This window comes from Lepisma saccharinum, chromosome 3 (genome assembly GCF_977018435.1).
Source record: "Lepisma saccharinum chromosome 3, izLepSacc3.1, whole genome shotgun sequence".
In the NCBI taxonomy this organism is placed as follows: Eukaryota; Metazoa; Arthropoda; class Insecta; order Zygentoma; family Lepismatidae; genus Lepisma; species Lepisma saccharinum.
In genome coordinates this window covers 110,909,197-111,172,100 of record NC_139231.1, presented here as the reverse complement: position 1 = coordinate 111,172,100, position 262,904 = coordinate 110,909,197, and the positions used below count along the sequence as shown (strand labels likewise).

Genomic DNA, 262,904 nt, shown 5'->3' with positions numbered 1-262,904 from the left:
AAGACGAAAATCTCAAGCTTCGCGATTACCTCGCGAAACGCTTCAAAGGTTGGAAATCCGAGAATCGCGGATTCTACGAAGAGAAGAAACGTCAGGATCAACCCGTGATCGATGCCATCAGCGGTCTAGGTAAAGAAATTAAAAGTGTCACGGAACAAAATAAAAATTTGATCAACGAACTCGTACCACTCGCAGCTAAAAATTACGCTGTACCCACGCCCATTTCGAGCATTCCTTCGACGCCGTTCGAACTGAAGGACGTACCGACACGACGCCGAGCCATAGGCAGCACGTCGTCTTCGGATAAGATCGAGTTGGGAACTTTGGCACGAGACTACCTGAGTACGGGGAAATTCGACAAGGATGAAGTGTTCGGATTGTATCCCAGCATGGAAACCAACGAAGGCGGTGGTGTGGTGTGGAAGATTGGGAAATCGAAGGTGACCTTCGAAGGCAACGACATTAAAGTCAATTTAGGCGACAAGGATAGTTGGAACAGGTATCCGGGTACGGTGGGACTGTGGGAACTCGTCGCCAAAAAGCAGCCGAAAGATTACACCGACGAAGATTACCAAAGTTACAAGGAAATTCTGATCATGACGGATGCCTTGTACCAGAACAACGACGCCTCGCAGAATAGGGTGAAATCGAGCAGCGGCGAGAAGTACAGGAATCTCATCAAACCGATTTGGAACCAGGTCAAAACAGGCAGCGGCGTCAAACGCTACAACACGTTACCCAAAGAATTCGTTTGGGTGGACGACGTTAGGAAACTCGTGGACCGATTGTTGGTGATAGCCGGCGAAGAGAATGCAGGCAACCGCAATTTCTACAACGAGAAGGTTGGCATCGTGGACATGATCAGCACGAAACTTTCCAACTTCATCGTGAACGACGACAAGGGCATAGGTTACCTGATCAAAATCATCAACACGCTGCCTCCGAGATTCTGGAACGTGGCCGAGGGAAAGGGACTCGTGAACGACATCATCAACAAGTTACCTTTCGAGATGCATTTACCTGGCTACCAGTACTGCGGACCGGGTACCAAACTCGAGAAAAGATTGGAGAGAGGAGACAAGGGTGTGAATCCGTTGGACGCGGCATGCAAAGATCACGACATCGCCTACAACACCACGCAGACGGATCTGGACGCACGTCACGAAGCAGACAAAAAATTGGAACATGCAGCTTTCGAAAGGTTCGTGAGCAGAGATGCATCGTTGGGTGAACGGGTCGCCGCACTGGGTACCACCATCGCCATGAACACAAAACAAAAATTGGGGTGGGGTATATAAATAACATACCGTAAAAAAACTACACAAGAAAAAATCTCAGAATATATATATAAATAACATACCGTGAAAATAACACATAGAGCATCAACATGAAGCCCAAGGGTGTCGTGTACCAGATACCATATTCGAATCTAAAAAATCTAGGTGCCCTCGATGGGTTACTCACCAAGAAACAACGCGAGGAGAAACGTTCTTGCTTGTCGAAAGGACACGGAATGAAATTACTTCTCAGCACACCTCAATTGAGACGCTTGCAGCGTTCGCGGAAACAGCAAAAGATTGGAGGTTTCATATTCAGCATCCCGGCCATCCTGGCAGCATTGGGAGCCGTTGGAAGTTTGGCTGGCGGAAGTGCCGCCATCGCGAAAACCGTCATCGACTCGAAGAAGAACAAGGCCGAGTTCGAAGAACAGAAACGTCACAACCTGGCCATGGAGAAGAAAGGGGGGAAGGGCGTGATGAAAAAGTTTAAAAAAAAGAAACAGCAGCACTCACCAACCGAGACATTGAATCTCTGATCGAACCGTTACGAATCAAACACTTCAGAGGAGTTTTCATGTCCGACTCGTTACCTTCAACCGTCAAAAGAAGAGAATGTGGAGTAGTCAACTTGGACAATCAAGAAAATCCAGGCACGCATTGGATATGTTACCACAAAAACGACAATAACAAAGCATTCGTTTTCGATTCTTTCGGAGGTGTTCCACCTACAAATTTAATTCATTATCTGAAAACGAACAAAACCTCTATATAATACAACGACGAACGCATTCAAAATTTCGGAGACGTGAACTGCGGTCATCTCTGCCTCTCCGTGCTCGCGTTTCTCTCTAAAATAAATAACCCTACGATCGAGGATTTCCAGAAAGCATTGTGGAACCTCAAACAGCATCACTAGGATGGGCGTGTTCCATCTCACGAGCGAATCTTCAATCTTGAAACTCACGCTGCACGACGACATCGTCTATCCTAAATCCGTGGCTCTGCGTGCATTCTACAGCATGTACCTCATACCTAACGTCACGCAGCACAACAACAAAATTAGCGTCGGAAGCGAACACATCGTCGTCACGCCAGGACAATACAATCTTTCCACTTTGCAAGCTCAATTACCCAAAGGCACGTACCTTTCTCAAAATTCGGTCACGCACAGAGTGGAAATCCTATCCGCGACGGAGACCGTGGACCTGGGCACCATGGGAGAACTTTTAGGTTTCGAGAACGACACCAAACTCGAAGCTGGCATCAAGCACGTAGCAACCAACATTCCTAAATTCTTGGCCATAGAGACTCTGAACGTACACTGTAACGTGGCCGAAGGCATGATCACGAAATCTTCGGACGGATTGTTAGGAAGTCACAAGCAGACGGGAATCATAGCCACGTTCAAACCAAGTTCCGAGTTCATGGAACCGATCATCTACACACCCTCTTCGCCGATCTATTTTCCAGTATGTCGCAACCGCATAGACGACATAGAGTTGGTGGTGACGAACGAGAAAGGAGAGGTGGTGGATTTCGCAGGTGCAACGACCACTGCCATCGTGGAGATCAGCGTATAATAAATAACCATACATGTAAAATGGAGCAAATCGAAAGTTACGAATTGCAATCTTTCCCTCCCAACCGTCGCACGTTCGCCAATCTCAACGAAGCGAACAGGGAGATCGAATACGACGTTGACGTAGGGGACGGGTTCGTTCATCCTCACAGAGCGGACCTCTACCTTCAATTCGACGTGGTGAAGAAGGAAAGCGGAGACGCGTTTCCGCCCAATGCCAATTTGAAACTCGTGGACAACATCGTGCCTCACCTGTTCTCGCAGGTGGAGGTGAGGAAACACGGTACCGTCATCGACAGAATCGATTATCCAGGCATCACGTCGACGGCAGTGGGAACATTGAAATTATCCAAAACGGACGCGGCATACTATCAAGCGGGAGGATTCGAAGCGGGAACCAAAATATCGACGACAAGTCACACGGTGCTCTTTCCCATGCGTCTGCTGCCGGGATTCTTCTCCGACTACAAGGAGATCATGTGGAAGGGAGGACTGAGGGTCACGTTTCGAAGAGCAGCCAACGACAACGACGCGCTGATGCGATACACCAACTTGAACGCCGACGGTACGCCGATAGCCAACACTTTACCCGAAGCGGCGAAATGCGTCATCCGGAGTATGGAATTGAGAATGCCGATCGTGGAATACGAAACGAACTACGCCCTCAAGTACAAAGCGGAGATCTTGAAAAGTCCGCAGGTGTCGATTCACTTTCACGGTTACCAGTGCGTGCAGAAGATGGCGACGGGAAGTCACATGGAATTCGACGTGACGACTCAGTTCAACAACATACAGTTCGACATGCCAGATTTCGTCGTGGTGCTCTTTCAGACCGGACGCGATAAGAATCAGGAAAAAGATTCCAGCAAATTCGACAACTGCAAGATCAAGAACGTTTATCTCAAAAATGGACGCAACGAAGTGTTCCCGCGCGAGAATTACAACCTCGACATGACCAAAGACGATTACCTCAAACTTTACGAAGCTTACACCTCTTACAAACGCGTGACCGAGGGAAGCGTGGACATGTACTACACGCCCAGCGAATTCAAAATCCGCAGGCCGATGTTCGTCATCAATACATCTAAGAGGAAGAAGGTTGTGGTCAACGATCGAACCAACATCAAGGTCGTCTGCGAGTTCCACGATGCCTTGCCCGAGGACACCGTGTGCAGCGTCATCCTGGTCGCAGAGAAGTCCTTCGTCCACGACGTGAAGAACGAGAGGGTCACAGAGCAGTTTTAACAGGCTTTTTTACACCTTTTCTTGCACAATAAGGAATTTTTTGTACTAGCACAATCAGTTACAATAGCACAATCAGTTACAATAGCACAATACAAATTTCACTAGTTCAGATCAGTAACAAATATCAATTTCATCAGTTATCAGTTACAATATCTTTTTTTCATTACTATAGCACGAGACAATCAGAATTTGCACAAAATTTGTTGCTGTTTTTACACGTGAAAATTAACAATAAAATTCTTTTTTTTTATCGTTTCAGATGCTGCCGAAACATCAAAAACACATACATACACAATAGAAAAAAAAAGCATGCAACTTTTTTTTGTAACACACACACATACATTCTCCATCTTCATCAAAAAAATATTATAATAAACATAATTATTTTTATCTATATCTCACAATAAAACTCTATATCCAAAAATATTACAACATCAAAATAACACTAGAGTCGTTAGTACACGTTGCATGCATTACGGAGGTCCTCTGTAGAGTTTCATGGAAGTTTGAGAAAAAAAAACACGTGAAACTCTACAGAGGTGTGGTAATCTAGAACCGCAGCCGTTAGAAAACCTTTTACTTTTTTTGGTTGGGCACCACGCACCCTGGCGAGGTTATAGGGGCCAGGAATCCTAAAACACAACAATTATTATTTGTTTGTTTGCGTCACAATACATGCGCACGCGTGTGTGTGTGTGTGCGTGTGTGGCACATCGTCCCCGAGTGAGAGAGGTTTACAAAGGTCACGATATACGGAGTTGGAAAATTACGATATGGCGCATTCGCTCACCACTGTTGCCAGCCATAAATCTCTCTCTCTCTTCATCTTACAGCAACGTTGACATCTCTATTTTTTTAGTTGTAAGTGGGTTGCCAACACACTCTAGTTAATAATGCTACATATTATACACACACACGCACACACATACTGTGTTGCCATCCACCCATCTCTCTCTCTTTTACGGCAGTGCCGGCTCTCCTTGCCCAGTGTGTGTAGGTTGGCAAAAATTGCTTTATGCACTGTAAGGCAAGCCTCAAGCAAAGTTGCCAGCTCCTTGCTTTAGGCCAGGTTAGACCAAGAAGAAAAAGGCTGTAGGTAGGCCATCGGTTGTTTAACTCTTCCCTCTCTCTCCTCTCTCTTTTGTAAAAAGCCATGGTAAAAGTACCAGTAGGTTGGCAACCTTGCTTTATGCACTGTAAGGCAAGCCTCAAGCGAGGTTGCCAGCTCCTTGCTTTAGGTTAGGTTAGACCAAGAAGAAAAAGGCTGTAGGTGGGCTGTCGGTTGTTTAACTCTTCCCTCTCTCTCCTCTCTCTTTTGTAAAAAGCCATGGCAAAAGTACCAGTAGGTTAGCAACCTTGCTTTATGCACTGTAAGGCAAGCCTCAAGCGAGGTTGCCAGCTCCTTGCTTTAGGCCAGGTTAGACCAAGAAGAAAAAGGCTGTAGGTAGGTCTTGGCAGCTGTCGGTTGTTTAACTCTTCCCTCTCTCTCCTCTCTCTTTTGTAAAAAGCCATGGTAAAAGTACCAGTAGGTTGGCAACCTTGCTTTATGCACTGTAAGGCAAGCCTCAAGCAAGGTTGCCAGCTCCTTGCTTTAGGTTAGGTTAGACCAAGAAGAAAAAGGCTGTAGGTAGGCCGTCGGCTGTTTAACTCTTCCCTCCCTCTCCTCTCTCTCTTTTGTAAAAGGCTATGGCAAAAGTACCAGTAGGTTGGCAACCTTGCTTTATGCACTGTAAGGCAAGCCTCAAGCGAGGTTGCCAGCTCCTTGCTTTAGGTTAGGTTAGACCAAGAAGAAAAAGACTGTAGGTAGGTCTTGGCAGCTGTCGGTTGTTTAACTCTTCCCTCTCTCTCCTCTCTCTTTTGTAAAAAGCCATGGTAAAAGTACCAGTAGGTTGGCAACCTTGCTTTATGCACTGTAAGGCAAGCCTCAAGCAAGATTGCCAACTCCTTGCCTTAGGTTAGGTTAGACCAAAAACCTTGGTGATTTTTTTCGAGTGAGGAGCTGGCAACACTGCAAGAAAATGAGGCTCATGCCTTACGAGAGAAATCCATTAAGGCGAGCCTCACCGAGCCTCATTTTCGGTTTGTGAACCCGGACACCGGTACTACTATTAGTACTATGTAATAATGTATGTTATTATGTTATGAAAGACGATGGTACGACACGCTAGACAGAATACTGTCTCCAAATCTCGACTCCGCTCTGATGCCAGACAGAGAGAATTAATTAATATTCCGCGCAGGTAGAGGAGAAAGGAATTTGGGGAGTGTGCGTTCAAGGTCAAATGACGTCACAACGTCAGAACAAAGAAAGATCCTGATTGACCAATCAGAGAACGCGTCGGTAGATTTTCAGAAGAGGTTTTTTTTCCCCAAGGTTAACCAGTACGCAAGAACAGAGGAAAGGTATGCAATACTGTAGGGCAGGGGAGGGATTCAACCAGACAACAAAGGATGTCTGGAATGCGCAGCAAGGGTCAAATCTCTGAAGCTATGCGTCGCTTGTAGAACTGGTTTCCGCCGCCAATTAATATTCAGCTCAGGGTTGCCCCAAGGCACAGGACGCTTTAGCGCAGGTTTTTTTTATCTGTACTATGAAGAAGGGAGAGCTATCAGGGACGGGGCCTACAGTTTTCACCATTTGCTTTTATCACGGGGTAACGAACTAGGACCCTTTGATTATTGATTTAGGTAGTAAATGTATGTTACTGTGTGCTATTTAACTTAAATTTGAGTTTATTTTTTACCAAACTTTGACTTTATGTCAAACATTTTCACAGCTTATCCTTATTTTTACAAAAATAACACTATTTGTACTATTCAGGCAACATTTTTTATTAAATTTTGGACTCGCAAAGACATTTTTTCAACTTTTAATTTATTATTTTACAATTTTATGTTAATTTTTTACCAAAATAACACTATTTATACAACATTTTTTATTAAATTTTGGACTCACAAAGATATTTTTACAACTTCTATCTGTTTATTTCACAAGTTTAGGCTTATTATTACTCAAATAACACAATTTAATCTGTTCAGGAAAGATTTTTAGTTACATTTTCGACACACAAAGCGTGTGTTCTCAACTTCTATCTGTTTATTTCACAAGTTTAGGCTTATTATTTACTCAAATAACACAATTTAATCTGTTCAGGAAAGATTTTTAGTTACATTTTCGATACACAAAGTGTGTGTTCTCAACTTTTATTTGTCTATTTCACAAATTTATACCTATTTTTACCAAAATAACACTATTTATACTATTCAGGAAAGACTTTTAGTTATATTTTCGACACACAAAGTGTGTTTTTTTAACTTTTAACTAATTATTTTACAACTTTATGTTAATTTTTACCAAAATAACACAATTTAGATGTGTTTTGAATTAAATTTTGTACACATGAAATGTGTTTCGTCAAGTTTTACCCTTTTATTTTACAAGTTTAGGCTTAATATTACTCAAATAACACAATTTAATCCAGTCAGGAAGGATTTGTTATTATATTTTGGATGCACAAAGAGATGTTTTCACCTTTTTTACTGATTTTTAGCAGGGTATGTATTAATTTGTATTTATTTTGTTTTGTATCATATATACATTTACAAATTTTTAACTTAGAGTTTAGTATTTATTTAAATCTTTTCAAAAACACTAAAGAAAAAGTACTTTTAGCTAAAATGTAAGCCACAGAATATATTATTATTATTATTATTATTATTAAGGTTTACTGATTTCCACTATGCTATTTTTGGTTCTGTATTTCTATATGTATTTATTTAGGTCAGGTTACGCCTGCTACGTAGGAAAGTTTGTTTATTTTAGAGTTTGCTGAGTATTTTGTTACTCTTATACTAGGTAAAGTTTTCTAAATATATCAGGTAGGGCTCCATCCATATACTTTTGTTTTTGCTGTTTGGAGATGATGCGATCAGCATCACTCTCCATCTGCTTTTTATTTTATGTAACCAATATTATTTTGAGGCTTAGTGAATTCTAGAGCCTATTTATGCAGGAGAGAGGGCTTGAAAATTTTGATCTCAGATAACCCACAACTATTTGTCAGAGTATTTTAAAGGATATTTTATATTTATTATGTGCCACTAGAATGTCAAAGCTTGCTTAATTTTTATGTCTGTAACGCTGTTATTGTATTTCTAGCTAAGGCTTACTGGATAAAGTACACGAAATATTTATCATTTCGACTATTTACCTTTATACGAGGCCAAATTTTTAGTGTAACGAAAATTATTGTGTGTCTATAAAGACTGAAATTCCTTTACCGATGGGTCCATAACTGGACGTTTATTTTCCCCCTTAAATATAACAATATATTGACAATTCACAGGACAAGACGAAGTTCAAAGACAACTAACTATATGGACCATAGGTCCACTTGCTAAATTTTATTTCTATGCTAGAAGAATAATTTAGCCTTATAGCCTTTTTCAAGGTATTTTTGAAGTATTACTGTTTTTTTGGGTGCATCAACATTTGGGTTATTTCTATTTGGTTTATTATACGAGGCTACAATCACTATCTGAACACTGAAATTCTCTGATTGAAACTAAAAGCTTAGGCTGTAACTAGGGACTTAGTATGTATATCGACAATTTATAGGACAACACCTTACAAAGGATTATAGGTGACGTAGGACCACACGACAGAGCTTTGTTAATCTGCAAGAAGCATTTACAGCTAATATTACGAGGAAATGAGGTTGATTTTTTACTGTTTCACAAGAATGCTACCTTTTATACACCCAATATTTGCTTTTTCAAGTAACTACTTGTACCAGAAGCACTTACAGGCCAACTCTAACTAGACTTCGACTTATTCTATATCAGGTGCTAAATTTATAAAGAACTATGATTGTGTATATTTCTGAGGAAGTACGCAAAAGCAGATTACCCGATTAAAGTATCTGAAAAACAGATTTTTCTATGCAAGTATATTTTTATTGACTGGATTATTTAACAGATCAAACAGGAAGACTGCAAAATTCATTAAATGTAGTTCTATAGTATAGGTGGTTTCAGAGATATAAAAAGAACAAATATAAGATTTCGCTTTTTTTTTGCTTCTGAAGCTAATCGCGACGCTAAGGGTAAGTGGCCAGGAAATGTAACGGAGGAGAAACAATCCCAAAAGTTATGGGCTGCATGTAAGTTAATACCACAGAGATATTACAGTAGGTGTAGGTTCTACCACCAGAACATTTCTATCATAATAATACTAGTTATGCTGTACTGTTAGCTAAAGATGCTGATATTTGAGAAACTTAAAAGCTTATTTGCAAAATTTTAGATAAATAATAATCTGTTAGACTGTAAACATATTTTATATCCATTCTGCAAAAGATCCGATGACAAAATTTAAAAATTGTTATCGCCCAGACAGGGACTCGAACCCTGGACAGATAGGTTAAAAGCCTAACGCTATACCAACTAAGTTATCTGGGCACAAGGTATTCTTTTTTGAAAAGTTAGTTATGTTAAGAAATATATTGAAACACTTGAGAACACTTTTGGTCTGGTTCGACAGAGAAGGAGACAACATTTCCAAATTTTTACAGACTGGGTGTATTTTTCCACTATAGAGGCCTTCACTATATGTAATTCGAAACGCTAAAGTTCAGCTAGCTTCCAAAATTGAGGTAAAGATTGTGTTTGGCGAGATTAACAAGTTACAATTATATCCAGTTACGGACAAATAAAGCTAAAACTCTTAGATTTACTGTACTAGAAAAGTTTTAGTAACATTTTTTCACTTTAGTACAAATACCAAAGAAATAGGTATATTTTATTTATAATTTGACAAAATGTACTAGTATTTAATTCACAAAGTTAGGTAAAAAACAGTATTTTTTTAAAATATTGTTACTGCCTTCAAATTTTATGTTATTTAGCCACTAACAACTGGTTTACACTGTTTGGCATCCTTTAAATAGGAAAAGAAGGAATTATTTGTTTAGTATTTTTACTATTTTATATTTATTTAAGAAAACAATTCTACAGTTTAACTTAATTTTTAACAAATTGTTACTAATTTATATATCAAAGTTATGTTATTTAGAGTGTATGAAGCTGTATAAAGTTAATATTTGTACTTATCAGTGCAACTAACAATTATATTTTACAAACAAAAGATAATGTTTACAGTTAAATTACTTGAATCAGAGAATAATATTTTACAGTAATTAATTCATTCAGCACTAGTCAGTACTTTTATGCATCAGAAAGTTTTCTTAATTTTCTATTACGCATGCTATTTTGGGCTATTTTTAAAATATATTTCGAAGGCAAACTGGTTTAATTTTCTGCTTATAATGCAAAGTTGACATAGTTTTCGCACAATGCATTGTACATTTGCTATATTCACTACTTACAATCCAAATATTATGCTTATTTAATGTGTAACTAACTAACTCTCTAGCCTTATTAAACCCGAAGGTTTGTGGCTGCAGCAACACATGCCTTTCATCTGTCCCTGCCCTGAGCAAGATCTATATACCCCTTTCCATCCCTACCAATTTCCTTTAGGTCCATCTCTACATTATTCCTCCATCTTTGTTCTGGTCTTTCTATTGGTTTTTTACCATCAGGTTTCCCAACAAGAATCCTGTATACTCTTCTTTCCTTTCCCATTTGTACCACATGATCTACACACCTAAGTCTTTTTGATTTAATCATTCTAATAATATCTGGACATGAATACAAATTATGTACTTCTAAATGATGTAACCTTCTCCACTCATCTGTCTCCTCATCTGTTTTAGGCCCAAATATTTTCTTAAGGATTTTATTTTCAAATACTCTCAATTTATGTTCCTTTTTCAATGTAAGGGACCAAGTTTATTTACTGTATTTAACTTTTATTTTTTGTAATTAACAAAAATTAAAAGCTTATACTGTAGTTATTATATCTTTTTCTATCAGCTTATTTTGAAATTAATATTATTAGGTATAGTTTTTGATTTATAACTATATTGCTTTTTTTATCAATTTATCTAAGAGTACACACAGACAAACACATGTGTACAAACTTTTATGTACATAGATATGCCTTTTTTCAATATTTTAGTATGAAGATTGCACTTTAACTATTCAAGCAAGGGTAGGAAAGGTAGGATTTCTGAGAATTTGTTGCAGGATTTTTGTTGTCCAAGTATAGATGAGAACTGAGCTGGGAGACTGTTTTGAACCTTTTCATGAGAGTTTGCATGTGAACTGTATGCAAATTGAGCACTATTGACTGTGCATGCTTCTAAGTTTTGCTGTTATTTTACATCAACTCTGTGAGACTGTAGACAGATTTCCCTTTTCAAGTAGTTTTTATTGATTGTATTGTATATGTTTTGGGGACTTAGCAGTTTTATGTTATGAGGCAGTTTGTTGTAGAATATTTTTACCTGATTGTTTTGAAATATTGAGTGTCTGCTGTTTTACTTGTAATTATTTTCCTTCTTGTGTTGTGTATTTGACTATATTTTGTCCAAGTTCGTAGTATTTAGAATAATTGTTATTGACTTGTAGATGTAGGGAGTAATAATCCTTTGCAAGATGCTCTATACTTTAGTCTGAACATTATTCTTAGTGTTCACTTTTGAAGCCTTAGTATTCTGGTATTAATGTAGAGGTAAATTAGGCTGAAATGTAGGCATTTTTCTGATACATTATACTCACTTAGTTGTTTCAGCAGGTAGAAGCTGCATGATGGTTTACTGCTGATGATGTTAATTTGCTCTTCTTATGTACTACGTATGATGTAGCTTACTTGAGTAATTGGAATTTTCTACTGAAAAAAGGATTGCTTGTCTATTATATTCCTATGTTGTTGAGTTTGTCCATAAGCAAGCCATGTATTTACTCTATCCAATGCCTTGGAAGAATCTAGATATATTGTGTTTGCAGTTTTATGTTTCTCTAAGGTTTCAGCTATGTAGTTTTTTAAACTGTGCTATGGTTGTGACTATTGATTTCTTTTTCTGGATGCCATGTTGGTCTCTGTGTATTCCTCTTGCTGCTTGAATTTGACTTAGATTGTTTGCTTTTTCCTTAGATCTTTATTTGTTTATTTGTTCAGTATTTTTTATTTTTTAATATTTTTTTACATAAAAAATTCAAAGTACATTGTTAAAGTCAAAGTGTGTTAAAATTCAATTTTTCAAAGTTAAAGTTTTAAAAATACAATGTTCTAAAATTAAAAGTTATAATAGTATATTTTTGTTAGTAGAAGTTTTTGTACTAGGGCAAATTATTTTGTTGTTAATGTAAAATTTGTTAGTTAATGTAAAATTAAAGTAATTAAAAATCAATTTTTCAAATTTAAAGTTTTAAAAATACAATTTTCTAAAATTAAAAGTTATAATAGTACATTTTTGTTATTAGAAATTTTTATACTAGAGTCAATTCTTTTGTTGTTCAAGTAAATATGTTAGTTAATGTACAATTAAAATAATTAAAATTCAAAAAAATAAAAAATACTGAACAAATAAACAAACAAAGATCTAAGAAAAAAGCAAACAATCTAAGTCAAATTCAAGCAGCAAGAGGAATACACAGAGACCAACATGGCATCCAGAAAAAGAAATCAATAGTCACAACCATAGCACAGTTTAAAAAACTACATAGCTGAAACCTTAGAGAAACATAAAACTGCAAACACAATATATCTAGATTCTTCCAAGGCATTGGATAGAGTAAATACATGGCTTGCTTATGGACAAACTCAACAACATAGGAATATAATAGACAAGCAATCCTTTTTTCAGTAGAAAATTCCAATTACTCAAGTAAGCTACATCATACGTAGTACATAAGAAGAGCAAATTAACATCATCAGCAGTAAACCATCATGCAGCTTCTACCTGCTGAAACAACTAAGTGAGTATAATGTATCAGAAAAATGCCTACATTTCAGCCTAATTTACCTCTACATTAATACCAGAATACTAAGGCTTCAAAAGTGAACACTAAGAATAATGTTCAGACTAAAGTATAGAGCATCTTGCAAAGGATTATTACTCCCTACATCTACAAGTCAATAACAATTATTCTAAATACTACGAACTTGGACAAAATATAGTCAAATACACAACACAAGAAGGAAAATAATTACAAGTAAAACAGCAGACACTCAATATTTCAAAACAATCAGGTAAAAATATTCTACAACAAACTGCCTCATAACATAAAACTGCTAAGTCCCCAAAACATATACAATACAATCAATAAAAACTACTTGAAAAGGGAAATCTGTCTACAGTCTCACAGAGTTGATGTAAAATAACAGCAAAACTTAGAAGCATGCACAGTCAATAGTGCTCAATTTGCATACAGTTCACATGCAAACTCTCATGAAAAGGTTCAAAACAGTCTCCCAGCTCAGTTCTCATCTATACTTGGACAACAAAAATCCTGCAACAAATTCTCAGAAATCCTACCTTTCCTACCCTTGCTTGAATAGTTAAAGTGCAATCTTCATACTAAAATATTGAAAAAAGGCATATCTATGTACATAAAAGTTTGTACACATGTGTTTGTCTGTGTGTACTCTTAGATAAATTGATAAAAAAAGCAATATAGTTATAAATCAAAAACTATACCTAATAATATTAATTTCAAAATAAGCTGATAGAAAAAGATATAATAACTACAGTATAAGCTTTTAATTTTTGTTAATTACAAAAAATAAAAGTTAAATACAGTAAATAAACTTGGTCCCTTACATTGAAAAAGGAACATAAATTGAGAGTATTTGAAAATAAAATCCTTAAGAAAATATTTGGGCCTAAAACAGATGAGGAGACAGATGAGTGGAGAAGGTTACATCATTTAGAAGTACATAATTTGTATTCATGTCCAGATATTATTAGAATGATTAAATCAAAAAGACTTAGGTGTGTAGATCATGTGGTACAAATGGGAAAGGAAAGAAGAGTATACAGGATTCTTGTTGGGAAACCTGATGGTAAAAAACCAATAGAAAGACCAGAACAAAGATGGAGGAATAATGTAGAGATGGACCTAAAGGAAATTGGTAGGGATGGAAAGGGGTATATAGATCTTGCTCAGGGCAGGGACAGATGAAAGGCATGTGTTGCTGCAGCCACAAACCTTCGGGTTTAATAAGGCTAGAGAGTTAGTTAGTTATACATTAAATAAGCATAATATTTGGATTGTAAGTAGTGAATATAGCAAATGTACAATGCATTGTGCGAAAACTATGTCAACTTTGCATTATAAGCAGAAAATTAAACCAGTTTGCCTTCGAAATATATTTTAAAAATAGCCCAAAATAGCATGCGTAATAGAAAATTAAGAAAACTTTCTGATGCATAAAAGTACTGACTAGTGCTGAATGAATTAATTACTGTAAAATATTATTCTCTGATTCAAGTAATTTAACTGTAAACATTATCTTTTGTTTGTAAAATATAATTGTTAGTTGCACTGATAAGTACAAATATTAACTTTATACAGCTTCATACACTCTAAATAACATAACTTTGATATATAAATTAGTAACAATTTGTTAAAAATTAAGTTAAACTGTAGAATTGTTTTCTTAAATAAATATAAAATAGTAAAAATACTAAACAAATAATTCCTTCTTTTCCTATTTAAAGGATGCCAAACAGTGTAAAAAAAGTTGTTAGTGGCTAAATAACATAAAATTTGAAGGCAGTAACAATATTTTTTTAAAATACTGTTTTTTACCTAACTTTGTGAATTAAATACTAGTAAATTTTGTCAAATTATAAATAAAATATACCTATTTCTTTGGTATTTGTACTAAAGTGAAAAAAATGTTACTAAAACTTGGCTAGTACAGTAAATCTAAGAGTTTTAGCTTTATTTGTCCGTAACTGGATATAATTGTAACTTGTTAATCTCGCCAAACACAATCTTTACCTCAATTTTGGAAGCTAGCTGAACTTTAGCGTTTCGAATTACATATAGTGAAGGCCTCTATAGTGGAAAAATACACCCAGTCTGTAAAAATTTGGAAATGTTGTCTCCTTCTCTGTCGAACCAGACCAAAAGTGTTCTCAAGTGTTTCAATATATTTCTTAACATAACTAACTTTTCAAAAAAGAATACCTTGTGCCCAGATAGCTTAGTTGGTATAGCGTTAGGCTTTTAACCTATCTGTCCAGGGTTCGAGTCCCTGTCTGGGCGATAACAATTTTTAAATTTTGTCATCGGATCTTTTGCAGAATGGATATAAAATATGTTTACAGTCTAACAGATTATTATTTATCTAAAATTTTGCAAATAAGCTTTTAAGTTTCTCAAATATCAGCATCTTTAGCTAACAGTACAGCATAACCAGTATTATTATGATAGAAATGTTCTGGTGGTAGAACCTACACCTACTGTAATATCTCTGTGGTATTAACTTACATGCAGCCCATAACTTTTGGGATTGTTTCTCCTCCGTTACATTTCCTGGCCACTTACCCTTAGCGTCGCGATTAGCCTCAGAAGCAAAAAAAAAAAAAGCGAAATCTTATATTTGTTCTTTTTATATCTCTGAAACCACCTATACTATAGAACTACATTTAATGAATTTTGCAGTCTTCCTGTTTGATCTGTTAAATAATCCAGTCAATAAAAATATACTTGCATAGAAAAATCTGTTTTTCAGATACTTTAATCGGGTAATCTGCTTTTGCGTACTTCCTCAGAAATATACACAATCATAGTTCTTTATAAATTTAGCACCTGATATAGAATAAGTCGAAGTCTTGTTAGAGTTGGCCTGTAAGTGCTTCTGGTACAAGTAGTTACTTGAAAAAGCAAATATTGGGTGTATAAAAGGTAGCATTCTTGTGAAACAGTAAAAAATCAACCTCATTTCCTCGTAATATTAGCTGTAAATGCTTCTTGCAGATTAACAAAGCTCTGTCGTGTGGTCCTACGTCACCTATAATCCTTTGTAAGGTGTTGTCCTATAAATTGTCGATATACATACTAAGTCCCTAGTTACAGCCTAAGCTTTTAGTTTCAATCAGAGAATTTCAGTGTTCAGATAGTGATTGTAGCCTCGTATAATAAACCAAATAGAAATAACCCAAATGTTGATGCACCCAAAAAAACAGTAATACTTCAAAAATACCTTGAAAAAGGCTATAAGGCTAAATTATTCTTCTAGCATAGAAATAAAATTTAGCAAGTGGACCTATGGTCCATATAGTTAGTTGTCTTTGAACTTCGTCTTGTCCTGTGAATTGTCAATATATTGTTATATTTAAGGGGGAAAATAAACGTCCAGTTATGGACCCATCGGTAAAGGAATTTCAGTCTTTATAGACACACAATAATTTTCGTTACACTAAAAATTTGGCCTCGTATAAAGGTAAATAGTCGAAATGATAAATATTTCGTGTACTTTATCCAGTAAGCCTTAGCTAGAAATACAATAACAGCGTTACAGACATAAAAATTAAGCAAGCTTTGACATTCTAGTGGCACATAATAAATATAAAATATCCTTTAAAATACTCTGACAAATAGTTGTGGGTTATCTGAGATCAAAATTTTCAAGCCCTCTCTCCTGCATAAATAGGCTCTAGAATTCACTAAGCCTCAAAATAATATTGGTTACATAAAATAAAAAGCAGATGGAGAGTGATGCTGATCGCATCATCTCCAAACAGCAAAAACAAAAGTATATGGATGGAGCCCTACCTGATATATTTAGAAAACTTTACCTAGTATAAGAGTAACAAAATACTCAGCAAACTCTAAAATAAACAAACTTTCCTACGTAGCAGGCGTAACCTGACCTAAATAAATACATATAGAAATACAGAACGAAAAATAGCATAGTGGAAATCAGTAAACCTTAATAATAATAATAATAATAATAATAATATATTCTGTGGCTTACATTTTAGCTAAAAGTACTTTTTTTTAGTGTTTTTGAAAAGATTTAAATAAATACTAAACTCTAAGTTAAAAATTTGTAAATGTATATATGATACAAAACAAAATAAATACAAATTAATACATACCCTGCAAAAAATCAGTAAAAAAGGTGAAAACATCTCTTTGTGCATCCAAAATATAATAACAAATCCTTCCTGACTGGATTAAATTGTGTTATTTGAGTAATATTAAGCCTAAACTTGTAAAATAAAAGGGTAAAACTTGACGAAACACATTTCATGTGTACAAAATTTAATTCAAAACACATCTAAATTGTGTTATTTGAGTAAACTAGAGAATAATCCTGTAAACTTGGAAAATATATCTGTGTGTGTGTGTGAGTGCGTGTGTGTCCAAAATGTAATAAAAAAACACGTTCAAATCGTGTTATTTGAGTAAATATTAGGCTAAACTTGTGAAATAAACAAATAAAAGTTGAGAACACACACTCTGTGTGTCGAAAATATAACTAAAAATCTTTCCTGAACAGATTGAATTGTGTTATTTTGGTAATAATAAGCCTAAACTTGTGAAATAAACAGATAGAAGTTGAGAACACACACTTTGTGTGTCGAAAATTTAATAAAAAATGTTGCCTGATGTTATTTTGGTAAAAATTAACATAAAGTTGTAAAATAATTAGTTAAAAGTTAAAAAAACACACTTTGTGTGTCGAAAATATAACTAAAAGTCTTTCCTGAATAGTATAAATAGTGTTATTTTGGTAAAAAAATTAACATAAAGTTGTAAAATAATAAGTTAAAAAGTTGTAAAAATATCTTTGAGAATCTAAAATGTAATAAAAAAACACGTTCAAATCGTGTTATTTGAGTAAATATTAGGCTAAACTTGTGTAAATAAACAAATAAAAGTTGAGAACACACACTTTGTGTGTCGAAAATATAACTAAAAGTCTTTCCTGAATAGTATAAATAGTGTTATTTTGGTAAAAATAGGTATAAATTTGTGAAATAAACAAATAAAAGTTGAGAACACACACTTTGTGTATCGAAAATGTAACTAAAAATCTTTCCTGAACAGATTAAATTGTGTTATTTGAGTAATAATAAGCCTAAACTTGTGAAATAAACAGATAGAAGTTGAGAACACACGCTTTGTGTGTCGAAAATGTAACTAAAAATCTTTCCTGAACAGATTAAATTGTGTTATTTGAGTAATAATAAGCCTAAACTTGTGAAATAAACAGATAGAAGTTGTAAAAATATCTTTGTGAGTCCAAAATTTAATAAAAAATGTTGTATAAATAGTGTTATTTTGGTAAAAAATTAACATAAAATTGTAAAATAATAAATTAAAAGTTGAAAAAATGTCTTTGCGAGTCCAAAATTTAATAAAAAATGTTGCCTGAATAGTACAAATAGTGTTATTTTTGTAAAAATAAGGATAAGCTGTGAAAATGTTTGACATAAAGTCAAAGTTTGGTAAAAAATAAACTCAAAATTAAGTTAAAAAGCACACACTAACATACATTTACTACGTAAATCAATAATAAAAGGGTCCTAGGTTCGTTACCCCGTGATAAAAGCAAATGGTGAAAACTGTAGGCCCCGTCCCTGATAGCTCTCCCTTCTTCATAGTACAGATAAAAAAAAACCCTGCGCTAAAGCGTCCTGTGCCTTGGGGCAACCCTGAGCTGAATATTAATTGGCGGCGGAAACCAGTTCTACAAGCGACGCATAGCTTCAGAGATTTGACCCTTGCTGCGCATTCCAGACATCCTTTGTTGTCTGGTTGAATCCCTCCCCTGCCCTACAGTATTGCATACTTGCATACCTTTCCTCTGTTCTTGCGTACTGGTTAACCTTGGGAAAAAAAAACCGGTTCTGAAAATCTACCGACGCGTTCTCTGATTGGTCAATCAGGATCTTTCTTTGTTCTGACGTTGTGACGTCATTTGACCTTGAACGCACACTCCCCAAATTCCTTTCTCCTCTACCTGCGCGGAATATTAATTCATTCTCTCTGTCTGGCATCAGAGCTGAGTCGAGATTCGGAGACAGTATTCTGTCTAGCGTGTCGTACCATCGTCTTTCATAACATAATAACATACATTATTACATAGTACTAATTAATAACATTACATATCGCGGGTTCGAATACCGGGACCGTCCTAAATCGTAATTGGACCTGTACCTACACCCATTACCACCGTTCATAGCGGTTCATAAACCATAGAAAACTTATTTTCAATATTATAAACATTAATATTAACATTTTATACATTACATACTTTGCAGTAATGAATATAAAACCATATGCATACCGTTTAGTACCTCTAATTACCTGCTATATACATATTTTTCATAAAATAAATAATTATATATTCATAAAAAGTTATAAACATGCAAATACATAAATGTAAAATATTCTAAGTACTTGCAAATAAATTCTAAGTACGTGCAAATTAATTAAAACCCGTGCAAATTAGTTCTAAGTACGTGCAAATTAAAGACCACCCATGCAGCGACAGCCACTAGCGTATTCAACTTCTACTCGCCTTGATTACAAGTCGACAGCGTTAGCTACTGAGCTATCGGTAAGGTCTTGCCAGAATTGGACATATAGCTTGACAGGGACACGAACTATGATCCTTTACCGATTACCTAAACAGTGGCGCCTTGATTACAAGTTCATATCCTAAACCACCACACTGTCATGTATTCTTATAGGGGGCTGTGGAGGTAGGAGTTCCACACATTCACCATCTCGGCCACTGTGGAGGTGATGTAGTGAGCACCATGCTCTGACCGCCTCTGCCGCCCCCAGGAAGCGCAGAGCCAGTGGGTCTCCCGCCTGGAAGTCAAGAGGCCCTGCCGACTGGACCGCCGAGAATCCAGGGGACTGTAGCTTCTTGGACTAAACATTTTAGTGACATATGAACACAGAACAAAGGAAGTTAAAAACAGCATACAGCTCTACCTACAGTAGACAAATGACTAGTTACAGAACAATGAAAAATTTCACTTTACCTGTTGTTGCCCAGCCTTGTGCAGGCGTATCCTGCGCCCTATTGAAACCAAGGAACATTCCGTCAGGTCGTCTGCTACCGGACTTTCCTGCTAACACCGACTGAGGATTTGCGATCTGAGGCCGGGAGTTTGTGGACAACCTGCGAGAAATCAAGAAGTTAAGGGATAATTCACAGTTAGTTGAAACCTCAACAGTAGGACAAAGTGCAGTTAAATGGTGAGGAAGCGGCACTGGAAATACAGTGTGTTTTCTTTTTAGAGTGATAGAACTTTCGATAGGGACAGCTGTCATTTGTTTTGTTTTGATACATGTTGTTTTGTCATTTCAGATCAGTGAGCATTGGCAAATGATCATGGAAAGACTAACGCCGCAACAACGTTTACAAATTGTGGAAATATAGTTCCAAAATCAATGTTCTGTTCGCCAAACGTATAGAGCACTTCGGAATTTGCATGGTGCACATAATCGTCCATCAGAGCAATTTATTCGTCGAACTATTGATAAATTTCGAACAACATTATTTTCTTTGGGGGATATGTAAAGTCTCTGGTTTATGCTGATAAACCAGCAACAATTGGCGCTTTGGAAGCCAACATAACTCGTGTTATTAACGACATACGTCCCCAATTACTTGAAAAAGTGGTTCAAAATTGGACTGATCGAATCCGGTTCATCACAGCTAGTCGTGGTGGAAATATGCCGGAAATTATTTTCAAAAAGTAAATGTCAGAAAGTTATCTTTCAAATAAAAACACAACTGGCTTCAAACTTAATTTTTTATGTGTTTTATTTCAATTCAAAGTTCTATCACTCTAAAAAAAATCCTATATAAATGTGCACTTAAAATGCATTGAAGGAATTCGCTGCAGTGCAAAAACGGCAAGGTCTTGTAGAGGAAAGAGGTAATAAAAACAGATATAATAAGAAGCAGTTTTAAGGGTTCTTTGAAAGATAGACAATCGGACTAAAATCCTTCATATCACGTTACTTTAGCGCTAAGCAGACGCTTATGTTCACCGTTTCCGCTCATGATATCAACGTACAATGTATATCGATTGTTGGCTAGAACACACACATGAGAAGGCCGATCGAGAAAACAAATTTAAAATACAGAGTTCCTTCAAGCCGCCAAATTTCATATTTATAGCTCGAGTAGTTTCGGAGATTTTGCAACATTAAAATGTATCGATTGTTCACTTTCAACTGTTTAACGTCCATAGACAGACGAACGGGTCTCGTCTAAGAATGAAATCAATATAAACAAGTACATGTGCCTTCTGAGAAATCCCAATGGTTGTTCGTATGACAGCTGTGCAGGAATCTTACGCCTGGGAATACAGTGTTTGCGATAAAGCTATGCAACTCAACGTAGCTGCTAAACCAAAGTTCTTGGGCCATATGTTATTAACTATACCGCTACGACGAATATATTCATGGGCAAAATGGCACCAAAACTTACACAGAGTAAAGGAACTATTTCTCAGAAGTCACGTGGTTTTGTTTACACTAACTTCGTCCGTGCAGTGGACGGAGAATAGTATTTATTGTAGAACATTTCAAATCTTCTTTTTTTTCCTTGCTTGTCGAGATATTGATCGTCTCTCACGGCGAGACAGACGGACTGACCCAGTTCGATTATGTTGCGTTGGAGTCATTCCATGCGAAATCAACACAGCCTCCAACCTGACCATCTCCGATTTTCATGAAATTTGGGGAGTTGAAACTATGCATGGAACTTAGTAACTATGAAAATGTTTAGTCTCGTGCGTCTTGTAATTGTTAAATTATTCAAGGTCAAAGTTAGCAGAAATTGCCCTTTTCGAGCCCGCTTAGCTATACTAAATGTGCTGTAAGTAGATAGTAAATGTGATTCCCACCGCAACCCTGATTTTTCGACCTCTAAGAAAATCGCATCGAAACCTCAAAAACTCACTTTCTCTCCACGTTCCGCGCCTCATTTATTGTGCTGACGATGTTTCACGGCGCAGAAAAGCCGGTACGAGAAAATTCACTTTCTCATCCTTGAAGTACGAATGCACCTTATCGTAATTTTTTTCTAAGTCCGGGCCAAATGTTTATATATCGCGACCTTTGTAAATCTCTCGCGAACGATGTGCCACACACACACATATGCGCGTGCGTGCCTCTCATTATTTCCGTATTGTGACGCAAGCAAGCAAACAAATAATAATTGTTTTTTTTTAAGGATCCCTGGCCCCTATAACCTCGCCAGGGGTGCGTGGTGCCCAACCAAAAAAAGTAAAGGTTCTAACGGCTGCGGTTATAGATAACCACACCTCTATAGAGTTTCACGTGTTTCTTTTTTTTTTCTCAAACTTCCATGAAACTCTACAGAGGACCTCCGTAATGCATGCAACGTGTACTAACGACTCTAGTGTTATTTGATGTTGTAATATTTTGGATATAGAGTTTTATTGTGAGATAGATAAAAAAATTATGTTTATTATAATATTTTCTTGATGAAGATGGAGAATATGTGTGTGTGTGTGTTACAAAATAAAGTTGCATGCTTTTTTTTTCTAGTGTGTGTATGTGTATGTGTTTTTGATGTTCGACAGCATCTGAAACGATAAAAAAAATAATTTTATTGTTAATTTTCTCGTGTAAAAACAACAACAAATTTTTTGTGCAAATTCTGATTGTCTCGTGCTATAGTGCAAAAACTGATGAAAAAAAAAGATATTGTAACTGATAACTGATGAAATTGATATTGTAACTGATCTGAACTAGTGAAATTCGTATTGTGCCATTGTAACTGATTGTGCTAGTACAAAATTCTTATTGTGCAAGAAAAGATGTTAAACCTGTTAAAACTGCTCTGTGACCCTCTCGTTCTTCACGTCGTAGGCGAAAGACTTCTCTGCAATCAGGATGACGCTACACACGGTGTCCTCGGGCAGGGCATCGTGGAACTCGCAGACGACCTTGATGTTGGTTCGATCGTTGACCACCACCTGCTTCCTCTTCGTGGTGTTGATGACGGTCATGGGTCTGTGGGTTTTGAATTCGCTGGGCGTGTAGTACATGTCCACGTTTCCCTCGGTCACGCGCTTGTAAGCAGAAAACGCTTCGTAAAGTTTGAGATAATCGTCTTTGGTCATGTCGAGGTTGTAATTCTCGCGCGGGAACACTTCGTTCCTACCGTTCTTCAGATAAACGTTCTTGATCTTGCAGTCGTCGAACTTGCTGGAATCTTTTTCCTGATTGTTATCGCGCCCGGTCTGAAAGAGCACTACGACGAAATCTGGCATGTCGAACTGTATGTTGTTGAACTGCGTCGTCACGTCGAATTCCATGTGACTTCCCGACGCTATCTTCTGCACGCACTGGTAACCGTGAAAGTGAATCGGTACCTGTGGATTTTTCAAGATCTCCGCTTTGTACTTGAGGGCGTAGTTCGTTTCGTATTCCACCACCGGCATTCTCAACTCCATGCTTCGGATGACGCACTTGGCTGCTTCGGGTAAAGTGTTGGGCAGTGGCGTGGTGCCGTCCGGACCCAAAGTAGCGTATCGCATCAGTGCGTCGTTGTCGTTGGCCGCTCTTCGAAAGGTGATCCTCAGTCCTCCATTCCACATGATCTCCTTGTAGTCCGAGAAGAAGCCCGGAAGCAGACGCATGGGAAAGAGCACCGTGTGACTTGTCGTCGATATTTTGGTTCCCGCTTCGAACCCTCCCGCCTGGTAGTATGCTGCGTCCGTTTTGGATAATTTCAATGTTCCCACCGCCGTCGACGTGATGCCTGGATAATCTATTCTGTCGATGACGGTGTTGTGTTTCCTCACCTCCACCTGCGAGAACAGGTGAGGCACGAAGTTGTCCACGAGTATCAAATTTGCTGCTGCGGGAAACGCGTCTCCGCTTTCCTCCTTCACCACGTCGAATTGAAGATAGAGGTCCGCTCTGTGAGGATGAACGAACCCGTCGCCTACGTCCACGTCGTATTCGATCTCCCGGTTCGCTTCGTTCAGATTGGCGAACGTGCGACGGTTGGGAGGGAAAGATTGCAATTCGTAACTTTCGATCTACTCCATTTTCACTATGTGTGTTATTTATTATACGTTGATCTCCACGATGGCCGTCGTCGTGGCACCTGCAAAATCCACCACGTCTCCTTTCTCGTTCGTGACCACCAACTCTATGTCGTCTATGCGGTTGCGACATACTGGAAAATAGATCGGCGAAGAGGGTGTGTAGATGATCGGTTCCATGAATTCGGAACTTGGTTTGAACGTGGCTATGATTCCCGTCTGCTTGTGACTTCCCAGCAACCCCCCGTCCGAGGATTTCGTGATCATGCCTTCCGCTACGTTGCAGTGTACGTTCAAAGTCTCTATGGCTAAGAATTTAGGAATGTTGGTTGCTACGTGCTTGATGCCAGCTTCGAGTTTTGTGTCGTTCTCGAAACCTAAAAGTTCTCCCATGGTGCCCAGGTCCACGGTCTCCGTCGCGGACACGATTTCCACTCTGTGCGTGACCGAATTTTGAGAAAGGTACGTGCCTTTGGGTAATTGAGCTTGCAAAGTGGAAAGATTGTATTGACCTGGCGTGACGACGATATGTTCGCTTCCGACGCTAATTTTGTTGTTGTGCTGCGTGACGTTAGGTATGAGGTACATGCTGTAGAATGCACGCAGAGCTATGGATTTAGGATAGACGATGTCGTCGTGCAGCGTGAGTTTCAAGATCGAAGATTCGCTCGTGAGATGGAACACGCCCATCGTGATGCTGTTTCAGGTTCCACAGTGCTTTCTGGAAATCTTCCACCTGCGGCTTATTTATTTTAGAGAGAAACGCGAGCATGGAGAGGCAGAGATGACCGCAGTTCACGTCTCCGAAATTTTGAATGCGTTCGTCGTTGTAGTATATAGGATTGTTCGTTTTTAGATAATGGACTAAATTTGTAGGTGGAACACCTCCGAAAGAATGGAAAACGAATGCTTTATTGTCATTTTTGTGGTAACATATCCAATGCGTGCCTGGATTTTCTTGACTGTCCAAGTTGACTACTCCACATTCTCTATTTTTGACGGTTGAAGGTAACAGGTCGGACATGAAAACTCCTCTGAAGTTTTTGATTTGTAATGGTTTGATCAGAGATTCAATGTCTCGGTTGGTGAGTGCTGTTTCTTTTTTTAAAACTTTTTCATCACGCCCTTCCCCCCTTTCTTCTCCATGGCCAGGTTGTGACGTTTCTGTTCTTCCAATTCCGCCTTGTTCTTCTTCGAGTCGATGACGGTTTTCGCGATGGCGGCGCTACCCCCAGCCAAACTTCCAACGGCCCCCAATGCTGCCAGGATGGCCGGGATGCTGAATATGAAACCTCCGATCTTTTGCTGTTTCCGCGAACGCTGCAATCTTTTCAATTGTGGAGTGCTGAGAAGTAATTTCATTCCATGTCCTTTCGTCAAGCAAGAACGTTTCTTCTCGCGTTGTTTCTTGGTGAGTAACCCATCGAGGGCACCCAGCGTTTTCAGATTCGAATATGGTATCTGGTACACGACACCCTTGGGCTTCATGTTGATGCTCTATATGTTATTTTTTCACGGTATGTTATTTATATATATAAATGTTCTGAGATTTTTTTTGTTTCCGTCTCGTGTAATTTTTTTTACAGTATGTTATTTATATATATGTTCTGAGATTTTTTTTTTGTTTCGTGTAATTTTTTTTCAAGGTATGTTATTTTATATAACATGCCGTTACACAAATTCTATTACGTGCTTTGTTTTCTTACCAAGAAGTTCCTTTGTCCCCTTGTACACGATTCGAGTTTTGTTCTCGATTAAAATAGATAGCTTCTCGTCGGATGACATGTTAGCGTATCGATCTGGTAAAAATAGACTGTATTGTCCGTCGAGCAACAGACGCACCTTGGGACCATACTGGGTAGAAACAATTGAACCGGAAGTTATCGTGTAAGGTTTGCCGACTTCCAATTCCTGAATTTTTACATATTCGACTGACAAATTTAGCATTTGTTTTAATGCTTGGAGGTCACTCATTTTTTCAGTCATATCGAAGGAGAAATTTCAGGGTGTTATAGAAATTTAATTTTTTCACAATGTGTGTTATTTATATACCGAAGATTATTTTTTTTTTCACGATGTGTGTTATTTATATATCAAGTTTTTTTTTGACTTGTACATTTTTTTTGACATGTATATTATTATTATTTTTTTTTCACGGAGGAAGAAAGTCCGTGCTTCCGAAAGCGCGATGATGTGCGTAATAATATCTTCAGTTTCCTGTTTAGACTTGCGCCAATTATCTGTGTATCGTCTTCCCCCCTGCCTCTCCTCGTGCAGTTCGTCCATTCTCTCGTTTAATTTTTCTCCTGCGGCCGAAAGAAGAGTGTCGAGATCACCGCACCTCATGCCACTGATTTCCCGAAGATGGTCCTTGACAGCCATTTCACAAGGGATATGAAACTCCGGCGTTGATCTCGCTATGATTAAAAGTTTCCCTACATCTCCGTTTACTGCCTGTCTAAATATTTTACATAGCAGTTCGTGCGGCAAATCGGTTATACGAGCCATGTTGTTTTTTACTGTATGTTATTTATACACCCCATCCAAATTTTTGTTTCGTGTTCATGGCGATGGTGGTGCCCAGTGCTGCAACTCTTTCTCCCAACGATGCGTCCCTGCTGACGAATCTTTCGAAAGCGGCATGTTCCAATTTCTTGTCTGCTTCGTGACGTGCATCCAGATCCGTCTGCGTGGTGTTGTAAGCGATGTCGTGATCTTTGCATGCGGCGTCCAACGGATTCACACCCTTGTCTCCTCTCTCCAATCTTTTCTCGAGTTTGGTACCCGGTCCGCAGTACTGGTAGCCAGGTAAATGCATCTCGAAAGGTAACTTGTTGATGATGTCGTTCACGAGTCCCTTTCCTTCGGCCACGTTCCAGAATCTCGGAGGCAGCGTGTTGATAATTTTAATGAGGTAACCTATGCCCTTGTCGTCGTTCACGATGAAGTTTGAAAGCTTCGTGCTGATCATGTCCACGATGCCAACCTTCTCGTTGTAAAAATTACGATTGCCTGCATTCTCTTCGCCGGCTATCACCAACAATCGGTCCACGAGCTTCCTCACGTCGTCCACCCAAACGAATTCTTTGGGTAACGTGTTGTAGCGTTTGACGCCGCTTCCACTTTTCACCTCGTTCCATATCGGTTTGATGAGATTCCTGTACTTCTCACCGCTACTCGATTTCACCCTATTCTGCGAGGCATCGTTGTTCTGGTACATGGCATCCGTCATGATCAGAATTTCCCTGTAACTCTGGTAATCTTCGTCGGTGTAATCTTTCGGCTGCTTTTTGGCAACGAGTTCCCACAGTCCCACCGTACCAGGATACCTGGTCCAACTATCCATCTCGCCTAAATTAACTTTAATGTCGTTGCCTTCGAAGGTGACCTTCGATTTTCCAATCTTCCACACCACACCACCGCCTTCGTTGGTTTCCATGCTCGGATACAATCCGAACACTTCATCCTTGTCGAATTTCCCCGTGCTCAGGTAGTCTCGTGCCAAAGGTCCCAACTCGATCTTATCCGAAGACGTGCTACCTATGGCTCGACGTCGTGGTACTTCCTTCAGTTCGAACGGCGTCGAAGGAATGCTCGAAATGGGCGTGGGTACAGCGTAACTTTTAGCTGCGAGTGGTACGAGTTCGTTGATCAAATTTTTATTTTGTTCCGTGACACTTTTAATTTCTTTACCTAGACCGCTGATGGCGTCGATCACAGGTTGATCTTGACGTTTCTTCTCTTCGTAGGATCCGCGATTCTCGGATTTCCAACCTTTGAATCGCTTCACGAGGTATTCCCGCAACTTGAGATTGTCCTCTTCTTGAAATTGACGTTTTGACATTTTTCTATATACGTTGAAACGTTTTTGAAACGTCGAATTCTCAGCCTATACGTTCGGTTCTCGTAGTTTTCTGCTGTCACCCGCTTGAGACTATCCACTTTTTCTAACACTCACTTTTTGTTGTAATGGTTATTTTATATATGCTTGTCAGATGTTTGAAAAAAAAGAACTTTTTTTTCAAATTTTATTTTTTAGATTGTCGACTTTTGATTTTTTTTGGATTTTTTTCTTGTTGCAAATCTGAAATTGTCCTCTTGTTAGCCTTTGAGACGTCTAGATAAACGTTTATTTTATTCCTATATTTTCCATGGTTTGCTTTTAGAGTCATGTCAATGGTCACGAATCCGAAATCACCACTGTTCCAACAGTGGGAGCAGAATTTAGAAAATAGATTGTAATTCATGTCAGCCCCTACGTAATCATCGTATGCGTGTTTTAAATTGGTGTGGTCTTGTCGAAACAAACATATGAAATTAGCATTATCGCGTAGCAGTTGTTTCGGAACCTTGGAAAAAGTTTGTGCCAGGTAGAAACAATCTAATCCTTTGTGACGTCCTCGAGTGAAAAAATTACGAATCTCGTTTTGATTTTCCAAGATCATGTCGTCGAACACCACAAAGGAATTCTCGAGACAATCGTCCAGTGGAATGATTTCAGTTGCGAAAGTTGCAATGCCCAGTCCCTCGTACAGTTTCATAAGTTGCTGGTATTTCGGTTGTTCGAGACTTTTCGAAAATACGTAGAGGTGTCTGTTTTCCCAGGCTAACCAATTGGGTGCGATGATAAAATTATCAATGAGCAGTGTCGTCTTTCCGCACCCCGAAGGTCCTACGATCAGACATCGTATGCTGTCGGGGAGCAATTCGCCGTTCCTTTTCTTCGTTTGATTTTCCGAATCAGGTAGACGTTTCACGACATTCCACGTACTCATAGAATCACTTTGTTCGAATCGATCCAACTTGTTTCCGGAAGTCCCAGCCATTTCACCAAAAGTTTGTCACCTCTCTTGCGCAAACCTTTTTCGATAAGGTACGTGTCGGGGTATTTAGTTTTAGAGAGTTCCTCCTGGTAGAAGCGCCCCAATAAAATTTCACCGCCACTGTCCTTTATTATATACGTGTGACGGTTCCCGGGTAAAACTCGAACTACGGTAAAAAGTTCCGTGCTCCAATTTCGTGTGAAACCCCTGTCGAACGTTCGCTTCAATTTACTGATCCTCACCTGGTCTCCAATTTTGTATTTAGCTTTTTTTGTCGTGGGTGTGTACTTTGGACAATAAACGCTAGAAATTAAACGCTGCTCGTCGGACTTGGTAACGTCAGCTGGCTTCATGCCTATCGTTCTGTGCACCGTGTTATTATAGTCGTTAACAAGTTCCGGAAGAATGGTGACCCACTTGTAGCTTCCCTGAAGCGTGAAGCGTGACCACATGCGCGATTTCAGAGTGCGATTGAATCTTTCCACGATGCTGGCTTTGACGTCACTGAAGGTCGAGTAATGTCGAACGTTGTGTTTCCGAATAAACTTTTGGAATACGGCATTGTAAAATTCCTTCCCTTTGTCCGTGTGCAGAAACCGAGGTCGTCTGCCGCCGCTTTCGCGAAAAATTGTCTTGAATGCTTCCGTGACGCACGTTCCTGTTTTCGCCTTCAAAGGTAGAGCCCATGCGAATTTCGAAAATGTGTCTATGACGGTGAGGAGGTACTTGTTGCCCTTGTTCAATTTATGTACGTTTTTCAAATTGCCGCTACTCATCTCCACGAGGTCACTTTCCCAGAGGTCGTCGATGCCCTTGGTTACCACCGCTAAACGTTCGTAGTTGCGGCGTGCAGGTTTATGCAATTCTTGGACGATGGCTTGCCTAGACATTTTTAGAGATTACGTTTGAAGAGAAGCACCAGCGTGATGGGATTCAAAGAGGGTGGCACCTCGCTCGTGTTTTGAATGATCAGCTTATCGGCGGCACTCACGTCGAAAACGGTAAGATCTTCGTCTTCGTGTATTTCATATATGTTGCGCGTTTCGTTCCAACGTGCCAGAGGAATGTTTCCTGCTTTCTGGACACCACGATTCGATATCAAAGTCATGGTGGGAACGCTAGCTTTTCTGCCGTGAGACCAGTACGAAAATTCGTTTACCTGAATCGTGCCATCGAGGAGAAACTTGTAGTACGGATGATAAGGATGTAACATGTACAGTTTGTTACCTTCGACGAACGTGGAGATTCTCTGTTGATTGGGTACGCTGTTGATTTCGATGGCTTGCAAGGTGAACAATTTGGCGAATTTAGTGTCGACGCCGAGCAGATTACCGTGAACGTGTCCGAGTTTATTTTCAATGGGCAACAAATGCTCGACTATGGTATCCGTTACGGCAGAAAATGACGGTTTGATTTTCACTTCCACGTTCAACTGCTTGTAGTTTTCGTTGACTTCTTGCAACTTGGCACCGAAAGAGGCCAGCGTCGATTCCTGCGTGGATTCCAGCACTCCAACTTGATCTCTGATGTTGACGACAATGTTCTGAAGGTTCTCGACTTGATTCAATTTCGAGCTTTTCTCGGTAAGATCGTTCACGATGCTTCGCATCTCTGTAAACTGTGTGTGAAGGTCGGCGACGCTCTGCGAAGTGGGCAGCGTCAACACCAGCGAATTAATTTCGTCTCGAATCTCCTCCACGTTTGCCGTTTCCGTTTCCAGTCGTTTCAGCATACGTGATATGTTCCTTTTCAAAGCGTGTAATTCTTTGGAGGTGGGGAGATTGGCCACCCTACTCTCGAGATCGCTCAACGAACTTTTGATGTCGCTCGAATCGGATAGTGCCGTCACCGCCGTTTTCAATTTTTCCAAATCTTCGCTCGAAGGTACGCTCGTGCGTAACGATTCCAAGTCACCCTGTATGTTGTCGAGTACGTGATGAAAATGAGCAAGATTGGATTCGACGTTCAAATTTTCTAAATATTCGATCTTCTGCTGAACCGTGCTTAACGTGTCTTGTATGCTCGTCAACGCGTTCGCTTGAGCGTGAATATTTTTAATTTCTTCGTTGATCAACTCCAAGGACGCCTGAAGCGTAGCGATGGTGGTTTGAATGTGTTCGAAATCTTGATAAGCCTCCAATTGAATTTTTATGTTCGCAACGCTTTTACCGATGACCTGCAGTTCGTCTGACAATGGTAGGTTCGTCATTGTATCTTCCAAAGTCTGCAACTTGGATTTAATTTCTTCCAACGTGCCGGTGAATTCCTCTTGTAATTTGGAAACGACGACATGCAAGCGTTCCACATCAACATCGTTCACGACGGTTTGAAGTTCAGAGAAATTCTTTTCTATTGCGGAAGTTCGTTCTTTGATTTCGAGTTTCAATTTTTCCAAATCTTCATTTTTCGATTGAAATTGCTGTGATTTGGCCAAATCATTTTGAAGCGAATCCACGCTCAACTGTATATTTTGAACGTTGTCGTAAGAAGGTACGTCGACATAATTTTTTATGAGCGTTTTCAGTTCGGAATCGATTTTCAGAATGGGGTCGAGACATTGCGTTTGGAGCGTAGCGATCTCGGACTCTAAACTTTTGTTTAAGGTCTCCTGCAAAGCGATCAAATCGCTCCTCAACTTCTTAACACGAATATCCAACATGAGAATCTCTTCTGCGTGGTCTACACGCTTAGTGTGGCCGAAAATGTCGTTAGGCATTTTGGTTAACGGTTATTTATTATAGGATAGACGATTCGTAATTCTACGAAGAGAGGAACGAGTTTGTCGTAATCTCCGAGGAGTTCCACGTAAAGATAATCTCCTGCAGACACATCGTACGCCATGTGAGAAAGCATCTTGTCATGCTTCATTCGAAAAATGTTCTTGCCGGTAGAAATTTTGATTTCGCCTGCGTTCTCCGGATTCACGGTGATTTGAAGTTTCCCACCGATCGGAATTTCGTAAAAATGTAAATTGTTATTGAAGACGTAAAACATCTTGCCCACATCGTCATTCAATTTCGTCCAAATACTGTTGAGGTGTACAATTAGTAGACCATTGAGTTTAGATAACACGGAAGGTAAGAGGTTATTGGAATTTGGTGGTGCAGTGTCCATGATGGTCTGTTTCCGGAAACCAAAAAGATTCATTGTCCTTGTTAGTTATTTAAATTTTCTACATGCTGTGCCCCTTTGTAGATCGAATAAAGAAAAGAGAAGAGAAGATTTTCCTCTGCGGCGATGCAATTCAAAAGGCTCGAACATGTAATTATGTCATTAAATCACGATGAAGAAGAAAAAAGTAAGAGCTGAATTTAATGAGCCTCGTTTAGAGCGGGCTTAACGACATAATAACAACTTCCAACTTTTCATCGCCCGAGGGCCCCTCTTTTCCTCCGTATATTTTTGAAGAATGGCAAAAGACACAGCGGACTTCATGGCTATGGGGTTACAGTTAACACACGTCACATTTATCGCTTCCATTGCAGTGGCCCCACTCTCTCGTGTGGATTTGACAATCGAGAACACGTAACTTGTTGTCTCTGGCATCCAATGCGACCTTGGTTACGCGCGTCGTATATAGTTCGTGTAATTTATTCGCAATGCGATGATCTGTGCTGAGTTTTCTTTTACCTTGAAACACGCATTCTTTGTAGTCTTGCATGTTGAATTTACTGGTACTTATTTTTCCTACCCCTTTCGCTTTCTTGATCTCTTTTTCTTTTGCAATCTTGACGCAGTACATTTTGGCACGAAGCCCCGCAAATTCGCTGATGTAATTACCAGCCGCTTCATCTTTGAACTTTCCTATGGTCATTTTGTTTTCTGTCGAATGCAAGTGATGGCCTGATGGTAAGTTGCTAAAATAAAAAAGATGCTTCATCTTAGTCAGATCATGTTCGAGGCTTGGTGTTTGGATTAGAAAAATGAAGCTATCCGTGTCAATGTAACATATTTGGATGTTATCTCCATAAAAAGGTTGAAACTGATCGTAGTACGATTGGTACATGTGCAATTTAGAGAGTTCAAGGACGGTGGCACCTATGGCAATCGGCTTGTTGAGCATCACTTGCTTCTTGTTCTTCTCGACGAATACCAGATTCTCGTCGAAAATGGTGAAGTTTTTGAAGTAGGGGGACGCGACGATCTTCTCGAATTTGTTTTCGTCCGTGACCAACGTTGCGTCGATGTAATTCCGCACGTTCTCCATCGTCTTGCCGTAGATGGCGTTATTGAACAGTTTGTACAGATCCTTGTCTGCAGGCGATGTCGATTGCGCTCTGCGTCGCGTGTTCTCGGCTATGTAGGGTTCCAGCCACTTGCTCTGTCGGAACTTCAATCCTCTATGTACTTTCTTCAACTGCAAGCCGTGACTCACGTAGAATTGGAGGAGTCGGTAGTGCAGAACGTAATTCGACTTGTTCTCCATGCTTAGTATTAGTTTTGGCTCCGATGATCCTCCAGGTGGCTTCTCTTTGGTGGGGGCCAGGGCCAATCCATGATGTTTCTCGTGAAGCGTTTCGGGATAATCGAGATCCACTTCTAAGAAACACCCCCATTCGTTATCTTCGCTCCAGTTGAGAAAATCCTCGCAGGAGAGTTCCTCTTCGGTCATCCACGCGTAGTCGCTGATGGGAAGACACTGGGACATGGAGTGGCCATACAGGTTGTTGACATCCCAGTAGACGATGTAGGTGTTGGGTTTCGATGCATCGTAACCAGGCGTATGAGGATTGTTTGCCTGAGCATGGCGCCGGGGACATTGGACGATGCCACCGCGTATCGCACTCTCCATGAAGGCATACTGTTCCTTCTCTGCGATGAGTCCCAGTTCCACGTTGGTGTATTTCATCATCGATTCCCAAGTCAATCCCGGCGTCGTGAAGAAATACGCAGGATCCAACTTGTAGATTGAGATGCATCTCTTGCGAAACGATTCGAAAATGTCCATGAGAAGTGTCACGTCCAATTTGAGATAGAGATCGTGATAATCACGAAAAGTTTGGCAATTGAAGGCCGTCCACACACTACGAGCGTGTTCGTAATCCTCTTCGGAACAGACGTCCTCCGTGAGGTGAGAATAAAATGCCTCCCGGGGTGGAAGTTCCGTCTCGTCAAATTTGTCGAAATCGTTGACGTACTCGTAGGGGTAGACGCCCTTGCGACGCAACAGATTCAAATTTTCATCTCTCCCCGAAAAACATTTTTGCTTGGTGGCCACAAGATCTTCGTCACCAAGTTGAGCTGCAAGGGTGGCGAGGCTGGAGGACAGGAAATTGTAAGAGTCCAGGATTCTAACTTCCACACTTCCTCCTTCTTCGAGAGGGATCCACACTCTCACCGCAATATACTTCTCGCTCGTTCTCGGAATGATGCTGATTCGAGTCGTGATGTTGTACAACTCTTTGACGAACAGATGCGTGTCGTATTTTTCCGTGTAATGCAGAAACACGGCAACGAAATGCGACTCCTTAATCTTGAGATTGCAGGAATTACAGATCGTGTTCAGGAATAATCCATTCTGATGGTCATGGTGGACGACCTTGTGATTTTCGGGGGTGAAAGCCTGGTTACACTCCGCGCATCTTGTCGCCGTGTCATGTCTCCGTTGTTGTTCCGTCGTGAGAGCAGGTGGAGAAACGTAAGAGCCTTTCAGGCTGGGTGCAAGTTCTCTTGCGCATTCAGCTATCTTCTTAACAAAATGTTTTGCCGCATCGGGTCCGCAATACAAGATGACATCATTTAATTTTTCTCCGTAGATGGAGAAACTGCAAGGCTCGTGGTGAAAAATTTGGATTGTACTTGAGGTAGAGGGATCAGGGTTGCAAGACGTCATGGGAACTTGGAAACTTTCAAAGTCGGCATAAAGGACGACGGGATGGTGGAGAAGAGCCTGGTGTTTCTGAAATTTCATCTTGGTTCCGGCATGACATCTTCGGGTTCTGCATTCACGGAGCCAAAACACTTGTGCTGTTCTTTCATCTTCTTTCCCACGCGAAAAATTCTCAAACACCGATCGCAAATTTCGATCTTATCGCGATTCTTGCTCATCTGTCTTCCGAGTAGGCGAGAAAAATTCCGTATCAAACTGTAACGGCCATCTACAAGCAAGAGTCGAATTACATTATTCTGGCTTCTCGCAGGTCTTAACACACGAATGTTGTCGCAATCGTCAACCCCAAATACAGAAATATCGATATCTTCTCTTTTTTCCTTTCTATAGTTTTTTAAAAATTGATCGATCTCATTCAGGAGCACAGGATAGGAAATTCCTCGCATGACATTCTTGTATTTCCTCTCGTATCGTCTGTAATTGGGCAGGCGTTGGGGGTCATTATTATTAGCCGGGTGTAATGCGGCGATGACAGACCATAAGAAACTCTTCGCATCATTACTTTTTATGTTCAACACTGCATTTTGCTTTTTTTTGTTTTTTTTGTTTTTTTTGAGCGCTGCGTAATGGTTTGAAATTGCAGACTCGAAGCTGTAACATGTGACTGCGACCGCAAAGACTCCATCCACTTCCTCTACCTTCAAACTCTTCTTGTTTTTGTCCCAAGTGCTCGAATAGCCGTGTCACAATTTCCTCCAGATCGTCGTTATTGCCCTCATGTAAGCCTTCGCACCCTACGTAAAAGCTGAAAGTGGTTGACTCGGACGAGACAACTTTCTCATACAGCAGGGTCAAGACGAGATGAATTTTAACTGCAACATTAACGAGGCAATCACGTAATTGATCAACTACCAGAGATTTCACATTGTCGAGGAAGGTGCTCGAGTCACATTTTTCGTCGCTTCCAGATTTATACGTCATGATGCGTGCACTTTTATTCAAAGCACCGCCTTCATGCGCATCAGTGCGAGATTTCTTTGCCGGGGGGGCGACATCATGTTCAGGTAGACGACATTTTTTCGAATGCTTCGAGATGTTCGATTTGGAAATCAACTTCCCACAGTTTCGACATGCCACTTTCCCGCAAAGACCGGAGGGACCTGGTTGCGGTTCCATTTTTCTCTGTTATTTATATATACAGAGAAATTTTTTGGGGGGTTGTAGTGGTGGTAGGGGAAAGCGCACTGAAACAGAAGGAAAAAAAAAAGTTGAAAAATGCTAGACATTTTTTTCCTTCCACAAGTGCATATATATATACATCCACCAAGCTTTCTGAAACCTCGGAAAATATGCGAACTAACCGGCCTCCCCCACCCCCTTCTTTCACCCCCGGTGTTTGCCCTGGCGCTGGTCAGGCAAGGACCTTCCCACTTCCACTGACACAGTGTTGCTAATTTTACTCTCTTCAAGAATTAGAGGAGTGTTGTTGATGCGCGTAGACGTGTTTTTGAGTAGGCTAAGTGTAAAGTATCGAAAGTTATACACAGCAGTGAGCGAAATTTGCTACTACGAATCATCGAGAAGGGTGGAATTATCCTCGCGATCAACCCCTAAAGAGAGCAGTATATCTAACGGGCGCTACGACGCCAAGGGTCCCGGGTTCGAATCCCGGTCGGGCTTGGTTGTTTGTGAATGTCCTTTCATCAATTTCATCACTCATCCCAATCTTCGCAAATTAGCCAAGAGGCACAAAACGTGAAGTGAAATAAACTAAATCAAATCAAATCAAAATATCTAACGGGACGGTTGGAGTCATTGCTTAAAAAACTGAAAAGAGAGGAAAAAGATTTACAAACCCCTGACCAGAAATTGTCCATGAAATGTACGAAGTGAAAAGAGAAGTTCCTACAATATTGAAACTTTTAGCTATTGCTCAGGAAGAAATTAATTATCAGGGGGGGGGGGGCGAGAAACATTACGGAAAATTATGAAACAAATCGGCTTTAAATTTAAAAAATGTAGAAACTCTCGCTTAGCTCTGATTGAACGAAGCAACATTGTGGTTTGGAGAGCAAGATATCTTCTTGCGATCAACAGATTCCGCAACGAAGGGAGGCCTGTTGTTTACATTGATGAAACTTGGATTCATGCTTTTTTCTTTTCTTTTTTACATATTTTTTTTTATAGTTTACATAATTTAGAATATTAATCTTATGTGTTTAAATTGTTGATATCCTTCTGCGAGACAGCAGGCGTTTTTTAACTTGAGTGTCCCCCTCCCTCCTCTCTCTTATGCTATATTATTTAAATTACCACGTCTAGCTGCATATTTGTTTACTTGCAAACCTTTCACGGCACACGCCCACTTCTAGATTTGGCAACACAGGGGGAAAACACGTGTTTCTGCCATCCCTTCCCTTGCCACAGAGTTCCCGAGCTCCCCTCCTAAACATTCGACACTAGCGCCACTTGTTTCTGGCCAGGGTTTCAAATAAGTTGGTGGATCTATATTAGACGCGAACAGTATGTATGTATGTGTGTGTGCACTGTTGTAGGAGGTAAAAAATATGCAACATGTATGTGTGTCAATTTTTATGACTCCTCTGAATATGTGTGTGTCAGACGCAAAACAAAATATAAATATATCATGAAAAAAAATAAAAACTTACCTTTCAAGAGAGATAGAGAGAGACTTCAAAAAAACTTGTAGCTCACTAAAAAACTTCCACGATGATATGTATGTATACTGCCAGACAAACAAATTAAAGAATACTGAACTGCCACGATTGACGTTCACTATGATAATGATGTACGAAAGAGGAAACTGGTACGTTATATAGGAACCCCCCCACGCGACCCCCCCCCCTTTGGTGAAAACACAATGAGCGCTATAGTCAATGTCCTAGCAAATAAAACCCCCGTTGACCAATTCACTCATGCATGTGGTACAAACGAACAATGCTATACTTTTTTTTTTCAACAAAAGACTTTTCGATGCGCACAATATCCTGTGGGGACAAATAGCAATGAACGGGCGTTGACAGTTCCACCCATGCATGTTGTCGATCATTTCCTCGGTCTTTTCCACGCCCCGTCAGGGTGTGGTGTGTGAAACGGGCGACCCCCTCCCAGCTCTGTGAGAACCAGCACAAAACTCAACCATGCCTGAAACAAAACGGTGGACGCTTCGTTTCGTGCTTGTGATTCCATAAAAATAATACGCGAAAAGGTTGAAAAATTCCACGTGCAACAATGCAGCTTTTTGTTGGTCGAGCATAATGTGGATAGATAAAATTTCCGAAGTGGGCCTCCCCGACGGCGCAGTGGTAGCGACGTCGCCTTGTAATCAAGGGATCCCGGGTTCGATACCCGGTGGAGGCACTAGTGGTTCGGATCCCACTTTAAACTGTAGGTCCAGTCCCGATTAGCCATACTGTGCATAAAGTGGACTTAAAACAACAAATCAATCAATCAATCAAAATTTCCAAAGCGGAAGATGCTGCTGTGCTCGCTTCCGCCGCATCCGCTTCTGATTCAATTGTTATCGGGGGATGTGGTGGATTCTTCATTCAAGACCGTGGAGGCGGAAAAAAAATAGATCCGCTTAGGGTGGAAGCGGATGCGAGATGAATAGGTTCGGGGGAGATGTTTCCGTTGTGGTTGCGGGGGGTTGCCGAGGGTGGAGTCGTCCACTGAGGAAGCGGGCATGGATTGCGATGCCGATGAAACGATTATTTCTTGCGCCCCCCGAAAAAAAACCAGTCGAGCACACACCTGCAGGAAACACAAAAAAAAAAGCTTTGCGAGCGAAACTGCGGATCGTTCCAGTATGCAGGCACCGGGAGCAAAAAAAAGCGAGTGATGGGTTTCGAAGCCACGATGAACGTTCGATGTCCGCGTCAGCCGCACATATCGCCGCCTCCAAAATTGCGTCGTTGTACGATGTTAGTTTCGGAAACGCTTGCAAGATATTTTGTATGTTGCGCGAAAACAACATCTCGGACGTTTCTTGTCGTGCAAGCTCCGGAATGGTCACTAACGTTTGGGGTGATGCTCTCATCGAATCGAAAATCGATTTCAATTTTTCCGCACCACACTCTCGAACGACATTCGATATTTTCGAACGTTTTGTTTTGCAGAAAATTTTTTGGGATCGGTTTGAAAAAGCGTTTGGTCCGTGATGAAAATATTACATTGAGCGATAAAACACAATTTCTCCACGGGGATCGGAAAAGATTCAGTTCGACCGAGCGTCGCTATCCACGTAAACATCAAAAATTGCACGAATGCTATGGGGGCTTCGCATAAGATTATCAGTTTGTTTTTCATGGAATAATCTACGTAAGATTCCAACATCGAGAACGAACAACGTTGATTGAATTTTTGGCAGCATTCGCAATACAAATCCAAACTCGTGAGGATTTCGCCACCACCACGCACCCTGGCGAGGTTATAGGGGCCAGGGATCCTTAAAAAAAAAAAAAAAAAAAACAATTATTATTTGTTTGCTTGCTTGCGTCACAATACGGAAATAATGAGAGGCACGCACGCGCATATGTGTGTGTGTGGCACATCGTTCGCGAGAGGTTTACAAAGCTCGCGATATATAAACATTTGGCCCGGACTTAGAAAAAAATTACGATAAGGTGCATTCGTACTTCAAGGATGAGAAAGTGAATTTTCTCGTACCGGCTTTTCTGCGCCGTGAAACATCGTCAGCACAATAAATGAGGCGCGGAACGTGGAGAGAAAGTGAGTTTTTGAGGTTTCGATGCGATTTTCTTAGAGGTCGAAAAATCAGGGTTGCGGTGGGAATCACATTTACTATCTACTGCTGTAACTCCGCCACTATTCCGCCTAGAAAGCTCAAATAAAGCTTCTTGTACAGGGAATTGAACAAGCTTTCCAGTGATATGTAACAAGCCCACCTTTCGATAAAAATATAATTTTGTAACGTGACCTTGACTTCTGACCTTGAATATCTCAAAACATGTCATACCAAAAAACGTGAAAAAAATATATTTGGTCCCTCATGCCATACTCTAAAACATATGAAAAAATCATTCTGGGACTCCCATGGGATCAGAAGATACAAAATAATATGTTTAACTATGTGACTGATAAAAGGCTCATTACATGAACTATGACGAGTCAAAAGTCCTTTAACACCCCCTACAAAATGTAAAGGAGTTATCCTGGTCATGAAAGAAATAGGTTAGGCACAGGGAGATCTCTAGCTGTGTGTGTCAAGCGCAGGTCCGGCATATTGTTGGCCGCCATATTGAATTCAACGCAAACATTTCAAAGGAAAGTGGGTGATGTGAAATATCAAATCAGGTTAGAATTCATCGAGAAATGAAGCGGCGAAGGTTTTTCCAAAGTATATTTAACCAGCAAAAAAAATATTATTGCATGCTTGTAATCATTTTATCCTTTTCGAGGTGTTAAAAACAAAGTATTAAGAATGCTCCTAACGTGTCAGGAACTCGGCGCGATCACGCTGACATCTTGGAACAGAAAGAAGTATACGCACAATTGCATATGATTTTAATCAGCAACATTCACCGAATACTTGAATAGTGGAGAATATTGGGAAAAGTATCTCAAACAATTACGTGACACTTCCTTTGGAATGAAAAATTCTTCAGTGATGATGCTAATTTTTATGTTCCTGGTAAAGTTAATAAAAATTATACGCAATACCTGTGATTTGATAATCTACAGTAGACAGATCACAGCCGAATGGATATTGCTGATAAGCTAATGATGTGGTATAGTGTATGGAGAACTGGAATGGTTGGTCCATATTCAACAACGGAACCTTAAATGGTGAGGGCTTCTTGGATGTGTTATGTTAAGTGAACAGGTTTTTCATCCTTGCTTACGCGGTATGGCACTTTTCCAGAGTTTTGAAACAGGACAGTGCACACTATGTGAACATTCTTCATGGTAAATTTCTAGGAAGAATGATGGGCAGATGGGGATCTATTAAAAGACCTGCACATTCCCCAGATCTAACATCTTAGGAGGATTTTTACCTTCAGAAACATTTGAAGAGAATGGTGCATGCACTAAAAGTCCCTGATATTGACCATCTGAGAGAAGGCATAGTTGCTGCTTGCGATGTTGTTGCACCTGCTACATTGCCAAATGTTCTATGTGAGTGTAAGAGACGTCAACGAGTGTGCTCACAGGAATATTAACAACACTATAATGTGCATATATCGTAAGTGAAAGATATGCGTATAACGTTTTGCTGCTAAAAAATAAGTTGGGAAAACCTTCGCTGCTTCATTTCTCGTGGAATTCTAGCCTGATTTGATATTTCACATCACCCACTTTCCTTTGAAATGTTTGTGTTGAATTCAATATAGCGGTCAACAATATGCCGGACCTGCGCTTGACCCACACAGCTAGAGATCTCCCTGTGCCTAACCTATTTCTTTCATGACCAGGATAACTCCTTTACATTTTGTAGGGGGTGTTAAAGGACTTTTGACTCGTCATAGTTCATGTAATGAGCCTTTTATCAGTCACATAGTTAAACATATTATTTTGTATCTTCTGATCCCTTGGCAGTCCCAGAATGATTTTTTCATATGTTTTAGAGTATGGCATGAGGGACCAAATATATTTTTTCACGTTTTTTGGTGATGATATGTTTTGAGATATTCAAGGTCAGAAGTCAAGGTCACGTGACAAAATTATATTTTTATCGAAAGGTGGGCTTGTTACATATCACTGGAAAGCTTGTTCAATTCCCTGTACAAGAAGCTTTATTTGAGCTTTCTAGGCGGAATAGTGGCGGAGTTACAGCACATTTAGTATAGCTAAGCGGGCTCGAAAAGGGCAATTTCTGCTAACTTTGACCTTGAATAATTTAACAATTACAAGACGCACGAGACTAAACATTTTATTAGTTACTAAGTTCCATGCATAGTTTCAACTCCCCAAATTTCATGAAAATCGGAGATGGTCAGGTCGGAAATTGCACATATCTGTGTTGATTTGACATGGAATGACTCGTTGGTCTATTATCGCGTAGTTCCATCGGTCTACAAAAGTTCTTCGTGGGTCTGGTGGTTTCTGAGATTCAGCTAGTTGACAATGCTGGGAAGACAGATTGGCACGACACTGGTTACCTTTTTCAGCTTTTGCAGATCGGTACCATAAAAAAAGAAAACTAACTATCTACAGCTTAAGCAAGATAAGAATACCTCCGGCAAACTGGCGAACGAAAGTGCACAGTCATTTGTTTTCTTCTCGTGCTGTGAGCCTTGCGACTGCAGCGCCATTCTAATCTTTGCCAAGCTGCGTCGGTCTGTGACATTAAACAGGAAAAAAGGAAAAGAGGCATATTTTTCCATAATAGGCACAAACTATCGAACTATCCATTTACAAGTGCTTACAGCAGTACATCATTGCAGCGCAACACATAAAAATGAGGAAATTAACTATTACATAAAAGAAGATAAGACAATCTACGACAGGAACAAAACTTACCACTTTTCGCAAATATCCAGTATTCCTATTTTGTGGATGTACGCCAAGGTAGCCTGGGCCTGCTCGACGTAAAATAAATCTGGCCGAGGGAAGCCTTCAGCTCTGTGGAATAGAAAGGCAGCAAAAAAACGTGCTTAATTTCTGCAAGCAGAATTTACTTCCTTCGTAAAAACCATCACCATTCTAGTTCAATTAGTGCGTGACAAGAAAACTACATTCTAAAAGAAATATCTAAAAATGAAACTTCCACCTATCCTACGAAAAGAGAAAAAATGTTTTTTTGCCTTGTTTGCACCAGCCAATTGCGATTTCTCCCCCCAAAACTGGACCAATCCAATCTCACGTTTTAATTCCAGAATGTACCGCCCTTGTACACCCGCACCTTATGTGTATTGTTCTATTTGTATCTTGGTTATTTTTCGACACTTTCCATTAGGTTACTCGAAACAGGGAGTACGAATGGTGAACTGGCGAAATAAATGATGTGAAAAACACAATGTGTATTTCCGTGTATACCCAAGATTCGAAGCTACGAGGATTCAAAAAATATTAGGAAAATCGTAAAGAAAGATGCAATTGGAGACAACGAACAGGAGGGAACAGTATGGCTGATGGGATAACTCTGTATTTTAGTTTACGTCGCTTTTTACCTCATGGGCTAACGATGATGAAGTGGATGATGGGACAAACACAATGATACATTCATACATCACCAAGGGTTCGAACCTGAGACATCTGGCTGACATCTCTGCGATGGAAGCTGAGATTAATAAGAGCGAGACTAATTGACGTCTTTAGCAGTGATTACCGTACCGTATGTGCTACGACGCCAGGAATCATGGGTTCAAGTCCTGGATGGGGTATGCATGCGTGCTTGCCACATACAGATTAAAATAACAAAAACTAAGTCGAGAGGGATATACCAAGGGAAATAATTCCTGGATTTGAGTTCCATTTTATTTCTTTTGGCGTTATCATTCTCCATTATTCGAGTGTGCACCCTTTAAAATCAAATGACGACTGATTTGGGGAATGTTGACTTTAGATGTAACAAGTATTATCTAAAGTTTCCGCCACCACTACATAAAAAAAATCACCTAAATCGTTAACACTATCGATAACACGTAATACTTGTATTCAATTTCCCAGAAAACTCGAAACACATACCTGAAGGTGCATCCTCCAGATTCCAGCAGCACAATCAGCATTCCTTGTCCCTACAAAGAAAGGGAAAATATCTCACTTCCTTAAAATACGACTTGAAGCTTTTCTGACGACCAATGTTCTGTACGTATGTTTTCTCGAAATATCATCGCTCGCTCTTTTGTGTTCATGATCTGTGATCGCTGTTGCAACTCGTAACAAACCATTTCGAAATGAAACCAGGGCGATTTTCACGAAACCTGTTTCTCATCTGCGTTCCACGTGCAGCCGTCAACCCCTATTTTTGACACTGAACTCGTCCAATTGACGCATGCGCACCTTGGCCGACGAACGCCAACTCGAAGTACACAGTGGAGAGTCAAATGACTGCGATAACCGAAGCTACCAGGATATTTTTCAACGTCGTTGGCCTGTCTACCGCGGTTTCAAATCGTGAAAAATGGAAGTGTATCGAAATTGCACTGCTTAAAAGTGGAAGTACTACAAAGGACAAATTCTGCTCTTGACAGCATATCCTCAAATATTCACTTTTGGAGTTTTTGAAAGCTGTGGAGCGCATTTGCCCCCTTTTCTTGTCACGAAATGGCACGAAATAAAGTGCTAAAATCCGAAAGAACCTCTTGAACATGAAACTAAAGATTTAACCAACGCGACACTTTCTGGATCGGAATTATTCTAGGAGTTATGCAGAAAAAAAAACTCTTGTCAACTTTAAATTCGGAATGGGAAAATGGGATTCTTTACAAAGAATAAAACACAATAGTTGAAGTTGGAAAATATGGGGAGCTCCTCCTATATTTAACATGGTAAAGATGGGACAGGTTGGAGTAAGCTTAGCGTAAGTTTTCATAGCTAGGATAACTAGGGGATGGCATTCCTCTCCCACGCTGAGCATTGGTCAGTACAAAGAAAATTCGCAGTGTAAGCAATATGTACGTGTTGCCTAACTCTACGGCGATGAAAGAACCTCAATAGCAAGTTTGGCCATCGCCGTAAAGTTAGGCAACATACGTAACGCATGGGAGCAAGAATTTCAGGATCTGCATGAACCATTTTTATTGCTTTATTGCGGGTGACCGTACATACAGGAATAAATTAAATTTGTATGCGTGGCGCGGTAATGGTTATGAAATGGATAACATGATCATATTTGACTCAACTGTGTAATTTAATACTTAAAAATAGACAAGTAAAAGTCTAGGAAAAATTCTCGAAATAAGAAAAGTAGTTTATCTTTTCTTTCTTCTTTTGAAATGACATGAAGATCAATTTCCAGCGGACATATCTATCGTCTACAGATTTCGTTACTTTGTGGGGAAGCTCGCTCACCGTAACGATACGTTGCCATAGTAACGATGCGCCCTGAAAACGAATCTGACGAACGCCTTTATTACAGAGCCTACAGATATGATTGTTCATTCTCCATTAAACCCGATATCGGAATTGAGAGAATCATTTCGCCACTGCAGGGTAGAAGCGGGGAAAAAATATTGCGGCCTAGGTTCAATCTAAAACTTCAATGACCAAACCAATCTCCAGTAATACAATCATATTTTCGTGTAACTGAATCACGGTCGATTACATTCAATCCCTTCCTTAAAATCTATCTTGGGAAGACTGTCCGGTGCATTCGGTTAGGGTGGTCAGGTTTCGTGTTGTTGAGCTCTTTTATAACTATACGACCACTATATTTTCCTCTACGAACGTTTACCTTGCAAAACTATAATTTTAAAATGTTTTTACATCTAGTAGAATATAAGATCAAAAACTTTCACGATTATACTGTGTGATTGCCATAGTAATATAAATATATTGCTGACTGCCCAGGGGAAGACCCGGCTTCGATTCATGGGTTGGGCTATTTTAAATGGGAATTTTTTCAGCAATGGACTTGAATTGAGCGAATCTGGGGTTCACATAGTCTCTAATGGGAGCAACCCCGGGGTTAAATGCGGCCGGAGTATGGTGCTGACTACACCACCTCCACAAATTACCTAGATTGTGAATGTGTGGGGCCTCCCTAGCCCCACACACACACACACACACACACACACACACACACACACACACACACACACACACACACACACACACACACACACACACACACACACCCAAATGCCTTCATGGAATATTGCAATGTGCAGGGGGTAGCTTTATATTTTTACCATACACACACACATTGGACTGAGACATCAGGGGGGACAATGACAACGTCTTGCATTTAGTTTAAAGTCACGATGAACTTTCAAACTACTATATGGTTATAAAACTACGCCTTTTCAAGGTTTATTTCACACGAGGAAATAAAAACGGTCTGCAGGGGACCAAGTCTGGAGAGCAAGGTGGGTGCGGCATGCTGTTTGCCTCACGTTCCCTCATAGTCGGGGATAAGGGTTATTGAAGAGAGCTGCCGCATTGTCCTGATGCAACATCCAATTTGCTACGTCCCCAACTTCGACCCCTTCATACTCACATCTGTCAAATGCTTCAACATTCACGTAAATTCCTTACAGTCTGCTGACCACGTAGAAGAAATTCATGGTAGACATTGAATTTCATACAAAAACTACAACTTGATATCAGCCCGGCTCCCGTGGACCTAGTTTTCTTTGGCCTAGGAGACTGTCTACTCACCCACTACGTCTTATATCCTTCTGTCAGGGTTTTCATGATGGCTCGTCGCCACTTGCACGGAAAAGCAGTTCCTGACTGTCTACTGGATATGGTGTTAGTTCTGTTTGTCATAGAAGAAACGCAGAACGAACACCTCAAGATCGTCAGCCAACCCCTCCTTTTCCATTAGTAAACATTTTGCACTAATGATGGGGTGGAAATTGTATATTTTACATCCCTGTAATGTTTTTATCCACGTTACGACGCCAGGGGTTCCGAGTCTGAATTCAAGAATGTGCATCGGTTTTTCTTGCGAGCGTCCCATCATCAATCTCATGACATCGTCATATCATCACTCATCCTCATCTTCGCGATTAGTCAAAAGTGGCAGAAAAGCGAAGTAAATAAACAAAATAAATCAACCACAGCCTCTCAGCGCCACCGCCCCTCACGCATTTCCCGGTATTCTTCTTGGTATACTCAAATAGTAGCTCCTTAACAGAAGTATCGAGACGAGGCTAGCCGTCTGGTATTAGCTAAACGTTCCACTAGACAGCGCCACAAGCCGGGTAGCATTCTACCTTCCGGCTGTCGCTGTATTAAAAAGGTTTGGCCTTTTCTGAACACACCTCGTACATAGAAAATTTTGAAAGTGCGCGCACATGAACGTGGAACTATTCGTATGCATTAAATTTACGCTAAGTTAAAAAATAAACAAAAAATAATTTACTTTGGTTTAAAAAGAAAATACGCTGCATCGTAAAATTGATATATGTTTTGATATGGGCGACTTCGGCTAATCAAAGAAGAAAAAAAGGTCCACGGCGGTGATACTTAGACACAAATATGAAAGCTTGCCAGGATATTCAATTTGCACACTTGCACATATATCCAACACGACAGCAATATGAGCAAATGTTAGCATAATACGTGTGGGTGTATTTACAGTTAAAAGCACTCAAAAGTTGATCACAGAATAAACTCCATCTCTCATTCGTACCCTGAAAAAACAAACGTCCATCACCGCCAATATGAATCATCCGAACACAAATGGCACATAAGCTCTCCGGGCTAAAACCCCGGGGATACATGAAACGTGCTTAATAATACGGGAGACAAAAAAAAAAAACATATTGAGTATTAATGAAATTTGTCTTTCTTTTTTGCGCTGGATCCTCTCCAAATGGAATAAAAGGTTAATGAGGTTCGGCATTTTCAAAGGGATCGGATCTCTGTGGTCCAGCCTCCTATTAGAGCCATCGCCTAATGACACGAATTTTTGATGATGGACGAAAGAATGGCATCATCAGTGTCCACCTGACAACAATGGAAACAAAAAGAGATTTTAAAAAATAACTATTTGGTAAAGCTAGGTCTTAATTGTATGTTTATTTGGACATTAAATATACAACTTGCTCTCTGCTAATTTCGTCCAACAATGTTGGGTCGGATATTACATATTAAATTTCCAAAATCAAGTAGAATCTTTATTATTTTGACACATGCAATGATTCACGTGTTTCACAGCTTTCATCATTACAGATGTTAACAATAATATTACAAGACAGATTAACAATGCATTGATTTCAATAAAACCGTGAAGTGGACAATTTCGAAATGAAAACGTTATGTAATTTGATGTATATATTCAACTGAATACCTCGTTGCCAGCCATTAAATCATCGTAAGCATTGCACTGGAGTTTTTTCTGCCTTACTTTACCGTACTCCTGTGAAGACTCATAGACATGCAAAACGTACCTATTATTTTTATGGGGTAAAAGACTGCGAATTTAGGGGGGAAAAGCATTTCCATTCAAATTAGGAGGAGTAGACATTAGATATATTCTACACATATAAAATATTTTATGTCAATTTATTTGAAGTTATAAATTAGTTATCTTGTTGGACACAACAATCCTGTAAACAGAATAATTTGTTTCACCAATCAGGGTCCATTGTAATGTTCCATTTATGTGTATATTATGTGCGCTGTAAACACAGAGCATTGGTAACGAATGGTAAAGACCGAGGTTCGATTCCTGCTTGAGGAACAATTTTCACATCTCTGACAAAAGCTGTTGTAGCAGATGTTACTTGCTCGAGTTTGAAGTGAAAAAAATATCAAAGTTGTTCTGTTCTGAAGATTTTACGCTTTGGTACTTCGTGGGTGATAAATACAATCCAAAACGTCCATACCTTGATCAAGATTTGAACTTGCCACCTCCGACGTTGCACGAAGGCCAGCTCTGTATTATACAACCCTCTTCAAATTTTGAAAGCTAGGCGCCACTAAAGTACGCACTATAACATTAACAGGGTGGTCCCAAACCAACGGTAACCGAAAATCATAAAAATGGGCAAGTAGATTCAATCTGGTACAGTTCTCCCCACTGGATGGTCTGCCGTCTGTTACACGACTTTGTCGACGATCACTTCCATCCACTGAAAAGAGTACTGGAGACAACACGTGCTTTGTTCTCTGCCAATCAGAGCTCGCCATTTCGTTTGCGAGGGGAATGCGAACACTTGGTTGCCACATTAACAGCGGAACGAAAGGAAATGAAACCGACAAGTAGGAGCAGGTATTTTAGATGGCGAGAGGAAAAGAATTTGCCCTGTAAGGGCTTGAAAAACTTAACGATATTATTTGCTTGCCCTTTCGAATTATATAAGTTTGGCAACAAGCCCGCAGACAACAGATTCTCGAGTGGCGGGAACTGTTCCAGGATAAACTTTCTGGCCTATAGTTAGTATATCGGTTACCTTTCTTCTGGGTCACCCTGTATATTGTAAAAATACAAAAACTCAATACTTACCCTACCGACAATAAGCACGAACCAGCGACCTTCTGGAATTTTGTAAAAGTTTGGCCTGTCCAGGTAAGGGTAGGGCTCCACCACGCCTCTCCTGCAGGAAGACGGGAAGACCTCCCGCCACATGATCAGGGACTTCACAGGTTCCCGTCGATTCAGATGCAGCAAGCCCTGCTGCCGGCAAAATCCGTGGATGTCGATGAGATCGTCGTGTGCCAGATGGGAAGCCATCAAATACCCCTGGAATTAAAATCAGCAGATAGATAATAACTGGAAATCATTAACTCGTTTATTCATATTTAAGCACTGGGAACTGCAACAAGTGTTAGAGCGTTGAACATTTGTAGATACAGTGGAACCTTGATAACTCTCACCTCAACATCTCGAATTCCTTGATAAGACGAATTTTTTGTAATCCCCTTGAATTGTCCATAACACTCAATACTAATTTTACCTCAACAACTCGAATGAAACCTTGATAAGACGAATTTTTGTAAAGTTGAGCTCGAGCGGCTCAACAACTCGAAGGTAAGATTATGGAAAACCTCTAAGAGTCGAAGTTAAATTCCAATCACCTCTATAACTCGACGTTTTAGTCGCACGGACCTCAATAAGTCGAAGTGTAGGGTGCGTACGTACAATGTCACGTGATCAACAATCGTGTCGGGACTTGAACTCCCCCATCCTGCCGTGTATGTAACCATCATTGTTAATGTGCTTAGTGTGCGTTGTAGTGTACAGCCACCGGCAAAAAAAAATGGGACACCTAGAGCCTGAAATACTCGGTAGCCCGCATGGCGTTATGTGTGTTGCGATATGAGAAGGTGAGAAACCTAATTTGCAGCGTTACAAACGTCACGCAATTCTAATTTTGATCGCTTCTAAATCGAAAGCTGTGAAACATATTGACACCAGGTTTTCTACGTTTTTCTAATACTTTTAATTGCAAATTTGTGCCGTAGAGAAACCTCTACATATGAATTAATGGAAAATTTAAAATATTTTTCCGGGATACTAACGTCAGGAGAAAATGAAATTACAACAGAGTTAGGGAATAACTGATTTCATAATAAAGTGGTCACCTTATGCTTTCTTGTAAATAATATTGGCCTTTTATTTAGATCGAGAGACCAAAATTGTATTTCTACAACGGTGCAGACTAATATTGGCCAAATTGTTACGAACATGTGGTTTGCAGAAATTTGTAAATTTATCTCAAATATTGGGCGTTAAACCTCCCCTTTCCAGTCGCCGTTCATTTTCAGTTTCATATTTCGGTTTCTCTTCATCACGACAACATACACTTCGAGCTACCGGCTTCCGAGTGAATATTTCCTTTCTTTTTTAATAACCATATTTCAGTTTCCAGAAGGAGATACGAAGGATTGGACGATGTTTATCTAAACACACAAAAATTATATGAACTATAACTGTTCGTATTTTCTCATTACAAGCAAAATTCAATATATTTTCTCATGTCATGCATAAGTAAGTGTATTACAGGTTTCATATAATTGGTATCGATTAATTTGTGTGTATGCTTCCATTGTCCAACACAGTCAACTCTATTGTTAAACTGGATTAACGAAAATGCCGATCGGGATGGTTCAGTACCTCAATTCTTCTTTAGTAGGCCTAACTAGAACGTGTCACTCAATGCATCTCGTAATTCACTGTAAAAAATCAGGCAGTTCAATTTTCTAAAACACAAGGTAATGAAAAGCAACTGAACCACTCCCAACGATTATATATACGTATATATGAAGTGTGTGTGTGTGTGTGTGTGTGTGTGCGCGCGCGTGTGTGTGTGTGTGTGTGTGTTAGAGTAATTCACACCGAAGCGACACGCGACACATGCTGCTTGGAAACTAAAGTGTAAATCACCAACCCTGAGACCTTCTGTAAACAAACCGTCTCACCGATTCGATGTATCACTGAACACGGAGACCTTCCCGCACGCATAGAACTCGCCATGTTAAAAGTGGCACTACTTCCTTGCTGTTCACATGATTATTTTTAGAAAATAACCAATGTTATAAAATATCATTATGTAGCCTACACAAATCTCGAAGCTCATTGAAAGTTACAATGCATATTACTACAAAATGTTCACACTTATTTTGCCTTGCCATGTCACCAAGTTATTTTACGAAGTGCACTATATTTGGCGGAACAAAAATCGTTATTAGGATGTTTGTCAAAGTTTTCAACCGCAACAGTTTTACGAACTTTCTTTGTCTTGTTTTGATCATCATCATTAGAGCCCGGAAGTTCAGGCATTTATTTTCGTTAAAATAGGCAGGCAAAAAGGCATTTATAATGTGGAAAATAGGCACTAAAAATGAAAAAAAAAAAGGCAAAATAAACAAAAAAAAAGGCACATTTGGAAGTCGCTTACTTTTATCTATAATCTCTGGCAAAATGTTAAAATGTACATTGGGAAGAGCATTTCAATTTTCTCCGTCTTGATTGCACATAACTACAAGGTGTTTTTTTAAGTTCTCAACATTCATTAATAGTCGTCTGTCAGAGAGAATGTTTTTCTTAGTAGAAAATGATCTTTCTACTTCGACAGAAGTTATTGGAGCATACATAAAACAAGCTAATGTAGCTGGACTCATTTCGGTAACAGCATTTTCACCTTTTAGAATATCACAAATTGTTTTCAATTCTTTCAGGTCCTCATTTGCACTCACTACCCGTTTGCACTTTTCCACAACAGCTGACTCCTTTTCTCCTGGCACTTCCATCATCTGCTGCATAGATTCCTCGAAGATTTTCATGGATGCTATAAGAGTCTCACCTCGTTTCTCTAGCTTTGAAATTGTCTCTGGCAATGCAACATAATGTGCAAAAATAAACGACAGTTCGTTCTTCAGTTCTGAATAGCACAGGAGTTTTTTTCACTTCACGAATTGAAGCCGCTTCATTTTCTGGAAGAGCATCCATCACCTCACTGATTTTTTCAAGGTTGTTAGCATAATATATAGCTGCTGATATCCAGGTTCCTTATCTCGTCAAGACTGGTTGCGGAGGTAAACTCAGGCCCAACTTGCTGAAATTTTCGGGGAGAGGGAGATTTCAGAAATATCTTCGTTGTGTTCGAAATCAACCTGTCCACTTCTGGGTGCAACACCCTAACTTCTTCGGCGATTCTGTGCATTGCGTGGGCTACACATGTGATATGCAATGGCAGCCTTCTTCATATAGGGAGCTGCATCACTGATAAAAAGTAACACGTCATCATGATGTACACCATCTGGCCAGAGCAGAAGTAGGGAATTTGAGATTAACTGAGCTATTGACGTACCATTGGCTCTCTCTAGTTGTTCTGACGTGAGAACAGGCCCGTAGCCAGGATTTCTTACTAGCGGGGGCAAAGTCAATCCTAGAGGGGGCAAATTTTTAATATATTTTGTTGCATTGGCAGATATAGCAGGGTACAGAGGGGCGCTTGCCCCCCTCCTCCAAAAGTGATACGTAACAGCATAGACTAGTTAGGTTAGGTTCTAACTATTCTATGGTAACAGGAAAGGGATGATATCTTGAAAATCCAACGAACAAAAAAAGTTCGAGCAACATCAAATAACAATATTTCGATAATGACCTTTCGGACTAACAAAGAATACAAATATGAAGTTTAACATATATAGGCTAATTGGGATTTTATCTACTTTATATTTACATGTCAATAATGTTAATAGACGATTAATATGTAACTTTGGGCTTCTCTGCAGAACTGATTAAGGAAGTCCTTTATAAATTGTGCTTCATAATGTACTCTAATTTCCAGCATGCAATATTTTTACACACAAAGGAATCTAACGAGAATCCAACACCACCATTATGTTGTGTTATGCAAGAAAAATCGAATTAATTAAATAATAATGGTTACATGTTATCTACACTTTGATGAATTGTGTAAAAATTTGTATAATTTTTTGTAGGCCTACTTGCTAAAACATGGCTCCTATTTGCTTCAAAGGGGAGAGACTTGCATCACTACAGACAATGTTTGCCTACTGGTTACGTTAACCATTTTGCAAAATATTGTGTCATTGAAATACATGTGTTTGACACCCGACAAATAAATAAGAATCCTTTGATTGATCAATGACTTCTTGGATTACAGTGTCATGATTCATATTTCATATCAAGTTTTATAGAGGGAAATGTTGTATCCTCTTTACGTTATGAAAAAAATACCTTCCTTAATGACTATGGTACGAAACCAAATGATCTAAGGGGCCTCCTTCGCCTTACCCCATTTCCAAAAAAGTGAGGTCTCTGGGCCACTTATCGCCACCACTTTTTGAGCAGAAGCGTACAAACCCAAAATATCAGGGTTTTTTATGCTGATACTGATTTCTGCCAGTCACAGAATGGCTTAAGATATATGAACAAAATTAGGAGAATCCACTCCATAGCAGAAGAGTTGACATAATTATTTGTCAAAAAATTAGGTTGTGCATGAGGTACTTTAACAGACAACGTCTGCTACAGACACAATGTAATATTATAAATATAAGAAAATAAATATAAAATAATTTGAGAGATTTTCAATCGTATTTATTTCACTGCAGCTTTTTTCTACTTGTCATTTTCTTGAACCTATATTCATAGGGTGCCGCCTGATATCATCGAAAATTTTCACAGTGTGTACAGGACATCAAGGAAGGCAACTTTTATCAATGACTATTTATTCATCTAATTCTTCTTTCGATGTTACAAGCAATCGAAATATGGCATCTTATGACCTTAATGTATGCAATCCCATTGTAAGCTTCGCAGTTGCAAATGTAATTTATTTTTACTGCCGTTTAAAATTCTTGAGAGCAATATATATATAACATGCTATGGAAACGATATCATGCAAACAGTCAGGGTTAAAACTTAACTTTCTCTTTATAAAATGGATATCATGACACACACCTATGTTGCTTATCATATTTAATGCGTTTGCATAGAGAAATGATTCATAAGATTTGAAATTAACATTTATATTTCTTAAGATGCTTAGTGTAACCAGTGTCACACTACAAATTTTATCGCTTTCTAACCGAAATAATAATTGTGAAACACTATCACATTTTCATCGTGTTTGATAATAATTTGAGCCAGTAAGCTGTCCTACATCTTCCACTAGCCGACCTCCATGGTGGGATGGTTACATAACACACTACGAAGCCAGGGGTTCCGGTTAGAGCCTGGGCATGAATGTTCTTTGTGAGCAGAGGCGAAACCACAAATCTTTATATGGAGAGGGGTCAAGTACCAGGACAAACATGCCAATTATAATAATAGTAATATAGTGGTGGTAGTGGTAGTAACAATAGTAGCATTAAAAGGACGTTATTATTGTCGTAAATCATGCAAAAGGGGGTACAAGTCGATGCTAAAGCATTTGTGTTTGAACAAATAATTTGAAATATTAACTAATAATGGAAAACAAGCACACAAACTGTATTTTTGAAAGACATAATATGCATGACGAACATTATTCTTTTTGCACATATGACACGTATAACTTTCATGTACAACATATTTTTTACACATATGCAACATGGAGCGACATAAAATTAAGAAAATACATATGCAACATGTTAACTCTAAATTGTGTACGTATTCAAAGTTTCTTTATATATATATATATATATATATATATATATATATATATATATAATTTAAATACATTACATGATCAATTCATCCGCCAAATTGTCTCTCAAATGTGCGACAACAATCTGAAGTATATATCTGGCCTTACTTCTCTCTCAGGTAATTTAGAATGTATTACAGAAAATAATCATATTGGGATCGAAGCAAGCAGGAAAATCTTTAGATCCAAATATTTGCAAACTGAAAACAATATTGATTTAATTGGGCGCAAATAATTTCACTGGGCGCCATGGGAATCTCTTTAACATTTTTTTTTCATTTAGATCGTTTTGGCCCAGGGTTGACTCCCGCTGACCCCTAGCTGCGGCTCTACACTACGGACTATAAGAATAGTAGATATTATGCTTGCGAGCAAGAAAATTTTACGAAATGTACTTTTATTTGTATAAAATTTTAAATCGGGGGGGGGGGGGTAATTGCCACTCTGTGCCCCCTGTAAGTCCCCTTAGCCGTCTGGAAGAAAAATGCAAGAAACACTTGAAAACTTATTCCATCTTGAGTATCCATTTGTCCTGTTATTCTTAGATTCTGCTAGTCTTGTTTCTTTACTTCAATGTTTGCTCCCCTAGATTGGACTTCCCTCCAAGATTGGGGGGGACGACCACAATGTCCCTGCCCCCTTGTGGTTGCAGCACTGTTTGTGAGTCTCTCTTCATCAATTTCACGTCATCACTCATCTCCACGATTAGCTGGATGTGGCAGAAAAGCAATGCTAAGTAACAAAAATCAAATATCCACTCCCTCTCTCTCGCTATTACCAAAAGATAGACTTGGGAAACAAAAAATTATGAAATTATGTAGTTCAAACTTCATAGCAACACATTCGAGAAAAAAAAACATCCAAATACATTAGACACTTTTAATACAAGACTACTCAAAGTGTCATAACTGTTCTAGATACTGAAAATTGCGAAATCATTTTCCGAAATCTGAATCTGGAAGGGATATCCTGATACGACATTATACGGAATCCGACGCACCTTCGTGTTGCTAGAGTAATACAGGATATAATTGTAAAGATTAGTGAGAATTCCAGGTAGGAATGTGTTCTGTATTTTTCACAGGGGGGGGGCAAAGCATGCTCTCAGGGGGGCAGTTGCCCCCCTGCCCCCCCTCTAGCTACGGGCCTGCGTGAGAAGAAATGACGAGGATTCTCCGCATGTTGGTTCCATATGATGACGTTGTCTATGTAGCGTCCCATAGCGTCAGTAGTTTCATCTATTGAAATCCACATTTTTTTTCCACCAACTTCAGCACGAATTCTTTGCAGTGCTTCTTCGTAGCAGACGCTTAAATATGTTTTCCGCAGCGTAGATTCCGACGGCACCGTTTCTTTAGTGTATTTCTCCAGGAATTTCCTCAGTGACTTGTTTTCAACTTTCCAGAAAGGTATTCCTGCTTCCATGAAAGCTTTGCACAGTTCAAGAGAAAACTGAGATTGCCTGTTGGATGAAATGCCCACTGTTGAAATTAGGGATATCTTCTTCTGTCCGATCATTTTAGCAGCTGCAGATTTATGTTTTGCTGTTGACACATGCTGAGATATAAAGTATTTTTTCTCATGGTTGATTGTTTTTTCACATATCTTGCAGAGAAGAATAGTACCGTCTGTCGAAAATGTGCTTTCACCAAATTCACGCACGTAACCATGTACCTTAGCACTTAATGGCACACTAAATTTCGGCATGATGACAACTACACGATCCTTTCCCTCCAAAGTGCAGAACTAAACTAAAGATAGAGAACTTGATTTTGGAATCCATGTAAAGGCCCTTGGGCATTAGTGCTGTTTCTTGTCAATAACCTCCTGACACGGACGCTGGACGTGATGACGTAATTGTGCAGGTGTTCTGCAACAGGTATTCATCAGTCAATCATGCACAAGGAAATGTCAACGGAAAGGCAATATCCTAAATCAGCATGAAATACTTTTTTCTCACACTTTTCTCCTTCAGCAATGTTGAAACATACCTGCGTTCAATATTACTTTAATAAGGCGAAAATTATTCACATAATAAACGGAAGAAAAATAAATGCCAACAACGTTTTTTGGGAGAAAAAATAATTTATCCTACACATTTTTTTAAAAGAAATTGTCAAATTTCATTGAAAAAGGCAAAAAAAAGCATTATAATTAAAAATAGGCAGTGGGGTCCCAAATAGGGAAAATGAAAAGGTTTCTAAAACATTCGAAACAACATAAACAACGTATATCCGGAAAAAGTTTATCAATATATGCAGTAGATAAAAAGAGGCATTTTGCCAAACTTCCGGGCTCTAATCATCATCAATATATTTATTGGACTTACAACATTGTATATGGGTGTGTATGCCCATTATATATTTTATTTACATAAGATACAATTTACATAAAATCTACAAACAAATTTCAAATACACTCCTATCTATATCAAACCTTAGAAATATACATTACCATGTTATATCATTTTGTCTAAAAAAAGTGCAAGTAAAATATATTCAATTCGCATGCAAGAAAGAAGCCAAATTTATGGGAAATGATAACTGGTGAAAAGAGACGTCATTTGCGGCAGCGTATCCCATACTACAAATTGGCCGTTGTTTTACCTTACGTAATGAATCCTGTAATAACGCTGGATTTTCATGTGGATTATTTTACTTCTATGAGTTTGCAATGCTTTCTGCATGCACGTGGTTTTGTTTACAGAAGGTCTCAGGGTTGGTGATTTGAAATTTAGCCAATCAGCAGTAACGTTTGTCACTGTAGCGGCATGACAGGCCCCACAAGCGACACGTGTGTGCCGATGCTTCCGAGTGAATTCTCCTTTACGATTTCAACAAATGAATATTAAATAATGGATATAAGCACCTTCCATATGTTACGTAGCAACAAATTAACGAAGTTCCATTTGTTCGTATCAAACTTCTCTATCAAAATACAGTGAAACCTTGATAAGTCGAACCTCAACAACTCGAATAAAACCTTGATAAGACGAATTTTTGTAGTTTATGGGATGCCGTTCGAGCTCAATCACTCGAAGGTAGACTATGGAAAACCTCTATGAGTCGAAGTAAAATTCTAATCACCTTTATAACTCGAAGTTCTTGTCCCACGGACCTCAATAAGTCGAAGTGTAGTAAACTTTAGATAAAATGTAATAAAAATCAAAGTAAAGTGCAACGAAAGTGAGTTACAAAAAAAGTGCATTCAACCTCGATCTCTCCCCCACCTCCCACCATTCGCCTAAACACCAACAAAGCAACACGTAATGCTGCGAGTTTCTGCTTGGCTTCGCTGGGCTACGTGTTGGTCTTCTTATCAGTGCACGAGTCATGCTTCAGCAGACCCTATACCTTACCTTGATAGACCAATATAGGTGCAGTACCTGTTCGAGCTGCAGCTGCCAATTTCATGAGGAGTTCAGAACTGCTTTTTCGATCGTGTTTGAGCTACAACGTGCGTAAAAGCATGGCTAAAGTAAAACCGAGCTTTCCGTTTTTCAGGTATTTTGGTTTAAACCAAGTTTTATTCCGCATTGTGAAATCTTGTTTAGTCTCTTTAAATACTTTTTCCTCTGTCAATTTCTTGCTGCCTATGGCATTCTGTTACGAGGAAGACACCGAATACAAAATCACTCGAAGTAATGGCGTATCCAAAGGGAGGGTCTATGTAGTCCGGATCCCCCAAAAACCATTTTTTTTCTCCGAGAAAAATATCAAGAGTACTACTTGAATTTTACTCAGCGTATGTATGTTAGGTTACACTGCAAAGAATAATGTCGGTTATATCAAGACGGCACGGCACGAATGTCGAGACTAGAACAAGACCGAGACAGCCCAGTGAAACTTGAGACGAGAACTAGGTTGGATCCTTCGAGACTTGTCGAGATATGGCAGGCATACCTCTTTGAAATCGAGAAGACCGAGACTTATTTATCTGAAACTCTCAATCTTGCTCGAGAATTAGGTAATATTAGAAAAATCTCTCCTAACCTATAAATGATTTAAAACTACACGTAAGACTGCCAGACTCAGTCCTACCTCGTTTAAGGACCAAATAATAGTACAAAGACAACAAAAGATCGCTGGTCCTCTTGGACATACACCTTTCGCTTAGATTCACGGAAATCTGTATGCCGTAAATACCATCGTATTGTGTTGATAAGCCATTTCGAGAAACGAAAGACAAGATTAGGCACACTCAGAGAAGTCAGAAATAGTCGGAAACCAAACCTTTGTAACGAGCTAAAGTTTTCATAAAACGGATTCTGTCCAATGATGCAAAGTGAAAAAGAAATTAGGTTGTTTATTTAACAGTGCTAAAGTTTCATTGTATTGATATATGTGAGTAGTCGTCACAGGATTGCCCTGTGGGTTATATAATGACGCTTGTTGCTGGGTTATAAGAATTATTTATAGGGGGACAAATTTTGAAAACACGTTAAACACTTAGGTCATGTCAAACCGTAATTAAGTCATAACTCAAAATATCTTAACGTAACAGGCGCCACGATAACTCGTGGTTGGTTGCTAAAAGAGGGGAGGAAATGTCCTAAATTACTGAACATGTGACTAAATAATCGCATCGAGAAAATTATAAACCAAAATTTTAACTCAACCCTTTATTTTCATTTGTAAATTTTGTTGAATCTGGCAACACTAATAGGGTATGGCGCTTCAGAAATGTTAATTGCATCATCTGATTTCAACGAAGGTTCGAATCTAGGTCCTCTCGATAACAGGGCGAGAATGTTGTCTCTGCACCATGGAGAAGGACAGCAAGACACCTTGTCAATATCCATAGTAGATGTAATGGATCGCGAGGTAAGGTTAAAATGTGGAGAAGCCTGGAGTAATGATGGATAATTACAGGACAAAACAACATTCCACTGAAGTGTTACTTTCTTACTTCGCTCAAGAAATGGATATTCCCAAAGCCATAAAGTTCTCCGTCACTCGCAACAAACATCCAATTGCGATCCTCTGGTAATTTCTCTTTCTCTCTCGAAATTGACATCTTGGACAAATAATTATTCTAAATTTCCATATTTTATTAATTTGGAGCGGGCTATAGCACAAATTGGCAATTACAAGTATTACAAATACGTAGAAACATAAAAATCCAGGTGTAAGTATGTTTTACGGCTTTCGAATCTGAAGCGATCAAAGTTAGAATTGCGTGACGTTTGAAACACTGCATATTAGGTTTCTCACTTGAGTGTAAAAAGAAACGCTTCGTAACGACCTTCGCACAACGCCATAGAGTTAGGCAACACACATAACGCCATGCGGGTTCGCGAGCATTTCAGGATCTAGGTGTCCCATTTTTTTTGCCGGTACTGTACCAAATATGCATTTTACCAAATCAATGTTGTACGTACGTACGTAGTGCATCTAAAGTTTTGTTCAATAGTATAAACTTAAAATGATGCTACATACGTTATAGGCATACGTAGTGCCGACGTTCAGAAGGGTCAGTAAACTTTAGACCTCCATAACTCGAAGTCGGCGATTTTGGCCCTCGATAACTCGAACACTGGTAAGTCGAAATCCTTGATACCTCGATTTTTTATTTTCCTCCTCAAGTTCGAGTTATCAAGGTTCGACTGTATAACGAAAACCGACATTTAAATTTTTCTTATATATAAATTCAGCTGTTTGCATTGGTTGGCTCGTTCCTTAATAACATTACGCATTTCTACCCAAGTTAACTATGGAGACCAGCGTAATCATCATTACAGAGGGTTAAGTTTGGTTATAAGTCCACTTTATGCACAGAGGTGCTAATCGGAATTGTCAGTTTAACCTGGGATTCGAACCAGGGACCCTTTGATTGCAAGGCTAAGACGTTACCACTACACTAACTTGGGATAAAGAAAAAGAGAGAAATTTCGCATTTTTGCCGATTTTAATTTCTGTTGTTACTTTTCATCGTACTTCACTTTACATCCTCAACTAATTATCCTTATTTATCCAAAGGTGAAGCTAGAAGGTTCCAAACTTTCGAATTTGTACCACGTTTACTTCCCACGCCGTAATCCCCCTGGACTGCATTTTGCACACTAGCGAGGGTCTGGCGTCTGGACTCACAGACAGTATAATCCTCTGTGAGGCTCGTGTTGTGTCCTTTCATCCATCTAGTCTTATCAGTCACCATTCATTCTCATCTTCGCAATTAGCCAACAGTGGCAGAACAGTGAAGTAAAACAAACTAAATTAAAAAAAAAACACAGTACAGTAAAACCTCGTTAATCCGTACTAATGGGGGAATAAGTTGACCGGTTTAAGGAAAGTCCGGATTAACTGAAATAACCTAAAAGAACAGTAGAAAGTCAGGGTGGCTACAAACAAGCAGAAATGAAATTCCCTGACTTTTCTAGGTTTTCCAGGACAAAATTTACATTTTTCCCTGACAATTACAAACTAAACTAAATTGATGTTTTTGCAAATGGAAATAATAAACTCAAACAGATCCACGTATGGTTTTGCTAAGTACCAATATTATCTTCTATTAAATTGACTTAATTTCTCTATTCTCTATGATTTGAATTCAAAATGCAAAATAGTGAATTTGGAAAATTATTGCTATTCACAAGCTAAGGAAGGATTATGGAATTTTGTCATACGCAGTAAGTTTATAATAAAATACTTGATTATTTTTAAAGTTACGACTAAATGAGATAAGAGTGAAGAGTGATTGATTAAGAAATACAATTTGTAATTTATCAGTCTCCTTATACATTCTCGGTATTATATGTTGATATTTCCACTAAGGTTTGGAACCCTCTGCTTGCAAAAACTATGAGTGCGGACTCATTTTTCAATGCATAAAGCTACTTCTCTCTTCTATGTAAAGCAAACAAATTAACTCTTGCATATAAGTGAAACAACTCAATCGAACAAAAGAAATTGTCATATTTCCTTAAATTATCGATGGGATTTCTGCTTCAGTACAGTATATCCAAGTGAAGTGCTGTGAAACTCACAACATGCAGTTAGACCATTAATGCTGACGAAAAGGGTATGTAAGTATTAGAAATTTAACGTAAGGAATTTATAGAATTGCATTGTATAGGTACCTGATTTAGCTAACCAACACATTAAAACAGGAACACTCTAATAATAAAAGCTTCTGAAAGTTCATATACGAGGGGCATCCTGAAAAAGATCCAATGGTGCCTATACGCAGCACTAGTGGTCGGAGAGCGACACACACACATGCAGGCAGGAAGAAGTAGCATGTAGCTGTAATCTGGTACAGTTGCAATGCAACCGGTTGAGGACAGTTCTAAGTTAAAGATTGCAGCTCTCATAAAGTATCCCACCGACTGCGATGTAGTCTACATTGCACGCTCAGAATTTGGCACAGATCCACCAGCAATCGTGTGAGTTGTGCAGCCCGGACGTTGTGAGTGATAGTATGGTCAGACGATGGTGCAGACAATTCACGGAAGGCCAATCGAATATGCACAACCCCATACAGCTGAGTGAGTACACAAGGGCCCTTTTCATCACTTAGACCACTCCCTGTACAGCCCTGGCCTTGAATGTACAGACTTTCATCTCTTTGTTACACTGAAGAGGTTTCTGGCAGGGCAAGGATTTGACAGCTACATTGCGGTAAAGATAGTTCCAGTCATTGCTGTCAGACACATACATCATAGGCATACAAAATTTAGTGCCATGCTACGACACATGCCAGAACAACGGTGGTGATTATGCCGAAAATTAGGTTAGGACTCACTGTTACTAATGCAATAAATTACAACTGATATTCTTGTTTTATTTTTGCCTAATCGGTAGGGACCTTGATATTTTGTTATTTTTTTTTTCAAATTGGTGTATTTTCTTATTTTTTATTTTTTACTATATGGTGTTATTTTTCCCAAAATTCACATTTTCATTTTAGCGCATTTTCTGGCAAATATCTGAAATTATACCTTCATGGTGTTTTTAAACTGCTGTTTCAAATTGTAAGTCACATGGCTTACGCCTCTTCGCGAGAGTTTGATATCTTGAAAGTTATTTTGGGAAAGTAATTTTCCATACCCCTTTATAAATTTTAAGGTAAGGATTTTAGATAATGGAATTTTGGTGTGGAGTTAGGGCCCTACACTTTCTTGATCACGGCTGAAGGTGGGGGTGATGTGATCAGCACCACACTCCTGGCTACCTTTATACCTCAAAGTTTCCTCAAGGTACCAGCTTCATATGATGCTGGGTGGGCACCGGAGCAGTTTGAATAGGTGGAAAACATCCCGGTTCTCCCCCGCAGGGGATCGACCCCAGGTCTCTCGCATAGTAGTCAGATGCCCTAACGACTGAGCTCCATTATTACTCTCTCGACAAATGCCGACAGTACGCACTTGGCTTGGTAATTCAAAACATATCTCGTGCGACAAATACGAAGATGTGCCTCCCATATGACGGTAGATATGCACTCGATCTCCTGTTAGAACCCTGCCACTTTGCTCTGTGATGCAAATGGTTTTGATAGAAGTTGAAAAAAATCGTGGGAAATAAATTATTTAATGTGGCTGTCGGAATTATTCCACGTACGTATAACTCTATAGTTTACTCTTGAGTAAAATGTTGGAAAACTTGCATGTTCTATGTACACAAACATGGCCTAGAAAAGACAAGGATGTTGGATTTCATGGAATTTTTTGTTGTTTTAGGACATTTCTTTAAAAAAAAATCGCTAAAAACACCAACAATTCGCATTTTATGCCAAATTCGCATTATTTCGATATTTCGAACGGACGAAAAATGTGTCCAGACATCACTGCACATTCCTAAACATAATTTCGCAGCAATTACCATATTTTACAGTTTTGGCGTTTGCGAAAAATCAATGTACCTACTAATTGAAAATTTAGCAGGGCTCGCAGAGAAAAGTCAATTCTTGAAGGAAGTGATTTGCTGTTATGATTGAATGATTCGAGTAAATATGATATTAAAATATTTACGTATTTATTATTAGTATTTTATTTCATAATATTGGACATTAACTTCACTCAGTGAGAGATTTAAGACCATCTCTCACGAGATTAAACAGACAGGACAGACAGTGGTGTTAATTTCATTGCAATACTAGTGTTGCAGTAAATTTGAGGTTGGGAGCATGCACTTGCCAATTTTTATAACGTTCACCAATGCAGATTTATGTTTCACTTTTTCGTGATAGTATTCAATATTTATCCCGTTTGGTTGGATTCTTCTTGATATCTAAGAATATTGCAATGTCATTGTAAACGTATGTTAACTTGTGCGAAACCAGTAATACGTCAGGATGATAAAAGAAAGCCTTCGTAAGCACTGCTACATTCAATAAGGTGAAGTGAGCCAGAAGAGTAATAAAATTCCAGCAGCATATTTGCAGTCTAAAGCTCTTCTTGTTTATGCATGCGATTTTTGTTGGATGTTGCAGTCCATGCAATTTCTGTCGCTGACAACTATTGGATGGCGCCACCCGCTCTTATCCCCTCCATCTGTTGGCAAGTCCCCTTACTACTCCCATACGGACAAGAAAAAATGATAATTCAATGCATTTTCCACGTAATACCGTGCGTTCATTTCGATCTTCAGCCGAGAGATCGGGAGAAGCGTGGCGGGCGGCGCTGACGGAGATGCCGACATTTGCGGTCTTTAATGTCCGCTTATTTTTATGGACATATGCAGACATTTATATAAATATTGCAAAACGAGCACTAACCTGTGTTATAACACGCAAAAGTTCTTCTGTAATTCATCACACAAATAAATACGCTTTAGAAACGATGTTAAGAGCCACCGATAATAAAACATTTTAATCATAGTTTTGACAAGTTACGTCCTGCTTAAGTTTATATCCTTGAAAGAGTTTTGTGTCGATGGGGATCGTTTGGAGGTTTCGAATGTGTAACACTGTATCAAGATTACGCTGCAGACGAAACCGTTCAAAGTCAATGGTTTTCGTGAGCTTCCTTGCAATCCAAAATCTCCGAGCTCGAGTTTTTTGTTCCTTCACGACTAGATTAAGACAGAGCTGTGAATATAGTGGCGAGCAGTTGTAAACCAAGAGCGTGTTAATTTCGTACTGTGCGCAAGAGTTTTATTCTTGGTTACCTGCTTGTGTTATTGCAGTGTGTATGTGTGTTGTGTCAGTGAGACGATTGGATTTGCCAGTCGCAAGGTTCACGTTACGAAAGGGGCTGATAAGTTCTCGGCCCGACCCAGAAGGACTTTAGCTACAGGCACGAAAGTTTCAGGCTATTCAACGTATTCTCCCCTAAGGTCTACACACTTGGCACTTTGTTGCTCCAACTTCTCTAACCCCTCCAAAAAAAAAGGATTTCTCATGGTCTGCAAAAAACTGTTCGGCAGCTGTTATAACCTCGCTATCACTTCTAAATTTCAGTTGTTATCAGATAATGAGAGACAATATGAGTATTTTCAATAAGATTAAGCCACAGCCCATAACGGCGCTGATTCCTTGGACGCTGTAAGGGAGGTGTTTGATGACAGAATAATTTCTAGAGATTTATGACCTTCACGTTCGCCAGATCTTACCGCATGTGACTATTATTTGTGGGGAACCTTAAAAAACAGTCTACCAAAATAACCCTCATAGCATCGACGAACTAAAAGACAATATAAGGGCAGAACGTGGAAGAATTACGGAAGAAGAACTTTTGCGTGTGTATCAAAATTTCATCAAACGATGCCAGGAATGTGTGAATGTAGGTGGACATCACTTTGAACAACTCTTGTAACACAGGTTAGTGCTCGTTTTGCAATATTTATATACATGTCTGCATATGTCCATAAAAATAAGCGGGCATTGCAGGCCGGAAATGTCGGCATCTCCTTCAGCGCCGCCCGCCACGCTTCTCCCGATCTCTCGGCTGAAGATCGAAATGGACGCACGGTATTTAGAGGCTTAACCTTTACTCCTCCGATGATACCAACCATTTGGTATGATAAGAGTAAGGTCGCACTGGCCCGATGATACCATATGGTATCATGGTGCTGATTACGAAATGAATGTGCTTTTTGGACCTTCATACTCTTTTGGGCGGAAACTCTGACACAGGTCTGGAGCAAGCCTGGAAAATTCATATTGATAACCAACCTCCCCCCTCTCCGCAACATAGCCATGCCACATTTCCGAACAGAGTTTCACATTTTGGCTCATTATTCAACTTGTATGGCACCCAGGAACATGAAACATGTTTCAATCTTTGGAAACGTCCATTCTTTGAAGAGAGGTTTGCGCCTCTCCCTAAAATAGCGGGAGAAGAGGAGGTAAACTCCAGATTTTTATGTTTTTTTTTTCATTGAAATTCGGTAGTCGCTTCCCCCAAACCTCCTTTCCTCGGTTCGGCATTCTGAATTGTACACAGTTGCATGCTCTGATGTTTTATCTGCAAAACAAAACTTATCCGAAGTAGATTGCTCCCATAGTGCCCAAGTTATAACAATTTTCCTCCAAAAATGCAAATTACCTATTTTTCGTAAAAAAACAGTTTCACATTTTGGCACTTGTATGGCACCCAAGAACATGAAACATGTTTCATTCTCTTGAGAAATGTCCATTCATTGAAAAGAATGTAGCAGATATTTGTTTTTTCCATTGAAATTCGGGGGTCGCAACCCCACCCCCCTTCCTCGGTTCGGCATTCTGAATTGTACACGGTTGCATGCTATGATGTTTTACCTGCAAAACAAAACATATCCGAAGTAGATTGCTCTCTTAGTGCCCGAGTTATAACAATTTTCCTCCAAAAATGCAAATTACCCATTTTTCGTAAAAAAAAATATCACATTTTGGCTTATTATTCAACTTGTATGGCACCCAAGAACATAAAACATGTTTCATTCTCTTGAGAAATGTCCATTCTTTGAAAAGAATACTAAAGTTCGCGCCTTCTCCCCAAAATAGCGGGAGAAGAGTGGGCAAACTCCAGATTTTTGTTTTTTCCATTGAAATTCGCCCCCTTCCTCGGTCCCGTGTTCTAAATTGTACACCGTTGCATGCGCTGATGTTTTAGCTTCAAAACAAAAGTTATCCGAAGTAGATTGCTCCCATAGTGCCAGAGTTATAACAATTTTCGTCAAAAGAGTGTTCGAAGTCAATGAAGACTAAATTCCCTGACATTTCCCTGACTTTTTTTGACACCTCAAATTCCCTGACTTTTCCCGGTTTTCCAGATTTTCCAGGTCTGTCGCCACCCTGAAAGTGCATTAAAACTTCGTTTATAGCAACAAAACATGTTTATTATGGTGCATTTAAAGGGCATAGGCCTAAATACACTATACAGTACAAAGTCTGCGGGAAACAGAATAACATCAGTGGTTGACTGCCTTTCTTTTGGGAAGTTCTCGTTGACTCATAGCCACATTTAAAACCTTGCATTCTGCTTTTTTCTTGCCTTTTGCCTGTCCGGATTAAGCCAAGTCCGGCTTATCGGGGTCCGGATTAACGAGGTTTTACTGTATATCAGGCAATTCAGAAAGTACAGTCACCGGCAATAAAAATGGAACATCTACGTATATCCTGAAATACTCGCCTCCCAGCAAGGCGTTATGTGTGTTGCCTAACTCTACATCGGTGGTAGACGTTACCAATAAAATCCACTTATCGCCGTAGAGTTAGGCAACACACATAACACCTTGCAGGGAAGCGAGTATTTCAGGATCTACAGATGTGCCATTTTTATTGCCGGTGACTGTACTTTCTGAATAGCCTGATATACTATATTTCTTTAAATTTTGATTCAGTTTGTTTTACTTCACTTTTCTGCCACTGTTGGCTAATTGCGAAGATGAAGATGAATGGTGACTGATAAGACTAGATGGATGAAAGGACACAACACGATCCCCACAGAGGATTATACTGGCTGCGAGTCCAGACGCCAGTCTCGTAAGTGTCCCAAATGCAGTCCAGGGTGTACTACAGGAAGGGACGTGTACATTTGAGTGTCTTTGGCAAGGGTCACCACCACTGATATACAGCATTCAAATTTCCGGTGTTTCTATATCCTATATTAAATACCGTGTATGCTCGAAATCTAATTCTGTTCTCCAGAAATATCAAGATGCAGATTTGTAATCTGATTTTGCAAATCTGATAAACTTACATGCAGAGGCGATCTCACTTCAGGAAAGATAGGGAAGAGGAGAATGGAAAAAAATAGGGGAGTTGGACTATGCAACAGTGAGGACTTTTGGGGGATATCCAACCTACACACCCACCACCGCGGGCGACGCGAATGCTAACAGAGCTTCATGGAGATTTGGAAGAAAAAAGTGGCTTATTATCTTTCCCGTTTTTTTTTCTCGTTCCCTGGTCTACACGTGACCCGATTCTAATCTGTTTTGCGTCCTAATGAACTCGCCGCGGGAGAGAGAGATACATACACATGAGCAACGGAGGATGGGAGGAGATAAAACCATGCACAGAATTATGCTTGGAATGGGGTAACAAAGTCCTCCCGGGCAAACACTCAAACATGCCTTAATTGCTCATCCTCAACCCTGGCTACACTTCATGAAAGTACTAACTTAATAATGAAAAAAAAAACAAGCTTTGTAAAGAAGTTGCAGTAATATGTGTCACACCCACAGTTATAGCACACATTTGTGTGTGTGTGTATGTCTATATATATATATATATATAGAGAGAGAGAGAGAGGGAGAGAGGGAGAGAGCTTACACAGCTATATAGCTCTCATAGCGTTCATGCAAACGTTACTAAGATATATTGTTCGTCTTGAGGTCCTCAAGGTGCCCTAGAAGTTTGTTGGTGTTGTATGCGACACCCTGTATAAAACCGGGCCTGCTTGAGTGAAAGAAAGAGGGAGTGACGGAGAAAGGAGGGGATGCATTTGCTGGTGACTAACATCCCGAAGTAGATACCCACTACCCACAATCATTTTTGGCTCTTTCTAAAACTAAGAACTTGCTGGCAACAATAAATATGTGTTGACGCATCAACGGAATTCCAGTAGCACTCCCTACTCACTTCTCTAATGACGTCACTGCGAAGTGGGACACAACAGCAGAGGAATTATCGTCGTTATCCTACAACAGGTTCATAATTCACTCCCTCTCGACAACGAAGCAATGTTTCAAAGTGGACAACATTCAAGATAGCATTCGGTGCTTCCCGCCGAATTCTACCCTGGAACTCATTAGGAACGAAAAGTTGAAACTTTGAGAGAGGGCTGCCCTGGATAAACAGAAATCTCATTAGCGTAGACTTTCTCCGAAAACAAAAGTTCTCATTATGCGAAAGGCAGGGGGAGTTGAAGTTGTCGGGGTGGGGGATGGTGGTGTTGTTTTTTTTCTTTATGAAATAAAACGTGGACCAGAATTTCTCTTTCGAATCTCGACAAATGGGTTTTCATAACAGATAGATTACACATGCCTCTATTCTTGTTAAAAACTCATTCAGGTACAACAAAAGCTTCATAACTTCCATTCTTACAGAGACGTAATTCGAGCTCGTTCCTTAGGGGAGGGGGTAATGTGCAGGGTTTCATGTTACAAGCTGATAATCTGAGTTCATTGCGATGGCCACTCAGCTCTGTTCCGGTGCTTTTAACAAATATAGGCGGCGTCAGAGAGGGGTAGTTTGCATCGTGGCGTTTGTTCTTTTCCAATTTTTTCTCTTTTTCAGCTACTTTGGCATGCTCCTTTGGCAGTGTCCGAAAGGTGCAAGACCGTACTTGAAGCGAATATCCTTCCAGAATGATCTCGCAGGTCAGTCTTGAAGCCTGGACTGGGAGCGAAAATCTTTCGAATTGCACTTCGACTCTGGCGCCTAATACGATCAGTAGCAGCCTGTTAGGTTTGGTTCCCTTAGCATAAATACACCGCAAATGTATTATTTATGGTAAGATAACTAACAAGCCTAACCCAACAACCGAGGAATTTTAGCGTACGAGCGCGTAACAATAGACGCAAGCGCGCATGCATTAACCGCGAAAGTACAGGACAGCGAGATTACATTTTCTGGTTCTATCTCGGGTATCGTACAACATGCCAGAGTAAAATCAGTGATCGGAGTCGATATGCTGACTACACGCCATTCATCGAAATGTTACTTGGTAGCTCTGAACAGTGAAAGAGCTACAGTGGCGGCGATTGGGTTCCAAAACCGAGGGTGCGAGGTGCCAAAACGGGGGGGGGGGGGGGCAAAGGCAGTATATTTCCCTTTCTGGAAAAGGTTTAGCATAGTGCGGGAGAAAAAGTGGCGAAAAGTGGGCCATGGAGATTACTTTTTGTTCTGAATTTTGCAATTCATAAATGCGTCTTCATTGTCGATAAATTTTGAACCAATAATAAATTATGCAGCTGGACGTCAGTATCAACAGTAATAATAAGGTGTAAGGCGTTTGAGTGTAAATATCATCAAAGTAATTTTTACGTGGGTGCATTTGGTGACACACAGGTTATTCCCTGTTTTCTAAGTCGAGAAGTTTTTTTGTCGTCATCGTTAGGGACGAAAGTTCTATAAACGGTCGGCACGGCACAACATAGACCGGCATTGGCAAATCCATTTAAAGGAAATGCAACGAAAAGTTTACCCATGAGGGGGCGACATAAAACTTACACAATATAGAGCTAACGAACAAAGGAAAAGGTATCAAGAATCGTAATCTACATACCTTATAATACAAACAGGTCCCCACTATTGTATACAATCGTTGGCAGCCGTAGTGGTCCTCGCTCTACAAGAGAAATAACAGTATTAGGAAGTAAACACGTTTCCATTCATAAAAAAAACAACACCATATATTTAAATGTAAACACTCTATCTTTGCATTAAGAAAATGCAGTTCTCATTGCTACAGAAAAACACGGAAATTAATTGTTTACGTTTGTCTTATCACTGATGCCAGCACAATTGGCTGATAAGAGAAAAAAAACTTAGATTTTTTGGCACTAGTTTTGTATAATTCCAAAGATTGTAACTGTCTCTAGTTTTATGATTACATTCTTTACATATTACAGTATTTACTGGGAACTTTTCGACAAACTTTATATTTTGCGTATAGTGATCTGGTAATCTTAGCTATTAGGCACCCCTCGTGTATCCACGTTAAAATAAAACCTGTCCAATGAAATCGTTAAGACAACAATAGTAAAACCGGATTTCTACCACGTATGCCTGGGGCAAGAGTATTTTGAAAGAAAAGTATTTTCACCTTTTTTTTTGACTCTATTCAGAAAAAAACTCTCATACCTTCACGTCCAGTGTAATCAAGAACCACGCTACTAATTAATGCACGAGGGACACTCCATTTTGCAAGTTAACTAACCGACTGGCACATCCTGGGACTGCCCAACTTCGTTACTGCAGGAACAAAAGGGCTCCTGTGGACACTATTACGGCCCCTGCAGGCAAAACCCCTTCAGCACCGCCAGTTCTTCGACATTCCTATAATTAGTTTAGTCTCCGCTGAGCGGAAAGCTGACAGACGTACGTAAAATCCTTGAGATATACGTGTGGACGTTATAATGACTGTTTGCGCTGTTCCAAACGACGCTGTTTCCATTTCGTGTTTGTTTGCTTTTAGGTAATTTTCGGTTGGTGTAATTAGTACTGCAACTTGCTTTGTATTTGCTTAGTTCTACACTATTTCAACTTACCAAACTTGCCTTATGTAGATTTTAGCATTGTCTGGAGTCGGGCACCTATTTCTATGTGCCTATGGACTCAATAAGGATGATTAACGACAACACAGCCTCACTGACTGAGCACGTTCGGGGCTCGAATCCTGACTTTGACACGCATGTTACCTTATGTATCCTTATCATATCCTCACCATCATTATTGATCGATTTGCTTTATTTTACTTCGACATTTGTGCCACTTTTGGCTAATTTACGAAGATGATGACATGATGAAATTGATGAATGACACTCGCAAACATGCCCAGGCCGGGATTCGAACCCGGGACCCCTGGCGTTGTAGCGCGATGTGCTAACCACTCCGCCACGAGGGCCGCACCACCATTATTCAAAAGAGGAGGAAAAAGCTACGTTTTCTTTTTTGAAATTCTCATATTTCTTTTTTAAATTGTGGTGGTCCAGTTGGCAGGGCGAGTGACTGTCAAGCGGAAGACTCAAGCTCGATGTCAGGTGGGAATTTTTCCAAGTCTATTCCCACGTAAGCGACTCTGGGGCTCACCCAGCCCCCATCAATAGGTATATGGGACAACAATGTGGGGTTGTGTATGAAGATGTGATAACCTCCTCTATTAAGGAGATCGAGAAATGTGTGGGGCCCGTCCCACACATCCCCTATGTGACTCCATGTCACCATGTAATACACAAGGGACAACTTTTATTTTGTGGAACTTCACCGAATAATCACTATCAACCACCAATTTCATAAATGAATTCAACCTAATGGCAGAAGTAAACTTGGTAAAATCGCATATTCGAAACCATCTCTTGAGTTCTTGACATTTTGATTCTCAGTGTTAGGTGGTCTATATTTTATAACAATACATGACAAGTGAATATAAGTTGTTTTTTTTTCTTTTTTAATGCAACTTACCCATTCGCCAAAATCAGCGGCCTCCAACTGGTTTAGAGCATCGTCAAGCTGCATCTGAAACAAAAAGGGGGAAAAATTACTGTGAAACAGTTAAGGTGCGCCGGCAGAATGAATTTAAACACATAACGAAATTGTTAGATTCGTCAAATGCCATTATGTATGGTATCGAGATTAAACGAGACTCCTTGTGTCGAATTCCGTACCGTTCTCGTCTCGAAATGTATAGTATAAACAGCATAATACAGAGTGTCATCGCACAAAGGTTTACAGGGCACAGAGGTATTGAGGGAAACAACTTTCCCTAGTAACGTTTTTGTGTCTGACTCCTCGATTCGACGCTACGAAGCCTGGAAAAAGGAATTTTTACCCTGAATATACGCAACTACGCTCCATAACTTCCAGATTGCCACTAATGGATTTAGATTGATTGAATTGTTGCTTTAAGTCCACTTTATGCACTCGTTTGGAATTTCACAAAGCCGTCAAGATCTCGACCCCTAATGGTGGATATAACCAGTACGAAAAGTTGGTCGTCTGCAATGCAGATTACATAGTAACTGCCAAAATCGTTATGCAAATACGCCGTTTAAACATTTCACAAGATAAAGAGCCAACGAGAGAGGGGGAGGGGAAAGGAAATATGGAATTCCAATTACAATGCGAACGCAAACTCCGATTTCCCTTGGGCGAATCTGGAACTTTGCTTCTTGGAAAACACCGAAAATACACTACAATGTATAACTAGCTTCCGTTCGAGGGCCGCACCTATTCGAATGCATTTGCATTAACAAGATCCCCCCCCCTCCTTCCCCAGTGTAATATTAATCCCGCTATTTCGTTACACGTTGCACCAAGTTAGGCTTTCTCAGAAGGAAGATGTGAATTAATCACGTTTCTTTTAATTTGTTATTTTAGATACGATAAATATTCATGAGAATGGAACTTGAATCTTCTTGCGGAAGTAAAAATAACAATACAACAAAATTACTGAGTTCCGAAAAATCCTGTGGTGGTTTTAGATCTTCCGTGAATGTCCTAACAAACTCCGGAAGACATCTCGCCGTATTGTTACTTGTTGCATTGGGGTTCTAACGTTACATGTTTCCCTGTCATTTCCAGGTATTTTCAAATAAATTACAGTCCATCCTGGTATCTAAGCAAGAGAGATAATAAACAAATATTAAAAAAAGTAACAAAAGATACAACAAATTCGGGCTTGGAGCCACTTCAGCTGAAATAATGAAGGAGTTAAATTTTTTGGGTGCTTCGACACGTGTGGCCATTTTACACTCTTTTAAGTTTAGGAGGAAAAACCGCCTTATCTAATATCCTTATTTTGATGATAAAAAAGGGATGTAAAGAGCCCTTTGAAAAATATTAAAAGTATAAGGTTGTGAAGGGATATACACAACACAACACGTTAGAAAAGGTAAGGATAATCGAAACACTTCCTCAACAACAGTGTAAAAGGCCCGCCCGCTCTTGTAAAAAAAACTACATTTGACATCACTGTCATCATCTCCCAACATGGATAAGCAGTTGTGAAGATTAAAAGTTTGTCTGAGAAAAGTTAAATCGGAACATCCAATAAGAGTATGTCGAACACTTAAAATAGTATTACATACGCGACAAATTGGAGGGTCCAGCCCTTGCAGCAAATGACCATGGGAGATGGCTGTGCGTGGCCTGTGGGTGTGACGGTCTGTTCAAACACGTGCCATGGATGTTGTAGTACTTGTAATATCCTTGATACACTTTTCATCAGTTTGTATAAATATTAATATCATTATGAAGTAAAAATCCATGATTATTGGAAGATAACATGTTAGGGCTTTAATTTCAGCAACTGGTTTAAGTAAAACAAGTGTCATTTGAAAGTTATTCGAGTTAAACCGTCCATCCGTGACAGCAAGAGTGGCTCTGTGGGCGCTGCAGAAAATATTGCCAGAAAAAAAATCTGAAAAAATAATATCGGGTATATGAACCAAACAACACGAACAATTGAAACAGAACAAATCGCAAGTAAAAAAGAAAGAATAAAGAAACAAAAAACAAAAAACAAGAGGATTCCCATTCTGTGTTTTATGAGTTCGTGCGACGCCACAATTTTTTTCTATATCCCGAACAAACCTCGTTAGAGGATTACGGACGACGAGCACAATTCCAAACTAGGACATTTCCGAACAGGATTAAATACAAACTGCAACACAAATTCCAGGGGCTTCGGACAATATAGATTTGTATTTGAATGGAAGCGGCAGGCTCTGTCGTAATCCTCCAGCACATCCAGTGTGCTCCGTTACGAAAAGGGAACTTTCCAAGTATGGAGATTAATGCAGCTTTGTAAGTTGGACCACGAAATACTCGTTCTCGAAACCTTACAGGGATCAGGATGGCAATTTGGCATTAGGGAAGCATAAAAAAAATGTTAAAATTGATTGATTTAGACGTGCTTCTGTGTATCTTCTGTAATGTTTGAGTGTAAGCTTACGTCTCCCAATTTATGACGGCGATGAACAGATTAGGCGGGTAGATATATGGAAAAAAAATGCTCGGTGCTGAGACTGCTTCGGTAGCCTACAAGATGATGTGGAGATCAACATATCCAAAATCGGACACGATCGCAACACAAGAACTGAAATTTCTCATATTATCAAACTGTCAGGAATTGACGATCTACAAGTTAAAAATATTTGTTTTATGCCCACTTTAAGCTCAGAGATGCTGTTTGGACTCGATCTACAGTTTAAAATGGAACCCGAACCTCCCCGTGACTTGCCTCCCCCTAAGAACCGAACCCGAAATCTCTTGATTACAGGAAGGGTGGAGGGATTAGCAACTACGCTATTCCGGAGGTGAGCCGCGAAAGGGAATGTTTGTTGAATGGAAGCAATATGTTTTCGGAAACACTGCTAATATAATGTACTATCATGCATGATACACTACCAAACAGTTTTCCTGAATGATAAGTTTGATAGCCATGGTATTGAAGAATCTGAAATGTCGTGAGCAGCGATCCCACTGGACACTTCGGCCAACGTTGCCCTCGAAAATTAGTTCGCCGACGTCAGAAGTGTCTGGATCCTTATGATGATCACTTTGAGCACCCGTTGTAATTGTAGAAGTCAAACATGAGTCATAGTTATCCTATCAAGTACAAATTTCAGCGAGAAATGTAGACTCGAAGTCTGGTATACCGTGCCACTGCTGCACCAACTAAGCTACCGAGCCAGCCATGTTTTCGCCTGATTTTTAGATGTCGCTGATTTACCTGTGAAATTGTCTCTGACACCACTAAACACAATTACAGTGAAAAATCAGGCGAAACCAGGGCTGGCTCGATGGCTCTGATGGTAGGGCAGAGACTAGAGTTCCAGTCCTGGTCAAGCCTGATTTTTCTACTGAAATTTACACATAGCATATCTCCTTGAGTTGTTTTGCTCCATTTAGTATATTTAACGTCGCATTTCTGCCACTTTGGCTAATCGATAGTAGGTAGTATATCTCCTGTGAGTGAAATATCGTAAAAGCTCTGTATAAATTTAGAGATTTTGTTTGTTGAAGACTATACATTTTTGGGGCTCCCTCTTTATTGCCTGGGTAACGTCATAAACCGCGATGACGGCAAAATGTTCTTCTCTTTGCATCTATTACTTCCTTAAGAGCGGTTCACCAGAGTATTTCACATTAGGAGAAGAAACAAAAAAGTTGCCAGGTATTGCTTGATATTTCTTGCAGTTTAGAAGAAAGTTATACATAACCGTTATTGAATTTTGAGTTTAATTTTCTGTTTCGTTTGTTTTGTGGAGGACACCTTATAATCAAGGGGTCCCGGATTTGATCCTCGGTGCAGGTACACAGTGGTTGCGATCCAAATTTAAACTTGGGTGTAAGGGATGACCCTTTGTGAAGACACCCAAATGTCAACCTCCCACGCAGTACGCCCTCAACTACATTTTGCGGGGCTCTGGCGTGTGGGTTCACGGCCAGTATAATCCTCTGTGGGTCTCATGTTGTGTGCGTGAGTTTGTGATTGTCCTTTAATCAATTTCATCTTATTACCACTCATCCTAATCTTCACAGTGAGCCAAAAGAGGCAAAAAGGCGAAGTAAATTAAATCCAATCAATCAAACCAAATTTAAATTCTAGGTGCAGTCGTGGTTAGTCTATCTGAGTGAAAAGTAGACTTAACCTTTTGAGTCCCAAGGCCATTTTCACAAGTAAGCCTCACTGTCCCGAGCCGATTTTGAGCAAAATGCAGAGTTTCAATTAAATGAGTGTAGATCGGAGACTAATTGCCCTAGAGAGATGAGTGATATACCGTTGTACGCGGAATGAACCAGAGATTCAGACTATATGAAATTTATGCAAATTCGGCGTATATATGGAGGGGGAAAGGGGGAAATCCCCTGAAAAAACTTTTTTTTTAAAAAAAATGGGGTTTCGCCCCCCTCCCGCCCCCTCGAAAAAAGTACATGACAGTGTCGACATGCACATGAAAATGATCGCTGACATGTAAGGAACACAAAAATATTTGCATTATTATCATATGACCAATGTAACTTGAGTTGTACATCCCAAAATGAATGCCACTGATTCAACCTTCAAAATACAGCGGTACCTTGAAATGACTTTACCTCAGAGACTATTTGCCCTGGAGATATGAACTATATACCGTTGTACGCAGAATGAATCACAGATTCAGACGATATATAATTTATGCACATTCGGCGTATATATGGAGGGGGAAAAGGGGGAAATCCCCTCTAAAATACTTTTCTTAAAAAAATGGCGTTTCCCCCCGCCCCCCCCCAAAATGTCAAAATGCACAAAATGCAAAATTTATGCAAATTTGGCGTATATATGGACGGGGAAGGGAGAAAACACCCAAAAATTATTTTTAAAAATTGTTGAAATGTTTGAAATTTATATTTTCCCTTGAAAAGAGACGCAAAAGAGAAGTCGCTTTTCCCGCCTTTTCACCTCCATTTTCATGAAGAAAAAAAAAGGTGCAAGAAACATTTCTGTTAAATACATGTGTTAGGAACAATATAAAAAAATCGAAATTCTAGCCAAAAATAAAAAAGTTATAACGTAAAAACTACGACCTTGACACAGCGTCTCGATCGAGATGCTTGGGACAGTGAGGCTTACATTTGGGTATCTCGATCGAGACGCTTGGGATCCAAAAGCTTAAAGACAACATTTTTCTCTTGGTACTGCGCGCACCACCACAACAATTTCCTACGGATTCGCGATAGAGAATTAGACCCATCCTGCCCTAACTCCCTCCTTCTCAGCATGGCCATTTGCAGAGGATGCAGTTGAGGTCTGAGGGGTTTGTTTAATTAACTCCAAACTCCCAACTGGACCAGGCGCATCGCCTTAACCGAGTTTCGTTATTTAGTTTCGCTCTCACGGTTGATTGGCTGATGATTCCAGGGATATGCCCGGGACTCTGCGACTGCAGCCAGTTCTCCAAGATGTGGAGCGCAGTTAAATGGAGCCGCATCGTCTGTCAGCCAATCTTATGCAGAGACTGTCAAGTAATCTTCAATTCCGCGAACGTCAACAGAATAACTTGAAGTTTCCTGTTTCAATACTGCCTGTGTATCGCTCATTTGTCTCTGTTGTAGATTAATATGGGATCATTCATTCAACCAGGACAGGGACAGAAAGAATAAGATAGAAAGTGGGAGAAAAAACGAGAGAAAGAAGGAGAGACAAAAACGAAAGAATGAAAGATATAGGAAGTGAAATACAGACGCTAGAGAAGGAGAGTGAGAAAGACAGAGTGAGAAGGGATAAAATAGAAGAAAGAGAGAGGGTCAGGGAAAGACAAGAAAATAGGAAACAGGGATAGAGAGAAAGATGGGATCAGAGACACAGGGAGGGAAAGAAAGGTAAGATGGTGAGAAACAGAGAAAGCGGAAGAAAGATTGATTAATTGAGTTTGTGTTTTTAAGTCCACTTTATGCACAGTAAGGCTAATCGGGACTGGGCGTACAGTTTAAAGTGGGATCCGAACCATTATCTGCCCCCTCCGAGTATCGAACACGGGACCCCTTGATTACAAGGCGACGACGCTACCACTACGGAGAGGCCCAGGGAAAGAAAAAATAGGCAGACAAGATATATTGGAAGGAAAAGATGGAATGTGAGAAAGACAGATAGAGGGAGAAAGAGAAATAGAGAAAAGGAATAACGAGAGAAAGAGGGGGGTGAAAACCTGAAGGAGATAGAAATATAGGATATAAGAGAAAGATGGGAAGAGAGGGGGAGGGAGAGCAAGAAAGATTGAAAGGGGGAGGGGAAAGAGGAGAGAGGGGAAATAGGGAGGAGAAAAGACACAGGAAAATGGGGAGAAGTATAGATGGTGACAGATAGGGAGAAATAAAGATAACGGCAGGGACAGAAAGAGAAAAATAGGAAAGTAGAGGGAAAGAAAAAGAATGACGCAGAGAGAGAGAGAGAGAGAGAGTGAGAGAGAGAGAGAGAGAGAGTGTGTGTGTGTGTATAACGAAAAGTTGTAGTCCAGTATCGATTTTCTTTTACCAGGTTCTTTGCCAAGTACGATTTATAAGTAGGAAAGCTAGCTCAACAGGCAATCAGCTTAAGGCTGCAAATTTCAGCTCGGTGAACAAGTGTATCCAAGGGAGACAAGGCATCCGAAGCAATTGACTCCGGAACCACCGACGGTAAATCGATGCCGGCATAAAAGAGCACGATCTCTACCTCGTTGGGCCAATGGGAGGTCGAGATTCCTCTCGAGAGGGCCGTCCTCAATCAGCGACGGGTAACCGCTGAAGTATGTGATTATCGGTTGGATACACTTCAAGGAGCCGAATGATTGGTGGCCACTTCTACCCACCTTACACGCCCTTCATTGGACCATGCCTCGGCCGGCCAAAGTGCCATCGAGCCAAATGCAGCAAGTGTTGCCACACGAGCGAAAAAGGCGCCAGGTCCGTAGAAATTTTATACTCAAGTTTAGCCAAACCCATGCGCAGGGATGAATAGGGAAAAAGAGAAAAGTCTTCTCTATGTCCAAAAACCAATCTTGGCTTCAGTGTCATTGGGTTTGCACAACTGCAAAAGAATACTAATTGGCACAGAATAAAAAGGGTCACCAGAAATGAAACCGTAGTTGGTACCACTATAATGTGTCACCCGAAATAAAACTCGCTAAAAATGAGCCATCCGAAATTGGTATCGCTAACAATGTCAACCGAAATAAAACTGTAACCAGCACAAACAAAAAAGTGTCACCAAAAATTAAACCGGAATCGATACCGCTGAAAAATATGTCACCTGAAATTGGATTCTAAACACGCAACAGTTTGGCGTTCTGTAGGGTTGTGGTACGGCGTCCTTACTTCTTTTTTTTATACTTATTTTATTATCTTTTTATTATTTATTTTTGATTTTTTATAAAAGAAAATAGCACTTTATTTTTCATTCTAAACGTTCAAACAGTACTCGAATTAGGAGGAGAATGTGAGAGACACAAACTTCACTATTAGTACGTTAAACTATAGAAGAATCACCTCATTTGACTGTTGTTATTTAGCATCGCTTTTCTGTCACTTTTGGCTAATCGCGACGATGAGGATGACTAATGATATTATGACAATGATGAAGCGACACTCACCAAGAACAAACATGCCCAGGCTTCGATTTGAACCCTAGACCCCTGGAATCGTAGAGCGCTGTTGTAACCACTACGCCATGGAGTTCGGCTATGAATCCCCTCACTTGTCTCCAAAGGCTCGAGCAAACATCTGCAGGTAACAATTGTACTGCGGTCACATAGCTGATGTTCTCCATACTATGGCCGACCTTATCAAAATGGCAGAAAAGCAAAGTAAAATAAACCAAATTAATCTCCACACTATGCTCTAGTTATGCTTTCTTCTTTTACCATTCATTAGAAGGGTCCAATGGTAGGGCGTCTGACTGCCATGCGGAAGTATTGGGTCTCATGTGGGTATTTTAATTTCAAACTAATGACCTTCAAAGTCATAATTAAAATATATTCTTTTAAGCCTTAATATTCGTTCATAAAGCGATTCTGGGGCTCACCCAGACCCTAATCAACCTAGGGGACAAGCCTGAGAGAAGGGGGGCGGAAGCGTGGTGCTGATCACATTCCGAGATCGAGAATGCATAGGGGCCTACCTCCATGCCCTTTATGTGCCTTCGTGGCATTATACAATGCATAGGGGATAGCTCTATATTTTTTCTCCTTTCGCATTTCGCCTGCGTTCCCTCACCAAGTATGTCAAACTTCGCACTCGGCAGGTTGTGGATTCAGCTCCCTATAGGCCGAATATCATGAGGTATTCTTCGATCATTCCACGGAAATGGTGGGATGATGACAGACCCAAATGTATGCGAACGAGCTATAGATGCAGGGAGTGTCCTTCTCATAATCAGAGAGTGAAATTTAATTACACAACCTTCGAGTTTGAGTTGGTTTGAGTTGGTGTTTTAAGTCCACTTTATGCACAGTAAGGCTAATCGGGACTGGACCTACAGTTTAAAGTGGGATCCGAACCACTTGTGCCTCCACCGGGTATCGAACCCGGGACCCCTTGATTACAAGGCAATGACGCTACCACTGCGCCATGGGGGAGGCCCACACAACCTTCGAAATGCAAACTGCACTGTTAGCTCTGTAATCAGGCCACGACATAAAAATTTCAAGGGAAATTAGCAAAATCCCATGCATTTTTCACGAAGCAATAAAATCTCCTGGATTTCTCCCCAGTTAATTCCCAAGTTCGCAAGCTGAGTGCTCACACTTCGTACATCCATGCCAACTTTTCGAATCGAAACTAGGCAGACCAAATTCGGATAAAATTTTAAACTATAGCATTCCAGATTGTTTGAGTTGACCGATGTTTTTTTTCTGCAGTTTTTTTTAGTAATCGTGACGATGAGGATAAATGGTGACTGATATGGATGAAGGGTCAAATACATACTGACAGGGCAACAGACAAACGCCATAGAGGATTATTCTCAGCGCGGTACAACGCCAGGAGTCCCGGGTTCGAATCCCGCCAGGGCATGGGTGTTCTTTGTGAGTGTCCCTTCATCAATTTCATCATATCATTACTCATCACCGTCCTCGCGATTAGCCAAAAGTAGCAAAAAAGCGACGCTAAATAACAAAACTAAAATAAAATCATAGATGATTATACTGGCTGTGGATGCAGGCACCAGAACCTCGCTTGCCTGCCTGAATGCAAATTCCAGGGTGTGATGCGTGGAAGATAGAATGCGATTTGATTTTACATTTAACGTCGCCTTTTTGCCACCTTTGGTTAATCGTGACGATGAGGATGAGTGATAATATGATGAAGTTCATGAACACTCACAGAAAACACCCATGGCCAAGTCGGGGCTCGAAGCCGGACCCCTGGCCTCTTGGCACGCCGTTAACCAGTCCGCCACGGAGGCCGGCTGATGCCATTTGGGTGTCTTTTGTAAAGGTTTAAATTGATTGAATTATTGTTTCAAGTCCACTTTATGCAGAGGACGTCTAATCGGGAGTGGACCTACAGTTTGAAGTGGGATCCAAAGCACCGTGCCATATGCTTCTACCAGGTATCGAACCTGGGACCCGTTGATTACAAGGCGACGACGTAACCACTGCGCCATCGGAGAGGCCTTTTTGTAAAGGCTTCCCTTACAACTAAAGCCCATTTGAGCATATGGTGGATATTTAATTTACAAGTTTTGGTATTAATAACAGTACGGAAACATCGACAATCTGTAAAAAATACTAAACTCACACAGAATTCACACACATTACACGCGTCAATAATTCCGTCTCCTTGAAATCAATGTATGGCGCCACAGAAGTAGGGGTCTCTGTTATCGCACAACGCGAGAACAACATTGCGTTCTGACATCACCACGGAATGCTTTCATTGTTAGGTTCAGGGCTGCCCACAGTGGGGGGGATTATGGAGCAAGTTGCGACATCGATATATTTTGGGGGGATTTTTTCCCTTAAATAATATAAAATTCAACATTTATATCTTTTTCCAAAATATATGTAAACATTTTACACCTTAAATGCACCATATTTAATCCACTAGATGAAGAAAAGAAAGTGTTTAAGGGTATTATCGAAGGTTGGGGGAGGGGGAGATATCCAACTTTTACATATTAGGCCTTAATTATGATGTGGGTTAGAGGGGGATTGAGCATTAAATTGAGGGAATATGTAATTCTTGTGTATTGCTATTGTCTTAAGACTGTTGCGGAAATTCTGGTGTGGAGACTGAAAATTATTTTTTTGCAGGAGATAATATCTACTCTTCAATATCAGCAGTTTAAGTATAAAATTGATTGAGTATTAAATTTAAAGGGGGAGATATGAAGCTCTTGATAAAGTGTTAAATCTTAGATTGTCAAGGGATTTCTGTAGAGGAGAGAGAGTTCGAACATTAAATTTTGGAGACTGTATTTAGCGATCCACACGCTTTTGATCCCGAACGTGCCAAAGGAGAAGCTGGAAAAGCTAAGAAAGTATTGACATCCTATTAAATTAATATTCTTCAAAGCCTGCAAAAAAATGGATGTAAAAATTTTGCTGCTCGCTTCGCTCGGAATCATAAGTTTGCTAGGATGCGTGTTCGGTGCTTTAATGAGGTGAATGTGAAGTGTTTAAACTATAGCTGGATTACAAGATAAGCTATATTCTCGATCATAATGAACGATTTTAGGGGTGGTCTCCTTGTTATCGTAATTAAATCGTGCGGATTGCGATATGGTTTGGGGGAGCGAATTATATGATTGGGGGGGGGGGTTCATGACATGATTTTTTGGGGGATGCGCCATTGGCTTTGGGGGGGATGGGCACCCCTGGTTAGGTTAATGCCTAAGTTGTTAGGTTAGGCTTGTTAGATACATTTTCAGTGTATTTATGCTAAGAGTACATAATCTAACAGACCTAAACCTAACAACTTAGGCATTTCACATCTGACGTCAGAATACGAAGTTGTTCTCTCGTTGTGCGATAAAGGAGACCCCAGAAGAAGAGGAACACCGCTGCGTTTACTTGGCAACACTCGCGAACAAGCTTCCCGGGCCCCATCCATTAACCCGAGGGAGCGAAAACTTCTCCTTCCCAGTCCCAAGCACCCCCGAAGCCTCATTAATATCGAAAACGAATCCACCCGCCGCCCAAATTGCATTAAAGGTGGGAGAGTATTTATCAGGACGGTTGGCATGCAGGCTTATCTCTCTCTCCTGCTTTGGAACCTTTGGGTGACCCCAGCCTGTGCAGCCGAACTCGCCCCGCCAATTTATTTGCCGCCATCAACAAGGCGTAGAAGGTCCGCGGGGAAATTGGCGGAATTAAACTCCACTGAAACAGCCATTTGTCAAGTTTCAAAAGGCGTCTCGGCTATAATTCTGGGATGTAAACGGTCACGCAACTGGATGTCTTCTGAAATAATTGGAGTACGGACTCTAACGGACACCCTAGGAAAATTTCCCGTGATGGATGTAGTGGGTAACATACCAAGCTAGTAAACCAAGTGTCCCGAGTCTGGTTCTCGGATCAAGCGTGGATTTTATTACCCGGTAATTATATTGCTGTTCATAGAACTTGAATAATTTATTAATTACCTTCGAAGCTTCATTAGCTCCTCACATAAGGTACTTGAAAAACTGTTTTATTTCCTTTTATTTCTTACGCTTTTTAATTATATAAATTTTTAATATTCCATATGTATATTTATAAACCACTGATTACCCGGCGTTGCCCGGGTATTTATTTATCCCAATCTTATATTAGCCAGGAAAATAATGAATTCTAACTATAGTGTAAAATGTAACTAATTTTATTTCATCGTGAATGTCACCAATTAACTTAGAGACTCCGAAAACTATGGATTCGACACTAATCTAGCTCATTTGTGGCATTTCATTTTTCACCCCCCTCTAAATCCCCATGCCGACAGGTGATGAACTTGAAGTTGAACCGCATTAGGAGTGTCACGAAAACTAAGGATTCCACACTAACATCGGTCGTTTTCGCAACACAGCCTGAATGTTAGACAACCAGAGAAACAATATCGTTGTGCGGGATTGCATAGTCTCACGGATGTCTGTTTGTGCGGAACTTAATATCGGTCGTTTTGGATTATTTTTACATGTCACTCCTTCCCACCCCACCCTTAGGGGTGCCAAGGGTGTCTTACCCCCAAAATATTATTTCTAGATTGCAAGTGATACGTGTATCAGGTTTGGTTGAAATTGCTCCAGGAGTTCGAGAGTTATCCCGGAACAAACAAACATACACACCCCCACACTATACATCCATTATTATATATATAAAAAATAAAATAGAAGATAGATTAGCATAAATGTACATTAATTCATGTGCGGCAGAAAGCTATTTCTATAGTTACAGAATCAATGTAAAGTAAACTGTAAGCTTAAGTGTAACCCTACTTCAAATAAATAATAATAAAAATAATAATAATAATAATAAACGTTTCAGATACAGTACCGAATGACCATGTTATACTGAAACAATAACAGCAGCAAAATAAAACAATACAAGACGACACTGCAAAAAATTTAGAAGTTGTAGGAATGATAGTCGGAAATTGTGATCAAGCAAGAATGTATCGATATTTGGATGCAGGTTATTAAATAAGCGAGGAATCTTACAGAAAAGAGACCGCTGTAGAAGGAAGCGCCTTGTAGTGAGATTGTGAATGAGCTTTACGTTGCGGGCTAGCCGTATGTGTACTCGCAGACTAGATTAGTTGATTAAAAGATCGGTTTTAACTTTACCAGTGATGATTTAATGCAAAAATTTCATGTCTGCTAGTTCGTGACGAGTGTGTGGTGGCTGCGTATGATATCTGTTTTATGAAGGTGTATCAGGGAAGGTATCCAATGGCGAGCAATGGTGAGGAAAAAGCTGAAGACAGAACCAATCCTGGAAAGGTTAGTTTTTGAAGTCATGATCCAGATAGGGGAGCAGTATTCAAAAATTCGTGAAAAGATGCTAATGGAGACATGTTAGAAAACAACGACACAGGAGGAGAATTTCTGTCGTACTGCATTATGTTTCATATTCTACAGTCATTGGATTACATACTACTGTTTTCAACCTTTCTCCACACTCGAGTGACTATATCAGGCCGCGTGGTATTTGTGGAAACGTGTTCTCGTATGAACGTGTGGACTACAGAGCGAACAGCGGTACTGTAGCATTACAGGAGAGGCAGAAACGATGGAGAGACCTAGGTAGAAGGCTTCGTCGGTCGCTCCCTGCAGTGGGAAACCTCTCGTCATATGATTCGTGATTGCAATGTGGCACTGTAATCATGGCAAAAGGAACAGGAGATGGTTCCGTGAAAAGCAGGGCGTCCTTTCCCGAGGTATTTTTTGCCTCCCGACGCAAGCAGCTCCGCACTACTCTGTTGTTTGTTGACCTTGGGGCTTAATGTGAAGACGGGAAGCTCGCACCGTACAGAAGACCCGCTGGCCTCCACAAGTACAAGCTTATTTTCTCAAGCCTGGACTATACTGTCATTTCTATAACACGAACCAATTACAGTTCTAATTGTCCATTCCGGACCAGTATATTTTAGTATATTTTGTCCGGATTCTTCCACCATTCAGTCTGGGTGTTAACCCAAATGTTAACTCCCTTCCACGTAGCACACCCTGGACTGAAATTTGCAGACTATAGAGGTTATGGCATCTGATTCACGGATATAATTATCCGTGGAGCTCGTGTTGTGTGCTGTTCTTTCGTGGTTCCCCTTTCATCCATTTCATATTTTCACCATCCATTCTAATCTCCGGGATTAGCCAAAAATGTCAAAAAGCGAAGTAAAATAAATAAATAATAAATCCACGATTCAGAACAATCAGTGCATCTCTGGATCTAGTGTTCATGTGTCAACAGGACACTACCGTTCGTACTGATAGTGAATCTTTTTACCATTATCATACATTATTTTCTTATGAGTATCTTTTAAAAGAAAAAAAAACACTGTAAACTTGCAACATTAAATTTTACAAATACGTAATTAAACTAAAGTATTTTATGCATCTCAGTAATTCGATACTCTCGCTAATCTGCCTCTCCGCTGTGCTATTGTACATCTACTACAAGAAGGAATTTAATGTACACAACACCACGTGACTTCCGAGAACTAGTTCATTTCCTATGTATAATTGTAGTTGTACAGCTCATAATATAAGCTCCCACAACTTCAATATAGCAGCTACAGTGAGTGGTATGGCTCTCTATCACACGCACTATATTCCTACGCAGCTGCCATTGGAACAACCAACAAAATTTCTCACAAGCCAAGTGCATTTGTTTACATTGACTTCGTTCTTACAGCAGCCATATAATAAGACTTATTGGAGAACTTAACGTAAGGTTAGAGAAAATCCTCATCCTCACCTGAATGTCCCTCGGCAGGGGTACCCAGTGGGCAGCGGGAAGAAGGTCTTCGAACATCGACGGGGCCTGCTTGACGGCCATCTCGGGGATGTCCCGAAGCCAGACGGACTGTTTGGCCCCTGGGCAGAGTCCAGTGGTCAGCAGCCGAGCGAAGAATAGGGAGAAGAAATGGTCCAAAGGCTCCTTCCGGTCTGGATCCAGAAACGCCCTGGAACAGAAACACTCGCCATAAACATCCGACCAGTTTCAAATTCAGAACAAAGCTAAACATTGAATTACAATTTAGATTAATTAAAACGATCAGGTATTGTTGTTGGAAATGATGTAAGAATTTTATTGCATGGTCACTCAAGTGCATTCACACTCAAAAATTAAGAATATCTCGCGAGTGGTGCGACAGACGACTGTTCGAGTGGTATCTGAAAAGGTTTTGGAAAACAATTAAGATATTTTCATTTCATTAGGTACTTCCTAAATAGTGATGCAATAATATTTTTCTGGGCCGTCGGAAACAGAAAATATGAATTTACAATCTCTTTTTAACAAACTTAGTTCTTGTGAACGACCTTAATAATAGGTGGGACCGCAAAATGTTTGACGCTGCGAACGCCTGTATGTACAATCAGCCGCAGATAACTGTAGACATATTGTCCATCCCTATTTTCATTACTTTTCCTTCCCCATTTTTCTTTTAGGGTATGGGATTAAATTGTACTTGAGTTGAATCAGGGACTGATCATTCGTGAGTAAACATGGACAATTTGCCGTTTGCTGTACTACGTAAAGTAAATCGTTATTACAATACATCAGTGATTTTTCCTGAACGTTAGGATCATTTATTCTCCCCAAAAGGCTGCAAATTGTTGCCAAAACGCTGGCAGCAATGCAACTGTTCCTTTGCACAAGTGAGGTTGTAATCTGACTGACTGGTCAAAGTGCAGGACAACGCTGTTCTTTGATGTGACAGGGCTTTGTAACAAACAAGTAAGGCTCAGCGAACCAAAATGTGCGAAGCGGGAGGCTTCAGCACTGAAAGTTCCAAGATCACAGTGACCGAACAAGAGCGACATTTGTCTGTAACTGCAAGACAAAACAGGCAGAGCAGTACAATGGATATCTTTCTGTGATATTCGCGCAGTGACGTCACACTGAGGAGGGGAAGCCCAAAATGAAAAATTCGTTGCTCCCGTCTCCCCACAAATTTCACTCTCACTTTGCAAGTAAGCCTCGAAATGATGCAATGAAGTTTCTCAAGAAGGGCATATCTCAAGTGAATAAGTGCTGCCGAAGAATAATTTTCTTATATATATATTTCTGCTTGTCTGTTCTACGTGACACGGATGTAAGTGTGGAAGCGGCGTAAGAGTAAGGAATTTTTATATGTAACGAGTAAAGATTTAATTTCTAAAACCAATACTGGCCGCAAAGTGTAAATTGTATAGTCGCAGTAAGGGATATCATACTGTGGGATAATCATTTTCATACAGAGATTAGAAGCTAATGATCTGGCATTGTTTGGTACATAACAACATTTAAGAAACTTAAGTATTCTTAGCTATTGCAAATTTTCATATTGAGCTTGTTGTATGCATATGCACATACATACACTACATATAAATCAAACAAATAAATACAAACGTTATTGAAATATTTCTTAGAAGACAACTTTTATGTACTCCGAATTATCATTCTGGTCATCGTCTTGGCCCTCCCAATATGAGAGTTTCACTGACGTCATCGAAATGCATATGACAGGATGGAGCGGCCGCGATTGCGGGCCTGCTAGGCAAACAAACGCGATTAAACATTGGATGACGGGAGAGTTAAACGCAGTGGTTCATTGTGCAAATAGATGCTTCTGCTTGTCATGTAATTATCTGAAAATGGATATACGCTTTTTCTGCATACCAACGATTACCGAAACTGGATGTGAGAGGACTCAAAAATGGTTGACAAGAAGACGCTCGCTATGGCTTGCGAGAATACATCGCGCCAACTTTGATGAAACAAACTTTCCGACGATGCACTGGACATTTTGCCTCAGCTATTTTCTTTTTCCGGAAAATTATCTGCTATGATAGGATGCAAGATCCAACCGGGCCTTAATCCTTCGTTTTCCACGACGCGGGAAGGAATTCGGGCAGATGGAAGACAATGACGGCCACCATCGGAGGCGCAACTCATCATTCACGGCCATCTCTTCGCTGAGGGCCGAGGCTTTTGAAACGGCGCTCACCTTAACTTCATAGCCCACCGAATTAACGAAGCATCCGCCGTAATTAGACGCTGGCAAGTTACGGGGATTGTGCGGAATTCCAGCATCGCATGCTAATTCAATTGCTTCTCCGGCGGGCCGAGAGAGAGAGAGAGTCGGTCCCGCAATCTGAAACCGACATGCGGCCGGTAGTAAAGGCAAGGGAAATGAACAGACCGTTAGTGTAATTACAACTTTTGTCACTTGTAAAGGAAGGCACAAACTTTTTAATTAACGACCATGCACGCGATGCACTTGTTTTCGGCGTGGGTCTGGCTCTTGATCAACTTCTGCACCGTGCTCGAACGAGTTCCGCCCGAAGCGTGACTAGAGACAGGGCAAACACTGTCTACTTCGATTTTTTTTATTTGTGAGATATAAATAGTGCAGCAATTCTTAACCTATAGTCCGCGCAGTGGCGGCTGGAGGTCAACCTCTGGGTGTGCACAAAACTGCATTTTCACTAAATGATACCAAACCCTGTTAAACGATTTTCATGCATGAAATACAACTATGAAGAACTTTAAAAAAGTGGCTGCAAACATAAACACTGGTGAAGCATGGGAGCAGATGGAGGGTGAAGTGGCGTGGAATAATTTGATGTTTTGAAGGAGATTCACTGATTGATTAATTTGTTTGACTTTACTTCCCTTTTCTGCCATTTTTGGCTAATCGCGAAGATGAGGTTGAGTGATGATTTGATGAAATGGATGAAAGGACAGTGACAAAGAACACCCATGCCCAGGCCGGGATTCGAATCTGGGACACCTGATGTCGTAGCGCGCTGTGCAAACCACTCCGTTAAGTAGGCCGGCAGTTTGAAGGAGACGTCATTCAACGAATAATTATAATAATATTAATAACATTACAGATTTATTTAGGTTGTGCGATTGCGCCAATAGGCAGAAGCCACCTCTGAGTTCGTGGCACCCCAGGGGCCCGCTATGCCTTTCCAAAGGTTCCGCTAATACACGTTGTGGGTCAAGCAATCAAGTATTCAATCACGCCGATTAACATTTGAATATGTAAAATTTCGCGCTGTAGGATTATGTGCGGGATATATTTTATCGGTAAGTATTGCTTACAATGCTTAAATGCATGCCACCACAGTCACTCCGGGTCAATCCATATGAAAACATACAACCTGGTTGCTCGACCATTTTTAAAAAAGTTTATTTTTTGAGTGGTGTGAGCCTCATATATTGACAGTTCAGAACCACTCTTATTTTATTTTTACTATAACCGATTTGAAGATGGCGGGCATTTTTTTATCATGGCGCGCGTCATTTTCTCCATTCGTAAGCATCAGCGGCAACTTTTTTTCTCAGCTCTGGTAAGTCCTACGACAATGAGACAAATTCTGTGATGTTAAGCACATTATAGGCTACAATTATAATTCTGTTTAATTTTCTAAATATTATTCCTTCATAATAAATTTTAAGGTTAAAATTGTGTATTTTAATCGCTCAAAATGACATTTTCGGACATTTTTTTGAGGGGGAAGGCAGTTTCCTTGACACTTGAATTTTTTTGCGCAAGTACCTGTGTACCAATAGAGTACGTCAAAATTATTTGAAGCTTGAGACTTTAATATTTGTTTTTCTACAGGGTCATAAACATGTACTTTTTGTTAAAATATTCCAAGTTCAGGGTTAAATATCTCTGGTGGGCAGTTGTTTAAAAATCTGAAATTTGTACACAATACAGTACTTCAGGATAAGTAACTTCAGTAAAAATTTTGAGTTTGAGATTTAATTGGTTTAGGAGATACAAAACTCGTGAAAAATTCAACATTTTGCATTAAATATGGCATATCTAATTTCATTTCTTATTAACATTTTGTGTTGAAATTCTGCAAACTGTAATTTGGAATGTCAATGAACAACATTACAATCCTCGAATGGCTCTGCAATAAAGTATATATACGAGGGCGTGCTGAAAAGTAACGCTTCCTATGTTTTTATTTTCTTTGTTACCTTGTAAACGCATTTTGGATTTTGAGCAACCATACATTGCACTTATAAGACTTTCCACCTTCTCCATTGATGGTTTCAAACTTCTATCGCCAGGGGGTGCCGAACTATTGCGAGGAAAATGGCAGCATGTAACCATGCAATGTTGGTGAAGCGCCTGAAGTAGCGTGCCGTGATCGAGTTTCTAATCGCAGAAAATGTGCTACAAATTGACATTCATCTGAGACTGAGGGAATATTATGGGGATGAATGTGTACACATCAGTACTGTGCGATCTTGAGTTTATCATGCTCTTAAAGAAAACCCCAGCTGAACAAGATTCCGATGACCTCCATCAGTTCTAGTTCCTGGCCTTTCACTCCATTCTCTCACATAGCTGAGATTTTTTCAGCTGTGGGTTTTCTTTAAGAGCATGATAAACTCAAGATCGCACAGTACTGATGTCTACACATTCATCCCCATAAAGTGCCCTCAGTCTCAGATGAATGTCAATTTGTAGCACATTTTCTGTGGTTAGAAACTCGATCACGGCACGCTACTTCAGGCGCTTCACCAACATTGCATGGTTACATGCTGCCATTTTCCTCGCAATAGTTCGGCACCCCCTGGCGATAGAAGTTTGAAACCTTCAATGGAGAAGGTGGAAAGTCTTATAAGTGCAATGTATGGTTGCTCAAAATCCAAAATGCGTTTACAAGGTAACAAAGAAAATAAAAACATAGGAAGCGTTACTTTTCAGCACGCCCTCGTATATATACTTTATTGCAGAGCCATTTGAGGATTGTAATGTTGTTCATTGACATTCCAAATTACAGTTTGCAGAATTTCAACACAAAATGTTAATAAGAAATGAAATTAGATATGCCATATTTAATGCAAAATGTTGAATTTTTCACGAGTTTTGTATCTCCTAAACCAATTAAATCTCAAACTCAAAATTTTTACTGAAGTTACTTATCCTGAAGTACTGTATTGTGTACAAATTTCAGATTTTTAAACAACTGCCCACCAGAGATATTTAACCCTGAACTTGGAATATTTTAACAAAAAGTACATGTTTATGACCCTGTAGAAAAACAAATATTAAAGTCTCAAGCTTCAAATAATTTTGACGTACTCTATTGGAACACAGGTACTTGCGCAAAAAAATTCAAGTGTCAAGCAAACTGCCTTCCCCCTCAAAAAAATGTCCGAAAATGTCGTTTTGAGCGATTAAAATACACAATTTTAACCTTAAAATTTATTATGAAGGAATAATATTTAGAAAATTAAACAGAATTATAATTGTAGCCTATAATGTGCTTAACATCACAGAATTTGTCTCATTGTCGTAGGACTTACCAGAGCTGAGAAAAAAAAGTTGCCGCTGATGCTTACGAATGGAGAAAATGACGCGCGCCATGATAAAAAAATGCCCGCCATCTTCAAATCGGTGATAGTAAAAATAAAATAAGAGTGGTTCTGAATTTGTCAATATATGAGGCTCACACCACTCAAAAAATAAACTTTTTAAAAAATGGTCGAGCAACAAGGTTGTATGATTTCATATGGATTGACCCCTCCCGATATGCCGGGTCGGGTGTGGGCAGAAATGAACTACAGACTAGTAGAGAGGCAGCACTTCGTTCCTACGCGTCAGCAAAAATTTGATGCGACTGGTGTTATGTTACATCCGGTCGTAGCGGGCCACGAGCGGTTTTATTGTTGAGTCAGCAGAACGTGTCTGATCACGTTGAAGACATCGGAAGCGGTGGGGGGAGGGGGTCAATGGGTTTGTCACGTTGTTTCTTGATGTATGCTAACCTAACACGTGCATATGTTTGTTTGTGTATGTGTGTGTGTGGAGGAAATGCGCGCGCAACCATTGCGTATGATGAAAAGACATGAAGAAATGATTTAAAGATGGCGCCGAAGGTGCTGTACCCCCGAAAGCTTAGCGGCTAAGGTTATTGCTCTGCAAAACAAGAGGCGTCGAGGGTTCGATTCCTGGTACAGTCAATATTGATTGATTGATAGTTTGAGTTAGTTTTTTTTAAAGTCCGTTTTATGCACGGCAAAACTAATCAGGATTGGAGCTACAGTTGAAAAGTGGTGATTCGGACCACTATGTGCCTCCACCGAGTATCGAACCTGGGACCCTTTGATTACAAGGCGACGATGTCAATATTGAATGGTCTCGATTAGCCTGTGTGTAAATAAAGGCAACAAAATAGTTGAGTTCGAAAATCGAGTTGGGTTAGTGGTTAATGTTGTCACCTGGCAATGAAGAGGTCGCGGGTTCGATTCTCTAGGTAGTTAAATTAGGCCAATTGTTTAGTCCCGCCATTATAGGTCCCCGATTAGTCCATCTGTGCATATATAGTGTTTGAATAAAATCAATATGGCGGCCTTGGGTTAGTGGTTATTGTTGTCGCCTGGTAATGAAGAGGTCGCGGGTTCGATTTTCTAGGTAGTTAAATGAAACCAATTGTTTTGTCCCGCCATTATAGGTCCCGATTAGTCCATCTGTGCATAAATAGTATTTCAATAAAATCAAAATGGCGGCCGGGTTTTGTGTTTAGCGGCGGCGACCGGGGTGCGGGGGGTGTTTTTTATTCCGCGAGATGTTTTAACCAAGTGGTTGAGGGTTCGATTCCCAATGTTGGTGGATATTCAATTGTATTTGTTTAAAAGTTCCGATTAGCTTTTTGTGCACAAAGAGAAAATGAACTAATTGGAAATAGGATGTTTATGCTGTAATGAAAAGGTCCCCGGGTTCGATTCACAATGTCAAATTGGCTGATAATGATGTTGTTTTTAAAATAAAAAAAAAAGAAGTGTGAATAAATTAGAATCTGTTGTTTTGCCGTGTGGGGCCGCAGTAACGATTATCTTAAATGCATAAAGAGTAGGTAAAATAAGCAAGATGGCCGTCACTATTGTTTTGTGATCAAAGAGGAGTCACAGGTTCGATTCAATCAAAGGAGGCAACATTCTATGTTTCAATTCCATGTAAAAGTCTAAAGTTATGTTTCGATTAACCTCAATGCATAAAGAGGAATTAAACAAAAACAAGCAAAATGGCGACAGATGTGATAAAAGAAAAATTGAATTAGTTTTTTTATAGTGACAAGAAAAAATAGCGAATCACTGTTAGAAATAGAATGAAAATAAAGATACTTGCCTTTGCGTGTCCAGCGCTGTGCAGAAAAGCTCTCATGCTTTATCTCCGACAAGTCCACAATACACATTTTTTTTATTGTATAGTTAATTATTAATGTTGTCATTAACACAGATTCTTACCAGTGTGAAGAAAAGCTCTCATGCTTTATCTCCGACAAGTCCACAATACACACTTTTTCATTATATAGTTAATTATTAATGTTGTTATTAACACCGATTTTTACCAGTGTGAAGAAAAGCTCTCATGCTTTATCTTCGACAAGTCCACAATACACATTTTTTCATTATATAGTTAATTATTAATGTTGTTATTAACGATTGTTACCAGTAAAAATATAAACCATGAGGATTTTTAAAGGGGTGATAAATGAAAAAAAAAGCCAAGACATATATTTTATCCCTGTTTATTACCAATATTTACAAAATTCAAAAGAGCCGCACACACACACATACATATGTAAAATGTTTATATTGTGTCACCAGTTTATCAGCATGTTATTTAACAAGTTTTTATTCTTCAAGTTTGTTCACTCACCCACATAAGGAATTGTGTCACTATCATATCCATTTTCTGCTGCAACCACTGAATTAAAATGTTTCACTATTTTTTCCACAAGCATGTTCTCGCAAAAAAGAAACACTTCTTTGGAAAGTATTTTTCCGTCGATGTTTTGTATAGACAAAGGCTCAGGTTTTGTACATCCATGTAGATGGGAAAGCACAAACTTCTCCTTATTACATGCATGGACAGGGGAAATATCTGTGCAACCGAAACATTGTTCGCGAAGGTCGAGAATGCAAGATTCCACACAGTTTCCAAAATATGATTTCAGATACGGCGACACTGTTTCACACATAACTTTCGCATGCTCGATGCACACAAATATCTTCATAAAGTTCCGCCACGAACTTTCTGCGATGAACACTATCTCCAGGGAACCGTAAGCTGGTTTTTTGCTTATAATGATCTGACGACGATTGTACAGTGTGGTTATCAGCAATTCATGTTGCTCACTTAGTGGGTAGGAAACACGAGGCTGCTCACCTGGAATAGCGATGTAATTGTCTATTACTGGAAACAATTCCTGAAGAGCGTGCCACTCCTGCAACTGTAGTTCAACACCGGCCGCCCCGCTTCTGTGTAGCCTGACCACAGGTTGGAAATCCAGATGAGAGGAAAGTCCGATTGAGATAACCTTTGTTTTCGAAGCATTCAAATAGTAGACGTGATCAAATAATATCGACTGGCGTATAAGACTAGTTACTTGTTTTTGTTCTTCAGGTAAATGCTGATCGCTCTCTTTCTGAAGAACCCCCTTGAAATTAGTGTACGGTTGAAATCTTTTTTTCAGCGGCATCGAAATAGAGGATTCCATGATTAAGAACTGCGAGATACTGCATGTCGCAGCGTGCAGATATACATTTTAAGAAATGCGTGGGTGTGTTTTTGAGACGCATGCGCGCGTAGCAAACCAAGCATGTGCTGGACGAAAAAGGTGGAGGGGGCGGGGCGTTACAAAGATCAATGATGAGAGAAAAATCAGCAGAATATCATAAACGTCATATTGAGGAAATATTGGATAACAAATATTAATTAATTTAATTAAAGCATCAACCGCATTGTCGATCTGAAATTAGGTTTATAGACAGGGGGCAAAATGGAAAATATCGACGATGTTCTAGTATTGGATTGTTTCTGTATTTCCATCGGTATAATCTTCCACCACATTTGAAGCATACTGTTTTATCCTCTTTTTGAATGTAAAATAATCCTGCTTCGGACAGAGCTTCTACAAACGGGAATTCTTTTGATTGCCAGTTTCTGAAAGAGGACAATCTAGCATTGAAAGATCCCATCTCTGGATATTGCGTCATTGTTCTGTAAAGACACAAAACAAGATAAAGATTATAAGTAAGCTGTTTTAAACTGTAATGCTACAAAATTATTAATATACTATTAGGACTATATGTAACTTGTATAAAATTTCAAAGAGTATTTACTGTCAATATTTTCTAGTATACGTACCGAGTATTATAAATTTAATTTACGAGTCAGCAAATAAGTTGTTATAATATTGTCGTTTTTTATCGGTACTGGGAATAAAATTTGAAATTTATGCATGGGTTTACCAGAGGCTCTATGGAATAAATACAGAAAACAGTAATGCCCACAGTACACAGACCCGTAACTTTGTATCTGATGAGTGTTGTACGTATAGAATTTAGAGTTACTTTCCAAAAATCGCAAATGGTTATGCACATGTGGAGGTTTTCCGTAACTATCAAAAAATTCCCCCCGGGAGTTACTGTCTATGTAAATTGCTACCCAGTGCTTCCCGGGGCTATCTTTGGGGTCTGTATTTACAATCAACGCTGCTGGTAGTTCCACATGTACAGGTAATTCATTAGCTGCGAAAACCCCAACATGATGATTGTCAAAGGCTCTATTTGATATTAACCCGTGAAGCAAATTTAAAGTCGACAGCATTGCTGGACACTGAATAGTAATATTGTGCAGCTCACCTTGTTATACAATTAATCCAGATGAATATCTCTTTGATTATTAATTTCCATGAGAGCGTCAAATTCAGAGTAGATAACACAAGTCACAGTAGATTCCAAAGCCGATTTGAAGTGGACTTCCAAGCTAACAGCCCCTTGCCGTTGAAGACTGCAGTGGGATATGGCACTTGCAGCTGCGTCTGGTGTTATATCGAAAACAAGTAATGCGTATCCCTGGGGGTATTCCTCACGCGATATATTGTTCCCTTCATCCATATAGTGTATCCCTGTTCCAGAGAATAATGTGTGATATGCTGTTATGTACTTGTTGTTTTCAAAGTCTGGTTGAAGTGGTTTGCCGGGAATTTGGACTCCATCAACATTATAAAGTAAAGAAGTTGTAATTGAAATGTTGAAAATTGAATGGGTTTGTAGACAGAGTGCCGTTGAATGCATCGTTGGTAACAAACCCCACAACTAATCGTTTCGGAAGACGTCCAAGTATCACATTGTCAATTGTTTTTGAAACAATATCTTTTGGATTAGTTACAGCTTTAAGTTGTACTCTTGTTAGAGGGTATTTTGCTGTATGTTTTTGCAATATGCGATTGTGACTAAGTTTGATGGATGAACTGACCGATACTTTTCTTACATATAGTGTAGCATCCAGAATTTCCACTTTGCCTTCACTGTCATCTACTCCCATCAAGCAGAAAGTGTTTTTCGAAGGAATCAGTTTTATTCGCATTTCCACTCCATTGATCAAAAATTTCTCTTGATTGAAAATATCAGAATGCAAGTAACCAAACATATCAAATGTTTTACTCTGTTTTGTTAGTTGGTTACGTTTTGTAAAGCCTTTGTTGTCTTCCGAAACGTTATCAAAAGCGCCTGCTGTATCCTTGTACCACAATGCACTTTGGAGATGAGATGATTTTGCAGATATGTCATAGTTCAGTGCTTTTTCAAAATAAGACCTGTATGGGTGCATGTGAGATGGAAACGAGATGAGTTTGTTATTTAAGTAGATTTGTACTTCGCTGAACATTGCATTGAGAAAATCATTGACAGGCCCAATTGTTTTATCTGTGGGTAGCAATAACTGACCATTCGCTTTTACAATTCTGGCATCTATATTCAACATTGTGTGTGCTAAATCCATATAATCATCACCATGTCCAGGTATTACAAACTCGGTGGGAGCATTATCTGCCAGAGAACTAACAGGTTTGTATCCGATGGTGTGGTGTTCTAAGATGCTTGTCTGAGTAGGTTTCACCGAGAAAATATCCAATTCACTTTTAAAACACTCACATGATTTCTCCCTAATTAGCGCCATATCTAATCAAAAATATCTGATGTTATTTGAATTTTTTTACGGTTGCGTTTGGTTTTTTTCTTGGTGTTTGTATTGGCACTGGATCTCTTCTTTCTCTGAGCGGTCCTTCCAGTTCGCTGTCCCGAAGCAGAGTGATTCCTTTTGAAATGTTTATGCCCCTGATAACCTGAACCAATCATTTCCTTTAGCTTTGTTTCAGCTTTTCTTTTAAGATTTGATCTGGCATCCGAAATTCTGGATTGTAGTGACTGTTTTAGGGGTGTTTTGTCTACAACATCACCTAACACATTTACCCCTGTTTTTAACATTTCTTTCCCTACAGCTTTCGCTCCTTTCTTGATAAGAGGCAAAGCTGACCGAAAAAGTCCTCCAAGAAAACTTCCAATGCCATGTCCTTTTTGATAGGCAGCACCGTAATATATGTTACCCACACCAGATCCAGCTTGTTGATGGTAGTATTGAAAATATGGGTCATTCATAATCAGAGCTTTTCACCACAACATCTAAAATGAAGTTTCAAACACACTAGTCCGAAGGAGAATGGGATGTGTGCACCAGTGCTGTCCCTTAAGTCAATTTCTATTTGTTCGAAATTATGTTTCTGCACTGGGATGTAATGTGGTGAATCGAAAATTTACACACCATCACTTCCAAAAGTATGTTCCATAGGATTAATGTTTATAATACGTAATAGAGGGGCGATAGCATCCCCCACCATATGTGATTCCACAATATCTGTGTAAATATACATCTGGGAAGGAATCTCTCTCACAACATTTGGAGGCGAGCGTCCAATTTTTACTTCTGATAAATCATCGGTCGGTTTAAAACCTAATATCCGTGCCAGTTGAGGTGACAATTGTACATTTATGTTTCTCTGCTTGATAGATATGTCAACAGTCACATGTTTGTACGCAGGATGATTTCCGAGACTAAAATTTAATGTTTCAGAATATTTATTGATTTCTGCAACAATGCTGTTTATAGATGCGTAATAGCCTTCGGATATTCGAAGTTCGTTCCATTTGACATCATCCATAGATTTATATTGAATATAGTTGTTAAATCTTGTAATGTTTAGTATTGAATAAGGATAATGCACTTCTACCAATGCCATCTCCCATTTGTTGTTGTCCAACTCCACACGGTTCTGAAGCTTTGTGGTGTAATTAGTTAGAGTATTACTTGGGAAATATTTCATGGAACTGTTACTAGGCAAAGTAATGTAGAGAGCGTTTGCTTTTCTCATGATGTGTTATAAAGGTTATTTGTACCACTGATGAGAATATCTACAAAAATGTATGCCTCTCTCTCTCTTTTTTTGACTCCAAAAACGATGCGCTAATCCAACTGTCAAATAATCTGGAGTAACCTTTCCAATGAACTAACAACTTTTTACTGGCTCCTTTACCTTTGGTCGCAAGGATTTTATCAATTTCATGCATATCCGGTAAGCGGACCAGTTGCAACTCTTCCGTATAAAATGTTCCATCGATTTTATGTCCTTGTAGATCTTTTAATTCATACACTTGAGGATTTCTTTTCAAAATACGTTCCACCACAAATATTTCTCTTGTCCAATTTTCCACGTAACCTTTGTCAAAGCGTTTTTTGGTTTTTGTTATTCTCACTGTATCGCCTATTTTGAATGGCATCTTCAATGACAATAGTGGAGATGAATCAGATTTGAGTTTTTTGTCATACATATTGTGCCATACTTTCAAAACCTTCTCAGGAGTAACATCTGCTGGTGCCATTTTAATACTCGAGTGAATGTTATGATTATAAGCTTTCAAAAGCTTTGGGAGTACATTAACATAGCAGCTGGTTCTTTGCTTAGTAAAATACTTCCACATGCGTTCCTTTAAAGTTCTGTTGAATCTTTCAACAATACTAGCTTTAATATCAGGATTCTTTGTTGTAAAATAAATTACATTTTGTTTTTTGAGATATTCCTGCACAATACTGTTGGTAAACTCACGCCCTTTGTCAGTTTGTAATTTCAAAGGTTTTCTTTTGCTTTGTTTGAAAATTTGCTGGAAAGCCTTTTTTATACATACACCAGTTTTATTTTTTACAGGGACAGCCCAAGCATGCCTACTAAAAATATCGATAACTGTGAGTATATATCTGTACCCTTTGTTGTGATTCCGCAAACTCTGCATGTCATTCAAGTCAGCCTGCCATTGGTCATCAATATTATGCACAAAATAAAAGATTCTCGGAAGTCGACGCTTTACAGGTCTATGCAAAGTGTATGCAGTTTGCTTTGTCAACCAATGTTTGATTGTTGACAATGGTATGGATTTTTTTACAGCTTTCCATAGTGTTGAAGCTGTAGAATAGGATGCTGGATGAGATGGATTGTACCAGATATTCTCTAATATTTTTTCGCTCATAGTTTGTATCTTGACCAAATTGGAACAGTACGTTTACGTTTGTGCCCTGGAAATGATGATACAAAAGAAATTGGTTCTTTTTCTTCTTCTTCTTCTTCTGCTTCTGTTAATTCTTGTGCCTCTTCTTGGTTAGCTCCGGACAGCGGAATATGGCGTCCGGGGTTGCCAAAAACAATCTGTTGAATAAACTCGTCTCCGGGGGTTTCCAATATATTCTTGAGGAATATTAGATAACGCCAGAGCTCTATTGAACAGTTGCCACCCAACAGGATTGCTTGTTTTTCGTGGTCGAATTATATCCGATACTAGATCGACAATATTTGAGCCTGCAATTTTATTATTGTTAATAAAAACTGCCCCATATTTATCCCAATCAATATTACTATTATGTAAAAGACGTTCATACAACAGTTCGGCTTTTCTACGATACATGCTAGGTGTAGCAGCTAGAATTTCTTCTTTCATATCAGTCAACTTCTCAGTAGATTCTGTAATCGGTAGCGACACAGGTTCTCTTTGTTTTCGAGTAATAGACAGAAATTTTTGGAGCACAATGCTGTAACGATTCCATTTTTCATCATCCGAAAGACCTTTGAGATTCAAAATTACTTGCATATCCTGATCCAATTGCGATAAGGATGTAGACGGTGCAGACATAACAGGATGTCTCATGTTATCCATAAATTCTTGAGGTATTATAACCATTTTTTTGGCATGCTCCATGTTCAGATTTTTTTTTCACTTAAATAAACTTGATAACACACCTCCTATTAAAGGGGCTAATAACGCAGGTAGAAATCCTCCGTGTTGCACTAGTATCTGTTTCTTCTGCTTTGTAGAGTGTCCTTTGGCAGAGAGATTACGTATCACCTTCTTGTACCGGCTCAATCTTGTTTTCTGAGGTGTTGAAAGAGGAACATTCCCTTTTAGAACATTGTAACAACACTCACAGATTGAATTAGCTAAGGAAGAATCAGCAGCTTGTAATATCGCTGTGCGAAGAGCTGGTTTAGCATCCGACAAAACTTGGAGCACTTTAGCGTGTTTCACTCTTGGAGCCATGATGACAGAATAAACGACTAGTGATTATGCTTGCTTTTTTTGTAGGAATATATACATAATTGATATCATCGTCGGGAAATATCCGCGACCGAAAACGTACTTCTTCCGGAGTGTTCTGCTTCAGATCAAACAGCAAATATCCATGGGGTTCAGCGGTGCCATTGTAATATGCATCTTTTATAAAATTTGGATTCTCCGGGTATACTTGTCTAGATAAATAATTAATTTGGGCTCTGTATCTTGGATTTTTGAAGCATACAATATAATGACTATTTAAAGATATATCTCTATTCCCTTTTCCCTGATGGAATAGATTTTGAGTGATAAAGAAAAGACTAAAATCACGATGATGACACACTTTTGTGAATAAATCTGTAACTCTTTGATCGCATTCCCTCATCTGATCATCGATAATAATAAGATGAGGTCCAGAATTTGGCAAAAATTGGTCAATATTAGGCATTCCTTCCCGAAATTGTACAAAACCAGGGAAATCATTGTATGCAGATTGCCATTCCCCGTAGCACACCAAAATATTGTTGAATTTTACATTTACCATTTGGGGTAAACACTGGAGAAAATGCTTCACAAAATATGTCTTTCCGCATCCTGATGAACCAGCCAATATTGCAGAGAACGGGTGCTTCCACAAGCACTCCATTTTTCAAACTGTGAAGAATGTTTTAAATTACATATAATATAAAAGTCGAATGTTATGAATATTTTTCTAGTTGTTAGATTTTACTGATATGTTGTATCTTCAAATTACATATATATATTATATTGTATTATATATATATATATATATATATATATACACTTCATCAATAAATAAATATGTGTGTGTTTCTGTATATATATATATATATATACACACACACAAAACACACACATACAAACAATTTTCTTATAGTACAAAATTCACTTTACAACAGCACAAAAAAATGCCAGGTAGCATTACCACTGTACGCATGCGCGTTTGTAAACCCCGCCTACATATTCCGAGCATCAGCGTTGTGTTAGATAGCTCTTCATTGTTTCAACAACGATAAACAGCTTGGTGGTCCAGATCAAATTGGTTCTGGAATCTACTGTGACGTGTACCGTCTACTTTGAAGTATAAAAAGGTGAGTTGCACAATATTACTATTTAGTGTCCAGCAATGCTGTCGACTTTAAATTTGCTTCACGGGTTAATATCAAATAGAGCCTTTGACAATCATCATGTTGGGGTTTTCGCAGCTAATGAATTACCTGTACATGTGGAACTACCAGCAGCGTTGATTGTAAATACAGACCCCAAAGATAGCCCCGGGAAGCACTGGGTAGCAATTTACATAGACAGTAACTCCCGGGGGGAATTTTTTGATAGTTACGGAAAACCTCCACATGTGCATAACCATTTGCGATTTTTGGAAAGTAACTCTAAATTCTATACGTACAACACTCATCAGATACAAAGTTACGGGTCTGTGTACTGTGGGCATTACTGTTTTCTGTATTTATTCCATAGAGCCTCTGGTAAACCCATGCATAAATTTCAAATTTTATTCCCAGTACCGATAAAAAACGACAATATTATAACAACTTATTTGCTGACTCGTAAATTAAATTTATAATACTCGGTACGTATACTAGAAAATATTGACAGTAAATACTCTTTGAAATTTTATACAAGTTACATATAGTCCTAATAGTATATTAATAATTTTGTAGCATTACAGTTTAAAACAGCTTACTTATAATCTTTATCTTGTTTTGTGTCTTTACAGAACAATGACGCAATATCCAGAGATGGGATCTTTCAATGCTAGATTGTCCTCTTTCAGAAACTGGCAATCAAAAGAATTCCCGTTTGTAGAAGCTCTGTCCGAAGCAGGATTATTTTACATTCAAAAAGAGGATAAAACAGTATGCTTCAAATGTGGTGGAGGATTATACCGATGGAAATACAGAAACAATCCAATACTAGAACATCGTCGATATTTTCCATTTTGCCCCCTGTCTATAAACCTAATTTCAGATCGACAATGCGGTTGATGCTTTAATTAAATTAATTAATATTTGTTATCCAATATTTCCTCAATATGACGTTTATGATATTCTGCTGATTTTTCTCTCATCATTGATCTTTGTAACGCCCCGCCCCCTCCACCTTTTTCGTCCAGCACATGCTTGGTTTGCTACGCGCGCATGCGTCTCAAAAACACACCCACGCATTTCTTAAAATGTATATCTGCACGCTGCGACATGCAGTATCTCGCAGTTCTTAATCATGGAATCCTCTATTTCGATGCCGCTGAAAAAAAGATTTCAACCGTACACTAATTTCAAGGGGGTTCTTCAGAAAGAGAGCGATCAGCATTTACCTGAAGAACAAAAACAAGTAACTAGTCTTATACGCCAGTCGATATTATTTGATCACGTCTACTATTTGAATGCTTCGAAAACAAAGGTTATCTCAATCGGACTTTCCTCTCATCTGGATTTCCAACCTGTGGTCAGGCTACACAGAAGCGGGGCGGCCGGTGTTGAACTACAGTTGCAGGAGTGGCACGCTCTTCAGGAATTGTTTCCAGTAATAGACAATTACATCGCTATTCCAGGTGAGCAGCCTCGTGTTTCCTACCCACTAAGTGAGCAACATGAATTGCTGATAACCACACTGTACAATCGTCGTCAGATCATTATAAGCAAAAAACCAGCTTACGGTTCCCTGGAGATAGTGTTCATCGCAGAAAGTTCGTGGCGGAACTTTATGAAGATATTTGTGTGCATCGAGCATGCGAAAGTTATGTGTGAAACAGTGTCGCCGTATCTGAAATCATATTTTGGAAACTGTGTGGAATCTTGCATTCTCGACCTTCGCGAACAATGTTTCGGTTGCACAGATATTTCCCCTGTCCATGCATGTAATAAGGAGAAGTTTGTGCTTTCCCATCTACATGGATGTACAAAACCTGAGCCTTTGTCTATACAAAACATCGACGGAAAAATACTTTCCAAAGAAGTGTTTCTTTTTTGCGAGAACATGCTTGTGGAAAAAATAGTGAAACATTTTAATTCAGTGGTTGCAGCAGAAAATGGATATGATAGTGACACAATTCCTTATGTGGGTGAGTGAACAAACTTGAAGAATAAAAACTTGTTAAATAACATGCTGATAAACTGGTGACACAATATAAACATTTTACATATGTATGTGTGTGTGTGCGGCTCTTTTGAATTTTGTAAATATTGGTAATAAACAGGGATAAAATATGTGTCTTGGCTTTTTTTTCATTTATCACCCCTTTAAAAATTCTCATGGTTTATATTTTTACTGGTAACAATCGTTAATAACAACATTAATAATTAACTATATAATGAAAAAATGTGTATTGTGGACTTGTCGAAGATAAAGCATGAGAGCTTTTCTTCACACTGGTAAAAATCGGTGTTAATAACAACATTAATAATTAACTATATAATGAAAAAGTGTGTATTGTGGACTTGTCGGAGATAAAGCATGAGAGCTTTTCTTCACACTGGTAAGAATCTGTGTTAATGACAACATTAATAATTAACTATACAATAAAAAAAATGTGTATTGTGGACTTGTCGGAGATAAAGCATGAGAGCTTTTCTGCACAGCGCTGGACACGCAAAGGCAAGTATCTTTATTTTCATTCTATTTCTAACAGTGATTCGCTATTTTTTCTTGTCACTATAAAAAAACTAATTCAATTTTTCTTTTATCACATCTGTCGCCATTTTGCTTGTTTTTGTTTAATTCCTCTTTATGCATTGAGGTTAATCGAAACATAACTTTAGACTTTTACATGGAATTGAAACATAGAATGTTGCCTCCTTTGATTGAATCGAACCTGTGACTCCTCTTTGATCACAAAACAATAGTGACGGCCATCTTGCTTATTTTACCTACTCTTTATGCATTTAAGATAATCGTTACTGCGGCCCCACACGGCAAAACAACAGATTCTAATTTATTCACACTTCTTTTTTTTTTATTTTAAAAACAACATCATTATCAGCCAATTTGACATTGTGAATCGAACCCGGGGACCTTTTCATTACAGCATAAACATCCTATTTCCAATTAGTTCATTTTCTCTTTGTGCACAAAAAGCTAATCGGAACTTTTAAACAAATACAATTGAATATCCAATTTTCACCAACATTGGGAATCGAACCCTCAACCACTTGGTTAAAACATCTCGCGGAATAAAAAACACCCCCCGCGCCCCGGTCGCCGCCGCTAAACACAAAACCCGGCCGCCATTTTGATTTTATTGAAATACTATTTATGCACAGATGGACTAATCGGGACCTATAATGGCGGGACAAAACAATTGGTTTCATTTAACTACCTAGAAAATCGAACCCGCGACCTCTTCATTACCAGGCGACAACAATAACCACTAACCCAACTCGATTTTCGAACTCAACCATTTTGTTGCCTTTATTTACACACAGGCTAATCGAGACCATTCAATATTGACATCGTCGCCTTGTAATCAAAGGGTCCCAGGTTCGATACTCGGTGGAGGCACATAGTGGTCCGAATCACCACTTTTCAACTGTAGCTCCAATCCTGATTAGTTTTGCCGTGCATAAAACGGACTTTAAAAAAAAAACTAACTCAATCTATCAATCAATCAATATTGACTGTACCAGGAATCGAACCCTCGACGCCTCTTGTTTTACAGAGCAATAGCCTTAGCCGCTAAGCTTTCGGGGGTACAGCACCTTCGGCGCCATCTTTAAATCATTTCTTCATGTCTTTTCATCATACGCAATGGTTGCGCGCGCATTTCCTCCACACACACACATACACACACAAACATATGCACGTGTTAGGTTAGCATACATCAAGAAACAACGTGACAAACCCATTGACCCCCTCCCCCCACCGCTTCCGATGTCTTCAACGTGATCAGACACGTTCTGCTGACTCAACAATAAAACCGCTCGTGGCCCGCTACGACCGGATGTAACATAACACCAGTCGCATCAAATTTTTGCTGACGCGTAGGAACGAAGTGCTGCCTCTCTACTAGACTAGTTGTGCGCTGTGTGTCAGAGGGTGGAACATTGATTGATGGATTTAGTTTATTTTACTTCGTGTTTTGTGCCTCTTGGCTAATTTGCGAAGATGGGGATGAGTGATGAAATTGATGAATGGACATTCACAAACAACCAAGCCCGAGCGGGATTCGAACCCGGGACCCTTGGCGTCGCAGCGCGATGTGTTAACCACTCGGTCACAGGGTACACAGGACCAGAGGGCTGCACAACGGCCAGAATCGCTTACTAGGCCCGCCTGGCTGGTCGGGCGGGCGAGTAAAACTATATACCTGGGTTTTGACCCGTCAAGCATCGAAAGCCCACAGGTAACTGGAAGGCCTTGCAAGTCGAAGCTTGCTTATCTTCAGCGAACGCTCATTCCGGTTTTGCACCGTCTCCAGATACATGAGTCACGCAGTCACCGTTGCCAACTTTTAGATTCTAAACTGTTCTAGGAGCACTTAAAATGTTCATAACTTTTATCAATTTGAAATTGCAGACATTTATTCCCTGCTAGAAAACATTTGTATCGCTCACACCCAGTGGCGGCGATTGGGTTCCAAAACTAGAGGGCCAAAGTGCAAATGTACGGGGGGGGGCAAGGATAATTTAATTTTCCTTGGTACATGAGGTTAGCGTGGTGCAAAAGTAGCAAAAAGTGGGGGGGGACTTCATTCTCTCGGCCCCGCCCCTAATTGCTGCCACTGCTGACACCTGTACAGGAGTACAAACCAAGTTTCGCAAAAAGTGCCATCGTAAATACTTTGGAACTTTGGGTGACTGGTGGTTGTTCTACATTATACTTTTTTGGGGGTGCTCCCCTATGGCGCAGTGGTAGTGTCGTCGCCTTGTAATCAAAGGGTACCAGGTTCGATACCCGGTGGAAGCACATGATGGTTCGGATCCCACTTTAAACTATAGGTCCAGTCCCGATTAGCCTTATTGTGCATAAATTGACCAAATAAATGAATCAATCAATCAAACAGATTTTCTCTCTGGTGTAATTTTGCCAATTCAATATCCGAATTAGTTGCTCAAGATACCCCCCCCCCCGAACACTAAGGCACGATGGTCCATAAAATGGAACATGAAATCAGAATTTGCATTATAAAAGGTTTTTGAACATTGTCATCTCTTTCAAAAAATTGTCGTTCGCTCATGTTGTTGCTAGTTATCTTGTTCTCAGACCGCATTGATAGTAATACGATACAAAATATAATTGTTAGCTTGTATTTTTACACGGGTGCAAATAACAGGCAATGCTATTTACACATTTCAACAAACAAACAACGTAAAAATGAAACCGAGAGAAGATTTACGATTTCAAGACCAGAAAGGTGACATAAAATGAACAAGACACACAAACCTATTTCAAGACCATCGAAACAAATTTAGAAAATATGTGGTAGTTGGTTTGACATAATAATGACACTAATTTGAGAAGTTTCAAAATCTTAGGTGCAGTGGCTTAGCAACATATCACGAGGTCCTGGGCGAGATTTGAATGCAAGGCCCCATCGTTCTTTAAGTTTGAAATATCAATGTAAATCGATACACAGTCATCAAGGAAACGTCAGCAAATTATCATATTTATATAATAGCCTACAATAATAATTAATTTCTGACGAAAATTATATTTAATAGTACGCGACAGAGAAATTTACACTTGGCAGAGCTACAGTAACACGCTGCTGGAATTTTCATTAACCAAAGTAGTAGTAATAGTACGTTTTTTAAGATGTTCTTTAGGCAGTAAGATAACTGAAATATCCTTAAATGTGCTAAACTTTTTTTTAAAAAAAATAGAAATACAAAGTAAGAATCTTGAAATATAACCTATATATAATTTAATGAGTCGTTCTTTGTTTCCTCATTTCGAAGTTTGTAGGATGTAAATGTCAAAAACCATGGCTTAAGTAGAAAATATGGAAGGACGCACATAAAATGTCAGTGCTTGATAGAGCGGGGGGAAGGGAGTGCGCTAAACCACAATCCTGTCTAGGGGCCCAATGTATCTACCTACAAGCTCTTCTACACAATCGGTTTCAACATCAGCCAGTCTTAAAACGATAGTCATTTGCACAATAAATGTGAAATGTTTGGTGTAATCAACTGATAAAGCTAATTTGACTTTTTTTTTAAATTAGCAATTTTGACCTTTTTTTTAATTAGCAATTTTGACTTTGTTGCACATAAATTGTACCAGATAACTTTGAATTTTATGATTTTGATGATAATAATAACTGTGAATCTCATTTTGTTGTTACGTCTTAATGTTCTTGTAATATTAAATATTTGACGCAGTGGCGTAACAAAATCGTAAAGTACGCGTCCGCAAGAAATAAACTTGGGTCCCTCAAGTACAGTCAGCTTCTTCCAGGAAATTTACGTAATTGCTTAGAATGGCTGGTTGTGGCTGCACTTACATTAATAACTATACAAATCGATGCTCTAACTCTGAATTTTCACATATTACAACATAGATTTCTTTGACATTTATGTATACAAAAGAAGAAAATACAAATACTTACTTATCCCTTCCCCCAAGCAGAAGGCGGTACAGGATACATAGAACACTGGAAGCTAGTGTAGAGCTATCAAGGAGAAGAAACTTTCCTAAACCACTTGATTTCAGATTTAAGCACATTCCTGAAACAGAACTTGATCAGGAAATTCGGAAGATAAATCATCTTCGTGCCCGTTACAGAGGGCAATAGCTGCGTCTGAAGTTGTAGGAACGAAGGAAGAACTGCTAATATTATCCATACCCTTCTTCAGTTTAAAACACCAGAAGTATTTAAATGCCCCATACTTTGCTCCGTGGCAGTTTGAGGTATTTTACCATTAACATATTAAAATCGGGTAGGCTATGTAAGGTCACGACACAGAAGAAAAATGGATAAAAATGTCCAAAGCAATCTTTGCGTTGATGTTTCACATGAGAAATGAGAATTATTTTGACTTTTTCGGGGCCCCTTAGGCTTAGAGCTCCCGCCCGCCTCTGATTTGACGTATTCATTCAAATTATAACGTTAAACTAGAATATAAAGCCAGATAAAAAGTTCTAAATTTTATTGCCCACAAAAATTAACCTTTTCTATCTTTCTCACTTCCATTTATTACGTTTTTCGTATCAACCTCATAGGACGCGAGGCCCCTATATGCGCGAGGCCCAGGGTGGTCGCCCACTTCGCTCACCTCTTCCTACGCCAATGATTCTACAACCTCAAGGCACCTGCGCCTAGCAGAAATTCAAATATTTCCATGCGTAGTGAAATATAATGGCCGTTGGCAACACTGACAGTAGTGCTCGCCGTCTACTTGCAAGAACTACATCGAGTCTCACGGGTCTTCTTAAGACCCGGGTAGACCCGGGTAATAGAAAAACCTGACAGGCATCGATGCCTGTCCACGACTGTGACGTGAAGCTCGCTTGCGCGATGTCGAACACCTGGGCTTGATGTGCGTGTTGCATATTATTGTAGGCGCGCCTCCTCGCAGACGGGTTTTCTCCGGGTCTTGTGCAGGTCTCTACACAGGACTGGCCTCCCCGTGGCGCAGTGGTAGCGGCGTCACCTTGTAATCAAGGGGTACCGGGTTCGATACCCGGTGGAGGCAAGTAGTGGTTCGGATTCCAATTTAAACTGTACGTCCAGTCCCGATTAGCCTTACTGTGCATAAAGTGGACTTAAAACACTAAATCAACAAGAACAACTTACGAGGACTGTAAAAAAAATCTGAGAGTGTCTTTAACCTAGTGTATGATTCATCACACGTAAGTGAATGGTTTAATTATATCGATGTTTCACGGACTTTATAATTACGCTGTATACCGTATATAGGTTCATTATTTTCATTTTTCTCCCTCTTCCCTGTTCTTTTTCTCCTGAGGATACAAAATAATTTTCTTGGCATGGATGAAAATCTATTTCGGTTACCACGGATACTTTCATGTATCGGGGAAATCCTTTGGCAACCCCATCGCGGTAATTTGTACACTGAGGGCAGGACGAAAAGATGTCTTCATTCGGGGAAATGCAAACAGAACGCTTACAGCAAAGAAGGCGAAATAATCTGCTACATGAAAGGAACTGCATTCCCCGTATTCGCCGTTGATTACGAACAGCACGTGCGAACAACGTTGAAAAGTAGGAAGGAACAAAAAAAAAAAGAAAGTATTACGCAATATTCCTGCCGCCACGTACAGCTTGCGAGAAGCTAAGGTGATTACGACCCACGCTGTCGCGAAACAAGATTTCCCACAGCTCTCCCGACACGAGAGCGAATGCCTGCAGTAAAGTGGAGAACGCTGCTCGGGTCGCAGGCGAATCTCATTAACCAGCCATCGCCTCGCTCTGGCGTCCTATTCCCGTCCCTCCTGGGGGAGCAAATCGAAGTAGAAAACGAAACGGCATTCTCGAAAAGAAAAGGAACACCTTGATTTCTCACGTTACGTTATGAATTTGGAGATATCAGATTATTTTTTTGGGGGGGGGGAGGGGGGCAGAGTCTATTACTACTATGCTGGAAACAAGACGACGGGCAATGCTATTGCAAACGTACACACAGTTTCAATTCCAACCAATGTTTTAGGGTTCAACTTGACACCAATCAAAACTGTTTGTTTCCACTAAACAAGATTCCTTGGCGCGACAGAAAACTGCCAGGTGCAACTGTTCGCACGAACCTATACAACTAGGTGCAGCTGTTGGCATCAACCAAGGCTGCCAGGTACAACTGTTGGTATCAACCAAGATTGCCAGGTACAACTGTTGGTATCAACCAAGATTGCCAGGTACAACTGTTGGTATCAACCAATACTGCCAGGTGCAACTGCTGGCATCAACAAAGGCTGACACGTGTAACTATTGGTATCAACCAAGATTGTCAGGTGCAACTGTTGACATCAACCAAGGCTGCCAGGTGTAACTGTTGGCATCAACCAATACTGCCAGGTGCAACTGTTGGCATCACAGGTACAACTGTTGGTATCAACCAAGATTGCCAGTTACAACTGTATCAACCAATAGTGCTAGGTGCAACTGTTGGCATCAACAAAGCCTGCCAGGTGTAACTGAAGGCAGTACCATCAACAAATACTGCCAGGTGCAACTGTTGGCATCAAACAAAACTGCTAGGTAAAACTATTGGCATCAACCCAGACTGGCACGCACACCTATTGACATCAACTCAGACTGTCAGGTAAAACTGTTGGCATCATTGAGATGTTGATTTAAGTGCACTTTATGCATGGACATGATAATCGGGACTGGACCTACAGTTCAAAGGGGGATCCGAACCACTAGTACCTCTACCGGATATCGAACCCCTTGGTTACAAGGCGACGGCGTTACCACTACTTCACAGGAGACTGTTAACATTAACCCAGGATGCCAGGTGTAATTGTTGGCATCAATTAGATTTCCTCCAATTCTAACCATCACATACCACTTCTTGTAAAAGTTTGTTTTAAGTCCACTTTATGTTGAGATAGGCTAATTGGGACTAGAATCCGAACCACTGTGCATTATGCCTCCACCAGGAATCGAACCTGGGACTCGGTCGTTACAAAGTGAAAGCGTTACGACTACGCCATCGGGGAGACCCAGGCCACTTGTTAAACGCACCAAAAATTATCATATGTTTCTCGACGGAAAATTACCAATATTGTCATGAAATTTGGTGTATCCATTATCTTGTACTCGGCTGTATAATTTTAGACAATACAATAACATGCAATACGTTTGATCCAATGACTTGTATGTTGATGACTGCATTATTTTGTGAGTTATGGTTGATAATACTTTTCAAAGTTTGCAAACAATTCTGATTCATGATTGATTCATTGCAATTTTAGGCGCATACTGAGCCGGTTTTAGTGCATATGAATCGCCGTATAGTTATAAGCTGCAATTCGGCAAGCAAGCCTGGAGGCTGACGAAAACAGAACTCGAATACCAGCCAGAAGACAGATGCTGGACATGCATACGGACAGTTGATTGCTATTTATTGCTTGGCTCTATTACCTCATTGGCGTTACACAAAGCCGTTCATTGTTCGAGCGTCTGCACCACGATGCGGAACTAGACACATATGAAGCCGGACGCAATTATTCTATGAAGCATTGCCATGTTGCATATCCTCCCTCTGCCGCTCCTGGCACGCACGATCAACATTGACAAGAGGATTTATCCCCCCCCCCAAATGGATCAGAAATGCAAGGCCAAAAAAAAAAAAAAAAGGCGAAAGAGGAACAGTGGTGATTTCAATGCCCATGCAAACTGGGGATTTGAATTGATTCCGCCGCTTTCAATTTAACACGGAATCGGCCCGGGGAGATTGTCATTTCATCAGTCCACCGTCGGATGGTTAATTGATCAGCTAAAACGGACTATATTTCCCCCTCCGCCGGACACAGTTGCGGAACAACCAGTGAAGGGACAAAGCACGAAACTTCTTTACTATTTGGGGATCGTCTGCCACGTTGAAATCAGTGGGAAAATTCATTGCGAGTGGTGGAAAAAGGATCTCTTCCTCCACGATCGTTCGCAGGTAGCTTCGGAAAAGTCGATAGCAGTCACAGGTGTGGCATATCAGGCTGTCTTCCTTTAAAAATTCTGGATGCACCAGGAAGAACCCTGTAGACCAATATATAGAGCACGTTACCCCGCTTACCGTCGGAAAACCAACTCTTTTGATGTATTTTCTATACATTTAGCTTTGTAGGTAATTGCTCATTATATATTACGCAAGTTTCTAAACCAGAATTGATGGAAATTATTTAAAGAACTTAAAGACTGGTTTATGTACGCCACTGATCTTTCTCCATCACACCATTCTGACAACCAGGTTTCCTCTTCGATTGTACGCCTGCGGGTCAATTCCACCAATCCAGACAGCGTGGGCAGGAGAAAACTGATCTTTCCTTCCTGATTTCTGTGCCACGCATGGTCGAGACAGTGTTGCTACATGAAGGGAAATTTCCCTTGGTGCAGGGGAATCTAGGTCCAATCTTAGGGAAACAGGGATATTTTATAAAAAAATAAGAAATTCTCGGAAAATTTGAAGTTGTCAGACTTCTATTCTTGTTTTTTACTTGCATGCCTGCATTGGTCTTTTATTTCTATTACATCTAATTAATCGAGAAGGGATGTATAATAAATAAGAATTTTTGCATCTAAAAAGAAAATCCAAAACACATTTCCACCTCACTCAAGGATTATGTATATGAATTCAATTTAAATTGTACCAATATCTACAGCTGAACGTGAACGCGGGTTCAGAGCCATGAATCTAACCTTTACTGAACAGAGTGAGATTAAATATTTGCTTGGATCATAGAATGCATCGCCGTAAATCAATTTCGTTGATACCCCGTTGTTGGTGTTCTATTTTCATGAGATTTGAGCTCAAATTACCATTTTAAACCTTCGTTTTAAAAGTTATTCGCACACAAAAAATGGTTATCGGAGGGTTATTTTAAGTTGTTTTTTTTCGACTTCATTGCTGCCTTCATTTGATTTCTTTTATTTTCTAAACATTTCGTGTGGGGGGGGGTGTAGCCCCCTTCAGCCCAGTAACTAGATCTTCTTCAAAAATAGGAAAACATCCTCCATGACTAGGATCTGTCGTATTTGTGGGCTGTGTCTCCTAAAATATCCTGGAAATTTAGCTGGGTCAACAGGTATTCAGCTGTGCCAACCTTAAGCACACACACGTACTTAACATGGAAACACTGCTTCATCGAATAGTGGCAGAATTAATTCAAATTTCTACGCTGTTCGTTTAAAGGACAAACTCCACATTTTCTTTCGGTATGTAGCCAAATCTTGACCAGTGACGCTTATTTCACAATTACTATAGGAATCTGACGAGGAAATTGTAAACCATAAATCAAAGCCCCTGCACTTTCATGCACATCGTGCCCGGGTAATGGCGTCTACGTAAAAGACAAAAGGGAGGTGAAGTACTTGACCCGAGGATGGCTTGACCAAGTGGCGACGTGAACGGCCAAGGCATCGGTACCAGTTATATAAGCTGGAGACACATTAAACTCGTTTATTTTCAAATAAAAATCATTTCTAATTACCTCAGATGCATAGCGGAACATTTTTCAAGCTGGGGATCACTTTTGTTTCCATGAAAAAAGCGTTATTTTTAACATTATAATCATTTATTGGTCGTTGCTAATTCGGCGGGCAAATCTTGACTCATGTTGTCTATCGTCAGCTGATATGCAGTATAATCATCTGATGTGCAGTGTTTCCAAACTTACGAACCGTTAAATGCCGCACAAACTATTCACAAAAGGTTTTTAAGCGAAAATTGAGGCTAGACTCTACTTTACGTCCTTATCTGCATGGTGATTGCTTCTTTGCGTTCGCGGTGCGCGATCGTGGTGCGGCACCCGGCATCTCTTCGGGTTAAGTACCTTTTTCTTTTTACACTTTCTGTTCACGATAGCCCCACTATCCATTCACGGGGTCGAGGTATGCCTACGAGGTTAGGTTAGGCCTGTTAGGTTAGGTTCCATTAGCACTCATTTCACCCCTAAATATGAGCTTCATCATCTAAAAAATTCCTCAGTACGTTCAATTACGCATATCCGGACAACATCGGTTTTTCTCGATTTACTCCTTCAGGAAATTTTTCCTCGCTTTGGGATTTACGTTGTTGAATTCCTTATAAAATAAGCTTTCCAACGATATATGACACGTAATCCTTAGGAAAAGGACGCAAACTAGAGTCTTACCTTAAATTGGAAAAAAAAAAACAACGCTCACACGTCATCTTGTAAAACTACCGCGTGGTTGCTACACTGACAGGGGGTTACATAATCGAACGCACGGAACATTTGATTCACGTAGTCGACGGTAATGGCGGCACGAGCTATCGTACAACGGAGATGCATGAATGACGAAAAATACCTTACTTACAGGCCAAATAAGTTGCACGATTCGAAAAAACAATTTCCCCGGCTTTAGAAAGTCCTCAAGAACGCAATTCCGTAAGTACTTTCTCGTCTTTTCTCCTGTAAATTTGAAGAAATCCGTCTCCTACTTATACAATTGTTACCAAGGCATCTGCATAAAACGCACCCTACTTGTATCATATTAAGATGCAGAGACCGCCAACACCTTGTCAGTTTTCAACTCGCGTATCTCATCCGAAAATACGGCCTGCGCCGTAACCTTAAAAACTAACTTTTTCGAAATGAAAAAAGTTAAGGTGCGTGGAAACGATAACGTTAACTTAATTTAAGTAACTTTCGGCACCCTCGATCTCGACCTCATCAAAACTCGTGGAGGGTGGGCAGGGCAAAAGATGAGACCTCCACGGGACGCGACGCAAGTTACAGAAAAATATCACTTGAACCGCGCCTCTTCTCGACACTTCGTCAGGTAAACATCCCGCATGGAACCGCGGGCGTAAAAATCTAATTTAAGCAAACATGAAATTCACAGACAAAAAATGCCCCTCTTTTATAAGAGTGACAACCAAGCTTGTTCACTTCACCTGCATGATAGAAACAAGAGGGAGACGCTGACGTAAACAGATTGCAATCTCTTCCCCTGAAACGGATTCCCGTTAATCAATTCCCATTTTCGTAGATAGGGGGATGAGTGTGCTCCCGATAAATGGTGGCACAGATGGGCTTTTCCATGAGGGATGACTGGCATGTCGTCCTAACAAGGGCTGGTTATCAGTTTCCGATGGACATTCCTGAAAAGAGCATTTCATACACCAGAGTAATGGAATGCCTTACATTTTGCGAATCCCTGTCTATACTGGTCAGTTGCCACCGACTGTGAATAAACTCTAGGACTAGAACGAAATTCATGCAGGTAATATTATTAACAACAAATAAGAGAGCAGTGCGGTGCTCAGGATTAAGATTGATTGATTTTGTGCTTTAAGTTCACTTTATGCACAGTAAGGCTAATTGGGACTGGACCTACAGTTTAAAGTGGGATCCGAACCACTATGTGCCTCCACTGGGTATCGAACCCGGGACACCTTGCTAACAAGGCAACGACGCTACCACTGCGCCATCGGGTTGGGTTGGTTATAGTTATAAATCCGTCCAAAGTACCCCATCGAAAGTAATTTGGGAAAAATATTACACCAATATAGGATGAAAAGTTATCTTTACTTTGTCATAAACTGTATGGAAAACATCTCAATACTTAGGAAGTCAATACCTGTCATAAACATAAATAAACAAAATTCTGATTACTATTAGCGTAAAATGAAATGAATAAGCAAAAGAATATCAATTATATACAACAAATATATAAGTTGAAAACAACGTGTACGATCAGTAGGAACATAATTTAATGACAAATGATTCCATGACCCTTTCAAAACTTCTCCCGATTTTTTTCCTGCCAAACTCTTTACTATGTGACTTAGTCAGACATATAAGCGGATATCTACAGATTCTTTATTTTCAGTTCGTATATTTAGTTCATCATAATTGCAAATTAGTGACAACTGTGACCCTGTGCATATATACAGGATATACAAGTGGTGCGCCAGTAGTATCGAAACGAGGTGTCACACAGAAAACAGTTATGAACGAAAACATGAAAACAGATATGAACGAAAGTTGTTCCCTTAATAGTCTTTACATTCTGTGAAAGTCTGTGCAGTGGCACGCTATACTATACATGTTGTTTGTATTACAGAGCATTCCCTGATATTCGTTACGAGACTCGGCGGCAAGCAGCCCGGCGTCAGCGATTGACTTTCCCGGTAAACGGGGTCCCCGATAGTCGCACGCTAAAGTCTGTTTTTCTTCGTTCTCCCTGCCTTCGCTCTCTCTCCCTTTTTGTTGACGTTGCAGACTCACGCCAGTATAATCCTCTCTCGGAAGTTGTGTTGTGTCGTGTCCGTGCGTTGAAGATTGTGGCTTCATATGGTACCACAAAAGTTTACATTACAACAAAGGATTTATCTTGTCGAGTGTTACTTCGGAAAGAGGAATTGTGGAGAAGTGCGACGACGTTTTGCAACGAAATTTCCTGGTGTTCCCGTACCACATAAGACCACTATATTAAACCTCGTAAAACGTTTAGAGTAACAGGGTCAGTTCTGAATAAAAGTGGAAAGAAAAATGGGTAAAAAATTTAAAAAATAAAGTATACAAAGACAATCCGCACACCATCCGTGAGTTAAAAGAGAGTATTGTCCGAGAAATCCTGAGAATTACAGTAGACGAACTTGCACGTGTAAATGACAATTTCCTTCGGAGATGCCAGGTATGTGTTGCAGCAGAGGGACATCATTTTCAACACCTTCTGTAGTCAAGGTTAGCACACAATATGAAAACTGTAATTTTAATAGCCGACTCTAGCAACTGTCGCGGATCCCGTTCACCGGAAAAGACAAGCACCGCTTGCCGGGCCGCTTGCCGCCGAGTCTCGTAGCGAATGTCAGGGAATGAATGCTCTGTATATACCGTGCGTCCATTTCGATCTGCAGCCGAGAGATCGGGAGAAGCGTGGCGGGCGGCACTGACGGAGATGCCGACATTTGCGGCCTGAAATGCCCGCTTATTTTTATGGACATATGCAGACATTTATATAAATATTGCAAAACGAGCACTAACCTGTGTTATAAGAGTATGGTTTTAATTTTAGTAGATTAGTGACTGTATGTGCCGATGATTTTGACACGCCCACCTCTTGTGAAACACGGCGTAGAGGTTTGTTTGGAGAACGTTCTAACGCTGCACCAATATCATCGAGTTTTGCTTCGGTTAGAATCCGTCGTTTTTGTTTAGGTGTTTTAAAATTTAACGATACAGTTTCTCGTAATTTAAGGACAAGATGTCTAACCGTATCTCTGTGTGGAGTTGGAACGCATGGGAATTTCTGTACAAATTACCTACACACGTCTCGACACGAGTTTGTTTTCACGTAGGTACGTGTCATACATAAAAAAATCTTTGTTCTAACGTGAATCTTGCGGCTGGCATTCCAATCGTCTCACTGACACGTCACACATACACACTACAATAACACAAACAAGTAACTGCAAGTAACCAAGAATAACACTCTTGCGCACAGTACGAAATTAACACGCTCTTGGTTTACATTGCTCGCCACTATATTTACAACTCTGTCTTCATCTAGTCGCGAAGGAACAAAAAACTCGAGCTCGGATATTTCGGATTGCAAGGAAGCTCACGAAAACCATTCACTTTTATCGGTTTCGTCTGCAGTGTAATCCTGATACAGTGTTGCACATTCGAAACCTCCAAACGATTCCCATGGCCACAAAACTCTTTCAAGGATATAAACTTAAGCAGGACGTTACTGGTCAAAACTATGATTAAAATGCTTTATTATCTGTGGCTCTTAACATCGTTTCTATAGCGTATTTATTTGTGTAATTAAGAGCAGAACTTGGATGAATTACAGAAGAACTTTTGCGTGTTATAACACAGGTTAGTTATCGTTTTGCAATATTTATATAAATGTCTGCATATGTCTATAAAAATAAGCGGGCATTACAGGCCGCAAATGTCGGCATCTCCGTCAGCGCCGCCCGCCACGCTTCTCCCGATCTCTCGGCTGCAGATCGAAATGAACGCACGGTATTTCCCAAAACCCGATACAGGCCTCTCTGGCACGAGACAGTCAAGTTCTGTCTTGTTTCATCTTGATACGACCTCCACTAATGGCGGGCCACTGAACATTACTGCAAGCATTGCATATGCAGTTTTCTGAATATTCAAAAAAAAACATCTCGTCAGCACAAGTCAACTAAACAGTTTATTACAAATAACAAGGCAACAGAGAATACAATCTTCTGAATGTTCCAAAACAACTATTGTAGCCAGAAACAAGCAAACAATAAACCGGAAATTCAATGCCATGCCATTCTGCTTCAATTTCCATCGGTTCGATCGCAGAGGTCACAAATGCGCTCCTAAGGTCCCATCCGACCTATGAACCGTGCCAATTTGCAGCTCGCCCGTCAAACGCCTCTCCCAGCATCCAGCAGGGTCAGCGTGCGGTCAGCGCTGGTTGTCAATTTGCAGCTTATGTGCTAGTATATGCGATAATGAGTTGATTGATGCTGGTCTGACTGCAATTGGATTATAGTAGGTGAAACCCAACGTTCTGGAGCGGTCTTTTGACCTACTTTTCGCCTTACGACATTTTACTATAAGGCTGTCTCCCCTTACGATATTTTTCTGTAAGGCTAGACCGGTCCTTTGACCTACTTTTCGCCTTACGACATTTTACTATAAGGCTGTCTCCCCTTACGATATTTTTCTGTAAGGCTAGACCGGTCCTTTGACCTACTTTTCGTGTAGACCCAAATAGAGAATTCAACGCCCGAAAGTGGAGCTCGGTGGAGCTCGCCTTAATGGTTTGCTCTTGTAAGGCATGAGCTCCATTTTCTCGCAGTGTTACCAACTCCTCACTCGAAAAAATCACCAGGGTTTTTGTTTTTGGGTATAACCTAACCTAAAGCAAGGAGGTGGCAACCTTGCTTGAGGTATTTTCTCGCAGTGTTGCCAACTCCTCACTCGAAAAAAATCACCAAGGTTTTTTTTCTTGGTCTAACGTAACCTAAAGCAAGGAGGTGGCAATTTTGCTTGAGGCTTGCCTTACAGTGCATAAAGCAAGGTTGCCAACCCACTGGTACTTTTGCCATAGCCTTTTACAAGAAAAAAAAAGAGAAAGGGAAGAGTTAAACAACCGACAGCTTACCCACAGCCTTTTTTGCTCTAACCTAACCTAAAGCAAGGAGCTGGCAACTTTGCTTGTGCAATCAACCCGGTCGACCGCCCTCAAGTGGAGATAAGCGTTGCCAACTCCTCACTCGAAAAAAAAAAATCACCAAGGTTTTTTTGGTCTAACCTAACCTAAAGCAAGGAGGTGGCAATTTTGCTTGTGCAATCAACGCGGTTGACCGCCCTCAAGTAAAGATCAGCGTTGCCAACCTACATATACTAAACAAGGAGAGCCGGCACTGCCGTAAAAGAGAGAGAGAGATGGGTGGATGGTAATATAGTATGTGTGTGCGTGTGTGCGTATAATATGTAGCATTATTAACTAGAGTGTGTTGGCAATTTACTTCCAACTAAAAAAATAGAGATGCCAACGTTGGTGTAAGATGAAGAGCGAGAGAGAGAGAGAGAGAGAGAGATATTTATGGCTGGCAACAGTAACGAGCGAATGCGCCATATCGTAATTTTCCAACTCCGTATATCGTGATTTTTGTAAACCTCTCTCTCGGGGGAAACACGATGTGTTATACACACGTGCGCGCGCGCCTGTATTGTGACGCAAACAAACAAACAAAATAATAATAATTGTTGTTTTTTAGGATACCTGGCCCCCTATAACCTCGCGAGGGTGCGTGGTGCCCAACGCAGTTCTAATGGCCGCGGCTAACAAAGCCATGCCTTTGTAGAGTTTCATGGGTTCTTTTTTTTTTTCCTCCCACCCCCTCAATTTGTTTAAGAAATTCGATTTGATCCTAAAAAACACTCTGCATCCTATTGGAGTGCTTTGGATGTGTTTTTAGATTAAAAATTTTGTAATTGGGGAATGTAGAAAAGCTATTCTTGCTTGTTGGCGATATTTTTTAAAACTGCTCTGTGACCCTCTCGTTTTTCACGTCGTAGGCGAAGGACTTCTCTGCAATCAGGATGACACTGCATAGGGTATCCTCAGGCAAGGCATCGTGGAACTCGCAGACGACCTTGATGTTGGTTCGATCGTTGACCACAACCTTCTTTCTCTTAGATGTGTTGATGACGGTCATGGGTCTCCGTGCTTTGAACTCGCTGGGCGTGTAGTACATGTCCACGCTCCCCTCGGTCACGCGTTTGTAAGCCGAAAACGCTTCGTAAAGTTTGAGGTAATCGTTTTTGGTCACGTCGAGGTTGTAATTCTCGCGCGGGAACACTTCGTTGCGTCCATTTTTGAGATAAACGTTCTTGATTTTGCAGTCGTCGAACTTGCTGGAATCTTTTTCCTGATTGTTATTGCGCGCGGTCTGAAAGAGCACTACGACGAAATCTGGCATGTCGAACTGTATGTTGTTGAACTGCGTCGTCACGTCGAATTCCATGTGACTTCCCGATGCCACCTTCTGTACGCACTGGTAACTGTGAAAGTGAATCGCCACCTGCGGACTTTTCAAGATCTCCGCTTTGTACTTGAGGGCGTAGTTTGTTTCGTATTCCACCACCGGCATTCTCAATTCCATGCTCCGGATGACGCATTTCGCTGCTTCGGGTAGAGTGTTGGCTATCGGCGTGGTGCCGTCCGGACCCAAAGTAGCGTATCGCATTAGTGCGTCGTTGTCGTTGGCCGCTCTTCGAAACGTAACGCGCAGTCCTCCCTTCCACATGATCTCCTTGTAATCGGAGAAGAAACCAGGCAGCAGACGCATGGGAAAGAGCACCGTGTGACTTTTCGTCGATATTTTGGTCCCGGCTTCGAATCCCCCGGCCTGGTAGTACGCTGCGTCCGTTTTGGATAATTTCAACGTTCCCACTGCCGTCGACGTGATGCCTGGATAATCTATTCTGTCGATGACGGTGTTGTGTTTCCTCACCTCCACCTGCGAGAACAGGTGAGGCACGAAGTTGTCCACGAGTATCAAGTTTGCTGCTGCAGGAAACGCGTCTCCGCTTTCTTTCTTCACCACGTCGAATTGAAGGTAGAGGTCCGCTCTGTGAGGATGAATGAACCCGTCGCCTACGTCCACGTCGTATTCGATCTCCCTGTTCGCCTCGTTCAGATTGGCAAACGTGCGACGGTTGGGAGGGAAAGATTGCAATTCGTAACTTTCGATTTGCTCCATTTTGCATGTATGGTTATTTATTATACGTTGATCTCCACGATGGCCGTCGTAGTGGCACCTGCGAAATCCACCACGTCTCCTTTCTCGTTCGTCACCACCAACTCTATGTCGTCTATGCGGTTGCGACATACTGGAAAATAGATCGGCGAAGAGGGCGTGTAGATGATCGGTTCCATGAACTCGGAACTTGGTTTGAAAGTGGCTATGATTCCCGTCTGCTTATGACTTCCTAACAATCCGTCCGAAGATTTCGTGATCATACCTTCGGCCACGTTACAGTGTACGTTCAGAGTCTCTATGGCCAAGAATTTAGGAATGTTGGTTGCTACGTGCTTGATGCCAGCTTCGAGTTTTGGGTGGTTGTTCTCGAAACCTAAAAGTTCTCCCATGGTGCCCAGGTCCACGGTCTCCGTCGCGGATAGGATTTCCACTCTGTGCGTGACCGAATTTTGAGAAAGGTATGTGCCTTTGGGTAATTGAGCTTGCAAAGTGGAAAGATTGTATTGTCCTGGCGTGACGACGATGTGTTCGCTTCCGACGCTAATTTTGTTGTTGTGCTGCGTGACGTTGGGTATGAGGTACATGCTGTAGAATGCACGCAGAGCCACGGATTTAGGATAGACGATGTCGTCGTGCAGCGTGAGTTTCAAGATTGAAGATTCGCTCGTGAGATGGAACACGCCCATCCTAGTGATGCTGTTTGAGGTTCCACAACGCTTTCTGGAAATCCTCGATCGTAGGGTTATTTATTTTAGAGAGAAACGTGAGTACGGAAAGGCAGAGATGGCCGCAGTTCACGTCTCCGAAATTTTGAATGCGTTCGTCGTTGTAGTATATGGAGGTTTTGTTCGTTTTCAGATAATGAATTAAATTTGCAGGTGGAACACCTCCGAAAGAATCGAAAACGAATGCTTTATCATCATTTTTGTGGTAACATATCCAATGCGTGCCTGGATTTTCTTGACCGTCCAAGTTGACTACTCCGCATTCTCTTCTTTTGACGGTTGAAGGTAACGAGTCGGACATGAAAACTCCTCTGAAGTGTTTGATTTGTAACGGTTCGATCAGAGATTCAATGTCTCGGTTGGTGAGTGCTTCTGTTTCTTTTTTTTAAACTTTTTCATCACGCCCTTCCCCTTCTTCTCCATGGCCAGGTTGTGACGTTTCTGTTCTTCCAATTCCGCCTTGTTCTTCTTCGAGTCGATGACGGTTTTCGCGATGGCGGCACTTCCGCCGGCCAAACTTCCCACGGCCCCCAATGCTGCCAGGATGGCCGGGATGCTGAATATGAAACCTCCGATCTTTTGCTGTTTCCGCGAACGTTGCAATCTTTTCAATTGAGGTGTGCTGAGCAGCAATTTCATTCCGTGTCCTTTTGACAAGCAAGAACGTTTCTTCTCGCGTTGTTTCTTGGTGAGTAACCCATCGAGAGCACCTAGATTTTTTAGATTGGAGTATGGTATCTGGTACACGACACCCTTGGGCTTCATGTTGATGCTCTATGTGTTATTTTCACGGTATGTTATTTATATATATATTCTGAGATTTTTTCTTGTGTAGTTTTTTACGGTATGTTATTTATATATTTTCAAGGCCTCGCTGTCGTTACACAAATTCTATTACGTGCTTCGTTTTCTTGCCAAGAAGTTCCTTTGTCCCCTTGTACACGATTCGAGTTTTGTTCTCGATTAAAATAGATAGCTTCTCATCGGATAACATGTTAGCGTATCGATCTGGTAAAAATAGACTGTATTGTGCGTTGAGCAACAAGCGTACCTTGGGACCATACTGGGTAGAAACGATTGAACCGGAAGTTATCGTGTAAGGTTTGTCGATTTCCAATTCCTGAATTTTTACATACTCGACTGATAAATTTAGCATTTGTTTTAATGCTTGGAGATCGCTCATTTTTTCGGTCGTCATATCAAAAAAATTTCAGAGTGTTAGAGAGAAATTTAATTGTTTTTCACTATGTGTGTTATTTATATATACCAAAAATTATTTTTTTTTCACGATGTGTGTTATTTATATATCAAGTTTTTTTTTGACACGTATATATATTATTATTTTTTAACAGAGGAAGAAAGTTCGTGCTTCGGAAAACGCGAGGATGTGCGTAGTGATATCTTCCGTCTCCTGCATAGACTTGTACCAATCATCAGTATACTGTCTTCTTCCCTGCCTTGCCTCGTACAGTTCGTCCGACCTATCGTCCAATTTTTGCCCTGCAGCCAAAAGCAGAATGTTGAGATCACCGCACCTCAGGCCGCTGATCTCCCGAAGAAGGTCCTTGAGAACCATTTCACAAGGGATGCGAAATTCCGGCATTGTTCTTGCTATGTTTACAAGTTTATTAACATCTCCGTTAACTACCTTTTTGAATATTTTAGATAGTAGTTCGTGCGGCAAATCAGTTATGCAAGCCATGTTGTTTTTTTACTGTATGTTATTTATATACCCCACCCCAATTTTTGTTTCGTGTTCATGGCGATGGTGGTGCCTAGTGCGGCGACCCGTTCACCCAACGATGCGTCTCTACTCACGAATCTTTCGAAAGCTGCGTGCTCTAACTTTCTGTCTGCTTCGTGACGTGCATCCAGATCCGTCTGCGTGGTGTTGTAGGCGATGTCGTGATCTTTGCATGCGGCGTCCAACGGATTCACACCCTTGTCTCCTCTCTCCAATCTTTTCTCGAGTTTGGTACCCGGTCCGCAGTACTGGTAGCCAGGTAAATGCATCTCGAAAGGTAACTTGTTGATGATGTCGTTCACGAGTCCCTTTCCTTCGGCAACGTTCCAGAATTTCGGAGGCAGCGTGTTGATGATTTTGATCAGGTAACCTATGCCCTTGTCGTCGTTCACGATGAAGTTGGAAAGTTTTGTGCTGATCATGTCCACGATGCCAACCTTCTCGTTGTAGAAATTACGGTTGCCTGCATTCTCTTCGCCGGCTATCACCAACAATCGGTCCACGAGTTTCCTAACGTCGTCCACCCAAACGAATTCTTTGGGTAACGTGTTGTAGCGTTTGACGCCGCTGCCTGTTTTGACCTGGTTCCAAATCGGTTTGATGAGATTCCTGTACTTCTCGCCGCTGCTCGATTTCACCCTATTCTGCGAGGCGTCGTTGTTCTGGTACAAGGCATCCGTCATGATCAGAATTTCCTTGTAACTCTGGTAATCTTCGTCGGTGTAATCTTTCGGCTGCTTTTTGGCGACGAGTTCCCACAGTCCAACCGTACCCGGATACCTGTTCCAACTATCCTTGTCGCCTAAATTGACTTTAATGTCGTTGCCTTCGAAGGTCACCTTCGATTTCCCAATCTTCCACACCACACCGCCGCCTTCGCTGGTTTCCATGCTGGGATACAATCCGAACACTTCATCCTTGTCGAATTTCCCCGTGCTCAGGTAGTCTCGTGCCAAAGGTCCCAACTCGATCTTATCCGAAGACGACGACGTGCTGCCTATGGCTCGACGTCGTGCAGGTGCATCCTTCAGTTCGAACGGCGTCGAAGGAATGCTCGAAATGGGCGTGGGTACGGTGTAACTTTTAGCTGCGAGCGGTACGAGTTCATTGATCAAATTTTTATTTTGTTCCGTGACACTTTTAATTTCTTTACCTAGACTGCTGATGGCATCGATCACAGGTTGATCCTGACGTTTCTTCTCTTCGTAGAATCCGCGATTCTCGGATTTCCAACCTTTGAAGCGTTTCGCGAGGTAATCGCGAAGCTTGAGATTTTCGTCTTCGATTTTTCGTTTCGTCATGACGTTATTTATATACGTCGTTTCTCACAACGTTGCAACGTTTAGAAAGTCGTTGATTTTGTTTCTGTATTTTCCATCGTTGGGTTTCCTCGTCATGTCGATCGTCGCGAATCCGAAATCGTCACCGTTCCAGCAAGTAGAGCAGCAGCGTTCCGAAAATTGATTGTAGTTCATGTCTCCGCCTACGTAGTCATCGTACGCGTGCTTGAGGTTGGTGTGATCTTGACGAAACAAACATATGAAATTAGCGTTGTCGCGTACTAACTGTTTTGGAATTTTGGAAAACGTTTGAGCTAGGTAAAAACAATCTATTCCCTTGTGACGACCTTGCGTGAAAAAGTTGCGAATTTCATTTTGATTTTCCAGGATGGCGTCGTCGAACACAACAACTGAATTTTCACGACAATCGTCGAGTGGTTTTATTTCCGAGGCGAATGTTGCAATGTCCAGACCATCGTACAGTTTCATCAGTTGCTGGTATTTGGATTGCTCCAAACTTTTCGAGAACACGTACAGGTGCCTGTTCTTCCAATTTAACCAATTCGGTGCGAGGAGAAAATTGTCCACGAGCAGTGTCGTTTTCCCACACCCCGAAGGACCTACGATCAGACAGCGGATGCTGTCGGGAAGCAACTCGCCGTTCTTTTTCTTCGTTTGACTTTCCGGATCCGGTAGACGCTTCACCACGTTCCACGTACTCACAAGATCACTTCGTTCTCGTCGATCCAACTCTTTTCTGGAAGTCCCAGCCATTTGACAAACAGTTTGTCACCTTTCCTACGCAATACTTTCTCGATGAGGTACGTGTCGGGGTGTTTCGTTTTAGAGAGTTCCTCTTCGTAAAATCTTCCTTTCAAAATCTCGCCGCTACTATCTTTTATTATATACGTGTGTCGGTTTCCGGGTAGAACTCGAACCACCGTAAAAAGTTCTGTGCTCCAATTTTTTGTGAATCCCTTCTCGAAGGTGCGTTTGAATTTGCTGATCCTCACCTGGTCTCCAATTTTGTATTTAGCTTTTTTTGTCGTGGGTGTGTACTTTGGACAGTAAACGGTAGAAATTAAACGCTGCTCGTCGGACTTGGTAACGTCGGCTGGCTTCATGCCTATCGTTCTGTGTACCGTATCATTATAGGTGTCGACGAGTTCCGGCAGGACGTCGACCCATTTGTAATTTCCCCGAAGCGTGAATCGTTTCCACATGTGTGTTTTCAAGGTTCGATTGAATCTTTCCACGATGCTGGCTTTGATGTGACTGAAGCTCGAATAATGTCGAATCTTGTGTTTTTGAATAAACTTTTGGAATACGGCGTTGTAAAATTCTTTACCGTTGTCCGTTTGCAGAAACCGTGGTCGTCTGCCGCCGCTTTCGCGAAAAATTGTCTTGAATGCTTCCGTGACGCACGTTCCTGTTTTTGCCTTCAAAGGTAGAGCCCATGCGAATTTCGAAAACGTGTCTATGACGGTGAGGAGGTACTTGCTGCCCTTGTTCAATTTATGCACGTTTTTCAAATTGCCGCTACTCATCTCCACGAGGTCACTTTGCCAGAGGTCGTCGATGCCCTTGGTTACCACGGCCAAACGTTCGTAGTTACGGCGTGCAGGTTTATGCAATTCTTGGACGATGGCTTGCCTTGACATTTTTTCTTAGAGATTACGTTTCAAGAGAAGCACAAGCGTGATGGGATTCAAAGAGGGTGGCACTTCGCTCGTGTTTTGAACGATCAGCTTATCGCCGGCACTCACGTCGAAAACGGTGAGATCTTCGTCTTCGTGTATTTCATATATGTTGCGCGTTTCGTTCCAACGCGCCAGAGGAATATTTCCTGCTTTCTGGACACCACGATTCGATATCAAAGTCATGGTGGGAACGCTAGCTTTTCTACCGTGAGACCAGTACGAAAATTCGTTTATCTGAATCGTGCCATCGAGGAGAAACTTGTAGTACGGATGATAAGGATGCAACATGTACAGTTTGTTACCTTCGACGAACGTGGAGATTCTCTGTTGATTGGGTACGCTGTTGATTTCGATGGCTTGCAGAGAATGCAGTTTAGCGAATTTAGTGTCGACGCCGAGCAGATTACTGTGAACTTGTCCGAGTTTATTTTCGATGGGCAGCAAATGCTCGACTATGGTATCCGTTACGGTAGAAAACGACGGTTTGATTTTCACTTCCACGTTCAACTGCTTGTAGCTTTCGTTGAGTTCTTGCAACTTGGCACCGAAAGAGGCCAGCGTCGATTCCTGTGTTGATTCCAGCACTCCAACTTGATCTCTGATGTTGACGACGATGTTCTGAAGGTTCTCGATTTGATTCAATTTCGAGCTCTTCTCGGTAAGATCGTTCACGATGATTCGCATGTCTGTAAACTGCATGTGAAGGTCGGCGACGCTCTGCGAAGTGGGCAGCGTCGACACCAGCGAGGCAAGTTCGTCTCGAATCTGTTCCACGTTCGCCGTTTCCGTTTCCAGTCGTTTCAGCATGCGTGATATGTTCCTTTTCAAAGCGTGTAATTCTTTGGAGGTAGGGAGATTGCCCACTTTACTCTCGAGATCGCTCAACGAACTTTTGATGTCGTTCGAATCGGATAGTGCCGTCACCGCCGTTTTCAATTTTTCCAAATCTTCGCTCGAAGGCACGCTCGTTCGTAATGATTCCAAGTCACCCTGTATCTTGTCCAGTACGTGATGAAAATGAGCGAGATTCGTTTCGACGTTTAAATTTTCTAAATATTCGATCTTCTGCTGAACCGTGCTCAACGTGTCTTGAATGCTCGTCAACACTCTCGCTTCAACGTGAATATTTTTAATTTCTTCGTTGATCAATTCCAAGGACGCCTGAAGCGTAGCGATGGTGGTTTGAATGTGTTCGAAATCTTGATAGGCCTCCAATTGAATTTTTATGTTCGCGACGCTTTTACCGATGACCTGCAGTTCGTCCGACGATGGTAGGTTCGTCATGGTATTTTCCAAAGTCTGCAACTTGGATTTAATTTCTTCCAACGTGCCGGTGAATTCTTCTTGTAATTTGGAAACGACGACATGAAAGCGTTCTACATCAATATCGTTCACGACGGTTTGAAGTTCAGAGAAATTCTTTTCTATTGCGGAAGTTCGTTCTTCGATTTCGAGTTTCAATTTTTCCAAATCTTCATTTTTCGCTTGAAATTGCTGTAATTTGGCCAAATCATTTTGAAGCGAATCCACGCTCAACTGTATATTTTGAACGTTGTCGTAAGAAGGTACGTCGACATAATTTTTTATCAGCGTTTTCAGTTCGGAATCGATTTTCAGAATGGGGTCGAGACATTGCGTTTGGAGCGTAGCGATTTCCGACTCTAAACTTTTGTTTAAGGTTTCCTGCAAAGCAATCAAATCGGTCCTCAACTTCTTAACTCGAATGTCCAACATGAGAATCTCTTCTGCGTGGTCTACACGCTTGGTGTTGCCGAAAATGTCGTTAGGCATTTTTGGTTAACGGTTATTTATAATAGGATAGACGATTCGTAATTCTACGAAGAGAGGAATAAGTTTATCGTAATCTCCGAGGAGTTCCACGTAAAGATAATCTCCTGCAGACACATCGTACGTAATGTTAGAAAGCATCTTGTCGTGCTTGATTCGAAAAATGTTCTTGCCGGTAGAAATTTTGATTTCGCCTGCGTTTTCCGGATTCACGGTGATTTGAAGTTTCCCGTCGATCGGAATTTCGTAGAAATGTAAATTGTTATTAAAAACATAAAACATCTTGCCCACGTCCTCATCCAATTTCGTCCAAATGCTGTTGAGGTGAATGATCAACAGACCGTTGAGTTTAGTTAATACGGAAGGTAGAAATTCATGATCTGTCGTCGTGCGGTGTACAGTCTCCATTGTTTGCTTTCGGAAACCAAAGAGATTCATGTTGGTTATTTAAGAAAAAATTGAGAACGTATCTAATATAAATAACACCACAAAAAAAAATGTGTGCAATTTAGTAACCATCTTTTTTTCTTAGCAAAAGAATGGAGAAGAAGGAAGCAAAACGTGCATGCGACCAATGTGGGAAATATATATCCATTTCTAACTTGAGAAGACATCGGAAGGATGTGCATGGCAAAGGATCAAGTAAGAGAGAGCTCGATGTTGACGATCAAGCGCCACGAAAGAAGCAGAAGAGTGCCGGCGAAAGTATTCGAAATATTTTAACCGAGGAGACTTTCCGATCTGAAGAAACATCTGATCTAAACAACTTTTTTCGCTCGGTCAAAAGCAAGTTAATTTCGTCTATCACCGAAGCTTTGTTGCAATGCTCGTTGAAAATCCACCTCATCGTTTCCGCCATTTACGAAAACGTAAAAAAAGAGCGAGAAACTTTCCATCATTACACTGGTGTAAAGAGCCTCCACGCCGCCGACGTCGATGAGGTGGATGCCATTTGCAACCAGATGATTGACGCTTTGTTGAACAAGCACGAGACTTTCCAAAAACGTGGATCGGGTTGGACACTTTGCGGTTCGTCTCACACTTTAACTTTGAAGGTGGCACGATACAACCCGATGGGAGCATCCAGCTACATCAATTTGCCCCCGGAAATAGCCAGTAAGAAAGCCATCATCAACATTCAAAATGAGGATAACAGATGCTTTTTGTGGTGCATCATTGCCGATCATCACCCAGCCAATGATGACAAACATCGTTTATACCACTACAACAAGCCGGAATATCTCTCAGAATTTGAAAAACCTATGGCTGGCATTAATTACCCCGTAAATCTACGAGACATTAGTAAATTTGAGGCACAGTACAAGACAGATAAAAACGAAAATATAGCAGTACACATCTTCGGATTAGACAAAAACAACACCATCTACGTTCTCAGACACAGCAACATTAAAAGTAATCGTGTCATCAGATTACTCCTGATCGAAGATGATGATAATTATCATTACTGTCTAATTCAGAATCTTCCAAAATTAACAAGAAGTCAAATTACCACAGATCACCATAAAATTGGAGTATGCGACAGATGCCTGAGTATATTCTACGGTCAAGGAAAAAAGAATGCTGATGAAGAACTCCGAGATCATCATGAAATGTGTAGTAAACATTCGGCTACGACTATCAAAATGCCTTCTCGAGACATGACATTTTCCAACTACACCGCATTACTCTGGCATCCCGTGGTGATATGCGCCGACTTTGAAAGTTTCCAACTTCCACTCGCCACATGCGAACCGAATCCCAGCGTATCGAGCACCACCGAAATTCTACATCACGAAGCCTGCGCTTTTGGATTGATGGTCAACAACACAGGCGATGTTATTTTACATCGTGGCAATGATGCTCCACAAATATTCCTTCAAACCTTGAAGCAGATGGCCATACAATTCGCTCCTCCACTAAGAGAAGACAAAGCAATGGAGCCTCTTACCCAGGAAGAGAAGAAAGCATACGACCTTGCCTCTCAGTGTGATGTGTGCGAAAGTAACTTCACCCTCGAAAATGTCAAAGTTCGCCACCACAATCATCACACGGGAAAATATGTGGCCCCCCTGTGTAACAACTGTAATCTACAAATCAAAAAACCGAATTTTATTCCAGTATTCATTCACAATTTGGAGGGCTACGACGCCAAAATCTTCATAAAGGAGATGGGATGCGACGCTCAACCCATTAGCGTCATAGCTCGCACCAACGAGAAATTCATTTCATTCAGCAAGAAGGTGGACGTTGGAAATGGCAATCGCGTAGAAATTCGCTTCTTGGACTCCTACAACTTTCTGTCTTCGAGTTTGGCGACACTCGCGTCTCAACTCACCGACGATGATTTGATCGCCACCAGGAAATGTTTCGGCGACCAACATTTAGCACTGTTGAGACGCAAGGGTGTTTACCCGTACGAATACATGACGGATGCTTCCAAATTCTCAGAAACATCATTACCACCAAGAGAAGCATTCTACAGTCGTCTTAGCGACACCTGTTGCAGCGAAGAGGACTACCATCATGCTCACCTCGTGTGGTCTACATTCTCTTGTCAAACCATGGGTGACTATCACGATCTGTATCTGAAGCTGGATGTTACGCTATTGAGCGACCGTTTTCATCTCCATCGCTCGAGAGGAATGGCAGCATATGGTTTGGACCCCGCTTTCAGCTACACCACACCGGGTTATTCTTGGCAGGCGATGTTAAAATCCACGAAGGTGAAGATAGAACTCATCAAAAACGTCAATCAACTTTTGTTTGTCGAAGAGGCAAAACGTGGTGGAATCGTCCAGTGTCCCCTTCGATACGTCAAGGCCAACAATCCATATGTTGCCGATTTCGATGCAGGGAAACCGACAAACTTCTTGGCATACTGGGACATGAACAATCTGTATGGTTATGCCATGTCCGAGACTCTGCCTATCGGAGAATACGAATGGATGAGCGAGCAGGAACTTCAAGATTGTTTGGAATGGAGTGAAGATCATAAAAATGGATGTTTCCTGAAAGTAGATTTGGAATATCCTGCATCGCTTCATCGAGAACACCATGGATTTGCGATGGCACCTGTGATGGAATCGACTCCGGAGAAGAAGCTGATGCTCACCTTCAAGAGCAAAGAGAATTACGTGGTGCATTATCGCCTCCTACAATTCTACCTCCAGCATGGATTGGTTTTGAAGCGCGTGCACTCGGGATTGAAGTTTAGACAGACCAGGTGGCTAGCACCCTATATCGACGGCAACACTCAACGTCGAGCATCAGCTTCTTCTTCCGCAGACAAAGACCTATACAAGTTGATGAATAACAGCATCTACGGCAAGAGCATGGAAGATGCGAGGAAAAGAAGAAATATCAACTTGGTCTCCGACCCGAAGAAAATAAACAAGCTCGTCGCTCAGCCCACGTACAAGAACTTCACGATACTGAGCGACACGTTGGTATTGATCGAACGTGCTCTCCGCCACATAACATTCGACAAACCAATCGCCGTGGGAGTCGCAATCCTCGAGTTGTCAAAGCTGGCCATGTACAAGTTTCACTACGACATCATGAAACCGCGCTATGGAGAGGCAATCGAGGTGGCGTACACCGACACGGACAGCTTCGTGTACAACATCCACACCAATGATCTATACGAAGATCTAAAAAGCATAAGCCACCATTTCGACTTCTCGAACTATCCAAAAGATCACGCGCTCTTCGACGACAGCCAGAAAATGACGATCGGGAAGATGAAGGATGAAGTCAACGGCCGCATCATCACAGAGTTTGCGGGTCTTCGAGCGAAAATGTATGCCGTGAAAATCCAGGACGAGACCGAAATAAAAAAAGCAAAAGGGGTGGGGCGTTCGAGCACAAACAAACTGACCGTAGAAGATTACAAGTCGTGCTTGTTCGACAAAAAAATCAAACGCATGACCGAACATCGGATCACGAGCACCATCGACCAGTTGCATACATCCACGATCAACAAAGTGGCGCTTGATCCCCACGACACCAAATTGAGGCTACTCGACTGCAACATCCACACCCGAGAATGGGGATGTCATGACGAGGAAGAAACCTGCTCGCACCATTAGACTTCTGCATCAAAAAAGTACGTATTATTTCTTGCACCACTTTTTTTAAAAAAAAAACAATCATTCAGACTAATTTTTGTATTCACACTTTTTTTTTATATTTTTCTATCATTTTTTTTAAAGAAAAATAATCATTCACACTTTTTTTTATATTTTTCTATCGTTTTTTTTTAAAAAAAAACAATCATTCACACTAATTTTTGCATTTACATTTTTTTTATATTTTTCTATCATATTATGTACACTATTTTGAGGATATTTTTTTTTCTTTCAGATGCAGCACCCTACGGAAACTTTTTTACTTCTTACACTTTCTATTCTTAACCAAAATATTTTTCTTCTCTTCAATCATAAAACACACACATTACACACGGAGGTCCTCTGTAGGGAGTTATGGGGGGGGGGGTTAAAAAAAAACCCATGAAACTCTACAAAGGCATGGCTTTGTTAGCCGCGGCCATTAGAACTGCGTTGGGCACCACGCACCCTCGCGAGGTTATAGGGGGCCAGGTATCCTAAAAGACAACATTTATTATTTTGTTTGTTTGTTTGCGTCACAATACAGGCGCGCGCGCGCGTGTGTATAACACATCGTGTTTCCCCCGAGAGAGAGGTTTACAAAAATCACGATATACGGAGTTGGAAAATTACGATATGGCGCATTCGCTCGTTACTGTTGCCAGCCATAAATCTCTCTCTCTCTCTCTCTTCATCTTACACCAACGTTGGCATCTCTATTTTTTTAGTTGCAAGTAAATTGCCAACACACTCTAGTTAATAATGCTACATATTATACGCACACACGCACACACATACTATATTACCATCCACCCATCTCTCTCTCTCTTTTACGGCAGTGCCGGCTCTCCTTGTTTAGTATATGTAGGTTGGCAACGCTGATCTTTACTTGAGGGCGGTCAACCGGGTTGATTGCACAAGCAAAATTGCCACCTCCTTGCTTTAGGTTAGGTTAGACCAAAAAAACCTTGGTGATTTTTTTTTCGAGTGAGGAGTTGGCAACGCTTATCTCCACTTGAGGGCGGTCGACCGGGTTGATTGCACAAGCAAAGTTGCCAGCTTCTTGCTTTAGGTTAGGTTAGAGCAAAAAAGGCTGTGGGTAAGCTGTCGGTTGTTTAACTCTTCCCTTTCTCTTTTTTTTTCTTGTAAAAGGCTATGGCAAAAGTACCAGTGGGTTGGCAACCTTGCTTTATGCACTGTAAGGCAAGCCTCAAGCAAAATTGCCACCTCCTTGCTTTAGGTTACGTTAGACCAAGAAAAAAAACCTTGGTGATTTTTTTCGAGTGAGGAGTTGGCAACACTGCGAGAAAATACCTCAAGCAAGGTTGCCACCTCCTTGCTTTAGGTTAGGTTATACCCAAAAACAAAAACCCTGGTGATTTTTTCGAGTGAGGAGTTGGTAACACTGCGAGAAAATAGAGCTCATGCCTTACAAGAGCAAACCATTAAGGCGAGCTCCACCGAGCTCCACTTTCGGGCGTTGAATTCTCTATTTGGGTCTACACGAAAAGTAGGTCAAAGGACCGGTCTAGCCTTACAGAAAAATATCGTAAGGGGAGACAGCCTTATAGTAAAATGTCGTAAGGCGAAAAGTAGGTCAAAGGACCGGTCTAGCCTTACAGAAAAATATCGTAAGGGGAGACAGCCTTATAGTAAAATGTCGTAAGGCGAAAAGTAGGTCAAAAGACCGCTCCAGAACGTTGGGTTTCACCTACTGATTATTTATTCCGGTTGTACGGAAGCTCTGGGGCGAGAGAGGCCAGTATCACTATAGACGCGCTGGCTGTGGCCACATTCGATGACTCATTAATTGATGCTCCCGCAGAAACCCTCAGTCAACTGAGATAATTGGCGATGGTCGGGACATCCCCCTCTGGTTTGGGTAGGCGTACAACAACTCTCAGTATTGCCCACTCCACTCATTTATTACAAATTTATCAGCAGGGTTCGGGGGACGTCCCTAAGGATTGACCTGAGAGGTACAGTAAACAGGAGGAAATTTGAACAAGGGTCATCCAGAAAAAAAATAACGTTTTGGTGGAAAACACAAACGACAGATGATGTGTGTAAAAAAAACGACATGTAACAGAAACTTTATAACTTACTCTACTTTTTCCACATATTCGCCATTTCCGCTATCATAGCGTGATACCAGTTTGTTGATACCGTCATTCTACTCGGTTGCCGCCCATGTAGTGGCAGCGTCTTTGAGTTCATTTGCCGTGGCAAAGTGTTTTCCATACAGAAGGAGCACTCCACATGCCCCCCTCCCCCCCTCAGTTTGAGCCAAGCAACGAAACGATGCAGACGTGGAGAGCCCAGAAAATGTACAACAAAACTGAAATTCCTGCCAAGTGTGATGTGCGGAGTGCGATAAGGTTTCTGAATGCGAGAAAAGTTCATGCCAATGTAAATCATAAGCAACTGAAATACTTTCTTTCCAGAAAGCACTTTGCCAAGGCTGATGACCTCAAAGACACTGTCACTACATGGTTTAACACACTGGCGGTAACCGAGTACAATGACGGTATCAACAAACTTGTATCACGCTATGATAACTGCCTGAATGGGTATGGCGAATATGTGGGAAAGTAGAGTAAGGCATGTAGTTTCTGTATCATATTTTTTTTTCACACATCATTTCTTGTTTGTATTTTACACCAAAACGTTCCTTTCTTTCTGAATGACCCTCGAAGATAGTTCGAGATAGTTTTGCACTGCAATAAACTTTCGGGGTTTATTATGACTGCCAGAGAATTAGTTGTTTCGAACATTTCAATACAACAAATATTTAATTGTTCTCACATCCTGAGATACATGTTAGCTTCTAAGGGTCAGTGCACAGACAGAATGTGCTACATTCAAATCCTAAAGTAGTTAAAGCCATACAAACGATTAACTCAAATCAGATGGGGCTGTAGGTCGTGTAATAAAAAGGCAACTGCGTTTTTTTCTATTTTGAATGCTAGGACCTTCCCAATGGCATAGTGGGAATGGTGCAGACTTGTAATCATGAGATCCTAGCTTCGATCCCCCAGTGCAGCACACTGCGCACAGCGGTTCCACTTTAAATTGAAGGTCCAACCCCGATTAACGTACCAACATCAAAGTGGACTCTAAACTGTGTCTTTTGAATGCCGAACAACTTTTGACACATGACTGAAAGGTAGTTCTCAAGTACGGGAGTCCCCTTCTTAATATGTGTCCATTGGGTAAAAAAAAATAAGAAAATAGGTTGTCTATCTGGCATAAAATGCAGTCGTTTATATTGAGGATATTCACATAAAAATTATTCTCAATTTTCATTACGTAAAAGCACTAACCAGATCCTTTCTATTATTATAAATACGCAAACAAACCTTATGTAAACTTGGCGTGGGTGCATTACTTTCGATGCTGTTATGGAATTTTAAAAGTAACACTAAATGAAGATAAACTAATTTCAGCACTTACCTTGACATTGTTTGGTAATTGAATAACATTACACGGACAAGCTCCTTCGTTAGCATTATGGCTTCAGCCAATGAACATCTAGAAAAAAAAATGAAATGTCACCTTTACGAGCCAAAAGCCACTTGTAGTGTAAATTATTATATTTTATATTTGATAACTTTACAGACATTATGTACATTTATTTCACTGTGATATTAAAATTACCACAGTCAACAGGTATGCCCCTAGATAATAACTGTTGCCTTTTATGGATCCTTGTATTATTTTCCAGCAATTGAAAGTACATGTATTTTGGTGAGACAGGATATGAAACACAAAAGGATCCGGTGCATATAGCACAGTGACATGAAGGCGCATTTAGGGTATGTGAAGGTACTACACGAAAAAGGGTACTAGCCTCTGGATAACTGATTAACCGTAGACTACAGGGTGGCTGAGAAGAAAAATTCAGATGTACATAAAATGTCACTGAGGTTGCATAAATATTACAAAAACTACAGCAAATTTTCAATGCCTAGTTACTTCTTATCCACCCTGTATAATAAATTTCAAACAAATTGAGTAGAGTCCAAAATCCAGAAGCGAGTATATGTATCCTGGAGAGTTCACTGCTATTTGTGTCACACTCTCTCTCTCTATTTTTAAAGTTTTTTTGTTTCCATTGTTCCATTTTGTTTTTGGTTGGAGAAAATTAAACTTAAATAATATTTTTTTAAAAAATAACTCAATACGTGAAAAGATATTGAGATTTATACTAACCTGTTGTCTGGGACTACCAAAAGTAGCACATTACTTCCTTCCGAAGTGTATGTGACATGTGCTAGTTGACCTCGAGCAAGTACTGTGGTACTGTAATGGAAGGGAAAAATAAAAAAGAGCTGTGACGAATCATGTTCCTATGCTTGCAAAACTAACCTAACGTAGCCTAAGATTAATTTGGGTTCTGTATTGTGAAATGATACTCTGTCTTAAGAAGAGTAGGCAACATTTATAAAAATAGAAAACAACCTATTTTGTGAATGAATGAATAGATATTTTAACGCAGTGGATTCTATTTAATGCATAACCACAAAATGCTCTATGAATACTAATTAATCAGAATTCTACACGTCCATATTTGATTGGTTAGTGACTACTGAACGAATTTACTAATAAGAATAATTTATACTGTAATTAAATATATATACAGCCCCTGGCCATATTATTAGACGCACCACAATTTTTTTTAAAATAATAGTTTTGAAGGGGAAAATTATACAAAATTCACCATTTGTTATCTGAAAAATTTCCTGTACGTTATTTGAACCCTGGCAAATACGAGTAATACATACAAATGCACTTTCTTGAATAACATTGATAACAATAATTGTAATAGTAATAATAATACATAGTAATGTAATTTGACACAGTGGACAATTTTAACAGTTCACTTACTTTTCACATTTAAAATGTTGCAATAGGGTTCTTTGTGGCTTAACTTTGATTATTGTAATGAACAATATGAGAGGAGGAGGTACTGTTGTTACAAACAATACCGCCAACACCAAATGTCTTTGTTGTTGAACGAACATGCCGCAGTTCAATTCAAGCTGAGTTGAGAGGAGGACGTCTTGCGAATAGTGAATCGTATTTGTGCTAAATTTTGCAGTGATATTGTTTTTGTACACTGTCAGTATATATTTTAAATTTAATTATTAACATTTGGGAGTCATGGGTAAAAAAAGTGACTTGACACCGAGAAAGATGGCTGAATTTAAGGCACTAATAAAGACAAAAATGTTCTCTAATCGCGAGATTTCTCGACGATCTGATGTGTCTGAAGCATCGGTGAGGCGAATAAAGAAGAAAATTGAATATGGTGGACAGTGTGAGCCACAAAGGAAGGACAGATGTGGACGTAAAACAATTTTTACTCCAAAATCCTTACATTGTTTGAAGAACATTTGCCTCGCGAATAGATTTGCGAGTACAAAGGAACTTAAAGATAAACTTGAAAAGAGTGGTGTTCGTGCATCTGAAAGAACAGTAAGGCGTAGGCTCTCTGATATGAACCTGAAGGCACTCAGACCTGCTTAGAAGCCAAAATTAACCCCTGCAATGATTCGTAAACGTTTTCGTTGGGCAAAAGGTCACAAAGAAAAAGATTTGAACTTTTGGAGATCTGTTTGCTTTAGTGATGAGTGCACGTTTGAAATCTTGGGGAATAAATCTCAGTTTGTGAGAAGACGTCCAGGTGAAAAATACAATCCTGATTGTGTTGTGCAGACTGTCAAACATCCGATAAAAGTTATGATTTGGTCAGTCATTAGTAGCAAAGGTACAGGACGTCTGTATTTGGTACAAGGAACAATGAGGCAAGAACAGTATAGGGAAGTGCTTAGAAGAAAGTTGCTACCTCAAGTAAGAAAATGGTTCCCAAATGGAGAACAGTTCGTATTCATGCAGGATGGAGCCTCATGCCATACTGCAAAATCCATAAAACAGTTTCTATAGAGTGAAAATGTCCCTCTCTTGCCCTGGCTCCAGATACGAACCCAATTGAAAATGTTTGGTACCTAGTGAAAAAAGTGGCAAAGCAAACAATTACGACGAGAATTGGCCTAATTGAAAAAATAATTCCACTTGTGTGAATCACCATCTTCATATGAAAGAGACAGTACAAGCATGCATTGATAGTATGCCAAGACGAATCCAAGTACTGATAAAGACCAAAGGCGGCTCAACCAAATATTAAAATTGACTTCCAGTCATATGTACATATTATATAGCTAATATTCAAGATACACTAAAAAATTATATTTGTAACTATTAATGTATCAAGTAATTGTTGTTTTTTGTTAAGGTTCACAGGTAATCAATGTAATATTTCATGTAATAAAATATAAATAAAAGAAATAGAGAATAACAAAAAATTAGACGAGATAATAGCATCCTTAAAATTTTGCATAAAATTTGGAGGTGCGTCTAATAATTTGGCCAGGGGCTGTAGTATTTAATGGGCTCTATTTGGTCCACCATTATCTGGGTAATAGAGGTGGTATCAATTGGTTAACTCGAAGACTGCAGCAGTCAGAATGTTTATTGTGATAATTCATGTCTCGTTAAAATTATTTGCAATGTTTACAATTCCAGTAAATTTTATATTTGCATCAATATTGATTCCTCACACATCGAAATATCACTTGATGTATATTATTGCCTCTCAGGCATTCTCAGACATTCTCTTGTCGTTGGTCATGTCCTACATTTTCAGCATCATATTTTTTAAAAATATATGTGGGCTATTTTTGAGAATTTTCAGGTAAACTTCTGAGTCCTACATATGAATGTAAAATTTGAAACTGACGAAGGGGCAATTGCACCTGTTTACACCTCCCTTGCTTCACAACTGCATTCTTTTTTGTTTTTTCAGAAGGTATTCTAACTGAAGAGGTAAAGTGATGTGATCAATTATGTAATTATTTAAAAAATAAAAAAAAATGTGTCCATTTTACATTAATATTTGATAATATCTCCTAGCAGTATATATTGTTTGCTGTGAATGATTGTGTCCAACATTCTGACTTAAAGTTCTGTAATTTGGGAAATTGATTGATTGGTTTGGTTTAAAGGACACTGGCGTGGGGATGGATGTTCTTTGTGAGTGTCCCTTCATCAATTTTATCGTATCATCACTCATACGCATCGTCCCAATTAGTCAAAAGTGGCAGATAAGCTTCGTTAAAATAACCCAATTCAATCAATCAGTCAAGATCGATGCTGAAAATATGCTGAGGAAAGGGTGGTATATTTCCAGACTCACCTGACGGGTGTAGATCCAGTGAGTTCCGGAAGCAAATGGTGTAGAGTGAGGAAGGTGCCCCTGGCCAATGAGAAAAGGTTGTCCCGGGTGCCCGGATACCTGTAGAAGATCCCTTGGTCCTCCGGGCCGTCTTCGGTCATTCCCTCCTGAGTGACGAAGAGAATGGCCACTGGAAATTCCTTAAGAGTCGCCGCCAGTTCGTCGCTCATCGAACCTGACCCCACCAGTGTTTTCACTAGTTCGGACTGTTCAGCAATCTGAAATATATATAAACCATGGAAAAATAGGTGATTCAACATTTCTACAAGCTCAAGATAATGTTAACAAAACATACAGGGGGCCACAATTAAAGTTGCGAATGCTGACGAAAAATATTTCAAATTTTCACCACCAGGTTGAAAAGTGGCGCTGAAATCCACTGCAACATCAAGGGAAATTCTTCGTGCGCCCATTGACTACACCGTCTTATGCTTCCAAAGGGTCGTTCTCGTTGACAGGGCGCATAGTGAACACTGCTGTACCGCCATAAACTCAAATTAGTGGTTGTTGTTACAGCGCTACATTTCAATCTGGTGGTGAACATTTGAACTACTTTTTCCATTAGTATTCGCTTCCCCATGGACTCTATATCCTCTTTATCAACTTTCACCGCAATCCGTTCCTGCGACCGAGCTCCAGAGGGCTCTGAGTAGGGTAAATTTAGTTTTAAGCGCCACATTTGCACCTGTTGGTGAAAATTTGAACTACTTTTTTCACCAGCATTCGTTTCCCCATGGTCTCCACAGCCTCTATACGAACTTTAAGTGAAATCTGTTGCTTGGAACGGGCTCCAGTGGGATCTGAGCAAGGCAACTTAAATAGTGGCCATTAGCCTATTATGAACAACAGTGCATGAAAGTACCTTGCAAATTATTCTTGATAAAAAAAAAAAAAATTACGCCTTTATGTGAGCACAAAAAACAATTTTCTCAAAATATCATACATGTGTAAATAAAGATAAAGAGGTGGGGGGGGGTGTCGAGATAGAGCCCCACAATATCACAATCTCGGCCGTTTGTGAAGGTAACGAGATCAGCACCACGCTCCAGCAGCCTTTACTACAATTCATTAGAGGCGGGAAGAACCCAGAGCCGCTCAATACAGGAACATTGCTACCAAATTTACCATCTGAAATCCGTCCCTTCGGGAATCGAACCCCGGTCTCTTGCGTGGCAGTCAGACGCCCTACCGACTGGACCACAGCGACTTTAATCATAAACGTGCACCACTTTAAAGTACAATAATTAGACTTGCATCACTTACAATAATTAAGGATGACTCGGAATGTAACAGATATTCCTATTTTTTGTTAAAAATCCAAATAAACAAGGTCTTATCAAGCATTAATTTGTTTATTTGGAGTAATATCACCACTAACCATGTAATTATCATAGTCCTTTGTATAGATTCTACTTATTAAACATAAAAATACAATAAACAATTGTTTTAGCCCACTGTTATAATATGATTTGTGAAACAAATTAATTCCTTCAGAATTATTTGCAACGGATAGTGCTATCAGTTATCACAGTCGTCGTTAAAATAATCATGCAAAGGAAAAATATTATTTGATACGATGGTTCACCGTTCACAAACCTGAATCCTTTCAAAACAACATATCGCCTAACAGACTAGGATTTCGAGGGAGGAACGAGGGAGCTTCAAACCCCAGCGTTCGCTGTGAATGAGAAATTCATTTCTAATGTAAATTCTGGAACTTTCGGTGGTATGGTCGTGACTCAACTACTCAGCGCACTCGGTCACCGAGATGACATCATCATTATTATTATTTATTATCTCAATAGGGTTACAATTAAGCCATACAACATTTCATTTAGAACAATATTAATACAAATAATAAAATGGAAATGGAGAGATATCTCATTCACAAATAGCCAAGCATAGGAAGAAAGTTCCTTATGCCTTGAATAAGCAAAAATATGTCGAACATGACTGACTATATAGTTAAAATATGCTCAATCACGTAAAAATTGCCGAATCTGCATACGTATGCTGTAACGAAGCACTCTACTTTAGTTTTCATTACATATTTTTCTATTGCAGAAACTACAACGCCCTTAACAAACGTCAAGAAAATCTCAGCCGTACTAACAAGATGATTAATATATGACCCAACTTCTGGGTGCGTGGGTAAGTATGTGTTTGTTATCCCTTATAATTTTATGTACAGTCACCGGCAATAAAAACGGGACATCTAGATTCTGAAATATTCGCTTCTGTGCATGGTGTTATGTGTGTTTCCTAACTATAGGCGCTGAGCGAGCTTAATAAGCAAACCATTAATAGTAAGTTCGGCCACCGCCTTCCACATAGGCAACAGTCATAACGCTACGGAGGAAAGCACATAGGATAACTTCGGTGAATAACGCCAGGCGGGAAATAACGCCATTTCAAAGTTTCAACTCTGAAAACATGGACGCATGTAAAGTTAAGGTGTGACTCACCATTGTGCCATAAACAATGGGGCCTGGTAGCATTGCTGATAAGAACAGTTGCCATTGTCGAGCCTTCATTTAAGAGAAACACTTTGAACAGTGTAGACGTTTGAGTGGAGTTTCGAGGAAAAAGGGTCCACATTTTCATCGCGCCGACAAAGGTGAGTGTTTTTCTATTGTAGGATTAGATTTTAAATGTTAACAATGCTGTACGTACACAATACGTTTATTACGTAAGTGAATGATGTGTGTACGGTTTTCATGGTCGGTGTCGTAAGTTTAGAACAGTTGGTTAAACTACAGTCTGTTGTTTCGGGAAATAACGCCATCATCGTGTCGGGGTATAACGCCACTCAATTTAAACTCAAATTTGAGAAAATGTTGATTTTGAAAATAGGTTTATCCTTGCTCAGTTACTTTCGAGGCGTACAGATATTTATTCTCGGCTAATTTCCTCTTTCAGATGGCGAGGAAATGTAGAAATATACGGGCCAAATGGTCAGTGGATGACTTGAGGCAAGCTATGGCGGCCATCAAACAAGGGATAGAAGATAGCATGTGCTGCACGTTCCTCGCAGAACTTTGAGGGACTGGGTATCGCGAAAAGACAAAAAAAGACTTTTTTTTCTAATAACTTACTACAGTAATTATTTTTCCTAGTACAGTTTAGTAAAGATAATGTGAATGTTTTACTTGTAATTAGGATAATGTGAATGTTTTACTTGTAATTATGAACATGGCGTTATTACCCGACAGGTCTGGAAATAACGCCATTTTGCATTAACACAGAATTTAGAATTTTATTGCTTTCATTATAACAGTGCAATCAATATTTTATTATTACACAATAGAGGAAAGTTCATTCTCCTATACATGTAAGTTTCATGTTCCTAACAATAAAAATGTATGAGTTCTAGAACGAAATGACCAATTGGTGGCGTTAATCACCGAAGTTACCCTATTTCAGGATGCTGGTGTCCCATTTATTTTTATTGCGGGTGACTGTACGTACGCTTGGATGAATGGAAGAAAAAATTCCTTCAGGTCTAAAGGTGAAGAGTAACAGTTTGTTTCGAACCAGGTCGGAATGGGCAATGCTACTAAAAAATAAACCCGACTATAAAAGAGTATGAATTTCTCTCCCATGTTGCAAGTAGAAGCGGTCTCTCAAGTTGAGTATTAAGCTAGATACGATGTTTGAAATATTGGATGAATAAGTATTTTCAGAATCTCATGCATTCCTTTTGAAGAAAGAAAAACAGCAACCACTTCAACTTCAAGTTACGGCTAATCAAATAGGAGTTTTCGATTTTTACGACAAATAAAATATTCAACATGTCCTCTTTACGTTCGTGTCTTTTTCTATGCCATAGGGAGTTTAATATTACCAGGAGAAAAAGTAAAATAATACTCCCATAAGCGTAATGCTAAGGTCTTTCTACTGAAACTGTTCCTCCTGGCCTTAAAGCTCTACTATGTAAAGCAAGTCAAGGGGATAATACAAGGAGTATCTCAAGGAGAAATGTCTCACAAATAATAAAACACAGTTGCAAAAGTAGAATCACTACAAAGAATGGTCACATGCCTTTCAAGGGCTTAGATTAAATTCCTCTCTCCAGCACACAAAAGTTGGACGCGCCTTTTATAAAGCACCTTGACAAGTTGAACAACAATCTTCAAAAGGAGAATAAAATACTAACATTGAGAAGCCTGGGACCGAGCAGGGAAAAACAACTCAAGTGCGAGGTCAAAAGTTTGAAATATCGGAGAACGAGATTGAATAGAAAGAGCACAGCGAAAAGTATGACAAGAGAAACTGAAAGAATGACGTCTTTTGAATATTTTCTCCTTACAAAGAGGCTGAGCAGCTGCGATGGTTGAATGGCAAGAACCTCCTTAGCATCTCATCGAGAATTTCCTTTTTATTGACGGTTCACGAATCGTTTTTAAAACTCAGCATTTCCCATTGTTGGGGAGAGAAAGACCGGTGCATTATGGTACGTGCGGTTGCCAGGACAACAAGTTGCCAGGAGACATATCGGCATGGAGAAACCTCACAGCAATAATAAGGTAACGTCTTTTCTCGAAGACGATTGTGTGTTTCTCTACAGTTAGAGAATAGAAATTCTGTAACCTATGGAGGGAGATATGAGAAATACGCTTATAAATCCTAACAGAACAATCTCCCATATTATCAGCAGACAGTGGATTTATATGCACAATAAAAAATTGCAATATATATGTTTACAAATTCCTGAGTATGTATGCGTAAGTACACCCGGTGCCGCCGTACCAAACCAACAAACTTCAAAAGCGTCTAGAGAAGATCAAACGAACAACTTCTCTTTCTAAAGCTTCGCAATTTTTATCCTGTATATATGCAATGCAGCCATGCCCCGGTTACGGTTACCATATACACGGTTGCCACTGTCACGTTTATTTTCGGTTGGAAACGACAAAATTTGTAGTACGCTAAGTGTGAAAACAATCAACGCAAAGGCCGGCCTCTGAAATTTGAATAACTCTGGCAAAACTTATCAAAAGATCTACTTTATTGCATAAACATGAAACAGAATATGCAACATACTTACACAACTTAACATGATGCTTACACAAACATGACTTATAAAGGGTTTAAAACTGAGACCTCACCCTGTCGACGTCTCTGCTAGGAATATAATGTACCCACACAGCAGTATCGCTTTTAGGGATTTCCGACACAAAAAATCAATGACAATGGCAACAGTGAAAATGTGCTGTGGTTGTATTCGTACGCGGTTTAAAAAGTCCGTTTTTGAGGGCTTGCAGCTACTAGTCAAACATTATTAGAAAAATGTGTGCACCTTGATGTCCTCTACATGCTGTTTAAAGTTACACGCATAACAGCGAAATCGAAAATAAAACTAACTAGTAACTCGAAATATTGTGTGTGTATATATATATATATATATATATATATATATATATATATATATATATACGAGGGTTGGGGCAAAAGTCATTGCAACTATTTTTTTTCTTTCAGATAACAGCCCGGTTGGGAAATGCGACATATACAGATGAAAGGACGAGGGGGGAACTACATGTGGGGACAGTTAAAACACGCGAACATTGTGCCTCACATATTTATTACGATACTGTACAGGACAATACTGGTTTGATCGTGCAAGACAAATACATACCTGTTCTACAGTTGACAGAACAAAACTGGGGTTAAAGGCCCTCAAAGTAGTCACTTGCCATGTGCACCACATGCTACCAACGATGTGGGAGACTCGGAATACCATCTGCGTCACCATTGGCCGCACCATGTGTGAATTGGGTCATCTGTTGTTGCACAGCATTGGCAATGTCGTCTCGTGTCGCAAACCGCCTTCCACGTAGTGGATCCTTAACCTTGGGTATGACATGAAAGTCACAGGGCGAAATGTCAGGAGAGTACGGCGGGTGGTCCAATTCTTCCCATCCCCAGCGGTGCAGTTGCCGCCGTACACACTCTGCTTTATGTGGTCTAGCGTTGTCGTGCAGGATGATTGAACTCTCCAGAAGGTCCGGGCGTTTGTCCCGAACGCCACGTCGTACCTGTCGCACGAGGAAGTTTTTGTAGTACTCTGCTGTCACTGTTCTGCCATGTGGAACGAAGTGGCACACAATGACACCCCTGACGTCATACGCGACGATCACCATCAATTTCACGGCGGAAGGATTCTGACGGAACTTCTTCGGCCTTGGTGATCCGGCATGTCGCCACTCCGCGGACCGACGTTTGAGTTCTGGTTCGTATGCCCTGGCCCAAAATTCATCGATGGCGATTATTCGTGACAGGAAGTGGTCGCCGTCCAGTTGCAAGCGTGCTAGGTGGTCGGAGCATGTTGCATATCGCATCCACCGTTGAATTTCCGTCAGTGCATGTGGTACCCACCGCGATGCGATTTTGCGCAGTTGCAGCTCTGTCCGCAATATCCTGTGGATGGTGCGTTTCTCGTAGCCACTTGCCCTCTCTAACTCCAGTAGCGTCCATCGTCTGTCTTCCTCCAGGAGCTGCTCGATGACGGCACGTGCCACGTCGGTCCGCACACTGACAGGCCGTCCCGAGCGTTGCTGATCACTGGTTGACACACGTCCTTGATGAAACTTTCGTACCCACCATGCTACTGTTCGGTATGGGAGAGCATTATCCCCAACGGCGTCCACCAATTCACTGTGACAATCTCTCGCATTCAACCCTCGGCGAACGGCTAGTTTGATGTACGAGCGCTGCTCAACACGGGTTTTGTCCATCTCGCACGACGCTCGCCACACAACTGATTTCAGAGCGCTCTCTGTGCTACTTCCTGCAATCACAGAGCCATCTGTTGTTGTGCATACACACTATGCCTGCATGGCTTCCACGCGACACATAGCACTTTGTGCTGCGCTCACATATCTGCAAGAAAAAAACCAGTTGCAATGACTTTTGCCCCAACCCTCGTATATATAATATTTCGATCACCTTGATGTTCTTGTCCGTTGCAGAAGAGGGCTGCTAAATGCATGTGTTAACGGAATAAAACAAATTGTTGCGGCCAAATTCGATGTGAGTATGTTTCTGAAAAACCTTAATTGAATTTCGCTATAAACCTGTAACCCTCGACAGAGGGGAAAGAGGGGCCTACAGAAGGGGATACACTGATGAGTGGTAAATTATTCTGTGCTCTGAGATTACTTCCTTCCTAAATCTAGATAATTGCTAATGGTGTCTAGGGGGGACAGAATGTAATGGTTGAATAAGTGCTACATCGCACCTAAATTGAGGATAAAATTCCCTTTGCTATTAAATTTACTAAAATAAAATAACCTATCAGGGGGTAATAACACTAAGCAAGTCACAAATAGTATAAATTTTTAAAAAGGAGAGGGTATATCTTGAGCAATCATTCGGATATTAGCAAAATTGTACCAGAGAGAAAATCTGTAGAAAAAGTTTCCAAAGTTCTTCGTAAAATAGTTTAATGTAGAACCACCACCAGCCACACAATGTTCCAAAAATGTATTTACCATGGCACTTTTGCGTAACTTACTTCGTACTCCGTTATACTGGTGTGAGTAATACAAATGTTATCTACCATGGAATAATTGATTGATTGATTTGCTTTATTTTTCTTCGCTTCTTGTGCCACTCTTGGCTAATTTGCGAAGATGGGGATGAGAGATGACATGATGAAATTGATGAGTGGACACTCACAAACATCCATGCCCAGGCCGGGATTTGAACCCTGGACCCCTGACGTCGTAGCGCGTTGTGATAAACCACTGCGCCACGGAATAAATATCTAGGGCCCGTCAAGTATCTGAGCGACGCTCGCTGAGCAAGATTTTCGCTCGTTGAGCGGACAGGTCATTTACTTGACGCTCTTTGCTCATTGATCAAAATATCAGTGCCTTTGAATAATCTGTGATGAATGTGGCTGCGTCGAGTGGACACGATTTCGGTGTTTGAAAAGCTGTTAATTATGGAAATAGAATAGTTGAGGTGAACAAAACTGTCGAAATTTTCATTTTCACACCCTTGCACAACTTTACAAAACTACGGTGTACATTTAGTATTTATTATCTTAGAATAAACAACACTTACATCAAGCCGTTCATCATAAATATTTCCTAATTGATTGCCCGCTACAAGCGGCTCGCCACTCCATCCTCATGCAGTTTTCCTCTTCTTTCCTTTGCCTCACGAGATCGAAACACAAAATCGCTATATTCTGTGGCTGAAACCTGTGGAGAGCAAGGTTCAAGTTCGCTCAGCGATCAAGTGATCAAGCGAGGAGCGCTCAGATACTTGACGCGCCCCTGCAATTTCAAATTGATTACACGTGATGAATATTTCACGTGCTCCTAGAACAATTTAGAATCTAAAACTTGGCAACAGTGACTGCATGACTCACGTATCTGGAGTCGGAAAGAGAGTTCAGCAAGGTGAGCCTTTGGGACCGTGCAAGGCCTGCCAGTTACCCGTGGGCTTTCGATGTTTGAAGCTTCAAAACCCAGGCGGGCAGTTCTTACTCGCTGACTCGGCAAGCGGGAGGAGAAGGAAAACTCGGCCCGGCGGCTAGCCGGGCTTAGTAAACGAAACTGGTTAGCGTGCAGCGCTCTGTGGCGTGTCGCTGCACGAACTTTCACAGCATGTAGGGATGATTAAGCCAAACTGATTTCCTTACTAAGGCATTTCTGTTTCTATGCTGGAAAAACTTAATTTTATATTGAATGTATGCAACTACGCGTAACAGGTTCACAGCTGTGTAATACAAAATTGTAATAATTATATATTTCTTCAAAACTTTGATTAATATTAGTGGGTAAGTGTTGTACTCTAATTATAGGCATCAATTTGCCAAGATTTTTGCTTTAAAATATTCAACAATTACATCAGAATATTAAATTACATATCATGTTATCAGAAAATTCAATGTTTTTACACAAAAATCGGTGGAAAATAAAAATAAACTTTGGATTTTGCATAATTTCCAGGATAATTTGTTTCCGCGAAATTCTTGCGCGGCATTTTTTCGGACCCCATGAAAGACCATAATACCGGAAAATTTGAATTTGAATTTAAAATTTTGGGTGCGTCAGCACTAACGCTATTTTGCACCCGTCACATTATACGGGGTCCAGCCCCTTATCGTTACAAATAACAACTCTAACGTTGCAGAATTAAAATCATAAAATGTTAAAATGTTCTGACTTTCGTTAAAAGCTGAGGCTGTAAAGGGGCACTCAGCACACATAAGGACAAAAGAACAGGACAATACAAACAAAATTATACTGGCCATGGGGCCAGTCGCCAGAGCCTCGTTAGTCTTCAGTCCAGGGTGTACTAACGTGGAAGTGAGGTTGACATTTGGGTGTACTATGTGGAAGGTCACCCCTTACACCCCATAATACCGGAAAAGTATCGACTTTTATCGGTAGATGAATTACAACCCATACTTTCCGATACCGATACATCGGCATCAGCTCAGCCATAATTTTTCATCTTCCTTCTGGAAGATGTATGCAAAATAAGCTAGATACGGCTTTGGTGTCAGACAGCCAGACAGAAAGAGAGAGAGAGAATGCCAGGAGCGGAATGCTTTTGCATTCAGGAGATGAATTTTCTCTGATCAGCCACAACGGAACTCGCAAGTTACGATCGGGGCCTATTTAAGAGGGTGCAGTAACCCAGCGCACCTGCTAGTCCGCGTAATTATTAATTAGGCATGCAACTCATCCACTTCTTATATAAGCCCCGGTTCTCTCCAATTTCCTGCCAACTTAATAAACTTCCTAAAACCACTCTACGTATAAAGCGCCCTTCCTTAATCCGATTACGAAAATTAGGTCTTATTTGACTTTAATTACAACCCACACAATGCAAGTTCCCAATCGAAAACTGCTCAGGAATTGCATTTGGAGATTAGCACGCCATCTTGAAATAATATGGCGTTGAAAAAAGGACCACCATTAACACAAATGAACTTGAGAGAATTTGATAACGTTTTTCTATTCTTCTAGTAAGATCACAGTTACGGAACCGTTCTTTCAAAATGTATTTTGGAGAAGTAGTGGCGATTCGAAGAACGACATGCAATGAAAAAATATTTTTTAATTACGCGTAATTTTTAATTATAACGTTAGTCTTCTACTTCAAAGGCCAATCGCGACGATGAAGATAAATAATGATTACACGGCCGTTGCTAGAACTTTTGATTTGGGTGTGTACGAAGTTAGAAATAAGAGTGAAATCATTCAGAAAGTTTGAAAATTAACTAAAGAAGCGGGCAAAATGTTTAAGAGGGCTCATGCTTGCCCTTTCAAAGATATTTATACTATCATAAATATACCAGGATGGACAATTTTATTGTAAGGATATAAAATAATTTAATTTTGATTGGAAGAAAGTCTATAGAATTTCTAGAGTGACTCTCTCTCTCTCTCTCTCGCTTCTCTCTCTTCTGTGAGAGAGAGAGAGAGAGAGAGAGAGAGAAAAGAGAGAGCCCCTCCCTCCGTTCAGAGAGAGACAGAAAGCGAGAGAGAGAGCTCTCTCCCTCTTTCATTCTTCCTCTTTCTTTCTTTCTCTCTTTCCTTCATTCCTTCTTCCCTCTTTCTTTCTAAAGAAACAAAGAGAGAAGGAACGAAAGAACCTCTTCTTTTTCTTCCTTTTTTCTTCTTTCTTTCTTTCATTCTCTCTTTGCTCCTCTCCTTCTTTCTTTCCTTCTCTCAAGGGAAGAAAGAAAGAGAAAAAGAAAGACATTCTTTCTTTCCTTCACTCTCTCTCTCTCTCTCTCTTTTTTTCTCTTTCTCTTGATCTTTCCTTTCCCTCTCTCTCTCTCTCTATCTGAAAAAAAGAGCAAGGAAGAAAAGAAGGAAAGAAAAGAGAAGGAAAGAGAAACAGGAGGAAGAAGAAAAGAGACTGAGAAAGAGGAGGAAGAAGAAAAGACTGAGAAAGAGAAGGAAGAAGAAAAGATACTGAGAAAGAGGAGAAATAACGAAGAGAGAAGAGACTTTCTTCTTTCTATCTTTTTCTCTATCCTTAGAGAGAAAGAGAGAAGTAAAAGGAACTTCTTTCTTTCTTTCCCAGAAAGAAAGAGAGAGAAAGGAAGAGAGGAGAGAGAGCTCCCTCTCTCTTCTAACTCTCTCTCTCTCCTTGACACACTCTCTCTCTCTCTCCCTCATTCTTATTTATCGACTCATAAAATACATCGAGTATTTTATATACCTTTCCTTCCTCTTGAAGGCTGGGTAACCAAAGCCCGTTCTGCAACTACAAAAATTGATCCTTCCATTGGCGATATGGTCTTTGAAAATTTATTTTTCCTTTTGGCCTGTAATTGAATGATTTTCGAGACAAACGCCATCCTCAGAAGATGTTGATTCCACTTTAACTTGTATTTATGATTTCTTTCCACCATTGCTTGGACCTTCCATTCATTTCGGATTTCTTCACTTCTAATTTTCTCTCGTAAGGTTATTCCACTTAAAGACCGGAAAAATCTCATTTGTGAACAATTTATTCTAGTTTTAACAGAGCATTCCATGTTATTCGCTACGAGACTCGGCGGCAAGCGGCCCGGCGACAGCGCTTGTCTTTCCCGGTGAACGGCGTCCGCGACAGTCGGTAGAGTCGGCTATTAAAATTACAGTTTTCATATTGTGTACTAACCTTGACTACAGAAGTTGTTGAAAATGATGTCCCTCTGCTGCAATACATTCCATTGCATCTCTGAAGGAAATTCGCATTTACTCGTGCAAGTTCGTCTACAGTAATTCTTCCGTTTTCTCGTACAATACTCTCTTTAAACTCAGTTACAAAAATTCACACGACTCGCATTACCTCTAGGTTGTAATTCATGCACTATTGTCACTCTGTAGGGCTTAAATTTAAGAATTTTAGCGGCTCTAAATGCTGTGGTTTTTGAAACACCCGTTTCTTGTGAGAGACGGCGGATAGATTTCCGAGGAGACTGTTCTAACCTTTGTCCTATCTCATCGAGTTTTTCCTCAGTAAGTACACGCGGGTTTTTCTTTCCACTTTTATTCAGAACTGACCCTGTAACTCTAAACTTTTTTACGAAGTTAAATATAGTGGTCCTATGTGGAAAGGGAACACCAGGAAATTTCGTTGCAAAACGTCGTCGCACTTCTCCACAATTCCTCTTTTCGAAGTAACACTCGACAAGATAAATCCTTTGTTGTAATGTAAACTTTTGTGGTGTCATATTAAGCCACAATCTTCAACACACGGACACGCCACAACACAACTTGCGAGGGAGGATTATACTGGTGTCAGTCTGCAACATCAACAGAAAGGGGAAGAGAGCGAAGGCAGGGAGAGTGAAAAAAACACACTGTAGCGTGCGACTGTCGCGGACCCCGTTCACCGGGAAAGACAATAGCTGACGCCAGGCCGCTTGCCGCCGAGTCTCGTAGCGAATGTCACGGAATGCTCTTTATTAATAATATGAAAACAGATGTTTCTTAGTTCATTTTTTTGTACCTTTTCTCGCTTTAATTAATGCGCTTACTTTTCTGTGTGTAGAGTGCATGAAGTGGTTTCCTTCCTGAACCAAATTGAATGTGAAGTACTGACTTACTATCAGCCATAAAGGAACAGAGTATTGGAGACAAAGGAACCACGTGATGTGCTTACGATGTGATGCCTCCCTCATCGGATAACGCCGGACAATACCAGAAAGAGTAAGGCAACAAGAGAGATCAATTTAAGCAGCTCTACAACTTCTATACTAGTAGTGTGTTTGGTACTATTATTGGCGCGAGAAATGATGAACCCCCCTCAGGCAGATTTGCCTACACTTAAAACTAGCTCAACATGCCCATATGAGCTTTTTGCTCAAGTGTGGTACTCCGTCTAATCCAAGATTTTTGTAAAAATGCCCTCAGGAATTTCCTGTGAAATGATGAGCCCCCTGAGATTGATTTGACTACACTTGCAAAAGGCACTTCTGTCAGATTGTTGTCCATAAGCTTGTTAAAAATATGCCCCTCTTGATATTTTTTTTGCCCACACCTAAAACTAAGCCAAGAAACACCCACACCCACACCCACCCACACCCACACATATTTACTTCTGGTTTAAGTTCAATTGGACACCAGCCTCAACTTGTATATCTAGTATTAAGATAATGTAATTCTTCTAGAATTGTTCTGTGACTCTCTCATTTCTTACATCATAAACATATGATTTTTCACCTATGAGAATAACACTACATATGGTGTCATCAGGGAGTGTATCGTTGAATTCACAGATAATTTTAATGTTTGTCCTGTCATTAACCACAACTTGTTTTCTTTTTGAAGTGTTGATGACAAACATGGGTCTCTGTGCTTTGAATTCATCTGGTGTGTAATACATGTCAGTATTGCCAGTAGTGACCCTTTTGTATGCCGTAAATCCTTCATATAATTTAAGAAAATCATCCTTGGTCATGTCTAAATTATAATTTTCTCTAGGAAATACCTCATTTCTGCCATTTTTAAGATATATGTTCTTGATGTTGCAGTTATCAAATCTACTTGAATTTTTTCCTGATTATTGTGTCTTCCAGTCTGAAACAGTACCACCACAAAATCCGGCATGTCATATTGTATACTGGAGAATGAATTTGTAGCATCAAACTCATAATAAGTACCAGCGGCAGGCTTCTGTACATATTGATATGTATAAAATTGTAAAGGAATCTGTGGATTTTTTATTATATCTGCTTTGTATTTAAGAGCATAACTGGATTCATATTCAACAACCGGGATTCTTAGTTCCATAGTCTGAATAATGCATTTGCCCTCATCAGGTAAGGTATTGGGCAGAGCTTCCCCTGTAGAGTTTAATGTACTGTACCTCATCAAAGCATTATTATCATTGGCAGCTCTTCTAAATGTGATTCTTAAACCACCCTTCCACATAATATCTTTGTAATCTGAGAAGAATCCTGGCAACAGGCGCATTGGAAACAGCACTGTGTGGCTTTTGGATAATATTTTATCACCAGCCTCAAATCCACCTATTTTGTAGTATGATGCCTCGGTTTTGGATAATTTTAGTGTGGCCAAAGCTGTGGAGGTAATGCCGGGATAATCCACTCTGTTTATAACAACACCATGCTTTCTGATCTCAATTTCAGAGAACAGATGCGGCACAAAATTGTCTAAAAATCTTATATTTGAATTTCCCGGATAATCTGTTCCATCGAGCTTTACAACATCAAATTTGATGTATAGATCTGCTCTGTGGGGGTGTATAAAGCCATCCCCTACATCAAGATCAAACTCAATCTCTGTGTTGGGTTGATTTAAATTTGCAAAGGTCCTCCTGTTTGGGGGGAATGATTGTAGCTCATAACTCTCAATATTTTCCATTTTTTTGTATGTATTTTTATTTAAATATTAATCTCTATGATTGCAGTTGTTGTGGCTCCAGCAAAATCAACTAATTCTTCTTTTTCATTAGTGCCCATCAACTCAATGTTTTCTATTCTATTATGGCACACAGGAAAATATAATGTTGGGGATGGAGTGTAGATGATTGGCTCCATAAATTCAGAGTTAGGTTTGAATGTTGCAATGATGCCAGTTTGTTTGTGAGTGTCTATGCCATTTGATTTGGTGATCATACCCTCGGCCACATTACAGTGAATATTCAGAGTCTCTATGGCTAAGAATTTAGGTATATTAATAGCAGTGTGTTTGATGGCTGGTTCAAGTTTTGTGTTGTTCTCAAAGCCTAACAGCTCTCCTATAGTACCCAGATCCACTGTTTCTGTAGCAGATACAATCTCTACTCTGTGAGTGACAGAATTTTGAGTTAATACTATACCTCTGGGTAATTGAGCATTTAGAGTGGACAGATTATACTGCCCTGGAGTGATGACAATTTTTTGATCACCAACTGCAATTTTGTTGTTGTGGTGTGTAATATTAGGGATCAAGTACATGCCATAAAATGCTCTGAGAGCTATTGTTTTGGGAAACACTATATCATCATGTAATTTGAGTTTCAATATTGAATTTTGGCTGGTGAGATGGAATACCCCCATGATGTTTTAAATACCACAGGGACTTTTGAAAATTTTCAATTGATGGTTTATTTATTTGAGACATATATCTAAGAACAGATAAACACAAATGTCCACAATTAACATCTTTGAAATTTTGAACACGGGCATTATTGTAATAAAGATTAGTTGATTTTAGATATTTTACTAAATTTTCAGGTGGAACACCTCCAAATGAATCAAACACAAATGCCTCATTTTTTAAATATTTAAGATAACAGATCCAGTGAGTGTCCTGATTTTTGTACTTATCCAAATTAACAATGCCACACTCTTTGTTGAGTGGTTGTTCTGGTAAAGAATCAGACATGTACACACCTCTAAAATTTTTGATGCCCAGTGGCTTGATTAAAGCTTCAATATCTTGGTTTGTAAGCGGCTCTTGTTTTTTTTAAACTTATTCATGGCTCTCTTAACACCTTGGCCTTGTTTCTCTATGGCCAGATTATGGCGCTTCAATTCATCTAATTCTGCCTTATTCTTCATGGCATCTATTACTGTTTTTGCTATGGCAGCTGATCCCCCAGCCAAGCTCCCCACAGCCCCAAGTGCTGCTAAGATGGCCGGGATAGTAAATATGAAACCCCCCACATGTGATTTTTTCCTGGATTGCTGTAATTTTTTTAATTGGGGGGTACTAAGCAACAATTTCATACCATGGCCCTTGGCAAGACAAGAGCTTTTTTTCTTGCGCTGCTTTTTGGTTAAAAGACTATCAATAGTTTTAAGAGATTTAAGACCTGCATAAGGTATTTGATACAAAACACCCTTGGCCTTCATTGTAGGTTTATTATATACATATTCACAGCCCCCACCCCAGTTTTTGTTTGGTGTTCATAGCTATGGTGGTCCCCAATGCTGCTATTTTTTCACTTAAAGAAGCATCTTTGCTTACAAATCTACCAAATGCAGCCTCTTCTAATTTCTTGTCTGCAACATGTCTCTTGTCTAGATCAAAAAGTGTGTTGTATGCTATGTCATGGTCTCTACAAGCAGCATCTAGGGGACGAACACCAGGGTCCCCTCTGTTTAATCTATGGTCCAATTTTGTGCCTGGACCACAATACTGATAGCCTGGAATATGTAGTTCAAATGGCAGCTTGTTTATAATGTCATTAACCAACCCCCGGCCCTCAGAAATATTCCAAAATTTAGGTGGTAGAGTATTAATAATTTTTATAAGATATCCAATGCCCTTAGTGTCATTCACTATAAAATTAGACAATTTGGTGCTTATCATGTCCATAATTCCAACCTTTTCATTGTAAAAATTGTGGTTGCCAGCATTTTCGTCCCCAACTATCACCAATAACCTATCTACAAGTTTCCTGACATCATCAACCCAGACAAATTCTTTAGGCAGGGTGTTGTATTGTTTGATTCCACTGCCAGTCTTGATCTGTGACCATATGGGCTTGATTAAGTTGTTATATTTTGCTCCACTGCTAGACTTGACTCTTTTTGTGTGGGATCATTGTTCTGGTATAGAGCATCTGATTTTATTAATATTTCTTTGTAGTGCTCATAATCTTGATCTGTATAGCTGCCAGGTCTCTTCCTAGTCATCAGTTCCCACAACCCAGGTGTGCCAGGATATTTAACAAAACCACCTTTTTCTCCAAGATGAGATTCTGAATATACAATTATATCATCTCCCATAAATGTTACTCTGAAATTGCCAATTCTATGTATGATGCTACCATCACGCTCTGTGTCAGCATATAGGCCAAAGACCTCATCTTTGTTGTCTTTAGGTGTGCTTAAATATTTTTGAGCAAGAAAACCCAATTCAATAGGATCCAGAGTAGCTTCAATTCTTCGAGGAGCAACAGGACTAGGTGTATGAATACTAGAAAGTGGGGTGATTGGATAATCTAATATGTTCCTAGCAGCTACAGGTACAAGCTCTGTGATCAAATTTTGATTTTGCTCTGTAACAGTTTTGATATTTTTACCTAATTCACTAATAGCATCAATAATAGGCTGTTCTGTTTGTATGTGTTGTTCATAAATTCCTCGGTTCTGTGATTTCCATCCCTTAAATCTTTTTACAAGATAATCTCTTAATTTAAGATCATCAATGATTGGCCTTTTCATGGTTATTTATATATGTTTCAATGTCTAGAAAATTGTTGATTTTATTTCTGTATTTGCCACTATTGGGCTTTCTTGTCATATCAATTGTGACAAACCCATAACTGTCCTGGTTCCAGCACCTACTGCAAAACTTGGAAAAATCATTGTAGCTCAAGTCCCCACCTACATATTCATCATGTATGTGTTTGAGGTTGGTATGATCTTGATGAAACACACATATAAAATTGCTGTTGTCTCGGATCAGCTGCTTCGGAATTTTAGAAAAATTCTGTGCCAGGTAGAAACAATCAATGTTTTTGTGTCGCCCCTGTGTAAAAAAATTTCTAACCTTGTTTTGATTATCCAGTATAATGTCATCAAACACAACAACAGAGTTATCAAGACATTCATGGAGTGGCTTAACATCTGGTTCAAAAGTGGCTATATCCAATCCATCATATAGCTTCATCAGCTGCTGATATTTTAATTGTCCCAAGCTCTTAGAGAAGACATACAAGTGCCTATTTTTCCAGTCTAACCAGTTGGGTGCCAATAAAAAAATATCAATCATTAGTGTAGTTTTACCACAAGCCGATGGCCCAACAATAAGACATCTAATATTTTCAGGCAGCAACTTGCCATTTCTCTTAATCTGCTGTTCAGGTTCTGGCAGCCTTTCTATAACATCCCAGGTGCTCATATTATCACTTTGTCTGCATCGATCCAGCTGTGTTCTGGAAGTCCTAGCCATTTGACAAATAACTTGTTGCCTTTTCTGCGGATGATTTTTTCTATGAGATATGTGTCAGGCTGTTTAGTTTTGTTGAGTTCTTCTTCATAGAACCGGCCTTTGAGAATTTCTCCTCGGTGGTCTTTTATTATATATGTGTTAAGGGTCCCAGGTTTAACTTGAACCACTGTAAATAATTCAGTGCTCCAGTTTCTTGTAAAGCCGCTTTTGAATAAGTGCTTATATTTGCTGATTCTTACTTGATCACCCACCTTGTATTTGGCTTTTCTTGTTGTTGGCTGGTATCTAGGATAATAAACAGTCCTGATCAATTTTTGCTCATCAGATGAAGTTACTTCAGAGGGTTTCATGTTGATTGTGGAACGAACCGAGTTGTTATATTTATGTAGAAGTTCTGGAAGAATATTAAGCCATTTATAATTACCTTGAAGTGTAAATTGTTATACATAAGATTTTTTAGGGTTTTGTTGAATCTCTCTACAATTGAGGCCTTGAGATCACTGTAACTCGAATAATGTTGTATTGACTGGCTTTTAATAAATTGTTGGAACACAGAATTATAAAATTCTTTGCCATTATCTGTTTGCAAATAGCGCGGTGATCTTCCACTCTGATTGATGATTGTCCTGAAGGCTTCTGTAACACATTTTCCAGTCTTGGATTTGAGTGGCACAGCCCAGGCAAATTTTGAAAATGTGTTTATTACAGTGAGTAGATACTTGTAGCCCTTGTTGATTTTGTCTAAGTTTTTCAGCTGTCCACTTGCCATCTCAATCAAGTCGCTCTGCCATAAATCATCTATGCCTTTTGTGACTACTGGCTGTCTCTTATAATTATGTCTGGCTTGTCTGTGTAATTCATCAACAATAATTTGTCTAGACATAATATGAAAACAAGAATATTGCAACTATGGGGTGTTCAGCAGCTGATACTACAGGATTTTCTAAATATAATTTGTCTCCTATTTGTATATGAAATTCCAGAGAGCCATCATCTTCAGCATAAGATGTTTCTAATGTATTGGGATCTGTAAAATCCTCTAACTCTACACTGGTGATTTTTGGTTTGTTGTCAGCATTTCTTATTGATAAGGTAGGGTAGTGGTGTGCCTGTGGTTGAAGCCAATATTTGATCTTGATTGGTCTCAGTGTGCCCGCAACAAAAAATTGGTAATAAAATTGTGCAGGGGACAGCATATATATTTTGCCACCTGGTGTAAATGGTGAATCATATTCTTTGTTGGGGATGCTGTACAATTCAAGAATTACTGTATGTTTAGGATTCTAGATTATGCCTGTTATTTCTTTTTCTGCTGTAAGCAATCTGCTTGTTACAGATTCAAGGTGCTCATTGATGGTCCTAACAACATCATCATGGCCTGGCTTGATTTTTATGTCCTCAACAAGTTTCTTGTATTGTTGCACAATCTCTTGAAGCTGGGTGGCAAAACAGACAGAGCATTTGCTTGATTGGATTCCATGGTCCCTAGCTGTTGCTTGATATTAGCCACAACTTGCTGTAAATTTTCAACAATTGCCAATTTTGAATTTTGAGCAGTAAGATCATGGACCTGTCTTCTGATATCCTCAAACAGGGCATGCAGTTCATTAATATGTTGATTAGTTGGAAGAGTGGCCACTGTCTGAGTAAGTTGTTTGATCTCTGTCTGGATATTCTTGATATCTTCTGATTTCAATATGCGATTCACAGCTCTCTTAATATTTTTAAGTTCCTGTGATGTAGGCAGATTTGTTACAGTATTTTGCAAAGATTCAAGTGCCAATTTCACATTATTTAATTCAGAAGCATCAGCCACATTTTGCATAGCATTTTGGAGCAGGGCTATATCTGCCAGAGTGGGTGTTGATTGTTGTAAAATTTCAAGTTTTGTTTGGATATCATCGATCAAGTGATGAAAATGAGATAGCTCAGATTCAGTGTTGAGGTTTTCAAGCTTTGTGATCTGTTGCTGGACACTGACAAGTGTGTCTACAATACCAGGCAGGCGGGATTCTTGTACATTTGTCAAATCACTTTGCACTGCTGCTATTGTACCCTCAAGATGGGTTATAGTACTTTGAATTTTTCCAAAATCTTCATATGTTTCAAGTTGCAACTTAATGTTGGCAACACTCCGAGTTATTGCACTCAAAGCATCAGAAGATGGAAAGTTGTTCATAAAATTTTCAAGTGTCTCAATTTTTTATTTAACCTCGGCTATGGCATTGTTCAAGGGGTCCAGATTAGGTATCTGGAGTGATTGAATCTGTTCCTTTAGAGTGGAAATCACTAGATCAAAATCTTCTTGTGATTTTATGCTTTTGACAATTGTTTGGAGCTGTGTCTGGACATTATTTATCTGCTCTTCCAATTGCTGTTTCAATTGCTCAGAGTTGGTGGCCTGGGTCTTAAATTTGGCTTGAAGAGCTGCTACAGTCTCTTCTAAACTTTGAAAATTATCCAATGTGGCCAAATCAGTATATTTTTGAAGCAGCAATTTGAGTTCAGAATCAATTTTAAGAAGACGTTCCATGCATTGTGATTGTAAATTTGTAATTTCTAGTTGAAGACTGGCATTGAGTGTGGTTTGTAAAGCTTGTAAATCACTTTTTAATTTCTTGACTCTGACATCAAGCATCAGAATCTCATCACTGTGATCTTCATGCCTTGTATGGCCAAATATATCATTAGGCATTTTGTTTTAGTGGTTATTTATTATTGAATATCTGATTCTTAATTCTATAAAAAAAGGTATAAGCTTGTCATATGATCCCGGGACCTCAATATATAAGCAGTCACCAGCAGAAACAGTATATACAGTGCCAGAAATCATGTTTGAGTGCTTAATTCTATAAATATTTCTCCCTACTGAAATCTTGACATTACCCTCAGGGGTTGTAATAAATTGCAATTGACCACATACAGGTAATTGGTAATGATTTAAATTATTGTTAAATATGTACAATGTTTTACCTGTTTCATCATCAACATCTGTAAGTATGCTGTTCAGATGAATAATTAACAAAGCACTTAGTTTAGATATCATATCAGAAGAGGGTTGTGGTGTTGGCAGGTCCATAATAGCCTGTTTTTTGAACCCAAATAAGTTCATAGGCATGTTTATTTATTTCAAATCATGCTCTGTAATTGGGCATTGATTGCCATTTTTCAAATCACAATGACCCCATGGTAAAGTATGTATGGCACATGATAAAATGCATCTCTTATCATCATGTGGATCCAGAGCCACTTTTCTTACAATATTTGTAGTCAACAAGTGATCCACACTCTGAATTCTGGATTCTGATGTTCTGATTGTGCTACATAATTTGAGGCAATTTTTGTAATCTTCAAATTCAAGCTCTTTGTCCACAGTCACTCTGCCAATGCCCTTGGCCTTTTTTGCAATAGCGCCAATACATGTTTCAAAACTGTACATCTTGGCCCTTAACCCAGCAAATGCCACAATAACATCACCAAGTGTCTCACCTTTTAACTTGCCAGGCACCTTTTTGTTGTGGGGTTTAATTTTTGAATGTTCAGTGGTATCAAAATATTTAAACAATTCAGGCTGTGCTATATCTTGATAAACATCTTCTGTTTGAATATCAAGAACAAAACTATCTGTGTCCATGTACATCAGTTTTACACGATCCTTATAAAAAGGCTTCAACACATCATAATACAATTTTAACATGTGTAATTTGGCCAATTCCAATATCACAGCCCCTACATAAATAGGCTTATCAAACTTGATCTTTGTTTTTTTTTTCATGTTGAAAAGTGCCATATTTTCATCATAAATTCTTCTGTAATTGAAGTTGGGCTTTGCAATCAATTTTTTGCTCCGGCTGGGGTCAGTAATTATTTTAACATCAATATGTTTTCTGACATTTTCTATTGTTTTGCCATACACAGGATTGACCATCAATTTAAACAAGGTCTTATCAAATTGGCTCATTGCAGATGTTCGAAGCTCTGTGTTTGTATCAATATATGGCTTCAACCATCTTGAGTGCCTGAACCTCAAAACTTTTCCAACTTTGGTCACTTGAACACCATGTTTCATCAGGAACTGGAGGTTTTTGTAATATATGACATAATCCTGTTTCGGCTCTAGAGTCATCATCAATTTCTTCTGTTTAGAGCCAGGTGAACACTTAACCTCGGGAATTGGGGGCAGATCAGAAAATGTGTTGTGTAAATCATCAGGAATTGTCAGATCAACCTCTAAGAACAGGCCGTAGTTACTGTCATCAAAATCCTGAAGATCTTCAATATTAAAATCTTCAACCCACTCAAGCCCTGCATATGGCAATTTATCCATCATAGCATAACCATAGAGGCTGTTGGCATCTACATACAGTATATAATTTGATGGCAGTGCTGGATCATAATCAGGAATATATTTATTTGCTCTGGCATATCTCTGAGAACATTGCACCATGCCCCCTCTTATACATTGTTCCATAAACAGATACATATCTTGATCCTGGATTAGATCCAATTGCATTTTAGTGTTTAAAAACATTGCAGACCATGCTAGGCCCGGAGCACTGTAAAAATACATTGGATCCAGCTTATAATTTTGCATGGAAGATTTTCTAAATGCCTGAAGTATATCAGCTAAGAGAGTGACATCAAGTTTTAAATAAGCCTTGTGATAATCACCAAATGTCTGGCATTTTAAATTGTTCCACATCAACTGGGCATGGTGATAATCTTCATCAGTGATACCAGATCCTCTGATTTTGCTGTAAAACTCTTGTTGTGGTGGCAGAGAACACTCATCAAATTTAGAAAAATCTGTAACATAAATCATATGGATATACACCCTTCCGCCTAATTAATTTCAGCTCCTGATTTGGAAACAAAGCACATGTGATTTTGAATTGATCATCAGATAATTGAGTGGCCAGTGTAGCCAGGCTAGCAGACAGAATTCTGTATGAATCAAGAAATCTTAAGTGAATAGGAACACCATTAACTTTAATTATTTTGCTAATGGCAATATATTTCTCATTATTTTCAGCTAAAATATTTAAATTCTGCTTGTCAAACCCCTCGTACCTGATCAGATGATGAAAATCATAATTGGATGCACCATGGCAAAATATGGGGACAAATTTTGGTCTCTGGATCTTAATATTACAGCTATTACACAGGGCCATTAAGAATTTACCATCTGTATGAGAATGGTGTTTCACCTTGATATTTGTATCTGAAAATTCAGAATCGCATACCGGGCATTTTTCTGCATTGTTGAAATCTTCAATCTGTTCCTCTGTTAAAGGCAACATGGGTTTTGATTTTAATAAGACATTAGATGCTATGCAACGGCACTCATTTTCTATTCTTTGTGCAAATTCTTTGATGGCATCTGCTCCCATGTATAAATCATTTTTACTAACAACACCATCCTGTACAACAACATAATAAAAACTAGAAGGTTCATGTAACTGGTATGATGTACTTGAAGATTCATCAGGATCTGGGCTACAGAATGCAAGAGGTTTGAGATTTGATTCAAAATCACAGACTATATATGCTGGGTGTTCCAACAAGGCTTCAAATTTTTTGAATTTGGCATTTTCACTTGGATTAGGCATCACCATATGAACAGGTTTATGGTTGCCACAGTATTTCAGATGCTCAATTAACTTGTTTTTGGCAATTTCTGCATTTTTTTTCCGGAACCCCATTCACCATTTTTCTACCATCAAATACAGTTAAACATCTTCTACACAACTTGAATATTGTCTTAGATTTGTCTAGTTGTGTTCTGACTAAAGCTTCAAGATTATGTATCAGAGTATAATGGTGTGTATCATCCCCTTCAATTAAGAGCAGATCAATCGGAACAGCAGAATCATCATCAAATGTACTGATTCTGAGAGGTGCTATCAAGCAATTGTCACGGCCAGTAGAACAAATAAATACATTAATAGATAATTGTTTACCATTAATATCCCTGGCCTTTTTTTTCAAATTTATCAATATTCTGAACAGACATTGGATATTCTAAACCCTCCATTGCCTCATCAAAATCATGTTCATGCTGTATATAATAACTTATTCTCTCAGGATCCCTTAAAACTGGAAGCAAAGCAGCTAAAATACACCACAAAAAGCATTTCTCATCATTATTTTCTATGTTAACCACGGCTCTTTTGTTTTTAATATTGGCAGGTAAAGGCAAATATGTAGATCCTTGTAATGGGTTGAATTCAGAAATATTAACATAGATCTTGTGTGGAGATCCGCATAGGCTCCATCCAGACTCTTTTCCAGCAAATTCAGAGTGTTTAATATTCAATTGATCTATCAAACTGCTTATTATTTTGTCTGAATTTGCATTTGAATATACCGGTACAGTTTCTGTTATGTGGGGCTGTGTAAATTTTGTGCCATTTGGCTTCTTATATTGTGTAAACAATTTGAGGGACAGCTTATAAGAACCATTTTGTGCATTTAGAATTGCCTGCACATCAGAATTTATACTGTTCAAAAAATTCTTAATGTCACATTTTGGCTCTGATACAAACCGGTGATCCCTAAGTTGGCCATTAAAACTGCTATGGATAGGTGCATAGCGTGGCTGCTTTGCCGGTCCAGCATTAACAGGTGCTTCATGCTTCCTTTTCAGACCAGATGTAGATGGTTGTGGGGGCAATGTTGATGACTGTGCAGAACAAGTACCTTTATGTTTATATGTGAAATATTCCAGATTATATTTTCTATGGCATTTAGGGCATATTTTTGTGGGAGTTCTGCATTTGTTTGGATTACAATTCCTTTGATGCCTGGCCCAATTGGGGCTGGTTATATTCTTATTGCATTGATTACAATATTTTTGATTTGGCATTTTTGTTGTTATTTATTATATAAGATTTCCTGGGGTCCAAATCAAAACTTTATACTTAATAAAAAATATCAGTTGGGTTCAGTAGTGTGATTTGTGTGTGTGTGTGTGTGTGTGTTTGTGTGTGTGTGTGTGTGTGTGTATGTGTGTTAATATTTTTGGCTTTGGTATTTATATAAAATTTCTTGGTTCAAATCAAAACTCTATACTTAATAAACCTATGACAGGTTGTCAAAAATTCTGTATATTAAATCAAATAGATTTGTAATTCAATTTATACAAATCTGCAATATTTTTGTGTTTAAAAATATGAGTAGCACTGCAACAACACACCCTTACTCTTCAACAACTCTCACAATACTGGCTGATATGCAAAGCAAAATCGCTTTATATAGCCTAAGCACAGACCGCATTGAAAACATCTGAAACAATAAGCCAATCAGAATATAACACATCATCACATTATGTCATAACCAACCAATCAGAAAACAACACATGTCTAATAATTTATTGCATAATATTAGGTAATAATTTGTTGCAAAACATGATGCAATATAAATAAACCAGAAAATAGGCCACAAGTGGGCCGGAAGTAAATATGTGTGGGTGGGTGTGGGTGTGTGTGGGTGGGTGTGGGTGTGTATGTGGGTGGGTGTGGGTGGGTGTGGGTGTGTATGTAGGTGGGTGTGGTCAAGGTCAAGGTCATCTCAAGGTCAAGGTCAACGTGGGTGGGTGTGGGTGTGTGTGTTTGTGTGTGTGTGTGGGGGGGGTGGGGGGTGTGGGTGGGTGTGGGTGTGTGTGGGTGTGGGTGTATCTTGGCTTAGTTTTAGGTGTGGGCAAAAAAATATCAAGAGGGGCATATTTTTAACAAGCTTATGGACAACAATCTGACAGAAGTCCCTTTTGCAAGTGTAGTCAAATCAATCTCAGGGGGCTCATCATTTCACAGGAAATTCCTGAGGGCATTTTTACAAAAATCTTGGATTAGACGGAGTACCACACTTGAGCAAAAAGCTCATATGGGCATGTTGAGCTAGTTTTAAGTGTAGGCAAATCTGCCTGAGGGGAGTTCATCATTTCTCGCGCCAATAATAGTACCAAACACACTACTTATACTTGTTAGTCCTGTACGAGCTTAACTGATGCACTCGTGATTAGAGGTGGCCATCAAATTATCCGTTTCGGATGCAACGGATAATCTGGATAATTAAAATATCCGAATATCCGGATAGTACGGACATCTGGATAATCCGAATATCTGGATTGAGCAGATTTGACGAAGGATTTGTAGAAAATCCGTACAGTCAAATACGAAAATGAATAAAATAATATGTCGATAGCCTGTAAAACGGATAAACGATAAAACTGTTCGGATAATGCACACATTCGGATATCCAGACAATTCGGATATCAGAATATCCATCCCTACTTGCGATCAAAGGTTTCCATACTATAACTTATCTTACAAAAACATTTAACAAACGTCCTCTGAATTAAAAAACATTTTTTAAAAAATTGTATCTTTGACTCAAAAGAGCTTGATGAAAGGAAATGAATATGAAATGCTGATTAAACAATTTCAATGCAATGTTAGTAACTAATGATACAGAGGATAAATTATTATTTATGCTTCTACGCCTGAATAAACAGCATTCCGTTATTGCTCCTCTCCGTACGTAAGAGCACCAACACAAGAGATGATGTTCGGTAAACATAAAACAAGATTCGCTTACCTTCGGTTGGTTTGCTGAATGAGCTGTAATATCGCACGCTGCTACGCGTTGTAAGGTTAGTTTCACCTGCAGAGAAAATGTAAACACACATGAGTAACCATCACCAATTCCATTTATATACTGCGCCAAGCAGCGACCCACAACTACATGTACGTACAGTCACCGGCAATAAAAATGGGACACCTAGATCCTGAAATGCTCGCTTCCCTGAATGTGTTGTGTGTGTTGCCTAAATTTACGGCGATAAGTGGATTTTCATAGCAAATTTTCAATGGCAACTTCTACCACCGCCGTAGAGTTAGGCAACACGCATAAATCATTGCAGGGAAGCGAGCATTTCAGGATTTAGGATTGATATTTTTATTTCCGGTAATTGTACAATGCTAGAAGTTGCCGTAAAATTTTCAATATTCTACCGTTAAAATTTAATAGTCTGCCTGTCAATTTATATTTACATTTTACCATGAATAAAGATAGACGATTAGAAATATATTTTTTTAAAAAAACTTGAATCATTCATATTACGTTAATTAGAACTATAATGTGACCATTAATAGTTCAAAAAGTCATAGCAGTTACGTTAGTTGGATGGCAACAGAAATTGTCGGTCTTAGACCATTACTTCTTCAGTCAACTTTTTACAGTGTACAGTGGGAAGCATAAACTGGGCAAATTGTTCACCAGCATGTTCATTCCCTGTTTTGTACAATGTGATGTTCAAGGAATACAAATGCTGGTGCAGAGATTATATCCTTGAACCTCACATTACACAAAACACAGAGTAAACATGATGGTGAACAATTTATCCAGTAATATTTATGCACCCCACGAATGAAGAGAGGTATCTCGTGAGTAAATACGCAACAGAATATGTTTAGACCCATTTCCCGGTCTTGGGATTTCATCATACTATAATTGAAGATTTCATTTCTCACAGTTGACAAACATTCTTGCTCTCCAACAACTTGGGATCTCATGGGCAATCCAATAATGATTTTTTTTTTAATATCGTGATATCGACTGTATCTGTGGACTTGCAAAAGAGAGTCGGCGTCAGCCGCCCACTCAAAAATTCTTCCACCTACCCAAGAGCCCATCCCAATAAAGCTAAGTGTCATAAATAGAAAAATCATTTCTTAAAATCTGCATTTCAATGAGTGCTTTTGATTTTGAAAATTGTCCATACGGGAAGAATTTACAAATTCTCATCCCATAAAAAAATATCTTTCCTCCTTGGAAACTCTCTTCCGAAAGGCTTGATGAATTGTATGCGATTTTTAAAATCATTATAGGTCTACAAACTTAGGTATCGACAATCACGCTTAGTATGGCCGACATCCTGCTCTATCTTAATATTCGCAATTTGTTCACAAGTATTGACACGTTCTTTTCTTAAACAAAAATACACTACTTCTATAAAACACAAGAAAAAAAAGGAGATTCGATAGCATTAACTACATGTGTGTTAGAGTAAGATATTTTTTCGGCCATTATTAAATAAAATCACGTCCAAGTTTTGACGAATTTAAATAATTCTATTGAACTTCTTACCAAGCACTATACTCATTTGTATTAATACCCACTGTTTGTCAAAACATCACTTTTTACAATTCGTTGTGGAAAGTGTTCTACACATTAACGACAAAATCAAATTGAAAACTGCTTCCTATAATTAAAAAAAAAAAACTTCAACTAATCATTTTCGTCGCCTAAGTTTTTTGAGATTCAATTGTTTTATGTTTATTATTGTGGAATTCCAAGACATTTTGCAGTCTCGGACAAGGCTGTCTGAAAGTAGAACGTTTGGGAAACTCCCAGGCAACCATGGAGGTTGCCAAGGCTACCCCTTGCACCACTCTTTTCTTTCTTTCTTTTTTTAAAAAACTAAATAAATTCTACAGGACAAGGAGAAGCCAGTCACAAACAAGAGACCACAATTTTTTTCAAAATACTGGGCGCACGTCAAAAATGTTCATTCCCGTGTCAAATCATTTTCTCTTTCATTTCTTTAGTAGGGAGCTTAACCTTTCAGGTTTTTTTTTGTATGACACGGGAAATTGCCAAGAAATAGACTAGCACAAAGGGTGCCGCGACGTTGGTGGCAGTTTGTTGCGGGGAAAAACTCTCTCCTAATGTAATTTCCGTAGCTACGTGTCACGCCATTGGCAAACGCTGTCACCTCGGCAACAGCAATTTATCCAGCGGCAAGCGAAGTAGGATTTTTGTCCACGTGTGAAGAGGTTCCGCTGTCAAAGGGTATGAACTGAGAAAATCAACCAATGGTCCCTGACTGCACATTGATACACATCCAAGCAAATCTTACGTTACCCTATCAACCAGTATCCTCCCAGCAAGTAAGTATAACTAAAAATAAATGGTATTTCTATAGCTCAAATGCATTATTGCATGGTACTTGGGGTTATATTACATCTGTTCACTTCTTCAGACACCCTTGTTGCTGTCTACATCACCACTCATCTTTTTCCGGTTTTGTTACTGGATTAGCCTTAGGGATGCTATTGAGACAAAACAGTCTCAATATAGATAAGAACAAGAACGCTACGACGTCAGAGGTCCTGCTTCGAATCCAGGCAAGGGCATGAGTGTTCGTTGCGAGTGTCCCTTTATCAATTTCATCATTATCACGCATCCTCATCGTTGCGATTAGCTAAAAGAAGCAAAAAAGTGAAGCTAAATAACAAAAATCAAATCAAGACTGAGACCAGACTTCTCAAGGCGAGAACGAGTCTACAAAATCGATTCTATGCAAGTCGTCTACTTTCTTGCTCGTTAGGCGCCCGAGGCGACTCCCCCGCCCCTTCCTCCGTCACGGCTCTGTTCATAGTTATAAAAAACCTATAGAGCAACCACAAGGGAAGAAACCTTGTAGGAAAAGTCCACGCGCAGCTTTCCCTTCTTCCGTTCAACTCGGGCCATAAGGAAGCATTGTCCACTCTCCCCCTCCCTCCTACGGTGCACACGAAGCGCGGGTCTGCGCAGGCTTTTTTTCTTGTGGTTCCACTATAGCAGTCGAGCTGACCTCCGTGGCGGACTAGTCAGGCCCCGATTTCGATGACGTCATCTTTTTTTCCCGTATGTACTATACAACACTTTTAGTACTTAAATTGTGAATGCGAACCTGTGGTTATAGAAATGTGAATTCTATTGTGCATTTTTTCGTCATATTTTCTATTTTTTAAATTTCAGGTAATTTTTCAAGTTTTAAGTCATTTTTTGGTCAATTTTCGCGTTTTATATCCTTTTCTGGTCTTCTTTTAGTTTGCGTAATTGCAAAAATACGTAATGTAATTGCATTACACTCACTCATTTTTAGCCAGGAATATTGACACTTAAAAGTTAGTGCTTTGATGTCGTAACAATTAAAACAAGAATTTCATCTACTGGAATAATTCTGAATAAGATAAGATTTTTATACCTAAAATTTCGCATAGTACACCTTGTAATGTCAGTTCCAACGTTACAGAAGTAAGAACTGTGCCATACTAACTGTCATATCCTGACATCATTTTTAGGTCTTTTATTGATATTTTTAGGACATTGTATAGATCATTTTTCAGATATTTTTAGGTTATCAAAATTCGAGCCCTGGTAATGAGCTTCGAAGTCAGAGGATCCAGGTTCGAATCCTGGTCAAGACATGAATGTATCATTGCGTTTGTCTCTTCATCCTTTCATCGTCACGATTAACCAAAGAGGTAGAAAAGAGACGTAAAACAACCGAAAGAGGAACTCCCTCGAAGTGAGTCTACCTCGCTCACTGAGTACAGCCTGCTCTTGCTCCTTCTGTACTAATAACCACCACTGCCCAGCGCCGAAAGAATGCCTTTTCCCTTTAATAGCCGCCGGCCCCACCCATTCTGGTAAAGTACAAGGTAGATCTTTGTCGCGAGACACCTTAGACTCTAGTTATAATCGAGGCTGCAGGGGAGCCGCAGTCCAGAGTTCGTTAACTAAATTAAAGGTCAACGTTTCGATCGCATCGCTGCGATGCAATTAAAGTTATTTGCCTTCGCTCATAGACCGGGTGTCGACGCGGAAGAAGCCCAACGGCTTAGGAGCGGCGAATGCAGAGGAGCAGAGGTGAGTGAACACAGACACGTGCGTTTTGAATGTACTAACCTGGACTGGCCCTGTAGTTTAAAGTTAGATCCGAACCACTATGTGCATTCACCGAGTATCGAACCCGGGACCGCTTGATTACAAGGTGACAACGCCATCGGGGAAGCCCTCGTACCCATTCTTATGGGGTGGGAGTAGAAGATACAGCGTGAAATTTTCAAAATGACGACTCCGATGATCGCATGTCTATTGGTACCAACTTTTTGCTTTGCGAGAGGCGTACGAGGAAATGCGCCGCTCTTTTTGGAGCACATATTATTCTAGTAGTAGCAGCAGTGGCGTAGCGTTATAGTACGCCCGGCGTTCCCAGATTTAATATTTAAAAAATGCGTAAATGCTGTAAATATAAAGTAAATCTTGACTAATTTCATATATGTCTGACCTTCATGGCATTATAATAGCTATTTCTCGCGATCCGCTTGCAACGCTCCACTAACAACACTCGTTCTAGCATTTTTTTTAAATGCCTTTCCTGGCCGTATGCCGAGCAGGTTCGGCGTACAGGATCCTATATTCCTTGCTGCCTTTCTGGAGGGAAAGCTTGGATCTCTAAAGCACGCGCCCAAATGCTCTCTCTTACGCCCGCGTATGGAGCAGAGGGCTACGTGATTGGTTCACGTGACCCTTCCTGCCTTCTGAAGCAGACGACAGCGGTAGAACGCAAGACAACCGAAAAACGAAAAGATACATCCGCAATTACTAAAGCTACAAATTTGGTGTGCTGATAGACTCCCCAAATAATAGCTCGATGTAACATATCTTTTTCGTAAGCAGATTGTCTGCTACTAGATCTCACGTGATTCATCGATATTTTGGAGAGATAGTGAATGAGTCAACCAAACATTTCAAAAGGGGGAAAAAATGCAAAATTCTCACCCTTTTCCATGATTGTTTGCGCAAGGAAAAGCGCAATGGATGAAAACATGCCGGGTAAACATTGTGCGTATGCCGAAGTGATTCAAGGTATGATTATCACGATCACATGAGGATATCACGTACGTATAAAATATCGAACATTTTCTCGCTGTAAGAAGGCTTCTTATACGCTCTACTAACATCCGCGAATCTGCTTGCCGGACTTCATTCGTATTCAACTGTTTCGTTCCAAGGTGCACTCCGTGATGACGTCAAGTTGAGTATCATCCATTCTTTGTTCTCGCAAAGTTTCCAAGTTGAACGTCTAAGCTCCAGAAAAAGGAAGCGAGCAGCGAAAAACCAAGCGGTAGCAAAAAAACCTCCCAAGCGAAATCGAGAAAAAGTCACGGACGCGGAAAATATATTTATACCTCATCGATGCAGCAAACGACATTCGAGCTGGGGGGTGTTTGATTCAATCGACGAGGCGAGGAGCTGATCCAGCAAAAAAATCATTTTATATATATATATATATATATATGATGCACAAAAATAAAAAAAATATTTATAAGGCAGGGATGGAAAAAATCGTGCAAGAGTTGGGTTTCGCGAGGTTCTCGGTAACCCGTTTAGATCGGGTAACGGCGACACACCTTTCGTTGCTCGCTCAGGCGGGAAATGCGATTAGGGAAGCTGCGTGAACGTCGTCTAGGCAACGGATCTTGCCTTCGGAGGCTCTCCGCCGCGGGAGGCTCTACGAGAAGCACGGGCAGGAGTCAGTGACGCAAACACTTCTCCCCCCGAAATCACCTCCCGGATGTTCCACTGCGGAGACACCCTCGTGGTGGATATATTTTCGATATATTCAAACTCTGTGCACGCCAATCTAGGACGAAGCACAGAGGAGCGTCAAAGCACTCCCAGCGCTACACTTTTGTACCTCTTTCTAAACATGTCCTTGTTTCCGTCCGAATATTCTATGTGCACACAGAGTTACCAGTGGCGTCATTACGACTTCACCTCGGAGAGGGTTAATTCCTCTGTGCCTCCAGCCAATAAGTTCGGCGGCTGATCTTTGACTGTTTCCGAAAAACATTCGTAACGCATGGATGTTCAGTACTTCTTAAGGCTAGGTTGAACCTTTGGCTAACGTTAGGGCAGCTTTTCTTTCGAATTTTCCTCTCCTTTCTTAAAATTGCTATGATATTTCAAGATACGAAAAATTTCATGTTCTTAGAATTCCTTCTGCAGCATTCACGTAAATCTTCATGCTGTTTGATTTCGCTGTTGCCTAGACCAGTGGTTCTCAAACTGTGGTAAGCGTACCCCCAGGGGTACACGAACTACTTGAAGGGGGTACGCAATACAGCTCCGAGAGTGGTTTTTCATCCATGGTGTACCTAAAAAACAAGTACCAAAATAGACCAAATTTGGAGTCGAATCTCCGCTTGAAAGTTTCAAGTGCACAACCAGACATCAAGAAACCGTGTCAGGCTACGCAGGCACATCCTTCTCACTACAAACTCTGGAGATTTACAATAAAAACTCCAAATTGTGGTTGGCAGTTTGCTTACAAACTTTTGTTCTTTACTTTTTTTTTTCAATAACTCTCGAAAAAATACGTGAAAATTGTTTTTTTATGTACTTCTTAGCATACACATTCACATTTTTTTTTACTAACAATCATAAATATTGTAAACGTAGGAATACCAAATAAAATAATAAACCTAGGATTGTAATGTTTATTTGTTTACCATCTTTCCTCATACAGCCCGAATGCCCTTTTTGTCAATTGCAGATACACGTCTCTAACATATTAAAAACGCCCCACCAATAACGTAGCCCAAAAAATTCCCCAAAACCCACTATTAGGAGAAAACCTATGGTGGGGGTACATTAGACATATAGTTAAGACTAAAGGATACAACGAGAAAAAAAAGGGCTACAGCGGTATTGCGCACACTTTTCCGGTTTTATCAGTGGTATGTGATAAGCCGTTGACAAGCTGTGGCAATGTACAGGATTGCGCACAAAAAAATGATGCGATGTTGTGAGATGTAAAATGTTCTCAAGCCGTTCTCACTTCTGTTGTGTTAGTTTGTGTGTGTGTGTGGACTTACACGTGTTTTTGCTGGAAGGGTAGCATTAGATAGGCATAGAGGATGAACCTGATTGGTGGACTAGAATGTAATGGTCGGTGTATCTCCGTATTTATACCGAAGGTCACGGGCTTCGATTGACAGAAGTGTTTGTATCTGGTCTTGGTTGTGTTGTGATTGCTTTCTGACGCTGAAGAATGGCGGATTTCCGATTAAGTGTTACTGAAAAGGGAGTTGCTTGTCTGATTAAGGACTGATTTAAGTATCGTCGATTTCTAGAGAATAAGAATGGTTTATTAATTACTTATTTGACGACGAACAAGAGCATATAATAATTCTGTTATTATTTTACTGTATTATTGATCAAGATTTTTCTTCGGAAACGTGCACATGGATTCAAAGCTATGTACATGTTGTTAGTTGTAATTAACCAATTGTTCATATCATTAATGTAACCTTAAATTTAGGCTTTGACTATTCGATTGCTATGAAGTGATACTCAAGCAGGATATCCTCAATAAACTTTTCTCTGGTGTTTTTCAGGTGTACGTTGAAATCTTGTTGTGCAAAATTTGTTGTTTCAAAATGAAATTCCAACTTGAAACTACCTAAGAAGGGATTTTAGGGACGTGTAATAAAATTATAAACAATACGTGTCAAAAAATATTTTTTATTATTACTATTAATAATAATAATAATATTTAGAATATCATAATAATTGTTTGCTTCGTTTCACTTAGGTTTCCACCGAGAATATGGGCTTCAGAACCCTCAGCAGTTCCTCGGACGACGAATGGGGCGGAAGCATTTCACAAACACTACAATAACAGTTCTACTCGCCGTCTCCAGTCTTCATTAGGTGATTTCATCCGTTCTACAGATACAGCCAGAAACAAAATTAAAATTACGATCAATTGCGAAAGGAGAAGTCAGTGCACAAAGGAAGGACGAATTGAAAAGACATAACTTCATAGTGGAGCAGTATCAGAAACTTAAAAGTTGGAGACAGGACGTATTAAATTTCTGAAAACTGTATAGTTAAAATTACAACCAAAAAATCGTTAAAAGCTTGATGGTGTCAATAGTGACTTACTGTATTATGTAAATTGGTATGAAAATTGTATCTTGACTTGGTACATTTACTGGTCAAATTATATTTTTTATTTAATCCTTAAGAGATTTACTATTTTATTTCTAATTTCTCTCTCTCTTCTTGTTTAAAGAAAAAAACCGTTTTGCGCACAGACTTTAAAGCTATCAAAGTGGCAACGTTGGATCAAAATCTGTGCGCAAAACAGGTCAGTGAGATTTGTGCGCAATTCTGGATCTAAAGTGTGCGCAATTCGGTTGCTATGAAAAAAAATAATAGTTTCGTAATTACTTAAGTTTATTAAACTATTGATAATATCTAGACAAGAACGAAAGCAAACCACACGCAGATTCACGTGAATACTCTAACAGCGAAAATAATCCTAAGGAGCAATATGATAGGGCTAGAAATTGATACATAATAAAATTAAATAATATTACTTTCTTATTAGGGCTGCCTGAAGTTGTTCATTCCTGAAATTGCCAAATTCAGGTAAAAGTTAGCGCATTTGGAAACACTGGCATTCGGTAGGTGGGAAGCCGCTCAGAATTTTTCATGAGGATTTTCCTGATGTGCCGGGAGGTCAAGTTCCTTCGGCGATATAACGCAGGGAGACGAATCCTGATACATGCGATATGTATGATACGAATTTCTTTCCCGGCGGAAGAGAGGAAGAAGAAGAAAAAGATAAAAATGAGACAGTACAAAATTGCGCCCAGAGACGTGAACTAACCGCTGGCGTGCTGCTTCCTTCCATTTCAGGCCGAAAGAAATAGTTTGGTATGCACGGAACACGGCTTTCCATGTCTTCGTGCATGCACCGCTGCCGAGGCACAATGGTCGCAATAAAGTTTACGTGATTCCAAGACAAGACGTTACAGCGCTAGACACGGGCGTTGCTGGCTTTGAATTATTTGGAAGTACATGGCGGAAAGATGAAGTAGCCAAGGAACATTTATATTTGAGACCGGGGTAAAGAATGGGGATAGGCGGACCTCAATATTTGGAAATTCATATAATAAAGAGATTCGGAAATAAAATATTCTGATGTCGGATACAGGATTCGACATTCTAATTACGGGTCTAGAATTCGATTGTGATTTGTGATTTGGTGTTTTAAGTTCACTTTATGCACAGTAAGACTAATCGGGACTGGACCTACAGTTTAAAGTGGGATCCGAACAACTTGTGCCTCCACCGGGTATCGAACCCGGGACCTCTCGATTACAAGGCAATGACGCTACCACTGCGCCATGTGGGAGGCCCACTAGAATTCGAGATTCTAATTTCGGATAGGTACAGGATTCGGTATTCTGATTTCGGATACAGGACTTGAGACACTGATATCGAAATCAGAACTCGAGATTCTGATATCGAAATCAGAACTCGAGATTCTGATTTCTGATTCAGAATTCGAGATTCTGATTTCTGATTCAGAATTCGAGATTCTAATTTCGGATACAGGATTCTAGATTTTCATTTTGAATACAGGATTCTACACTTGCATTTCGGAATCGGATTCCAGATTTTCATTTCGGATACAGGATTCCAGATTTTAACTTTGGATACAGGATTCCAGATTTTCATTTTGAATACAGGATTCCAGATTTTCATTTTGAATACAGGATTCCAGAATTTCATTTTGAATATAGGCTTAGTCTGATTTCGGATACAAGATTCGGTATTCTGATTTCAGATACAGGATTCGAGACTAATATGAGAATCAGGATTTGAGAAAAATTTCTGATTCAGGATTCGGGGATCTGATTTCGGATACAGGATTCGAGATTTTCATGTTGGATAGTCTACACGATTCCAGATTTTCATTTTGGATACAGGATTCAACATTTGCACTTCGGATACAGGATTCCAGATTTTCATTTTGAATATAGGCTGAGACATTCTGATTTCGGATACGAGATTCGGTATTCTGATTTCAGATACAGGATTCGAGACTAATATGAGAATCAAGATTTGGGGCTGATTTCTTATTTAGGATTCGAGGTTCTGATTTCGGAAACATGATTCGAGATTTTCATTTTGGATACAGGATTCAACATTTGAATTTCGGATAAAGGATTCCAGATTTTCATTCCGGATACAGGATCCAGATTTTCATTTCGGATACAGGATTCCAGATTTTCATTTCGGATACAGAATTCCAGATTTTCATTTTGAATATAGGATTCCAGATTTTCATTTTGAATATATAGTTTTAGAGATTCTGATTTCGGATACGAGATTCGGCATTCTGATTTCAGATACAGGAATTAACACTCTAATATGAGAATCAGAATTCGAGACTGATTTCTGATTTAGGATTCGAGTTTCTGATTTTGGATACAGGATTCGAGATTTTCATTTGGATACAGGGTTCTACATTTTCATTTCGGATGCATGATTCCAGATTTTTATTTTGGATACAGGATTCCAGATTCTCATTTTGAATACAGGCTTAGAGATTCCGACTTCGGATACAGGATTCGAGATTTTCATTTCGGATTCAAGATTCGAGATTTTGAATTTGAGACACTAATATCGGATCCAGAATTCCACATTGTGATTTCGGATAACGTAGTCTGAATTCGAGACTCTGATAGGGAATCCAGAATTTGAGATTCTGGGTTCGGAATCAGATTCGGGATTCCATAGGTGAGACATAGAGATACACATTTTATCCAGCTGCCACTTACTTATTATTCAGAAACCTAGCAGCATAAGAATGATGATAAATTTAATGTCAATAGTTGTGATTTGACAACATTTCAGCAATAAATATTCCCTCCCCCACAAAGGTGGAAGGAAAGAATCGTGTACAACACCTTTAAATTTGGGAGATTTTTTCCTGAAAATCATTCATATAATTCTGGCTTTTCCCAGAGCAGCCACTCTGATAATGTTCGCATAGTGATCAATCCACTTTTACTAATAACGTCTACATCTCTGTCTCTCTGTCTCTGTCTCTCTCTCTCTCTCTCTCTCTCTCTCTCTCTCTGTGTGTGTCTTGTTTCGACGCGAGGAACCATCAGAAAATGGTAATATTATCCTATATGTATGCAACTGCGCAACATATATTCACGGTTAGCCTTGATATCCTCTATACAGGCCAGAATTTGAGATGGGGAGGGGGGCTTCTACTCCGGGTGCCCATTGGGAAGGAGAATTATCTTTGAAAAGTAGAAGATAATTTTCCAATTTGGTCAAATACTGAAAAGGCAACAACAATTTAACTCTTTTGACAACTTGATATAACAGTTATAGAGACATGATACATTGAAATTAAGGAGAGATTCTTGCGATATTCGTGAAGCTGTTTTCGTTACACATGTGATACGATATTCAGTCTGGTAGACTCCCTTAAGTACATCACTCGACGATTTTTCACTAGGGCTGTGCAGATAATATACCTACTTGATTGATTGACTTGTTTTTCTTCACTTTTGGTTATTTGAGGATGTGAGGTGAAAATATGAAGTTGAGGATAAACACACATGGACAGGATACAACTCAAGGGGCAGGCGCCAGTACCTCGTTAGTTTGCAAGAATGCAGTCCAGGGTATACTACATGAGAGAGATTTAGATGCATTGATAGGCCATCCCTGACACATCTGCGGGAAAGCAAGTAAAGCCACTACGCTTCCATTCAATTACTGTAACTGATATATAACAATTCGATTACTACTGAAACCTCGAAAATGGTAAAAACAACTTTCACAACAAAACAATAAAATATTGCCACGTCGGTGGAGGATTGCGATTCACTATCTCGAAAGTTCCGGCTACAATTCCTGGCCTGGACACAGATATTGGTTTGTGTGTGTCCCTTCATCAATTTCATAGCATTATCATTCATCTTCATCGTCGCGATTAATCTACATAGGAAGAAAACCAATATGATACTTGCAGAAAATTCCTATTATGGTCCTACTTTTCCCATCAAAAATGCTGATACAAGAAAATTTACATAAGAAAAAACTACAATAAAATTATCACAATATAATGTAGGCGACTGGCAAGAATGTCAGTACATGCACGGCTTCATTTCATGCAATAGTTAAGGTAAGGAAGTCAAAATATGATTTATCATGCAGGAAATATTAAATATGTATTCAGAAACATAAAAATACGGGTGTAAGTCACGCATTGTCCTTCCATACTTCACGAAATTTCTGATATCAGCTATTCAACTAACTAACTTTCTTAACCTTCTTAAACCCGAAGGTTCATGGCTGCAGCAACACAGGCCTTCCATCTGTCCTTATCCTGAGCAAGATCTATATACTATTTTCCATCCCTACCGATTTCCTTTAGATCCATCCATCTCAACGTTGTCCCTCCATCTTCGTCTTGGCCTTCCTACAGGTCTCTTACCATCAGGTTTCCCAACAAGATTCCTATAAACTCCTCTTTCTCTCCTATTCGTGCCACATGGCCTGCCCACCTAAGTCTTCTTGATATAATCATTCTAATAATATCTGGACATGAATACAACTTATGTAGTTCTAAATTATGTAACCTTCTCCACTCACCTGTCTCCTCATTCATTTTAAGTCCAAATATTTTCCTAACGATCTTATTTTCAAATACTCTCAATTTATGTTCTTCTTTCAATGTAAGGGACCAAGTTTCACACCCAGGCAAAATTACTCTTTTGTATATTTTAACTTTTAGTTTCTTAGATATTAAACGAGAAGACAAAAGTTAATGAATAGAAATGTAACATGCATTTCCTGAATTAAGCCTGCTTTTTATTTCCTCTTTAATATCATTTTCATTTGTTAATATTACTCCTAAGTATTTGAATTTGGAAACTGGTTCAAATGAGTTGTTATCAATAATTAGATTTTGATTATTACCTAACACTCGGTTTCGGCCTTTAAGCATATATTTAGTTTCCTCTTTGCTAACTTCCAAACCTATCTCTTTAGCAGCTTTGAAAAATATTTTAGCATTATTCTTAATTGTATTTATATCATCCCGTAATAAGTCTACATCATCTGCATATGCTAACAACTGAGTCACACTGTTTAATTTTAGTCCTTCGTTAGTTTCTTTTACCTTCCTTACAGCATATTCTAAGGCAAAATTAAAGAGCAATGGAGATAATGTATCTCCTTGTTTCTATATGAATTGTAAATTTGTCACACACATTAATACCCACACGAATTTTACTTTCTGTTTCACTGGTGTATACGTTTTTCATATTAACAAGATTCTTAGGTATTCCAAACTCGACTAATATATTATATAATTTATCTCTTTTGACCGAATCATATGTTTTTTTTTAAATCAAAGAATAGCCGATGGACATTTTGATTATATTCCCACTTTTTCTCAAGTGTATGTCTGATGTGAAAAATTTGATCTGTAGTTGATCTGTTACGTTTAAATCCACATTGACAATCACCTATAATTTCATTAGAATATGGGGTTAGTATTGTTAAGAGAATGTTAGATAATATTTTATATGTTGTTGAGAGTAGAGAAATTCCACGGTAATTATTGCAGTTCATTTTATCACCTTTTTTAAACACAAGAACAATTATGGATTCTTTCCACTGTTGAGGGATTTCTTCTTTATTGCATATTAAACAAATTAATTTATGAATTTGACATATTAATGAATTTCCACCATATTTAATTAACTCAGCTGGTATCAAATCAATGCCAGGTGCTTTGTTATTCTTTAGCCTTTTAATAGCATCTTTAACTTCAAGCAAGTTAGGTTCTGGAACTAAAGGTTCTGCTGTGTGTACTTAATTTACTTCTGATTTATCTCCTATATGAACATTTAAAAGGTCATTAAAGTAGCTCTTCCATCTATTTAAAATATCACTTGGGTCAGCCAAAAAATCACCGTCTTCATCTTTTATCAAGTTTACTTTAGGTTGTCACCCCTTTCTAAATTTATTTATTTATTTATTTATTTATTTATTTCGTCTTCTTTTACATGGCGAAGTTAAGGCTGTGGAGCCTTTTCTTCCACTTGACCATGTTTACAAAAAAATTGAATATGAAATAATTAAAATTTTGAAAAAAAGGAAGAAAAAAATATATATAAAAAATTACAGAGAAATAAAAAATACAAAGAGAAATTACATATAAGAAAGGTAATCTAACCTATAGATACGGACACACACACTCACACACACACATACATATCTTTGCCCTTACACACGTACAAGCAAATACATAACACTACACTTACTTAAGCACAGTCCAATATTACACATACTTAAAACACAGTCCAATACGGTATACTTTGATGATAATTCATCTTAACTATTACTCTAATTCATTTTAGTGCCTTACGTCCTTCTATCATTCTCTGCACCCGCCATATTAATAGGGAAATCAAACATTTAATTTTCATTGTATAATATGTGTAACTTTAACAATTTTTTGAACGTCACAATTGAGGAAGAGACATGAATTTCAGGTGGCAACTTGTTCCAAAGGCCTGCTGAGGTAACAGTAAAAGAATTTGCATAAAAGTTGGATTTGTGGAGTGGAATGGACAGCAGAGACCTTTCGCGCGATCTGGTGTTGTGGCTGTGAAAGTCGGAAAGATGTTGAAATCGGTTATAGAGATATTGCGGGTCTTTTATTTGAAGGATTTTGTACAGTAAAATTAACTTATGAAAATTACGTTTATCGCTTAATTTAAGCCACTCGACCTTCGCAAAGTACGATGTCAAATGGTCTGAATATTTTAGGTCGAAAACGAAACGAATGCAGGCATTTTGAATTCGCTGCAGTCGTTTAGCTTGCTCGTGATTGACATCCAAGAAAGCAATGTCGCAATAGTCAACAATGGGAAATACAAGAGACTGGACCAGTTTAATTTTTATGCGTTCAGGGAGGAAGTTTTTGAGCCGATAGAGTGAATGCAATGCACCGAAAGCTCTTCTAGATACAGAGTTAACTTGCTCTGCCCAGGTGAGATGTTGGTTGAGTATCACACCCAGATTCTTAACAGTAGTGGAGAAGGGCAGATGAATGTCATTTATGTTGAGTCTAGGGAGGCTAGATTTATCTATTTTGCTCAAAATTCTAGGGGAACCTACAAGAATACACTGGGTTTTAGTCGGGTTTAGATGTAAGCCATGGTGTGCAGACCAAGTACTTATTTGTTTAAGGTCATTGTTCACAATTTCTATTGCATGCAGTATTTCTTGCGGGGGGAAAGAGAAATATAACTGAAAATCGTCGGCATAGATATGGTATTTACAGCCGTTAAGCACCGTCGGGAGGTCGTTTATATACAGAGCAAATAAGAGGGGGCCGAGTACAGTGCCTTGAGGGACACCACATGGAATGTTTTTCCACGACGATTTTCCATATAGGTCAACGACACATTGTCGACGTTCTTGTAGATAGGAGCAGAACCAATTAACCGCGGAGTCGGAAAAATTGAAAATCGATGATAATTTAGCGAGTAGAATTTCATGATCAATTGTCTGAAAAGCTTTTGTAAAGTCTAGAAGTACCAGAATCGTAAGTTGTTTATTGTCCATGGCTAGCCTCATGTCATCGGTTACGTTGACAAGAGCCGTGCAAGTGCTGTGGTTACTTCGAAAGCCAGACTGAAGAGGAGCATTTACATTTACACCTTTATATAAATCTCTGATATTTTTGTTTTTGCTGTTTGTTTCAATTTCGTTAATTTTGCTTTCCAAGTAATCTCTCTTTTTACTTCTAAAAGTGCGGTTAACTTCTGGCTTTATTCTATTATAATTGCTTAGATTTGTAACATCAGAGTTAATTAACCACCTAAGTCTAGCCTGATTTCTTATTTCTATTAGATTATGACATTCATTAATGGCTTACTTTTTCTTGGTTTATGGTATCCTATACTTTCCTTAGCTGCTGATTCTATTGCATTACGTATGTGCTCCCAATTCTAATTTACGTCTGTTTCATTTATATTTTCAACATAATTTAAATCCTGCAAAAACATCAAATCTATTTGACAATTTAATTTGGTAATCTTTCTTAATTCTTTCATCAGCAAATTTTCCTGTATTAAATTTTATAACTTTTAGATTTTGTTGCTTATGATTTATCACTGCGAGTCTTTCTTTTAATTTAGCAATTAATAAATAATGGTCACTGGTCTATGTGAACGAACGTCAATTATACTACAGAGCATTCCCTGACATTCGCTACGAGACTCGGCGGCAAACGGCCCGGCATCAGCGATTGTTGGGTCCGCGGCAGTCGCTCGCTAGTCTGTTTTTTTCGCTCCCTGCCTTCGCTCTCTCTCCCTTTCTGTTGACGTTGCAGACTCACGACAGTATAATCCTCTCTCGGAAGTTGTGTTGTGTCGTGTCCGTGCGTTGAAGATTGTGGCTTCACATGGTACCACAAAAGTTTACATTACAACAAAGGATTTATCTTGTCGAGTGTTACTTCGGAAAGAGGAATTGTGGAGAAGTGCGACGACGTTTTGCAACGAAATTTCCTGGTGTTCCCGTTCCACAGAGTAACAGGTGAGTTCTGAATAAAAGTGTAAAGAAAATGGGGAAATAAAGTATACGAAGACAATCTGCAAACCATCCGTGAGTTAAAAGAGAGTATTGCACGAAAAATCGGAAGAATTACATTAGACGAACTTGCACGTGAAAATGCCAATTTCCTTCGGAGATGCCAGGAATGTGTTTCAGCAGAGGGACATCATTTTTAACACCTTCTGTAGTCAAGGTTAGTACACAATATGAAAACTGTAATTTTAATAGCTGACTCTAGCGACTGTCGCTGACCCGTTCACCGGAAAAAGATAAGCGCTGATGCCGGGCAACTTGCCGCCGAGTCTCGTAGCGAATGTCAGGGAATGCTCTGTAGTATGCCTTCTCTTATCAATGAGAATATGATCTATTTTATTATGAGTTTTACCATCTGGAGAAGACCAGATATACGAGGGGCGATCAGGTTGCTCCGACCTTAACATGGAAGGAATGACGTTATGATTGATTTTTTTATTTTGTTATTGTTTAGTGATCCTTTGCATGCTTTCATTCTGAATTGCAAGTCTGAGTAGCGTACAGTTTTCTTTTTACAGGAGTATAACTGACTGAAGTTGTGTCAATGTGCCAGAATGGAGAAAACTGCGGTGAGAGCGGTGATCAAATATTTTGTGAAGAAGAAGTGAACGGTATCCAAAATTCATGAGGACTTGGTGGATACACTAGGGGACACTGCTCCTTCATACAGTATGGTGAAGAAATGGTGTCGTGAGTTTAATTGTGGGAGAGAGTCGTGTGAGGATGAACATGCAGGTGGAGCACCAAAAACTGTCATGACAACCGAAAACATTAACAAATCCACGATATCGTGCTGAAGGATCGTCAAATCACTATCCGTTATGTTGCTGAGATGTGTGGCCTGTCATATGGCACTGTGCAAAACATAATTACCCAGGAATTGCAAATGAAAAAAATTGCTGCAAGATGGGTCCCTCGAAACCTCACCCCAGATCAGAAGCGTACCCGAGTGCTCATCAGTCAAGAACTTCTTGACAAGTTTCGTGCTGATATAGACGATTTTCTTGCCCGATTTGTAACTATGGTTGAAACATGGGTCCATCACTTCAACCCAGAAACAAAATCACAAAGCATGGAGTGGAAACACACACTTTCTCCACCAACGAAGAAGTTCAAGGTGCAAACGTCAGCCAAGAAGGTGATGGCCTCAATTTTCTAGAACTGCAAGGGTGTCCGTCTTGTGGACTATCTACAAAGAGGCCAAACCATCACTGGCACATACTACAGTGATCTAATCAAGAAATTACGTGATTCCATCAAGAAAAGAGGCGTGGGATGTTGACTCGCGGTGTGCTCCTTCACCAGGACAATGCACCTGTCCACACCTCATGCATTGCGAGGGCCGCTATTGCAGATGCATCGTTCGAATTGTTGCCCCGCCCACTCTATTCCCCAGATTTGGCCCCCAGTGATTTCCATTTGTTCAAACATTTGAAGAATGACATTCGTGGGCAAAAATTTTCTGATGATTCTGAGGTGATAAGGGCTGTGGACTCATGGTTGGAGGACCAGTTGGAAGAATTATTTTTGCAAGGTATCCAAGCGTTGGAGCACCGATGGGAAAAGTGCATTGGAGTTGCAGGGGAATATGTTGAAAAATAAAATATAAATTGAAACCCTATTGCCGCTCTTTCTATGTTAGGGTCAGAGCAACCTGATCGCCCCTCGTATTTATGGATATCTTTATGTTTAAATGTGGTACTTTTCACAATTAAATTCTTTGAGGTTGCAAAAGAAATCAATCTTAAACATTATCATTGCTTAATTCATGAAGACTTTCTTTACCAATCGTGGGTTAAAAGTCTCTTCTTTGCCAATCTCTGCATTACAGTCACCTAACAGAATTTTCATATCATACTGAGAAAATTTATCAAAGACCTGTTCTAATTCTGCATAAAAATCATCTTTAGTATTATCATCTTTATCTTCTGTTGGTGCATGTATGTTTATTAAAATAATTTTACACCACCTACACTGTAAAACTGCATATGATATCCTTTCATTAAAAAATTCTACTGTTTTCAGGGCTGAGATAATTCTATTATTTATGAAGAAGCCTGTTCCAAAATTATGATTTTCAGTACCACCATAGAAAAAAGTATAATTTTTAGTTTTACAATTCCCTTCTCCTGGCCACCTAACTTCCTGGACAGCTACTACATCTAATTTATACTTAACTATCTCATGAACCGTACACTGAAATGCCCCAGGCCGGTAAAGGCTCAGAACATTCCAGGTGCCTAATTTAATATCCTTATTCTAATGTAGATCTTATCCTTAGTCCAGGGACCTCCCAAAGTAGTCCCCGCCCGAAGATCCGAATGGGAGACTATTTTACCTCCGGAATATTTTACCTTGGGAACATCCATGGCCTCATATTGCTGATTCTTGACATGTCTTTTTTAAAGTTCACAGTAGTCAGCTCTACGCCTAACCCCCAATATGAATGGAGGACCGCACCTGTCGTTGGTCAGTGGATCCTTCGGATCTAGCTGGGAGGATCACATTGTAGTCCACCAACCATACCCTACTTCTGCCGATTGTGGGACGCTCATAGAGACATGACAGGACAGCTCTGTAAATCCCAACAGAGCAAAATGTTGACCATTTCACTCTGTTGATTAACTAACTGCAGTGAACAAGTCGCTGGGCGATGAGGTCGTCACATCCCTACGCCCATTCAGCTATTCAACTGGTATAAATACAATAAACGGATCTTACCTTGCAAGATGACGTAATGCTGCTTAGCAGATAGTCTATTGTACGAAAAGAAACTTCCTGTTCATCTATGCTGCGTAACCAGTCACCTGTTGAAAATAATAATACATTTATGTAATAAAAGTTCATGATTAGGGTTGTGTTCAGACTATACTACATTATTAAAACTTGAAACGAATTCAACCACATACATACAAACGCAAATGGCCTGTTTGATTTGATTGATTTATTATTCGAATGGAGGTTGTAAGCATAATAGCATGATGTTGCTATAAATTTTTTCAAATGAGCGTTTGTGTTAATGGCTTATTCGGGTGTGAAGTAATGTCGGTGCCCCTACGCGCAACACCAGCACTTAGTGCTACTGTAATAATAATAATGCATCAAGTGTTATACTGTGATAATAAAAAAGTTATCAATCTATTGTGTAAACCAACACTTATTATTCAGTGTATACACACAACTATTAAGTCTTATATCTTCGACTGGATTTGCAAAAAGAGACCATTTCATTTTAGGGCCAAAGAGAAATTAGTACATCAAATAACTACTACTGTATTTTTTAGGCGCCGTGATGGTTGGGACAGGAGGTCGTATTTAGTATAGACATAAATACCATGCAAAATGCATATTTGAGCTTAAAAACATTTATTTATCTAGTCTTTCTCGTTTCCTGGAGGGAGGGGAAGGGGGGACTGGGAGACCGTGGGCACGTCCATCCCAAGTAGCCCCTCTGGTGCCGCCAGTGATATGGGAATATTACAGGCATCAACTTTCCTATCGTATTATCCATCATCGTCGTCTAGTTGGGAAAAAGTGTAAAGTTTGTGTTCTCTGTTTGCGCATACTATCGGGGCATAAAAGTTGCCCAAACCACGAATGCCACAGTTTAGCCAACTAAACTCGTGAACCGCAACGATGTACTTCTCTTGCGTGATAACGAAAGACCAGATGCGGCTACGATCCGTACCTTTGTTGGTTGTGAATCTTTGGTGCACAGGCCATATTTTCCAGATATCGCACCAACAAACTATCACTTATTCCGTTCGATGACGACAGTTTCGAACTCTTGACGATGACAAAACTGACTGGCTGGATTCTCTGCTTTCCATTCTACAGAATGGATGTTTCAAGGTCTTCATTCACGTTGGCAATGTCCCTGATGGCCATTTGTGGGTTTTTGCAGATACCACTTTCATCCATGTGCGTCATTTTGAAGCAGTGATTTATCCACAACCCCCTCAAAATTTTCTTAACATCTCCATAAAATTGTTCACAAAGGACAAATTTATGGTCATTTTGGCTCTAAATTTAATCTTACATCCCCTTCCCCTAAATACGAACTTACATCCCCAAGATGGAAAATTTTGGATAAATCTTTGTTTTGATGAAGAATTGTATCTAATTCAAACACTGGTGTAAGGGTTGACCCTTTGCGAAGACACCCAAATGCCACCCTCCCTTCTACGTAGCACCCTGGACTGCATTTTGCACGCTGGCGAGGCTCTGGTGTCTGGACTCACGACCAGTATAATCCTTCGTGGGCCTCGTGTTGTGTGCTGTCCTTGTGTTTATGATTGTCCCTTCATCTATTTCATCTTGTCACCATTCATCATCTTCGCGATTAGCCAAAAGTAGCAGAAATGTAAAGTAAATTAAATCACATCAATCAAATTTGAACAGTTTTTTTTTATACCCCTCAAAACAATAACTAACAGCCCTTGTATTGACCATACATGAGCAATTCCAAGTTAATCCGGTGTCGTTTGTGCCTCCCAAAGTACCGTGCGCTTAATTTAAGTTTTAACATCATAACTCCACTTCCCTTCGACCCCGTAAACATCCCCAAGCCCAAAACGACGCGGACTCTTCCCTTTGTAACAGACATGATGAGACCGAGATGATGTCGACTTGGGAAGCTGGGCGGGGGAACCAACCCTACGGTACCAAATTTCCACTCACATAACGCCCCATTCCCTCGTACTTTTGTGTCGCTCACAGAGGACCCATCAACATAAACCCACACGCATACGAGAGGTCACCTCTGCGGGATGTCAGAGAAGGAAGGGCTAGAGGCATTCTACAGCCCCATCCAATATTCTTCTGCAATGCGCCCGAAATCTCCGCGAGCTATCCCTCTTCGCAATTGCCACGGCTATTTCGGTGCTCTTTTAGCCCCCCACCCTTCACTCATATGTTTCCCAGGTTCTCCCCATCTCGCAAGTCACCCTAACGCACAGACATCAGAGAATCTCAGCGTTTCTCATGCCGGCAATACTTCAGTGCAAGCAGTCCGAACAGGCGGCAGGGAAATTATTAATAAATCTCGTGTTTCGACGCAATCTTTCAGGGGTCTGTCTGCTTTGTTGACACAGTCTGCCGACCAACGAGAAAAGTCTCAATCTCGTCATTCTTTTGTTTTTATGTGTTGTTTCGAAACTCCGAGACAGGCATTTGCAAACAGAGACGAGACTCTGCCAAGTTCTGTCTTGTCTCGGTACAATCCCTAATGCCGACGGACGATTCGACGTAGTTTCAATCTACAAACTGGGCAAATAAAAAAACAAAAAGGTTGCTACACTTCAGATACAGGAATTTGATCTTACATTTTCAATCACCATTTGCTCTGTAGGAAGTATATCCTTATAGGGTATGCAATCTAGCATGTTTGGATATGCATTCTGTTTGTCTGTCACTAAGGACTCATTTCTATTTTGACAAACCCGTGGCGGAGTGGTAAGCACAGCGCGCTACGAAGGCAGAGATCCCGTGTTCGAATCCCGGCATGGGTGTTCTTTGTGAGTGCCCCTTCATCAATTTCATTGACTGACTGATTGATTGAATTGTTGTTTTAAGTCCATTCTGTGGCCAGAAAGGCTAATCAGGTCTGAACCTACAGTTAAAAGTTGGATTCAAACTACTGTTCCATGTGCCTCCACCGGATATCGAACCCGGCACCCCTTGATTACAAGGCGACGACGTTTCATCATATCATCACTTATCCTCATCGTCGCGAATAGCCAAAAGTGGCAGAAAAGCGACAATAGCAATAATCAAATCAATCTTTTAACAAACTACAAATACGCGTACTTTTTTTAGAACAACTGTCCATTGACAGAAACAGTATTAATGCAGTTTTGGATATTTCGGTCTCGTTTTCTATTAGCTATATTTCTGTCTTTCTCCACAATTATCTTGGCGAGTTTGTATCGAGTAAAAACGCCAATCCAGTGTATGTTGTCAATCAGCATCACCACGTCCCATGAACGTTCAGCAAAAATATGGCATCTGAAGGTCTTGATTACAAGCGCACATGGATTTTTCATGCATGGTTCAGCTATGAAAAAGAAAATGTATTGTTAATGTAATCAGGAAGAGAGAATGGGCTAATTTTGCATCGATTTTCGTGAGAAAACTAATGTCCAAAAGGCCATTCAGTTGTGATGACCCGGTCTATGATGTTTAAGGAGTATCCTTGCTTCACTCTGCAACAGAGCGACAGGCAGTGCGTATCGAAAGCTATCCCCAAACAACAATTCAAAAGCAAAGAGCTACAGTCTTTGGTATAGACTCCCAAAAATCTTCCTTGAGAATACCCCCAGTGAATTATCCACACACACACACCCAAATATCCTCAACATCCCCTAATTTTTTTCACAAACGCCAAATTTATTTTGGTTCTGAATTTACACCCTCCTAAATACGAACTTACACAAATCAAGGCGGAAAATTCTGAATAAACTCCTGGAGTACTCTCTAACACTCCAGATAAAGTGAGGATTATGCTTTGCACATGGTGATAGAAATCTTTCAAAATTATTCCGCATTTATCTACAGAGACCTCATTGCCTAGCACGAACGCACCCCCATGCCTTTGGCCCGGCATTTCTATAAAAAGAGCGTCAAATCCTGGAAAATGCGGAAAATTATACGATACTACTACTACTACTAAAAAAAATTAAAAAAACATCACTCCCTTTAGACGCCATTGACAGACAGTTGTCAACACTCCACGCAAGCATCGTCTGGAAGTACTATAGACTAGGCGATCACCTCCATCATTAAATCTCGAGATGTAATGAAATTTGAATGAATTTAATTAACAAAAACCTTGATCTGATTATACTCCGTACTTTACATGGCTTATTCACATATAGTATTAAGACAGAACAAATTCTAGTAGATCTAGCACATGTCTATTGACGTATATATTCGATATATTTCGCTATATCTCTGCAGGCATGTGAACTGCCGTTACCACCATGTCTGACGTAAAAGGAACCTATCTGTGGACAAAAGCACAGGCCTCATATTCAGTTTTATGGGCCAAAAAGTAGGAAAATTTGGGTTTTTAAGATGAAAAGCGGGAAAATTAAATGATGACTAAAACTATTCATCTGGATTGTAATTTTATTTTATATTTTTACTAAAGCGTTACAATATTTTTCGTCGGTTTTCAGAACTGGGAAAAATTCTTAAAGCTTTAAAATATTTTGCATCGGTTTTCAGAACTGAAAAAAGTTCTTAAAGCGTTACAATATTTTTATATCGATTTTCAGAACTGGAAAAAAATTAAAGAGTTACAATATTTTTCATCGGTTGTCAGAAATGAAAAAAAATCTTAAAGCGTTACAATATTTTTCGTAGGTATTCAGAACTGGGAAAAATTCTTAAAGCTTTAAAATATTTTCCACCGGTTTTCAGAACTTAAAAAAATTCTTAAAGCGTTACAATATTTTTCATCGATTTTCAGAACTTGAAAAAAAATTAGAGAGAGACATTTTAATCGGTTTTCAGAAATGAAAAAAAATCTTAACACGTTACAATATTTTTCGTCGGTTTTCAGAAATGAAAATACTTCTCAATGTATTTCTCAATCTATCTATACACCAATCGTATTCCAATGCAATAAGTAGAATAACACGAGTACCGACCGATATTGGGTGACAAAGAATGAAAAGATTTTGAAATTCATCACAACCACTTTACCACAACGGTACATACCTACAACCGAGCGGAAAACAACAGAATATAGCAATTCTGAATTCAGGCAACACTGTTCGTTCTCGACAACCATGGAAGGTCGTCCCTTAAGTTCCAATATCCAGAACACAATGGGGTCTTGCGAATATTGATACATCTTCTTTAAAATCCTGAGGATCGATGCGTTTTACATAAGGTTATGCGGCATTATAAATTTCAAAGAGAGTTTGGTTATGAGTTTCTTTTCAGGAACATTTTTGTTGTGGTCTCTTCCAATTTTTTAGAAAAAAAAGAGGAGAGAGAGAGAGAGCATGCCTTTGGAAAAGAACGAGAAAGAGATGGCTGTGGTCTAGCGGGATAGTTTTTCTTTTTAATGAAAAAAAAGAGGGGACTGGGTGGGTGTGCTCGCACACAAAGTCATTTCCCTGGAAAATCTCTTTGATGAGTTATTCCGATGAAAATCAACGTACTTCCATTTTTTACCGCTGAAGGCATTGTAATGAAATGGAAAAATTGTGCCTTGTCGAATAACCAAAACGTCACGTACGTTGCTCACGATTTCGCATTTATGCCGTTTCTTTTTCATCCCCTTCCACGGGGATTATTACGAATAAGCGTCGCATCAGGTGATATCACACGTTCGTCCCTCTTCCCTCTCCTACGAAAAAAAGAGCAAAGTGTTAAATTTACACTTGCTGAGAGCGCGGGAAAGAGAGAGGGATTGCAATCTTTGAGCACATGCTGTTTCTCACGTGCTTCATGGGGGGGGGGGGGAATTTCGCGTATCCGCTTTGAATTTAATTGCTATGCGCGTTGCACAAAGATGAAATAAAAATATGATTCCCAAATGAGCTTTGCCTTCCATTCAGATCAAACGAATCTAACCGCTCATGAATTTTGAATCTCTTATGTTATTCTATAGGTACGTTTTTCCGCCTCTAGTTATATTTTTGCAGAAATGCCATTAGCTTTTCCCATTTCATCCACGAATCCCTAAAAGCTCTTTGTTTATTAAGTTACTCTGTGTCGTACGTTTGTATCCCTTAGTTAACTTTGACGATTGGTGATTGGATAGCCACAATGCATGACTACAAGAGCATCACATTAACCCCTATGCTGCCTTAAGTGAGGGCTCATACATCAGTGTCTCAATCACTCAGGCTTTTGTGACTGTCCTCTTTGTAAATACTAACCAGGGTTAGAAAAAAATATCATCGATCTGAAACTTCCATCCATTCGTTGCTTCCTCTACCAACCAAAAAGGAGATTTGGTGGACAGCTATTACCACAGATAAACGTGTTTATTTGTAATGTCAAATTGTTAGTTCAGAATCTCGTGCATTATACATCATTTGAATGTAGTCCTTTCGCGTATACTAAAAATATATCAACTCAACAACTCAACAATAAAAAAAATAAAAAATATGTCAGGAAGTAACAAGAGCACAAGGAATACAATAACAGTAAGGTCCATTACTGTGTACCGCCAATCAATGGCATGTACCTTTACGGTGAAAGAGCCGCATAAAAAGTTAATTTATTTACTAGAAATGAAACTGTAGTAATTGGAACTTTCTCGCAGAGGATTGTAACTTTATGGTTTTCACACGATGTTTGTTTTGCTTGCATTAGTAAAGCATTACTTTTTCGGTACTTCTGTCGTTAACATATACAATTACAAGTAAGTACTTTACTTGCACTACAGAGAACAGGGGTGATGCTGTGAAAACAGCTGAATGTCCTTATTGTACGACAAAGCAGCCGTAACATATTACTTAATTGAGTAACTTATCTAACTTCAGTTTCTGGTTACTATAGCTGGCATATCACAGTTGGCTGTCATACTGAGAACACATACACATTTTAAACTCTAACAATATCAGCACACAGAAGGTGGAAGTCCTTTCAGGAGTTATGGCTGACCAATTGTATTCATGTATGTCTCATCTACTGAATTCCTACCTTCATGGGCTTACACCTCTAACCCCTCGTGAAGTTACAGTATATCTTCGTACTTCTGTGAACCAAATACGTCTCCCAAAAAAACACAACCTACCGCATTCCCTTCTAGACACCATCCAATGATGTCGCCTCCCTGTACACGAGGATCTCAAAACCTGCTATATCATAATCATCTCATCAAACTTACCGATTCAAAGAGTAGCAAGAAACTTCACCTTCCACCTCAAAGGATACTGCTAATTTACACCCTTACGTACATCATTTGCAGTGACTTTTACCCAGTTGAAACATCTACAACCTCAACCTCGGAATCGACAACTACTGCTTTCCATCTTCCATCCAGAGCTTAACCTTTACTACCTTGAATGTCTCCAGGTAGTGATTATCCATCTAATGCCCCCATGCACTGATAATGCAATAAGTAATTACCGGGTAAACTAAACTCCATGGTACAACAGCTTCTGAGGGCAAGGATACTGCAAAGTAGCTTTTTCATTGGATGACACATGGTCAGCATACTGCTTTTTGGCTTTCAAATCTATTGCCCTGGTCCCGTGTCAGAGCAACAGTCTTTTTTTTTCCTTATTTTGAAATATTAGTATGTTAATTCATTAGGTAATTACGTGTATAAAAATATGTATATGTGATAAGTGTATCTCGATTTATTATGCATTTTTAGGTTTGTATATATTCCATGTATAAAAACCATGGAGCTCTGTTCTTTCTTCGTGTTTCGAACGTTCAAGGAAAAGGCGGCAGTTTAGCAGTTAAAGATTAAACATTTTGAAAGAAAGGCCGTTGGCAACAGACGCCAACCAAACATATGAAACTCCCAGATGAGAGTGGGGGAGGTCGGCTGTTGGAACTGAGACTTGGAAGGGAGAGGCTGTTTTAGCTTCGGTCAGCTAGGACCGGAGGACAGATCTCCCGCAACGTATGCTGTAAGAGATTGGATTGCCGGGCAAACTAGTGCCTTGGTGTCCAGTTTACAGGTAAAAGGGTAGTTTGTACGGGATGTTATTTTGAAGTAATTACGGTGCGCCGGGCAGCCTAGTGCCTCCAGTTATAAACAATAGAGATGTCCATAGAGAAGGCATATTGATGTTTTTCAAGATAACCCGGGATTAGCAAAGGATTACGAGGTTCGTTTGGATGTGAATAACGAGAAGCCGTTCCGAGCGAAACCTAGGCAACTTTCTGAGCAAAAGAGGAAATTAATGAATCAGACGATTGAGCGATGCTTGAAGACGGGATCATTGAAACAGGCGACACAGAGTACCTTTCGCCGCCTATCCTTCATGTGAAGAGAGATGACACATGTAAAGTTATCATCGATTGCAAAGTCTTGAATAAGAGATTGGAGGTTAGACGTAGGGAAATACCTGATATTAGGTTCGACAATATGTAAGCTTTCTGGGGGAACCATATTTACAGTTCTGGATATTTCATTTGCATTTGCAAATATTCAGATTTCTGAAGATAGAAGAAAATATGCAGGTTTCTTGACAGAAATGGGAACGTTTAGATATAAAAGGTTATTTTATGGCTGTCGCGATCTTTTCATCTTGCGGAACTGATGCAGAAGGCATTAGGAGAGCATTATCAAACTGGTGCAATATGTTATTATGATGACGTAGTGATTGCAAACGCTACCGAGGAAGGACAACTGAGGGTTTTGGATTCTATGCTGGGAAAGATGAAAGACAAAGAACTAACGATTAGTTATCAAAAGTCACGTCTCTTCAGGAAGAAAATTAATTTTCTTGGGTTTACAATTTCAGAAAATACGATATCTTGTGCGGAAAGTAAGAGGAAACAAGCAAAGCAATTGCAGCGGCCGAGAAATATAAAGCAAGTTAGGAGACTAGTAGATTTCTTAAATTGTCTGTCAGATTTCATGAAGGACCAAGCAAAGATATCCAAACCGATCACTGACTTGTTACAAGGAAATAGGAAAAGAACAAGAAGACAGTTGCAGAAGTTGAAAGATGCAATTGTAAATAGTCCTGATCTCAAGATTCCTGACGTTTCGAAACCGTTTCACTTGTTTGTGGACTGCTCTGACATTGCACTTGGTTACACCGTCGCTCAGGAGGACGACAAAACGAAGAAATTGCAGACTGTTGCATTTGGGAGTAAGAAGCTGTCTGACACTCAGCGTTCTTATTCTGTCACAGCGAAATAATTATTTGCGTTGACCATAGGCCTGGAAAAATTTTAATATTACTTTCTGCAAGCACCGGAAGTGATAGCTTACACTGACCATTCTGCGCTTGTGGATATCTTGAAATCTTCTCAGATTCCGAACCACATGAACAGAATGATAAACAGGGTGACCAGGTTTCCAGTTAAAGTAAAATACATTGCCGGTAGAAATAACACACCTGTTGACTACTTGTCGAGGATCGAAGTGGGATTCTCTGAAAGGGAGAATTACATTGGATCTTCCGATGCAGAAGAGAATTATCCGATAGAGGATATCAAGCCTGAAGGATATTTCAGATTAGAGATGCCGGATGGGACAATAATGGAACACCATGAGATTCCTAAAGTCGAAGGCAAAGTGTGTCAGAAATTTGACCGGAAGCAGAAAAGGAAAACGAAAGCGATGTTTACGGATGCAGCTGGCAACACTGTAAACGGAAGACAGACGGACGGACAGACAGAAACTTCGCCCCCGTAGATCTTAACGATAAAGAAATGTGGAAAGGAGAACAACAGAGTGATCCTTACTTGTCGAAATTAATTGGATGTTTAAATGGAGAAGAAGTTGAGATAAAGGATGCTCGAGAGAAGAGAAAAATTTACTTTTATCTGCAACATTCCTGTCTCGACGATGATGAACTACTTTACCGTTTCGTTGACGAAAACACTGGACTTTGTCCACCGTTCAGCTCAAGATTGAAGCTGTGGGTACCAGAGAAGTTGAAGAGTGAAGTACTTAAATGTTCGCATGATGGTTTATTATCTGCGCACTTAGGACATGGAATGACATTGTTTAAGATCCTAGAGAATTTACACTTGGGACGGAGTAGTCAAGGATGTCAGTAACTATTGCAAAAGTTGTATAACTTGTCTTCAGTATAATCCTGACAACAGCAGAAAGATGGGCATTATGAACTCGAGGAAAGCTACTGCGCCTGGATACAAAGTGTTTCTGGGCATTTTTGGACCACTACCTACAAGTACGAAGAGGGATACAAGTACTGTTTAGTCATTCAAGATGAGTTCTCAAGGCACATTAGTTTGACACCACTTAGAACTACAACAGTGAGGACGATCTCGCAAGCATTTTTGAAGTACTGTTTTCAGTCAGGTTTTCCGAAATAGTTGTCGGTGACAACCAGAGTGTATTTCGAAGCAAACTGTATTCACAAACGTTGCGTTCTGTGAATTGCAAGCCTGTCTATATTACGCCATATAGACCGAAGGGAAACAAATCAGAAGCAGCGATTAAGATAATCACGCAAGCGTTTGGTAAGTTCTGCAGGAAACACTCATCGTGGGCTGAAAACTTGGACGCGATAAGTTTTGCCATTAATAATGCAACAAATTCGATGACTGGATTGAAGCCGTCATTCTTGATCTTTGGACGTGATTTGTACACGCCGCATGACACTCGGAAAATGGAGCTTCAGAAGGAAGATGGAACCGGGGAAGACGTCACGCCGGAGAGACAGATGGATTACGTCATACAGTTAAAGGAAAGAACGGGCGCGAATTTGCAAGAGAAAAAGAAGAAACGACGAGGCAAAAAGAGTCGAAGACCTACAATAAGGGCAGAAGAAGGGTTAATCTTCGTGTCAGAGATCGAGTATTGTTTCAAGAGCATAAGATTTCGTCTGCTTTTAATAAGCAAACTGCGTGCTTTTTCCCGAAATTCAAAGGGAGCTTCAGAATTCAGAAATTCACTACTCCAAATAATGTTGTTTTGGAAAAGGAGGATGAAGGGAAGAGAGTTCTGGCTAACGTTGACCAGCTGAAGGTCATTCCGAGAAGAAATTTGAGAAGTGTGAGAGAAAGCACCCTAAGATCCATCTCAAGGGGAGGGGGTAGAAGGGCTGTGAAAAATGATGGAATGGAAGCCGAGTGACCGATTTCTAATTTGTGCAGTAGTAATTAAGTTGCTGATTTATTGTCGCTACACATTAGAGTCCTGGTAAATTTATTTCATGTGAATATAAGATTTAAATTACGGACTGTTGGATTTTATGTTATGTAAACCTTTTACCGATAAAAGTAGATGAATATTCTGCACACGAGGACATGAGATTCTCATCGCTAAGAGATTTTAATTTTGAATGCATTTAAATTTTGCCCAGTAGGATTATGCATGGGATATAATATACAAGGCTCATTCAATATACAAGGTAACCAAAAAAGTTCTTGCCGTTCTAGAGCAGTGATGAACAAAGAGCAATACAGTGGACGGTACGTACCTTTAGGTTTCGAAGTAATCTCCATCAGCATCCAACACCTTTTGCCAACGTTCCTGCAGCTGCACAATACCCTGGTGATAAAACTCGGCGGGCTTGGATGCAAAGAAGACTTTGAGTGCGTTCCACAGGTCTAACTCATTTGCGAAGGATCTCCCACGGAGGTGGTTGTCTAGGGAATGAAACAGGTGGTAATCTGTTGGGCAAGGTCCGGTGAATATGGTGGATGGCACAGTGTCTCCCAGCCAAGTTGCTGAAGGATCTCCCGGGTCCTCTTTGCCACATGTAGCTTGGCATTGTCGTGCAGGAACAGCACACCCTTGCGATTCACCAATGCCGGCTCCTTCTGCCGCAATGGACCCTTTGCAATTGCTGAGAGTAGAGGTCAGCAGTGATGGTCTGACCAGGTGGAAGGAGCTTGCTGACAATTCCACCAACAGGCTGTCACTCGGTTGTTCCTTGTTGGCTGCCAACAATGTGTGGGGTACCCACTTGCTTAACTTGTATGACTTCCCTATCCCATGCAGGTGCGGTCTGACTGTTTCAGTGGAAACATGGAACCTTTCTGCAAGTTCATCACACTTTAGACCACTGTCCTCCTCGATGGCTGCTTTCAGAGCCTCGTCATCCAACACATGTAGTCGTCCGCTGCGAGGTTCATCCAAAAGGCTCACATCTCCCGAACGGAATTCCTGGAACCAATGCCTAGCATTGCGTTCGTTCACGGCATTCTCTCCAAATGCCTGGCAAATGCGGCAGCTGACAGGCCCACTTTAAAGTCATACAAAAAACACACGCGAACAAGCTGCTTCAATACCTCCATTTCCCTTCGACACTGGACGAGCTATGACTGCTGTGTGTGCGAAACGTGCCTGTATTACTGACAGTCAATGGTCAGACTAACTCCTGATCGCTTGGCAGGCACGTGCGTCATTTCATTTCCTTTCTGTGAGCGCATGATTAATGGGACGTCAAAAACGGCAAGAACTTTTTTGATTACCTTGCATAACTGGAAATATTATAACAAAATTAAGCCTTGTTTCCATGATTATGAAAAACTAAATATGCTGACCAAGGCAGTAATTTATTTTATTAAAAACGTAAACTAAACGTAACGTTTCAACCTTCTAGCAAGGTCTTCTTCAGACTCTGTATCAAGTACAAAAGTAACAAGATACAAAAACAGGGCATTATATATACACAAACATTACTCCCTCCAGACTATTAGAAATTTGTTCTGGAACTTTCTAGCAGGTGGCTTTCCCTTGTCAACTGTACTTTCACCTAAAAGGCTAAACATATTTACTTCCATATAGAATGTGGTTCTCTCTTTTTCCTTCATTTCTCTTCCTTCTCCTCTCCTCTTTCTCTCTTGTCCTTTCCACTCTTTCTAACACCTACTTCCATTCTTTCTTTAACTTCAGTCCCCCATTCCAGTTCATTGTGTCTTCTTCACCTTTCATCTCTATTTCCTTGGCCTCCTTCCATTTTCTCACTAGCATTCTCTTCTCCCTTCCTATCTGTTTAGCCTCATCCCACTCTATGTCATGTCCTGTTTCTCTCTTGTGTTTAAATATCGCATTTCTCTCTCTCTTAAGTCGTATGTTGTTTCAACATAGGGATGATGTACAACTTAAGAGAGAGAGAAATGCGATATTTAAACACACGAGAGAAACAGGACATGACATAGAGTGGGATGAGGCTAAGCAGATAGGAAGGGAGAAGAGAATGCTAGTGAGAAAATGGAAGGAGGCCAAGGAAATAGAGAAAAAAGGTGAAGAAGACACAATGAACTGGAATGGGGAACTGAAGTACTTCTTTTAGGTGGAAGTACAGTTGACAAGGGAAAGCCACCTGCTAGAAACTTCCAGAACAACTTTCTAATAGTCTGGAGGGAGTAATGTTTGTGTATATATAATGCCCTGTTTTTGTATCTTGTTACTTTTGTACTTGACACAGAGTCTGAAGAAGACCTTGCTAGAAGGTTGAAACGTTATGTTTAGTTTATGTTTTTAATAAAATAAATTACTGCCTTGGTCAGCATATTTAGTTTTTCATAACTGGAAATATGTTGTAACAAATATTTATTACAAGCAGAGCTACAGTACTATGTTTCAACATATCCCCCCCCCCCCAGTTCAAAGCACCTATGCCAGCGCTTGATAAGGGCACTGATTCCACAGGAAAAAATCTTTTGGATGCGTGCATAACTACTCATGCACCGCTTACTGGACTTCTTTGTCATTCTGGAACCTCAATCTCTTTGGCCATTTTTCAGTGAGCCAAAGGTGTGGAAATTGGAAGTGCGAGACCGGGCTAATATGGACGGTGGGGTAAGCAGTCAAACTTTAGGATCTCGATGGTAGACAATGTGACATTGGCAGTGTGTCGTCTTGCATTGTCATGGAGCAAAAGCACACCAGTGGACACCAGACCACGTTGTCTCAGCAGAATGGCTGGTTTTAGTTTTTCGCGCAAAAGGTTGGAGTAGGTTGTACGATTTACAACATGACCTCTGGGCATGTAATGTTCAAGAATTGGCCCCTAGTGGTCCCAAAACAAAGCTAACATGACCTTTCCAGCACTCTCTTGAGCACACACCTTCTTTGGTCTGAGAGACGAAGGATGTCGCCATATCATTGTTGTCTTCTTATGTTCTGGTTCATCTCCAGTGACAATACAATGAAGAAATGCCTCACTGTCAGCTTCATAATGGCACAAAAGCTACCTGCACACATCAACACGTATCTCCTTCATTTCCGGTGTCAAACATTTCGGAACCAACTTCGCACACACTTTCCTGAACCTCAGTATGTCATGACCGATATGGTGGGCTGATCCTACACTTATTTCCATCTGGGAAGCAATTTCACTGACAGTAATATGCCGGTTGTCCTGTATCAAGCCCTCCACTTGAGCAATGCTGCTTTCCGTGACTGCAGTGACAGAGCGACCTGGAAGCGGAAAATCTTCAACACTGGTTATGCCCTGTTTGAACTTCTCAGCCCACTCGTACACTTGTGATCGACTCATACAGTTGTCACTGTACTAAACTGTCCTGCGGCGATGAATTTCTATCGGTTTCATGCCTTCACTCAACAAAAATCTCATGACACTTTGCTGCTCCAGCTTGGAGCACTCCTGTAAGGGTGCCACCATCTTTTGTAACTGTTTCCCAGCATTCTGTGCGGGAGGCAGGCATGCCAGGCCCAGCTATGAATAGCTTACAGATGCCTTCACAAAATAACAAACATATAACAATCACGGTCGTATTTTAGATTCTTTATACTACTTTTCCGGTTATTTATTGAACGCACCTTGTAATTTGTTCCAATTGTATGCTTAGTTAATAATGATATCCTGGTAAAAATTAAATTTGAATGTATTTAGGCATTAGAATCATGTGATTCCATAGTGAATCCACAATATGTGGTACACTTTTAGCAGGATCTATTTTCTTGGGATTTATGTCTTTCAATGCATACTTACACATTTCATTTTCACCAAAAGTGTGTGTAACTGTAGCAATACTTCTTGAGAGGCTGTATATTTCAATCAATCCTGAGTAAGGCATCTATTTAATCAATTCATCATTCATGATTAACCTTAATGATGGGTAAATGTAGCATGAGTAATTTTTCAATATTAATAGTTTTCTGATTAAAATGACACATATTCCACGAATTTTCTTAATTACACCAGACTGAATGAAAATGTACCCTACAAAGGGACAATGAATGATAACTAGAAACTTATAAATGCTGTTTTCAAGAACAACATGGAATGCTAGAATGTTGGAACTAGTGGCGTAGCCTTTCCACATAAAGTTGAGGATCGATGATGCTATGAAGTTAGCGAAAATTTTGAATTTTTCCACTGTCCGGTGAGTGTTTCCTTTTACCTTCTTTGATTTTTACTTAGCCCTTTTGGCCCTCCTTACTTATATATATATATATATATATATATATATATATATACATACACACACACACATTCCATATGTGCTATTGCAGTGCAGAAGGCATACATATATGCTTCCTTTTTGCTTTGACTAGATTTGACTGGGGGTGGCATATATATACCCAGACGTTGAGAACATAACAATCACCAGACGCGTGGCGTGCATGTAACCGGTGTTACCGCAGGTAACAGCAAAATGTAAAGAAATTAAAGAAGATTTTTTTCTCAATAAAATTACAACATTGTTAAATACATTAACCGACAGCATTGCAGTTGAGTGTATATTGCAGAGGACATTTTTTCTGCAGCCGACAAAAGTGAAGAAACAGGCCGTTCCGCTACCCTCAAGAGGCAACAAGATGAAAGGGTGCCTGCCAACGCAAGGGAACAGCGGGAAAAGACTTGGAGGCTAGTAGGCTAAGGGGTTATTCATATACCTGTTTAGGGACCATGTTGCCGCTGCATCCTACCGGATCAGCAACTGTTGTCACATTGGATTTCTAGAAAAGAGCTAAATCCCGCCTAAAACGGGAATACTATTTCTCTGAAGCAACAAGAGCTAGACTGCAAAGCCAAAGCTGGATTTATCTACAACTGAGACCGTTTAGTAATAGACGAAAAGATAAGTACTTGATGTGATTCGTGAAGTGGACAAACCTTGCTCCAAAAAACTAAGTTCGCAACAGTAGTACGTACATCTGGACTTCCTCTCACCACTGGAGGAGAGGAATTATGTCATCTGTTCAACGCAGAAATGTCAAACTAACCCGAATGTGTGGTTCCTTTCCCCTTTCCAAATGTGTGTGGTTCCTTTCCACCTCTTTGCAAAGAAACAGAGATGGTTGACAAGGCTCAACTACTATTCACTGGATTTTCACGGTAACTCTCTCATGAGTGGTAGTTCTTTCTAGGAGTGACTGTGGCTAAATAAATCACTGAGCGGATTGAAAACAAAAAAGCAGATCAAAGGCATGTTTTTTTTTTTTGGGGGGGAGGAGATGATAACGTCTGATGGCCGGTAACACTTTTGAAAATGTCACGCCACGCCACTGAAAATCACATTAGGTGAGATTATGCTAACTGTAGTAAAAATCAAAAGAGTAGCAGAAGAGGAGATGATGAAAAAGAAGAGAATAAAGAAAATATAAGACATAAGAAAAGTTGTCTGCTCTTGTGTGCTGTACTTTGTGCATGATACAAAACCGAAATATGGTTCAAAAATAAAATTTGCATGATGCAAACATTGAGTTGCACTTGTTTGAAGTTTTAAGTTCACTTTAATCGTACACAGGCTAATTGGGAGTGGGCCTATGGCTTAAAGTGGAATCCGAACCACTGTGAAATGTGCCTCCACCGGGTATCAAACCTAGGACCCCCTTGATTACAAGGCAACCCCATCGGGAAACAAGTTGAATTTGTTGTTGACCTTGGAAAGCAGTGAAAGTGAATCTGAATTGGAAAATGATGAAGACGAAGAACAAGAAGGGAGTATTAAAACTTAATTATGCTTAGAAACCTCCATTTTCCAGTAGTGACTTGCTCAGAATATTCCACACATAAGGGGTTAGGTTGATTGATTGATTTAGGTTATTTTACTTCGCGTTTTGTGCCTCTTGGCTAATTTGCGAAGATGGGGATGAGTGATGAAATGATGAAATTGATGAATGGACATTTACAAACAATCAAGCCCGAGCATGATTCGAACCTGGGACCTCTAGCGTTGCAGCGCGATGTGCTAACCACTCGGCCACGGGGTCCGGCACAAGGGGTTAGGCAGTGGCGGCTCATGGTGAACCAAAGTGGAGGGGCGATAGCTCACAAATTTATTCTACTAGCAGTGGCGTGGCGTGGATTTTTAAAAGTGTTACCGGTTATCAGTAGGACATTTAAGGGTGACTTGGGCGCCTCCCCACCTCATGCACCCCCAGGGACGGCGCCAGGGGTGGGCACGGGTGGGCAAGCGCCCACCAAAAAATTTCTGTGCCCACCCGATTGCCCACCCAATCAAATTCAATAAGTACATATACTTGGAGATATATGAATAATTCGATAAATAACTGTATTCTGGTGTTCATAATATGTATATTTTACTTGTAAATATTATCTATGCTTGAAATATTCACATATTATCAACCCATAAAAAGCCAATTTTGTCATTAGAAAGTGAAAGTAAATACTAGAGCTATTGAAACAAAAACTCTGATCAAATTAATACTTCCATGAATAAAAGCAGTTAGTAGCTTAGGAGGCTCAAAATTATGCAGGGTATGATCAAGATTAGATCAGAATTTAGATTGAACTTGCGAACTGCAGCTCCGGGACTCCACATATTTATATAAATCCCGGCCTGGGTATGGTTAAAATAATATCTAAATAAACAAATAAAATCATCATCTTAGCGTTACTTCCTCCGGCAACACAATACATTATTTTGACTTTTTAATTAGCTCGGCATTAAAATTCCAGAAGTGTGCCTTTTTTTATTTTATTACAATTTTTATATACTTGTTATCTTCAAATATCAATATGGTATGTGAAATATCAACTTTATATTCATTCTACTAATAAGAAGGATTCACAATAATCACTACAATACTGCAGTGAATAAATTTTAATAAACTAGTTATGTATGGAAAAAGCTACAGAATTATTCAATTGCTAATGAGTGGCTTATCCTATTTAGAAATCCTCGTTCCATACATAAATTTTGCCACATGAATCAGCCGAAAATGTTAACAGAATCTGTAGATGCAGCTGAAGTAAAGAAAAAAAAGTTATGTCACGAAGTATCCAGAAGACTATTTTATTAGTTTGTTTTTAAATCCACTTTTATGCTCAGATAGGCTAATCGGGACTAAACCTACAGTTTAACGTGGAACCAGTGTGCATTGTGCTTCCACCAGAGGAGGGGGAGTCGAACACAGGACCTCTTCATTATAATGCGACAGCGTTACTCGCACCAAACGTGGCATTTTATAACCACAGAAGATGCGTCCATTTTAGGAGGGTGATTGCCTGAGACAAATATTTGAGACTTTCGGAAAACAACATCATTGTTCACGGAATTAGCTGCCTTGATCCACTAATGAAACGCTGTGCAATTGAAACTACCATCTCAACTTTCTAAGAGGTACGAACTAATACAACTCCATTTTTGGAAGAGTAAGTTGTGGTTGATTTGTTATATTTAACCTTTACACAGCCAAGCCGGTTTTCGAAAGTAACCCCTCTCTCGCCGCGGCCTTTGCACGCGATTTTTAAATTTTTACACTTATTTCATAAAAACGTTATATCTCTGAGACTATTTGAGCAATCTACTTCGGATAACTTTTGTTTGAAAACAAAATCATCGGAGCACGCGACCGTGCACAATTCAGAAAGCCCAAGTGAGAAAAACGGGGTTGGGAGGGGCCAAGTCCCCAAATTTCAATGCAAAAAATCTGCTGTTTACTCCCTCTTCTCCCGTTATTTGGGAAAATGGGCGCAAACTTTTGCATTGTTTTCAAAGAATAGACTTTCTGCAAAAAAGGGAACTTAACTTCTTTCAAGTCTCTAGTCATACAGGCTGAAATATGACGCAATATGTACAATCCTGCATTTTGGCAAAAATGGCTAATTTCCATATTACAGAATAAATTAGTATATCTCGGAGACTATTTGAGCAATCTACTTCGGATAAATTTTGTTTGAAAGCAAAAACATCAGAGTACGCGACCGTGTACAATTCAGAAAGCCCAAGTGAGAAAAACGAGGTTCGGAGGGGCCAAGTCCCCAAATTTCAATGAAAAAAACTGGCGTTCGCCCCCTCTTCTCCCATTATTTTGGGAAAAGGGCGCAAACTTTTGCATTGTTTTCAAATAGTAGACCTCTTGCAACAAAGTGGAACTTGTTTCAAGTCCCTAGTTCTCACACAGGCTGAAATATGACGCAATATGTACAATTTGCATTTTGGCTAAAAATAGCTAATTTGCATATTAGAGAAAGGAGGAGGGGGTTTGTTTTCTTCCACATGACATTTCAATGTCTTATCTCAACATCTGTCAGCGTTTACAACCTCACATACAAGTATGAAGGTCCTAAAAGCACGTGAATGTTGTAATCGGCACCATGAGTCATATATGACCCATTGGCTGTTTTCGCCTATACTTTCTATGGGTCATATATGACCCATTGGCTGTTTAAAGGTTAAAGTAATTTTTCTGCTAATTTTGATAATGACGACGATAAGGTTCAATGGTGATTAGATTTAAAGTTACGAAGGGGCGAAAACAAACACAAGCTGACACTCAAAATACAAACCCTCATAAATTATTACTTTGACAGTGGTTCCAAGCGCCAGGAACTCGTTGCCTGAAAGAATCAAGTTTCCAGAGTGTGCTGCACAGGATAGAGGTTGACATTCTAGTGTGTTCGAAATTGTCACGCCATGCAACCCAAATCATTATGAAAAATAGATGAATTATTACTGGCACGGTGATCAACTTCGATGAATTCCTTGTGTCCTAAATAATTTTGTTACCTCAAAAAATATGTTCATGTAACAAACCATACGTGTATTGCTTCTCCCGCATTAGTAACATGACAGTTCAGAAAATGAATAGCAACTTAGCGAATAATCTCTTCAATTCTGAACAGATTTTTCGATCTTACTTGTTTGTGAGTGATATTCTGTCAAAATAGCCTTTCATTAGCCTAGGAATACTTCATGGACAATGAACAAAGAATTTGATTTCCGTGTGTGTTTTAAATAATTCCCAATAAGACGTTCATTTTAATCCAAACATTCAGTGGCGGCGATTAGGAGGGGCGGGAAGTGGGGGATGCAGTTCCCCCCGCCACATTTTGCCACTTTTTGCCCCCGCACTATGGCCTCTTTATGCTAAGCCTTTTCTACCAAGAAAAAGTATATTGTCCTTGCCCCTCAAATGTTGGCACCCAATCGTCGCTACTACAAACATTCAGATAGATTTCTCGGTTGTACAAACCTTGTAAGCTAAGAAAAGTGACCCCTAAGGAGTAAGAAAACTCTTTCAGTGAAAAACGCATACGATGAAAATACTATGCTCAGGAACATGCATTTAAATTACGAGAAACTTCACGATTATCTACCGTCGCACTTTCTATCATTGTCGCCGAATACATAAAATCAAGTATGTGCGTTGTATTTGCAACACAAACTTAAACCTAATTCACATTTATTTCACTGTATTAAAACATGCATGAAAGAATGTGATTAGAATGTATGGCTGCGCATGGGTAAACACTTCCTTGAAATAATTGTGTCCTTCAGAGACAAAGCGAAAGGAAATGGAACAAGATGCGAAAATGGCTTAGAAAAGAATAAAGAGGAAAACAAGGAAAGGGAAAAGAAGTAAGAGGAAAATCGGTAGTGTAATAGAGAGATGATACATACGTCTTACATACACATACGTATATACTATATATGGTCTTACATTTATACTGCCCACCCTAATCTATCAATAAGGAGCTTCTGCCCACCCGGTCGAAAATTTCTGGCGCCGCCCCTGTGCACCCCCCCCACCCATGTCTTCCAAGTAGTTCATATAATATTAATCTGGTACGTGTGCAATTCAATACTAGATTTTGGTAAAGTTATTAATCAGGAAAAAAAATGTTGACATAAGGAATAAAGTGAAATCGCAAACATTGGTTGTTGACACAATAATACGTAATTTGATACTTACAGAAACATCGAAGGCTACTTATAGAGCAGATCAATCCTACTTTGAAAATAGTTATATGATGCTGGGATCCCGAGTTCGAAACCTAGCTTGGGCATGGGCGTTTGTGATGTCTATTCATCAATTTAATCATATCATCACTCATCCCCATCTTCGCAAATTAGCCAAAAGTGGCACAAGCGAAGCAAAATCAATCAAATCAAATCAAAAAACTTCTATGATGCTGTCATAAAGAGAAGTTTTTCATTTGAATTTGAATTTTTGGGTGCGTCATGGTCATGGTCCATGTTATCCACATCTGAATTCGACACGTTTTTTTTTTCACCCGAAAATAAAGTACATGGCCAACAAAAGAGTTTCGACAACTGCACACATCCACATAACCACGGATAGTTGTTATACCACGAAACATTGAAATGTCGGTCATATCCAGCAGACGACTTGGTTTTTAAATCGTTCAAAATAGGCTTTCGCCTCCCTTTCGCCACAATTTCGATTTTTTCTGCAAAATAACGAACCGAAAGATTGCTTCAAAATATCTTCTATCGCACGATTACACACACTGTCCAGATAGGATGAACCCGCCACCTCGGAACTCGGAGCAAGCTTCATAAATTAATTGACAATAGCCCGAAAACAACATAAAGACGAAAGACACCAGTCACAAAACTCCCACTGCACAGTCTCTCCCACAAACCGTTGTTTACTTTTGTAACACGTGAAGCACCCTCCTTGCCCCCTCCCCTCTCAGCATCGGCCCTTCCCCAATATTTGCTTCGGAACCTGCAAGAAGTCCAGTTCTACTAATGTTGCCATCTTAGTTCTTTTGAAACCAGATTTGCCCAAATCCCGAAACTTTTCGTTTCAAATAAGACGTATGTAGAGTAGATGTAGTCTTCATCTGTTTCCTAACTACTCCCACTCCCATGTTTCGCTAAATCCACTGAAATCTCATTTCTGACACCACTACTATTTCGTATATTTTACGTCCTTTGCTACCTTTAAGACTTTCGCTTTATAGGATAATCGTGACGATGAGGATGCATGGTGAATTATTGAAATAAAATTATTATTTCTTTGTGTATGTAATTATTAATTTTTACAATTATGTAAGTAAAATAATAACAACGAACATTGAAATAACCATTTCTTGCTGAGGATTCGAATCTACGACACCTGACACTTCAGAGCGTGCTAAGATAACAATCGGGAAATTATGCTTGTATTGTTTTCACCCAAAAACAGTTCTACCACCTCAAAAACATTGCTTCAATCCGAAATTAATTCATTCCTGCGACAACGTATGTCAATCTCAATCAGTATTATCAACAATTATCACAAATTCCTGTAACCGAAATAATATTATATGTGTGAAATATAGAATTTTAGGTTGACATTTTTAGAAGGACAGCGGACCCCTTGACCATACCCATCCCTCTCCTCTCCTTCTCGCCCATGATGTCGAAGAAGGACAAAGAGGACTTTCATAATCGCTGATATTTAGTGTAAATACAAAATATCACTTGGTAGTTTGCTTTTGCCCCAGTGTGATTTGATTTTTTTTAAATTTTGATTTGGCGATTTAAGTCCACTTCATGAACAGTAATGCTAATCGGGACAGTTTAAAGTTGGATCCGAACCACTTGTGCCTTCACCGGGTATCGAACCCGGAATCCCTTGATTATAAGGCGGCGACGCTACCACTGCGCCATCGTTCCCCAGTGTGACTGGACACCTTCAGAGTAAGATAGACCCGATTAGGCGACTTAGCTCTTTTCTGTCAATTGAATATGGCAACACTGGTATGTTTCCGGTAAGGATCACCGGCAACTGCGCCGGCTAAACAGCCCGCCTTCTCCTCCCGCCATAACAGTCTTTGCCGCTACGCGAAGTCTTCCTTTGTGGGCTCAGGGTCCTTTCTTCAAGTTGCCTGTGGAGGGTACCGGATCAGTCCTCCTCTTCGCTTTTGCCGGTGCCAGAAAAAATGTCAGTCTGCAATGTTTACTTTACGACAATATTACCAGTTTATGTACGTAATAATATTTTAAGACGGGTTCTTCAATTCTTTATATTTTGGTGTTACCTGCGGTAACAGCGGCTACATGCACGCCACGCCTCTGTCTACTAGTAATGTAAGTTTAAATTATGAACAGCCAACGTGATAAGAAATTAATATGTTCGTGTTTACCGAATATCATGTTTTGCACATTTGCACATATTATAATAAATTAATAATTATTTAACAGTAATGCGAAGAAGATGGAAGAAGAAATATAATTCTAATAGATTTAGTCGTAGCATTTTTTTAAATTAAAAGAGGGGAAAATTCAGAAGAAGGGATATTAATTTTTACATAACTTGATAAGCACAATGACGAATATTTACGTGCATTGATCGTGAAAGTTTCTAGCAAAAAGTTACACAGAAAAAGTTTCCTGTCCAACATGACTAATTGATATGTGAAATAGGACACCAAAATAAATATCTCACTGGAAAGGTGATATCTGCGTTACCAGAAATTCTATAGTAAAAACTTCAAACTTACCAGAAATCTTCCGACATGCTTGTAACTGAAATTCATCCTTCTGTCCTTCAACGCGAAATTTGGGAGTGAACTCACTACCTCTCCTCTTGGACACGTGTTATAGATTCAAATTCGGCCTAGGTTTTTTATGTTTATTTTTTCATCCAGACTTCAGACTTCTGGTAGAAAAACTTCGCACCAACAATTTCTCCACATTGTTCATCGCGACAAATGCACAATTACAGCACATAACTACCGAAAAAGCTTCACTTTTCCATGGAAAATGAAGAAACAACAAGTGTCAAAACTATCGTCTTCCCATTAGGTCATTTTATTGCTTCGGGGTTGCCACACAATTTTGCCAAATTTTCGGATATTTGTAGTTCACAGGTTCCTGTAGCGGCTTTTGGTGAGTTTAATTGACGAGTTTCTAATTTATTTAACATCCGCCTTGAAAAGAAATTGGGCAACTTTGTCACATTATCAGGATGATTTTTTTCAAACGTGCTGATCAAAACATGTAATTAAATCTACATGATGTACTCCACATTATTGTAATCCAAATGTAGTTTCCACTAAATTCAGAAAAAATACAATGTACATATGCGATAATTTTAGGAGTAAAAAGAATCTATAGCCGACTTCCGTGGCTAATCATCACTCATTCTCATTGTCGTGATTACCGAAAAGTAGCAGAAACCGACGGTAAAAAACAAAAATAAGCAAGAGTTTGTAATTTTTCAGTTACCGATATTTTCTATCCTCATTGGAAATTGCATAATTTATTGCTCTACTCTTATACGTCTTGTAAAGTGGGAGGACGGCTCCCCGCCACATTTCTCTCGAAGTTCCGTATTCCCCCGCACGGTGGCGTGCAAAGTTCGCAATTGTCGCGGAAGAATGAATACTGAACCGACTAACCAACGATCTATAAGCAGTGGAACAATTGCAATTCAGACAATGTAAAAGCTAATATATAAATGTTAATGTAATGTTTGTTCACTTGTGGTTACACACGGCAGTGCGGCGTCCGTATCGTCCTTATGAGCGGCTGCCCCTGGGGTTAGGGATGTAATTAAACAATTTACAATCAAGATCTGCATGTGTACACAAACATTCACTCATTGCCTTACATACAAACATTCTTTTACCACCACTTCTTTTTTTTAAAAAAAATCATGTAGTTTAATTTCATGTGCAGGGTTCAGGATGAATTCTTATTAAACAGTCGTCATTTGTTTACCATGTGCAATAGCAGAATTGGGGACTGGCATAACACAAGTAACATGCTATTTTTCTCTATGCATGAATACTGATGCATACTAAATAAGTTTTCTAAAGAGAGGAGATAAATAGCTACTCAGGTTTCTTTTTTTTTTTCCTTTATGTAGGCATTGCTTACATTGTAGAATTATTTTTCTTGTAGTCTAAGGCTGTTACAAGCATAAAAACATAAAAAAACTGTGTTACTTTGCTTGTAACAACCATAGACTACAAGAGAAATAACTACTCGTGTGTGTTCAATTTGTGGTGGAGTCAATTGTAACTTTGATGTGAAATCCACATGCCACCTGTCACCACCAACCTCTTCCAAAGATTTTAGAACTGACGCCTAATTTTTTTAAAAAAAGGCCCAATTTATGGTCTTTTTTGTGTTTAATTTACACTCACCAAAACAGTCTTATACCTACATAATATAAATTCTGGATAACTTCACCTGTGCATGCATGCTTGAGGCCATCAGTAGGTAAGATGTACCATATGTATACATGGTTCGGCTGAAATTTCTCATCTGCTATAATGTACAACAAAATAACACACTCCTTCCCATAGCTAAATCATACAAGATTTTTCACTTCTCCCACTATCTGCGATTTTACTATCTGACAGAATTGTATGAAGTGGTGCACACAATGGACAAACTGTATAATATCCTGTACGATAACAGTATTGCATTACATTTGTAACCAAAGTATAGTAACTTAACTTTGTGAGTAAATTCCCCAACTCTGCATAACAGTTGTCCTTTATACCTTATACACAGGAACTCAAAAGCAAAACTAATATAACTGCTTATCAGTGGTCAGAAGTAGTGAGCTACTTGTAGCGTCGCTACTGTAGCTAGCTACAAAATTTGTAGCTGTAGCTGTAGCGACGCTACATTTTGAAAATTGTAGTTGTAGCGGTAGCGAAGCTACAAAATTCCTGTAGTTGTAGCGAAAATTTCGCTACAGCTACATTTTTTCTCGGCATTTTGAGGTGAATTTTGAATGTGGCAACAGCGTCAGAAAAAATCGACAATAACCCTTAATTTTGCAGAAGGTTTATAAAGACAGTCTATTACATGGAGATACAGATTGTATAGATTGTAGATTATAGATATCTGCGTAATTTCTTTAATTAGTATCTGAAGAATTCAGATATCCAGATAACTAACTGACATATATGAATATATTCCTGCTAACAGCTACGTTTTTTTAGCTGCATCGCTATTTTGCCTCGTTTGCGTCACCCCCGGAACAAATTCTGTGGATATTCATGGTGTAAGAGACACCAAAATGTCATTAATTGCTGTGTAAGACACAACTTGCAGCGCAAAAACGAGCAATGGAATATCCACTGCACTGACAAGGGAATAGTGCCAGCAATAAATGGCTCAGTACGTTAACAGCATTGACCATCGTCAGAATATAGGATCTCACCAGCAAGAAATTATTGTTGCAAGAATGATCGAGTTTCTGGAATTACAATTATTTTCGCGATAGTATTTGTTCACAAATTTTAAAATTACAATACGTTTAGAACACTCAGGTTTATACGACAGTTTCCTCAATAATTTTATCATATTGCAAGAAGTATGTACGAGTTATTGACTTTCCTGCAGATACGACAATTTTCTTTAGTTAATATACATAGTTTTCAAATTTATGTATTTCTCCTACTTTTCCGTCACTTTTCTGTAACTTTTGCTAATCATGACATCATCATCCTTCGCTGTTTCCTGCCTCTGGCTGGGTCGGCATAGAAGTCAAGCCTCTCCATTTTTTCCTGGTCTTTCACAACTCCTCTCTTTCCAAGGTGTTCCAATCTTGTCTCCTAACACTCTCCACTATCTGCTCTTTCCACCAACACCTTGGCCTTATCCCACTCCTTGTGCATTGTAAGCTCTTACTGGTAGTCTTTCTGCATCCATCCTCTTCATGTGTCCGAACCATCTCATCTGTGCCTGATCTATTCTGTCCTGAATCTTCACTAGTACACCCATCGTCTGTCGGATCTTCTCATTTATTATTCTATCCATTCTAGTCTTCCTCAAAAGACTCCTTAGAAATTTAATCTCCACTGCCTCCATCTTTTCTTTGTCTCTCTATGTCATTGTCCAAGTCTCTGCTCCATACGTAATTATTGGCACATAGTATGTTACATATTACCATCTTCTTTAATTTCATAGGTATATCCCTATTCCATATTATTCTTCGAACGCTTTGATATAGTCCACCACCATTCATTTGTCCTCTTCTGTTTACCTCCTCATCTATTCTTCCACTTCTCTCAATCATGACAATGAGGATGAATGGTTTATTTTAATTATTCTCTTATCTATAGTCGCTTTCTGCCACTTTCGGCTAATTGTGAGAACGAGGAAGAATGATGTATGATGAGCAGTGTGGGGAATGGAGGAGGAGGATGAGATCTTGGCGTCTTTCCTAGTTTTTGTTTTGAGTCCATTTTATGCATAGATAATTATCTGACCGAGACTGGATCCTAACCACTATGTGCCTCTGCTGGGTATCGAACCTGGGGCTCTTTTGTAGTCAAAGGGCTCCAGGTACTTTTCATTCAAAATGCTGACTTCATATCAGTCTATGAAAAATGAAATATTTATTCTCAAGAAAAATATGTTGATGTGAACATAAATACGTAATCCTACCAAATTTTATTTGTGTATAGTTGTAATAATTAATTTGGGTAACACCCTAATTGCAATATTCATATATTAAAATTTCAGTTGATATGCCACTTGCATAGGTATGGTATTCTCAAAAACTATTGTAAAAATAAGTAACTGAAGTAACATTGCTATCAAAATTATCGAATGACTGGAATCATGATAATAAATAACAGAATCTATTTACCAGTAGTAGGGGATTTTTTTAATACCCATATTGTTGTTTTAATTTTTTATGCAGAAGTAGCGAGTAGCGAACAGGAGTAGCGTAGCGAGCTACTTTTTGGTAAATGTAGCTGTAGCTGTAGCGAAGCTACATTTTGGAAGAGTAGCTGTAGCTGTAGCGAAGCTACTTTTAAAATGTAGCGTTCCGATCACTGCTGCTTATTTACTTGAAAATTTCACAAATAGCAAGTTGTTTTCGCTAAAAAGCAATAGAGAGCCACATCTGCAACATCTCAGACCAGGCCCGTACCCAGGATTTTTTTGAGGGGGGTGGCCAAGCCCGAAACACTGTATATGTGTACACAAACACACACACACACACACATACATACATACAGGGCCCGGGACTTTAGGTCCTATAAAAGTGTAAAATATGTATGTAAATATGTCAGAAAAAATTAAAAATGTGTGTTAAAAATTGAAAAATATGTCAGAAAAATGAAAAAAAAAACAAGTGAATCCCAAATATATGGAAAGCAGAACTTTCTTTCTTTTCCATTTACAATTCAATTCTGGGTTTTCCATGCAATATCAACAAAGTTTGGATGATGTATTAAATGAAATTAGAATCTCTTTCATGCAGAATGCATGGAGAAACATTGGAAAAATCGTGGTGCTTATTGCGCAATTATCCTCAGTTGCATTTACTATTCTGCCACATTTTACCTATTTGTTGGAAGTGTATTTTTCGAATTTATATACAAGAAAAGGTAAAGTTTTCAGAAAAATATACTGTATTCAATCTGCATACAAAATCTTTGTTAAAACATGCCTCACACACAGAGAAAATATTTTTAAAAAATTATCATACGTAGGCATATAAACGAAGAAAGTTCACAAATTTTTAATTTTACTAACCTCAAGCATTGCAGTGAGAAACGAAAATTCTCTTCAGGTTCTCTACCGTGAAACTTTGCCTCTTATCTACCAGCAGCACTTTGTAGCATGAGAATGTATGTTCCACCGAGCATGATGTAACTCGAGCAAACCTAAAAAATACTACATCTGCAGGTGTCAAATCTTCCTCAACACTTTCCACAGGTGATCTTCCGTCACCGCTCACGACACCAGCGATGGTGGTGAGTGCTGAATCCAGGATTGTTGTTCAAGATGGTTCTGAATTTCTCTCTAACCAAATCTGCTGTTTGCCCCCTCACTATTGACAATTTTATTTTTACGTCTTCTATAATTTGAAGTGAGTTATGCACACTTACACCATTTCTCTCCAATTGCTCAATGCACGACATGAGGAACACGAAATTTGCAGAAATGTAAGCAATATCGTCTGTCAGTTCTGTATTTTGAAGTAATTGCTGAACAACACTAACAGATGTGGCACCTTCATTTTCAAAACCAGTAACTACTTCGGAAAGAATGTTAAGATTGGTGCAGTAATATTGAACTGTTGAGAGTCATGTTCCCCACCGCGTCACCACCGGCTGTGGTGGCGAAGGAATATCTGGTGCAGCTTCCTTTAGCGCTGGGCATCGTGATGGGCACTTCAAGAAGATTTTTTTCATGTTTGACACAAATCGATCTACGTTGGGATCCCTTAATCGAATTTCTTTGCATATCTATGAAGTCCGTGTGCCAGGCAGGTTATGTGGACCTTTTCCAGATATAGAACCCATAAGGCTTTTCCTGCCTTCAACATATACCTAGCTGCATCGGTTACAAGTAACAGAATCCTATCGCACGGAATACTTTCAGGAAATAGTATCTGCATTGAGTTCTCAATGAAACTAGCGATTGTTGAATGGTTTACCTTCTCCAGCTGATCAACGTGCACAAGGAATATTTCTCCTGCCTGTTCCATTTCTAAAACACCACCACAAGATTTGCCATGTAACGCCCGCAACAGTCTGTCAATTTGCCCACTGATAGCCACACGTTTTTTTTTTTAACTTTGTTCCGGATGACACGTAGTGTCACTGTATATATTATCTATGTAGGCCTTCCTTAGCGTGGATTTATGAGGAATTTCCCTGTCGCAGTACTTCTGAAGAAACTTACAAAGTGTTGGTTCTTCCAACTTCCACAGAGGAATACCAGATGTGATGAATGCTTTGCACAGTTCCTGGGTGAAAGAAGACTGCTGACTGCCCTGGACTGACACCGCATGTGGAAGCAATGCCTGAGCTACGTTCGTTTTCTTCCTTTGCAAGTTTCTTATGTGCTTCGCCGTGTCAAGATGCTGCAACACTGAAGACCTCTTTGAATATCCAACAGAAATATCACATAGCTTGCAAAACAAAATCTTGTCATCTGTCGAGAAAACATCACTACCAAATTCTTTAACGTAACCTCTCAATTTGACCGAATCTGATTCCTTTACAGGAGGCATCGTTCTGATACTATTGCACCTTTCAATCGACCACTGATTTGAGATTGCCTCGTCAAACCATATTCACTTGGCATGAAAGAGAAGCTGCTGTGTTAACCAACACTCGTTCAAAGCATTGTTCTTACTTCTTATCGACAAACACAAACATCCAGGTAAAATCAAAGTCTGCCGAGTTGTCAGTTTTTTAATTGTTGTAAAATGGAAAAAAGAAGGTCATACAACAGTTTAAATTTGTTTCGTTTCTCGCTGTCGATTCTCGTGAATGTGTACAACAATGAAGGGCAAAGTTTGTTCACATCATGCAAGCTCAGACAATAATGCTGATGCATGGATGCCCGGAGGGGGGCAAGGGGTTGCTTTCCTTCCTCCAAGAAAAAATCCTGCGGGCGTGCCTGCACAGAGGTGTCATGGATGTTTTCAGTTTCGAGTCTCAAAATAAGTGGATAATAAAGATCCGGATACATGTTAAATAATTATTTGTATGTAGGAAAACTAGGAAATTATAGATAGCTAAATATGTCATCTTGCCTGAAATGGGAATAAATATGTTGTAAAAATAAAAAAAAACGTAAAATATTGCAAATTATGTCCTATCAAATTTGCTAATTTCAGTTTATTATCACCAGACACGTCGAGATCTCACTCCGGAATTCGATCCCATGATATATAAAAAATATGTTATAACATAAAGTCCCGGGCCCTAGTCATGAAATATGTCAATTATTAACAATTAAATAGTATAATTATAAAGAAATTAATTTGCTACATTTATAAACTAAATATTAATTAATTCCTTTAACAACTGGTTCAAAATGTCAATTACAAAATAGGTGAAATGTTTTTAACGGTGTTAGATTTTATTTAAATATTGGTATCTATGAGTAATGATGAAAAAAAATTCATACTTATAATAACCTTGAATTCGTGCAGTGCTATACTTTTATTCTGTACATGTTGCTATTAGTGTAGATCTGCTATTGTTCTCTCGAAGGAAATATTTCCTTATCAGAGCAGCGTGAATAGATTTTTGCACATCCTGCACCAAATTTCCCGAACATGCTACTGCATAAAGTGACTCTGGGGGTCTACCAGCATCCAATGAAATAGACTGCCGGCAAACTGGGGAGAAAGGGGGGGGGGGGTTAAAAGTACCTAGTGTGACTGTTGGGAGCCCTCATGTGCCACAATGACATGTTTCTTTACTTTTACACTGCTCCACATTACTTTCATGTAATAGCAAGAAATGTAACTAAAACTACATGCAAATCTTTTATTATATACTTTACATGTAGAGACTTTAAGTCAAAAGACAATTAATCATTGGCCAAATGTATTTTTCTCAAGCTCAATAAGTTGTAAAATTATATAAATGTGGTATTTTCCAATTTATTTTAGTGTTTCTTGCAAATTTTAACACAATTTACACACGCACTGTGAAAAACAGCAGGAAAATAAATATTCTGCTATGCGAGTTTATTATGTTTAGTAACATTTTGACAAACATGGTATTTTATGAATACAGTAATCACAATTGACATAGACAGTGACAGGTATGCTGCAGGCAACAATTTTCCAAAATTTTCTTTTTTTGAAAAAAGAAGCTTGAGCCTCACCTGAAAAGAAATCTTGCCTAAGCCCCTAGTGGTCAGTAGCTTCAAGGAAGTCATCAAGCACACCAAATCAATCATATTGATGCTGATAAGAATGTATATGTGTTGTGACATGATTCTTTTTTGGGACAATTATCCTTTAATTTTGAGCACCAATGTATAGTCCTACACAGTTGGTAACTTCATACCAACTCCATACCCATTCATTATGAGCTTCATAATGAAACATGAGAAATGGGCAACATGATTGGGGGATTAAAAGTTATTGGAGGAATGACTTAGGTACAACAGGGTCAGAGAGCATATGGAAGTATTTGCCAATTTACTAGCACTGTAGTGAGAGTATAGAAAGAAATACACTGAAAATAATAGCATATGTGCACAAGAAGCAGGAAACAGGCACAGGGAAGATCAAACTATCTGTAGAAAGAGCATGTAGTGGAGTATGTAAGGAGAACAGAACAGGATTAGCAGAAAGAGAGAATCTGGTGGAAGACAAGAAGATGGGGACGCTTGACTTCTGAAACAGTGAAGGATGACGATCCCCATGCGTAACTTTTACAAGATCTAGTAAAAAATTAGGCCTTTGGAAAGAAATAAAACAACTACACTCACCAATTTTAATGCTCCTGTGCCTAATGGCTTCACCATCCGGAATAAACCCAGCCACCATTATCCTATCATCTTCTGGAGACTGTTCCAAATCTTCACCAGAAAACGTTCCAGGGATTATTCCCAGGAGTGTTTCACACAAAGTGGCACGCCTACCAAGATTCAGACGGTGGGGATCCACTGACACATTGACCTCCCTCACTTCTCCATTATGGGAGTCATGGAAAGTCACTTTCGCACGACTTGCAGTTGTCGTGCCATTCGCTGAAAGTGGGTTAGGAGCTGCACTGTTGGTACCATTGCTTGGGACTGACGAAGATGAATTCTGGTCTACGGTGGATCCACTATTTGCTTGTTGCTGCTCGGCTGCCTGTTTCTTGTTTCTTTGAATTCGTTTGCTGTGCCGCCTTGTAATAAGCTTCATTAACTTCCGGGCATCTGTTTAATAAAAAGCAAAGACGTCTTATGACCAATTCATCAAAATGAAGTAACAAAATCAAATACTACGCAGCAAAATATATATCTATTCAAGCACATGACATAAATATGAGAGGCAAATCAAATGAAAACAATGAAAAGAATCACAAACACACAAGGGCATCTAAATATTAAAAAGGATATTACGAGACTACAATGTTTCATCCATTGAGGAGTGTTCATATGTTGTTTTCATGTACACACCATTAAGTTACATCTTGCACAGGATAAAAAATTAACACTGTCAAGTCTCCAGGCTTTCTAACTGGAAGTAAAGTATGGATATTACTTTCTTTTTTTTTACACATGGCAGTAGTTGACACCACTTTTAAAATATATCTCTAATTCCAATTAACATCCATATTGTTAAAAAGAAGTTAAAACAAACTTTGTAATAAAAGCAGTGCTTAAAGTGAATGGGGAAGGAGTGATGCTATCCTCCGAATAAAAAAAAATGTACAAAGCATCCCAAACTAGGATAATTTATGTAAGCATTTTCTCCATTTTCCTCATTGTCTCCTTTTTTAACCATACAAGCTTCCATCCACCTAACCCCAAGCTAGAACAAGCATCACTACCTAGGAATTTTAACATCAAGCTCTGAACACAAGTAAACGTAAATCTTTTTAGATTACATGTGTAGTAACAATCATAGTTATACTAATAGCAATAAACTTGTTTTAATTACTCTATGTTTGTACACATTAGTATATCTATTTCTATTTTACAAAAAAAATTATAAGCAGATCTTAAGAAAGAAGTGTCGAAACATAGTGCAATTAAAAAGTATAGTCAATACAGGTACAAGTTTACTGTTGCTATTTTGCAAGAAATAAACTTTTTCAAACCTATTGAAAATTCAACTGAAAATTATGGAGAAAAAAACTACCTTAACTTTGAATTAGTTCTCTCAATTGTAGGAAGATGGCACTAAGATAGTAAGTATGGTTGGAACTTGTCGTACACAGTTAAGTCCTTTGGGTGGCAAAATTATTATTTTATCAGCAAAATAAAGAGTACATTCTTCCTTATTCTTGTATTGGAGTTCCTTTACACCATACATACTTCTATTCTCTCTGTATTAATTGCAAAGATGAGGAGAATGAAAACTTTATGGATAACGTAGCGGGCAGCAACTTTCCCCACCGTGATTTGGAATGTACACAGTGTCTAAAAAGTTCCCTGCCATAGGACAAAAGGTAAAATTGGCTGTGTTGCTCATTTATTGCAGTGAACGATGCTGGTGCAGGAGGAAGGTGTAGACATGAAGCTTTCTCACACCGACATGTTGTCAGCAATTTCAACCAGTTGCGCTTTGCATTCTAGAGGTGTCTGAAATCCTAAATGTACAGCATGAAGATTCACAATCTGTGTCGACCTCCACACTAGTATCAAGATAAATGCCATGTGTCAGCAGTTTTCCATGTGTTCAACGACCTGTGATTCTGCCAACAGATCTGTGTGGAACTTCACAGAAGACATATCTAACTAACTATCTCTCTAGCCTTCTTAAACCCGAAGGTTTATGGCTGCAGCAATGCAAGCCTTCCATCTGTTCTATCCTGAGATCAATCCAATCTTTTCCATCCCTAATGATTTTCTTTAGGTCCATCTAAACGTTATCTCTCCATCTTCATCTTGGCCTTCCTACTAGTCTCTTACCATCAGGTTTCCCAACAAGAATCCTGTAAACTCTTCTTTCCTCTCCCATTCATGCCATATGGCCTGCCCACCTAAGTCTTCTTGATTTAATCATTCTAATAATATCTTGAGATGACTACAAATTATGAAGTTCTAAATTATGTAACCTTCTCCACTACCTGTCTTCTCATCGCTTTTAGGTTAAAATATTGACAAATTTGACAGAAGACAGCAGTGGCGAAGCTAAGGCGTAAATACTAGGTAAGTTGAAAAATCTGCTTATATTTTTTTATACAGCAGGTCCATGCATCGATTCTTGTTGGTCACAAAAGTATCAATTACTCTTTCCTTGAAGCCTTGATCAATAGAAAGTTCTTTAACCAGTTTTTTTTTTTCAATGGCTATTGTACTGAGAGAACTTAATTTCATTGAATTACGGAGATAATTTTTTACTCTCTTGAGGGTGCTCATAATTCTTTCGGAGGAAGCTGTTGTAACAGGGAATGTCAAGACCAACATGATAAGTTGTGTTACTTCTTTGTAGATTGTTTGAAGATCATTGCTAACTATGAATTTTAGAAGGTCTGCAGGAGGTAAATGCTCTTCTTCATCAGCATAGATATTCTTTAAATCATTTTCTAATCGTTCTTTCTTGAAAAATGGATATGTGGACAGAAGGTTATTTAATTTCATTGCAGGAAAATGTAGTTTATATCCCCCAAAGTTATTTTGGTCTAGCAATTCAACAAATTTTATCTTTTCAAGATCTCCAAAATGTATTTCTATTTGTACAGTCAGTGTGTCCAAGATTTTGTAGGTTAAGCATCTGAGAGCCACGAAGTCTTGTTCACTACATTTATTTCACTGCAAATCCTCTTAGAGTTTTCAACACATAATTTCACAGTATTATATTTTTATAACATAAATACACTATGTGACACATACGCGCGCATACAACAACGCAGCACGTGAACGATGCACTTTGCACAGGAAGACTAGAAACACAACAGGTTGGTTATGAGGCTAGCCACTTTCACCCAGCAAATCGGCACTCCCCTCCCCTTACACCTACACAGAGCTCACTCTGTAGCTGCCTTTTAACGGGAGGCTTTTCGTCAAAAGCCTCACAGTTCGGACCGAATGGACTCTCCTCTTTCTGGCCTGACTGACGAGTTATCTGGAAGGATCGGCGGAACCAAATGTTCGGATTACATAGTTTAATTCGTTTTAAGGAACTTTGATTGTTACAGGGTACAAGAACATTTTAATTTCAACATTTTTTGGGTAGGCTAAGCCTCAAAAGCCTCATAGGAGCTTCGCCACTGGAAGATAGAAAACATACTGAACAAACATTGTGATTTGGCCTTTGGGCTTATGACTTTCTAGACATCTTGTACATAATTCTGCTTTCCTCCATGGAAAATTCAAACTTTGACCAACTGAGCATTTTGTTCAACGTGAAAGCAGAATTTCTCAGTACTGACTAAAAAAAATTCTTAACTGTATTCACACACTTGTCTCTATTACAGTCCACTAACATTAGTAAATTCACAAAATTGTGCTAAAGCTCTTTTATGTTGCTTCTACTCAAGAATGCATCTAAATGTGAATCAAAATCTTAATTGTGGACGCAAAATGTGCATAAAAACACAATAGTGTAAACCTTGATGCAGTATATCTGAAAATGACACTAAAGAGTCCTATATTGTGGAGTTTGTACAGAGGCCAGAGGAGGGCTTAGTAGCTCTGTGGTAGATGATTACAATGGAATGATTATGACACGGATTTGATCCCTGGTTGGGGGACAATTTTGCAAGTCTTCAAAAAGTTATATATAAATTATTTGTATGTCTGAAAAAGGTAGTTAGTTACCCCTATATTTTGCACCATGTCATGAAAACATGTAAGGGAGGGGGAAGGGGTGGAAGAGCCCTGCATATTCTCGATCTTGGCCATAGTGGAGGTGATGTGATCAGCACTATGTTCCCGTCACCTTTACCCATTCATTAGAAGCAGGGCGAGTGCCAGATCCAAGTTATGCAGGAACATTCTCGAAAGAATTACAACCTGAGATCACCCAACCTGGGAATCAAACTCGGGTTTCCTGCATGGCAGTCAGGTCCCCTACCAACTGAAGCATGCATGCCATTAAGTTATGTACTACTGCTAGTTAACTTTTCAAGGTTAGTATACTTATTTTAAGGCTGAATCACACAGAGCTGGATATCCAGTTAGTTGGCACTGAACTGGCTACCTGCCCAGATGTGATAGCTGCCTGGAATAGGACACGTTCTAATTGCTACTGGCTTTTCTTGACTAGATTCTGTGGAACAGCCAATCAGAGCAAAGTTTGGCCATGTGAAGATAATCTGTGAATACGGAGAAAACTAGTACTCAATTTTATCCGCGAAGCTGTTTTTTCCTTTTTCGATTAATTTCAGTGGCCACTGGCACCATCCTCGTTGGAAGTTGCTGTACTGTTGCTTGGAGTGCGTCTTTTGTTTGTAGTTCTCTGGCTGCCGCTACGTGCACTGTTGTTAACTGTGCATCTCGGTCTGTATCGTCTGCTATTTCCGGGCGATAACTCTTGTAGTAGGGAAATCCAAGTGTGGTGAGCTTGCCCGCTATCGATGTTTAGCTTGTGCGGGAAGTGCATTAAGGCATGCGATTCCTTGATTTTGGTGTCTACGAGCGTGTGGGCAGTGTGTTTGACTTGAATCTTTTGAATTTTATGGCTATTGTATTTGATATGTTTAGCAAGACCAGTACTGGGTTGGGCTTTTTTCGCATCGGCTAGGTGCTGTTGGATTCTTTCATTGACAGATCTGATGGACCTGCCGATGTAATGTGCCTTGCATTCACACTCTGCATCGTATACACCTGGGTTATCAAGGGGGGAGAGGAAGTACCGTTTGTGTTTGTTCAGTTTATCAGCTATTTTGGAATTGGGTTTGTGCGCTACTTTGATGCCATATGGGAGAAGGGCTTTGGATATGCGGTTGGAAATGGTGGGATGGTAGGGGAAGGCAAACCATTTATATTGGCCGCTGGAGGTTGATTGTGGCTGGGTTGCTTGTGGTTGGTTAGGGTGTCTGACCTGTATTTCCCAATTATGAATAATCTGTGAGTTTGCAAAGGGAAGTTTTTTGTCTGTGGTTTCCGAGTGTTGGTTGTTTTTGTTAGTTGCTTGATAAAAAAAAAAAGGAAAGAGATGACGTGTAGTGCATTCGTGTTCAGTTCATTAATATTTAGGTATTTATGCAAAGCGATGAGATGTGTACGTGACAAATAAAAAGCTTGTTCAGTACGCATTGATTACCATATTTTTTTCGAGCCAATCTCTAGTCCATACGTTTTCTTTATAATTTTTAATAAAAGCACAAAGCAGTAATTCTCCTACAACATTCTTCAAATTGCTCGACCATCTTTACAGATTGTCTGCTCTGCGCAATGTCTTATGGGAACAAAAGTCTATCGACAAGTACAGCAACAAGTATCGTGTGAGGCGAAAACTAGCAAATGGGTAGCCAGTCCAGCGCCAACTAGGGCATTTCTACTGGAAATCCAGTTCCCTGTGATTCAAGTTTTATTTGTTACAAAAGAAAATGAGGATTACAAAAGAACATGCATTGTCATACATGTACACTATAAGGTACCATGTAAAGGTATATTAACTCCATCATTTGCAAGGAATATAAGTATAAGTGCCATCACAGATATTCACCTTTAGTGATGTGTCTCTTCCTTGATTTAGTAGGCTGCTGGACTGGAACATCTGGAGGTGATTTAGCACCTTGAGGGAATGGATCAGACTCCACATAGAACAACTCACCACGAGGGCTTACTTTTGACTCCCATTCTGCTTCAGATCTGCAAAAAATAAGGAAACAATAAAAAAAAAAAATACAGCACAAACTGTAGTAGTACATTTTACTATTATACCTTACCAAATTCCTTATAGTACAATGAGAAATTAATTTGATTACAACTACCTGAAATGTATTTATATTTACACACACACACACATACAGTATACAATAAAATAATAAAGAGTGTACTTCCAAGTGGGTCTATTTCGAAAATGGCATTCCAGTCCCCCTTTTCCAAGGTCAACTTCAGTGTTACACAGTGTTTAATCAGCAGTAAATTGTGATTGCTAATACTTTATTAAGTGGTTGGGTGAGCAGAGTCATGCATAAATATTCATTGTGAGATCACAACATTGTGAACTATAATGCACATGCGTGCAGAGTTGTCTACCTAAATAGTTACAAGAAAAATGCCAAAGCATCAAAAGACAGAGCACACAACAGATTCAAATGTTACACAAGATGAGTTAACGAAGAAGAGGAGAACACAGAGGTGTGTGTATAAGTGAACATGACACTGCTTCAGTTGATACATATTTAGGCACACAATTGTCACCCAATCATGCGACTAATGTTGACCTCATACTATTACATTACTTAGTAGTGCAGCAGAACTATTTAAGTGTATTTCATACGTTAAAGACAGTTAAAGATTTGTATGACAGGTATCACCAAAGTGCCTAAGTATGTTTCAGAAAAGTGAATACCTAACCCAGGGTTTAAGACTCACTGTAAAACATGCTGAAATTCATACAACCTACATCCTATCCTGAAAACAACCCTGTATATTGCATTACCTGTTGATTTTTACGATTGCCTGGTTCTCTGAAGTAAAGTATTAAAGTGAAAATCTATGTAAATCTACATGGAGACTTCAGAGAGTTGAAACATGGAGGCTGGGTCATAGTCTGCCTCAGCTGGAAACCGAGAGTGGCCTAAGGAACTGCAGTCACATGAGGCATTGCAGATATTAGGGGTGAACTCGCAAAATACAAGTTTCGGTAATGAGCAGTTTTCCAAACATCTGTCCTAGTCTAAGCAAATTTCAGAGAATTAGAGGAGGGGTAGACTACTGTGAAACATTGCAAGAGTTCCTACAATCTTCAATGTAGGTGATACAAAAATAAAATAAAAATCTACCTTTGTCGAGTTTGCCCTTAATATCCACATTGCCTCATATTGCTTGCTCTGTACTTTGAATATCACACTCCACCACAAGCACGAGGTCATGCGGAAATGACCAAGATACCCTGTTTCTCTCAGACATGTGGCAACAACATTATCAGGTAAGGTCCCTTTCCATAACAACCAACCATTTTACCACACCTTGTGAGGAAGGAATAGATTACCTCTTGTTTAAATGTAATGGCACTTAATTTACTGTCTTAAATGTCGCCCACCTTCCATATTTTTTCATAATACAATCCACACAACATTACAAAACCATACTGACACCTGAAAAATGAAACTAGAAGTGAAATAAATTATAAACTAAAAAGTATGAAATGAAGAACGTTTATTATGCTAAAGATATTGTGGGTGCTTTTTTTTTATATACAGAAAGCCCCTTAGAACAGGTCATTTCTTAATAGAATTCAAATCATCTACAATTCATCTGATGATCATCTAAGTTTCCATCTCTCCAAGCAAACATTGACCATGGCATGTATCAGGCAACTAAAGACTTCATGATACCTACTTATTATTGTTGCTGTTATTATATTTGTTATGTGCATCTTATTACATTATTTCTCATCGTAAATCTCCACACTTATTACTTTCAATTCCATGACAACATTGAACTCCCTTTCTTCTTACACATGTTATTTCATCCTCAATAATAGTTGTAAACTAATGTAAAGTGTTCCTTTGGAAAACGTGGTGAGATGATTATTCACATTTGGATTTTAAAACACTTTTTTACGACCATGTATAGGCTAATTCTCAGTAAGTCTGTATCATACATGATCCCCTTATACTTTTCATTTCATAGGCTAGATTAGCAGTGCCTTTCACCACACACACAATATTTGGTTCAGTCTACTTGCATTTCTGCTACTATTGACTAATTGCAAAGATGAGAATGAATGATGGTATGTTGAAATTGATGAAAGAAATACCCACGTCCAGGCCAGAATTTGAACCTGGGACCTCTGGCATCGTAGCATGCTGTGATAACCACTCTACCACAGCTACATGACAAAACAAGTGTATTTAGAAGTGACCTATGTGGACATCAGAAAAACCTGGTAATAGTTTCATACATCGGAGACACATTTCTTCAATTTTACACAACTACTTACAGAAATGAGTTTCTCCAAGTTTTACAATGTTTGTCGAGGTATTTTCTTTCATTGTGGAATATATTTGGCCGGGAAATCATGTATTTTACAAGAGAAATATCTCACCGACGCACAATTGCCATTTCTTTTATTTGCTTGCCCTACAACAAGCGGATGCTGCGTACGTTTCATGACGTAAGCCCCTGTCAGTGTTTCAAACCACTTTTTTTATACTATGCTTGCCTAACGTAACCAAACCTAACCTAACCTTATCGGAAATGGTTCGTGGGGCTATGCATGAATGGTTTGTGGGGCTATCCGTCAGCTACCTGTGCATAATGTACAATTTGCACAAGTGACGAATACGATAGTAGGTATTTTTCAGTCAAGGATGTTGGAAACACTGCATGCCCACTACGGTAGTCAAGATTTGCCCGCCATATTCTGTGTTAAGGAAGTGAAAAAAGGAGTCAAAGAAATTAATTTTTATGTGAAATTTGTGTTGTTTTTCTTCATGTAAAAAGCATAATGGCACCTTGAACTATGATCCGCAATACACAATTGGTAAGTACGAACATGCGAAACACAAAATATCCGATTTTAATGTGTCTCCAATCTATGAAACTGGTACCAAAAAACCTTTGATAATGCAGAATGTTTGCATTTTTTTAAATGTTAGAAATCACCTACATGAAACAAACAAAAATGAAACAGCAGTAATAACAACAAGCTGCAAGACAAGGACGTAATCTATCATCAATGATCTTCAATGTGTGCAGAAAGGAAGCCATGATCAAAGTTACAGGTAAACAGTAAAATTGAAGTGAAAGTAAAAGAAGAACATGTCAACACACTAAGGTTTGCAGGTGATGTTACTGTATGTTCTGGATGGTACGCTGAGGAAAATTAACCCCACATTTAGGCCAAACTTGGATATAATATAGAGGAAGAAATTAAAGTAGCAGTATATTGGAATAAAGCCCAAAGAAAATATACAAGTAGAGGAATTCGGATGCCTAAGTAGCAGTGTAACAGAAGATGGAAGAATGAAAAAGAGAATTGGCATATATATACACAGAGAAGCATCTTCAAACGAGAAAAGATTTAATGAAAAATGTCATATGGTGTGTGGTACGTTCCTGCTAGGAGATATAGGACATTGGACATTGTGTGACAGAAAAAAAATAGGAACATGCAATATGTGATGCTTTCGAAGAATGCTAAGAATGCTATGGGTATTGCTAAAGTCAAATGAGGACATTCTAGAAATGGAAAATGAAGAGGAAAAATTGTGGAAATCAATACAGTATAGACAGGTTGGGAGACTACACTTGAAGACATGTGTAGTGTATTAAGGACAATTGTAGGGGGAGGGGGAGAATTAGCGGTAGATATGAAAGAAGAATGCCAGGAAAGGGATATGTGAAACAAAGTTGTATCTTTTTAACTAGTAAAAAAAATATCAATAAGCTCAGATTTAACTTTGTAGCAAAACAAAGAAGTTATATAAGCCATATAAACCAAACGGTAAATGTCTGTTATATCGGAGACACTTTTCTAACGCATATTTTCAGATTCAAATGGTTCGTACTTACCAATTGTGTATTGCGGAACCTATTTCAAGGTGCAATTATGCTTTTTACACAAAAATAACTTCGATTTTTCACATTACGAGTAATTCTTTTGGGTCCTTTCATCCGTTGCGGAACATAGAATATTTCGCGCACAGCTGTAGATCATCACGCGTCGTGCTTGTGTTTTGTCGATTTGGAGTGGGCATGCAGTGTTGCAACCTTCTTAACCGAAAAATACCTACTTTCGTGTTCATTATGTCATCACAAACCATTGACGGATAGCTCCAAAAACCATTCCCGATAGCCCCAAAAACTATTCTTGATAGCCCCAAAAACCATTCACGTTAGCCCCACGAACCATTTCCGGCAAGGTTAGGTTAGGTAAGCATAGTTAAAAAAATAAAAATAAAAATTCTGGTAAAAAAGGCACGTTTGGAAACACTTCTTCCTCTCGTGAGATCGCGTGACTTTCGACACTTGCACCATCTGCAGGTTCATAATGGAAACAACGGCATAATGTTGTCGCTTCACACAAAAGACTACGGTACCAGTAGTATAAGCGGGAGACACATTAAACTCGTTTGATTTCAAATAAAAATCATTGCTACTTACCTCATATGCATAGCGGAAGATTTTTCAAGCTGGGGATCACTTTTTTTCCCATGAAAAAAAGAGTTATTTTTAACATTATAATCATTTATTGGTCGTTGCTAATTCGGCGTGCAAATTTTGACTCACGTTGTCTATCGTCAGCTGATATGCAGTATCGTCAGCTGATGTGCAGTGTTTCCAAACTTATGAACCGATAAATGCCGCACAAACTATTCACAAAAGGTTTTTAAGCGAAAATTGAGGTTAGACTCTACTTTACGTCCTTATCTGCATGGTGATTGCTTCTTTGCGTTTGCGGTGCGCGATCGTTGTGCGGCACCCGGCATTTCTTCGGGTAAGTACTTTTTTCTTTTTACACTTTCTGTTCACGATAGCCCCACTATCCATTCACGGGGTCGAGGTATGCCTACGAGGTTAGGTTAGGTTCCATTAGCATTCATTTCACCCCTAAATATGTGCTTCATCATCTAAAAAATTCCTCAGTACGTTCAATTGCGCATATCCGGACAACATCGGTTTTTCTCGATTTACTTCTTTAGGAAATTTTTGCTCGCTTTGGGATTTACGTTGTTGAATTCCTTATAAAATAAGCTTTAAAACGATATATGACACATATTCCTTAGGAAAAGGACATAAACTAGAGTCTTACTTTACATTGGAAAAAAAAAACTCGCTCACACGTCATCTTGTCAAACTACCGCGTGGTTGCTACACTGTGAGGGGGTTACATAACCGAACGCACGGAACATTTGATTCACGTAGTCGACGGTAATGGCGGCACGAGCTATCATACAACGGAGATGCATGATTGACGAAAAATACCTTATTTACAGGCAAAATACGTTGCACGATTCTAAAAAACAATTTCCCCGGCTTCAGAAAGTCCCCAAGAACGCAATTCCGTAAGTACTTTCTCGTCTTTTCTCCTGTAAATTTTAAGAAATCCGTCTCCGGCTTATACCACCGTTACCAAGACTACTTTATTACATCAAAAGTGCTTATTTTCTGTTGTGCAGCATTCCATAGTGACAAAATACCTCCACGAAGTTTAATAAATGCAACAGAAACTCATTTCCGTAAGTAGTTTCTCCTGTAAATTTGAAGAAAAGTGTCTCCGATATAACAGACATTTACCAACCAAACATTGATGCACAACAGCTAGTGGTCAAAGTGGAGCGTGGTATCAAAATTTATTTATTTATTTACCTTCAACAGAGATACAAAAGGTAGTATCCCCCCAGCTAGGAAACCAGTCTTCATAGGAGCAAACATGATCATCCCACCTAACAATTTGCGCTTTGAGCACTGAAAAAAATCCATGTAGCAATTTGTATGTTTGTGTGTGTGTGAACGTTTCACTTGTGGGTATTAATATTTATCGGGAATGAACGATATAAAAATATGAACTGCCATGATAAAACATGCTACACAATGCTGTTTGGCCTTGTACATAAGAAATAATATTTTAATGAATTTGAAGGTCCGTACATGGTGTCATAATAAAAGTCACTTTTGCTGAAAATTTCTAGAGCATCCCAATTTTCATAATTACTTACCCACAATGATCAGAATCAGAATCCGTGCAATCTGAATTGCAGCTGGACCCTGTTTCGGTCCCTGACCCTTCCCAGGATTCTTCCGATCCACTGCATGATTCGTCTTCTGAACTTGAACCATCGCCTCCTCTGTACTGCTCATTGTGAGAGGAATAGTCCTTCGACAACAAAGCTTGGCTTTCTCCTCCGTCATCCATTGAACTCGTAAACTTAATTCCAAAGTCTGCTTTATTTACATCACATTGGCGAAACCATGAAACGTCAACACAAGAACGCCATGTTTGTTTACAACCGGTTTTCTATTCTGACAGAACAAGTGAACGCTGTTCTGCGTGTCTGCTAGCATAGGCCCCGCCCTTCGTCTTCTGATGTCACCATGGGCAGAGTTTGAGATTTTGCTTTGGGGAGGGGCAGACTCTGGGAAAGCATATGATGTACAGTGGTGGAAAAAAGTTCTTCCCCATAAGACTTTAATGGCAGTAAATAATGCCGGAAGGGTAGGCAACACACATTGCACCATTAGGTGATCGGGTGATTCTGTCTGTCTCAAGAGCAACTCGTCTTTCATGCAAAAGCTAACAGGCACAGGAAATGTAGGAAAGTCACGTGACTTGTCAGGTGGAATGTTGTTCGTCAGAAAATCGCCTTTTCTCAAGCCAGGTCGCAGAACCGACAAGAGCTACACGTTATATCTCCGAAAATGATTCCCCTAAAAACGTTGAACGAAACGCTAAAACAGTTCTTGCCTTAATTACTGTATGTGCCGCAGTAGCACAGTCGTTAGGGCGTTTTATTACCATGAGAGAGATCTGGGTTCGAACCCCGACGGGGGAAAATCGGGATTTTGTCCACCTGTTCAAGCTACTTCGGTGCCCACCCAGCGTCGTATAAAGTGGGTACCTGGAGGAAACTCTGGGGAAGGAGGGTAAGGCGGCCAGGGGCGTGGTGCTGATCACATCATTCCCACCTTCGGCCTGATGAAGAAAGCGTGGGACCCTAAATCCGCTAACTCCACACCCCCTACACGCCTTCATGGCTTGGTGCAAAGCACAAGGTAGGACTTTGCTTTTTTATTTACTCTACATCCCAATTTTGTCGGAACAAAACTTCCCAATCTCTACGTGGGCTTTCTTCCAAGTTCCGTAGGGATGTGAATAGGCTCCAATATTTCTTGACACAATTCATACATGTTATATTTCCTTATAAGAACAACAGCCGATATATTTTGTGTGCGTGTGTGTGGGGGAGGTATAATCCAAACATGTGAGGTGATCCTTTTCCCACTACTCACTCCATTCTCAGAAATAAATCGCAATTCCACACACTGAAAATGCAGAACTTTCTACATCTTAGCATGCAAATATCTATATAGTAGCAAGGTAATGTGTGGAAAGAGAAAAATTAACGATTTGTAACGGCACTCTGGAATTTTTTTAGTTTATTTTTTTTCAATTTGAACTGACATTCATGACATTCATTAACAATCCCAATATTGACAAAAGAATAGCTTAGTCGTTCTGCTACTTTCAATTCTTCATTATCGTAGTCACCGTAATTCTCTCTCTCTCTCTCTCTCTCTCTCTCTTTCTCTATCTCTCTCTCATCCTTCCCGATGGCGCTGTAGTAGAGGAGTCGCCTTGTAATCAAGGAGTCCCCGGTTCGATACCCGGTGGAGACACAGTGGTTAGGATCCCACTTTAAACTGTAGATGCAGTCGCGATTAGCCTTTGTGTGCATAAAGTGGACTTCAAATTACCAAATGAAAAATCTAAATCACCGTAACTCTCTACTAAGCCAGAGGATCCATTTTTGAAACCTGTTGAGGCTTAGATGTAGCATTGCATTCGTATCATTACCCATCATCTGCATCGTCGCGATTATCGCAAAAGGTGAAAATGCGACACAAAATAACCTAAACAGAAGCTTGGAATCAATCTGAATATTGGTTACGTTGGATACGGGGTAGAATTGTTTTAAATATCACTTCCTGTGATGTAATAGGGTTTTTGATTAGAGACCATTTGTATAATACATATCGTTGTTGCGAACAATAAGTAGTTTCACGTTCACCACACTCTTCGGTTGTTTAGAAATCGTAAGGAAGAAGGATCTCAAAATTTCCGCTTTCACATGTCAATGAAACTTTAAAATATGTTCAGTGTAGGTCACAAAAGAAATTTACATATTGTTATGATATCTTTTAAACAGCACGAAATCTAATTCCAATAGAATACGATACCACTCCTTACGTTCCTGTAAATGTTCACCATGAGTCTGACGAAAAAAGTAACGAAGATTTCCGTGTTTCCTTGAGGAAAGATAAGACGCCTGCTTGTAGTAAGAAAGCACCAACTGCTTCGATCAGTGACCTTCACTGCCAGAGTGACTCACAGCAGGCCTTCCCTCGTTCCAGTGTGCGTGTAAAACAGGTATTTTATTTCGTTCGTTCCAATCCACAGTTATATTAAGCTAACATTCTAATATTTTCGTAAAATATGTAGTAAACAAGGTGTATACATTATGGTCTTTCAGAGTGTTGTTGCCTCCTATTTACACGCAGGAGATGGGGGTGTTTTAAACATTTCTGAACTCAAAGGTCGAGTACGAAGGAAAAGTTTTGTAAACATTGAATGTAATAACAAGGTATAGAAGTTGAAGGAAATGCTGGAATAAATTATATCAGAAATTGAGTAAAAACAGTTCTCATCACACATAGGGCTATCAGGTCACTCTTCAGCCGAAAATAGGACGAATTGTCTTAAAATGTTAGACACGAACACATTTGCAGTAAATATAATAGGTTACTATAAGACATTTTAGCATATAACGAGAATATGACACATCTTCAGCTGAAAAATTAATGTTGAAGTGAACGGTTGAGTTCAAAATTCCTCAACTGCTAATTAATAGCACGGCTGTATGTGATTTCAACTAGTGTATGTAAGACAGAACGTTTTTCGTCGATGTGAGGCCAGAAAGAGAAAACAATCCATGAATTCGGGATGGAAAAAAATCACAATTTCGTAAACAAAGTCTGGAAGTTTTTGTTTATTAATATGTAAAAAACTACTATACACTGGGAAAAAACAGAATTGTGTGCCTTATTTCTCCAATAAGGAGAATAATTACTTGTTACTTCGAACAAATTTGCGACACTTATATCGATAAAACTTCACAAAGTAAGCATTTTTATACATATATATTCGGACTTTTTCGGATCTAGAAAATCGTGAATTAATTTCTGAGCTGGGATTGTAATTGCTATTCCGAACATCCAGTAGCAACCATGCACACTCTTTGATTTAAGCATACTTCTCCAAGGAACCACGTTATCTCAGACTCCCCTCAGTTTATCTGTTTCTCCATCTAATTTGAAGTTACGTGATACTCAAAATACGTATAAGACCTTTGCGATTTCTTTCAAATTCCTTCCGGGGGCCAGACACAACTATAAAATGTAGGACACGTCCGGAAATAAGAATGATTCTCATAAGTCTTTTTATTTTCTTATTTAGCGTGGTTTTTCTTTCACCTCTTGCTAATCGCGACGACGAGGATGACTGATATGATAAAATTGATGAAGGGGCACTCACAAAGAACACCCATACGCACGACGGGATTCGAACCCAGGACATCAGACATCGTAGCGCACTGTGCTAACCACTCTGTCACGGACGGAATTTTTATAGCCCTAATCGTTCCTCAAGCATTTTTCCTATCTTTAACTACACACGAAACATAAAGAACAATCTAAATAAACAGGTGCCAGTTCACACTCTAACCGTAAAAAACATATGCATGTGAAAATGCAAAATAATATTTATTTTTAGGTAGTTGTGATTTATTATTGTATATTAAAGAAATATATTAGTGATAAAATGACGGAAGTAGAGGAACATCTCCAATGGGACACTCATGCCTTATGGATATTTGTATTTCTTGCCGAACAAGGTTCCGAGTTCGAGTTCCGACCAAAATGGGTTCATTGTGTATGTTCATTCATGTCTTAAATGTAATCATAAATCGTCGTCATGAATAATTTAACTTCAGAGGAAGAAAACTGAGGTAATTACTAATAAAAACAATAACAAAACAAATTTGATCTTAAAGCCCTGGCTTTGCGCTACATATTCCATCACGGGAATCATAGGCGTGCGCCCAGGGGGCTAGGGGGAGAGCAAATGCCCCCCTAATCATGGACGTCTGCAGATTTTTCCACGAAGAGACAAGCAAGGTATTTTTCCATGGGGCATATTACCCCGATAATAGTGTTGCATTATCGCATTCCTGCATCCTGCATCCTCATTATAATAATTAATGTAAATTATTATGACTGAAATCAAATTATACATGTGAAACCGTACTTTTTGGTTGACATTCGTTTTCTAAGGGGAAGATGTGGCAATCCTTGCCCCCCTTCCAGACATCTATGCCCCTATATTATTATATTTTCACCTAGAAATTTAGGATGGATGAATCCTATCGCCGTTATTAAACTATATTATACTCTTAAAGAAAATTAAGTATTTTCAAGCCGATGAAAGTTCAAAGCAACTACGGGAGAAGGGGGTGCAGTGGCGAAAACACAGCCCCCCACAACCTTGAACGGAAATCAATTTTAGGGGGAAAACATGGAAGTAAAGGAAAGCAAGAGTAGCAGAATCTAAGAGTAGCAGGACAAAAGGATACTCAAGATGGATTTTGTTTTCACGTCTTGCTTGCATTATTTCTGTCAGACTGCCAAGACCACCTGCGGGGGGGGGGGGGGGACAGAGCTGAAATTGCCCCCTTGATTTCAAATTTTATACAAATATAAATACCTTTTGTAAAATGTTCTTGCTCGCTTCGCTCGCAATGTCTGCTTTTCTTGCAGTCTAGTCAAGTTCAGAGCAGTAGCTAGGGGTCGACGGGAGTTAACCCTGGACGCCAAACGATCTAAATGAAAAAAATTGTAAAAGAGAATAATATGGCGCTCCATGATTTTTTTCCCCCATATTAAATCGACATTGTTTTCATTTTGCAAAAATTTGGATCTGAAAATTTATTGGTCGTTTCGCTCGCAATTTGTTTTCTGTAATGCATTTTAAATTACCGAGGAGAGAAGTACTGCTGCTAAAAGGTTTTCTCTTAAGTGCATGAACAATTGTTTGGAGGAAAAGGAACGCGCAGATTTGAGAGACAATTTATATGATTTTTACTGTTGGTATATATGTGTGTATATATATATATATATATATATGTGTGTGTGTGTGTGTGTGTGTGTGTGTTGTATGTATATATATATATATATATATATATATATATATATATATATATGTATGTATGTATTTATATGTGTGTGTGGGGCGGGGGGAGGGATGTATATATAAACACACCCATCAATGCAATAAAATTTAAACAAGTGAGATGAAATTACGTTATTCTTTCCGGCCTGAACTATCATCAAGGCTATCCCCCCCCTAATCAGAGGGTCTGCGCACGCCTATGACGGGGACTGACACTTTACGTAGGTGTAGACACGCTTCGTACAATTTGATGATATCGCGATTACGTAATGGATGTGCAGCCACTTAACTGAACCCCCCAAAATTCACATTTTATTACTAAATTCTAAATTAGCATAATATCACATAGTTTACCTATTCATAATATGCGCCGCTTTGGTGCACTTTGTGGATTGTGCATTAATCAACATCAGGTTAATTGCGGCAGGCAAAGTGGAGGGAAAATGACAATGAAGCACAACGAGGGGGCCCTTGGTTCCCGATTAACATGCAACTGAGTCGCTGCGTGAAATCGCTGAAAATGTCATTTATTAATTTCTTAATTTTGCTTATTTTATATTGCTTTTGTAGCACTTCCGTCAACAAAGGCGATGAGGATGATTAATGAAGCTATGAAATGGATGATTTGACATGATGATCCATTTCTTACACAAAATTCTAAGTTGGGACTAAAGAATATCGATTCGTCTTATCATTTGTCAAGTAGTTGTTTTTAACTCGAATCTTTTTCAAGGACTTCTGGGTTGACAGCATGTGTGTTGCGCGATGATGATTCGACGAAAACCAACATTTCAGTGAACTTTCTTGACAATGACTCTAATATCAGTAAAGAGAACATTTTTTTACATTCACACGGCACCCAGCTGTTGTTTGTTATGGCTGGGCTTGGGGGTATGACTCACGCTGCTGTCAATACTCAATCATTCCCGAGAATCCAGGTTCGCCAGGCAAATCCAAGCGACAATTTTGTTATTTGGGTTGCATAGACAACAGGCTTTAAGATGTTACGATATCGTAGGTCTCGTGGCCCAAGAACTACTTTCCATGACTGTACAGTCACGGACACTGGCGGCTTGTAACGATTCCATTGAAAGTCAATGTATTCATTACAAGCCGGCAGTGTCCGTGACTGTACCTGAGGGTTGTTGAATATCCCCTAGCTTATAAGGGGTCCGGAGACCTTCCCCCGGAAATTAAAAAAAAAACAACTTAAAAACACTAGTTCTAGGCCTTTTAGATTTGAAAATATTACATTTCCTCGCATAAGTAAAAAAATATTAATTATTATATTGGTTGTCAGTTTTAAAAGAAGCAAAACAGTACGATTATTGCATTTTGCATTTCATTAATTTTTTAATGATACAATACTCGTATTACTTTAAAAAAGTTACGGCACAATAGTAACTCAGAAATTTTAGAAAAATTAAACTGAAAAGTTCTTTTGATGCCTCAGCAGTAACTGTTGACTCAACACAGTCATTTTACGTTTTTCTTTCTTCAAACTGTACACATCAATCAAATCGTCTAAGACCCGCTATTGCGGCGCAATTTCCGAACATGCCAAACGTCAATATTTGCGGTATGGCTTCATAACAAAAATGTAATAGTAACTGAACTTAATCATGTGTTATTTTTTAGTCCTTTTAAAGTTGTTGGCCAGCCCCCGGCCCCTCCAGAATTCCGCCTATGGATGTCACCCTAAATGATTTTGTTGTTAGGTTAGGCATGTTAGGTTTTTGTGGCGTCACAAGTCGAAGTCACATGTCGAAGAAAGTGGTTCAGAAGTTAGAGAACATCTGGAAGCAGTGGCAACGATTAGGAGGGTAGTTGCCCTCTCGCCTTTTGCCCCTGCATATGCCAAACCTTATCAACCAAGGGAACGTAAACCGCCCTTGCCCCCCTAGTTTTAGCACCTTCTCTCCCTCCACTTTTGGAACCCAATCGCCACCACTGTCTGGAGGAACAACGTTGTAGCTGACTTCTGCAGAAAAAAAAGTTCAATAATGGTAGAATGTAGAAGGCGTAAAATAAATATAAGTAAATGGAAGGATAATAAAAGAGAAGCATTCAGGGACAATGGAAACAAGAGAAAGAAGCGAGTTCCTGGAAAATTACCCTCAAAAGCGCGCATTGCTTTTAGTTTCGTTACTCTGTGCCTTGGACATCTCACAGTATGTCAAAGAAGCAGGATATGAAAACATATTTGCCGGCAGTAAATGAACAATGCTGTGAACTTAACAAACGCATACAACGGGCCCGTATTTATTAAGAAAGCTAAAAAAGGGCATCTCTTTGATATGTATCCGTACATTTCATGAAGATGCAGAGCGTTCTGTGGAAAACTGAAAAGTGAACAACTCTAGTTGACTACTATATATGCGTAATATATGGAGAAAAAAAACATTCATGTTTTTTTCCCCATTCCAGTTTGATTTAGTTAAATTTTCCTCCGATATATTCTAAAAAGTGTCCAGTCCAAGATGCTAAAGTCCTTCAATTTTGTATATATTTTTGTTTTGTTTCTATGAGTGCGCTCAATATGCAAAACTGACAGCACTGTAAGTGATAAGGGACAAGCTAAAAACAGGATGCTACAGCAATGTACAATGGTATCAATAACAAACAAAATATTTTTCTTGAAAGTAATATAAAATTTGCATTTCACAAATTATTTTTGTCTCTTGAAAATAAAATGGTATGTTGGTTCGAACGTTGTTCGCATGATCGATTCAATTGTTATTCCGAACAGTGTCTGCCAGCCTACTCCGTGGAGTGTATTGAGTGCCCGGGGCGCATACCTTAATTAGACTGAAAATTTTATGTATTATTATGTAAGTGTGGTTATTTGTTTTTGAGAGTTAGATCTGTAAAAAAAAAAATTGAAGTTACTGCTGTATAACAGTAAGTAATGTAGCAATATAAGCTAAGAGATTGCTTTATTATCTTGATATTTTTATGTAGGTATTAAGGGTCTCCGCGTATCCAAATGGTTAGGTCTCTTGCCTTTGGTACGACCGGTCCCGGATAGTGCGGGGGCAAAGGTAGCAAAAAGGGGGAAACGGCTCCTATCGCCCCCCCTAATCGCCGCCACTGCTTCTACACATGTTACCAGAAAGATCCAAAGAATGTATCCAATTAGCTATTATTATTATTTTAAGTCGTGAGACAAAGACAACTCTGGCCTCTCTCATTCTGAACCATTTTACTTGCGTTTACATTACCTGCCGTGTTGATTCAGCATGCTCTACAAAACCATGACGTCACGTTCAAGTTGGAGTCTATTGTGAAATAAGGAACGCCCCGTGTCTTGAAAGCCTCCCGAGCTTCGAAAAGGATAAAGGCTTTCAATGAGATATCTCAACGAAAGCAGAAAATCTCACTTTTATTCCAGTTTCGTGCACTTCTCTGCATGACGTCAGCAGGATCTTTCAGAAACATTGTTCCAGGAAATCTCTTTTGTTCGGCGCTCTACGCTTTTCTGTTTCACATTACGTATGGTGGCGCACTTTGTATTTGCATATGGCGGTTCTTGCCTCTCCCTTACGCCCTCTGGGAAAACAGAAGACCTGAATTGACGTGCACATTCCTCTGTTTACGTTTCGTTGATCAAAGCATGGCCGCGTGGCTTGTTACGTTTCTTCAACCGACATCATCCCCCGCAGTATCGAACAATGACGCTTCGTTAGGTTGCGAGTTCGTGGCCTTGGGCGTTACCATGAGAAATGTTCCCTAGATGCAATGTTTCACTGTAGCCATGTGTGATGCTCTCAAAAAGGTAAAGAAAAAACTTATGTATCTACTAACAAAGAACTCTTCTGAATGTAGAAATTTCCTTATGTTAAAACAACGAATTGTTTCTAGCTATTGCTAACCTCTGTGCTGGAGTGGTTAGGACGGCGAGCTGCGACTGGTTCGAATCCTGGCCTAGACATTGGCGTTCTTTGTGAGTGGCATTTCATTAGTTTCATCATGTCATTAATCATATTCGCGATTAGCCAGAAGTGACAGAAAAGCAAAGCTTAATAAACCAAATCAATCAATGTTTGTAGCTATTGCTGTCAACAAAATAACAAAACATGACGAACAACTCTAAGAAACGTTTCCAGCAATATCAGGATAGGTGGACATATTTTTTTATTTCCGTACATATCACACGAAAAATTAATTTTGATTCAATATCCTGCTTTTTGATGTTTAGGTAAAGAAAACATTTATTTGTACAATTGTATTTGGAAATGGTGAAAAGAACTGACAGTCTCGGTCGTCTCGAGTTATTTATTTATTTAACAAGAATTCCAAATACAGCGTTAGCCATTTTACATTGGAATGTATAACAGCCGAAAAAGAACAACAAAAATAACAACATAAACAAAAATTACATCAGATAAAGAGTCTTACACATTTTTGTACAATAGCCTTTTAAAACGTGCCTCATTATCAAAAATGTCTAATTGACCTGTTTACTCGTTGAATTGGCTAAGTAGTCAGTCTGTAGAGCAGGGAACGCTGGATGAGGCTTGACCTTGGCTTCTGAGAAGCGAAAAGTTGAGTGCTTCTTGTCAATTCCCTTCTCATTCTCTCCTCGATTTATAAATATCGATTTCGTTCTTGGTTCCATTCTCCAACTCTCGAAAATCTATATCACAAACAGCTTAAATATTGCATATCAGCTCACAAACTTGAACAGAGTATAGATGTCATTAGCAGCATAGGCTCACAGTTGCCACTAATGGTTTTGATTCAAGAGATAAATCTTGGTGCGTCAACACTTAGGGTATTTGTTCCGTCACATTACACGGGGACAAGGCTCCTTACCATAGCCAAAATCAAACTGTCTCTCTCAGGACTAAAATCCCCTTATCCAGGTTAAAAGCAGAGACTGTAAATGAGCGCTCAGCACATATGGGGACAAAACAGGACAACACAGGCAAAACAGCCCCATTGAGGATTACACTGCCCATAGGTTCAGACGCCAGAGCCTGCACAAACGCAGTTCGCAGGGATGTGAGTTTAACATTTGGCTGCTTACGGGAAAATTACCCCTTACACCCTGTGCCACTAAGGAGTTGACATTGGCATTACTATAAACAAAATATTTGACTTGGCTGTAAGTATTCAGGTAGATATATACAGGGGTAGAAAAGCTAAAACTAATTCATTTTTTCAGCCGCCAACCTTTCTTTGGGGGGAATATGGTCTAAGAAAGCCATGAATCCAACTAATATAAAGCTAATAATAATAATAATACATTCTAATCAGGGGCGTATCCAGAACGTAAATTTGCGGGGTCCAGCCAGGGGTACCCATCCCCCAAGGCCAATGGCGCGTCTCCACCTCTGTAATAGTACGAGGATAATTATCTCGGTTTTTTTGTTTGTTTTTGTTATTCTTGGAATCGTAATTTCAGAATTGAATTTCTCTTGACACTTTTCAGAAGCAGCTTGAAATATTTGGCTGAACTATTCATCTGAAATCTCCCGAAGCAGTTCTGTGACGTCTCTTGAGTAAGAAAGAGCAGAGAATAAATTGTGATGAGGGCTCTAAATACATTGACAACTGTACAGTAAAACTGAAACACATTTCACAGAGTACAATTAAGAAAGTCCCCTTTTCAACTGTGGCTAGAAGATCATTTGCTTGGGATGATTCACTCGGAGAGCTCCATTTAACTGAAGTCAGATTTTTAACTGGTGTATCACTGATTGTATGAAAAATGCGCTCAGTGAAAATTTCGCTCAAATGGAACGTTACGAATTTTACGCTCAGCTTCCTGAAGGAAAGAAGAGCACCTGCGTACGACTCACCGCTGAGAGCAATGCACCCCTTGGCCACCAACTATTTCTTTCATTTAATTTCAGGTGTGACTCTTGTGTAGTGCACTATGAAGATTCTTACAACTCCTAAGGGCAAGCCTCGCACGAACTATGAAGGTTACACGTACCGGCAAGTAGTGTAAAATACAATATTACTGGCGCGAGAAAGTATGAGCCCCCCTCAGGCTGATTTGCCTATACTTAAAACTAGGTCAAAATGTCTATATAAGCTTATTGCTCAAGTGTGCTACTCTGTCTAATCCAAGACTTTTGTAAAGAAGCCCTCGGGAATTTCCCGTGAAAGTATGACCCCCCTCAGATTGATTTGGCTACACTTACAAAAGCTGCCACTGTCAGATTGTTGTCCATAAGCTTGTTAAAAATATGCTCCTCTTGGCACTGTTTTTGCTACATTTAAAATTAGGCCAAGATGCTCATATGAGCTTATTGCTTCTAGTGTAATACTCTGTAAAGTGTAATCTTATTAGCTACATCTACACCCACGCACACCCACACTCACCTACACCCACACACCCACTTCCGGTCTACTTCCGGTCCACTTCCGGTTTACTTCCGGTCCACTTCCGGTTCACTTCCGGTCCACTTCCGGTTCACTTCCGGTCCACTTCCGGTTCACTTCCGGTTTAAGTTCACACACACACACACACACATACATACACACACTCACACCCACACACAAGTTTACTTCTGGTCTACTTCTATTGCATCATCTTGTGCAACAAATTATTATCTAATATTATGCAACAAATTATAAGACAAGAGCTTTTGCATTACCTATCAGTTAGTATTGTGAGAGTGGTTGAAGAGTACAGATGTGTTGTTGCAGTGCTCCTTATACAGGTCTGATATTTGACACATCCCGCTTGTTTGTTGTAATCCACTCATATTTGGAGTCAGGCTTATATATCTGTCCCAGTTTGTTATACAAGATCAATACATGACACACAGTATTAGGTCATTACCTTTCTATGCATACCACGAGGTGCATGTCTGCACAGGTATTTGTGCTAGGTCAGTGCTTTTGTAGATCAATACTTATTCTACCTTTGAGCATGTAGGCTATTAGCTTTACAACCTGTCACAGTTTTATTGAGTATAGAGTTTTGATTTGAACCCAAAGAAATCTTATATAATAAACCAACAACAAAGCCAAAAATATTAAGACACTTAGTATATACACTAAGTATACAAAGCACACTGCTGAACCCAACTGATATTTTGTATTAAGTATAGAGTTTTGATTTGAACCCCAAGAAATCTTATATAATAAACCAACAACAAAAATGCGAAATCAGAAATATTGTAATCAATGCAATAAGAATATATCCAGCCCTAATTGGGCTAGGCACCAAAGGAATTGTGATCCAAAAAAATGTAGAACACCCACAAAAATATGCCCAAAATGCCATAGAAAATATAGCATGGAATACTTCACATATAAGCATATAGATACTTGTTATGTACAGCCTTCTACTTCATCTCAGCCATCTACATCTTCATCTGCTCTAAAAAGGAAGTTTGAAACACCCGATAATGCTAGAGCAGCAAAGCAGCCATGCTATGCACCTATCCATAGCAGTTTTGCTGGCCAACTAAGGGATTACCGTTTTGTATCAGAGCCAAAATGTGACATTAAGAATTTTTTGAACAGTATAAATCCTGATGTGCAGGCTATTCTAAATGCACAAAATGGCTCTTATAAGCTGTCCCTCAAATTGTTTACACAATATAAGAAACCAATGGAACAAAATTTACACAGCCCCACATAACAGAAACTGTAGCTATATATTCAAATACAAATTTAGACAAAATAATAAGCAGTTTGATAGATCAATTGAATATTAAACACTCTGAGTTTGCTGCTAAGGAATCGGGTTGGAACCTATGTGGATCTCCACACAAGTTATATATGAATATTTCTAAATTTAACCCATTACAAGGATCTACATATCTGCCATTACCTGCCAATATTAAAAACAAAAAAGTCGTGGTTAACATAGAAAATAATGATGAGAAATGTTTTTTGTGGTGTATTTTAGCTGTTTTGTTTCCAGTTTTAAGGCATCCTGAGAGAATAAGTTATTATAAACAACATGAACATGATTTTGATGATACTATGGAGGGCTTAGAATATCCAATGTCTGTTCAGAATATTGATAAATTTGAAGAAAAGGCCAGAGATATCAATGGTAGGCCATTATCTATTAATGTATTTATTTGTTCTACTGGTCGTGGCAATTGCCTGATAGAACCACTCAGAATCAGTACACTTGATGATGATTTTGCTGTCCCGATTGATCTGCTCCTAATTGAAGAGGATAGCACATGCCATTGCACTCTGATACATAATCTTGAAGCTTTAGTCACAAAACAACAAGGCAAATCCAATACAATATTCAAGTTGTGTAGAAGATGTTTGACTGTATTTGATGGTAGAAAAATGGTGAATAGTGTTTATGAAAAGAATGCAGAAATTGCTAAAAACAAGTTAGTTGAGCATCTGAAATACTGTGGCAACCATAAATCTGTTCATATGGTTATGCCTAAGCCAAATGAAAATATAAAATTTAAAAAATTTGAAGCCTTGTTGGAACACCCAGCATATATAGTCTGTGATTTTGAATCAAACCTCAAACCCCTTGCATTCTGCAGCCCAGATCCTGATGAATCTTCAAGTACATCATACCAGCTACATGAACCTTCTAGTTTTTATTATGTGGTTGTACAGGATGGTGTTGTTAGTGAAGAATATTTATACATGGGACCAGATGTCATCAAAGAATTTGCACATAGAATAGAAAATGAGTGTTATGACATAGCATCTAATATCTTATTAAAATCAAAACCTATGATGCCTTTAACAGAAGAACAGATTCAAAATTTCAACAATGCAGAAAAATGCCCGGTATGTGATTCTGAATTTTCAGATACAAATATCAAGGTGCATCACCATTCTCATACAGATGGTAAATTCAAAATGGCCCTGTGTAATAGCTGTAATATTAAGATCCAGAGACCAAAATTTGTCCCTATATTTTGTCACGGGGCATCCAATTATGATTTTCATCATCTGATCAGGTACGAGGGGTTTGACAAGGAGAATTTAAATATTTTAGCAGAAAATAATGAGAAATATATAGCTATTAGCAAGATAATTAAAGTTAATGGTGTTCCCATTCACTTAAGATTTCTTGATTCATATAGAATTTTGTCGGCTAGCGTGGCTACTCTGGCCAGTCAATTATCTGATGATCAATTTAAAATTACATGTGCTATGTTTCCAAATCAGGATCTGAAATTAATTAGGCGAAAGGGTGTATACCCATATGACTATGTTACAGATTTTTCTAAATTTGATGAGTGTGCTTTGCCACCACAACAAGAGTTCTACAGTAAACTCAGGGCATCCGGAATCATGAATGAAGATTATGACCATGCTCAGTTGATGTGGGCCAATTTAAAATTCCAGACATTTGGTGATTATCATAAGGCATATTTAAAAGTTGATGTGACTCTCTTAGCCGATATACTTCAGGCATTTAGAAAATCATCGATGGAAAATTATAAGCTGGATCCAATGTATTTCTACAGTGCTCCGGGCATTGCATGGTCTGCCATGTTTTTGAACACTAAAATGCAATTGGATCTGATCCAGGATCAGGACATGCATCTGTTTATGGAACAATGTATACGAGGAGGCATGGTGCAATGCTCTCAGAGATATGCCAGAGCCAACAACAAATATATTCCTGATTATAATCCATCACGAGCATTAAACTATGTACTTTATGTGGATGCCAACAGCCTGTATGGTTATGCTATGATGGATAAACTGCCATATGCAGGGCTTGAGTGGGTTGAAGATTTCAACATTGGGGATCTTCAGAATTTTGATGATAGTAACTATGGTCTGTTCTTAGAAGTTGATCTGACAATTCCTGAAGATTTACACAACAAGTTTTCTGATCTGCCCCCAATTCCTGAGTTTGAGTGTTCACCTGGCTCTAAACAGAAGAAGCTAATGATGACTCTAGAGCCAAAACAGGGTTATGTCATATATTACAAAAACCTTTAGTTCCTGATGCATCATGGTGTTCAAGTGACCAAAGTTGGCAAAGTCTTAAGGTTCAGGCACTCAAGATGGTTGAAGCCATACATTGATACAAACACAGAGCTTCGAACATCTGCAATAAGCCAATTTGATAAGACCTTGTTTAAATTGATGGTCAATTTAGTGTATGGCAAAACCATAGAATATGTCAGAAAACATACTGATGTTAAATTAGTTACTGACCCCAACCAGAGCAAAAAATTGATAGCAAAGCCTAATTTCAACTATAGAAGAATTTATGATGACAATATGGCACTTTTTAATATGAAAAAACAAAGATTAAATTTGATAAGCCTATTTATGTAGGGGCTGTGATATTAGAATTGGCCAAATTACACATGCTAGAGCTCTATTATGATGTGCTGAAGCCTTTTTATGGTGATCGTGTAAAACTGATGTACATGGACACAGATAGTTTTATCCTTGATATTTAGACAGAAGATGTTTATCAAGATATGTCACAGCCTGCATTGCTTGAATATTTTGATACCAGTGAACATACAAAGATTCAACCCCACAACAAAAAGGTACCTGGCAAGTTAAAAGATGAAACACTTGGCGATGTTATTGTGGCATTTGCTGAGTTAAGGGCTAAGATGTACAGTTTTGAAACATGTAGTGGTGTTGTTGCCAAAAAGCCAAGGGTATTAATAGAGTAATTGTGGACCAAGAGCTCCAATTTAAAGATTATAAAGATTGTCTCAAATCACAGAGTTTAATCAGAACATCAGAATGCAGAATTCAGAGTGTGGATCACTTGTTGACTACAAATGTTGTAAGAAAAGTGGCTCTGGACCCACATGATGATAAGAGATGCATTTTATCATGTGGCATACATACTCTACCATGGGGTCATTGTGACTTGATAAGAGGCAATCAATGTCCAATCACAGAGCATGATTTGAAATAAATAAAACATGCCAATGAATTTATTTGGATTCAAAAAAAGCTATTATGGACTTTCCAACACCAGCACCTTCTCCTAATATAATATCTAAACTAAGTGGTTTGTTAATTATTCATCTGAACAGCATACTTACAGATGTTGATGATAAAACAGGTAAAACATTATACATATTTAATAGTAATTTAAATCATTACCAATTACCTGTAGGTGGTCAATTACAATTTATTACAACTCCCGAGGGTGATGTCAAGATTTCAGTACGGAGAAATATTTATAGAATTAAGCACTCAAACATGATTTCTGGCACTGTATATACTGTCTCTGCCGGTGATTGCTTATATATTGAAGTCCCGGGATATTATGACAAGCTTATACCTTTTTTTATAGAATTAAGAATTAGATATTTTATAATAAATAACCACTAAAATAAAAAAATGCCTAATGATATATTTGGCCATACAAGGCATGAAGATCACAGTGATGAGATTCTGATGCTTGATGTCAGAGTTAAAAAATTAAGAAGTGATTTACAACCTTTACAAACCACACTCAATGCCAGTCTTCAACTAGAAATTACAAATTTACAATCACAATGCATGAACCCTCTTCTTAAAATTGATTCAGAACTTAAATTATTGCTTGAAAAATATACTGACTTGGCAACATTAGATAATTTTCAAAATTTAGAGGAGGCCATAGCAACTCTTCAAGCCAAATTTAAGACTCAGGCTACCAACTCCGAGCAATTGAAACGACAACTAGAAGAGCAGATTGGTAGTGTCCAGACACAGCTCCAAACAATTGTCAAAAGCATAAAATCACAAGAAGATTTTGATCTAGTAATTTCCACTCTAAAAGAACAGATTCAATCACTGGAGATTCCTAATGTAGACCCTCTGAACAATGCCATAGCTGAGGTTAAAGAAAAAATTGAGACAATTGAAAATTTTATGAACAACTTCCCATCTTCTGATGCTTTGAGTGCTATAACTCGCAGTGTTGCCAACATTAAGCTGCAACTTGAAACATATGAAGATTTTGGAAAAATTCAGAGTACCATAACTCACCTTGAGGGTACCATAGCAGCAGTACAAAGTGATCTGATAAATGTACAAGAAACTCTAGAATCTCGCTTGCCTGGTATTGTAGACACTCTTGTCAGTGTCCAGCAACAAATCACCAAACTTGAAAACCTCAACACCGAATCTGAGCTATCTCATTTTCATCATTTGATCGATGATATCCAAACAAAACTTGAAATTTTACAACAATCAACACCTACTCAGGCAGACATAGCCCTGCTCCAAGATGCTATGCGCAGTGTGGCTGATGCTTCTGAATTAAATTATGTGAAATTGGCACTTGAATCTTTGCAGAATATTGTAGCAAATCTGCCTACATCACAGGAACTTAAAAATATTAAGAGAGCAGTAAATCGCATATTGAAATCAGAAGATATCAAGAATATCCAGACAGGGATCAAACAGCTTACTCAGACAGTGGCCACTCTACCAACTAATCAACATATTAATGAACTTTATGCTTTGTTTGAGGATATCAGAAGACAAGTCCATGATCTTACTGCTCAAAGTTCAAAATTGGCAGTTGTTGAAAATCTACAGCAAATTGTAGCCAACATCAATCAACAGCTAGAGACCATGGAATCCAACCAAGCAAATGCTCTGTCTGTTTTTGCCACCCAGCTTCAAGAGACTGTATAACAATACAAGAAACTTGCTGTAGACATAAGAATTAAACCAGGGCACGTTGAGATTGTTAGGACTATCAATGAGCACCTTGAATCTGTAACGAGTAGATTGCTTACAGCAGAAAAAGAAATAACTGGCCTAATCGAGAATCCTAAACATACAGTAATCCTTGAATTGTACAGTATCCCCAACAAAGAATATGATTCACCATTTACACCAGGTGGCAAAATATATATGCTGTCCCCTGCACAATTTTATTACCAGTTTTTTGTTGGGGGCACACTCAGACCAATCAAAATCAAATATTGGCTACAACCACAGGCTCACCACTACCCTACTTTATCAATAACTAATGCTGACAACAAACCAAAGGTCACCAGTGTAGAGTTAGAGGATTTTACAGATCCCAATACATTAGAGACAACTTATGCTGAATTCTCTTGAATTTAATATACAAATAGGAGACAAATTATATTTAGAAAATCCTGTAGTATCAGCTGCTGAACACCCCATAGTTGCAATATTCTTGTTTACATACTATGTCTAGACAAATTATTGTTGATGAGCTACACAAACCAGCCAGACTTAACTTTAAGAGATTGCCAGTGGTTACAAAAGGCATAGATGATTTATGGCAGTCTGACTTGGTTGAGATGGCTCCTCATGGGGGACAGCTGAAAAACTTAGACAAGATCAACAAAGGATACAAGTATCTACTCACTGTCATAGATACATTTTCAAAATTTGCCTGGGCTTTGCCGCTCAAATCTAAGACTGGAAAATGTGTTACAGAAGCTTTTAGGACAATTATTAATCAGAGTGGAAGATCACCACGCTATCTACAAACAGATAATGGCAAAGAATTCTATAATTTGGTGTTCCAACAATTTATTAAAAGCCAGTCAATAAAACATTACTCGAGTTACAGTGATCTCAAGGCCTCTATTGTAGAAAGATTCAACAGAACTCTAAAAAATCATATGTATAAACAATTTACTCTTCAAGGTAATTATAAATGGCTTACAATCCTACCAGAACTTCTAGATAGATATAACAACTCGGTCCACACCACAATCAACATGAGGCACTCTGATGTAACTTCATCTGATCCAAGACCGAGGCCTCATACTACAAAATAGGTGGATTTGAGGCTGGTGATAAAATAATATCTAAGAGCTACACAGTGCTGTTCCTTATGCGCCTGTTGCCAGGATTCTTCTCAGATTACAAAGATATTATGTGGAAGGGTGGTTTAAGAATTACGTTTAGAAGAGCTGCCAATGATAATAATGCTTTGATGAGGTACAGTACATTAAACTCTATTGGGGCAGCTCTGCCTAATACCCTACCTGATGAAGGCAAATGTCTTATTCAGACTATGGAGCTAAGAATTCCGGTTGTTGAATATGAAGCTAGTTATGCTCTTAAATACAAAGCAGATATACTAAAAAATCCACAGGTGCCTTTACAATTTTATACATATCAATGTGTGCAGAAGCCTGCCACTGGTAGCTATTATGAATTTGATGCTACAAACTCATTCTCCAGTATACAATATGACATGCCAGATTTTGTGGTGATACTGTTTCAGACTGGAAGACACAATAATCAAGAAAAAAATTCAAGTAAATTTGATAACTGCAACATCAAAAACATATATCTTAAAAATGGCAGAAATGAGGTGTTCCCCAGAGAAAATTATAATTTAAACATGTCCAAGGATGATTTCCTCAAATTATACGAGGCATATACAGCATACAAAAGAGTTACAACCGGGAATACAGACATGTATTACTCACCAGATGAATTCAAAGCACAGAGACCCATGTTTGTTATCAACACCTCAAAAAGGAAACAAGTTGTGGTTAATGACAGGACAAACATTAAAATTATCTGTGAATTCCATGATACACTCCCTGATGACACCATATGTAGTGTTATTCTTATAGGTGAAAAATCATATGTTTATGATGTAAGAAATGAGAGAGTCACAGAGCAATTCTAGAAAACCTCTGCATATTACATTGTCTTAGTACTAGATATACAAGTTGAGCCTGGTGCCCAATTAAAATATTTGGGTTAATATATTAATAATCTGAACTTAAACCGGAAGTGGATCGGAAGTAAAGCGGAAGTAAACCGGAAGTAGACCGGAAGTGGACCGGAAGTAAACCGGAAGTGGACCGGAAGTAAATATGTGTGGGTGTGGGTGTGCGTGGGTGTAGATGTAGCTAATAAGATTACACTTTACAGAGTATTACACTAGAAGGAATAAGCTCATATGAGCATCTTGGCCTAATTTTAAGTGTAGCAAAAACAGTGCCAAGAGGAGCATATTTTTAACAATCTTATGGACAACAATCTGACAGATGCAGCTTTTGTAAGTGTAGCCAAATCAATCTGAGGGGGGTCATACTTTCACGGAAAATTCCCGAGGGCTTTTTTACAAAAGTCTTGGATTAGACAGAGTAGCACACTTGAGCAATAAGCTTATATAGACATTTTGACCTAGTTTTAAGTATAGGCATATCAGCCTGAGGGGGGCTCATACTTTCTCGCGCCAGTAATATTGTATTTTACACTACGCCGGCAGTACAGCAAACGGCCTTACCACTTGGCGATGTCCCAGGGAGCAATCGATTGATTGATTGATTGATTTAGTTTATTTTACTTCGCGGTTTGTGCCTCTTGGCTAATTTGCGAAGATGGGGATGAGTGATGAAATGATGAAATTGATGAATGGACATTTACAAACAACCAAGCCCGACCGGGATTCGAACCCGGGACCCTTGGCGTCGCAGCGCGATGTGCTAACCACTCGGCCACAGGGTCGGGCGGGAGCAATCGAAGAAGTGTCACGGGACAATGAAATGTAGGGGCAGTGAACTGTCAAGTGTCCATGCAAAGTTTTCGGAGTTTTTTTATCATTTTGTCGAGAGATGGCTGGAAAATGAAGAAATTCCTGTTGAAGTTTGGACGTGCTACAAGAGACGGCACCGAACTACGAATGCTGTTGAAGGATGGCATAATCGCCTAAACAACCTACTTGAACGACCAAATCCCAGGATCAGAGACGTGGTTCCTTGCTTGAAGAAAGAAGCGGAAAATTCAGGCTTCGTGTACATGAGATCACAGTTAAGTTTTGAGGGAAAGAGTAGTAAAACTGCATGCCAAAACCTGGATGCAAGAATCGAGAACACAGTAAAGAAGTACGAAGAAACAGGCAACATTAGATCGTGTCTCAGAGCGATATCATTTTTACAAAATCTGCAGTAAACTCGATGAACCGATGATATGACAAAGCTTTCTAGCAAGAAAATAATGACGAAGTTTTATAAACAGATTTTAAACACGCCTAAATAGTTGAAGCTTTCTAGCAAGAAAATAATGACGAAGTTTTTATGAACAGATTTTAAACACGCCTAAATAGTTTGAAGATATTTAAATTATTTAGCCAGTCCACAGCCTGGAAAAAGTGCGATGGGAATCAAATATTAAACAAATATACTGTAATACATGAATATTTGATTTTTTTAGGGTGGGGGAGGGTCATTAATGGTTCTTGGAAGTGTGAGCGGATATTTCACTAGCAGATATTTCGTTGAGCGGAACTTTCGCGACACCGTATCACTATCCAGTGTGAAACTTTTAGTGGATGTAATTTTTAGAATCCACAAGCCGTGCACACAGAGAGAATTTTCTATACTTGCCACATCAAGTGTCTCCTTGGAAAGTATGTAGAATCTACCATAGTATTTTCAAAAAAAAGAAAGAAATTGGGGGGGGGGTCCGGACCTCCTGGATCCACTCCCTGGAGACGCCCTTGATTCTAATACATGGTCAACTCTATCATATCGCCCCAGATTTAAAAATTTAGCTAGCAAAAGTGAAAAATGTATCATGACATATTTATTATTCTGTTTTAATGATACAGGTAATACAGAAAACACACAAACATTAAAATACACATATTGTACTCGTTACTTTTTTTTTTAAAAAAAAAGTAATGGGTATATCCATAAGAGATCTCGAAATATTTAAAAAATACTATTTCAGCACTGGATTTGAAAATTCAAGCGCCAGGTGAACATTTTCAGACAGCATGGTAACCGATGGCCCTGTATTTTTCTACCCCTGTTGGAATGTCTGATGAGGTGGCCTATTGAAGTAAAACTGATTTATGTAAATTTTTCAAATAGCTTACCAAAGCCTCTGTTTTGTTACTACTTTACAGAGGCCTGTCCTGTGTCGGTCTCGACGTGTACAAGGTCATCTCGGCCTCGGTACCATCCTCATTCATGACAGGAACGGCGACACGTCCGCCCTATTCCAAAAAGAGACACCAGTGACGTCACGATCATTACGGAGCCATCCCCGACCTTGTCCTAGTGTTCCAGAATGCCTCAAGATTTGACAAACTGTGCCGTTCAGCTCTCATACAATCACAGAGGCCATTCTTTCCTTCGCGGGAAAAGTGTCTCTTCCTCATTTGACGTGCATCATCGAATTTGCATAGAATGATGAATGAGTATGGGAGATGCAGGGTTTCCTCCAGAAAGAGAAGAGAGATAAGGAGAAGAGTGATAGACTCGGATAACGAGATCTTTATTTTCTTCAGCCAATTTTTCTTTCTCTCTCTCTCTCTTTCTCTGACAAGCGACTATAGACTTCACCGAATGACATCCACTGATAGATCACGTATGTGAACCGAAGGGTTTCCCCATCAATTTTTTTATCATCCGATGCTACTGATGAACATGCGATGGAAGAATCGAGAGGCATCTTCAGATTCATTTAATGAAGTCATACAACCCACACGTGAACAGTGGCGCCGCCAGATGAAAGAAATAAGTGTGTAGGTACAGAAGGTATTTCGTATTCTTGTTATTTAGCGTCGGTTTTCTGGCCACTTCTGGCTCCAAACGTAACTCAATTACTGCTACTTATTTCAAAAAGTAAATTGGCATAATTATGCATGAATCGCACGACGAGACTAGATTTCGTGCTGGACTTGCACTAGTTGTGTGGTACTGGCTCATCTGCCAGTTTTCGCCTCACACGATATTTATTACCGTACTTGTCGGCATATTTTTTGTTCCCATGAGGCATTGCGCAGAGCAGAGAAGCTAAAAAGATGGACGAGCGATTTGAAAAATGTTGTTGGAGAATAGCTACTGCCAGTGGCGGCGATTAGAGGGCCGAGGGGGGCAGTTGCCTCCCAGTTTTCGCCACTTTTGCCCCCGCTCTATGGTAAATCTTATCTACGAAGGGAAATGTACTGTCTTTGTCCCATCCAGTTTTGGCACCTTGCACCCTCGGTTTTTGGACCCAATCGCCGCCACTGGCTACTGCTGTTATTAAAAATTAGAATTAAAAGAAAAGTATTGGCTAGAAAGAAAGAAAATATGGTATCAAGGTATACAATGAACTCTGGTATGTATACTCATTCATGAGATTCGCAGGATTCATTTATATAAAAATGAATGTTCAACTAAATATGTCAAACATTTAATACACTGGTCATAATAAGGGTTATCATTACCAGCTAATCATATTTTGCCGTGTACAAATATCATCGCTTTTTCCTATATATTAATCAACACGAATGCAAATCATCTCTGTTCTTTTTTTTATTTCATCGAGCAGCGGCCAGCGAACAAAAACAACCAACGTTCGGAAATCACAGATAAAAAAAAAATTCGCTTGCTAAACTCACAGATTATCTTCACATGAACTAACTTTCTCTCTCTGTTTGGCTGTTCCACAGAATCTAGCACAGAAAGCCAGTTGCAATCAGAACACAGTCTAGCAGCCAGCCTGGCAGCCATCATTTCCAGCCAGGTAGCCAGTGCAGCGCCAACTATATTCCTTTTCCGGAATGTCTGGAGTAAGAGAACGCGAACTCATTCTGGGCGCACGTTGCGGGTGTGTGCCTCGTCAAATGAACGCGCGGAGGGGAGGGGGCGACTCGACTAGCCAATCGCACCCTTCTCCACCTAGTCTGGCTCCGCCCACAAGCTTTCGCCTCTGCGCGTCGCTACTCCAGACATTCCGGAAAAGTTGTATAGGGCATTCGTACTGGAAATGTTATTCCGTGTTTGTCGGCCTTAACTCACTTAAAAAAATAACATAATTAAAGTTAGTCATTTCAAAAAGTAGTTGAAAAAGTAACTGTTACAATAAGTCGTTACCTACAGACAATCAGCATGGGTATAACAACTATTGTTGAAGAAGGTTGCACGGATATAATAATAAAATGCCTAATAATAACAATAACAAGTTCATCCAGTAGTACGTGTATGATAAGAGTACCTATTTACACAAGTGCAAGGTACGGTACATGTAGCTATATCTTTCGTCCCCTCTCCCTTCAGCTATACAAACACCCTACGTTTATAGCATTCGGCTTTCTCAATCGCCTCTCAGAAGTGGGTTGAAAAGTTTCGGCGAACGCGCGTGACGTCAGAGAGAGAACAGGGGAGAAATGCTTTAAGCTGATAATGGAACCATTTTGTTCTTTTATAGTCCTTCGACATGCTAGTTTGGAAGTTCCCTTTCTCTTTCACGATCTCGCGTGGCTATTTCCGACAAAGCGATCCTGAGGTCTGGTACACTGTAATACTTCTAAGGGACTTGGAGAAGGGGTATCACAAAATGTTGTTTCTGGTCAGAAGAGTGGGAGAGGAAGTATTGGATTTTATAGATGAGTAAATAATCAACATTTGAAAAATTATTCCTTACTATAAATGTGTGTGTGGTATTATCTGTTAGTAGATTAGCGACCCTTTTTAATGGATCTTACACTAAAAAACAACAACAAAAAACACTGGTGTTAAGTGACAAGACAGTAGTTCCAGAAGATACACACCTCGTTTTAGTCACCGTTTAGCCAGAGTAGTGTTAAAATGGTGTTCAATAAAACATTTATCTGTTATTTTAACACCACTGAGATTAAACATTGACTAAAATGTGGTGCGGAGACCTCCTGGGACCACTCTCTGTGTCCCTTGAACGCTAAATTATTTACAGCGTAATTTTATAATTTAAATTGTCCCTTGTTGATGAACATGTACCTGACAGAAGTATATAGAAGAGTAATAGTAATGCATAAATATTGTTAAGAAATCATTTTCATATTATCTAATAACTCAATATAATATCTAACTGAATGTATACGTGTTTTTGTTCTCTGTTCTTTCCTTTAACATATGTCTTTAACATTGTATTATTTTATACTACTGTTCAAATTTTTATACCATTCCTGTCCTTATTACATATTCTAAATTTTATTATGTTCATTTTCTTTTTACTTTGTGGCATTTGATTATGAGTGTACGGGTAAAAGTACTGTACTTTGGAATTTTCTGTGTACCGCACTATAAATACGGTTTGAAATAAATAAATATTTTTGCTACATAGCTAGCTGTTCTTATCACTATAAAGCACCTTATTAAACTAAATTGAATTATGACAATAACTAAGGTGTATACACAATTATTTTAATAAAACACCGATAATCCTAACAATTAAAAGCCTTAATTTAATTATTGAGCAGTTTTAACGTTACTCTAGATTTGTGCAATACGTTAAATTATAACATTAAATATGTTACACACTGTTACTTTGGAATTATTTTTCCTACTTACTATTTTTTAAATTTTTGTTATTTAGCGTCGTTTTTCTTCCACTTCTAGCTAATCGCAACGATGAGGATGAGAGGTGATAAGATGAAATTGATGAAGCGAGACTAGAAAAGAACACCCATGCCCACCCCGGGATGGGTATTTACAAACCCTATAGTACTGCAGAACCTCCAGCGATATTTGGCTTCTGATTGGCTACCATTCCGGAAGTTAATGCAGCGTTCCTTCAAGGTAATGCTTAGATGGCAGGGTTCAAATTAACAGTGTAGATTTCAAATATCCATTCCAACAAGATAAGAAACCCATTTATACTAAGGTTGATATTTTAGCACAATTACTTAAATCAATGTTTTAGAAGACAGAAATCAGAACTCATCTTGAAGTGAATGATTTTTCTATTTAAAGTCACATCAGTGCAAACATTGTAACTACCAATGACAATTGAGCAAATTATGTATGTTCAACGTATATCATTTTAAACATTATATTTATTATATAAACGTATATCTCTTAACATAATTTCGACAATCTGATTACAAACTTTATTACTATATAATCACGAGTCTTATTTTTCCACACGAAGGAACAATGGACACGGAACATAAACACTTCCGGTGCACACAGCCAATAAGAAAGCTTTATATACCTCTGGTTCTGCAGCACTATCGGGTTTGTAAATACGCCCCCGGGATTGAAATCCTGGACCCGCGGTGTCGTATCGCGGTGTGATAACCAATCCGCCACAGCGGTGCGCTTCTTAAAGAAATACTACTTTCATACTTTTGTGTTAGTGCAGTAGTTAAATTGTATTCTTTTTTTAGTTTTGTGAATGTTTCCCGTGGCAAGTACGGCGACAAGACAAAATATTATCCGGGTAACGATTTGGCGACCAGAAGTCCTTCCTAGTGTGGATTCTAGTTGCCCGAGAGTCGAGCCTAAATAACAAGACACGATATTTCCTTCAGAATAACGGCGAACGCTGTACGCTTGACACAGAACCTCGAATCCAATTTTTTTTTCCAGCAGCACTTTTTCTCCGCTTCCGAAAAATCTCATTTCTGCAAATAAGAAATCTGATAACATGCTCATTCTTCGATTTTTATCACTTCCCCCAGAAGCGTCATCTTGCCGTCCTAACCGGAAGTTCTGCCGTCGCCATATTGTTTTGTCATCAGGCGAAAAATTTGCTGAAGAAGAGGAGGCGGATCGCATGACACCCACCTTATTTGTTGGCAGAGTGTTCCTTCTGGGAGCGAAAAAAATTCGAAACTGCGGGCAAGGTCGCTTGTCTGAGACGCTGTCAACACATTGAAGACAGAGGATGCTGGACACTTCCAGACGATTTGGAAGGAAAGTGGGCAGAGTTTCTGCTAAAAACAAACATGCCTTTCAAACCTTATACTGAGGTGCCTGGCAACAGAGGGGTGGTTTGAAGTCGCCGCTTCGTCTTCACCGTCACGTTGATAAAAATAACATTAGTGAAGAAAACTGCAGGTCTCATGCATTCCGAAGTAGTTGAAGCTACTTTTACAGTACCATTAGTTGCTGTCAAAATTGTTTTCCCGCCGAAGTGGTAAGTGACATGTGGCTCGTAATAGATGACGAATGAGAATAAACATAACATATTTTGCTAACTCGAAAAAGAATTATAATTCGAACCCCAAAATAACTTTCGGACACGATCATCTAAGTGGCAATGATGGTGGTGGAGTTATAGTTTAAGAATATCATTTTGGCATTTTTTTTGTTTTATTGGATTTTTTATATTTAGCGTCAATTTTCTTCCACTATTGGTTAATCGCGACGATGAGGGTGAGTGATGATATGATGGAGGGTCACTTACGAAGAACGACGATGCGTCGGGATTCGAACCCGGAACACCTGGCGTTGAAGCGCGCTTTGTTAACGACCCCGTCACTGGTGAGTCTTTAGTTGCAGATTTCAGGGTAATAAAGGGATAGAGCGAAAATAGCTATACTATCATTAACCTTAATGTAATTATTAAAATAATATAAGTACATTAATAGGAAGAATGTAAGCTTTTTTGGAAGTTTTTTTTTTTTTTTTGGAATTAACAGTATAAGTGGTGTGAGCTTCATGTGGTAAGGGTAAATATAAAGCTACCCCCTGTACATTTCAACATTCCGATGGAGGATCTGAAGGTATAGCTCCACACATTCACAATTTCGGGTATTTGCAGAGGTGTTGTGATCAGCACCATGCTCTGGTGCTTTTACCCGCTAGGGTTGCCCTCCAGATACCCATTTATTATCGGTTTGGTGAAGTCCATGCAGGAACATTTCTTGTATAAACCTGAAGCCAACCACCCCGCGAATCGAACCAGGGTCCCTCGTACCAGCAGGCAATGAATCTACCGACTGGATGGCCAAATTAAAATGATCCCAAAGAACTTCTCAGATAGCGTAGTGGCTAACTCAAGTCTCCTTGTGACGAAGAGGTCGAGAGTTCGATTCCCGATGGAATCACACTGGAGGTTCGGATACCGTTTTAAAAGGCAGACACAGTCTCGATGAACCTGTATGCATGCAAAGTGGACTTCAAACAAATTGAGAACTAAAAGTGGTAAACGTTGTAAGTGCCAAAAGCGAAAGTGTTGGGAAATCGCATCGTTCCGCACATCAGCCCGTAAGAAAGTGCACACTAGTGACCTCTTTACACGCCCTTTGAACTACTTAGACGGCTACCAGCCACATTTCACTTTTACCACATTATAAAGCATGGCAAATTTCACAGTTTAACGTGGAAAACGGTGTTTGTTTTATTGTGGCACTTACAGCGTTTACCAATTTTAGTCTTCAATTCATTTAGCGTTGTAACCGATCCTTAAGGCAACTGTCACGCTTGCATGTCGTAAAACCAGGTGAGACGTTATTGGTGTGTTATATTGAGAAGCCGCACCGCACCGCATTGCGATAATATTGCAATCGCATGTTGAAGAGCATGTGCTGTAACCCAGAACGACACTTCCTGATGGAGTTCACGTCACAAGTATGTCTGCATTGAACGTGACAGGCCACTCAAGCGTGTTTATCCTGACGTCGCGTCCAATTGGTCCAACTCTAAACTCTACCCGCAGCTAAAGCCACGGGAAGCCGGGAGAATATGGATACGCCACGGGGCCTCATCTTCCCTCAAAAGATGAATAATGCAGCCCCGATCTTCCGCCGGCAATTATGGCTGGGAGAGACGTCCGGATCCTCGAGGCAGATGCTAGGCAACACGGGACTGGGAGCACTATGTAACTACTTCTGGGGCGAGTTCTTTCATTTCTTTGCAACAGATCTCGCTTCCTGGTAGCGTGTTTCCCCGATGGCACAGGGTTAGTGCCGTCGAATTGCAATCAAGAGGTCACGGGTTCGCAGTGGAAGCACATTACACAAGGCTCTATTTTAAACAGTAGACCCAGTCACGATTAGCCTATCTGGGCATAAAGTGGACTTAAACTTTGATCTTTGACTTTCTGGTTGTATTGGCTGCGCCATAGGAGATTGTGAAGCCCTTGTTCAGCCAGTACAGCCCCTTCATCACCCTATAATGTTCTATCAAGCACCAATACTAATAATAATAAATCATAGAGGAAAGTTAAATTGTGACATAAAGTATTGTGCCTAGATTTTTTACAGAGTTGGACATGTTCAAACTGAAGGTTCATTCCGATTAGCCCTAGTGTAATACAATTGGAGTTGTTGAATTTGTTTTAATCCTACTTAATGCACTGAAAGGCTAATCGGGACTGGACCTGCAGTTTAAAGTAAGGTCGAAGCCACTATCTGCCTACATCGGGTATCGAACCCGGGGCACCTTGATTACAAGGCGACGACGTTACCACTACGCCAACGGGGAGGCCCGGCCAATAATGTTATATAAATATACTGGAAAACAATTTCTTCTGAAGAAATACTTGAATTAGGCTCATGTACAAAGTACTTGCGGAGTTTTTTTCGTGTATTTTCTTACTTAACATGTTACGATCGTTCCATATTCTATATTTCGTCACTCTGTCATGCTATAGTGACATATTGTATGATATATGTATAAGTTCTGATGCAGCATTCATTTGTATGCGTGTATGTGGGTGAAACATCTGCTATATTAATCGTCGTAACAGATTTAAAACAAACATGTAAGCATATTTGTATCCTTGCTGTAAATACATCCACACACGTCATACATAACGTTTTCGGTTATAGCTGCTTTTCAGAGTGCAGCATGGGGGCGGGTGTATGGAAATCGGTGAGACTAGTAATTCAATACCATCGTCCTTGACCAACAGCCTAATGTATTCAGAGGTCAATAACAATTATTACTAGGTCAAACCCGCCCGATGTAGGTATTGTTCGACCATGCAAATACTTGACTTGCACCAAAATTAGTCACCCCCTTTCACTTCCTCGTATGTCCTCTCACTGATTAAAGCAAGATTGCTTCTCTCTCTTTGATTAACCTATCAGAAGCATCCGTTCAACCTACTTCTACTTTCCTTGCGAAATTTCCGAACTTTTCCACAAGGAAACACCAGACGCCTCTTAAGTAAAGAATGGCTTACCAGACATGGCTTTCTGGTGGCTATAAACGTTTCATGTTTGGTTCTCTCGGCTCAGCCCCATATGTCCTTACTACAAATACTCGCTATTGCCTTCACATAATAATCTCTCTCTCTTGCTATAATGTGTGCGTGTTGAACACACACACATTATAGAGGGAGCGAGAGACAGAGAAACATTATTATGTGAAGACAATTGCATTTTCAAGTCCTTCACAGCAGTTTTAAACGCATCTAATGTACCCTGCAAGTAAATCAGATGTTCTGAGTTCATTATAATTTTATTTTAGTCGATCTAGTAGTATTGCTTCATGTAATAATAATAATAACGTTTTTTAAGTAATGAGCTCAGCATAAAACCTAACACAGCACTAAGTCAAATAAAAAGTGCAAAATTGCACGTATAAAATATGTAAGTTGTAGAATATTATGGTGAGAGCAACATATTTACATTTCTAGTCACAGTTTTCAGCAGGATCCTCTATTATATCTCTAATAGTAATAATTGATTATTGTGCAGATACACCACAACGTCAAATCTCTGCAATTAATTCAACACCACCTTACCGTAACAATGGCATTGTGTCTAATGCCATGTTTGGAAAACTTGTAAACAATAGCTCTAATGAAATAATAACAACAATAATAATGATAATATGATAATAGCCTGTCTCTCCCGAAATATATTTCTTGAAATGTGTCTTCAATTATATTTTTTGTGTTCACGTGTGGCATATATTAATGCTAACCCTTATTGGATTTCTTGCTTGAATGTGTGTTTATGCGACAACATTTTTCTATATATTCCTTCCAAACTTCCCAGGAAGAGAGCTTTCATAACATTTCTTTAACATTATAAAAATCAACATTCCCAACACACAAACTATACATACTGAAAAGGCATGTGTTATGCTCGACAACTGCATTGCGCCTATTGATCGAAAAGAGCGTGTTTTTATTTCATATATATATATATATCTTGTGTTCCTCTGAGTTTTTCCTTCTCCTCTTCATTACTGATGAAACATTTCTCTATCTTCTTTCCATACACATCCCTTTCAATTTGCCGATGGAGAGAGAGGTCGCAGTCCACTGTCCATTAGGCTAATAGCTTTCTCGGGCCCGTTACTTATCGTTTGGGATAACAGCGACCTCCTAATCATGGACGATTTTCTAATTCATGCCGACACAAATTCCTGGCAAGTCCGAGAAGAAAATTAATATAACGAGTAGGAGCGTAATCAAGAAGTACTCATATTATAACTATGGGAACAAAACCTATGTGCAGGGGTGGGAAGTGGTCAAAGGTTCAGAATTAATAATTGAACTCAACAAAATAGATTACTGACTAAAGCCCGCTTTAGACGAAAGCATTATATTAGCATTTTGCTTAACATTTATGACATGACCAAAATGCTATCGTGTAAAGCTAAAAATCTTATGGCATTTCAAATGGCATGGCATATTTCATGGCATTTGTCAAGGATAGGATCCGTCCTATTTCCGTAGCATTTTTTGTAGCATAACCAATCAGAAGCGACCTCTAGGTCAGGAGTGCGAGTTGTAATGGCGGCCGCGTGAGATGTAAACAATGTATCACATCACATTTTTAAAAGCCGATAACTATTCAACCAAGAGGAATAACGTTTCGTATAAAAAGTTATTAGGTACAAAACAATGGCGCTGCTTAAATACATACGTTACAACGTTTGCTGTACACGTATAGAAAAATATTTTAGTTGTTTCAAATGTAAACACCGTGCACTCATCATGTAGATGGTGTAACTCGACGTGCCTTTCATGCTGTATATGTTATACATTGTAATCGCAAAAGCTAGCCGAAAAGTTACAAGATTAATGCTTGCGTGTAAACTACTATTTGCTATAAAATTTTTGGAAGC

At 39.4% G+C, this 262,904-nt stretch overlaps 1 protein-coding gene across 1 annotated transcript; it reads right to left on the bottom strand.

The window, feature by feature from the left end:
* Positions 1–19,998: 19,998 nt before the first annotated feature.
* in (inturned planar cell polarity protein) lies at positions 19,999–231,230 on the bottom strand. Its single transcript, XM_083119708.1, has 15 exons — positions 230,951–231,230; positions 224,782–224,927; positions 218,943–219,377; positions 186,636–186,721; positions 167,187–167,252; positions 140,683–140,939; positions 137,640–137,729; positions 136,881–136,958; positions 86,494–86,701; positions 72,041–72,094; positions 70,143–70,205; positions 48,835–49,071; positions 43,404–43,453; positions 42,237–42,338; positions 19,999–20,167 (listed from the first exon to the last, which is right to left on the bottom strand). Exons 1-15 carry the CDS (start codon positions 231,145–231,147, stop codon positions 19,999–20,001), a joined length of 2,238 nt encoding a protein of 745 aa, XP_082975834.1. The 5' UTR covers positions 231,148–231,230.
* Positions 231,231–262,904: the final 31,674 nt, after the last annotated feature.

Coding starts and splice junctions, on each gene's coding strand:
- in (XM_083119708.1), bottom strand. CDS start 231,147: ATGGATGACGGAGGAGAAAGCCAAGCTTTGTTGTCGAAGGACTATTCC. Junction 70,206..72,040: donor CCGCTGATTTTGGCGAATGG/GTAAGTTGCATT, acceptor TTTCTCTTGTAG/AGCGAGGACCACTACGGCTG. Junction 20,168..42,236: donor CTGGATATTTGCGAAAAGTG/GTAAGTTTTGTT, acceptor GATTTCTCGCAG/GTTGTCCACAAACTCCCGGC.